The sequence below is a fragment of the Mesocricetus auratus genome, unplaced genomic scaffold, assembly GCF_017639785.1.
Source record: "Mesocricetus auratus isolate SY011 unplaced genomic scaffold, BCM_Maur_2.0 Super-Scaffold_100009, whole genome shotgun sequence".
NCBI classification, from domain to species: domain Eukaryota; kingdom Metazoa; phylum Chordata; class Mammalia; order Rodentia; family Cricetidae; genus Mesocricetus; species Mesocricetus auratus.
In genome coordinates this window covers 49,187,068-49,475,425 of record NW_024429193.1, presented here as the reverse complement: position 1 = coordinate 49,475,425, position 288,358 = coordinate 49,187,068, and the positions used below count along the sequence as shown (strand labels likewise).

Sequence of the window (288,358 nt, the reverse complement as noted above, 5' to 3'; positions counted from 1 at the left end):
TCTCTCTCTCTCTCTCTCTCTCTCTCTCTCTCTCTCTCTCTCTCTCTCTCTCTCTGTGTGTGTGTGTGTGTGTGTGTGTGTGTGTGTGTAATTCAATGCTTAGCAGTAATCAACACAACAAATGTTAGCTATTCCTTTAGTGTAACAGAGTAGTTCTTCTTTTATCTGTATGTGTATATACATAAAAAACAATGTCAGGTAGGTATGGTGGCTCCTGCCTGTAATCCCAGCACTCAGAATACTGAGACAACACACACACACACACACACACACACACTCACACTCACACGAGAAGCTGGAAGGAAGAGGAGGGAGGATGGTGAGAGGAAGAGAAGGTGGGAAGGAAAGGAAGAGAGAAAGTAGTGTAAGAGGGAATTGAGAGGTAGAGAAAGGCCCAGAGAACGTGCCGTATGTCTCTGATGAAGACTTTCCCCAGCTCGTGGAAGGGTTGCACTGTGCTATTGAACACTCAGGCAAGTGCTTGACAAAGGAATTCTCTCTGAGAAACACCACGGTGGAGGATTTTGTTCTGTGCCTGAAGCATGAATACACAAACTGAGATAAGCACAAGCCTGGAAGGATTTATTTATTCCATACCCTCTGGTCCAGAAAATGAAAAGAATTTTCCTTAAAGCGATCTACACTGTTTTCAGATCAGCCCTCTCCACCTTGACAGATGGGATGATAGTCATCTCACCTTTCCTCTGGCAATGGAAATACCAATGAGATATTAGTCTCCTTGCTTCCAACTTTCTCCTGAAGTAGAATGCCAATGGCCCAGAATTCATGTGGCAGTAGATTTACTGTGTGGTGTCTGAAGGCACCTGCTCAAATCCTCTGACTCCTGGGAAGGCAAATGAGAAGGCAGGCCTTGGCCGCTAATGGGACTGACTCACTGGCCCGGGATATGGAAGCTGACTGAGCAGACAGAGTTGCAAAGAGGCCGACTCACTTGGGATCAACATCCTGAACTGTAGATGACCCCAGTCATGAACACTTACATTCTATGCCTTCAATGAGCCAGTTAACCTTCCCATGCCTCAGTTACTTTATCCACAACATGGAGGTGGAGCTCTCTCCCAAGATGATTGTGTGCTTAAAATGAGATAAGAGGTATGAACAGATATGCTTTGCAAAAGTTGGCTTTCATCTCTAAATACAGGAGTGAGCATCAAGTTCACCAAGATCTGAGGGTGGAAACCAGTAGCATCTAAGCATTTTAGTAAGTGTCTGCCTGGGTTGGAGAGATGGCTCAGAGGTTAAGAGCACTGGCTGCTCTTCCAGAGGTCCTGAGTTCAATTCCCAGCAACCACATGGTGGCTCATAACCATCTGTAATGAGATCTGGTGCCCTCTTCTGGCCTGCAGGGATACATGCAGGCAGAACATTATATACATAATAAATAAATAAATCTTTTTAAAAAATTAAAAAAAAAGAAAGTGTCTGCCTTTCTGGGCATGGTGGCACCAGAAGCTTACACTACACCCTCAGCCAGGTCAGAGAAAGACAAACACTGGTGCTCGGCCCCTTTTCCCCTGTTGCTCAGTCTGAGACCTTACCTCATGGAATGGTGCTACCCACATTCAGGGTGGCCCTTTCTGTCTCAGGCTGATGGTGAATATTAACCATCACAGAAAGAAGATAGGACACTTCAGTCCAAAAAGTCTTGGGCCAGGCAGTGGTGGCACACACCTTTAATCCCAGCACTCGGGAGGCAGAGGCAGGCGGATCTCTGTGAATTCGAGACCAGCCTAGTCTACAAAAGCAAGTTCCAGGACAAGCTCCAAAGCTACACAGTGAAACTCTATCTGGGAGGGTGGGGGGAGAGTGGTTCTGAAAAGGTCTTGGCCAAGATCTTTCTTCTCGGGGCTGGAGAGATGACTCAGTGGTTAAGAACACTGACTGTTCTTCCAGAGGACCCAGGTTCAATTCCCAGCACCCGCATGGCAGCTAACAACTGTCTGTAACTCCAATATCAGACAAACATGCAGATGAAACACCAGTGCACATAAAATAAAAATAAACAATTTTAAAAGATCTCTCTTCTCTTTCATTTCCCCTTCCTTTTCTCACATCTCTCTCCCAGAAGCAGTATTGTCACTGAAAGGTGTGGAGACAAAGGCCCGTCCAACAAGCCGCCTTCTTCTTAGAATCTGGGATCAGGAAACAGCAGTAAGGGACACAGGCTTTGGACAGGAGCAGACACAGAGCCTTTTATTTGTATTGTTTCTGCAAGGGTTGTATACCCAACACTCAGCATGGGATTTGTTTTCATTCTCGTGTGTGTGTGTGTGTGTGTGTGTGTGGTGTGTGTGTGTGTGTGTTCATACACATGTATGCAACATGTGTACAGCATGTTTATGTGTATACAGGCACATACGCGTGTGCACATACACAGAGATCAGCTGACGACCTTGATGTTGGCCCTTAGAAGCTGTGCATCTTGTTTTCCAACAAAAGATCCGGAGCTCAACAAGCAGGCTAAGCTGCCTGGGCACTGAGCCCTAGGGGGCTGCTAGTTTCTGCCTCGCCTGCACTGAGTTCACAAGTGTGCACCACCACTCCCAACTTCGTGTAGGTTCTGGGGACTGAACTCAGGTCCTCCTGCTAAGCACTTTAGTAACCAAGCTATCTCCTAGCCCACTTCTAGCATATTTACTAAGTAGAGAACAAGCTCCTTGTGGAAGAGAGACTTGTCTTCTTTTCTGTTACCCAGCATAGTACTTGGCAAACTAGGGGCAAAAGACCCATAAAGTAATTGAATCCGCAGTGAGGCCACAGTGTGAGGCTGGCTCTTGTTGCTGAACACACCATTCAAAATGACTAATCCTGCTGAACTTCCTGTACAACTGGCTTTCCCCAGCAGAGAAGGAAGGAGGTACTCTCTCCCCTTTGCCAGCTATGCAATGCTGCCCAATAAAGTTGCTACCCAAGTAGTGGATGGGCTATGGTGCTGGAGCAGTAAGTGAGAGCTCAACATCCTGATCCTCAGCCAGCAAGCAAAGAGAGACAGAGACACACACACAGAGGCAGAGAGAGAGAGAGAGCAGAGAGACGAGAGAGAGACAGAGACACACACACAGAGGCAGAGAGAGAGAGAGACAGAGAGACAGAGAGAGAGAGACAGAGACAGAGAGACAGAGAGAGAGAGAGACAGAGACAGAGACACACACACAGAGGCAGAGAGAGAGAGACAGAGAGAGACAGAGAGAGAGAGAGAGAGAGAGAAGACAGAGAGAGAGACAGAGACAGAGACAGAGAGAGAGAGACAGAGAGAGAGAGACAGAGAGAGAGAGAGAGAGAGAGAGAGAGAGAGACAGAGAGAGAGAGACAGAGAGAGAGAGAGACAGAGAGAGAGAGAGAGAGAGAGAGAGAGAGAGAGAGAGAGAGAGAGAGAGAGAGAGAGAGAGAGAGAGAGAGAGAGAGAGAGAGAGAGAGAGAGAGAGAGAGAGAGAGAGACAGAGGCACTTGGTGACCAGGACCATGTAAATAGCCTGGTCTATGTCCAGGACCCTTTTAAAACATTTACAGGAAGAAGAACATCTCCTTCACCACCTCCTTTGCAAGCAAAGATCAAGTTTACACAGAACCTCAGCTCAGAGTCTCTGGCTTCATTCTTCATTGCTGGCGTGGGCAGCAGGAGTGGACACGGGGTGGGTCATGTCCTGGCTGCAGAGGTGTTTCCATTGCTGTGGGCAGATGGGAGCACCTCCATGCCTGCAGTGAGGGTATGTTCTTCATGTGGAGTTTGGAGCTTTGTGAGCAGGAGCTCAGGCTGAGCTCTTCCCACATTGCCTAGGCTATGAGCGTCATTTTCATAATCCTATTCTGTAATCTAGGGTCAGCTCTTACTGCTGCCGGCTAGCCTGATTCCATGTACCTTTGCTAGGACTTCTTAAGATCCTAACAACAAAAACAGCTTTCATCTATTCTGAATTTGTAAACTATGTGTCTGTGTGTATTCTCTCTTGGAATTTTAGGGCACCAGTAGGTAACACTATTCATATTCTCACTTAGAGTGGAAACACATCTGAGCTATGAAGGTTCTCTAGGACTTGTCCAAGGTTTCACAAGAGGATAATGATCATAGATAACTCCTTGAAGGAAATGTGGACTGTAGGGCAGTAGACTGTGGCAGCCACGAAGAAAACATACTTTGCTCCATGGTGGAGTGGGCAGAACTCAACAGGTCATCTGCATGTAATGCAGTGGCTCTCAACATCCCTAATGCTGAGACCTTTTTGCTCATGTTGTAGTGAAGCCTAACCATAAAGTTATTCTCATTGCTACTTCATAACTAATTTTGCTACTGTTACAGATTGTAATGTAAATATGTTTGAAGATAGGTTTGTTATTGTTGCAACCCACAGGTTGAGAACCACTGCCTTACAGCGTCTTCCTCTCCAAAGTAAGAATCAGTAAGTCCTTATTGAAGGTGTAGGAGGTGAGACATGGGAATATTTCTCTGCCCATCAAGGATTCTGCTAGGGCAACAGCAAGGCTAGATGACAATGGGATCTGTTGTTAACCCACAGATAGAATCTCTGTAACCCACCTTGGATCCTCAAGAGGCATGTCACTGGGTAGAGTGACACATAGCCAAGGAAAACATAAGCCTGCTTTTGGTTAAAAGCCTCAGTGCACAGGCCTGCTCTGAAAATACATTTAATACAGGTAATTTCTTTTCCATTTATTTTCAAGAACTCATTTCACTTACCCAATTCCAAGACCAATATATCTTAACATTAAGTCTGATTTGATGTGTGATGCAGACAGTCTAATTAAGGCCAGGGTATTTTATCAGCTCCTCTAAACTGTCTTTTCTCTGGTCTGCAATTTTTTATGCTGGTGTTGATCATCTTTTTATTCATAAGGGCTTCATTCCCATTTGTCATGGTTGCATTAACTGGGCATCTAATGAAGGCTTAGATATAGAAGTCTGCATCTCATTTATCCTTGGTAGCAAAATTAATAAAGCAATGGGAAGATAGCTTCCTGTTCTGAGATGTTTTTAGCCTACCTTGACTCATCTAAAATATATTTCACTGCGTCTTCTAGAATCAGGACTCAGCTCAGCTGTAAGATACAGTGCACAACTTTAACCCTCATTGACTGACAACCTGACACCCCACTCCATGGCCATCAGCCTATTTTCCCCAATACACATTTATTGAATACCCTCTGTAGCTGAGGCTCAGATATAAAACAGGTTCAAAGAGTTGGGGCATGGCTTACTGGTAAAGACTTGCAAGCATGAGGACCTGAGTTCAATCCCCATACCCATGTAAAACTGCTGGTCATGGTGGTACATGCTTATAATGAGAGACAGAGACAGGAGAATCCGTGGAACTCACTGGCCAGTCAGTCTAGCCCAACTAGTGAACTCCAAGCGAACAAGAGATGCTGTCTCAAAGGATGTAGATAAGGTTACTCAGGATGACACCACACCACAACACACATACATGTAAACACACATCTCACACCACACACACCTACACACACACACACACACACACAACACAACACACAACTATATACACACAAGCACATGGCACATATGTCTATAACAATTTAAAAAGAAGATTCAAAGTCCAAGTTAAGTAGGTCATGTCACCACTGTCTGATGGAAGAAAACTATCTTAACCAAAGACTAACCCTGGAGTAAGCTGGAAAGCTCTTCTGCTCTCTCCTTTGGCCTCTGGGAGGGTGATCTGTAGTGATATATTACTTACGATTTATTAAAGCTTGCCTGAGGATTTCAGAAAGCAAAGTCAGCCACAAGCCATGGAAAGCCAGGCACATACCTTTAATCCCAGCAGCCAGAAAGTAGGAGGTAGTGGTACACACTTTTATCCTAGGATTCAGGATTAAGAGTTAGACGGATTTCTCTGAGTTCAAGGCCAACCAGGGATACACAAGATTGAATCAGTCTAAAAGAGTAACAGATCACACACCTTTAATCCCAGCACTAGACTGGTATAAAAGATAGGAGCAGGGTCTTCAGTATTGAGTAGGAAGCATTCATTCTCCAGCCACGCAGAGGAGCAGCAGCAATCTGAGGCTTGGTGAGAGCTCATGGAGACAGGATCAGCCCTTTCAGCCTGAGATAAAAGTAAGAAGCTAGTGGCCAGCTGCTTTGCTTTTCTGATCATCAGCTTAAATTTTGAACCCCAGTATCAGCCTGTGGGCCATTAATTATTCATTGGTGTTACAGTGATCTTTTCAAGTAGGCCTCTGGTAACAAAAAGTCACCACACATCTGATAGCTTTGACTTGTGGACTTCCTAGAAAAATGAATGTACCCATTAACCAGTAACACCATAATATGAACCACTAACTGAGTGTCTTACCCACAAGCCTGGAGGGTAGAAGCCCCAAATCAGGGTTTTGGCAGAGTAGCTTCCTTTTGAGGACTGTGAGGAAGAACATTATGTTCCAGGCTTCTCTCCTTGGCTTACAGACTTCTTACAGGCAGAACCTGTCTTCCCCCTGTACATGTCTCTTTATATGATGTCAACTACATAAGCTTAAGAGGTGCCCTAATGTCTTCATTTTATCTTGACTGACATCTATAAAGGCCCTGTCTCCAAACAAGGCCACTTTCTAAGATACTTGGGGGTTAGGAACCTCACAGGTGAATTTGTTAGGTAGAAAAGTTCAACAGTGAATCTCTCTGAAGCAGGGTTAACTATAGTACATAGCATCTGACAGCATGCTAGGGGTGGAATCCTGGAGTTCCAAGTCAAAATGAGGTTTAAGTTGTGAATTAGACATCTCTCTGTATTTAGTATTTCTCGCCTGGAGTAAGAGATGTGGACCGGGTTTCCCCCCTCTGCCCCTGAGTTCTAAGACTGTGTTCTAGGCAGCATGGGCAGTATAGGAGAGGAGAGGGTAACAGTTTGGTGCCAACACATTCAAGCAGGATGACCTGAACGGGCCAGTTTTGTTCCAGTTTTGAGAAGCTTCTCTGTGTAGTCCTGACTGACTTGGAACTCTCTAGAACTCTCTAGCTTCAAAGGTGTGGCCTGTGCCTCCAGAGTTCTGGGACTACAACTGTATGAGACTACACCCTGCACTGTCTTCTGGGCTTTGTGTTTTTAACTGTAGGAGAGAGATAATAGTATTAGCTACTACTAAAAAAAAACAGATGTGGGGATTAAGGACGAGTTTCTCAGCACATACTTGTCAGTTCCTACACATAACCCACTAATGACATTAATACCATGTGCAGGAGTCAGCTTTACATTGAGTCTCAGGTCTCAGTGGTGTCCACTGCAAACCAGCAAGACACCTTGACCCCCCAGCCCCCATCAGGACCCTGTGCTACACTTTAGGCTGAGATGATTGAGCTGGCAAGACTTTGGTGATCCCTGGGCCATGCTTTCCCCACCCCCTCCCCACCTCCTGTCCTGTTCTGCTTCACTCCTTATTAAAGTCATTATTAGCATTAGGACTGAAGCATCAGATGATTTTTTCCACTGTATTTTATGATTTTACATGAAATTTATGGCTTTATATAGAAAATCTAATAATAAAATTGATAGAACTATCTCGATTGGCAAAGCTCTATGATGAAGCTATGTAGATTCAGCTTCTCCCATGGATGCAGACTGATGTCTACAGCTATCATTTGATGCTGTTATTTTTCATGATAATCCACCTGAGGAAACAAACAGATTTTCTTATTCAAACTGACTCTCCTAATGTACCAGCCCCTCCTCCATAAAGTAACCCATGCTATCCTCCCCACATCTTCATGAGGCAGAAGACAGTGCCTCCCATGCCAAAGGCCCCCAGAGACTCAGAGATCCCATGGGCAGCCAGTGCCCTGGCCAGGATTCAAATGTACACCTTTGACTCCAAGGCCACCCACCACATTTGATATTTGACACTCTCCTTATCACTCTGTGCCCACTCAAGAGACTTATACATCCTCCCCGCCCCCCCACCTTCCTACACACACACACACACACACACACACACACACACACACACACACACACACTTCTTAGGCTAGGCTCTTCATTGTGCAGTTTTCTGTGGCCTTGGTGCCCCCTAGTGTCGCATTAAGGCTCACTGCACCGAAGGCCTGTGACTAAGCACTTATGTGATCCAAAGGCCAATGTGGGTGGTCCTGGGATAGCACATCTCTCTGCTCCAGAGGACAGTTACACCCACCATTTAAGACCTTTCTGTCTTTTTTTGACAGGGTCTCTCTTCGTAGCTCAGGCTATCTTCAGGACTACTTCCCAGGTAGTCCAGGTAGGCCTCAAATTCGAAGAAATCCTGCTTTACAGTGGAGCACCAGCATGGCCCAGTACACTGCAGCTAACTAAGTCTGGCCCTCAGGAAGACCCTGCAGGGGTCAGGGCAGGGCAAACAGCACCAAGGTAGTAGGTGAAATCTGGGGTTCTGACCCGGTATGTCCTCCCTACTCTCAGTTGGAATATGTGGGCGTTGGCCACATTCTCTGCTGTACATACTGGGGACTTTCATTTCTCATAGCTTGTTTTGGGGGGGAGGGGAGATATCAAAGAAATAAAAGTTAAAGACACACACATGCGCGCGCACGCGCGCGCACACACACACACACACACACACACATTCCCCAAAGGGTGCCATCTAGAATCTCCTCTAAAAAGGAGATCATGGGGATGAGGGAGTAGGCTTGAGGGGAGGGCGATAGGAAGGGAGGGTGATAGACATGTGATTAAGAGTAGACATTGGAGCATTGAGGGTGGAATGGTACAGAAAGTCAGAGCAGGGAGATGGGGGAGAAATCGGGAAGGAAGTTCAACCAAAACAAAGCGTTGTAACAATGCCTCAAGGAAACCTGCTGCTCTGTGTGCAAACCAAGACTTCAAAATAAAAAAGTCACCGGGAGTGGTAGCCTATACCTTTAATCCCAGCACTCTGGAGGAAGAGGCAGGCTGGTCTCTGTGAGCTCGAGGCCAGCCTGGTCTATCTATAAAGTGAGTTCCAGGACAGCCGGGGCTGTTACACAGAGAAACCCTGGGGCAGGGTGGGGATGGGTGTTTAGGATTTTCCCCATATCTGATCACTGGCCTCACTGGGTTGGGTTTTTTCCATGTACTTACTCTGCAGAAATGGAAAGAATGCCTTCTCCATCCTTGCACACAAGGCTCACAGAGGAACAAACGCTGGCTAATCACTTCCTGGGGAGACACCCTCCCAGCCTCTAGCCTCACTTCTATAGCTTTCCGGTCCGTTCCCCCCCACACCTGTGCAGGGCAAAAGGGATGCAAGACAGAGCAAGGGACAGCAGCCTCTCCCCTGTCACTTCCCACATATCAAATACCCTCCTCTTCCGCTTCATCAAATACCCTCCTCTTCCGCTTCCTCTTCCCCATGAAAGGCCCACATGAGGCCTTAAGAAGTGGCTTGAGCTGTAGCCTTTCTGAAAATCCTTAAGTCACTTATCTGAGACACCCTGGAGAAATACTCACCAGTACTGGAGTCAGTGTTCACCCAAGGCTACTGATGACTTCAAATGTGGTCAGTTAGAACTGCAATGTGGCAAAGTGCAAAATATACTTTGTATTTTAGAGATTTAAGGCAGGAGAAAAATAGTATCTTTTTAGATGCACAAAAGTTGTGTCAAAATTAATTTCTACTGCTTTCTTTACATGGTTCCCAGGCTATTTAAAACTACAGGCGTGACTCACATGTTTGAACAGTGATGGGGAGGTTTAGAAAGGCAGAACTGGGTAGAGCTTGGTGGTGGAGTACTTACCTAGCACGAGCAAGGTCCTGGGTGGGCTCCTCAGCACCACAAAACAAAACAGAAAGGCCAAGTTGAGGAGTCTCAACCGGGTACATTTTTACCACTTGGGATGGCAGGAAGGTAGAACTGATAGTTTCCTCACGCACAGGCTCTCTCAGCAATCTGGTGCAAACTTTGCTTGCAATCACATATACTTATGTTTTTGGTTTTTGCTTGTTTGTTTGGCTTTTCAAGACAGGGTTTCTCTGTGTAACAGTCCTGGCTATCCTGGAACTCACTCTGTAGACTATGCTGACCTGGAATTCACAGTGATCTGTCTGTCTCTGCTTCTGAGTGCTGGGGTTAAAGTTGTGTGCAATTGCCGCCTGTCTATACTTAAATTTTTTAAACACAAAGTCTTAATATGAATCCCAGGCTAGTCTGGAACTTACACCCTTCCTGCTTCAGACTCTCAAGTGCTGGGATATCAGCATACCCTATGATATGCAACTCTAACACTATCTTTTAAGGGAATCTTTAAACTGCTGCTAAAATTTGGATGTCTCACATTGTGTTACTACATAACTCAGGTAATTTCCCCAAAGCGTGCACCCCCAAAGCCCAAACTACAACACAAAAATTGGAATCCTAAGAAATTGCAGAACCAGGAGCTGGGGAGATGACTCGGCCAGCATTCTTATCTTGCAAACATGTCCAGAGCCCATGGATAAATGTCTGGGCATGGTGGCACACACCTGTAATGCCAGCACTTGAGAAGCTGAGGCAGATAGAGACAAGAAGATCCCTAGGGCTAGCTGGCCAGCCAGACTAGCCTAACCATAGTCACAGACTAGTAATAGAACCTGTCTCAAAAAACAAGGTTAATGGCACCTGAGGAACAAGACTTGAGGCTGACTTCTGACCCGAACCTGCACACACCGCATACCTGCAAACTCATTGAGCCCAAACATACACATGCATCAGGACACACATGAGCATAGACACAAACACATAATTCTGGAAGCATAGCAGACATGGTAGCTCATACCTGCATAGTAGCATCATAGCGCTAGGAAGGCAGAGGCAGAAGAATCACATGTTAGAGATAAGTCGGAGCTGTAGAGTTTTTTTTTTTTTCTTTACATAGCATGAATTCTGTAAGTTTCATTTTAACATAGAGTAATGAACAGGCTCTAAATTCAAGGACTAAGCCTTGACCTCTTTTATTATGGGTGCTAGATCAGAAAAGGGACCAAGGAAATGCCAGCGGTCAGATTGCTGGAGGAAACTTAACGCTGCCCAGGAGGAGGTCGCGATGAACGGAGAGTGGGGAGCCATGGACACACCCTCATTTTCATCAAAGCTTCCGAGGGTAAATCTGCACTACTTTTCTGGGAAATAATTCAGAAATATATAGATATGTAAAGTCTTTAAAATTACCATATCGTTTGACCCAATAAGTCTCTTTCTACTAACTAACCATAAAGAAAAAATTTAAATGCACAATATCTGGATATGAGAATACTCAACCATCACTGCAATGTCACTGCTAGGGCTGGGTGGGGGTGGGGACATGACAATGACCCAGGAACAACTTAATTGGTCACTAATAAACAGTAAATTCAGTTTAGGTATAGCTATAACAAGTTCTGGTTTCTTGCAACTACTGCAAACAAGGCAAATGAATATCCCCTGTCATGAAAAGGTACTTATAATAAACTCTGTGAAGAAGGCCAGCTATGGAATTCAGAATTGTATATACAGTATGTATGTCGATTTTGCTTTTAAAAATTAGAAATAATAAACCGGGCGTTGGTGGCGCACACCTTTAATCCCAGCACTCGGGAGGCAGAGGCAGGCGGATCTCTGTGAGTTCGAGGCCAGCCTGGTCTACAAGAGCTAGTTCCAGGACAGCCTCCAAAGCCACAGAGAAACCAACCCTGTCTCGAAAAACCAAAAAAAAAAAAAAAAAATTAGAAATAATAATTTGCAAAGATGGCCATATGGAAAAGACATTCTCCTAAATATCCTTACGGAACTGCCATCTGTGCACGGTTGGGCTGTGGGTGTTTATTCTAAAGTTCTTAAACGAGGCATGCTGGTGTAATCCCAGCACCTGAGAGGTGAACTAGCCTCAGATACACTGCAAATTTGAGGGCAGTGAGGGTTACATGAGATGCTGTCTCCAAAACAACAAAAAGGAAATATAAATTTAAAAATCAAAGTAATTTTCAAGTAATAATACTTGGCCTTCATTATTACCTAAACTGAAACCTACTTTCTTCTCCTAAGTCCTAGCTAGAACTATCAACGCTAAGTGTGGTGGAACGAGACAGTAAATTCCAAGACCAAGAATTCGAGGCCAGTCTAGGTGAAGAAAGTCTCCAAAGCTACAGAGAAACCCTGTCTCGACCCCTCCCCCCGCCAAAAAAAAAGAAGCTACCAATGTCTTTTTTTTTTTTTTTCTTTTTTTTTTGGTTTTTCGAGACAGGGTTTCTTCTGTGGCTTTGGAGGCTGTCCTGGAACTAGCTCTTGTAGACCAGGCTGGCCTCGAACTCACAGAGATCCACCTGCCTCTGCTTCCCAAGTGCTGGGATTAAAGGCGTGCACCACCAACGCCCGGCTGCTACCAATGTCTTAACATGTTAAGATTCCGACACTTTCCCAGCACCCACTTTGGGAATTCAACATGTGCTATCTGTTTCCTGTAGTGCCGCGTGTGCACCCCTTCCCAATGGTCCTGTGTCATCTTGGTGATTGTCTTACTGTTCAGATGAGACCCTGCCAAACCTCCCGGGTTTCTTTAAAATTTAGGGGGGGGGGGATCCAGCTCTGGCTAGGGCTGCGAGTCGTTTGAACCGAAATCCAAAGGTTAAAAATCACTAAGACCAAGTGCTAGGGCAGGAACAGAGGCCCTGGGGCCCGACTGCAGATCTCCCTGAGGTTGGAGAGTAATGTGAAAGTCCTGGACAGCAAGACGAACGCCAGACACCGCGTAGGTCACGTCGCAGAGCTATGTCTTTCCTTAAAGAGCGCGGACGCAGCGCCGCGATGAATTTGGTCCCTCTGGAGACGCCGTCCGGGCACCCGCCTCGCTCAAATCACGTGACAGAAGCTTTTGGAGAAGCAGGAAGCGCTTTGCTGCGGGATCCAGGAGTGGGGCGACTAGCGGGCGGGATGGAAGCGACTTTGGAGCAGCATTTGGAGGACACGTGAGTAGCGCGTGCGGCCGGTCCTGCGCTTCGGACGGAGGAGCTGAGGCTGGACAAGCGGCATGGACTGCGAGTGTCCGCGGAAGCGTTTGGGGCACTCGGGTCGGCGAGCGGGCGACTTCTGCAGACACCCGGGCCGCGCGTGACTCCAAATTAAAGTTTCGCCAGACTCTGTGCTTCCTTATGGAGCAAGAGTCTTGCGGACCCAAGCGAGAGAGGCCAAAATCACCTGTCGCCTTGAAATCGTCCGTAGGGTCGGAGTAGCTCCTCAGAAGTTTGGGAAACCGATTAAATTTGGGGAAGGATGTACCAGGTGTGCTAAATTGAGCCCTGCAGTGCAAATGCACACGCATACCTTCCCGCGTGCGTAAACCACCAATTACTCAGTAAAGGCATCCGTTAAGTTTTTCGGTTGTCTTTGTAAAATTTGAAGTTGGGAAGTGTAAAGTGGCTTACAAGAAGACACCTCCCCCTTTAGCTTCTTAATCCCCTTCAGAAGCAACTCCTGTTACTTAAGATTTTTAACAGTTGTTTTAAATGTGTTGCTATCCTAGAGTATGCTTCTATACCAAGGACAAAACCCTATAGATAACTGCAGTGTTTGTGGCCCTATGAAGCCCAGAGGTGCCTGGCACAGTCGGTTGTGAGATAATGGTATATTTAAACAACTCATGGCTATTCTTTTAGAAGGGGGCTATAGCTTTTAAAAAGGCTGATTTGAAGCGCTTAATACTTGATGCAAAGAAAATTTATTTGTAGTACAATAATTCCAGTATTTCTTCACATCATCTGGCTTATCTTTCTTGTGCTCCTAAAATTAGAATGAAGAATCCATCCATTGTTGGAGTCCTGTGCACAGATTCACAAGGACTTAATCTGGGCTGTAAGTGTCTCAAAACAGTCTCCCATTGAGGTTCACTGGGAGTTTTACTTTGCTACTATTTCCTAGCTTTTATTTCTGTTACCTTTTGAGCATAAAGAATATCTCCAAGTAAAACTAGATAATTGAAGCCTTCCAATTTTTTTAAAAGTCAGAAATGTTCTACCAGTTCTACAGTTGTCCCTACTAAAAAGGTGTTGAGTAATTTTCAAGTGATCTAGAAAAGGACTTTAGATAAGAACAGTCTTTACTGAATACATTCCATATGCAGGGCCTGTCAGGCCAGATTATTTCCTTAATTTCTTCACTAACTCTGAAAATGGATGAGATTAGCTGTTAGTACAGCCACTCTAAACTTAGTGTCAGTAAAATAGGAACTTCACAGTCACATTGCCTTTAACCCCATTCTCCTAGTCTGTCTGCTAGCGACATGAGCCCAGAACAGAAAGAGCCCCTGGGGGCTTCGTTTTCTTCCTTGGGTTATTTGATGATGCTAATGAATGAAGCACTACATGTGTTGGGCTCTTAAGTATCAGACACCATTCTTTTTTCTTACTCTACACTACAGGGCCCTGGCTTTCCTGGAACTCACTATGTAATCTAGGCTGGCCTGGAACTCACAGAGATCCACCTGCCTCTGCCCCAGAGTGCTAGGAATAAAGGTTTGCATCAGCATACTTGGCTAGACCCCATTTTTGGTGTTTTACATTGTTCAAACTTATATACTCCTCAGAAAAGCCCTTTCTTGTAGAGAAATTAAAACATTGAGCTTAAGTACCTTACCCAAGGTCTTACAACTAATGAATGGTTGAGATAGGATTTCCTGGCTGCCTCCAAAGCTTAAAATACACAGTACAGAACCAAAATATGATGTCTGTAGCAATTACAGACGAGAAACTAAGTCCAGAAAGGTAAATAGCACTGGATGGTGGTAGCCCACACCTTAAATCCCAGCATTCAGAAGCAGGAGAATCTCTGAGTTCAAGACCAGCCTGATTTACAAAGCAACTTCCAGACAGCCAAGGCTACATAGAGAAACCCTGTCTCAAAAAAAAAAAAAAAAAGATTGCTAAAGTTAATTAATGTTAGAAACTAGTAAACCTAGGAATTCTTATAACTAATGCAAGACTTTTTAGAGCTCTGAACTTTTGCTGGTTTGGTAACTGACAGAGGTAAAACAGTAATGTCTTATACAAAAACCAGTCATTTGGAACAAAAGTAAAATTTTTGAAGCATTTGCCAGTCACCTTCAAGGTCTGAAGTTACTGTTTGCTGTAGACCTTCAGGTTGCACTTTGACCTGTGCATTTTTTTTTTATGTAATAATAGTGAATCCAGAATTCCTGCCAGGATGGTATATTGTTTACTATCTTAGTTTCCGGAGTAAGCAAGCTTCTGTTGCCTTCATTTCAGGGATCTGTTGTACAAAAGGTGGTTACCTTTTGTACCTAAGACCTCGTTTAGTAATAATACAAGTCAAAGGAATAGTAAAGAATCCTTGAGACATTTGAAAATAGCCCAGCTAGCTTATGCTGGCAGAAATAATTGCTTACAGATCATCACATATGGTGATCTTACAACTGAACTTTCTGAGTAATGACTTGTTCTTTGAGGTTGAACTTAGAAAAAGAAAATCAGATTTCCCATAAGGAATTAATTAGTTTGAACAAGTCCCTATCCACAGAGTCACTCTCACCTTTGAATATCTTGATTTCAGCAAGATTCCTATAAAATAAATTTATTATCATCGGATTGACTTGAAGTATAGCTTCCTTATATGCTTAAGGTGTTTAGAGATAGTATGGTGATAGGAATCACTTTGAAAACAGCTTGCCATTTACGACTTCACTGATTTAAGAACAATTGCCAGACTTCCTCACTCATGTAACCAGCTGAGTACCAGGTGGGGAAGTCATTCCCTGTCAGTACCTAACCAAAGGCCATGAATAATTCAGTAGGAGATACTACACTATAGGTTTATGTTCATTTTAGACACTTAGGTTGCAATTTCATCTCTTCTCTAGGTCGTGGTACCCTGTCAGATGAGCATGCTGGAGTGATATCTGTTCTAGCCCAGCAAGCAGCTAAGCTAACCTCTGACCCCACTGATATTCCTGTGGTCTGTTTAGAGTCGGATAATGGGTAAGTACATATCAACACATCCCTTTGCTTTTGTTCAGAAAAACTTGATTTGGGCTTTCTCCCGTGTCCTTCAGTAGTTCAGTAGTCAGTGTACCAAGGGCCAGTGAGCACCAAGGCCCATGACAGGCCCTCATTAAAATGAGCAATGAGAACTCTCATGAACTGCCAGAGTGCCAAAAAAAAACCATAAAATTAAGAGCTGAATAGAATCTCTAAAGTAATATAATGTTAAAAATATTCCAAGATAAATGTCTTTATGAAAAATGTTAAGAATACAAAACTACGCGGGCTGGAGAAATGACAGTGTTTAGGATGAGTGCTTGATCAACAGTCCTGAGGACTAGAGTTTAGATTTTAGCACACCAGCACCCACATAGAAAGCTGGGTATCCCCACAAATACCTGTAACCTCAGCTCCAAGTCAGGAGAAGCGCAGACACATGAAGATTGCTGGGGCTTGCTAACTTCCAGTCTAGCAGAGAAAAGGAGTCCCAGGTTTAGGGATAAGACCCTGCACCAAAGCAATAGGTGCATGGTGATAGAAGATACCCAACACCTTCTTTTGACCTCCATGCATGTATATAGGTGTGTGTACCTGTACACACTTCTATGTGCACACTTACACAGATACAGATAAAATTAACCTTAAAAAATGCATACTATGTGGGCTAGAGAGATGGCTCAGCAGTTAAGAGCACTGACTGTTCTTCCAGAGGACCTGGGTTCAATTCCCAGCACCTACATGGCAGCTCACAGCTGTAACTCCAGTTCCAGGGGATATAAAATGCATACAAAATAAAGATAAATGGATTATTTTTTTAAATGCATACTATGATCAATTTGGGGAATGGGAAAGAAGAGGATATTAAGATGAACACACACACCCACAGGTTAAAATTAGAACCAGGAGCCAGCAAGACGACTCAGCAAGTGGGGGTACATGTAAACAAGTCTGATGACCTGAGCTCACTCCCTGGAACCCACGTGGTCGAAGGAGAACAAACTCCCTGAAGTTATCCTCTGACCTCCACACGCAAGCAGAGGTACACATACACCAAAAATAAGTAACGTGATAATAAAAATTGGCTGGCGAGGTGGCTCAATGGTTCAGAGCATACACTGCTCTTCTAGAGGACCCTCCTGCAGTTCCCACCACCCACATTCAGCAGCTTACAACCACTTGCAACTACGACTCAGAGGACTCAACACCTCCTTCTGGCCTTCTCAGGCACCCATGCTCAGACAGACACACACATAAATGATAATAATAATAATAATTTTAATCTAAAAATTAAGACCAGGAGGCTAGGCTAGTGATAGCATGCATAAGGCCCTGGATTCTAACCCCAACAATGCCAACAAAAACCTCCAGAAAAAAATCAGAGCCATGTTGAGTAGTGGGGATAAGAATTAATTGCATTTTTATGTTATAGTTAGACACCCATAATTCTCAACTGCTTAATGCACATTTATGCTTTTTTTTTTTTACTTATTTTTCTTACAGGAAGATTTGTTTCATGGTTTGAGTGTAGCCCCCTTATGGATGGGAACAGCATGGCAGAAGTCATGGAAGTAGGGGTTCTCAACAGCAGCTCTTCACATTGCTTTTACATAGATATATATATGCTATTGTTTTGTATCTTAAACTGAACAGCTTTAGTCTTACACTTAAGTCTCATGTACTGAATGTTCTTGTTGCTTTTCAGGAACATTATGATCCAGAAGCACGATGGCATCACAGTGGCAGTGCACAAAATGGCCTCTTGACAGCTCACGTCAGTTCTCCAGCAACCTGTCATAGGGATTCAATCCTATGTGTCAGTTAACTTGTGAAACTATTAAAGTTCCAGGGGTTAGGCCATTCACCTAGTGTCCAATGTGGACTTCCTTATTTATATGACAACCAGTTACCAAGATATTAGTTAAAAAGGATTGCAGTTGTTTTGTTTGGGCTTTGGTCATTTTGCTTTTTGGAGATCATCACTGCAGTCCAGTATTTGCAGCTTATCAATGCCTAGAACTGTGTAGCCCAGGCTCAAACCTGTGGTCTTCCTGCTTCAAAGTCCTGCATCCTGGGAATATAGTCTTTTGTCACCAAGGTCCAGGTCACTTTGTATATAGAACTTTGTTGTGGTCAATAAATCCATTCAGAGGAAAGTTTGCCTCTTTTCTGGTTCTTTAAGCTCTTACTTAATGCTCATTTTTCTTATATTGAATTATGATTTTTTTCCCAAAAAGATCTTTATCTTGTTAAGAGAAGCTTTTTCTTTTGCTAGCCGCTTTGGTTTATCCCCGGCCAGTCACCATTATGTTAAGAGAAGCTTTTTCTTTTGCTAGCCGCTTTGGTTTATCCCCCGCCAGTCGCCTGGGCTCTGCCGCGCCAGCCTGTTTCGAGAGCCGCATGAGTCCCAAATAAACACACAGGAGGCTATATTCATTATGAAGCTGTTGGCCTTGCTTGTCTCTTACTGGCTAGCTCTGCTTTAAGTAATTACCCCATAATTGTTAATCTAAGTATGTCTCTTACCGGAGAATAGTTCTGGGCTCCTACCCCCATGGCGGTTACATGTTGACTCTCCTGTGTTTCTCCTACCCAGAATCCTCCTGGATTCCTAGCCCCACCTATCTAGATTCCTATTGGCCAGACAGTGCTTTATTAGCATAAGACTTCCCCAACATCTCCTCTTTTCTGTTTAAACAAAAAGAAAGGTCTTAACTTTAACACAGTCAAATTGTATATAACAGAACAGTTATCAAATAAGAACATAGTTACAAAATATTAGCAAGATTTAAAGAAAATATCATCCATACCATCCTTGTGAGTTCAAAGTTCTATATGTAACTTATCTTTTATCATAACTAAGGAAAACTATAACTATCTGTCTTCAACTCCATCAAAGACCACAGAAGGATAATATATAAACACTAGGATTGACAGAGATATCTTACTGCCTGGACAGTCACCCGAAGTTCCTCTGTAACGTTGGGGCATCCATCTTCAGCCCATAGGCCACAATGTATCTGGAACACTTCTCAGCAAAGCAGGAAATTTCAAACTGTCCATCTGCATCAGCAGTCTGTCAGTCATTTTTCTGTGTCCTGCAGAAAGTCCCGTAGACTCTTTCATGCAGCAGGAACCCTGTAAGACTTAGTTCAGCAGTCACATCCCTATGGGTCCTGCATGTCCAGATTATACAACAATAGTCAAACAGTCTAGGCAAGAGCAGTTTCTTGCCCAAATGGCTAATCTTGCCATGTTGAAAGCAAACTCCATAACAAGTTTCTTCGATGCCCATCTTCCTCTCAGACATAATTGGTGCTGCCAGGAGCAGACAATTCTCATTGTCAAAAAAACCTTAGACCATTTTAAATGCCATGTTCTGAAGGTCTTTGAGAGGTTTGAAGACTGTCTATCTGTCTCAAATATATTTCTGTATATCTAGAATACCTAACTTATGTAACTAGAAATTCTATTATAAGTAACTATCTATAGTCTGTATTCAATTATGCATTACGTTGTAAAAGATCAGTATAAGCACAATACTTAATCAAGAGGAGAAATATAAGCATCACAAAATTGACTTTGAATTTGTATCAATAAATGAAAAACAATACCCATAACATAATTCCCCTTTTTTACCATTAAAAAGATTGGCTATGATCACTAGCCAATTATAAACAATCCCATTTAGATGAAAACAAAGATTTATAAACAAGATGGGAATTGGGACGTCGCTCATTCCAAACTGCTTCCTGCTGGAAGGGGGCGCTGTTCATACCATGGGGATCATGACAAAACTCAGAAACCTGTATCAGTCCGTATTTTCGGGGCCTGTAAAACTGCATCATCTTAGCTGTTTCAATTGTTGGAACATCTGGTCCACTGCTTCTGGGGGTCTTGGTTCGTCAAACCACAGAAGTCTGGAAGAAATCCTCAGCTTTTTATGTTCTGTGGAAACATAAGCAAAAACTCCTTTTCCGAGTAACATATCCTTATACTTAAATTTTGAAGTCAAGGCATTTTTAAAAGATAGAAGTTGGATTAATTCAGCAGCATTTATAATCAAGTGTACTTTAGCAGCAGTTCCTTCCTGAGCAAGCAAAAAACTGAAAAACACAATAGTGTACAGTATCCAGACTCTCTGTGTATTTTCCATCTTTGTGTGGCTTATTTATTTATTATTACTTTATTTCTTTCACTTTTATTTCTTTTTCTCTGAGACAGGGTTTCTCTTTGGAAACCTGCCTGCCTCTGCCTCTGGAGCAATTCCTACCGGCGTGCGCCACCACAGCCAGCTTTTGTATTTATTTACCACTTTGTCGTTTCATTTTCTCTCTCAATCTCACATATATGTTTAAACACACTGTAAACCGTTAAAGGTTTGTCTTTATCCGAGTCTGACTTTACTGTAAATCTTTATGTTTTTCTGGCCACGTGTCTTATCTGTAAAACTGCGGCTGTTTTAAACTGCCAGTTTTTTTTTTTTCGTCAAGATGGCGGGCGTAAGCATGACTTCAGCTTACCGCCTCAGTCCTTGCTGACATCCAGCAAAAGCTGCCACTTCCAGCTGTACGTACACACCTTTCAAAAGTTAGCAGAGTCTCTTAAAAGGACCTTGTTGGTTTTTTTTTTCTTTTTCTTTTTATGCCGAGTCAGGAAGACTCCAGTAAATGAGCCGCGTGAATCTCGGCTTGTTGTTAGCAAAACAGAGCACACCTGAGAAAAATGCTGCTACCAAAATCTGTGCTTCTCTCTGTTCTTCTGTTTTTAAAATTCCTTTAAATCTTCTGTTATTTTTCATGGAAATTTATGATCCCACTCCTGATCACCATTATGTTAAGAGAAGCTTTTTCTTTTGCTAGCCGCTTTGGTTTATCCCCGGCCAGTCACCATTATGTTAAGAGAAGCTTTTTCTTTTGCTAGCCGCTTTGGTTTATCCCCCGCCAGTCACCTGGGCTCTGCCGCGCCAGCCTGTTTCGAGAGCCGCATGAGTCCCAAATAAACACACAGGAGGCTATATTCATTATGAAGCTGTTGGCCTTGCTTGTCTCTTACTGGCTAGCTCTGCTTTAAGTAATTACCCCATAATTGTTAATCTAAGTATGTCTCTTACCGGAGAATAGTTCTGGGCTCCTACCCCCATGGCGGTTACATGTTGACTCTCTTGTCTTTCTCTTACCCAGAATCCTCCTGGATTCCTAGCCCCACCTATCTAGATTCCTATTGGCCAGACAGTGCTTTATTAGCATAAGACTTCCCCAACATATCTCAAACTACTTGCTTCTCTTTCAAAAGTTCCTTGAAATGTTTGTGTTCTTATATAAGGGTGCATGAACCAAACATTTCCCTTAACCTAAGTAACATGAGATAAGAAACTATTTTGTATAATATAGTAGGTACTCTTAGTTGCCTTCTTTCTTTCCTTTTTTGCTTTTAGTCGTTTTATTGTACATAATAATGGCTTTCCCAATAATGCTGTCCTACATGTAACTTGCCATTCAATGTTTGTGTAACTAAAGCTGAGGGATTAGCATTGTCACCGTCGGAACTGAATAAGGGCCTAAGGGTTTTTTTTGGGGGGGGGAGGGTTCAAGACAAGGTTTCTCTGTAGCCCTGTCTGTTCTGGAACTCACTCTGTAGATCAGGCTGGCCTCGAACTTTGAGATCTTCCTGCCAAGTGCTGGGATTAAAGGCATGTACCACCTGGCTGAGGGCCTACATTCTTTTTTTTTTAATATTTTATTTAAAATTTATTATGTATACAGTCTGCATGCCAGCAGAGGGTACCAGATCTCATTCAAGGTGTTTGTAAGCCCCCATGTGGTTGCTGGGAATTGAACTCAGGACCTCTGGAAGATCAGGACCTCTGGAAGAACAGTCAGTGCTCTTAAACACTGAGCCATCTTTCCAGCCCTGAGGGCCTACATTCTTAACACCGCCTAGACCATCAGAGAAATAGGAATGTTGGTGAGAAAAAAATTACCATTTGAGGGTAAAGGTTAATCCTCAATCTTGAGTGGTTCTTCTGTTTGTGTAGGTATGTATGTTACTTTATGTGTGTGTGAGTTTAGATTTGTGCGTGCATGTTAAAATCAGAGGACAATATTTGGGAGTTTATTCTCCCTTCTGTGGAATCTGGGGATCCAAACTGTCAAGCTTTTATATCAAAACTTACCCACTGAGACAGCTAGCCCTAGTTTGTTTATTTGTTTAAACAGTCCCTACTGCTCTTTGGCAATTTATTATTTCCCAATATAAAAAAATTCTAGAATATAGGTTAGAGAGATGGCTCAGCAGTTAAGAGCACTAGCTGCTTTTTCAGAGGTCCTGAATTCAATTCCCAGCAACCACATGTGACTCACAATCATCTATAATGAGATCTGGTACCCTCTTCTGGCCTGCAGGCATACATGCAGGCTGAATACTGTATACATAGTAAATAAATCTTTAAAAAATCAGAATGTTAGTATAAAGTGCTATTTACAGAATAAGGATTTGGGGTAAGACACTTCCAGCCCTTGAAGTGGTACTTAAATATGTAAAGTGTGTATGTAATATCTTTTAGGCATACAATATATGTTTATCTGTACCACTGCCAAATCTGTTGTGATAGCATGACATTAGCTTACATCCTAAGCACCTACAACAGTTCTTAGTGCAAAATAGACACTAAATGAGCTCTTGCTGAATACTGAGCATAAGGGTTTTGTGGTAATAAACTGGACCTCCAAGAACAGAATGGATGCAATGAGTAAGGGTTTCTAGTAAGAAGAAAGCAGTAAGTGAGCAAACCAGGACTACTACATAGTCTGTTAGACAGGATGTGAAAAAAGCTAGAAGACAGCTACTCAAGGAAATGCCTTCTTAAGAATCCTAGATCTAGCTGGGCGGTGGTGGTGCACGCCTTTAGTCCCAGACTCAGGAGGCAGAGGCAGGTGGATCTCTGTGAGTTCGAGGCCAGTCTGGTCTACAGAGCGAGTTCCAGGACAGCCTCCAAAGCCACAGAGAAACCCTGCTGCGAAAAACCAAACAAACAAAAGAATCCTAGACCTAACTGGGCAGTGGTGGCTCAGGCCTGTAATACCAGCACTCGGCAGGCAGATCTCTTTGAGTTCAAGACCAGCTTGGTCTACAGATCGAGTTCCAGGACAGCCAGGTCTACATAGAGAAACTCTGTCTCAAACAACAACAAACAAAATTTTAAAAAAACAACAAAAAATTCAAAACACAATCCTAGACCTAGTAGACATGGGAGGTTAAGACAGGATTGCTAGGAGTTCAAGGCTAGTCTGGGCTACATGGTTCCAGACCAGCCTATCTCAAAAAAAAAAAAAAGAAGAAAAAGAAAAATCCTGGAGACCAACTTCATTTTTTTTCCATTGAGAAAAACTGTTTTGCTCATTAATCTCCAATTTCTAGTCTAAATGTAATGAGCCGTTAAGGTAGGGGTGTGTGTGTATATGTGTATCTCAAGTTAGCCTTAAACACTATTCAGACAAAGATGATCCTGAATTTCTGATCCTCCTTCCTCACTTCAAAAGCACTGGGATTATAGGTGTGTGCCACTATGACTGGCTTTTACAATTCAGTCTTTAATGAGGTTTTTGTATGCTAGATATATACTAAGCAATCTATATGCATTTAGTTCATCTAATCTTCTGTATTATCCCAGTTCTATAAAATAATCAAATTGGTACTAAATACAAGGGGAAAAAAAGCAACAGAACAAAGAATAGGAACTAGGATTGAATTTTCTACTCCACATCATAGAACAGAAGATGACTGATTTACATGTTAGCCACATTGAATTTGACAAGGTATCCTGTCAATAACAGTTAAGTGCTCACTGCACACCAAGCATCGTGGCAAACTTTCAGGTACCTCCTGTCCATTGCATTTTAAAAAGAACAAAATTCAAAGTTGCTATCATGGCTTGCAAGACCCAGCTCCTGCCCACTACTTATGCCCTGTATCATTCTACACCTAATTATCTCATAACTGCTTTCTTTAGCAGTGTCTGTGAAGCAAGCATGTTCTCATGTACTCATAATAACTATCTAAGATAGGAAAAAGTATATCCAATTTATTAATAAAGCAAAACTTGTGCTGGGAAGACCTGAAGGCTAGATGTCTTATTACTTCTCTATTGCTGTGACAAAAAACCATGGCCAAGGCAGTTTAGAAAAGAAAGCCTTTAATTGAGTTTACAGTTTCAGAGGGTTAGAGTCCATGATGGTAGAGCAAAGGCATGGTGGTAGGAACAGCTGAGAGATCACATCTTGATCCACAAGCAGGAGACTGAGAAAGGCACACTGGGAATGCCAGGAGTCATTTGAACCCTCAAAGGTTGTTCCCTGAGCACATTCCCAGGACCTGGTGCTTCAGGCAAGCCACGCCTTCTAATCCTTTGCAAACAGCTCCACAGACTGGGAGCCAGATATTCAAACTTACAAGCCTGTGAGGTCATTCCCATTCAAACCACCACACGGGAGATAGGTAATTTTCTAGTCTATATGGAACTAAAGCCAGAGTATGGTTGCATGGGTTTCCCAAGCCCATCTCCTGGGAAATGTTGTGTATTAACTTGATTGGACTATGAGATTCAAGATACTTAAGTATGTCTGGACAAGATCATTTGAATCAGTATGTTTGTGGGCCTCCTGTAACCCAGTGAAGTCCTGCACAGACTAAAAACTTTCTATTTTTTGTCTCTATTTGACCTGGGGCACTGGCCCTCCATTCCCAGACTGTGACTGGAACTTAACACCTCGGTTTTGTTATCCTTGTTTGGAATAGAATCCTACCATGCAGTTTGCTGAGAGGAGATGTCAGGCTTCTTAGCCTCTATAATTATGGGAACTAATTACTTATAATAAACCTTACTGTCCCCACTTCTACTACCAACTGGAGAACATCACTTTTTGGGAGATACAATTCCTCAGTGAACAGGATAGTTTTAAGTAAACTTGGCACAAGCTGGGGTCATCTGAAAGGAGGGAGCCTCAAGAAAATGCCTTTATAAGAATGGGTTGTAGACAGGTCTGTAAAGCATTTCTTGATTGGTGATTGAGGGGGAGAGCCCAGCTCATTGTGGGTGGTGTCATCCCTGGGGTGGTCCTGGGTTCTATAAGTAGACTGAGCAAGTCAGTAAGCAGCACCCCTCCATGGCTTCTGCATTAGCTTCTGCCTCCAGGTTCCTTGCTCTGTTTGAGTTCCTGTCCTGATAAACAGTGATATGGAAGTGTAAGTCAAAAGAACCCTTTCCTCCCCAACCTGCTTTTCTGTCATGGTGTTTCATTGCAGTAATGGAAACCCCAACTAAGACACTTAGTTCTGATGATTCCCTTTATTCATGCTTATTGTAGTAAAAGGACAATTAAAGGGAAATGGTGTTTGGAAGACAATAACAAAGAAACAAGGCACACTAAGAATTCTTCAGTCAAGCCAAATAGCATGTACTTACATTTCTCGGTTTACGCTCTCTTTTCTGCTCTCTTTCCACTTTTTTTCTGCTCTTCTCTCTTCTTTCTGCTCCCCTCTTTCCCAATGTTCCCCTGGGGCAGATGGGACTTTTCCTGTCTCCCTCCTCTGTCTCTGTGTCTCTTTACCTCTTTTCTCTTTCCTTCCCCCTTCCCTCCCCTTTCTAATAAAACTTCTCACTAAAAAAGAAAAAAAGAAAAAAGGAATGCACTTCATTTCTCACACACTGAGTTGTGATAACATTTATGAAACATCTTCAACCAGAGAAGTTCACTAGACACTCAGTGAGTGCCCAGAGGGGGCAGATCATATGATCATTTTCTACTGGCAAATGTCACACTTTCAGGTTCCAAGAAGGGAGTGTTCAGCATCAGTATGATTGTTTGCTCCCTGTAGAACAGTGATCCACTCATGGTTTATGAAATGGTTGCCATTCTCCTGAAATCTTAAACTCCCAAATGCCAGCCAGAGGCTAATTATGTAAGCCTATTTGTTTGTTTGTTTGTTTGTTTTGAGGCCTGGTTTCTCTGAATAGCCCTGGCTGTCCTGGAACTCAGAGCTGTGCCTGCCTCTGCCTCCTGAGTGTTGTGAGCAATGGTAGGTACCACTATGTCTGGCTTTGTGAACCAACTTTTTTACAGGTAAGGACTGAACAAGGACAAGGAAAGGTTCAGCTGGATAACTTTCTTAACCTGGTAATGTTGTACCAAACTGAGTCTCAAGGGCTAAATACTACTCATAAGTTATCTGACAGTAAAACAAAAGTAATAAGAAATTATGGTTAATTCTTACCAAGCAGCTTAAGGGCCAAGAGTTAAAAGGTCAGAAGCTGAGAAATTGATCATATGTTTAAAGACTCTGTAAGCCTCATTAAGCCCGTAGGTATGAGTGATGAAATGTTAATATCCCAGATCCTTAACAATTCATTCTTCTGATTAACAGGAGTTTTTTTGGGTTTTTTTTTGGTTGTTTTTTGTTTTTTTTGGTGGTAGGAGAGACAGGGTCTGACTTTAACCCAGATTTCTTCTAATTCACAGCAGTCCTCCTTGCTTCAGCATCTGAGATTTTAAGTGTGAGCTGCCACACTCAGCAGTAACTATTCCTAATTCTTAACAACAATCTTGCAATATAGCATTAGCCACATTTTATAGTTTCAGAAACAAATTCAAAGAGATAGACTTGCTCAGAATTTCAAGACTTAAAATGTAAAGTTGAGATTCTAATGGAACCAGCATTACTCACTACTCCAAGATCCCTCAACGGTTACTATTAAGGTGGCTATACACAAGGCATGACTGAAGGGGCTCATCTCTGAGGACTCCAAAGTCCTCTTAGCCTATAGATGACCCCATTTCAATCTGATCCAGGACTCCAGACAGAGCTATCTCAACTTCATCTCTTGTGACTAATCCATAGCTTTGCTTAATAGAGTAGCTAGCATGCCACCAAAGACATTGAAAACAGTTCCATGGATGATCACTAAAAACATTTTCTGGTACATAATTATCAAAGAGCTCTCTGAAAAGTGTTCCTCTTCCTCTGGGTTTTGCTTTCTGAATGTTTATTTAATCTTTACCACCACCACCACATAATCGCATCATCTTTCCATGGTTGCATTTACCATGGAAGTTACCATCCTCCCAAACTAAGCCGTCTTATTGCAAGCATTTTAATCAAAGTGTTGGAGCTGGGTTTTAAGAGGATGAGAAGGTCCTTGTTAAAAAAAAAAAAAAAAAGTAGACATTTCCAGATCAAACAAACTCATACCTTGACTTACAATACACCCTGGCTTAAAATCTGGAATGTTGGTGTAGTGAGATCAAAGGCAATTTCTTGTTGACTTTTTTGTTTTTTAATGTGGAAGGTGGAACAAAGGAAGGAAATTGGACAGGGATGTTGAATTAGGTAATTTTCTAGGACTCAGCCTTAATCATTTCCAAAATGCAGTAAGAAAAAAATGTTTTATTAAAACTACTACAAATACACTTTTTTTTTTCAGGGGAAATGTTTGAAGTTAAAGTAATTAGGTTCAAAAAAGCAATTAAAATGGGACCTGAAACCCCAAATTAGTAACCATACTGTTTAGTCAGTGAGCACAAAAGAGCACACAGCAGGCTGAGTTTACTGAAGAGTTTTGTGCTTGCTGCTAGGGATGAAACCCAGGTACCCAAGCTAAGAATGCACTCTACCAGAGAACAACATCTCCAACTCCAACATTGCCATTTGTGGCCCAGTAAAACACCCTCCCACTTCTGAAGAATTTTGTTTCTCTTATAAACCAGTCTCGAGACTCCCTGAGGAACTTTGGACAAGTGTTTCAAAAATCTGGAGTCCCTTTCCTCCTCCCACCCCTCCCCCAGGCTTGAGATGTTACTAGGAGGATTTTCTCCCTGGTTTACTCCAACCGCTTTTGACTGGAGGTGGAGAAAAGTCTAATTTGTGGGCTGGCTGGAAGGCTGGCCTGAGATGATCTCAAGTTACAACCTTTCCTCCTCCCTCAGGAAGTAAAGTCCACTGGCAGGAGTGCCAAAACCACTCTACCCTGCTAGAACACAATGCCTGCTTGTTTTCACCAAGCAGTGGAATGAAATGCCTTAGAGAAAACTTAACATTTTATTAAAAGCAACTATTTTTTTCCTTCAAAATTTCCTTAGGATTCATTTGCTGAACACATCCTTAAAGGTAAGGTAAAAACGGAATTGGGCGTTGGGTTGAACTTCTCAGGGGGCTTGGAATAACTAGAATCTCTCTGTTCAGCCTAATCATCTAACATGTGTCACACACGCACACGCATACAACCCTGGTATCTTTCTGTTAAGCCTTATCATCTAACATGTTACACACACACACACACACACACACACACACACACCCCAGCCTGCTTTAACAAATGGAAATGAGGATAACACCCATTCCTCAGAGCATATACATTTTCTTCTCACTCTTTCTCAATATATGGGTATTTATTTACTCAACTCTGTTTGAAGTAACTATGACATTCTAATCTTGAATACCTAGCATCACTTTCCTAAGGTGGAGACTAGTCTCCTGCAGAATCGTGTAAGTCCATGATCACACCCAAAATATTTAACCTCTATACAGTATACTCTATTTCAGTTCACTCATATTTCCCAAGTGGGCTTCCCAATTTCTTTTCCTGATCTAGTATCCAGTTAAGAAAGAGATAATGTACTTTGTTGGGGTATCTACTTTTTAAAAATACCTAAATTACCTAAGTGCCATATAAAGGGTCTGTGAAAACCCAAAGGCCCCCTCCCATTTATTTTTCTTTAAGTCAATGACTGTTCCCAGAACTGGAAGGGTAATATATGGCTTCCTCTAGAATTGGCTGCTAGCTGGTAGACTTTCTAAGCACAAATCGAGTGGCCATTCCTGCCAGGGGAGTGAGGTTGAGCCCTTATCAGGCAGATTTCATATGTAACTAAATGGGAACAAAAAGGTAAAATCACAGAACAACTGCTTTTATACCACGGAGAAAATTAAAATTTAAAACTTTAGCCATACACATCTATAATCTCAGCTTTCAGGAGAAAGGCAGGATTGCCATGAATTCTAGGTTAGCCAAAGCTACATAGAATGTCCAGGTCTTAAAAACAACCAAGCAACCAAACAAACCAACAAAACCCCACACAAGTTTAGATGATTTCCTTGGCTACTGAAGACTATGTTTTGATCTGTCACAGTGATCTTCTGACATAACACGAAGGGAGCATCACGATAAAGATGGAAGAAAAGACCCTTCCTTATGCTAAAACCCTGGATGGAGGATGGGGATGGATGATTGTGTTACATTTTTTCCTGGTAAGTTTCTCTCCCCTTTCCAACTGCTAAACTGTCTGGAGAAATGCTTGAAGCAGCCTAACAAAATCACTTCAGAATAATTGGATTTGATTAAACAGCCAACCAGGGACTTCCCAAAACGGCTAAGATCAGAGGCCAACTCTGGGAAACTCAGGAGCCTAGATGCGCCCTTGAGAGAAAGTAGAAACATTGTACCCAGCCCTCTGCTCTGCCTGTACCCTCTTAACACTCCAGGCTTGATTGGCAGTTCCACCTTGTCAGCATGGCAGTTGGGATTTCAGGACATTGCATTCTTCACTAGGGCATTTCTAGGAAGCACTCAGCCCTGCCAGGTGTGAAACTATGCCTGTAATTCCAGCACTCAAGTAGACCAAGGCAAGATGATTGCTGAGAGTTCAAGGCCAGCCAGTCATACCTGGCAAGACCTTATCTCAAAATTAAGCACCCACTCAGCACAGTATTTCTGACAGGAGTCCCCGTGCTGGTTTTTGTCTACTTGACACAAACTTACATGTGTCTGGAAAGAATAAACTGCAACTAAGGAATTGCTTCCATCAGGCTAGTCTGTTGGCAAGTCTGTGGGGGAATTTTCTTGATTAATGATTGATACAGGAGAGCCCTATTGACTGCCACCCCTGGGCAGGTGGTCCTGTGTTGTTTAGGAATGCAAATTGAGCAAGCCAGGAAAACCAGATAGTAAGCAGTATTCCTCCATAGCTTCTGCTTCAGTTCCTGCCCTGACTTCATGACACTGAAATAAACCCTTCTCCCCAAACATTTTATACCAATAGGAAACTAACTGATAGGGGTTGGGAATATTTCAGCTCTGCCCACACTCCCCCCATAACTTACACTAGAATTAAACATTGCATATCTGACATGTATTGTTAAGCTAAGACTTAACTGTTGAGGTTGCTACGTGAAAAAGTGGTGATGTGCATTATCAGCATGCCCACTCTAAACACTACTGGATCCCATCATAGCTGTGCCTCAACCAGCCCTATGATTCTTAAGCATCCTTAGATTGTTCTATTAACTTCGATACACACTTACAAAAACACCTCTTCCTTGACACTCCTCCCCTGCTTAGATTTACAATAAGCAGCCCACACAAGTACAATATCTGCATGAAATTGGTGAGTAACAGATATCTGTATGAAAATTGGAGGTGGGAAAGCATAATGCATTAGTCCTCCCTAATGACAGAAAAGGAGAAGGCAGCTAAGTTTTGTATATTATAAAACTTAATGAAGCTTCATTACCAAAGAATAGAATTCCTTCTCTCCTTCCATAGAAACATTACTAACAGAGACACTAAAGATGCCTTAAGCCTGAGAGCCCTGCCTGGTTGGGCCTCTTCTCAAATCACAGTATATGGGGTTGGTATTGTTGGATAGTCTGGTTCTCCCACTCTTTTCTACATTTTTCTCAATGGATGGCAAGTTATTTGATTAGTTACTGCTAAGGAGATGTACCTCATAATCAGGTTAATAGTGTCTTGTTTGGGTAATGTGATGCTTATTGAGGCACAAAAAATATAGCAAACTGTTAACAATGAACTCAGGTTGACCCACTGCTCATAGCAATACTATATACTCTTACAGGACAATGCAATTATTTCTGTGTGAATGACGAGAGTGCTTTTCAATGATTTAAACTCCTGAAAACATGAAAAAAATTCTCAGTGTCCTTTGTAATCTCCCCACAAAGGCAGAGGTTATGTTGTAATTTACCATACTTTATATATAACTTTGTGTTTAGTATGTCTTACCATACATACAGCCTGAAACACAGTAGCAACTCACTAAACACCTGCTTTGTGGAGGATGAATAAATTAATAGACATATTTATAAGGAAACAAGGATAGACGAGTCAGAGGTGGAAGAAGCTAGAGAAAACAAGTGTGGTGGTGCACGCCTGTAATCTCAGCACTTGGGAGGCAGTGGCAGGAGGATCATGAATCCAAAGCCAGCCTGGGCAACAGCGAAATAATCTCAGAAAAATAAGATTGACCAAGAATACTGGTTATTCTGAGGTTATGAAGTTTTAATGAGGCTTTAATCAGGAAAGTATTTTAGAATTACATCTGTGGCTCTGGGCCAACAATGGACTAGTGAACACTGTACAGGGTATTCATTGGACAAGCTTCAATACAGGCAAGAAAATAAGTAAGGCCCTAAATTTAAGGAAGATACCAGGAATAAATGAAAATACGAATCTGAGCACATTGAGAGGACAGACTAAGATGTGGAGAGGAACCTAGACCCCAGGGAATATGAAGAGTTCAGGAGTGTTATCAGAAGCACTTTGGTGGCTGATGAATGCTATTCACTAGAATTAGAAGGCATAGCTAGGAACACTCTGAAGGGTTGACGTGGCTTAATCTTGGACAGATTCCAAAGTACTTATAACCATAACCAAGAATGTGCTTTATAAAGCATTCTTGAGGTTGAGCAACCTGTCTCCAATGTACACTGTCTCAACTTTAAGGCAAAGTGGATAAAGAGGAATAGGACAAATCTTGGGGGGAATCAATGTGGGGATGAATGGAATCATTCAGAGGGGGGAAGCAGAGAAGTAGGCAGATGTCTAGAAATTATCAAGGAAAAACTGATGTGTGGACATTGCTGAGGTCACATAATAGAAACGGCAACAATCTCCTGACTTAGCAACAAGCAAGTAGCTGATAACCTTGGTCAGAATCCTTAGATGATGGGCACTAAGCTAGTGAATTTCAGTTTTCAGTGGAATATTGCTATAAGAGAATTAGACACAACAGACTTTGAAGAAACTACTCTCTGAAGGTCAGGACAAGAGCCTGGGATAGAAATAAGCTTTTATTAAATAGAAGTGATCCTAACAACTGGCACTGATTTCAAAATGAGTCACGGCTAATCTAACATGCACGCTAGCTTGCTTGCTCGCTGGCAAGGCCCACTTAGTATTTATTATGGGTCCAGTACGACTAACTGCTTTTGTCAGGTGGTTGTCCTCACCCTTTAATCCCAGCACTCAAGAGGCAGAAGCAAGTGGATCTCTCAGTTTGAGGCCAGTCAGGTCTACAGAGAGAGTTCAAGGACAGCCAGGGCTACACAGAGAAGAAAATGTCTTGAAAAACCCAAACCAAACAAAACAACAAAAAACTACTTTTAAGTTGGAAGTTAGGGGTGGACCATTCCTAGGTTCTTTTGATTTGGAGTTGAGACAATTTCAATGTCTAATGAAGACACTGAAGCAGGAATGAAATCTACCAAGCATGATCCAAGTCATGGAATCAAGACTTAAGAGTATGCTTGGTTAATGAAGGAAAACAACCAGACATTAGGAGAGGCCTTTTGTATCTTTTATGAATCCAAATATAAATGAATTAGGAAGTTAAAAGCTAAAGAGAGCTGGCTTGATAAATGCAAGAGCTCTGCCTTTCGTTATATTCAGTGAATACACAACACAGCCTGTTATGAGGCAGGTCACATTCATTTCATGGCTGTCATACCCAGACACTAGAGTGAGAAAGAATAAGAAACAATCTGAACAAAGAAGAAAAGTTCCTACTGGAAACCAATAGCCAGCCAAATTCAGATGACTAAGTAAGCCAGGAGTGGTGGCACATGTATTTAATTCCAGTACTTGGGAGGCAGAGACAGGAGGATCTTTATGAGTTCAAGGTCAACCTGGAACTACATAGAGACTGTCTAAACCAACCAAACAAAAAAACCGGTTAAGTATTCTGTGGACATCACCACATAACTCACACACACAGCAAAAAAAAGCTTACAGAATGATGCATTAGTGATCCTTGCACCTAAGTACTCTATTTTGAACTGAAACAGGTCTAGTGCATTGATATTTACACAATTTGCTAGTTTGATTTTTTTTGGAGGAAAATTATAATAGATCGCCAGATTATGGGTGCTGGAGACTGAACCTGGGTCCTCTGTAAGTACAACACGTGCTCTTAACTGCTAAGCCATCTTTCCAGCCCCAAGTTTTGTTTTGTTTTGAAATTTCGAACGGGAATGAGAAAACTGCTTAGGATTCTTTCTTTTTTTTTTTTTTTTTTTTTTGGTTTTTACGAGACAGGGTTTCTCTGTATTGTTTTCGAGGCTGTCTGTCCAGCCTGGCCTCGAACTCACAGAGATCCACCTGCCTCTGCCTCCCAAGTGCTGGGATTAAAGGCGTGTACCACCACCGCCCGGCCTGCTTAGGATTCTTTCCTGAACCTTGGAAGTCTCTTATGCATTGCCAATTCTTGGTCTCTTGCCTCCATAAAAGAAATACTACTATGTGGGACTGGAGAGATGGCTCAGAGGTTAAGAGCACTGGCTAGTCTTCCAGAGGCCCTGAGTTCAATTCCCAGCAACCATATGGTGGCTCACAACAATCTATAATGCATGCCTTCTTCTGGCATGCATACCAGAATACTGTATGCATAATAAATAAATCTTTAAAAAATACTATTCTGAAATAAGACTGATTAGAGGATGGGTGAGTGTTGGCCGTGATTCTTTAGGAGTTCAGGAATGGTGGCACCTTAACAAAAATAGCACACCTACCCCCAAAGGCTCCTGGAATGATATGCAACAGGAAAACAAAGTAGTGATGAGTATCGAGTCAGTCAGTCCAGGATATAAACATCAGCGTCTGTACCATCACTGGCAATTTTTTCTCTCTAAACTTCAACTACTCACCTATCAAACAATAGTGACAATACTTTTCAAAGACAGTTTCATGACTATGTCTTACCACTTTAAAGAGGAATGAACTGCTTCTCCCACTCCCTATTTTTTGTTTTTTTTTGTTTTTCCAGACAGGGTTTCTCTGTATTGTTTTGGAGGCTGCTCCCACTCCCTATTACATAACCAGAAAGTACCATTAAGAAAAATGGGCAAGTACTGAAACACTGAGCAATAGACCCTCTGGTAACAGCACTAGCTTACTTTCCACCTAATGAGGACTCTGGTATGCTTTGGTTTAGGTAAATGTGTTTGTGATGGGGATGACCAAGACATTTGCAATTTTCTTTGTGGTCTTTCAAGAAGAGTTTGAAGGCACTTCAGAGCAAATTGGTTGGATTGGATCCATCATGTCATCACTCCGTTTTTCTGCAGGTATAAAACTAGCAATAAGCTTGCTTTCTATGGAAACGGACCACAAAGGTCCTTGACAACAGTCATTCCTTTAAGGCTTGAAGTATTGATACATTCAAGCTCACTTATGAATATAAATTAATATCAAAATGTAATATTGAAAGAGCCATCACAGTGTTTATGCACTACTTAACTTGGTAATTAAGTTGGGAAAATTAAGGTTAAAAAGGAATTAAGACTCCAACTATTTAATTCATGATTGGAATTTTTCACCCTTTGTTTCTAGCTTGGTAAGTCTTTCTGTCCAGCAAGCCCAGACCTCAATCTAAAAGTGAAACTATTTAGTTTTAATTATATGATCATATTCAAAACAAACATTAAACCAATTTTTCCTCTAGGTCTAGTTAGTGCTTAGGTATATGGTAAGATAGCAATTAGTGATTCGACTTTGCACAAAACAAAGGCCATTAGTACTAACAAAATTTTATTTTCTTGAATATACAATATCTTAGTCATCTTCTTTTCCTCTAATCATCCACACATAAGGATTAAGGGATGCCAGAGCATATTAACCTAGCAGTTTCTCTTTCTTCTCTTAAGGTCCCCTGGCTGCTATTATTTGTGACATACTTGGAGAAAAAACTACCTCCATTCTCGGGACCCTCCTTGTTTCTGGTGGCTATCTAGTCAGCAGTTGGGCCACAGGGATTCCCTTTCTTTGTGTGACTATGGGACTGTTACCCGGTGAGTCTACTATAAATGAACTATAAAAGATGAAACAGGAAACCTTTCTGTTGCCCAAGGCTTCTAAACAGATTATCTGGTCTGATAACTAATTACCTAAGAAGTAATTTCCAACTTGTTTTCCTTTTAGGATTGGGGTCTGCTTTTTTGTACCAAGTAGCTGCTGTGGTAATTACCAAATATTTTAAAAAACGATTGGGTCTTTCTACAGCAATTGCCCGTTCTGGAATGGGACTGACATTTCTGTTGGCACCCTTTACACAATTCCTGATAGATCTTTATGATTGGACAGGTGAGTCAGTCTAAGTTTCTAAACTATCAACACCAAAAGGTTTTGGCCTCCCTTTGGAGACGTGAAGCTTCAAGACTAATTCCTCTTCCTAGCTCCAAGGTCACTGTGGGACCCTGGCGAGTCCAGATCTTGCTATGTAGATCAGGCTGGCCTCACACTTTTAACAATGTTTGGATTATAGGCATAAGGCGCCACACCACATAAGTGCAAACAGTTACAGAAGGTATGCACAGGCTCTGGGTTTAAGCTCTAGCACTGAAGATGGGAGGGGAAATAAAGATGATATTGGGGGGGGGTTGTCAAGACAGGGTTTCTCTGTGTAGCCCTGGCTGTCCTGAAACTCCATAGACCAGGCTGGCCTTGAACTCAAGAGATCCACTTGCCTCTGCCTCCCAAGTGCTAGGAATAAAGGTGTACACCACCACCTCCTTGCTAGAATGATACTTCCTTAGAGAAAAAAAATTTTTTTTTTTGGTTTTTCGAGACAGGGTTTCTCTGTGGCTTTGGAGGCTGTGCTGGAACTCGCTTGGTAGTCCAGGCTGGTCTCGAACTCACAGAGATCCGCCTGCCTCTGCCTCCCGAGTGCTGGGATTAAAGGCATGCGCCACCAACACCCGGCTCCTTAGAGAAAATTAAAGAGATCTTCTATGACCTTAGAACTCTCTTTGGAATTCAATGCATGAGATCCAACTCAGACACTGTAGTAATACCTGTAGAAAAACAACGCTTTTCTCCTTTTCCTCCAATCCTTCATTAAAAATTCTAACTAAAATAGATTGAATGAAAAACTTATAAAAAGGTTATGTTCCTGTTGGACAATCTTATACTGTAAACTAGGAATTTTCACAAAACCATTTCATAGTTTTCTTAAGTATTTTAGTTCAAATGTTTACGTCTATTTCTATCCTTACAGTAGTTTTATTGACTTGTTCCTGCTCAGTAGTCTTATTGTGAATGGGAACCTCCAGCTGACAAACCTTTAAGCCTACATAGTTTGTTCTCTCCAGAAACATAAGTCATAACTTTATTCAGGACACATTGAAACCCAGTACTCAGTATCAAAGGCATGTCTTCTTTCAAGGGATTTTTTTAAAAATCATAGGCTGAAAAGCTATGTGTTTTCCCCCATGATTAATGTTAACTAATTCTGTATTTCCTAGACCAAAATCCAGTCACTGCAACATATTTTAAATACCCATTAAAATGTATTGTCCCTGGACAAATGGACTTCGGGTGCCCATGACACAATGAGATGCACTCTCACCCTGAACTCTAGGGGGGGGGGTCTAGGCCCTGCCCTGGATTAAATGACAGACTATGGACACCCCCATAGAGGGCCTCACCCTCCCTGGGGAAATGAGGGGGTATTGGTAGGAGGGTGTGGGAAGAAGGGAGAGAAAGGAAGAGGGACTTGAGATTGACATGTGAAGCAACCTTGTTTCTAATTGAAACTTAAATTTAAAAATAAAAAAAGTATTGTAATGTTGCGTCCCCCTTTAGAAAAAAATAACCATAACCTTTTTATATAACTTCTTGCTCCAACTTCCTAGCTTTTTCCTTTTTTTTTTTTTTTTTTTTCCCTAGTGTTTTGAGGCAGAGCTTCTCTTTATAGCTTTGGAGCCTGACCTGGAACTAGCTCTTGTAGACCAGGCTGGCCTTGAACTCAGAGATCCACCTGCCTCTGGAACTAAAGGCATGCACCAGCGCCCGGCCTACTTCCTGGTTTTCTATCTCCAAAGTATTCCATTTTTGCAGCATGTACATTGTCAATAGATTTAAATGTTTTCAGTTAAATTTGGGAGACAGGGAAGGAGACGACTCAGCAGTTAAAGGCATTTTGCTATTCTTACATATGACTAGAATTCCATTCCCAGCACCAACAACAGGTATCTCAAACTGCCTGGAATTTCAGCTGCTGGAGATCTGATTCTCTTCTGGCTCCAGTGGGTCACACATATGCATACACATGTTCACATACAGAGAGACATAAATAAAATACACTTTTAGTAAACATGGAAGGCAAGGTAGTATTTTCAAGAATTATTGGACTAAGTAGGTTGGCCTCTTCTGAGCCTATAAATACGAAGTACCATGACCTGAAGAATTAGTCTTATCTTCTCAATTTCTCTCTTCTACTTAGGTGCTCTTATATTATTTGGAGCTATTGCATTGAATTTGGTGCCTTCCAGCATGCTCTTAAGACCCATCCACATCCAAACAGAGAACAATTCTGATATTAAAAACAAAGATAGCAGTTTGTCTACAACTGGACCAGAGGTATCACCAGACAGGACAGAAACATCATACTGCAATGAGATGCAAGAGTCTTCCATCCAAGGCACTTCTATGAAGAAATCTGGACAACCTACTAAAAATTTAACTGCCTTAGAAAATCAAAGAGAAGAGTTCAGCAATTGGTCTCACAGGAAAAGACTTACACTTATGAGCAATGACAAAAGTTACCAGAAAAAAATGGGTTCATGGAACTGTAAACAAAATCTTTTAGATATTTCTCTCTTTAGGAATCCTTTCTTCTATATATTTACCTGGTCTTTTCTACTCAGTCAATTAGCATATTTCATTCCTACTTTTCACCTAGTAGCCAGAGCCAAAACACTTGGAATTGATATAATGGATGCCTCCTACCTTGTGTCTGTAGCTGGTAAGAAAATCTATTTCAAGTCTCCTACCTAGATTAAATTTTATTTTAAAACTGAAGCAAGGAAAGAAAGAATGGGAAAAGCAGGAGCAGTTATGAGTGGGCTGGGGAAAGATTGGGAAAGCAAATTTCCTGAGGCTAAGCACATCTTCCATTTCCTCATGCAGACCTGAGTGGACCTAATGAACCTTATTCATTTTCAGGTGTCTAACACAGTAGATATTAACTACTCCCTGGGTAGAAACTTAATTTTAGAAAGCTGATGCTAAGTGTTAAAAAACTACTCTGGGAAGAAGGAAATCTTAGCTAAAAAACATAGCGCAGTAACGGGAAAGATCGATTTTGAAGCTTGTTAACTTCCCAGGTCAGGCACTTGCTCTGAATTTCCTTGGGCAAAGTATTCTCTATGGCAAGATTTCCTTTCCTATCTATAGGATAGAATAACACACTGCTTTCCAGCACAGCTATATTATGAACATAATGTGTAATTTGGTATGGTATCAGGCCCACAGCATGTTCTACTAGTATTTGATGCTAAGTATATTTCTTCTTGAAATAATTGTGAGATAAATATGACCCTTGAATTCATTACTGATCCACAGGTTCATATTTAAAATAAATTAGAATGTAAGTTTTTAAAAATTATTTTTATGTAATTACCAAAAGTTCTAAGATCAAAATGCTTAAACTGTAGACTCTTTCGCCTGACAAAACAAGAAGCCTGAAACAAATGAAAAGGGATAAGATTGAATCTGTTTTGCTCTAACCCAGCAATTCTCAGCAGTTCAACCTAACTTTTCTTCTACAGATTTCTTAGCTACCAAGCCCTTCAGCTTTGCAAGGCATGAGCCACCTCGCCCAGCTTCTTGCTATTCTTGATGAAAACTTCTTTTGGTATTAGCTGCTATGTCCTGTAACAGGATAAACAGTAAGAATGCTGAGCGAAAGAACTGTGGTTTAAATTTTAGTCATTACACCATACCTACGTTCCAAGTGACATTTTCAGACTTTTTACCTATTTTCAAACTAACTATAAGCTTTGGAGGTCTTAAATTCTTAAATTCCAAAGCTTCACAAATGACTGTAAGTCCCAGCATCTATGTTTTTAAGATTTCAATTAATTTTTCTCATGCTTTATAGTTACTCCTCAGGACACCTAAGTTTCATATCCTCCCTTGCAGGACCTTTGAAGAGACTGTAAGACCTCTTCAGCCTTTTCAAAAGGTCTTTCACACACAATTAGAAAACACATATGGCAACTTGATAGTTTCATGTTCTACTGGAGGCAGCATTTTGCTATTTTATTAGATGTGTTTAGAAAAGTAACTTATATATCCTATTTTGGTATGAAATCATTTTTTGTTCATGTATTCTGGCCTCAAGATGAAGTCCTACTACTTGGGAAAAGATGTGCTCATACACTGACATTTTTATAAAAGGGGTTAGGAAACAAATAAATTGCCTGACTTTGTATTTATTGTTCCAGGTATCACTGAGACAGCCAGTCAGCTCATATCTGGATGGATTGCTGATCAAAACTGGATCAAGAAGTACCAATACCACAAGTTTTACCTCATTCTGTGTGGTATAACTAACCTACTTGCTCCTTTAGCCACCACATTTCCACTCCTTATGGCCTATACCATCTTTTTTGCCATTTTTGCTGGTGGCTACCTGGCACTAATACTCCCAGTATTGGTGAGTAGACTCATCCATTAATGCTAAAGCACCCAATTCAAGTATCAATAGCTTTCTCCAAAGAGAACTCAAATTACTTATTTTTATGTTTAAAAAATTACATAAAAAATATGGGAAAAGGAAGAACAGTGACAGATCAGCAACATTCCAACTATCTTCTGTTCACTCCTATCCTTCAGGCTCCAGGGGTTGCTGGCTCTTGCTAGAACATAAGCACATAGAGGTCTTCTACCAAATATGGCTTCTGTGTATTTAAAGGATATTGTTTGGACAAGTTCTCCATTTGTATTGCAAACTGACTTAAATCCTGAATTCAGATGGAACTGTTTTTAAGTTTTATAGAACAGCGTATGAGACTCAGGCAAAATTCCAGGCTGAAATAAGTTCCTTGTGGTATGAAAATTTTTTTTGGTTTTTTTTTTTTTTTTTTTTTTTTTTAGAGACAGGGTTTCTCTGTGGCTTTGGAGGCTGTCCTGGAATTCACTCTGTAGACCAGGCTGGCCTCGAACTCACAGAGATCTGCCTGCCTCTGCCTCCCAAGTGCTGGGATTAAAGGCGTGGGCCACCACCGCCCGGCTATGAAATTTTTTATAAATCCATGGCTGGTAGTCAACCACAGGTGGACTGAATAGTACTTTAAGTGCAGATTACAAAATACTATTTCCTAAAGGAGATGGAAAATCATTAGGGTTTGGGAGGTAAACACACTCCTGAACCACATAAAAGGTTAACCAACCAAAATCAAACACCAATGCCCCCCACTAATAAACTGAAAACACTACCTTGTCTAGCTAAGCCACTGTTCCCTAGTTGACTTCTATTCCCTTTCCTAACACTGGAGGCAAAAAGCCATACAAATCATCCCAGGAGTCAAACCATTCAGATTAAGATTTAAAAAAAAAAGGAGGGGGTTAATTTGTCACCCTTTTGTAAATATGAGATACTGGAGGAGTTCATCCTTAACACTGACTTCTAATTACAGGTTGATCTATGTAAGAATTCTAGAGTACACAAGTTTTTGGGATATGCCAGTTTCTTTGCTGGAATGGCTGTCCTTTCCGGACCACCGATAGCAGGTAACAACTGAGCCACACTTTGAGCAAATTTCAACAAGGAAAATAGGAATCTAGTATCTATGGCAATAGTATCAGGTTTAAATGCTATATTTGAGTATCTAATGTTTTCTCTACCCTGATTACCAAAACAAGAAAATCTGAGTTAATTCTGTAGATGTGCTACTTTACTGGCTCAGCCTAAATGATATATTTTCTACTAGATTTAATTTAAAAAATTGACTACTTACACAGAAAAAATTATTCCTAGGGAACAGGATTGTAAAGGGAAACCTTTTTCTTGAGATAAGCCTTCCCGCCAGCCTGGTTCTAGAGCCGCATCAGTCCCAAATAAACACACAGGAGGCTATATTAATTATGAAGCTGTTGGCCTTGCTGGTTTCTTACTGGCTAGCTCTGACTTAAGTAATTACCCCATAATTGTTAATCTAAGTATTTCTCTTACCGGAGAATAGTTCCGGGCTTCCTACCCCATGGCGTTACATCTTGACTCTCCGTGTTTCTCCTTCCCAGAGTCCTCCTGGACTCCTAGTCCCACCTATCTAGATTCCTACTGGCCCAACAGTGCTTTATTGACATAATCACAGGACTTCCCACATCACAGGATTATATATTAAGATTCCCACAGACCAAAGGTTCAATATGTTTGATCTTATTGTCCACAAAAAGGAACTTATTTTAAAATTCACTTTGTTATTTTTAAATGGTTTGTTTTTAAAACAAGGTCTCATTTGTCCAAGCAGGCTTCAAACTCCCTATGTACCCAAAGAACCTTAAGAATTTTCTGACTCTCCTATTCCCACCTGTGATTACAAGTTCAATTACTTGGGTTATGCAGTAGTGGGGAATGAAATCAACTCAGGGAATCCATTCTAGACATATAATCTGCCACCTGAGTCAACCCTCACTTTTCCTACCTCCAAATCACAACTGAAACAGTGAGTCTGCCCTATTATTAAAAAACAAAAACTTCTTATAGTGATGTTAAGTTTATTTTTTATATTTACTTATTTTTGAGGCAGGGTCCCATGTAGCCCAGGCTGACCTTAAACTCTACCTAGAGGATGTAGGCTTTGCATTCTTGATCCTCCCTCCTGCCCCCATCTCTCAAGTGCAGGAACTACAGGCATGTGCCACCATTCTTGGCTTCTTCTTCTTCTTCTTTTAATGAAAAAGAACAGACTACAACAGAGAAAATTAGAAAATAGAATCGCTTTATTGTGAAACTTTTATTTCATACACAAACCTGACATATTATAAAATGTATTTGTTTTTGATCAGTCAGAAAAAATGTTTCTAGCTCTCTTACCCAAAGTGTAGAATACTTAGAATTATATGTAAGAATGACAGAATTCCTGATAGTACTTGTATGCACTAATCCTAAGAACTGGGCAGTCATAAATGTTCTAACAAGTCAAGGGCAGTAACGAGGCTACTGCTAAAACCTCATGTAGATGTTTTATCTCGGAGTTGCTCATAGTATCCCAAGTAAGATTATGATCAGACACTAAGGACATCTCATTTGATTTTAAAGGGAGAGATTTCAGGGCAACCTTATTTCTCTAAGTCATTCGTCTATGAAATGATAAACAGGACTTCATAAAGATCATTAGATCTCTTTCCAAGTTCTGACTTCAGCAACAAATACCAAAAAACACTACCAATGCTGGTTTGCAGATTAACTCAATTCTTTGTAATGGAGATGTAGTTCAGAGGTATATAACTTGCCTAACATGTGTGAAGCCCTAGGTTCAATTACTAATACTTGAAAAACAAAATAAAAACAGTACTTGATTATTAAGAGGTATAGGAAAATACACAGTTCACCTTTAACTCTAGATGTTTACTGGTAATCTTCAGAGCTGTAAAAGATTCTCATTTTTACTTACCTGCATCTGTTACCAAATGAAAAGCTGAAATTTCTATAAAAGAGTATAGGCATGTTTAAGTAGGAATCTGGCAAACAGTAAATCCCCAGTCAAAATGTTTGTTTAAAACGGTAACTGTGAATACATAAACAATATACTTCTCCTTCCTGTATGGGAATGAAAAAGAAAAAGAAAAATTAGTTCGATACAACACTTTAATAATTCTAGGAAAGAAAAAAGTATAGGAAACCACATAACTATAAAAAAATATACAATTAAAAAATCTATAAATAGAGAACGTGGGAAACAAAATCATTTATATATACCTTTATCATTATGAACGATGAGAAATACAAATCTAAAGCACAAAAAGCCTAACCCTACCCTCCTCCCTACATGTACTCCTCCACAGAACACTACCTTTGCTCACTCCAGCCAGATTCTTTCTATCCTTTCCCAGTAACTAGTAACAAATCCAATTTTATTTAAGAATATAGCCCAAATCACACTCTTCCCTGGCTGACGGTGGTTAGCAAACCAAGTATAGGTTAAATGTCATGACACGTCCAAACCTGCTAGTTTTTGCTGGTAGACAGTCTCCAGAATTCCACCTTAGTATCAAGATGGCAGCTTTGAAATGTTGTGGGGAAATATAAGAATTAATATTTGAAACTTTCTTATATTTCTAGCAGACCTATACTTAAAAACATACAAGATACATGTAAATATTATAGATGACAACTTGGGCAGAGAAGTATAATCACATTCTCTACAATTCAGACATAAACCATATCACATAAAATTTCTAATCAAGGCATTCAACATAAGCTAAAAATAAAAAGGCTATTTCATTTCAAATTAGAAGACCCATATTAGCTATCTACAAAATATTAAAACTGAAACTGGGCAGTGGTGGCACATGCCTTTAATCCCAGAACTCGGGAGGCAGAGAAAGGCAGATCTCTGAGTTCAAGGCCAGCCTGATTTACAGAGCAAGTTCCAGGGCAGGTTCCAAAGCTACAGAGAAATTCTGTCTTGAAAAATCAAAAAACTGAATATAGTTCTCCCTTCTCCCACTACTCCCCATTCCCAATAAGCAAATATCTTAAGCACATACATATAATTACTTAAATCAAGCACAAATATTTTGAAAACTCTCCTAAATGTTTTAAACCAGTCTGACTGTAGTATCTCTATCTTCATACAGTAACCACCAACCAACTTTAGCAACTTGGTACACAAGAATCTTTATTCTTTCAAGGCCCTCTAACAAAACTTAAAATTTTATTTATTTATTTATTTATTTTTATGAGATAGGATCTCGCTCTATAGTGCAGGCTGCCTAGACCTTGTCATGTAGTACAGGGTGACTTTGAATTGAAGATTCTCCTGCCTTTCAAGTGCTGAGATTACAGGCATGTACATCACACTCTGCTTGAAAAAGTTCTAAACTTAAATAGATATTAACTTGGCTGTGTTCCAGAAGATGTAAAAGTTCCTAAAGAAAATCTATGTATATAGCTGAATATCTGAATACTTACATAAAATCCTGTCCCTCTTTTCCTCCCTACCTGTTCCCTCTCAGGTATTTCAACCTTGTAAGTCAGAAATAACGGAAACTGCTTATCTTTTCTAGCTCTGTGTATTATAGGAAAAGACAATGGATAAAATGTAAAGTCATCCATCCAAGGAGGTCTCTGTCCCTCTAACAAATAAGCTACGTCATGAACTGACAGGTCCCTATTTTCAGTCTATCATCAGTTCAAATACAACACTGAACAAAAGTCCATCTGATCCTTGTTCCACCATTTGCCAAATTAACCTTTAAAGTTTTATCAGTTATTCAGGCTTATTAATGGAGAAAATTTCTCTGTGGCCTAAGAATTTATTAGAAGAAAACAAAATAGTTCAATCTTTTGGTCAGTTATACTGTGGAGACTGGGGAAAAGTAGAAGACAAGTGATAAAACAGAGAAGAGCTCTCTGACTGTATAAATAAAAAAGAACACATTAACACTGAAGAAAATAGTAAGTTGTTCATTATCAAGTGGTTAATATCTCTCAAAACCAACCCCCCACCCAGCTTCACTCTGAGCATTCCTAAGATAGATGAATATCTATGAATATAAATTCCAAATAGCTCTATTGTGGTTTAAGAGGAGGAAATTATCATTCTGCCTTTGCAAAGGCTACGACTGAGTGTCCAAATGCTATTTCTCTAATAAATAGAGCACAGAGCCAATGCTTAAGTGCTCCTAGTAAATCTTATGGTAATTTCTATCCTGGGGCCTTTAGTGAATTCTTATCTTAAAAGACCCCAAGATTTTAATTTGCTAACCATATTTCCCAATATTTATTTATATCATGGCACATATAGAGCACACAAATATTTTACAACACAACCAATGTAGGAGATAAAACTGCAGTACCCAACCAGTGACCCTGAGAAGCAAAAACATTAGGGTCTAACCATGAGTTTAATTCCAGTACTTGAAAGGCAGAAGCAGACAGATCTTTGTGAGCTTGAGGCCACACTGGTCTATACAGCCAGTCTAGGTCATCCAAGACTACCTGGTGAGACCCACATCTCAACAAAAATAAAATAAAACTAGTGTGTCCATATACATTGGAAGTTTGTCACTTTGCCTCCTACCCAACAGAGGGTGTTGTCATTAAACAGGCCAGTCTCAGAATTGTCAATCTCATAGTTGAAGGAACTTTGGGATTAAGGACTTCCTGGGTATATTTCAAGTTTTAACATGATGATGAATGGAAATATAACAGCAAGCCTAATAGATTCCTTTTTCTTTCTTTGTAACATGTATTTACTGTGTGAGTATATGTGTGTGGACATGCCACAATGTATGGGTAGAGGACAGAGGACAACCTGTGGGAGACAGTTCTCTTCTTACATCTTGAGTCCCAGGGATGGAATTCAGGTGGCCAGACTTTGCAGCAAGAACCATTTCATTACCTGTTAAGCCATCTCAGCAGCCCCCTAACAGGATTCTTTCTCATTCATTCATTCATTCATTCATTCATTCATTCATTTTCTGAGAAAGGGTTTCTCTGTGTTAACAATACTGGCTGTCCTGGTACTTGCTTTGTAGACCAGGCTGGCTTTCAACTTTTAATAGGATTCTTAGCTCAACATCAAATTCTGAAACACATGGTAATTAATAAATACTTCTTAGGACAGTAAATTCCCTTTTCCATGACTCATAAAACCACATATAAAGTTTGTTGGTTGAGCACCTTTAAACTCAAAATAATAAATCTTTGAGGGTAGTGACATGATTGTCACAATGGTAAATTTCCTACCATAAGTTTGTTTCATGTACAAAAATAGTAAAAGCATTATATAAAATTATCTTCAGGGAGAATGGAGAGATGGCACAGCAGTTAAGGCCAAGGTTCAGTTCCTAGCATCCACATGGTGGTTCACAACCATCCAGACCTCAGTTCCACAGGATCCAATGTATTCTTTTTATCTCTAAGGCACCAAGCACATATATGGTGCACATACATTCTTACATGTAGGTAAAATACGTACACATAAAATGAGTAAATTTAAAAAATCATCTTCATACTATAAAGTATAAAGTATATATGAATATAAATGAATTTTCTGTTTAGACTTGGGTCTCATGCCTAAGATATCTTATTATACATGTTAAAATAGTTCTGATACTAGGTATCCTGAACATGATCAACCCTCATTAGTCATAATAAACAAGCTTAGATTTAAGTGGCTTCTAGGTAAGTTAAAAATTCAAGTTTGATTGGTGTTAAACCATCTACATGGTGTAATAAACTTTTGTCCACCATTAAAAATTAAAGATTATATATCTGGCTCTGGATCTCAATTAGAATTTTAAAGATACAGCCGGGCGTTGGTGGCGCACGCCTTTAATCCCAGCACTTGGGAGGCAGAGGCAGGCGGATCTCTGTGAGTTCGAGGCCAGCCTGGTCTACAAGAGCTAGTTCCAGGACAGCCTCCAAAGCCACAGAGAAACCCTGTCTCGAAAAACCAAAAAAAAAAAAAAAAAAAAAAAAAAATTTAAAGATACTAGTAATCTCAATTTCCAAGTATAAACAGGTAGACCATTCAAAACAAGTAATTTCATCCAACTTGAAATATGCCAAATGATTCCCTTCTCTGATAAAAATACTAAATATATTTTAATCCTTAATGATTCAGACATAAGATTCTCTTTTAAAAAGGTGTGTATGTAAAACAAAAAGTTGATAAACAATTTTCTTTTGAACCCATTTTCACCTGTGCCCTCTTGATATCTACCAGCACTAGCTACACTGCTATCAAGAACCCCTAGTCTTTTTCTATAATGCTAACACTTGATAACCACTCAGAAATTCACATCGCACATACATAAATGCATAAGAGGAGGTATTGCTGCTCCATTTTCTCTCCTATCTAGAAAATTTCATAGCTCAGTCACCTATTTCTTAGAAAGTTATAGGTTAGTCACATCCACAGAATACAAAGACTCATCCTAGATGACCTCACTCCACTCCTTTAACTTACCCCCAAGAAACATTTAACTGTCACTAATCAAATAAGGAATCAATAAACTCTTTAAAGTTAGCAGAATTTAAAAGGCTATAAAACATTCCATTCATGAATACATTGAAAATAGGAAATGTAAAACTATCAAAATAAAAGGGTCTGGGAGTGTAGCTCAGCAGTAGAGCACATGCTTAGCATGTGTGCACATGAAGCCTTGGGTTCAATCTCAGAACCAAATAACAAAACCCTAAACCCTGGAAGTCAGAGCTAAATAAGAGAATGAAGAAAAGGCAATAAACAGTTATACCAAATGAGTTGGGGGAGGGTAGAAAAAGCAAAAGACTCAAGTACAGAGTATTCCTACTTTTCTATCAGTTTATCATCTCCAAAGCCAGAGCCATATAGGCATATAACACTAAGATGCTTCCAGAGTACAGACTTTTCTTTTTGTTTTTTTGAGACAGTGTTTCTCTATAGTCCTGGTTGTCCTGGAACTCACTCTGTAGAGCAGGTTGACCCAAACTTACATAGATCTGCCTGACTCCACCTTCTAAGTGCTGGGATTAAAGGTGTGTGCCACCACCACCATTATGGTATAGACTCTTTTTTTGTTTGTTTGTTTTTGTTTTTTACGAGACAGGGTTTCTCTGTATTGTTTTGGAGGCTATCAGTCCAGCCCAGCCTCGAACTCACAGAGATCCGCCTGCCTCTGCCTCCCGAGTGCTGGGATTAAAGGCATGCGCCACCACCGCCTGGCTATGGTACAGACTCTTACAAGGACATTTAAACACTGACTTGTTATCACACAGTGAAACAAACATTTTTAAGATGTTTTAGTTAAGTTCTAGTATGTACCATTGATTACAAGACTGCAAGGCTTCTTCTATTCTTAAAGAGCATTCAGTTAGGAACGTAGCTCAGTGGCAGAGGGCTTCCCTACCATGCTCCAGGGCCTTCATCCTGTCTGCACATGTGTGTCCACACACCCACTATTTAGATTTCATAAGCATTCCTTTAACACATTTATCAAATAGCTCCTTCTCATATGATCTCATAACCCCCCAAGCATTCCCATCACAGAATTTACTAAATATATAATTTAAATGGCTAATGTCTATTTCCCCAATAAACTATAAACTTTATTAGAACAGGGACCATGTTTATTTGGCTCAGTACTATCTTGATATGTAATATATTTTCAGGAACATGATAAATACTCAAATGTTAGTAAAGGAAAGAAGATTCAGTCTCCTTTTTCTTTCAAAAGAGTTATTATTTCCTTGTAAGAAAACAGTAGTCTTCTTGTAGGAGTATCATAAAATGAAGTGCTAATTTTCTCCAATCTCTACCCTAAGACATGCTTCTGAGTCCACAATGACTTTTAATGATGCAAGTTTCTTCTCAGATGAAAATGATTCAGTTTCAAGGAAGACGGGTGAGAGGCTACATTAGTTCCATTGGCTCACAATACAGACTGAGAAGAGGAGGCCCCTGCCTTCAAAGTCTAAGACTTGCTTGAAAATTACAAGTAGAAAGGGTCACCTCACTAACAGAAATCACTCCTTCCTTCCAGGCTGGATCTATGATTATACACAGACATACACAGGCTCTTTCTACTTCTCAGGAACCTGCTATCTCCTCTCTTCAGTCTCCCTTTTCTTTGTACCGCTGGCTGAAAGATGGAAAAACAAACAGTCTGACTTTCGAAGGACTACAATCAAGTAAGAGCGGAACAAAAGAAAATCTAAACAAGCCACTGGAAACAAAAGCTTAGAAGAAAAAGTTTTGTAAAACTGAGAATGTAAGACACATAATTTTTAAGATTCCTTCTTGCTTTACTAGCACTGCCGGGAACTGGTGGGAAAACAGCAACTTAAATTGCTAATCAAACAGGCTAAAAATTGAATCAGTTGAAGCGGCTACCTTACCTATTAAGTGAAAGTCAGAATGTACTATAATAAATCCAAACTTTCATTTGTGCTATAGTCTGTCACCAAATTGTAACAACTGTAAATCATTTTTTTCTTTATCTAAATATAGATAAAGCTAGACTAGAGTTCTAGAACCTGAATAAAGCCTTACTTAGTGACAAGAATGGTATATACCCTCCAAAATAAGCTTATTGCTGTTTACTGATTATAAGTAGTCTTCAATTATTGTGTCTCTTAAATTTTTAGTGAACTGCTAACAAAAATAAAACTTACATTAAGGATCTAGACTACTCTTCAGAACTTTAAGTTCCATATGGAAGTTGGTGGTTTTAGGAGGAAATTTGTTTCAATCAATTGTGTGCCATTTATGGCTAATTAATAACGGTTCTTGTACTCAGCGTTTGCCTGTGAATAATGAACTCTTGGCTGTTTGGGTGACCGTTAAGAGGATAAAAGTTTTCTAAGCATGTCATGGTGGCATATACCAGAAGTCCCAGCAGTCAGAAAACTAAAGCAAGAAAGTTTGGAGTCCAGTATGGGCTACACAGTATGAACTGTGTCCAAAATAGAAACCATTTCCTGCAACACAGCCTCCCTTAAAATCTTTCATAATGTTCTGACTATTATTATTCTACCCTTCATTCTTCTCTGCTTTCAAACATCTACTGATTCTTTAATAAAGACCCCCCCCCAAAAAAAAGAAAAGAAAGCTTAAATCTGGTTGCAAGATGCACACCTTGATACTTTCCAAATAAGCCTTTGTGAGAACTTTGTCATTTGCTACATAATTCCAGCAGCTTGCCTTCTCTGACCAGGCCCATTCCTTCTTACTGTTTACAATTTGACTCATTCAATACTCAAATGCAACAACTTTCTCAACTTGTGAAATGTCATCTAACTTCATTTACAGTGCTGGAGACTAAACTCTTGGCAGCATAGGCAAGCACACTAAGCTACATCTCCAGCTCCCTGTCTAGCTTTACACTAAGCACAGATACATGTAAAACACCCATACACATAAAATAAAAGTCTAAATAAATGATCCCTTTCACACAAGCAGTAAACAAGTAAAACCTCAACTGTCATGATCTCCTAAGTTGCTCAACATCTGAAACCCAACTTTCTCCTCTGTAAAATGAGGATATCACCATCTACCTTCCTCATAGATTGTACTATGAAGATTAGATGAAAATATACTTTCTGAGCAAAATATCCTTCATAAACAGTAACTACTTTCCTTTCTTCTGTCTTCTATGTCAAAAGGATAAAACCAATAGGAACCACTATAAATTTCCCTTTCCATTTTGTGGAGCAATTATTTTCAAAAGACTTCAACAACCTGGACTCTTTCCTGTCTCGGCAAACATTAAGACCAACTAAAAAATTCCAAGTTACTTTCACTGAGACAGGCTTTATCAATCTTACACAACAAGTTCTTCATCCTACTAAGTGATAGTGAAGCCCTAAAAACCTAGAAAGTACAAACTGAGAAAGGCTGAATCTCACACAAGGAAATTTAGGACCCCCAAAAATGGAGGCAGGGAGCAGGAAGGTCATAAATTAAAGGTCAGGCTGTTTTGAAACCCACTTTCAAAGTACAAAGAAAGTAGCCCCCCCAAAAAAGCACTGCCTAAACACCCAGACTTAGAAAGCTACAGACTTCTACAACTAATATGTAGATTGTACTTTAATACACTTCTACTTCTATTCATTTATTGTATTATCATTTTAACTGGTAATATGTTACATAACTCCTTTCCAGGAATCTATAATATAGGCATATCACCCCAAATACATACGCAGCTTAAGAAAAGCATAATATTCACTGAATATTTCCCCTTTCCTCAAGAAATCCCTATGAGGCATTAAAAAAAAAATAACAGGATGTATGGGTACAGAAGAAAATCAGTACATGTCAACATCTAGTAACATAACTGTCACCACAGTATGCATGTAATTTTTTTTTAATTTTCAGACAGGTTCTTATAAAATTGTCTACTGTGGTACAAAATTCTCTATGTAGCCCTCAATTTTGTCTCAGCCTCCTGAACAGCTGGAATTACAGACATACAACACAGATTTCAGCTAGCTGATAATTTTGTATAAAGTATCTAATTTCATACACATACATTTATACGGTCTTTTGTGACAGGGTCTCTTGTAGCTCAGTAGTCTGAAACACTAGTAGCTGAGGATAACCCTGGACTTCTGAACCTCCTACCTCTACCTCCCTGGGGCTGGGACTACAGGCTTGTGCCGCCTTGCCTAGTCTAATCTTTTTGAGGGAGGTGGGCTGGGATGGGGAAGAGGACAGTGTTTCTCTGTGCAGCCCTGCCTGTCCTGGACCTCTATAAACCAGGCTGACCTTGAACTCAGAGATTCTGCTGAGTGGAATTAAAGGCATGAGACATTGACCACCCATCAGCCTAATCTCCACACAACCTCCAGAAGCTTTATGTGTGGTGCCCGTTTTCCAAATGAGTATTAAAACATCAAAGAAACACAATATTCAGTAAATAGTGAAGTCAGAGCTCAAATAATCTCAAAAATCTCCCCATTCTTCTTTTATATTACCTTTACTTCTTGGCAAGTACCAACAAATTGTAAAAATGAAATTCATTCAACTCAAAGTTGAACTAAAACTATACTAAAAATAAACCCGCTCCTTAAAATTAAAACTACAATCATTACCAGAGATTACCTGCTACAGTTTAACAACAATGCAGTTCCCAGAAGATGACAAATGAATAAATGGATAGCTATAAGTATTTTCTAGTCTCTCGGCGGCAAACGCCCTCGAAGTCTTAGGCTAAATTCGTTTTGCCACAAATATTCACTCAGGGTGAAGCACATTTAGCACTTGTGTTCTTAAAACAGCAATAAAAAATTACCAAGTTATATGGAATCAGCTTTTAGAATGTTTAGTTATTATTTTAATACGGGGAGGTTGGCTAGAATTGCTTGGAATCACTTAAGGCATAGAGGACAAGTCATTTTTTTTTTTTAAAAGATGGACCTCTCGGGGCTGGAAGATTAAGAACACTGGCTGTTCTTCCAGAGGACTGAAGTTCAATTCCTAGCACCCAAATGGAAGTTCATAAACATCTGTAACTCCAGTCCCAGGAGACCTGATGCCATCTTTCTGGCATCCTTAGTTACCAGACACACAAACAAACCCAATCACGCATTCCTGTACTCTGATACAGGAGGATCTTCCTGAGTTTCAGGCTAGCCTGAGTAGACACAATGAGACTCCCATACCTTGAGCCACTCCAGCAGACACTATTGTGTACCTTTCAGTACAAAACAATGAGCAACGAGAACTTTGTAGTAGAGCGTGCTGATACATTGCCTACAACCTCAGCTTTCAGAACAATGAGGCAACGACTTAAGACTAGCCTAGATTTTATAGTAAGATCTTGTCTAGAAAACAAAACAAAGCCCAAAGACTACACTACAAAACCCTAAACTTTAGTGAGAACTTTTTAGAAATGTAGAGAATGAACTAGGATCAGAGTGATTGTCTGGGCTGGTCAGAAAGGGGTTCCCTAGATCTTTAAAGATGTATTTATTTTTATGTCTATCACATATGTATGTTCACCACATGTATGTGGTATCCATGGAAGCCAGAAGAGGGTAATGGATCCCTTAAGACTGGAATTACAAACGGTTATGAGATGCCATGTGGGTGCTGAGAATGGTACATGGATCCTTGAACAGCAAATGCTCTTAACCACTGAACAATCTCTCCAGCCTGATGAGATACTGGATTCTTTATTTTAAAACCAGGACAAACTGACTACTCCTAAGAAATATATGTGTCTGAATGCTTGACAGTAAGCAATACACCAAACTTTCTAGCCATCTTCCTGCTCTTGTTTCCTCTAAAAATCATAAATTCAATTGTTTCTACCTTATACAAGTCCCAGCTAGCATAACAAAAACTAATGAAAGTCATATAAAAATTTTAATAATAACCCACTTTCAAGCATGAACTAAGGACATGTTTACGAAGAGTTTACTTAAGAGTAAACATGACAAACTTCCAACTTCTTTTTTCCAGGCAGGATCTCACTATGTACTCCAAGTTGGCCTCAATTTCACAATCCTCCAACCTTATCCTCCAAGTCCTGTGCCACCATACTTGACCAACTTTTACAGCATACTGTATTTTTTTTTAATTTAGTGCAGTTTTTTGTTTGCTTGTTTGTTTTGTGATTTTGGTTTTTTGGTTTTCTGAGACAGGGTTTCTCTGTGAAACAGTCTTGGCTGTGATGGAACTCACTGTAGACCAGGCTGGCCTCAAACTCACAAAGATTCGCCTTCCTCTCTGCCTCCCAAGTGCTGGGACTAAAGGCATGTACGACCACCACTAGGCACAGCATACTATTTTTACAAGTGACAAATCCAGATGGAAATAAAGCCAAGGTGTACTTCTCTTTGGTAGGAACAACTAATACTTGTGTTCTTTTAGTGTGGAAAAGGTCGCTATCCCTTTAATGGTATGTAATAATATATCCTTTAGTATCATTTTTAAAATCAGAATGTCTTTCTTTCCACCTCAAAGCTAGTCAGATTTAATGTTATTTAAACACACCAACTGTAAATCGTCATATTATCAAGTAAACTTCATGGCTAAATTCTATAGCTGTCTAGTAATGCCCTCTGAAGCCACAGCAATAGGATGACTCACAACTGGCAGGTGTTTTAAAATCTACAAATAGGTCCGAACCTAGATGAGAAGATATGCATATGCCCCGAGACGCACTCATCCTTTAGCTAAAGGAGGAAAGAGGCTAAGAACTGGTCAGTAGAACAGAACTTGTTTTACAATGGAAAAAAGAACCGAACCTCTAGAAGAGACATAATCCATGCAGATTTTTTACAATGCCCTCATATATATTCTATATGCTACTTTTCACTTGCCAGAAAGATGAGAGAGAATAGAATTAAAGAAAAAAAATCAAAACCTAAACTGACAGTGATAATTCTGTTGAGTTCATTCCTTTAGGAAATGTGAAGTCAGAGATACTAGAAAAATAAATCCATATTTAAACCCTCATTATGTTTAATGACTTGATGTCAGTTTCCTTTCAAGTAAAAATTAGTAGTTCCTATTTGAGAATACCTTACCACTTACTCTTATGTGGAAACTGATACCAGGCCATAGCTGGTAAGATATGGGTTTATAATATGGAATTGAAAGAAACTTACCCTTTCCCTCTGTGCAGCTCTGACTTCCAACCCAGTTTCTATAAAAACAGGAGGACAATGCCAGTGTCAGAAGTCTGGCAATTACAACTCATCTTTTAGTTGCTGAGTAATAAAGCCATATCCAAAAGTCAGCTATAGATTTTGTCAGTAGTTCCTAAAAAGAAACCCAGGAGGAAAAAAAGATGTTTAACCAATTACTATACTTAAAAGGCTACCTTTAAAATTGGCAACTAAAAAAGTAAAGAGAGGAATTCAATATTGTTTAGAAGTTTATATACATATGTGCTTCAGTCATCCCTAAAGGGAAGCAAACAAAAAAGGGTGTCTCAAAACATTAACAACCTACAACAAAATCCATGATCTACTTAATTCTCCACTAAAAACCAATCTCTGAGGATAAATCAATCTATATCATAAATATATCTAGGTCAAAAGCAGTTTGTTAAACTTTTGTGTTTGTACATGGTGTCAGGGCTCAAACCCAGTGCCTCCCCCACATGCTAGGCATCTGCCAAATTTTAATGTACCCATGAGCCACCTGCAGATATCTACCCCACCCACCAGGTCTGAGGTGAGACACTACACACAATTCTACATTTTAACTATCTTCCAAGTGATACTAATGTAATGCTATTATGCTGTGACCAGTTTTGGCAGCAGGAATCCTAGAAGTTAAGCAATATACATATTGCACTGAACCACAATTGCACTTTTTGTTTGTTTTTGTTTTGGTTTTTTTCGAGACAGGGTTTCTCTGTAGCTTTGGAGGCTGTCTGGAACTTACTTTGTAGACCAGGCTGGCCTCGAACTCACAGAGATCCGCCTGCCTCTGCCTCTCGAGTGCTGGGATTAAAGGCATGCGCCACCAACGGCGCACTTTTTGTTTGTTTTTGTTTTCCAACATTTCTTAAAAGGTTTGTATTTCTGAGTATGTATCAACTCTGTCTCTAGAGCAAAAGCTCTCAGCAATGCTAGCACAGTACACATACAACAAAGGAGAAACAACCCTCGAGGCTTTGCAGAATCACTCTTATCTACCTCAATTCCAATTCCAATCAATCTGAGGAAGAACCTAAGATTTTGTAATTAAATTCCCAAAGTTCCTCAAGGGGTTCTTATGTATAATCAGGGTTGAGAACTCTACTACAGAATGCAGAAATATCCTGATTAAGGAGTACAGCTTATTGGTGTGTTTCTATAAACAAAGAAATGATAGCACATCCCAGCATGTGGGAGACAGAGACACAAAAGAGAGATGTTGCAAGTCCCCCTGAGATACATGGAGAATTCTAGGCCAGCCTGGGCTACAAGGGACTTTGCCTAAAAACAAACAAAAATTTAACACTATGCTATATAATGCTCATCTTGGAAGACAAGTAAAACTATTAATATTCAATTTCTACATATTAAAATGCAATTACATAGGATAATAGCACAATTTCAATGTGCTAAAATATGTAATAAAAATACAAAGCACCTCACCACTAAATTTTGCTTATGATAGTTCTACTGTTAAAACCGGTACACTAACAGGTTCATCTATTAAAAAAAATAAGTTAAGTCTTTTTCCAGTGTAAAAAGGAAATTTACTAATTACCTGAGAAATCATACAACAGACTTATACAATTTATACAATTAAAAAATCTGTTTTGCAAAAATGACAGCCATTTAATGGAAAGACTCTAAGTTTTTCCTTTTTAAAGATAGTCTCATTACATATTCCTGAATGGCCTGAAACTTACTGTGTAGATCAGGCTGACATCAAACTCACAGATCCACCTGCCTCAATGTAAGGACTAAAGGCCTGAGCTACCATATCCAACTATACGCTTTAAATTTCAGAAAGAAAATTTAGTTTGATACCACTAAAAAATGTCAGTTGTAAATACAGAAAGCATATTTCAGCAACAATGATGTTTTAATAAAACAGAAAGACTATCAAAGCAGCAATGATGTACTAGGAGGACGACCATTCTGAACACACAGGGTGGTCAACAGCTAAAAGTTATAAGAAATAAAACCTGGAAAAAAAAAAGTAAAATCTGTATGACTATAAAGAAAACTAAGTGAAACTTCAATGGTATAGACATACTTAAGCATGCAAGAAGCCTTGGTCTCATTGCCACAAAACACAATGTAAAACATAGTAAAGATTGACTCAGTGGGTAAAGGCATTTGCAATGGAAGTCTGGCAACCAAAGTTCAGCCATAAAATTTCACATGAAGTTAGACAAATAAAAGCAACTCCACAAAATTGTCCTTCACATGTATGCCTACCATATACACACATTTTCATGTGATGAATGTTGTTTTTATGTCTGGGCACCATGTGCATTCCTTGTGCCCAACGTCAGAGGAGAGTATCAGATTCCCAGGAATTGGAGTTACAGATAGCTGTGAGTTGCCATGTGAGTGCTGGAAATGGAAGCTGTGTCCTCTGGAAGAACAACCACTACCCTTAACCATTAGGGTTTCTCTTCAGTTCCAATTTTAAAAACAAAATCAAACACCAACCAAAAAAGAAAAAAAGTAAACAAACCCAAAAAGAATATATTCATAATCTTTATAGGAAATCTGAAATGCTAATTTCCCTGAGCCCATTAATGCATGCGTGTACACTTGCACATATAAACACACACAGAAATTCTTTCAATCTCCAGACTTCAGTTCTATTTTCATGTTAATATCTGATTAACTCAAGATACCTCGGTAAGTTTCTTGTTATGTTTCACTTAGTCAAGACACACAACTTTTCTGGTGTCACTTTAGAATTTCTTCCCGGCAAACTCTGTGTGCCATGTGTGTGCATGTGTTGGCTTTAGTGTCTGAGAATCAAACCTAGGGCCTTATGCACTCTATGCCCAGTGCTCAGCCACTGGGCTATATCCCCAATCCTTGTTGATGAGGGAAAATCAAATACTAAGCAAGAGTGAGTACCTTGAAGAAATAAAAGATTATGAAACTGCTACTTGATGACAATATTTGGCTAGTTCATTTTGCAACAGGATCCTGCCATATAATACTGCAGACTGGCCTTGAACTCTGCTCTGCCTCGTAAGTGCTAAGATTAGAGGCATGTGCCACAGCACCTAGGAAACAACTTTCAATTACAGTATTTAGTTTTGTACTGATTACTCAAACAGTTTTGCGCTCATCTTCTAGAGGTTCCTCTTCTCAGCTCTGAAACACAACATTTTTTGACCTCCTACCTATACTTCTTTTCAAGTACCATCTTTTCTCATTCTTCAAACATATGACCTGGTTTATAACTCAGCACTCTATGCTCTCAGTACAGTATTATCCAAAGCAGAGCCCACTGACCAGCAAATAGCAGAATTATCTGAGGAACCTATGAAGGAATAAACTCCTAGATCATGCTGGTCCCAACAAATCTCAAAGTAGACAGAATGGAGACACAACAAGCCTATTTCACAGATACTGCAAATGTTAGTACAGTATCACTTGTAATTAACTGCCAACACATTTTCTTAAGCTTACAGTTTTAATCCTATCCTTGGCCTGGGGCGGGGGGGAAGTAGTGAGGCAAAATTAATGATCTTGAGAGCCCTAAAGGTATGGTTAGAATCCTAGGCCCACAGCATCAGATTAGAATATAGAAAACTTAATGTGTGTACAGCGCTCTGCAGAATGCTTGCGTTATGTATTTATATTTAGTAAGTGGCTGCCATCAATAGCATGCAACTGATTATCCATCTCCACTCCTACTTCCTCAAATTTGTTTGCTCTTTGGAATTTCCTATTTCTGTTGACCCAATCATCATATTACTTTTCCAGGATTTAGTCTGTTTTATCTCTTCCATTCACCAAATTACTATATTCTTATTCTTGTGTCTGCCTAACTTGTCCATCACAAATTTCCTCTACCATTCCACATTCTCTTTCAACACTTTTGCTAAACCTTTCTTAACCATCCCAACTTCAGAAACCTATTCATATGGTCATATCCACTATCACCCAAAAAATAAAATAAAATCCTTAGCAACACATCTGTTACACCTTTTCTATTATCTTAAACTCTAATAAACTTTTCCCTGGTGGTTGACTATGTATCTCTTTATACCTAGTTCCTTCATTAGTGAATAAACTGTTACAGTGGAAGAAACTACCTGATATTTTTTTCATTTCCTACTCTCAGACTCTTGGTTCCTAATAAACATTCAATATTCAAACTATTAAAAACTTCAGTGGGAAGATGAATATTATATTCACTTGAGTTGAAGCATAGTTGAAGCTCACAACCCTTTTTTTTTTCTGCCAAGACTGAGCTTGTCTGAAGTTTGAAGGCAATTTGCCATTCAATAAATCCCTGTTAAGAATTTAAAAATAGGGGGGCTGTTAAGAGCAATTAAGGCCGGGCGTTGGTGGTGCACGCCTTTAATCCCAGCACTCGGGAGGCAGAGGTAGGAGGATCTTTGTGAGTTCGAGGCCAGCCTGGTCTACAGAGCGAGTTCCAGGACAGCCTCCAAAGCCACAGAGAAACCCTGTCTCGAAAAACCAAAAAAAAAAAAAAAAAAAAAAAGAGCAATTAAGAGCACTGACCTCCTCCAGAGGACCAGGTTCCAATTCCCAGCACCCACATGGCAGTTCACAACAGTCTGTAACTTCAGTTCATCCCCAATACCCTTACACAGACATACATGCAGCCAAAAATAGCAAAACACATAAAAAAAAAGAATTTAAAACATTTAAACTAGATTCAAGTTATTAATAAGATGTTGTGAAGCCAGATGTGGTGTCACATGCCTGTAATCTTAGCACTTAGAGAAGCAGAGGCAGGAGGACCTTGAGTTTGAGACCAGTCTGGGCTTCATAAACAAGAAGACAGTTTGTAACCAACTGATTTAAGCTATGGAAATAGCAAATTATAAAATCTAGGTTGTTTTACTTAAGGCAATACTTTCAATTTAACCATCATTGCTAAGCTTTTAAAAATAAACTCAAATTAATTCAGAATTGTCCTAGGACAATATGCTACAACTAGATTATTCTAAAGACACTGGGAAACCATACAAATAGATTAAAAGAGCAGTTTCCAAATTTTAAAGTCAGACATTCCATCAGTTAATTTTCCTTCAAGGCAGATTAAGAATAATTTCATGAATACCATTATGTGTTATACCGTGTACCTTCCCATTTTGCATATGGTATTATATAATACATTAAAAATGCTGATTTGAAACACTTTGCTCTCCTTGAGATGAAGTCTGAGACGTCAGAAAGTTAAACATGTAGAAGTGCATAAGCAATGCAACATAATCTTCCTAACTACCCATAGTTATTTAAAATAGTTGACTACTGATAAACTACTTAAAAGACTAGCAAGAGAGAAAATGCAATGAAAACTGGCATTTCCAACAGGTATAAACTATTTAGATGTACAAAGAGTTCAATTAGCAAAGCCTAAAGTAAACCATCTCATAAGCAAACTTGGGTTAAAACAACTGAAAAGGCCTGGTTTTCTCATTTTGTCCTTCTCACTGTATCAGTGCTTTAAGCAGTTTTTATCAGATATTTAAGCTGTGCTGCTAAACCATCCATGGAGCCCAAAGAAACCTATGGGGGGAAAGTAAGCCAGTGCAGACTAGCTCCTGCAGTTACCAGATTCTCTAAATCTATGAACAATTAAAAACTTCTGATGCCACTTGAAGCAAAGTGAAGAAGTTGTATGATATACAAAGAAAGCTGTGCTTGCCCACATTTGATTAATGTGCACCGAGGACCCTCAGACTACTAGGATAACTGGACAATGAAAATGGTGAAGACTAAGGTCAGACTTTTCAACACTGCCTATTCATTTCCCTCAAGTTGCAGTTGTCTCAATTTCATAGTCAATCTCTTTGAGAGACAAGACAAAAAAAATACATAAAACCATTTTGGATATAGTATCTGTAATTTCCATAAAAATATCCTCATTGTTTTGATAGCCAGAAGTCCTCTTGCACCATTAATCACAATAAAGGGTGAACACCAAGGTTAATGGCAACTGTAAAACTTTTAACACACCAAGGCTCCCACATTAAAATATTTTTTCAGATGATAAAATATACTCAAAAATAAAATACAAAATTATCAAGTACAAAGTTGCAGAATTTTGCAAACACCTAAGTGAGGGGAAGGCACTTGTTAGCAGCAGTGTCTAGAGACTTCCAAGAGAAACATAACCAAAGCATTAAACAACCCTCACCCTAGGAATTATATTTTTGACCTCTAAAAAAACCCTCTTACCTGTTTACAAGTTTATACAGCTGTTTACCACTGGAACACCACCTTGCAGAGTATAACCGTGGCATCCTTGGTTGATAATCACCTGTTGCCTAGCAATCATCATCCCGCATGGAGACAAGACAGCACTAGGGCTCTTCCATCCGAGGTTAAAATTCAAAACAAGCCCAAACAAGCCTGCATGTCAAGGTGGTCTTCGTCTGCAACTAGTTAAGTTTAAAACTGGCAAACAACCATGGTGTCTGAAGCCAAAGGTGCAGAATTGCTGGCTTCCTCTTGAACTCCAGCGTTGTCACTGTGCACTGAAGTATTCTGCTGCAAACAGGGGAGTTTTTCTCCTGTACTGGGAACAGGCTTCCAAAGCTCAAGAGCCCCTGTACAGGATAATGCAGGAACTAAAGGCAAACACTTTCTCCTCCTTAAGGATGCCTCCATTTTTTTCCTCACAATCTGTACTACCAACCGAAGTGACCGGGCCTGAGTGTGCGTTCGTACCTATGAAACCGTCACGATGCATGCACATCCAAGGCATGTGGAACCACAGGTCAAATAAGGCACAGATACCAAGTAACGGTTCTAATTACAAACGCTAGCTCTCAGGAACTCTTCATCCATTCAGAACTAAACCCATCATCACTGCATAACTCTGGTAAGAAGCCCCTGGAGATGGAGGAGCTCCTCAAATGTGTCAGGAAAGGTTTTATTAACATCATCATTAACACTTAAAAAGCAACCGGAGCATTTCTCCTTCTTTTGGCAATTTGGTGCAAATGTTAAAAGTGCAAGATAATGCAATTTCAAACTTTTCTTCAAATTAAAAAATGAAACTAAAGCCAAACGTGATGGGTGAACAAAATAAATCAAAACTTAAATTTCAGGAACTCCAGCTCTTCAAACCAGCAAAGCCCCAGACTCGAGCACTGTGGTGAGGCTTAGAGTGCTTGCCCCAGCTTCTTGCGCGCCAGCAAACAGCACCCTCATCGTGTTGAGGACCGAGAAGCAAAGGATCCCCTTCACTGCAAACAAAGGGGGTCACTGTAACACTATGATCCTTCAGAATTGACACACCGTGATAGTCAAAATGAAATTGATGGTCTCCCTGCTTCTTGCTCAAGACATACAAGATCTGAGCAGCAGCAAGCACCCCCTCCGCTGCAAACAAAGGGGTCAAGGTTTGTCGTCAATTCACTTCCAAGCAGAAAAACATTTTCCTCAAAAGAAACAATTTATTTAGAATAAAACAAAAGCAGCTCAACTGTGAGCCCATGTTTGAGTGACAGCTACTTTTAAGCTGTGTGAGCCATAAAAAGGGTTTTTCTTTACTTTTCCAGAAATCTTGTGTACACAGCACAAAGCAAAGAGGTCATTTTTTCCACTTAAAACACCGGCATTGGCATCACAATAGCAGATACACAATGTTAAGCTGCCATTTTAGTAAAATGCACAAAATACTAAACAGATTAGCTTTCTTCCATCAGAGAGGCCCATGTAAACTCCACATAAGCCACAACTTCTCTTCAAAAAGGTCCATTAGAGCTTTGAATTCCGTATCTTCATCCGCTGTTCACCAGTTTTGCTTGCGGGAGGGGGAAAAAAAGGTTATTCAGTACAAACGTTTACAGTATTAAAAATATATATATTTCCCCTATGCCATTATAGATGAACATAGTATTAACAAGACCTTCCTGAATAGTCCACTTTAACTTCAAAAAGCACCAATAATATCCACTGGCACAAACCTTGAAATGAATGAATTTACTATATGAATACACAAATAACAAGTAGGAACAGTAGAATTTGATCTATATTTTTGAAAGACTGTCATCAAGAATTATAAGACTGAAAATATCCTTTATCCTCAAATAACTGACTAAACACATGGCCAAATATTCAGGAAAAGCAAATTTATGACCAACTTATAATTAACCAACATCTTCCAAATATAACTAAAAAAGTGTAACAATAGAAAGATGGAGTTTAGACAAACTTTCAACCCCTCTATGCTTATTTTATAATTTATATGGAGACAAAGATTATTACTCCATGACTGCAGAAAGGGGTCAAAGCTACAAAGCCATTTACAAACCACCTTTTTTTATGTCACCAAGACAGTAGGTGTTACTTTCTGTTAAGAAAACACATACAATTTGCTAAATAGTCAGAAAACACTTTAGTACTCATACTTTTCAATTCTGTTCAAATTATACACATAAGAACTCTTCATCAAACTTAACATTTTACTGTAGTTACCTGAAATCATTCCCCACCGTTAAGGATATCACTCTTACTACAAAGTTAACAGGCCTTACTTTGTTTTTTGTTCTCACGCCTTACTCTTATTTCAAAAATCAGACGTTATGACAACACAGAAGAAAAATTCCAGAAATTGTCTCCAATTTTTCCCCACATTAAGTCATTAAGGCCCTTTTTCATAGAGAATCTCATAATTCTGTTACCAAAGAAGTCTTAGTAAATGGTTCTTATATGGATATAAACTACAGTTCAAGCTATGTCTGCAAAATGAGCAATTTTACCAGCAAAAGAAAAAGTAGTCAGTGAACATAGTTTTTAAATAAACCTGGAAATGTCTGGCTCTGAAAAACACCAAAACACCTTTATCTCTTTGTATCAAATAGCTAAGTGAATCAAGTCACAAAGAGAGTAAGTATATCACCCTCAAAATATAAGTAAAGCTTAAAGGAAAACTATCTTCAGTTTGATGGTATATGAGTACACGTTAAAAATTTAGGTTTCTGCATGAAAAATTCTTTACCTAAGGAGTCCCTATTACAACCAGCAAAATACTCCTCAATTAAGCAGAACCATTTGCTAGAAGCTGAGTGATTGTTTAACTTTCCATAAACTTTGAAGCTGTGATCATAAAGTCTTAATTTTATTTTTACCAGTATATTCAATAAATAGCATACTTGAGAAACTTTCTTTCCATTCATTTTAGAAGAAAAAAAAAAGTTAAACTACTAGTTATTAAAGAAAGAAAACCAAAAAAAAAAGAAAAAAGAAAAAAGAAAAAAAATGTGCTGTTAAAATGAATATCCAGAGGCCAGAAGAGGTTGTTGGATCTCCTGGGGGACTAGGTGCTGGAAACCAAACCTGGTCCTCTGGAAGAGCAGCCAGCACGTGATATGCAGACGTGCATGCAGGCAAAACACCCATATGCATAAAATAATGCTTTAAAAATTCTAAGAGAATATCCAATATGGGATTCTGATACAGCTAATGAGATTTAGCAACAGTTTTAAGCTTTCAAGCAAATTCTGAAGGTTTAAGTAGCTAATTGACAGATATTATGAACCTGCACAAACAAGAGTGGGCAACACAAATAGATGATGGCACTTTGAAGGTAAGCACCAAACTAATTTACATAATACATCTATTTGGAAATGGCATACAGCCACTGTTTCAAAAACACTGAAGCATTAATTGATCAGATCTAACAAAACAACATGGAGTAAAAATCAGTACTCTTGAATAAGGTGTTAACCAACAATGTTTTTAAAAAAGGAAAACCATCACAACATATTTAATAGTAAAATTAGATGTCACAGACTTCACTCTGTAACAGCAAAATCATTTGCCCAACTATCTTATCAAAAATATTAAAAGGTTAATGGCTAGTGAAATTATTTAAACTAGAAAAAAAAATCTAACTACCTAACTAAAACTGTACTTAAACTCCATGTACACTGACTATACTTGCATCAGCTTCTGAATAGATGTCTATTTCATGCCAACTACTGTTTTTGGAAACAAAAGACACTCAAAGTCTTTTAGATTTCAAGACCAAAGTCTTGTAGATTTCAGGTAGTTTTCCTATAGGCACACCAAGGGCCTTTGTGCTCATAAGCCTAGTACATTCTTTTTCTCAAAAGCCTCCAAATTATAATAAAAATTATAAATAGTGAAAAACAAAAGTATGATGTAATAGGTGACAAGGCTCTCAGACTGACATGAATTACACACCTGTCACAATGAAAAATTAAAATCATTTAACATTTTTCTGGGTTATTATTGATGCTATTTTCAAATCTACCAGCTTTGATAACAGAAAGAAAATAGTTGGGCTCTGCAAGGCTTTGAGTAAGTCACTTTCACAGAATACAAAAACAACCATGATCCAAAACTCAAGTTCCTAATCATAACCAAATATCAGACCCTACTTGAAATCCTCAGTACTTAAGTTGAGGAAGAAAATCGTATTTAATAATGGCCTTAGACATCACTAGTGGTGGCAGAAGAGCACATAAAACAAACAAACAAACAATACTATTGTAAAGTAGCTGAAGCCCTTATTAATTACCAGATGTCATGTCATCCTCAGCTTTTTACTTTGGGTGGGGGTGGGCAGTTCTGAGCAGGTGTTTAATTTTTTTAAATTACAGGTACCTGAGAAATCAAAATTAAAAAAGGGCTTTCTAACACTGACATTTCAAACCTCTACAGTCAGAAAGCAGTCAAAATATTAGACATTAAATTTCAAAGATGTTCAAAACACTGTCAATAATGTAATGCCACTACTCCAGTTTAAATATGAAGATAAAACATGAAGGAATTTTCTTCAAATATGTCAAGGGCATTTTACAATAACCTTAAAAAAACCTGTAATGCAGATGTTTGATTAAATGTCCACGGAGGTGGGGGGGATTTAACTTATAAGCCTGCAGACAGCTGTTCTTTCTATTACTGGAATCAGAAATTTCTTAAATGAATACAAAAAACTTCATTTTTGGTTTTGAAGTATACACAATTAAAATTGTATTTGCTACACTCCTCAAAGTCAATAAAAACACCACTAACTTACCAAAAAACTTCTCATTTTAAAAGCACTTACTCATTTCTTGCAGACCAGCTTAAGATGTAAATGGTTTATAACACAAGCCTCAATTTTTACCAATTACTGCTACATACACAGGATACAAAACTCAAAAACTAATGACATAAATGTTAAAGCAAACTTTCTGGGAATAAACTATTTAAAGAAAAATACTCAAATACCTGATTAAAATAATTGAACTTTGCAATACCTGATTAATGCTTCTAGTATAGGATCTATCTATGCACCAATCACACTATTTTTTTTTCAGTACAAAAGGCTCTTTTCTCCAAATTATGATTCTAAAAATTGTAGGTTTTATCATTTTGAGGACTTTTTTTTTTTAATCAAGAGACTGAAAAAGAAAAAAAAACAGAAAAAGAAAAGTAATTTCTAATTAAAGCAAATCCATCTTCTTGCTACCTTCAGGGCATCTCTTTCACTTAAAATAGCTAAATTGCCCCAATATCTATTTTAAGGAGGTTTACAAAAATATATATATAAAAAAACCAACTAAACTAATTGAAAGAAATTTATCTGATGCTGTATCCCATTACATATCACAAAACAAGGAACCATGTCAAAATAGTAAATACAAGTTACACATGGACTTTTAGGACGCACCACGAACAATGATCATGACCAGGTAATCTTCTTCAGATTTGGCCAGTGCCTTGGCAGGGGAATCCAGGAACTGCTGAGAGAACTCACAAGGTGGGAAGGCATGAAGAACCCCTGTGTTCTCCTTGTCTTTGTTGCCTCCCACAGGGAGACTGATCACCCCAGCTGCCTGCTTTTGCTTTAAATAGGACACAAGGTTCCTAAGTGGCCTCTGTGTAGAGGTGGCAGTGTCTGATGTGGCCGACGAAGAGGAGGATCGGCTGTCAGAACTTCCAGGTACAGCCAGAAGTATGGCATAACCATTGGGCCCTGCCACTTTGATGCGCCGAGTTACTTCATCCAACTTGGGCTGGTCCAAACGGAGACGCTGAGTGATCTTGAGCTGGGCTACTTTGCCTCCAGTTGAACCTTCCACAAGTAGACTGCTAGCAACTTGGAGGTCACCCTGCAATAGATGCATGTTGGAAGGGAAGTTGCTGTTCTTCAGTAGAAGCATGCCCTGCCAAGCCAAACAGAGTTTGGGAGAGGATGCTGCCACAGGAGCTGTCCCTCCATCCTGTTTCTGGGAAGGCGCTTTCTGCTTTGATGATGAAGCACTGGCACTGGGTGCGTTGCCATCAGAGCGTTCTTCCTTTTTCAGAGGGTTTTTTCCCTCTGTGGGAGCAGCTGTCCGGTGCTTCCTATCCCGTTCAGCTGACGCAGAGTTTTTACGGTCTCGCTTGTCATTCTGGCTCTTCTCCAAACTGCCCCGTCTATCTCTGATTGGAGAGGGCCTTTCCAAAAGAAGAAGACGAGAAGATCGATCGTTGTCACTGTTGTAGCGATCTCTGTTACTGCTCAGTTCTGGACTTCGGTCAGGAGAAGGAGTGCAGTGACGTTTTCGTGGCCGGTCACTCTCAGGTGATCTATCCAGATGCCGTCCCCCACTTTCCTCAGGCAGCCGTCGCTTCCTTGGCTGGTCCCTGCTGCTGGGCAAATCCCGATCACCTCTGTCCCTGTCCAGTGACCATCCATCCCTCCTTCGATCCAAGCTATCCAGTGGCTCATAAGCAGTCACAGCACTAGCTGCAGCACGAGCACTGCGTTCTCGAACTGGTGGTGGGGGTGGCACCCAATCAGAATCAGTATAAAGGTCCCGATCACGATCTCTGTATAGTAAGGGTGGTGTCCTATCCCGAGCACTCCTCAAAGGGTCAGGTGCTCGATGTCCAAAAGTATCTGTCACTAGTTCATAATGTGTCAAGGGTAGAGGCTGAAGATATTGCTGCTGGTAACGATGCTCTGTGTCTGCAAAGTCTACTCTAAGGCGACGATCTGGGCCACCGAGTGGGAATCCACGCATATGGGTCCAGGCAGCATGAGCTGCATCCAAGCTTTCATACTGTATATATGCCCAACTATCACCCTTTCGGTAGTCAATGGTTCGTATGGTGCCAAATCGATCAAATTCTCGTGCCAGGGCAGCAAGAGGCACCCAAGGTCCCAGGCCACCCACCCAAAGTCGGGTAGTGGGTGTGGCTTTACCATAACCAATCTTGATTGGATTCCGGATTATAATTTTGCCAGACATTGCAAGTTTGGCCCTGTGAGACATGTCTAGATTCTCAAATTTGAGAAAACCATAGGTACTGGTCTGGCCACGAGAAGGCCTCTTAATGTCCACTTCTGTGATGACTCCAAACCGATCAAAAGCCCTTCTTAGATCATTTTCTGTCACAGTGATGTCTAAGTTGCCCAAGAAAAGTGTCCGGTTGGCCCGCTGATCATCCTCGGGTGAGATCTCATCCACCTCTCGGAAAGGAGCAGCACCTGCTCCAGCCCCCACCCTTGGTTCAAGACTGTAAGCCGGGCGCACTCTGTCATAGAACGGATAGTCTCGCTCTCTTTCCAGCTCTCGGGGCAATGGTGGTGGGGGCGGAGGCGGCAGGCGGCCAAGAGCCAACTGCTGCAACCGGTAGTCTCTGTATCCCAAAGCAGCACCGCCAGGGGAAAGCGATCTCTGACCTCCACCTCCTCCAGGGGCGTGCCTGTGGCTGCCCACCGAGGTTCCGACCACGCTGGACGACGGAGGGTAAGTATCTTTGTCTAGCGGGGAGCGGCTGCGGCGCCGGCTCACGTACACGGCTTCTATCTTCAGAGGCCGGTCGTAGAGCACCAGGCGGCCTCTGGCATGCTTGGCCGCCCTCGCGTCCTCTGGCCTCCGGAAGTTCACAAAGGCCACCCGCTCATCCCCGCTGCCAGAACCCGAGAGATGACTGATCTTGACACTTACATCACCGAAGCGTTTGAACTCGTGGAACAGTCCGTCCTCCACCGCCTCGTCACTCAGCTGGGACCCCAATTCGCTTATCTTCAGGGTCTTGTACTCCACGCCGTCCCCGCCGCCAGGCGCGGAGGAGGCGGCCCCAGAGGAACGTGACTCCCCGCCTCCGCCCCGGGAGCTGCTGCGCGACTCGCCCCCGCCGGAGGAATTTTTGGTGCTCGGGGAGCTGTAACTATGCAGGCGGCTGCTGGAGCTGCCCCCTCCGGTGTCATACTCGCGGCTGCCACCTCGGCTGCTGGACTTGTCCAGGTGAAGGCTCCGCCGCGACCCGCCGCTGTCCGTCTTCCCGCTGCTGCTCCCATTGCTGCCGCCGGAGCCCCCTAACTTCTTGCTCCGTTCCCCGCGGGAGCTGGAGTCCTCGCCGCCACGGGAGCGCTTGGGCTTCACCGGCGAGCGCTCCTTTCCTTTCATTGTCGAGGGTCGCCGGAGGTCGTCTCTGCGGAGCTGACTAACCCGCCACCCCGCGCTCGTTTCACACAGCGGACTCGCACGCCGCCATCTTGGACTCCGCCGCGGCAAAGGCTCCCGCCCCGCAGACCTCATTGGTCAATTAGTTCACTCTTCAGCCTTCTCATTGGAAAAACTATTTGTCCGTCTTTACATCTCCCCGCGCTCCGGGAAGGCGCCCGCCTCGACGCTGTTATTGGATTCCCAACGCCCTAATCGGAGGAGCTCATTGGTTATATTCGTTGTCTATCTTAACGGTTCCTCGCGCCAGCCGTAGCTCCGCCCCTCGCCCCTCATGATCACCTGACCCAGAGCCTAGAGGCGTTGATTGGACAAAAAGTCTGCCCTGTAACGGTACTTCCAGCGCGGCGAAAGCGGCGAGCCCACCCTCTCTGCCCGTTCATTGGCTTGTGACCACGTCCTTTAACCCACTACTTGGGAAGTGTGGCCATCGGCTCTTGCGTTTTTTTTTTTTTCTGAAAACTTGGCTCTCCCCAGTCTCGCGAGACACAAAGAGCTCGCTCGCTCGCCCTCTCGCTCTCTTTCGACCCCAGCCTTCCAACTTCTCCGGCGGCTGAAAGAATTTTAAATCTGATTGGATGTTGACGAGGAAACTGATAGGGTAAAAGCGCTGTCCATCACTTACTTAAAGGAGTAGGCCCCTAAACCGAGGCGTCTGAAGGTGAAAGACGAGAACACGCGCTTGCTGTGCGACGTCACTTAGCTGTCGCGAGATGGTGACAGTGAGCCAGGCCCGCCTCCCCGCGCTTTCGGCGTTCTCTTAAACATTTGTCAGGTCCCACGGCGTCCTTGGCTGCGCTTCGGTCCTTCGAGTCTGGAACTTGCAGGCTCCGCACGGTCCGATGTGGGCCGGACAATGGGCTGGGCGACCCCTCCGGCTCTGGGCCCTCGATCCCCTTAGGCAGCTGTCCCGGGAAGTCCAGCCGACACCATCTTAGTTAGCAGCCTGAAAAGGCCCCACCCCCGTGCGCGAGAAAACGCCTGCCCGGGTCTGTGCTGCTGGCTGGGGCGGTGAGTTCAGGGTTCACTGAGCCTCGGGTCACGCTGACGCCCTGGGCGGTACCGAGTCACTGCCCGCCCGCGGACATAGGGAACTGCGCCGCGGAAGCCTGGCCGCTCTGGCCGCCCGAGGGCTCGCGGTAACCTGTGCTCACAGCCTCCCGGCTGCTGGTCCGAGCTGCAGGGCTACTGCAGGCCTTCCCTGGCGCCTGTTTTAGGTTGTGAATCCTTGTAGGGTTTGCTTTTATAAAAGCTGAGGAGCATAATATCGCTGTGCTTGGCTTTAATATGTAATGCTTCTCGCTGTGCGGACACATTAGATTTTCTCTGGTTTCTTGTGCCTCAACACCGATTAATTCATACTGGGATCCAGTAATACGGGCACCCTGCTACCTCCCTCGATCACCTCCTTTAAGTCTTTTTTTTTTTTTTTTTTTTTTTTTTGGTTTTTACGAGACAGGGTTTCTCTGTATTGTTTTGGAGGCTGACGGCCCATCCTTTAATCCCAGCACTCGGGAGGCAGAGGCTGTGAGTTCGAGGCTGGGCTTTAATTGCTTTACTTATGCTTTAATTGATAATTACAAAGATTGCCCTCAGGGACAGAGCTGAGGAACTAGAATTAGCAAGAAACTTGATTTTTTTTTGGGGGGGGTTTCGAGACAGGGTTTCTCTGTGGCTTTGGAGGCTGTCTTGGAACTAGCTCTTGTAGACCAGGCTGGCCTCGAACTCACAGAGATCCGCCTGCCTCTGCCTCCCGAGTGCTGGGATTAAAAGCGTGCGCCACCAATGCCCGGCGAAACTTTTGATATTATAAATGAAAATTTTCCTCGTATAATTTTGGTTTAAAAATATACAGTAGTCGAATATATTTTAAAGACCGTCCCATGTGCTGAGCGCACAGTCTCAACAATTGTAAGATCATGTCAGTCGTTTTTTCTTTAAGTCTACAATCCTATTCTGATTCTCCCCCCCCCGTTACATTATTTTGTTCCATGCATACTTGATACATTTTCTGCCTCAGATATAGAATCCATCATTCCTACTTGGAGATAAACTATTCATACACATAATCTATAACAAAACATAAAGTAAAAGCTTTTCGTAGGTGTGTTAATCTATCTCAAGATATATGAATACTACAAAAAGGGAATTGAAGTTTAGCCTTAGCCTGATTACTTATTTGTAATAGCCAAACCAGAAAAACTGAGAAGTGACTATTTTTAGCCTAAATTGATTAGCATAAATAACTCATTGATCCAAAGGAAAGATATGGACCAGTGTAGGAGTTTTAAGGAGCACTAGAACTGAGAAAAAGAACTGAAGGAGATGAAAAGGGACAATATGTGTGACAGTGCTTGAGGCATGCCAGGCTTAGTGAGTTGTCATTTGGTAGAACTTTTCCCATATCTGACAGTGGTAAGAAAGCTTCCTAAGAGAGCCAGTAGCCTTCCTGGAGCCAAAAGGGCTGGTAAGTTTAAAGTTAACAGTAAAAGGCCATCGCCACTAAGAGTCAAAATATAGCCTGTTACATATGTTTGCCCATGACAGAACAGAGTAATGACCGAAGAAACACACACATGCTTCTTTTTTTTTTTTTTTTTTTTTTTTTTTGTTTTTCGAGACAGGGTTTCTCTGTAGCTTTGGAGGCTTTCCTGGAACTCGCTCTTGTAGACCAGGCTGGTCTCGAACTCAATGATCTGCCTGCCTCTGCCTCCCGAGTGCTGGGATTAAAGGCATGGGCCACCAACGCCTGGCCACACACATGCTTCTTAAAAGCATAATCTTACCGGGCGGTGGTGGCCCATGCCTTTAATCCCAGCACTCGGGAGGCAGAGGCAGGCGGATCTCTGTGAGTTCGAGGCCGGGCTGGACCGATAGCCTCCAGAACAATACAGAGAAACCCTGTCTCGTAAAAACCAAAAAAAAAAAAAAAAAAAGAAGCATAATCTTTTTATTCTGCATGTATTTGACTTTAATGTTCACTGAAATAGCAATCATTTGGAAACCATGCTGTGATTCGGTGATTTATATCATTTTCATCTCCTTTGTGTTCTATGTTCTATGTCAGTGAGGTTTTAGCCCCTATTTACACATGTGCTTTGCAGAGGGCTGAGAAAGGACAAAGGTGACACATGGCTTAAAGGGCAAGGACTTGGAATTCCTTGGGTGTTGTCAGTGGAGTTGTTGAGATGCAATCCAAGCTTTATTCCTATCTCCAAGTGATGTCTGGCCAGGTCCGTGAAGGCAACAGCCCTGGATGAGGAGAGTCTTTCAATGTTTATGACCAGAGTTAAGCTAGCAACAGATTCCCCTGGCACCACAGTAGTACATCAGTCAATCTGTTCCTTAGTGCTCTGCCAAAACCCAAGAAATAGTGTTGAGGAAAAACCTCAGAATTGGCCCACTTTTGCCTCAGTATTGGCCCACTGGAGTTATACTACTCAATGCCTTAAGGAAAAGTTGCTACTAGTTTTCTCTATAAAGTGTGTTTTCCACCTCCTTTAAAATCAGTTTTAAACATGAAAGGAAAAAAGCAGAAATTTATGCACAATTTAAACAAATCCTCAATGCACACATAATTATGACTGCAATATGAACTTAGAGGTTGAAGCTGTGTTAATTTCCTGATATTTGCAAACAGAACTAAAGCTTAGGACTGAACATTTTTCCTTTCCATAACAGTAGAATTAAAATTTCTGTCTCATTTCCTGAAGTAAAATGAGTCGTCTCTTGACAGTGAGGTTTGTTTTATTTGACACATGAAGAATACATATTTTACCTATGAGCAATCAATCATGTTGAGACCTGGTTTGCATTATATAATGATGACTTTATTTGTGGTTGTGGGGAGTTTTAAAGACAGATTTCTGTATCAGAGACTGAGACAGAAGGATTACTGTAAGTTTGAGGCCAGCCTAGGTTTATGAGTTCCAAGTCAGACTGGTCTATAAGGAAAGATCTTGTCTCAAAATAGGTAAGTAATTCAAAACATAAAGTTCACTCATTTGAAGTATGCAATTTAGTGAGTCTTAGTATACTTACAGAGCTTTGTATGCCTCTTACTATTGTTATAAAAAAAAACCCACTATGCTAAAAAGTCTTCATGATTAAGCCCTATCATAATTATATCCTTTATTTATATACCTTATAAGGTAGTGACGAAGAGCATAAACCAGCCAGTTTAGATTTATGTCAGCTGTGCTGTGGGCCTTGGAAGGGAGCTACTGTTAACCCCTCTGAACTTTGGTTTTATTATCTATCAAATAGGAATTATCAAGGAATCTAAATAGTAATTATCAAGGAATCTTCTCATTGAGATTAAATGGGTTAGAACAGGGGTTCTCAACTTTCCTAATGCTGTTGCCCTTTAATACAGTTCCTCATGTTGTGGTGACCCCCAACCATAAAATTGTTTTTGTTGCTACTTCATAACTGTAATTTTGCTACTGTTTTGAATTGTAATGTAAATATCTGATATGTAACCCCCTGTGAATGTGTCATCCAACTCTGAAAGGTGTTTCATCCCACAAGTTGAGAACCACTGGCTTAAACCATATGAGGAGTTTAGAAACAGTATTTGCCATGTAGTAAGTGCTATATGAATGTGTTGTGTGATACTGTTACTAGGGAGACATGAAAAAGATAACTACTTACTTCAGATAGGGAACAAATTACAAACCAAAGTACAGATACCACCCACGTTCAATTTGGTGAATCAACAAGTTTTATGGACATTCCTTACAGAAATATGGGTAAAGGGTTAACTGTAGTAGCAGACATGACTCAAAGATAGCTGTGTCACCAAAAGCCCAGCCATTCACAGGTTGAAGAGTATTCTCCAGGTAGCTAGGTTAGTTTGAACCTCTTCTAGACAGTTCAAATGGCCTCTTCTTCCAGGCACCTTGGATGATTGACTTATTCCAGGCAGCTTTGCTCATCTGTGAGTGTCTCTCAGTGATCCTTATATCTTGTATACACTTGGGAAGGGAGGACCTAGTATATTTGGTCATTTTCAGGTACTTTCTGAAGTCTTTGCATTGTTTACTTCCTGTTTTAAGAGGCTTTCCTGTTGGGTAGAATGTTTTACTGAACATCGTATTGTTTCACCTCCTTGATAATATCCTGTATCTTAAGGAGCTTCTCTCCAAGATAGAAAGTTTCAGTAAATGAGGAAACTGCTACACAACAGAATGCTTGGAATAACTAGTATGTTCTCCTTTTAAACCTGATTACTTACAATTAGACTAGCCACAACTATGGTCCAAAGGCCTTTACATTTTTCATTATTTAGCCAATAGTATACTGAATACCCATGAGCCCATCACTCTATCAAGCACTCAAAAAAGAACCCCAGAAAATTATCAATAATTGTATCTACCTTTGTGCTCCTCCTCAGATTGTGTGTGTGTGTGTGTGTGTGTCGTGTACACATGTGTACAATATGTGTATGTGTTTGTATACAATGAATTTAATTGGCAATATTTACTTTTAAGGAATTTTAAATAATTATGCATATATTTGTTTTTGTGTATATGCTTTCAACATTTCCCTTAAAAATAAGTTCTTTTAGTTTTGCTTATAGCTGTTTTTTTTTTTTCTTGAGACAGGACCTCATATAATCCAGGCTGGTCTCAAACTTGCTGTGTAGACCAGGACAACCCTGAAATTCTGATACCCTGCTTCTACCTCCTTAGTGCTGGGATTACAAGCTTTCACCAATAAGCTTAGTTTATGCACTGTTGGGAATTTGTGCATGCCAGGCAAGCACTCTACTACATGAGTTACTCCCAGCCCTTGTCTTTGACTTCAATCAGACTTTTTCTTACATACAAAGTAAAGCAGACTCTTCCTCCTCCTTTTACAGTGTGTGTGTGTATGTGTGTGTGTGCGTGTACATGCATACACATGCAGAGGTCACAGGACACTTATGGCTCTCTTCTTCTATCCAATGGTTTCCTGGTATCAAACTCAGGTCATCAGGCTTAGCCTACTCCCTGGGCCATCTAACTGACCATTCAATGAAACTATGCATCTTACTGTGATTTTTCCATATTACCATACATGGCTATTGATTGTGTCCATTGCTTTAAAATATTACATTATTCTGAGAAAACAATGCCAGTTATATATGTATCCTTCTTTTGTTAGACATAGGGATGATTTCCAGGGTTTTTGTTTTGTTTTCTCTTACAAGCAGTGAAACTATTAAGATAATCTTATTCTCTAGAGTTGATTGGGGAAATGAAAAGTGGGGGGGTGCTCAGTGGAATCCTGGGTTAAAGAGTATAGTGAACTAAGTGTGGTAGCACATGACTAATCCCAGCACTCAGGAAGGAGAGGTGGGTAGACCTATATGAGTTCAAGTCTACCCTGGTCTACATAGTGAGTTCCAGGCTAGTCAGGGCCACATAATAAAATGTTCAGGCCAGGGGAGACAAAGACAAACAGAGAATATTGAATGTTCAGTTTCACGACACAATGTCAAACTGATTTTTAAATAGTCTTAATCTTATTGATCCATGTCACTGGGTCAATAAATAAATCAATCAAATAAAATGTTATTTATTTTTGCTTTATGTGTAATATGTGGTATCTGCATGTATGCCTGTGCAGCACATGCATGCAGTGCCCATAGAGGTCACTAAAGGCATTAGATCCTCTAGAACTGGAATCACAGTTGTGAGCTGCTATGTGGGTGCTAGGAACTGAACCCAGGTCCTCTGGAAGAGCAGTAAATATTTTTAATTATTGAGCCATCCCTTTAGCCTCTATATCTTTTTTTAACCAAACAAATGAGTATAAAATTATTCCTCTTTGTGTTTTTGGTATTTTAGTTCCTTGACTATTACTAGATATGCTGTCTATTGTCACATATCTCTAAAACTTAATAAGGTTTACATATGTATATATTTCTCCATAACAATATATATTTCTCATCTTTTGCTCATGTGTTAAATTATATCTTATATGCATTGAAGTTTTCATATATCCTTGATTCTAATTCTTTGCAGAGTACATATGTAGCGATATGCTTTTTCTTTTGGTTTTGGTTTTTCAAGACAGTGTTTCTCTGTGTAGTCCTGGCTGTCCTGGAACTTGCTCTGTAGACCAGGCTAGCCTCAAACTCACAGAGACACACCTGCTCTGCCTCCTGAGTGCTGGCATTAAAGGCATGTACCACCACAGCCTGGTGCACTATATTTTTCTATTATGTATTATCTTTTCATTTGCTTTCAGCTTATATTTAATAAATTAATCATGATTGAATTTACCAACCTTCTATAATTAGCACTTTTTATATCTTATTTTAAAAATCCTCATCATTTCCCCAAGTCACTGGTAGTTACTTAAGTTCTGTTCTTATAAATTATATAATTCATGAAACCTTTTGAACAGCTGTCTGTAATTGGTTTCATTAAGTTGGTGAATTAATTTAGAAAAATATGACACATTTTTAAAAACTGTCTTCGTTTTAGCAAACAGGATTATATTTTCATTTGATTAGGTTTTATTTCATCTTCTTCATCAAATTCTTTATACTCTTGAGTGTTTTTTTCATTGTTGTTAATATTAAAGTTAAAATTCATTGACATTCTGGAAAAGGAATACAAAACTATAAAAAATCTAGGCTGCAGCTAGGAGGGCCTTGTACATTTAATATTGCTTATATTTTATCACAGGAGTTACTTAAAGAAGAATTACTTGTTTTTGTGTAATTGGACAGCAAATGGGAAAACTATTGAAATGGCTGTGAAATCCATTGGTCCTAACGTCAGAACAAGGAAAGGGAACAACAGCTCTGCAGATACAGGATGCCATGGACTTAGTATTTTTACATATTGATTAATTACTTGGAAGGACTGTGTTTGTGGGAATACTGTTTTATTGTAGTTTTGCAGGAACAAAAACTAAGCTTTGAGGCCGGGTGTTGGTGGCGCATGCCTTTAATCCCAGCACTCGGAAGGCAGAGGCAGGCGGATCTCTGTGAGTTCGAGACCAGCCTGGACTACCAAGTGAGTTCCAGGACAGCCTCCAAAGCCACAGAGAAACCTTGTCTCGAAAAAACAAAAAACAAAAAACAAAAAAAAACAAAAAAACTAAGCTTTGATAGTGGTTACTGTTGTCTGTGACTTGTCACCCTTGATGTCTTCTATTATGGTTTATTGTATCATTAATGATTCTACTTCTTTAAACTAGGCTGTCAGTGACTTTAAATTTAACCACTAGCTAAACTTTCTTATTGTTTGTGTTATTTAGTGAGTAAATTCCTTAGTTTTTTAATGTAGAAAACCATATCATCCATATGTAATATTTCTTCTTTTCTAGGCAAGCATTCTGCCATTGAGCCAGATCCCAGTCCTATCTTTTTAATCTGATCACTGGTTTTTTAAATTATTGTGCCTATTTATAATCTCTGATACAGTGTTCATGGCAAAATGATAATGAGAGCTAGATGTTGATGGTACTCCTATGATCCCTCCAAGCTTTGAAATTCCCAGACCAATAAACAAACTTTCAGTCACATAGGTAAAGGTTGGGCCTAGAGAGCATAGCTAGACAGTCCAGAAGCTCTGTTTGGATCAAAAGGGTCTGGGGCAAATGTTTCTGCACAGTGCTTTGTTTAGATGACCTGAGAGAGTTCAAGAACACAGATTTCTGGTGAAGTAGTTGAGTATCTGTGAATTAGCACAAAGTTACTATTTCTGTGTAGCCTTGGCTGCTTTTTCAACAAGGGACTTTATCTAGATACATGAGTGAGTTCTTTTTAGCATCTCTCTTAATACAGTCCTTTTTTGTTCAATGAACCACTTTTGAGACAGGGTTTCTCTGTAGCTTTGGAGGCTGTCCTGGAACTCGATCTTGTAGACCAGACTGTTCTTGAACTCACAGAAATCTGACTGCCTCTGCCTCCCGAGGGCTGGGACTAAAGGCATGTGCCACCACTGCCTGGCATGTTAATCGGTTCTTGATGTAGCAGTTTGAATGATCTTTCTGAAACACAAATCTAGTGACTTCTGTAGATTTTCAGAGAAAAATCTGAATTTTCAGTATAAGGCCCTTTCCCACAAGCCCCTCCCTGTGCAGTGTGACCCCTGTGACCACTCTAGCCTCATGATGTTCTCTATCTACCCCGCTGACCTGCTTCCTATCCCACATAGTGTTCCCATTTCAGGTCATGTATTCTTCACCCTCACCGTAAGGGGGACTCTTACACATATACTTCAGGTATCAACTCCAGGTTACCTCCCCAGAGAAGCCTTCTGTGACCAGACTAAAGCCTGGTCTACAGGCTCTCATTTGGCTATGTGTCTTTCTTTCACTGCAACTGCCACAATATGTGTGCTGTGATTATTTGCCTTGCCATTTAGTGTGTTTAATTCCTGTCTCTCTCCCACAAGACTTCATGAGACGAGATCTACACATCCAGTTAGTTGTCATTGTACCCACAGCACACTACCAGGCACATCATTGGTACATGAACATTTCTGTTGAGTGAATGGATATATATGGCCGATGACAGTATCTCAGTATCTCCCAATATCCTACAAGATAAACCCAAGAAAAAGTTAAATGAATTTAGAAAGCATTTTAGATCATTTTCATCCAAATCTCTTCCCCATCCTCATGCAGTTTTGCATATAAGACCCAGAAAATCCTGCAGTAAGGAAACTCTGAATTCATTTGGTTGTAGGGTGTAAACCAGGGTTCCCTAGGGTGTGTGCTGGACAACAGATCTATCCCCAGGAGATAACCTGGATGTCTATATTCATATTGTATCTGGAAGCAGCAAGTGGTGGCAAGAGTTCTAAATGACTCCTTAGAGGAAGTTCTCAATTCAGCTGCCCTGGGAATCTAGGCAACTAACTATAGGAGTAAGATTCTTAAAAGCAAGCTTTTTAAATGGATCCTGAAATATTGACTGAAGAATAGGCAGCACACTGTGCTGCTCACTAAATACTTGCTCTGTGAATGAATAGAAGGAGAAGGTAGCAATGATGATAACCCCTTCGCTAATGGTCCCAGTCTTTTCATAAGAAGAAAATCATGCAGTTAAACCTGCTATTAAGGTATGAGTGAGAGATGTTTAAGCCCTTTAAACTTTAGTAGTTGGTGTGTGGGTATTTTAACTAGGTAGTAAAGACTGTGGCATAACACACATACAGGGTTCAAAGGCATTTACCCAGTAACTAGATTTTATTACATTTTAAAAAGTGTGTGTGTGTGTGTGTGTGTGTGTGTGTGTGTGTGTGTGGTGTAGATGGGAATAACTTGCAGGATTCAGTTCTCTTCTACCAAGATTAAACTCAGGTTTTCAGGCCTGGCAGCAAGCACATCTACCAACTAAACCATCTTTCCTTCTTCCCACAGCTCACCCGATAGCTAGATTTGAAGAGTTATGGGACTGGAGAGATCACTCAGTGACTAAGAGAACTTGATGCTCTTGCAGAGGACCCAGATTTGGTTCCTAACACCCACATGTCAGCTTATAACTGTTAGCAACCCCATTTCCATGGGATCCCATATCCTCTTCTGATCTCTGTGGGCACTAAGTAAACATTTATATACATGTAGGCACATAAAACAAAATACACATAAAGTAAATCTAAAGATAAGAACTTTAAGAGTTGCCTTGAACACATCATGAGTAAGTAAATGCTGTTCTTGGTTTTGTGATAAGCATTGTCAAATGCTATTTATTTTAGATTTTAACATTGACTTCTTTTTTAAAAAGATTTATTTTATCAGACAAGGGCGACAGATGCCTTTAACTGGAGTTACAGATAGTCATGAGCACCATATAGATGCTAGGAAACAAATCTCTGCAAGAGCAACAAGTACTCTTAATGGCTAAGCTATCTCTCCAGGCCCCATTAACTTCCTTTCTAGCAAATTCGGTGTTTTCCTTTCCCCCTTTCTTTGATCTTTGGTATCTTTTTGACAGTGCTCAACAACCTCCTCCTTGCTTCTCTCTGTCCTTGTTTTTGACCTGCACTTTCAATTTAATTTTATTTTAACCAATATTTATTGGCCACCTCTGATGTTCCAGACACTAGGCTATCATCATTCGTTTATTAACTCATTCATCAACATTAATTGAGTTCCTACTGGCTTTTGGGCAGGGTGCCAGAGACTGGGATAAAGCGATGAACAAGCTGCGGTCTCTGGCATGAGACACTGCTCCTCCTGGTGAGGGAGATGGCTAACTGTGTCATGGAGTGGAGAGGTGATGAGAGGGTGGAACTCAGCGCCTGGGGCCCTCTGAAAAGGAAGCAATTACTTTCCACAGGGGACACCATTCTAAACGTTATGCCTGCCATGTGCCATATAAATATTTATTACAGAAACAGAAATCCTTCTAGGCAAAGAGAGTAACACAAAGAGGGTCATCGGGAAGACCTTGCTGGGTAAGTAGTAACTTCCAACCCAAGGGGTAGTGTATCAGGAGTGAAGGGGTGGTGATGAAGATACTGTTTATCAGAAAATTGCATTATTCTGTTATTACCATGTCGCGTCTGCTGCGCGGCCTGTGTCCGAGAACGTGCGGAGGGTGTCGGGGATTGACAACACAGAGACTCGTTCAACGATGTAAAGAAAACTTTAAGCAGGCTCCAAAAAGGTTCAAGAAAACTTCCTAAGAAAGGCTCCCACCAGAGAAGCTTCTGCTCTCTCCTCTCCCCTGGCTGGTTCTGCTCTGACCCCAGAAACTGATCTGGGCGTGTCAGAAGAGGTGGTTAGTCTTTGGACAAGGTCGAGGTCAGGGTGGTTTCTGTGGGCAGGCCTTTTCCAGGAACTTAATGCCCCCAGGCATTGTATTGTTTTTAGTAAACATGTTTTTAGTAAACATTGTCTTACAGCTGCCTACTCCCAGGCAGAAGGGGAAGTGGGTCTCTGCTCAAGGTCTGGTGTTCCCACATTACCACTTGTAAGGTCTGTTCAAATACATATTAAAGCTTTATCACAAACATTAATTTATAAATCCAATGTAATGCATTTATAAGTTAATGATAATAACATTATTTTCATAATACAAGATATAGAAACAAACTCAAATAGGATAGCTGATAGATCAATATATACACTGCAAAGTCTTTGGCAAAGCCAATGTCCTCTTAAGGCTGATGGTGAGAGTTTTATCTTTAACAAAACTGAGAATTAAGAATTGCTGGGTTGCCCAGGCATCAGCCTGGGAATCCAGCATGGGACTGATCAATAACCCCTGAATTTGGGTGTCAGTGAGGAGGCCTAGGGAACCTATTGAGCCTTGGGCAGCAGATCAGTACCCATCCCAAGTATACACACGGACTTTGGACTCCCATAGAACAATGTGAGGTGCACTCTCACCCTGAACTCTTGGGGAAGGGTCTAGGCCCTGCCCTATATGAAATGACAGACTATGGACACCCCCATGGAGGGCCTCACCCTCCCTGGGGGAATGAGGGGATAACGGGGGGGGGGGGTTGGGGGGAGGGCACGGGAGGAGGGGAAGGAATGGGAGAGGGACCTGGAACTGACTTGTGAAGCAACCTCGTTTCTTATCTAAATTTAAACTGGAAAAAAAAAGAAAGTTATTTGAATGCATGTTAAACATTAATGTAATTTTTGAAAGGTTAAAAAAAATAATAGTTTATAAAATAATATAAAGCTTTTTAAAGGAAAAAAAAAGAATTGCTGGGTTGTAAAGTAATGGATTTTATAGGCTAAAGTTTGCCACCCTTGATAGAATAAAAATCTCTTGGGACCTTGTTTAAAAAAAAAAATTCCTAAGCCCAGCCCCTGTAGTCTCGAGGCTCAGAGAAATTAGAACCAATAAGAAAACATCATGTATGGTAATGCCTGAAGCAGGTGGGAAAGCTGACCCTGACCCTCAACAACTGTAGCACAGCTGATGTCCCTACACCAGGCCTAGGCAACCCAGAAGAGCAGGACCTGAAGGTATAGGGCGTGGGAGAGCCAACCCTGAGGACATGAGAGCAGGAGAATTGGCCCCGCCCCTTGCTGTACATGGTGAACTAGCCAGGGTAATGCAGGAGAGCTCACCCTGGTGGTAGGACAGGAGAGAGCTGGCGGCTGATCAACTCTGCGACTACCCAGGCCCAGAACCAGGGTTACATGCTGGCCCACCCCAACATCCACTGCATCTGTAATCTGCTGGAGCACATGAAGGAACCAGTACTGCAGACACAAAGCCATAGGATCTCCACAACACAGAACAACAGCAGGATGCCCAAGAGGAGTTCCAGTGAGGTCCCAGTATTGATCGTGTAGCAGAAATCAGAGGCCTCAAATCAGACCAATGACTCTTAGCAATGAACATTTGCAAGTAAAAATATATAGATAAAAAGTTTTACTGTGTGACTCACTGTGTCATGCTACAGCTTCCAAGATGAGATTGATGTTTCCATGTTTTTTTCTTTTTTTTCTCTTAAATTCTATTTTATTTAATTTGGGGGCAGGTTGCAAGGACAGAGGGTAGATCTGAAGGGACAGGGAAATGAATGAGATGGAGATGCATAATATGAATATGAAAGACATAAAGAATAAATAAAAAGAAAGTTCAAAAATAAGAGAATGTCTTAATAGTCATGAGAGGTTCACTACAGGATCCAGAGCAGTCTCAAAAAGCAACAAGATAGCCGGGCGTTGGTGGCGCACGCCTTTAATCCCAGCACTCGGGAGGCAGAGGCAGGCGGATCTCTGTGAGTTCGAGACCAGCCTAGACTACCAAGCGAGTTCCAGGACAGCCTCCAAAGCCACAGAGAAACCCTGTCTCGGAAAACCAAAACAAAAAAAAAAAAAAAAAAAGCAACAAGATATGAGGTAACCAAGAAAAGTGCAGTTGTATCTTGGGAGCTGCCTCCTGATGGTCAGTGTGCCACATTGTAGTTAAGTTAGGCCTCTGATAAATTTTTCTCACTACATCAAAATCTAAGGTACGAGAACATTTTTACACACATATGCACTAAAAAGGGTCTGGATCCTCAAAAACTTCAGCTTCAGTACTTGTTTCGTTCACCTTCCTTTTTGTAGGCCTCTCTACAGGACATGGCAAGGGAGACCTTGTCCTTCATGATTTAGGAGGGGGAAAGAGTCACCTTGCTCTGTGAGTATGCCACCCACCTCATAAATCTTCATAGAAATATTGACACCTACAGCAGAAGCCTACTCTTCTTTTTGGAATATTTGCTTCATATTACTTCAATAAAAAAAACTTCTCAAAAAATACCATGTATATAGTTTATTATGGCATTCATATGACATACACATAATTTATGTGCTATTTATTATACAATACATATGTATTATTTATTATATAGAATTTGTTCAGGAAAATTTGATAAAGCATGTTTCTAACTTCATTTACATAGAGGGGTGAGGCAGGAGGGTCATGAGTTAGAGTTCAGCCTGGGCTACATTGCCAAATTCCATCAAAACCAAAAAAGCCTGGTTGGCATAGTTATGGTAGTTGAGAGGTCCCAAGATCTACAGTAAGCAAGCTTGAGGTACAAGAAGCCAAGGATGTGTTACACTGAAAGCTGTCAGATTTTTTATTTTAATTTTTATTTATCTATTTATTTTTATTTAAATTAGAAACAAGCCTGCTTCACATGTCAATCCCAGCTCCCTCTCCCTTCCCTCCTCCCCTGCCCCCACCAAACCCCCACTCCACCCTCTCTACTCCCCAGGGAGGGTGAGGCACTCCATGGGGATCCCCAAAAGGGATCTGGGGCAGGGCTTAGGCTGAGAGAGCATCCCTCCACATGGAATGGGCTCCCAAAGTCCATTTGTACACCAGGCATAAATACTGATCTACTACCAGAGGCCCCTCATCAGTTGCCAAGGCCTCCTCACTGACATCCACGTTCAGGGGATCTGGATCAGTCCCATGCTGGCCTCCCAGCCATCAGTCTGGAGTCCATGAGCTCCTCCTTGTTCAGGTCAGCTGTTTCTGAGAGTTTCACCAGCCCGGTCTTGACCCCTTTGCTCATCACTCCTCCCTCTCTGCAACTGGTTTCCAGGAGTTCAGCTCAGTGTTTAGCTGTGGGTGTCTGCTTCTACTTCCATCAGCCACTGGATAAAGGCTCTAGGATGGCATATAAGGGTAGTCATAAATCTCATTGTAGGGGAAGGACAATTAAGTAGCCTCTCCACTATTGCTTAGATTGTCAGTTGGTGTCATCCTTGTAGATCTCTGGAAATCTCCCTACTGCCAGATCTCTACTCAAACCTATAGTGACTCCCTCTATTATGGTATCTCTCATGCTACTCACTATTCTTCCCACGACTCGACCTTTCTGCTCCCCCATTTCTTCCTCTCCCCTCCTCTTCTCCCCCTCTCTTTCTCCCAGCTCCCTCTCCCCTCCCCTCCATGCTCCCAATCTGCTCAGGAGATCCTGTCCCCTTCCCCTTCTTCGAGGGACCATGCATGTCTCTCTTAAAGTCCTCACTGTTTCTCAGCCTTTCTGGCGGTGTAAATTGTAGGGTGGAAAGCTGTCAGATTTAAGACCAACAAAGATTAGTCTTGAGTCTGAAGGCAGGGAAGAGCTTATGTGTATCTGAAGCACTTAGGCAGGAACACCCTCTTTTTAGCCTTTCTATTCTACTCAGATCTGTTGTTGATTTGACCCCTCCCTATCCATACATATACTGGGCTGCTTTACTTGGTAATTAGTTCAAATCTTAATGTCACCTTTAAAAAATTGAATTAATACTTGAACTTTTTTCAAGGAAAAGTTCAAATACTAGTGTCATCTTAAAAAAAATAGATCCCAAATAACATTTGACCAATGACTAGATAGCCTGTGGCCCAACAAAGTTGCCACATAAAATTAAGCATCCGCGATATAACACATACTGAAATTTGAGGCCCTCTGCAGACCACTTGGAACCATAGATTTTTCAAGAAGGGAATGATGCAATCACACTAGCTGAGAACTGCTGAAGAACAAACAACCCCTGGCAACTAAGTGGGAAGTAGGAGGTAATAGGATAGGGTAAATGGGGGGGGGGGGCGTTAAAGCAAGGTAGGAAGATAGGAAGTTACCGTACAGGCACAGTGATGAGATCCTACTCTTTTCCTGCTGATGAGTCTCTTCCCCTTGCCAGTGCTACATAACTAGCTACCCTGTCTGAGGATGAGGAGTTTGAGAAGGACAGGTACTTCACACTGAGTTCTTCCATGTCATTGAGGACAGTTGTTGGCTGGGGCTTTCTTTATCTTATTCCTCTGGGCAGAATGTCGAAGATGGTTCTCTCATGGTTGTCAATACCAGCTGTTGTCTCATATACAGAACCTCGTCAGCACAGTCATTTGAGGATACGGAGACTTCTTACTTGGCTTCTGGATTCATTCCAAGGGCACTAGAAGTTGCTCCACTTTTCTGGCCTACACTCAGAAATCACACAATGTCTCTTGTATGCAGTTTCTTGGAGGAAGCAGTCATAGTCCTGTGAGATCCAGCAGGATAGGAATGAAACTCCACTTCTTGATGGGCGACAGTCAACTCACACTATAGAGGAGAATGTGAGATGGTAGCCATTGGTGCAGATTATAACGCATTAGTGATTACCTCTGAGATACCAATAATACTTTGGTGCTACATTAGGGAAAGAAATAAAAGCCCTTCCCTTAGGAATTGTTTAACCAAGAGTGAGTCCATATGTGAATTCTCTACTTCACAGTCTCTGTATCTTCCATCCTCTGTCTGTTGTATGAGTCTGAATCTGTGCCTGCCTGAAGCCTTTCCCTGTCCCTGTGTCTGTCTGTTCCTAAAAAAGGATTTATTGAACATCATAGAAAGCATCATGTGGGATAGGAATGGAGTAAGTACTTCACAGAAATCGTCACTGGCTCCAAAGATCCCAAATAACATGATAACAAACATCATTGTTTATCAACATATACCCATAAATGGTTTCTCTCAATCTTTTTTTTTTTTGTTTTTTTGTTTTTTGTTTTTTTTCGAGACAGGGTTTCTCTGTGGCTTTGGAGGCTGTCCTGGAACTCGCTTGGTAGTGCAGGCTGGTCTCGAACTCACAGAGATCCGCCTGCCTCTGCCTCCAGAGTGCTGGGATTAAAGGCGTGAGCCACCAACGCCCGGCAGTTTCTCTCAATCTTTATGGTAGATTTAAGAGTGTTTTCTACCTTTATGGTAGAATTAGAAAGTTGCTTTCAACTTCCTATTTGTTACTTTCAGCAAATGATACACATACATTATCTGGGTCAGGGGCACAGAAGAGTACATATCTTAAGATCACAGCTATGCATTTGCTCAGGTTGCAAAAGTTGTCTACATGGGGAATCCAAGGCAAGTAAGGTGGATTGTTATATTGTTATCTTAAGGGCAGGTTAAACAGTTTGAGGTTAGCAGTCTTAAATGTTACTGTGACCTCAAGATGTATTATGAAATCTTGCGATGTGGTCCAGCAAAATTTCCAGTCTGTTGGAATGTAAGAGATATTTTCGGAATGTTGCATCACCACGGACGTTTTTGGCCCATCTCTGGGAAACACAATCTAACACAGTTCCCAGGTGACCTCTTCCCATCTGACCTCTTATCTCCTTTTCAGTTTTTTTTTTATATACAACTGCCTACAAGATGTCTCCCCTTGGATGTCTTCTCAATTCAAGTTTAATTCTAAAATACAATTTATCATAACAACACGTATTCCCAGTACTCTTACTATTTGGAAATGTAGTAACTTGACAAACTAGACAAAGAACTTTTATCTTTGACTTTATGTTTCTAAAAGTAATATGTGAACTTTACATTTTTATTCTTATATGGGCTCATAGCATCACTTCATTTGTTGCCATCACCCTGGTACAGCTCTTTCTTGCCTCTTAGCCTCCCCAGTGATCATTTTGCATCTGCTTTTCCTTTGCTCCTAACTCATTTTTCACACTCCTATTTATGCGGTCATCCCCAAATCCTGCATCTCACTTTCCTACCTCTGGACCATTCCTAATGGAAGTCTGTTCCTCTAACATTCCACTATTGGGTCTCCTGGGAAGTGAGCTCTGAAACAGAGTAAACACCATGTTTCTTAAGGAGTAACTTTGAGATGGACACCTGCAGAAGAAAAGGAAAAGAACTAGAATCCAGAATTAAAGATGAAGGTGCAATATAGACCCAGTCACAAACTCAGCCTGTCCCTTGGGGGGCTCTCAGGGTAGAACACCCACCCCTTCAGAGTTGTCCCAAGATGAGAAGACCAAGATAGCTGAGTCTTTGTGTTTGTGCTTTTTTCAACCTTGAGCTTGTCCACTGTGGAAAAGAGCATGAGCTTGTTGGATGCTGTAGCTCTGTGTAGTTGAGGAGGTCGTACATGGAGGATGATGGCTAACTGTCCACTCTCAGAAGTCAGAGCCACAAGTCCTCCCTTCAGCCAATCTTCAGCAAACTCCATTCAGTCTCTCTGCTTTGACCTCCTCTCTGATTTTATCACTATGTTACTACTAGTGGTAGTAGTTGTTGGGTGTGTATGTATGCATCCATGAGTGATGTGTGTGAGCACAAGTCCCATAGCATATGTGTGAATGTGAGAAGACAACTTTCAGGAATCAGTTCTTTCCTTCCACAATTGGTTCCAGAGATCAAATCGAGTGGTCTTGTGTAGCAAACACCTTTACCTGCTTGATCATCTCACCAATCCAGCCCATCCCTACCCTTTGATTCTTTTTTAATGGATATCATCTTGCTTTCTTCCCATTTCAAGCTAGGTTATGAGCTATTTCCTCATGATAGTCATTCCAGGAGTGTCGCGTCTGCTGCGCAGCCTGTGTCCGAGAACGTGCTGCGGAGGGTGTCGGGGATTGACAACACAGAGACTCGTTCAACGATGTAAAGAAAACTTTAAGCAGGCTCCAAAAAGGTTCAAGAAAACTTCCTAAGAAAGGCTCCCTCCAGAAAAGCTTCTGCTCTCTCCTCTACCCTGGCTGGTTCTGCCCTGACACCAGAAACTGATCTGGGCGTGTCAGAAGAGGTGGTTAGTCTTTGGACAAGGTCGAGGTTAGGGCAGTTTCCGTGGGCAGGCATTTTCCAGGAACTTATTGCCCCGGGCATTGTATTGTTTTTAGTAAGCATGTTTTTAGTAAACATTGTCTTACAGCTGCCTACTCCCAGGCCGAAGGGGAAGTGGGTCTCTGCTCAAGGTCTGGTGTCCCCACACAGGAGGATGGACACATATATTTATAATGAGGGTTTAGGATATGTGCAAGACCAAGATAAGGGTGGGGCTTGGAAGTCCATCATATTTGAACTGTTCCTGAGATCTGACTCCATCTTTCCTTTTCCAGCACCTAGCCAGGATCCTTTGTGGTCTAACGGGTTGCTGTGCATGTTTAACTAATTAGTGGCTATAATGTGTTGCCCAAATGCCAAGTATAATTATGGTGAGTATTATTTTTGCCCAGAAGGGAAACATTCCATCCATTATGGAGAGAGGGAATGATAAAAGATAGTGTGTTCTATTGGGCCTGTAGGAGCAGAACCTCTTTCCCTGTCCTCTGAATACAGGTCTTACACATAGGGCACTCCAGGCTGTACCTGCCAAAGGATTATCTTTTTCTTTATAGATACATTATTGTTTGGGAGAGAGGCAAGGGATTCTTGAACTGCTTGAACTGCCACAGATTGACATTCATGGGGAGCTGTCCTCCTTTGGGTCCCAAGGAATATCTCTTGCCACTCCACAGTGTCTGAAATTTAATAATAGCCTCCATCATCATAATAACACATTAGAAATAAAGCACTCTGGAGCTCCCTAAATGGAAAATTTTACGTGGTTTTTATATTTAGAGTTCTGTTTCTCCCTCTGGGCAAATTTTATAAATAACCATTGGGAATGCTGAACAGAATTCAATTTCCATATTGATTCCATTTCTCTTTCCATGTAAGAAACACCAAGAAATTTCATATCTGTGACCTTTCTCCCTGAAGGCTTATAGAATTAGATAATGTAAATAAGCAGGGAATGGATGCACATGTAAATATATAGGAAAGGAAGCAAGCAAGGAAAGAAAGTTGGGGGATCATGTAAACAATGGTTTGCTTAAAAAACTGAATGCACACATATGTATATTTCAATACAAGATTTTGAACCTAGGGCCTCACATATACCAGTCAAGTATTCCACTACTGAGATACACAGCCACCCCTTCCCCCATGTTACTTCTGGAGTTAAATCCACATTCATCTCAATAGCATTACTTATAGTAAAAGCTGTAAGCTGTGCTGTTCAACACCAACTGAATACTTAACGGTGTGTCCAGCATAATCTTAAATTTGTATGTTCTCTCAATTACATCTTACTTTAGCCCTGGAAGCAGCTTTTGTTGTTAAACCATTTTACAGAGTAGACACTGAGACACAGGGATTAAGTAAATTACCCCCAAGTATCAGTCTGGGTCCAGAAAGCAGGCTTCCTAATGGCTATTTGTTATAAGCTAAAGCACACCATAGCATGTAGGGCATCTTACTGCTATAAAGGAAAGCCAGGAAGGATAAGGTCCTCAATGAGGATATCCTTTGTGTCAGTTATCTGGGAGAGCATTTTTACCCTCTTTAGCAGGTACTCAGAAGTTTCTTGGCAAAATTTTTCTGTTTCTTTTTTTTAACTCTAGTATTGAAGATTGAACAGAGAGCCTTGCGCATGCTAGTCACATGCCACCACTGAGTCCCAGCCCCTTGGTGGGGCTTTTCTGTGCCTGCTACCTCTGAGCTTCATCCAGGATTCAGAAGTAAGTCCTAATCCTCTGAGTGAAATGAGTCTATGTTCATTGTTTGTACTAACTCAGAGGTGCTTTGGTGTTCTCTCAGGAAAGGGAGAGGTACTCTTCCAGTGCATTCCTTACTCCCCACTATTCTAGATGTACTCTTCCAGTGCATCCCCACCATGCACTCCTAGAGCATTTTGAAGGTTTCCTTCACAGCACTTGCTTCACATGTGCAGTATCTCTCAGCCTCACCAGGTTGTAGAGTTCCCTGGGGACAACATCTGAGCCTGTGTCTCCCTGTGTAGCATTCCAGGACCTCACACAATATGTCTGTGTCACAATATGTAGCATAGAACAAGCCCCCAGTAGCTGCAGGAGAAGTAAAAAGAATACCATAAATGGCAACCTTTGGTCATGATGGTAAAATATTGTCACAAGGTATAAAATAAATCTGCTTTTCTGAAACTATATATCCAGTTAAATTTTCAGATAAAGATTTTAAATGCACAAATTTAATAATTTTTGAGCTAAGACCAATGTCCAAGATTCCATCACGGATAAGAATACCAGGCGTGGAGTTGGATTGGTTCAACACTTGCTGCCTGGTGGTGAAGTGTTGAAACCTTGATGTGTTCATTTTCCCATGGCCAAAGCAATGGTAAAAAATCAAATGAGTCAACCCGAAACTTCAGAACTAGATCTGGTGTGCAGGAACTCCCCATATGTCTTGGCTATTCTTATCAGAGTGCTATCAGCTTGGAATCAGTCAGATCTGCTACAGATTTATGTTGTCCCTGAGAACAGGATAGGAAACCAAATGAAAGCCAAGTATGATGGCGTCTAGGTCTTAATATCTCTGCTGTACACTTTCCTCAAGAGGCCACAGAGAGCCTTCCCACTTCCCACCCCCAAATGTTATTCATTCAGTGCAATGTGACCTCTTGGGAAGCAGAGAATTCCTGGTCTTTTGATGCCTCTGGTGAAATGCCTGCCTGGTTGCATTATATGCTCCAGAAAAAAATCCTTCTAATTCCAAGAAACTGACTTTACACAAAGGCCAGGTTCCACTGCAAGTCATTGAGACCCTGCAATACTTAGTTCCTCTCTCTCCAACCCCAACTCTTATCCCCATCTTCATCTGAATATTAGGTTTCTCCCGTATGCCTCCATAGGATGGCCACCACCTTACCTAACTCTCCAGAGTTTGTCACTGTTATCTCAAAAGGCCAAAGATAGAATAATATTTACCTCCCTGGGTATAGCAATGTTAACTCAAGTCACAGTAAAAATCCAGACACTGTGGTGCATGCCAGTGATTCTTAGAGTGTGAGGCCAGGTGGGTCAGGAGTTCATGTCCAGATTGGGATAAAAAACAAAACAAAAATAACAAAAACCCCAAAATCTCTGTCTCAATCAACAACGCCACAAAAGAATGAAATGAAGTTGGTACCTTCCTTTTACAGATGAAACTGAGAAGAGAGATTAAAGAGTGTGTCCAGGCTCACTCAGCAGGGCCAGGATTTGAACCAGCCTCTGGACTACCCCTTGATGATTATTCCAGACTGTTTTTGAAGGACATTCTCCCACTCCTATTCCCCAAGGAAACTCTCCTTTAGCTCCCTCACAGTACCAAATGAAAGGCTAATGGAGACATCCACAAAGATGTGTGCACACACTCAGGCAAGCTGACTTGAGTCAGCTCTGCAATTGAGAGGCATAGGGTTTTATGCTCGAATGAGTTTCTCTGTGTGTGCATTCCTGTGCATGTGTGTTAATGTAATATACATATCTATGTGGGTATGGATACTTGTGTGTACATGTGGAAGCCAGAGATCAATATTAGTTGTCCAGCTTATTTTGCCCTAGTTAGTTTTGATTATTAACTAAATACAATCCAGGGTTACCTGAGAAGGAAGACCTTGACTGAGGAATTCTCTAGATCAGCTCAGCTTGTGGGCATGCCTAAGATTGTCTTGACTATGAATTGATGTAGGAGGGCCCAGTCCACTGTGGACGGTACCATTTCCTGAGAAGGTAGTCTTAGGCTGTGTAAGAAATCTACACATGAACCTATGAACTAGCAAACTAGTAAACTTCATCCTCCAATGGTTCCTGCTATACTTCCTTGCCTGTGAGGGAGTTCTCTGGTCAGATGTAATGCTACAAATTATAGTATGCAGTCCTGCTTTTCCTGTTCCTGCCTTGTTTTCCTCAGTGGTGGACTATTGGCTAGGTAGTGTTGTGGGAATTCATTTAGGTGTAAGCCAAACAAACCCTTCTCTCCGTAAGTTTCTTATGGTCAGAGTGACTTCTCATAGCTATAGATGGGAAACAGAAACTGGAGCTCCTTGATTCCCCTAGGCTGGCTGGCTAATGATCTCCAGAGATCCATCCAGTATCTACTCCCTAACACGCACCCCACACTACCCTTACTAGTTACGAATGACTGACTTTTACCTGGGCTTTGAAGCTCTGAACTCAGGCTCTCATGTTTGCACCACAAGCACTTTACTGGCCAGCCCATCTCCCCATCCTTTAAATGGAGTTTTGATTTACTATCTGTGGAAAATTAAATGGGAACAAGAAGAATGGTCCATGCCTTGTGTAGCTGTTTTGAACAGTAAGTTAAAGTACAGCACATACATGCTTGATTCTTTTTCTCTGCTTTGTTTTGGCTTTGTATGTGTTCTTTCACATTCTCAAGATGCAGGATCAGCGGTGCTTTGGGAGTGAACATCCAGAGTTTGGGGAGAGGAAGGTTCAGTGTGAATGCCACTGCATTTCCCCTCCTGCGCAATCACAAAAGAACTATTTTCTTCTCTGTGGCCTCACTTTCCTCGTCCTTAAAATTAGTACAAAAACCTTTTACTCCTTGAGATAGAGCCTATGAAAGAGTTGTGTGCATTCTAAATTGAAAACACAGTATACACAGAAATTAAAAGCCTCTCCAGTTCTGTTACCAAGACAGCTCCCAAGGCTGCCTTGGAAGGCCTTCAGACTTACAGAATCTTTAACATTAGAAGGTCCTTTGTGAGTCTTCTAGACCTTTTGGTTTCAAGATCTCTTTATCAAGACAAATCTCTCAAAAGTAGAGGTCCCAAAGTGGGCGATGCACATGTGTTTGGGAAACGGAAGTTTCAGAGATAGGACAGCCGAAGTCAAGCTTCTGAAAGGCCGTCTGGAAGGCAGACAGTCACACTTCTGAGTGATGACCTACGTGGGCAAGAACCAGGACTTCCAGCAGATGCATCTGGGACAGATTCAGTATCAAATGAAAAGAGAGCCTATTCTTTGAAGACAGTGCCAGAAAATTGAAGCAGCTGCTCTGATAGGAAAAGAGGCAATCGAGGAGGAACTTCAGATCATTTTTAGGGACTGGTCAGAAGAACTGGTAATGCAACTTACTGACCTTGCTGGGGAAAGGCTCATTCTCCCTTACCAGGCACCAGGCCTCGAGGGAGGGAAGAGGAGGAGCTCGAGGGGCGGTACAAATGAGGAAAGCAAAGCATGAGGTGGACTGAGAACTGAGACCTGGTTTGGCTGAATGTAACCAGCTTGTATAGCTACAGTCCCGTCTCTGTCTGCTCCAGGCACCAGCGCTAGAACAGCACACAATCCACTTATTCAGTTAACTCAGCAAACATTTACAGGTCTGAGAGTGAATTCCCCGCAGTGGACCCACGTGGGATTACCAGCCTTGAAGAGTCTCCTGCCTAGCAACCAGCAGAGGGCAGAAGAGACACGTAGATGCCAAACTCTGGCAGCCCACTGCCTAGCTTCCCCGGGGGAGAAACTGGGTCACTTGGTCCTGCCAAGAGCCAACATTACCGGGGTGGACACATTGGGGTTCACTACAGGAACAGCGAGGTCTCCCACACCACCTTGCTAAGGCTACTGGAGCATTCCCGCCTCTGGGCTTGCAAAAGTCACCCCGTTTATAGGAGGATGAGACAGACAACAGGACTTGGTTTGTTTGGTTTATTTTGCTTGAAGCAGTTTGCTGTGGCACTTGTTTGGTGTTTAAGACAAGTTCTCATTATGCACTCCAAGCTGGTCTGGAACTCATGATCCTCCCGCCTCGAAATGCTGGGACTATAGGGGCTACAGGGGCTCGGTTGGGGCAAGAAAGCTATAGAGCACTCTTCCAGCAAACAATCAAGTAGTAGGGCATAGGGCACACCTGAGGTTGGGTTTTAGACACAAGGGAGGGCAGACCCTACAAAGCACTGATGGATAGGGCAAATTGCCTCAATGCAGTTTACAGAAGCATTCAAGGCCCTCTTTAGGCTGGGAGGAAACTTCCATTTGGAGGTTAGGGGAGGGCTAAGTGGATGGATGTGAATAGGTGAGTGCCAGATCATATTTCTTAATGGTTAAGAGGCAGACTTGGAGTCAGATTGGCTTCTTCTCTTAGTCTTGCCAACCAGATGTCATGGAACCTTGAGCCAACCATTTTTGACCTTATTTTTCTCTTCTGAAAGCTGGCAGGGCTGTTAAAAAGATGAAGTGGAAGGAATGCCCAGGGTCTCAAAATGTTGTTGGGTCTCCTCCCCTTCTGCCCTCCCTGGTGGGACACCATGTACTAGAATCACATCTGTGGCAGATACCTCTTGAGCAGGACAGGAAAGAGGGGTGCCCATTAGGCTATTAGTCCTTCAAGTGATCTCATCCTGCAGGAACATTGCTAGGGTAGAATCAGGGGGCTCCTCTCCATCCAAGCGCATAGCACCTTGCTACAAAAAGATGTGGGGTACTGGGGAGAATGTGTCTCTGGCCCCAAAGTCATAAAGTCTTTGGGGGCTGAGAAATTAGTAAGTTGGAATGATCTGAAATGAGCGGAGACTTGGAGAAGGAATGAGACTCCGGGCCTTCTTGTAGACTCTGTGATGGCTAGAAGGGTCATCTGAATACATAGTCAAAGACTGGTTGATATGAGTAAGCCTGGAAGACATTATGTTAAGGGAAACACAGCAGGCATAGAAAGACAAATACTGCATGCTTTAATATGAGGAACATAAAAAGTTGATCTCGTTGGAGATGAGAGTAGAATAGTGGCTACCAGAGGCGGGGGAGGAGAGGGAAAAGGGCAGAGGGAAGACTTAGCTAATGGATAGTATTATTTAAGAGGAAAACATTCTGATGTTCTATAATCACAGTAGGGAAAAGATAATTTACAATAATTTATTGTAAATTAGCTAAAAGAAAGGATTTTGAATATTTCCAACATTAAGAAGTGATGAATGGCCGGGCGGTGGTGGCGCACGCCTTTAATCCCAGCACTCGGGAGGCAGAGGCAGGCGGATCTCTGTGAGTTCGAGGCCGGGCTGGACCGATAGCCTCCGAAACAATACAGAGAAACCCTGTCTCGAAAAACCAAAAAAAAAAAAAAAAAAAAAAAAAGAAGTGATGAATGTTTGAGTTGACAGATATGCTAATTATCTTAATCCAATCAATAAACATTGTATACTCATGTATTACAAGTATCACATTACACCTTGTGGGGACAACAGACCTTGGCCAGAGACCCACTTCACCATCAGCCTGGGAGTAGGCAGCTGTAAGACAATGTTTACTAAAAACATGTTTACTAAAAACAATATAATGCCTGGGGCAATAAATTCCTGAAAAGGGCTGGCCCATGGAAACACCCTGACCTCAACCTTTTCCAAAGACTGACCACCACTTTCTAGCCCTCCCATTGCTTGCCTCTGGTGTCAGGGTATATAATAACCAGCCAGGGTAGGAATAAAGGAGAGCCTTCTTTTTTTTTTTTTTTTTTTTTCGGTTTTTCGAGACAGGGTTTCTCTGTGGTTTTGGAGGCTGTCCTGGAACTCGCTCGGTAGTCCAGGCTGGTCTCGAACTCACAGAGATCCGCCTGCCTCTGCCTCCCGAGTGCTGGGCTTAAAGGTGTGCGCCACCAACGCCCGGTGGAGAGCCTTCTTGAGGAGCCTTCTGGTCTCTGTGTCATCAATCCCGATACTTTCAACACATTCTCGGATACAGGCTGCACAGAGGGCGCGGCAACACCTCATAAATATATATAATTATTTTGAGGGTTTTTTTTAAAGGACCAACTTGTGAGCTTTTTCTCCATTAAGACCCTGTAGCAAGAACTGTGCTGCCCTTTCCATGCCAACAGAGGGAAGTCAGGCATTGATGATTCTACATAAAAGGCTAAGCGCAGTGCTCCATACTTATTACTTGGTAATGAGGCAAGGATCTTGGAGAACTAATTTGAATTCTTAGTTTTACTGATTAAAAAATAAATGAAAACGAGGCTCAGAAAACCAGGCAACTAGGGAAAGGAACATTCCCATCCTTTCCCATTGTTGTTAGGATCTTTCTCTGTGACCATTTGGACATTTGACTGGATCTCTACAATGCCTAGGAGACTCTGCCTTTGGGGAATGCTCTTTACAAAATCCTCCCATTTGACCCTGGTTAGCGCTTGTGATACTTAACCTCAGAAGTAAGACGTTGGAACTCTTCCAGTCAGACAAGCTCTGGATACAGCAAGTATCCTAACGCTGATAGGTCCTGTATTAGGTGTGTAATGTTGGGCACATGATTTGATAAACAACAGTTACCTGACTTAGAATCCCAGCACTACTGTGTAGGTTGTGAGACCTGACACAAGGTATTCAAGCTTCATGTATCAGTGTCATCATCTGTATGGAGACAATAGTAGTATTTATGAGTGTTGTTTTTTCCAGTTCCTCTTAACACAGTGGTTCTAAACCTTCCTAATGCTATGACCCTTTAATACAGTTCCTCCTATTGTGGTGACCCAATAAATTATTTTTGTTACTACATAAGTGTAATTTTGCTACTGTTACAAATCATAATGTAAATATCTGATATGTAGAATATCTGATATGTAAGCCCCGTGACAGGGTTGTTCCACCCCAAGGGGTCTTACCCCACAAGTTGAAAACTACTGTCTTAATCTGAAATTAGAATCAAATACATACTGTTTAACTTTTCTTGTTCCTTGAAAAGTCAAAGAGCAGGATCCAAAAGGTAAGAGGTGGAAGATAGTCCCTGTAATCTTCTAGTGCAAGCACTGGGAACTGATGATTAGAACGAATAATCTGAAAACTGGGAAGCAGGGCCAGGGCCTGGCGGGTCTGTGCTCCACGACTGCTATGTGACCGTATCCCAGCCACTGAGCATCCTCATGCCTTTGAGTCCTTTATGGACAATCAGAGCACACTGACCTTGAAGGTCCTGTAGCCCTAAAGCCCCTGAGACTCAGTTAGTGAGCCAGCCTCTTGTTTCCTGGGATTTGGCCCAGGTCTCACACTACCGCAGCAGCTGAGGAGGGAGCACTATTGAAGTGCTCTGGCTTGCTTCCCAGAGGATGTCACCAGGCCCCAGGGAAGCCCCTGGTTTACTGGTTTGAATGTTGCAAATGGCCAGGCGGCAGGACCTTTGGCCTTTTGGCATGTGTTTCTAGCCAAAGCTTTTCAAGGGAAGATGAGGACAAACAGTAAGACTGGCAAAGTGGTGAAAAATAACCCAGAGCTCACATTCTGTGGCCTTGCTCTGAAATCCCCAACCTCAGCCACCTGGGAAATGATGGTTACCTGAAAAGAAACAATGTTCTGGGAAGTTTCCCATTTGAAATTGCCTGGGTAAGGAATGAATTCCACTAGGGTGTATAGAATACTGCAGGGAAAGCAAGTACCCCATCCCTGTTTCAGTCAGTCAATAAGCAGTGAATCAGTATCAGGTGTGATGGTGTGTGGCTTGGGTGACAGCTGTGGGTGTCATCAGAGAATTCAGGCAAAGCTTGCTAGGATTGCTTATGCTCCATGAAACATGCGGTGGTTTAGAATCTAAATATGAAGTAGGTAAGAGCGGAAAGGACTCAATCTCAGAGGGCGCAAGGGCTCCTAGGAGGCGTCCTAGAGCTGGGTGATGTCAGCCAGGGGATGGGTAGTCTTCCTCGATTAGGCAGGGAGCTCTCCCAAATACCGGATTCTAACTCTGCAAAGTGTACATAAATGTTGACTTATGGAATCTAATGACCGCTCTGCAACCAGCAGAGGCTGGTATGATTATGATCTTCCATGCTTGAAGACAGAAGACCAAGAGTTAATCATCAGGGCACACCCAGAGTTACCTAGCTGCTGAAGCTTGGAGCTGAGGACCACTGCCATCTGTCTTTAAGTCCTGCACCCATTCCAACAGAATGCTAACCCTATGTCTTTCAATAGCCTCCCAGCAAGGATGGACAACACCCCAACTCCACCCATGCAAAATAATCAGATTTTGGAAGAAATGTGAACACATTTAGGGAAAACCAGATGTTTTGGTTACTCATAGGATTGTCAGACAAGTAAGTGGCCAGTGACCCTTAGTGTCATCCACAGACTCCTCCTGAACATTTCAGATTGGCACTTGATCTCTTCATTTCTGCTTGGTCATTACAGGACTTCTTGGTAACTCACAAAGAATTGACACCCTGGTTTTGCATAGGTACCACACTGGAAGCTGGTAAAGCCTTTCATTCTCCCAGTCAGATCACCTTGAGGAAGTTTTCAAACCTTCTGGGTCTGGACATGTGCATTTCTTTTTTTTTTTTTTTCCAGTTTTTCGAGACAGGGTTTCTCTGTGGCTTTGGAGGCTGTCCTGGAACTCGCTCTGTAGACCAGGCTGGCCTCGAACTCACCGAGATCCGCCTGCCTCTGCCTCCCGAGTGCTGGGCTTAAAGGCGTGTGCCACCAACGCCCGGCTGACATGTGCATTTCTTAAAACAATGACAACCACTCACATCAAACAAAGCATACAGCTTTGCTCTGATAATTGAGTGAGTTAACCCTTATAAAGTCACATACCCATGAGAGGATATTCAATATGCTATTTTTATGGCACAGAAATGTACACCTTCATTGCAAAAAAAAAATACGAGAATAATACCTGAGCACCTACAATATGCTGATTGCTTTCAGTTTCTTATTTCTATATATGATCTCAACTAACATCAACTCTTTTTTATTTTATTTTATTTTTAAATTTAAATTAGAAACAAGGTTGCTTCACAAGTCAGTTCCAGGTCCCTCTCCCTTCCCTCCCTCCTCCCGTGCCCTCCCCCAATCCCCCCATTATCCCCTCATTTCCCCAGGGAGGGTGAAGCCCTCCATGGGGGTGTCCATAGTCTTTCATTTCATCCAGGGCATTTCATCAAGAGTCCAGGGTGAGAGTGCATCTCTCATTGTGGCATGGGCACCCAAAGTCCATTTGTATGCCAGGGATGAATACTGATCTACTACCCAAGGCCCCATAGATTGCCTAGGCCTCCTCACTGACACCCACATTCAGGGGGTCTTGATCAGTCCCATGCTGGATTCCCAGTCAGGGTTAGGGTCAGCTGTTTCTGGGGGTTAAACCAGCCCAGTCTTAACTCCTTTGGTCATCAGTCCTCCCTCTCTGTCACTGCTAACCTCAACTCTTATGAGGCAAGTAGTATATATTCCCCATTTTGCAGACAAAGAAACTGAGGTTCTGAAAGGTTATACTGTCATTCAAGGTTAAGGTTCTCAATGTGCCTGATACATGCACAGCTCCAGGGACTTGGACCTAACTGGAGTGTCCAGGGGATGAAGAAAAAACAAACACAGACAGACACACAGGGGTTGAGCAGTCTGGGCTCTCTGCTGGAGAAATTGCTGCACCCCAAAAGCTCAGTGTATTTATTATATAGCATTGAACTTTGAGCCAGGTTTTTTTTTTGCATACAGCTGAACAAGGAGGTAGTATTATTATATGCAGATTAACAATGAGACAGGATTTATGGTATACAGATGGATGAAAGAAACAGGTTTAACTGGTCTTCGTAGAACAAGTCTCCATAAGGGAACAGTCTTCAGGCCATGGCGGAGGCATGCAGAAGGCTATGGTAGACGTTTTGATATGCACACACTATCAATATCCACACATGGACCAGAGGAAGGCTTTATCATTTCCCTCTGAGATTCATTCTTGGGGGAAGGCTTTTCCATTCCTCTGAGGATCTAAGGGTCTGAGTCCTGGACATGGCAATGCCCATGCCAACAGTACACATTTGTTCAGGATACAATGAAGGCTTCCCTTGCCCCCTACACTCACGAGCTGAACACAATTCCTGCTTTCCTGTGATATCTGCAGGAGCTTACCCAGAAATGAACTTCCAGGCCATCTTCAGTATTTTGTTTGTTTTATGAAGCAGGGTATTTCCTAGGCTCACCACTCTTTTGCCTTAGCATCGAGTTCTGGGATAGTAAGCACGACCCAATTCTGTTTATAATAACTCATAATAATAATAATAATAATGATAATAATGGTGATGATGATGATGTCAGGAGGCTATGGGGAGCTTTGTATCCCTTGTGTTACTAGGTAACATATCTCCTAAGAACATCGTAGTTATGTTTTTCACTTTGATTTTACATGTGTTACCTCTGTGTGTCTATTTCCTACTCTATGCAGATCCTCTTTTGGGGGCATGTACAGAATCTTATTCTACTTCTTTTTATTTTCTTTCCATGGAACTGTTACTCCAGGGCTTTGCGTACAGTGGGCCTCTGACCAACACCTGTTGACCTGAGGTGTGTGTTAGGCAGAGTGAGCTGAGTATGAAGCCCAGGTTGAAACTCCTGTTTCCACTGACTCAGGGCTCTAGGCCAGTGACTTAATCCTTGTCCTTCAGCATATTCGCTGTGAAATGGGATGACAACATGTACCACATGAGATTATTCTGAGGAAATACATGAAATGGAAAAATCCAGGCACAGCGTTTGCACAGTACCTGGGCCAGATCATATTTTCAGCCACAGTGGGTTTTCCAGGACCTGTTTATATACTTGATAAGGTAGCTGGCCACAAGGAGGAAAAGAAGAGCTACTCTGGGAGACTTGGAGAATCAGGGACACTACAAAGACCAGAGTTGCTAGTGTCCTAGGGGATAGTGGAACAGAGGTACACAAAATTGAAGGAGGTGTTTTAAAGAAAGTTCAAAGACAGAGCAGAGCCAACAAAGTGAGTGTAAGGCTGCTTGGACATGGGCAAAGAGAATTGAGAAAGGAGAGAAGCCTGGAGCAGCATCCCAGATGCTTATGATGAAAGAGGCCTGTAGAAGAGACTCATCATTCAAAACCAGGGAAATGACTGGGTGTGGGGAGGAAGAGGTCAGAGAGAAATTATAATATAAAGTGGCTGTGGAAGGAACAGAACAGTATCTGCCTGGATCCCAAAGGAGGATCTGAAAGACAAAAACTATGAATAATCCAGGCATCAGACTCAAGGAGAGAGGCAGCTGCTCTTTTACGGCTTGATGAGCACTTGACAAAGCCTTAGCCAGCTTAAGAAAGCACTTTGAATGCAGTTTAGACTGAGATGTCTCTTGATGGGGCATGGGAATTACTGAAAACTAACCAGGAGTCAAGAGCAGTAAAAGGACGTGGGAACCCTGAACACAGACAGGGAAGAATGAGCCCCATTTATCCTGGGGGAGGGCAGCAGAAAGCTACCACAGTACGGAGGAAGCCTCTTTCTGTAGTGTCCTGGGCCTCTTTAGCAAATCAAGAAGGGTCTTTTGTGAGCATCAAGTAGAATCTCTGCACCTTAGATCAAAACCTTACTGGCACAGATATTTCTATCTGCAAACTGTTGGGATGGGGAGGCCGAGATAATGTATAAGTAGCGGTCTGGTCTCTTCTGAAATTCTGACTCCTTTCTCCATAGGCTCCAAGAAAGAGGTTTGAGCAACCCACAAGGACAGAGTCTTTTCTGGCTTTAGGATCTAAATGAGATTATCCAGAGCAATCTGCAGACTAACGTAAAGGGTGATCTATATAGACAAGGAAGTATCTGAAGAAACAAAAGTATTTTTTTCCACCCAGAGGACTGAGGCAGACAAGCTCTACCTGGTGATCTAAGTGGCCATGTTTGGCCATCTCCAATCAACACTGCAATGGGGTCAACTGCTGGGTGTTTTCGTGGGCAGAACTGGAAGTAGAACACATCACTTCATTCCACTGCTCAGAACTTTGTCCCGAGAACACAATCAAACTGGAAAAGAGGCTGGGAAACTAAGTTTATCTGTGTGTCTGGGAAGATCTAAATGAACAATGACTAGTCAACAATCTCTGCCACAGGTCTAGGGCATGTGGAACAGTTGGTGATAGGTGACTGCAAAGAAGCAACGGGGAACTAAGCGGACTGACAAGTCAGGAAAGGCCTCAAATACCATCCTCTCTGGTAGCACCCACTTCCTATGCTGAAGAGAAGACATGGTAGGAGCAAACGGGCGAGACTCACAATGGAAAGCTCCCTGAACTGGAAGACTCTTGTCTGGCGTGCTCTGGAGGCCTAGCGTATGCTCTGAACAGAGGCTGAGGGTCTGGTCACTCAGGGAAAGCTTTAGACTCAGGTGGGAAAGCATCTGAGAAACTTAGAGGCAACTCAGGTCGCTAGGTACGAAAGGAGGCAAGGATCAAGAACTCATAATCCACACTGCAGTGCCCATGGATGGTTCTGGCACTCACCTATGTAGGAGGGGCTATAGGGCGAGGATCTAGGAGGAGGGGCTCAAAGAAAGGAGGAGAGTTTTATGGGAGAAAAGAGAAACAGCCAGGATCAAAATCCATTCCACACATGGTATAAGAGACAGACTGATTTCAGTGTTTGTTTATTCTGGGTTCTACAGACCTATTCAACAGCACTTTCTGCTGTGATAGGAATGCTCTCTGTACTTCCCACTATGGAAACCACTAGCCATATGTGGCTATGGAGCACCTCAGGTGTGGCTAGAGTGACTTGGAAACTGAATTATGTCACATTCCATTTTAATTAAGGTAAGCCTAGATCGCTGCCTGTGGCTAGTGATTGCTGAACAGCGTAGGCGCACAACCCCATGGAAGGAGGGTAGGGCGTGAGTCACAGTTCCTCATTATTTGCCTGTCATTGTTCTTGGCCCTATAGGAAAGCCCTGATAGATGGCAGGCTGGCTTTACCTTTAGGTTTGGGCATGCTTTGGCCTTGGTTTCTGGGATTCCCATGTCTTCCTGAGGAATTCTGAGGCAGAGTAGCATGGAGAAGAGAGACAGGGGTGGAGCAGTGGGTGGCCAGAAGAGCTTACTGAATCTTCATGGAATGAACTCTCAAGTCCTAAAGGGGGCTTGGACCCCATGCCACATTATCTGCCTTTGGCTTCAAAGCACTGGGCTTTGGTCATAGTTTCTTTGCTGGAAGGAAGGTCTGAGTCAATGAGCGTGGCTGATGTGCTAGTGTTCTGAAGGATGTTCAAGGAAGGTGTCACTGCTCCAGGATGGGAAAGGTAATTGCACCTGCCACTCTCCTGTTCTGTGCCTAGACTGTCAAATCCGCTTGCCTGGTCCATGTGCCCAGACTGTCTAAATGCCGAGTGTTTGATGTCTGTTACCCCTGCAGCCCTTTCCCAGCATCTCTGTGGATATAAAACATCTCTTTACCTGTTCAGATGAGCAGGACCATTCCCTTTCTCTTCAGAAGAACATGAGCAATAGACATGAATTTCCATTTTTGTTTTCCTTGGGACCCAAGGCCTCGGACTGCCTTGCCAGAGCTCCAGAGCCAACACCCAAATCCCTGGAGCTTTCTCTTTCCTCCAGACCCCCCTCAGCCACCAGAGGGGCAGAGACATGCTGATTCCTTCTTTTCTATCGCCTCTTACTCTCTGTTATCTTCCACTATGGGAAAGCTGGCTTTCATTTGCTCTCTGGCAGACAGAGTTGGCTGGTGAAAGGGCATTACAGGAGTAAGAATGAGCACTGTGGCATGGAGCCTCCTATGTTCAGGGCTGGGCTTTCCTTAAACTCAGACTTGGCTCCTCATTTAAAGACTGTCCTGCTCTCTCCCTATCTAAACTGAAGCTTTCCTCAAGCTCCACATCCAGGCTTTACTCATGGCCCTGCCTCTTAGTGGGACTCCCAGGTTTCTTAGTGCAAGCACCAGAGAACCTTTCCTGAAGCACATAGGTAATGGTCTCCCATCTGTGTGGCATCTTCCAACGGGTCTTCTGTGACTCCCAAGAGGCCAGATGCCTTTGCACAACTGGGAAGGCCTGTCTCTGTTCCTTCTTCTCCTATAAGTAGTCCAGGGTGACCTCTTTCCCTTTCTCATTCAGGAGATCTGATAGGCATTTGGAAGCCTGGTCCTCCCGACACAGCACCTATGAATGTAGCCCAAGTTCGCCCATGTCTGTTCTGCCTAAGAAGTAAGCCCCTTACTCTGTATCACCTCTCCCATCTGCTCAGGTAACACCATTGCACAACATTCCTTCTCTTCCTAGTGCCAGGCAGGAGAGTTTTTGTTTTTTTCTGTTTTTGTTTGTTTGATTTTTCCAAACAGGGTTTCTCTGTATTACTTTGGAGGTTGTCCCGGAACTGGCTCTGTAGACCAGGCTGGCCTCAAACTCACAGAGATCCGCTTGTCTCTGCCTCCTGAGTGATGGGATTAAAGGCGTGTACCACTAACTCCTGGCTAGGCAGGAGAGTTTTGACGGTTACCTCTCAGTCCTATTGAGCAGCCATGTAAGGTTTCATGGTGTTAGTTTTTTTACCTGTACTGGGCTCATTTAGACTAGCTGCTTAGATGGATGGAAGACTTGGAAGGCTTACTCCCATCTTAGAAAGATGAGAAAATGAACTCAGGACCCACAGTGGGTAGGCTATCAAGTAGTCTTGATGAACCGTCTGCTGCAGAAGGCGGTTGTTTCCTACAGGTACCCTTGATGGAAAAGCAAAGACCCAGGTACAGCCAGAGTGGTCTCTTTCTAGGAGCTGGTGCCGCATACCTAGTGATTGGATGGGGCATTTTCAGTACGCATCTCACAGGATGAAGCTGAGCTCACAGGATGAAGCTGAGCTCCCAGGATGAAGCTGAGCTCACACTTTGGTTTCTTTGCTATTGTTTCAGTCTTTGTTGGTTTTTAGCGTGCAGAGAGTCTCAGGCAATTCGTGGAAACTGCTTTTCCATGCTCACCAAGCGCTTTCTGAAGTCAGAGGCTTCAAAACTGGGGCCAGTGTGCTCTTTCCCATCTTTGGAATGCTCTCTTGAGACCCACCTCCCACGGCCTCCCCCATCCCCATGAGCAGCCCAACAGCCAAAGCATTTTATTCATGGATGCTCCTTCTGTGCTGGGCTTTGACAGTGGCTGCTCCCCCACCGCTTGCTCAGCCGGGGCCTTGCCAAGCCTCCTCCTCCACACCTGATGGTGTACCTGGCTAGGTTCTCAGCCACACTCAGGGCAGCTGTGTTCCCTCTTCTTTGAAAGAACACCCATGGTGCCAGGGCCATCACCAACTCACTAACCAACGTTTTCTTCTCCCTTGACCCCTCCCTAGGGCATCCCCTGGAGCCCTTGTTGGTGCCCTCCATACACTGTCCCTCTGCTCTAAACCACACCCGGCCTCCTTGAACTACAATTATGTGGGTGTGTTTTACCCCACCCCCCTCAGTTGCGGTGCATTCCTTAAGAGCAGGCTTGGGCCAAGTACAGCTCTGTGCCTCCCACATTCTCCCATAAGCCCTTGTCCAAGGTAAGCTTTAATGTCTCCTTATTGATTCCTTGTAAGTGGAGGTTCATTAGGGGTTTATGAAGTTTGGGTTCCATTAGGCAAGAGAACTTGGGTTCTCTTTCATTAGAACGTCTCAAAGTATACTCCATGTAGAATATCAGTGGGTATTGGAGGACAGAGAGACACATGATCAACTAAAACATGTTTCTTAGAGCCCTAATATGTTTGTGTGTGCTGTGATTTTCTAAGAAGGGAGATGTGGGAGCCTAAGACCCCTATGGGGCAGAAACAGTAGATATAAATAGGATCCTAATATTAGTACTCAAATGGTAAAGAAGAGGAGGCAACAAGTTAGGGCAGAGACTAGACTGTGATTAACAAGTGAAGCCAGCCTCACCAAGGTGCACTGGACTGCAGACCTACCCAACTAACCCTGCAGGGCCTCATTTGGAGAAGCGAGTTAACTCTTGCCATGAGTCCTTCCTTCCCAGGATTTTATCTCCTCAGAAGAAGGTGAGGCCAGGTAGGCTGTCTAGCTAGTATCAACCAACGAAGTTCACCAAAACCACCTCATACCCAGCCAAATTGCACACATAGAGTGTCTAACTCAGCTACAGACTTAGAGGACTTTGCTAAACAAGCCAGGACTTAGAAGCCAAATAGAAGGCTGTCCGAGGCATACTTGACTACAACTAAACAGATTTGGCCTCGAAATGGTTTTGCTATTATTGTTATGAGTGTGGGGAGATGTATCATGAGTAAAGTACTTGCTGTGCAAGATTAAGGCCTACTAGACATGGTAGTCTGTATTCGTAATCCCAGTGCTCCAATAGTAAGATGGGAGACAGAGACAGGAGCATCATTGGGATCTCAAGGGCCAGCTTGTCTGGTGTAGACAGCAGCAAGCAACAACGAGACTCTTTCTTAAATAATGTGGAAAGCAAAGATGGACACTGGAGGTTGTCCTCTGGCTACCACACATGGACCTTCACTTTAACACGCTCACATTACATCCACATACATACAACACACACCCATAGAACTTTTTAAAATAGCTAGCTTGGAACTACTATGTAGCTCATATTAGCCTTGAACTCATGATCCTTCTGTCCCAGCCTTCCTAGTGCTGGAAGTCTAGGCATGTGCCACCACATCCAGCTAGTCCTTCTGTTCATGAGGCATCTCTGGGCATCTGTTCTATCTTGACTATCTCCAGCTTCCCTCAAATGTCCCAAAGCACCACTAAGAGAAGGTAGAGAAGGCGCTAGAGAGTAGTGTGACACAGAATCTGGGATTCTGCTCTGCCAATTACTTTGTGTGGGTATTTATCGCTGAAATGGGAATGTCTTCCAAGGACACAGAGAAGCAGAAATGGGATTGTGTGATAGAGTAACTGTGCAAAGGCCATCATATACACTCATATGTACTGAGATCCTTCTGTGTGACTTTCCATACACAAAAGCTACTGTTTGCTGAGAGGCTGGATGGGACCAGAGTCAATGTTTGGCACTTTCTGTATGCTATTTAAGGTAATCCCCATTTAATGTGGGCCTGATGCGATTAGATAGTATAGTTCCCATTTTATAGGCAGGAGACTAGGGTTAGAAGTTTGAAGAGTTTGCCCAACTTTACATACTTAACAGTGTCAGAAAACTCGAATTCACACTAAATCCCAAGCCGGTGATCCGTGCCTTTTAACGTTAGCAGGAAAGACACTCATACAAGACAGACAGAGAGAGAGAGAGAGAGAGAGAGAGAGAGAGAGAGAGAGAGAGAGAGAGAGAGAGAGAGAGAGAGAGAGAGAGAGAGAGAAAGAGAGAGAGAGAGGAGGGAGGGAGAAGCATGGGGGAAGGAAGAGAAAAAGAAAGAAAAGTAAAAGGTACCTTACAACAAACCCACGCAAAGCCAGGTGTGGAGCACAGATCTGTAATGCAAGTATTTGGGAGGCTGAAGCAGGAGGAACTTGGCAGCACAGTTCTAGGCCACCCTGGGCTACAGCAGACCCTATCTGCACCTTCAAAAGCAAACAAAAGAAAGAGATAGACACTCCTTTTAGGCTACCCTGTCCTACCTAATCAGGACCAACAGTACTGTTGTTAATCTTTAACATTAAAATCAGTAACTTGGTGTTACACGAGATATCTAAAGCTTAGCCCCACAAGTTACTAGTGAAGTGAGTCTCCTTCTTGTTTCTTATTTCTCTACTCCAGTACACAGGGGAAATTGCCACCTATTTCCCAAGGCTGCTGCAAGAAGAAAATTGACCTAGAATATGCGAAAAACCGTTACAGCAGTGTCTGGCTCTTGGCAGACACTCAATAAGTGTGGCTGAATGTGTTTCTTTGTAGTTTATAATCTAACAGTGACACATAGGCTCATGCTGCAAATGCACTGCTTTTTAACTACTGAGCGTAATGCCGGTAGGAACAGTAGTGCTCATTTTCCAAAATTTCATCTCCTCGATAAGGTGGTAAGACATGAGAGCAGGGCAGGGGTACATGTGACAACCTGTGGGTTAAGAGCCCAGACTCAAGCCATATGACATGGGTCATCTCCACTTACCAGTGCTGCATCCTTTGCTGGGGACCCTTGGGAAAGTGGCTCAACCTTTCTCTCCCCATCCCCTGGTCTGTATTGTGACAAGATGGTTGTGAAGATCTCGAGAGTTTATGATTGCAGTGATAGGGTCACAGTAAACGTTACATAAGTACACTGGGCCCCACTGACTGCCTCTCCTTTGGAGTACTCATTAATTCCAAAGAGAGGTTTGGATAGCTTGCCATGGCTTTGATATATTTGTATGGACAGAATTTTTCCCCCTATGTGATCAACAAGGGGGCATGATGCCTTGTGATTCAGTCTAGGTGGGGTTCACACCCAACTAAGTGTTCCAACTGTGAAGAAACCAAAGAACTAGTTTGTCCCTGGGATCCAGTTACATGGGACATCCAGGGCTGAGTGCTGCCTTACCATGCAACCCGATAGTGGGAGCCTTCTACCTTATTGTGCCCTGTTGTCCTGGCTTTAGAGGTCCTAAGAACTACTCCTGGTCTACAAAGGCAAAATGAGACTATGGGAGCCCAGGTGTCCAGAACACTTTGAGATCACAGGCTCAGCTGTAGGCTGGCAGAGTTATGGCTCAGATGCACCCAGGCACTGTGATGTGAGGGAAAGCCCCACCCCCCATTACTGTCTGAGAGTCTTCCGTTGCTCTCCAGGTACCCGCAGAGTCATTCCTAGGGAAGAGGAACACACTACACCACCAGCTGCAAGGCTTTCTGTAGCTCAGATAGTCAGAGTGACTAGCGTCTTTGGGTACTATAGTAGGAAGGAGAAAATGAGTCATACTCTTGAGCCTGGGAAGGGACAATATTCACTGTCTTGTTCAGGAGACTGGAAGCCTAGATCTGGCTCACAGTGTCAGAAGGGATGACCCCCCAGAGATATTCAGTATCCAGTCCTCCCAGGAAGATGATCTATGACAGCAGGTCTATTCTGACTCCCCACCCATCTTCCCTGAAATTTAGCATGTGGGCCCACCTTCCAGGAAGCCACCTGGCATGGCAGCCCAAGCCTAGGCTTTGAGAACAATCAGACCTGATTTCAAATATGGACTCTGCCAATTACGTCTGTATGGTGCTGGCTACATTCCCTAACTTCTCTGGATTTCAGCCTCCAATATTACTAATGTCACTGTTTCAATTTGGCTAATTTCAGCATATTGTTCAAATTGATGTGAGGACACAGTAAATATTCAGTAAATTTTTTGCTAGGGAGAACACAATGTCAGGTCTGGTTATGCTTTGCATTTCCTCTTCTCCTATGTGCTCAGCCAAAATCTCAGCAAGACATGAAGCTACACAGGGTTGCTATGGGAGAGCTGGAAGACTGTCCTCTCCATTATATGGATGGCTGGTGGAGGGAGAATCACAGGTCAAGTGTCCCTATGGCTGTGTTGGGCAACAGTGTCAGCCAACAGGTGGCGTCATCTTCATGCCTGGAACCCATCACATCTGGGTGAGCCATCTCTCTCCTTTCTCTCTAGTCTTAGAGGAAGCCTAGCCCTTTGCCTCTTGCACTTCTCAGGTAAAGATTCTGGGCTGGGGTGGAGGGTTGCCTGATTTGGGAAATAGACACAAGAAATACTACAGAACTGATAATACCAACAGCAAGAACAAACTTTTGAGCCATCGTCATGTTGGACACGTTTGTATCTATTATTCCATTCCATTCTCATAATCCCAAGAGAAGTGTCCACCATCTCCTGCTTAGCAAGTAGGGATGTGGAATTCGCACTTATTGTGACCCAAGACCGTATCTACAGTGAGTCTCTCACTTTACTAGGTACTGGTCCTTAAACCATAATAAACCTCACAATCTAATGGGGCGGGCATTCTCTTACTACCATTAAGAAAACAGAATTAGAGAGCATGAGTGACTTCCTGGGGCAGTTGGTAGCTGGAGTTCATGATCTAAAGCCCATTCATTTCTTCCACTCCTTCCTATCCCAAACATGTCAATTCAGCAGAGCTTAAAGGGAGATGCTGAAAGAAGGCAAACCCACTTTGTAAGTACCTGGTGTGTGGTTGACACTTGGCGTCTTCATCAATCCTCATAACTATTCCACTAAGTAGGTATAGTGAGCTGAAAAGTAAGTAAATAAATAAACAGATAAATAAGACCAAGAGCTAGTAAGTAGTAGACCCAGAAATCATACCAGCTAGTGGCTCCTGAGGACTTGCACTTTCTTTTGGCGTTTACTGACTATAGCTCCCTGGGTCAGCTTTGTGATTTTACTTTGCTCCCAGCACAACATTTATCTTTGAGCTCTGTGTTCATTTTCTGCCCAGTTCATGTGGCTGGAGACAGGTCTGTGGATGGCATCCCAGGGTACTCTTGTACTCTGGTTTCCAGCTTGGAGTAGATTAGCAGTAAACTTCCACGAGAGACTAGAGTCCTCAGGGTATTTAGTCCACTCCCTTCTTCTCTGCTTTGATTGTAAGACTACAGATCCCTCCCAGCAGCCTCTTGCTTAGCTCCTTTCTTACGAGGTGCTGAGCACACCATTTATTCCATGGGCCACGGAGCCACAATAGCTTCCTGCTGTCAATAACACCTTTGCTGTCTCAACATTCCTTTTTAAGTCCTTTAACCTTGTCACAGTATGAAAGTGGACCCTGTATTCAGTTGCTTTCCTCGCCCCATCTAAACATCCATCCCCTAGCAGCTGGATCTGACCAACCCTCTACACATTCATCTGAAGCTGCCCTCCTATAGTTACTTGAAAGTAGGTCCCATGGCTTTGTTGCTGGCCAGATAGGTCTAGCTCTTTCCAAACAAACCAGGATAGCGGCCAGAGACCAGAGGCTGTCTCTTGATGCTGTCTCTGCTTCTGTCTACCGGAGACTGAAACATGATAACATCTTAGCCACTACAGATCCAATTTTCCGTCTCCAGTGTCCCATGAAAGGTTCTCTCCGATACAAAGACCTGTAAGCTAGCACCCAGAGAGGGCACGGGGTTTGCAGCCCTTGCACAGCATAACAATGGTGTAAAGACTTGGATCCATATATTTTTTTTACATTTATTTACTTATTTTTTTTTGAGACAGGGTTTCTCTGTATTGTTTTGGAGGCTGTCCTGGAACTCGCTCTGTAGACCAGACTAGCCTGGAACTCACAGAGATCCGCCTGCCTCTGCCTCCCGAGTGGTGGGATTAAAGGCGTGCACCACCAACGCCTGGCATATTTACTTATTTTTATGTGAGTACTTGTGTGTATGTGTGGAGCACCCAAGTCACAGCATACATGTGGAGCCAGAAGACAACTTGGGAGTTGGTTCTCTCCTTCCATTATGTGGTTTCTGGGGATGGAACTTGGGTTGTTAGGTTTGGCAGCAAGTGCCTTTACCCACTGAGACTGAACTCTCTCTCTCTCTCTCTCTCTCTTCTCTAAATTAGAAACAAGCTTGTTTTACATGTCAATCCCAGTTCCCTCTCCCTCCCCTCCTCCCTTGTCCCCCACCGACTCCCTATCCTATCCCCTTTCTGCTCCCCAGGGAGAGTGAGGCCTTCCATGGGGGATCTTCAAAGTCTGTCATATCATTTGGAGCAGGGCCTAAGCCCTCCCTCGTGTGTCTAGGCTGAAAGAGTATCCCTCTATGTAGAGTGGGCTCCCAAAGTCCATTCATGTTCTAGTGATAAATACCAGAGGCCTCATAGATTGCCCAGACCTCCAAACTGATATCCTCGTTCACAGGGTCTGGAACAGTCCTATGCTGGTTTCCCAGTTATCAGTCTGGAGTCCATGAGCTCCCCCTTGTTCAGAGCCTGAACTCCTGTGTCTTAAGGTAGTCATCACTTTTTAGCTTTGCTTTGGGATTTTTTTCTTCCACAGCTCAGTAAGTATTTCATCTGTGGTAACTCAGCATATCCCCACCACTAATGCCATCACAGACAGCTTATAACCTAGAAACCGTCAGCACTCCTTGACACATCTACCACTTTGCCCACCCGAGTTCTCATCCTCTCACCCACCTCTGGCTTTTCTCACCCAAGAGAGCTGGCTGCAAGCTCCTGTTCCTAGCTGTGCTCGGGGAAGCTGGAGGAAGAGGAAAAGCAGGGCTCTAGACAAGGAGAGTGAGAGCGAGAGGAGCTGCCTCTCCCGGCTATGTCAAAACCAAGAGAAGATGAATGTGTCTGCTTGGAGAGAGGCACCTTCGTTGATTAAATATACTCTGTTCTGGAAAACACCATCCTTGGAATAGCTCTTAGCTGATCCTCACGCTGGGGTGTGAAAGTTAAAGAGAGACAGTGAGGGGAGGGAATGTCAGGGGTTCTGTGTGAGGGGAACCTAGCTTCCCCCTGCCTGCCTCTTTCTCCTCAGACTCTCCTGTTTAAATCTTAGAGGATGCTGCCTTGAATGGGGAAAAAAAGAACTGAGAGCCAGTAGCTCAGCCGGGAAGCTCCAGAATGAAGTGAGAAGAAAGGGCCAGTGCACAGCCAGAGGGACCGGGAGAGATCAGGCGAGGGAGGGAGACTGTTTTAGACAGCTGGGAGGCTCAGCAGGGCCTGGGGAGAGCAGTCACTGTGGAGGGAAAGTGGGGTGACAGGAAGAGGGAGCAGGGCCTGAGCCTCAAGTGGAAGAGACACTGTTCCCTCAACTCCCTTTGGGCTTTTGCTATTTAATTGAGTAATTCCTGGCCCTGGGGCAACTGGGGAGAGTTTGTCTGGCTTGAGCTGGAGATGGCACTTAATTGCCTTGGATTCTGATTGGGCTTTTTCCTTCCGAATTTCCTCAAATGGCCCAACTTCACCCCACCGCTGTTTCAGCGTGTTTTGTTTATCTGCTACCTAGTTCCCAAGGGTCCCCAGAGAAGGAAGCTTTTTGGAAAACCACCAGAGCAGGGAGGCGTCTCTCTCTGAAAGCTGAGGCCAGGCCTGGAGATCTCTGTTCTCCTCAGACTGATATGGGAGCACCCTGCTCCCACAGTCTACTCAGCCCCTCCCCAGAATGCAAACTCACAGCTAGGGTCTGAAATGCCACAAGAGGTAGAGAGCTATAGGGCTTCCCCCAAAACACAAGGCTTCTCTTAACCCTTGCATTTAAAGTTAGGCTCCAAGGAGGGGAAATTGCCTGGCAGGTGAATCTGTGTGTCAGTTAACTTTTCTCCTCTAAGGGACACCCAGCTGACTTCCCCTACAATCACCCAGAACTGTCCATCTCTGAAATCTTCATCTTAAACATGCCACTACATGCTTATAAACTTGTCTTTGTCCCTTAGGCTTCCTCTCAACCTGTCATCCCTCCTCAAGACTGTCAGCCTTAAGTCCAGCTCCCTCCCTTGGTCTCCTAGGGCTCCTCTCCAAGTTTGACTTTTTGACCTCCCCTGGCCAGTGTCTTGTGTTCTGGCCCTGGATTAGATTCTTGAGGCTGCCATCATGAATACCAAAGCTGGGAGGCTTAGCATGGGAAATTTATTCTCTCATAGTTCTGGGAGCCAAATCAAGGGTTACACTCTTCTGAAGTCTTGAAGGAAAGCCTGTCTTTGTTTCTTCTAGTTGCTGGTAGCTTCTGCTATTCCTAGGCTGATGACAGCACAGCTCCAGGCTCTGTTGCCATCTCTCCATGGCCTTCTTCCCTCTGTCCATGTCCCTTTCTGTCTTTTACAATTGCATCAATAATTGGATTCTGGGCTTACTCAAATCCACATCTGCAAAGAGGTTACAATAGAAGGTTCTGGGTGGAGGGGCCAAGGAGATGTCTCAGACATTAAGCAACATATCATCTGCACCCACATAAATGTTATGTATAATTCCAGCACTGGGGAAGTAGATACCAGATCCCCAGAGTAAGCTGGATACCTAGACTAAGTGGAGTCAATAATTTCTAGCTTCAGCAAGAGTGATCAAGGAAGACATCGAGTGTCAACATCTGGCCTCCAGACATGTACACATACATGATTAGGTACCTACACACACATGTGCCCATAAACATGTGAATACACATACACATATATACACTAAAAATAAAGTAATTAACACATTACAGACCCCCTCTTTGTCCTTCTGATGTACCTACAAGTGTTACATCTCTGAAGGGAAAGGTATCGTGATTGTTGGGAGCCAGGCTATACCTCTGGTGGGTGGACGGTTTTCCCAAAGGAATGTAGCAATCATTCTCCTCTCCAAGAGAGCCATTACAGCTCAGCTCTATTCTGCTCCGCTAAGGGAGTTTCCCAGCAGAGATGTCCATTGCTTCTCTGCTCTGCTCTACTCTGGTGAAAGAAGGTCTTCACCCAAAACTCATTCAAGAGATTTATTGGGCAAGTGACTGCCTCTGTTGGGGTGGAAAAAAAGCAGCTCCCAACTGAACAGGCACAGGGCTTATCCAGGGCTTCCTAGGGGCAGAGTTTTCTCAGTGTGGGAATTGATTGTATTTCAATCCCTGAGCTTGAACAAGCTCAGAGATTGGCTGGATTTCATGCTCAGGGATTGGTTGGTTTTTGTGCTGAGCTGGTCAGGGGCAGAGTGTGTTTCTTTGGTTCTGGTTTCAGGGTGGAAGTGTGTTTCTTTCACTGTTCCTTTTAAACCTTTTGGCTCTAGTTTTGGGACCAGGGTGTGTTTCTTTGGTTCTGGTTTCGGGGTCAGGATGTGTTTCTTTGACTGACCCTTTTACCCTATAGCACCTGCCTTCCAAATCTCCAAGGCAGGTCCACAACCACAATTGAACAATTGAGCATCTCCCTTTTGACCTTGGAATAACTGAGCTCAGCTCTCTCTCTCTCTCTCTCTCTCTCTCTCTCTCTCTCTCTCTCTCCTCCTCTCTCTCTCTCTCTCTCTCTCTCTCTCTCTCTCTCTCTCTCTCTCTCTCTCTCTCTCTCTGTGTTGCTTCTGCTCTTTGCTGTTCATAATGTCCCTCAACCAAAGAGGACCACCTACATCCCCTGTCCCTCAGAGGTCATCCCACAGAGATGATGGAAGTCAATAGGCAGCAGCAGCTCCCTTAAATTGTGCTCTTAAGGCGCATGCAAATATATCCATATTTTCACCTTCCCCATCCTAAAGTAGAATGAAAAACACTCACATTACCTTGTTCCTTAAAACCCTTTCATTCATATATTTATCAACTATGTACTGAGTGCCTAATATGTGCATGATGCTAGCATCTGGTCTCACCATCCACAACTGACAGCTAGCTAGGCAAGAAGGTAGATATGGGGTAGCTGAGGAAAACTGTAGTTGGATCTTGGTATCTCTGTCAGGAAGCAGCAGCACCCCCAGCTCTATAGGGCACTGCTTCCAAGATACTGAAGAATGCGGAACTACTTGTTGGCCTGCCATGCCAAGCTCAGGACCCAAGGAGAGGCCCTGACTTAGGCTTCTCCCCTGTTTCCCTTGTGACCCTCAGGCCAAAGGTGCTTCCTCAAGGGTGGTCACATCCTTCTGCTCGGGGAGATCTGCCTGATCCTGCTGTTGGCCTTATCACCATGCCTGGCCCCCACCATTCCCTCTAGCCCCATGGATACTCCATCTCCATGGGTTCTCTTTGTCAAAAACCCTCACCACCCACTCATCCCCTGGAATCTTCCTATTCACTAGACTGGTTGCAAAGGGGACCAGAGGCCCCAGTGGCCCCAACCTTTCTGTGCCTAGAGAGAGACAAGCAGGGCATTTTCCTTTTAAGGTTTTATCGAAACACACTGAAAGGACATAGAAAGGGATGGATAACAGTTATGCATTGCGGACGTTTCAAAATTTTAAAAAAACTGTTACGGTATTCTTTCATTTGGGCCCCTGGTTTTCTTTCTGGGATAGCAACTGCAACCCTTTACCTAGAATCCATCTAGCCCACATTTTAAAACAAGAATAAAGAAGTTGCCAGGCAAACCTCTCCTCCAAGCCACCTGATGTGGGAGCATGTGACTCTGGAGCTTCCAGTGTGAGTAACACTCCTCTCTACCTGTGTCTTTGCCACAGGGTCCCCTATGATCCCTAGGACAGGGTTCTGATCTTTTTAGTGTAATGGGCCCCTCAACAATTGGTGAGGCCAGAAAGTAACATCGGTAGGATTATAAAGGACATTTTTTATTTGAGGTGGTTACCAACTTTTTAAATGTGGGATGTGGTAATACACATGTATTTGTATATATGTTTGGTGCTGCTGCTTTGAGACAGGGTTTTGCTATATACCAGGCTGGCCTTGAATTACAATGGTCTCAAACTTGCAATGATCTCCCTGCCTCAGCCTCACAAGTTCTAGGATATAGGATTATTATATTAATAATATAACTGAGTTTTAGCTCTAACAATGTTATAATTTTGAAGTAATGATGTACGATATTTCAAGACATAAGAAACAACTGTAATGCATTATTAAAACATCATTATTTCTACCAGTGACAAAGTCACAAGTATTGCTAGGTCCAAAAATGGAAGGAAATACTGGGCTTGGATTAGTGGCTAGTGATAATGGATCCGAAATACAAGCTCCTGCCTTATATGCATACCTTTCAACGTACATACAAACCACACGAGAATGGTTGAAATGCCACTTGAGTTTACAGGTTTCCATTGTTCTGAGACTTTGCAGCATTTACAAGCTTTGCATGGGGCTTCTGGTTCCTGTATAGTATGCAGGCTGGGAAGCAAGGTACTGGATAAAAGTCTTCAACTAGAATTACAATGGTGTTAGAGAAGAGGAACACCTGCTGTGGGCCTGAGGTTGGAAGAGAGGACTTCACAGCCTTCTTGGTTGTACTATGTTCATGAGGTTACCCCAGTGTGTCTCCTGAAGAGGCAACACTCAGATCTGGAAAGTGTTCTCTCAGCAAAGCTTCAGGGAGGCTACAATTCTTTTACTATGCCAGTTAGGTCCTGAATGTAAGACCTTCCCCTTTGCCTATCTCTGGAATAATAGAAAAGTAAATAAACCCTAATATGAAATAGGATGACAAGACACCCTGTTCTCTTGGTGATAGGCTTTAACACGGGATGCTATGCCCCATCCTTGGCTGTACTTTTAAGAATAGTCTTATGGGAGAGGCAGCAGTCATTACCAAAGAGTAAGAATCTCTGAGACGGACACAGGCTTCTCACATTGCTGTGGTTGGAGGCCTGTTTGTGTTTTTGTTTTTGTTCTAGTGTCACCTACTGAACCTAGGACCCCATCGCTGCTAAGCAAGTATTCTAGCTCTGACTGTTTCGGCAGTCCTGATGTCGGGATCTCATTGGATAGCTGGTATTCTGATGACCATTTCTACTCCTTTCTGATTCCTGCTTGCTTCCAAGGAGAAGATGCTAACTTTGCACCTCCCTCCCTCCCTGGAGGCCACATCTACCCATGGAATCCTTCTTTCTCCTGTGCTCTGCTCCATTTCTTTTGACTCCATTATGGATTTCTTCACCATTATTTACATTAACAAACAGGAGTTCTCTTCAGCTGCCCACTGACCCAAATGTTGCAGCTCTAACCTATAAGACATCATACCCCAGCTGGGCATTGGTGGCGCACGCCTTTAATCCCAACACTCAGGAGGCAGAGGCAGGTGGATCTCTGTGAGTTGGAGGCCAGCCTGGTCTACATGTGAATTCCAGGACAGCCAGGGCTACATAGTGAGACCCTGTCTCAAATAAACAAACAAAAGCAAAACAAAAGTCATCAGACCATTGTGTATTTTTTTTAAAAAATGATGTTTACAATAAGTATTCTGTCTGGTACACAATAAGTCACAACACTATCCTCATCTCCCATGGTGAAGTAGTTACATCAGCACTTAAGAAAGTGGAATTAGCCTGGGGATACGTCTCCATGATAGGATGAATCTCTGTGATACGGTCATGTGTGAGACCCCGCTCAGCATGTGTGCGACCCCAGATTCAATTTGAAGTACTGAAGAAAAAAGGAAAAGCATGCCATAATTTATCTGACAGCCTAACATGGTGGCTAATGCTTATCATCCCAGAATTTGGGAGAGCGACACAGGAGGATGACTGCAAGTTCAATGTTAACCTGGGCTGCATAGTAATTTGTAAGCTACCCTAGACTACAGGTGAGACCTTTCTCAACTCTCATCCCCTCCTTAAAGAAAATCGCATCTACTGGGGTGAGACCCATGTTTGTCATGCATTAGGCACCTCAATAATGAACAAAGCACATTCCCAAAACTGAGTGAAAGCACCCTTGACTAGTCAAATAGTCACCATAAAGAGGTCACTGTCTGTTCTGACACATGATTTGAGATAGCATTTGGCAGCTGGAAGTCCCTTTTGATCTTCAAGTCCTCTAAGGATAAGCAACCCACAGCTCCCAAGGGCACCAAGACTCACTGAAAGAAACAACACAGCAAGCAAGTGACTAAGCTAAGCTTCCAGGGGGAGGCCCAAGTGTCGCCTGTGGAAGAAACCTGTCTGGGATCAGGTGGCCTGACTCACCCCTCATTAGGATACAGTGTACATAGAGAGCTCCAGACATTCCCAGAACTTTCAGCTTAAGTCATTTTCAAAAAAGTAAAGCTGCTATGAATTAATGAATAATGGCTGTACTTAGTCATTTCTTGAAAAGAGCTATTGTAAACAATGCTGTGGGATGCATACTGAAGAGACTGGGAAATACCCAAGTCCAAAGCAAGTGACAGGAAGCTAGTCATTTCAAGATGATCAATAGCTCCCGTGTGGCTGAAGGAAGGTCATAGCAACTGAAAATCTGTAAACAGGGTATTCCAAGAATTCAGTCAGGCCGGGCGTTGGTGGCGCACGCCTTTAATCCCAGCACTCGGGAGGCAGAGGCAGGCGGATCACTGTGAGTTCGAGACCAGCCTGGTCTACCGATCGAGTTCCAGGACAGCCTCCAAAGCCACAGGGAAACCCTGTCTCAAAAAACCAAAAAAAAAAAAAAAAAAAAAAAAAAGAATTCAGTCAGCCTGTCTTCAGCTCTACCTGAGAGACAACACCTAGGATAGTTTATCATCATATTCTAGCCCATGTTTTCAACTCAATAAGCAACTTTATCAGGACTAGCTTTCCCTCCCTCAGAAGGACTGGGTACCTGGTACTTGTTACCTGTTTTACTTTTGCCCCGTGCTCTTCAACTGCAAGCATGTTTGTGAATCTGGTTAATGTCTGGTAGTGCAAAGCCAGGCAAGGGTCATCTCTTGGTCCACAGCAATCCTGCTAAGGAGAGTCTCCCACCTCCACCAATGATAGATGTCAAGAACAAGATCATTCTATCCTTCAGTCTCTGGCCACACTGCTGCCACTGCCCAGCAGAGCTGCAGAGTAGAGTGAGGTCTGCTGGCCATGTCAGTGAGGGCACAGCTTCCTGGTCACAGACCTAAGAACTGAAGGTGGCTCATTGAAAGAGAATGTCATTATAGTAAGCATCCCAGAAGGAAACCAACACTGGAATCTGTTTTCTGCCCATGGCCAAATGTGAGTCTTGATGCTCCCCCTAGCGAGAGAAGGAAGCAGTAAGACAATGGGCTGAGTTAGTGTTCGAGGACATAGGATTTGTAAACACTGGAGGCTGGCTCTCCCCAGGGGAGGAGTCATCCATCTCTGACAGGGCAGGATCCTCCAGATCCACATGGGATGACATTTTCCTTTTATCTTTCTGTCCTCTGGGATCTGGAGAGTGATTGAGATAATTTACCATTTAATGTGGGCAGATGGCTTAATTAGGCTCAGTTGAAAGACTCTGAAAGTGTGAATGACTTGGGGGGCAGGGTAGAACCTTAGGAGATACCTGCCAGATGTGTCTTCATCCTCTGTCCTGACTCTCAGGCTGGCCCAAAGGTACCATGATGGTCATGGGGTCATGTCTGCTTAAAAATCTAGACTTGTTCAGAGCAGCTGAACAGCCCATAGGTCATGCATTGGAAGAGGCCTCTGGTTTTGTGGCTGATCTCTAGGAATAGCAGCACAGCAAAACGCAGAATCGCTGGATCCTCCTTGTGGCTGAGTTCTCGGGGGATTAGTCACATACAAGATGGAAGCCATACCTCTGCCTTTAGGGAGCCCATAGATGAAAATATCAGACACAGAGGTCCCAACCCTTCTCTCTAAGGTTGAAAGTGAGGAAACTAAGGGTAAGACAGGGGATGTGACTGGTTCACCTAGGCCAGGAAGGCAGTCATGGTGACCCTAAGAGGGAGGGAGGGAGGGTGGGAGGGAGGCAGGGATATGGATGTGCATGGTTGCATGTATGTATACATATCTGTGAGTATGCTCTTCCTCTTCTCTCCTCTGGCTTCCTTCTTGTCTTCCTCAATTTATAGGCTCTTGGCCAAAAACGATGCCCCTTTTCCATCTCTCTGTATCTGAAGTAGGGCTTGGGAAACCCCAAATGGCCAGTAGCTTCCCAGTTCTATTCATTCCAAGTCCAGAGTTTCTTCAGACACAGGCTTTGGGAGCAGCCCAGTGTCTGTTCCCAAGGTGAGGATCTGCTTCTACAGATCATTAGCCCATCCTGTTTGCAGCTGGCAAGCCTGGGGGCAGAAACCAGCGGCAAATTGCTCTCCTTTCACTCTCTCCCCCAAAACACCTTAAAATGATTGTTTTGGGCCTGAGCCAGGGAACTGATGTTTTCTAAACCACAAGTAACATTTCTTGGATCATTAACTTCATTACTTTCCTGCTCCAGAAGCCCCCTCACCATTCTCACAGGAGCCTGAATACAATGTCCCCAGAAAGATCTGAGCAACTCCAGGAAGGATACTTAGGGCCCGGACCAGGGTTGCAGCAGTTTGCATCAAGGAGGGCTCAAGAGGGGCGGAGTAGGGTAACATCAAAGGCAGCTCTAGGCAGGAAATGTGACACACAGCAACTCAGGCCCAGTGGGTCCAAGGATTTCTACTAGAAATAACAGGGCATAGAATGGAAGACAATGGGGATGTGGGCCAAAGATCGTAGATCAGTAAATGAGAAAATGATGGCACTAGGGGACACTGAGGAAGTAGAACGTGATTGGTGAGTGTGTTAGCTTCTCTGGAGAGACAGAACTAACAGGCTGCACATCTCTATTGATAGATGAGAGTGGACACGGTAAAGGAATTAATTGTCTTACGTGGTTATGGACACTGAGAAGTTTTCAAGATAAGCCATCTGCAAACTTGAGACCTAAGATGTCAGTAGCACAGCTCAGTCCAAGTCCTCAAGAGGGAGGGGTGAGTAGCAAGCTCTCAGTCTGAGGCTGAAGGCCTGGGAACCCGGGGGAAGCACTGATGCAAGTCCTAAGTCCAAAGGCTAAAGACCTGTTGTCCTGACGAGAGATCGCAGAAGGATGCCGCCCAGCTCCAGGAGGGAAGGAAAAAGAGAGTTCAGCTTTCCTCCACCTTGTCGTTCTTTGTTCTTTCTGTCCTAGCTGATTGTCCTGAGGGTTGAATACACTTGCCCTCTGCGAGAATGGTTCTTCGTCTCCCAGTCCACTGACTCACATGCCAATCTCTTATACACAGATGCACCGAGAAGAAAGGATGTACACTTTACCATCTCTCCAGATATTATTTACTCTAATCAAATTATTAACCCTTAGAAAACGTTATAGCGAGCAAGATTACAAATCAAGATAAAAATATGAACCATTATAGTGTGACAACAATGCAAGGAATGGTAGATAAAATTACTACATAAAACCCCCAACTAAATGTGAATTCCAGATAAACAACTGGTTCAGTAGTCTAAGTGTGTCCCAGGGAATAATTAAGAAAATCTTTCAATTTGAATTTCAAAATTAACTGGCTATCTTGTTTTTATTTTTCAAGTCTGGCAACTCTTAGCATTTGAAGGAGCAACTAGGAGATGGTTAAGCAGTACGCCAAAGGATAGACCAATAGGGTAGAGTATTAGCTGGGTGTGGTGGCGCACACCTTTAGTCCCAGTACTCAGGAGGCACAGGCAGGCAGGTTTTTGTACATTTGAGGCCAACCTGGTCTACAAAGGAAGTTCCAGGCCAACCAGGCTTACCCAGTGAGAACCTGTCTTAACCCACCCAAAATAAGGTAAGGTATTATGGGGAAATGGGCCAGAATCATACTCTACCCTGGACCTCTAAAATGGACCTTGACATGGGTTTTTGCAGGGGCAGATGCGGAGGACCTATCCAGGACAATTTTGTCAGGGCTTCCCCCAGTACCGATTTCACCTTGGGGTTTCCCTCTCAAAACTGACAGAGAGGAGGTGTGCAGCCTACCACTGCCCTGCAATCACCAAGCACAATTGTTCATGCTCTTTCTGTTGGAAGGGCTTCCAAGTACCAATGCACAGGCCTGGGAGTGATTCTGAGATTAGCAACCCACCGGTTATGTGTCTAGGCATCTAATTAACCACTATGCGCCTCGGTTCTGGGACATGGGGGCGAAATAGAAACAACCTATTATGATTGTCTAATGGGTTAATATTTATAAAGCTGTAGGGACAAAGCGCTCAATAAACGTTAGCTGAAAAATCCCCAAAGCTCTTTAATCACTACAGGGACCCAGAAAAGGAACAATAAAAATTAATAAATGGGAAGAAGTGACACATCTATCAGATTTTTGCAAGGCTCTCACTCATAGTCATTACCCTCTTTTAGAAATAATGGAAACCATCAGTCTTAACACTACTTTCTTATACTTGAGTGGCACTCACTAAGTCACTTGTCCTCCTCAAATTCTTCCTTCTCCTGGGTCACTCTCTCATACATCAGTCCAGATGACAAGTAATGAATTAGAGTCCGTTCACCCCTGGGAGCCAAGGAGGTAGTGTGCCTTCCCCTCAGAAAAACACCACTCCCATGATGCTTCATTTAGTCAACAAATTGCTATCAAATCAGCTCTGGGAATATCAGGGAGGGACTGATGCACAAAACAGAATTTGCCTTTCTCCTTACAGCATTTACAGTCTGGCTGATGATCCCATCTCATGGTCTCTCCTAACTCCTGCCATCTTTATTTGAATGGTTCAGAGCCTGGGGCAGTGAATTGGTGAAAATTAGAATAGCAACTCCGATCAACTAGAATTGTTTAAGTGGAGCACAGTGGTTAGCCATGCTCCCGTTCAATGAGCTAATTGCTGTGATTGGTTAATGATGTCTGCCAGGTTCAGGAGAAGACTGTGGTCTTAGCTGTCATGTTGATGAGAACATTGGACCTTTCCTTGATTTTTGAAATCCTGGGATAAAAGCTCACAACTGAAGTCCTCAGGACGATGAATACGAACGTGAAGGGCGGCAGTGATTGTGGTAAAGAGCTGACTCTCCAGCTCTAGGAAGCGTCCATCTGCAGAGCTGACAGACCAAAAGGCCTCAGAGGAGGAAAGAAGTGGACAGGTGACAGTGACAAAAGACTGCAGCTAGGCCTGACAAGCATGGCTGACCGACAAGAACATCACATAACACAAGAAACCTGCAATAAGGAGAGCTACCATGGCTTCTACCTCAGCCCCCATCAAGCTTCTTAATGGGAATGCCTTTCTCAATGACAGATATTCTCTACATCCTGCAGGTGACAGGAAAGATGACACAGATGCCAGGTATACTTTGCTTAGACGATGAGCCCAGGAGGGAAGGATGGATCAGGATGGTCTCTTGGCAGCTGAAACAAGTGCCCTGGATCTTGCCATTAAAACTCAAAGTGGGGCTGATGAGCCTGCTCAGGGTAAAGGTGCCTGCCACTGAGCCTGACAACTTCAGTTCAATCCCAGGACCCATATGGTGAAAGAAGAAAACTGATTCCTTCTCTGACCTTCATACATGCTCCATGGCACTCCACTTGTACACACACACACACACACACACACACACACACACACACGCACATGCACACATATGCACGAATTAAAACGCAATACAAACAACTCAAGGGTCCCAATTACACATGCTCACATAGGTTTTTTAAGCACAAAAGGGCACATAGTCTTACACCTTGAAGACAATTTAGGAATAATTTATTCCAGGGCTCCTCAACCTGGAAACTTTTAGAAAACTGTCTTAGTTAAGTTTTTATTGGTATGAAGAAGTACATGACTATGGCAACTTATAAAGGACAACATTTAGTTGTGGTGCCTCACTTACAGGTCAGAGGTTCAGTCCATTATCATCATGGCAGGGAGTATGGCGGTGTGCAGGCAGACTTGGTGCTAGAGCTGAGAGTCCTTACATCTTCACAGGCAGACCACCGGAAGTCGACTGAGACACTGGGTGGTATCCTGAGCATAGGATACCCATCCCCACAGTAACACACTTGCTCCAACAAGGCCATACCCATTCCAACAAAGCCACACCTCCTAATAGTGCCACTCCTTGAAATTATGGTGACCAATACATTCAAACCACCACAGAAACCATTTTTAATTGTTCTTTGTGTGTGTGTGTGTGTGTGTGTGTGTGTGTGTGTGTGTGCTGTGCGTGAAGTACATGTGGAGTCACAGGACAACTCTCTCCTTCCACCATGTAGGTCCAGGGAATGAATTCAGGTCATTGTTTGGCAGCAAGTACATTTACCCACTGAACCATTTGGTTTGTTTTTGGTGACTCTCCCTGGAGAACTGTATCACAGCCTCCAGTCCCAATATAGGCACTTGTGATTTTGCCCTCAATGTCATCATGTGTGGTTATGAAAGCTTGTAGAGTTAGCCTGTGCTTAATTGGAGCATGGCTCTGGACTTACCCTCTCCACTTAGGGTGCTGGGGCTTGTCAACCTGTTCCTTTCCACACAGCCATTCCTGAAATCAGTTTAGAAAAACATGCAAGGCTTTAAAGGTGACAGTTCTGCCACTCTCAGCTTCTGTGGCAGTGCAATTAACTGGCTTGAATGTAAAAACGTTCAGGTGTTTTTTAAGCATTGTTTACAAAGTGTGTGTGTGTGTGTTTGGGGGGGGTCAGAGAATAACCTAACCTGTGGGAGTCAATCCTCTCTTTCTCCCCAGGTCGGCAGGCTCAGCACAAGCAGCTTTACCCACTGAGCCATCTCAGCAGCCCTGGGCCACGGTTTTGAAGGGAACAAAGGCCTCAGGGTGCTTGGGACAGGCAGAACGTGGGGTAGAATCCCAAGGTTACTAGTAAGAGGTGACCAGGCTAACCCAGTGGTGGATAAGACTCAGGAGGAAATGCTGAAGGCTGTTCATTTCACCAACAAAATTTATTGTCATTTTTTCTCAAAGAAAAAAATCCCACTGTTAATTTGTTAGAGCCTAGAGTTGCCCACAGGCACTAAAAGTGGCAGAGGGAATAACAGCACATTTCTATTATCTTCCTAATGCAGGCATCAAAACCTGCTCCAGCTAGGCTAGGTCACATTTCCAGCTAAAAAGCAAGCAATTTCAAAGGCATTTTTGCTGGCCCTGGACATATTTTGATGCAGTGCATTTCTTTCTTGGCTTCACTTAGAAGATCACCCCTATCAAGGGAGCCCAAGTCCCTGTGATTACTGAAATGCAAAAAGGAGAAAGCTAAATTTAGATCTTGGTCGGGTGTGGGGTAGCAGATAGCACTGAAAGCAGACAGTAGGAAATGGACAGTTTAGAACAATACCTGAGACTCCTGTTAATTAAAACACGGGCTCTACTGCTGAAAATGTACACCCTAGATCTCTGCACCATAGAGGTTTTGAGGGAAATTGTCTATTATCAACTACTTCACCGATCCTGTGCACCCCCTAAGTTTTGTGTTTGTCAATTTTGGGGTTGGTTTTGGCACAGTGACATGATGTGCTGCTCCTGCATGAGAGATTAAGCTTCTGGGGCTGGTAGGACACTTGTTTCTGTGATGTACGAATAAAATGCCCTGCTCTCTCTGCTGCAGCTGACGCCCATGCATTTAGATGTGCCACAGGACTCACTCAGGCTGACAGGCCTCCTGAGAGATTGATGGCACATCAGAACTGTCAAGAAAAATGGATCCCAAACAGGCTGGAATCAGCAGGAAATTGCATGGCACCGAAGCCCAATGCAGATAGTAGGGAGGTGGGGTGGATGGGTGGGTTTTGAGTTTAATGGTGACTATATTGTGTACGGCGGCAGGTACCTACATACCTGCTCTAATGGTTAGTATTGTCAACATAACCTAGGGAGCAGCTTCTGGACACACCTGTGAGGGATTTCCTAGATTAAGGTTGGCTTCTGAGACCGTCTGGAAGGGATTGTTTTGTTTATGCTAATTGGAAAGATGCATCTTTATTGCGGGTAGGCCCATTCCTGGCCAGAATCCTGGAGCATATAAAACGGGCAGACGATGAATGCTAGCATACGTGCTTTAATTCACTGTTCTCCACTCTTACCTGTGGACCCAACCTGACTAATGTCCTCAAGCTCCTGCTTGCCATAATGAACTGAGCCATGAGTCAAATAAACACTTTCCCTTTAAGACTTTTTGTCAGTGTATTGTATACCAGCAATGGGAAAAGAAACTAAGACATTCACTGTAGGTGAGTGGTGTGAGGAAGTCTGGGGGTGTCTCCTCCCTTCTCAGGAAGCTATACAAGCTGATATTCATTGGGTCCTGTTTCCCGGGGAGCCATGAAAACCGCCCCCTTTCCACTAACTCATTCTTCATGGATAAATGTCACAAAGTCAGTTCTTTTCTTGTTGGTTTGGTTTGGTTTTGTTTTTTGAGACAAGGTTTCTCTGTGTAACAGTCGTGGCCATCCTGGAACTCACTTTGTAGAGTGGCCTCCAACTCACAGAGATCCTTCTGCCTCTGCCTCCCAAGTGCTGGGATTAAAAGCATGCTTTTGGTTCTTAATGACATCATAGAAAACACTCTGAATTCCTAAGTTTGTCCTGAAATATCTCGGGTTCTGAGTACAATTGGTACAGTCTGAAATCTGGGTTACTTCCTCAGAAAACCCAAATCTTTAGGGTGACTGGTCTTGTTATTGACATTGTTATTAACAATTCTTTAAAAAAAACAGAAAAGCTGTAAAATATAAGGGTGAGGGGACCTCCTGTAACACACCACTCACTCATATCCAACAAGTGTTTGCTTCCAGTTCTTTCCTCACCATGGATTTGGGCAGGTTCAGCCATCTTTCTCACCCTTTTCTGTCCCACTGCGTCAGCAGAAGCACACATTCCCAAGATGGCCAGAGCCATCAGTGGTCACCATTGGACATGGAGGAATGATGTCCACCTGGACACAGAAATTTTGACACAGAGGCCAACTCTGGCGAATTCTCCAGTCATGTTCTTAGTCTGCTGACCTTGTCTCAGTGAAAGGAAGAGGAGATGAGGACTCCAGGGTCCCGTGCTCTTTGTATCAGCGAGACTGACACAACTAGGAAGCCCACATTGAAAACAGGCCAGAATGAGGGCTGCGTGGCAGCGGCAGCGGAGTTTTAGTGCAAACTGGGGAGAATCCAGCCTTACTTGTCTATTTCCTTTGCACCAAGCCCAGGATCAAGCTCACACAGCCCCAAGCCCAGGATCAGGACCAATTTCTCTTCAGCATAAGTGTTTATGAAAAGTGAAGGATCCAGGCCAGGACTACTTCCTCTCTGGGGACCACACCAAGTTGGTGAAAGATACTTCCTAGCTCTAACTAGATGTCCTCCTTCGACTCCCCAGCTGATTTTCTTCAGGAAGCTTTATCTGTAGTCACAGGGGTGCAGCTTCCTACTCCCTCCCTGAGCTCAGCTTCTTAATGGTCTCTTGTTCTGCCAAAGCCAATTGTCATGGGAACCGCTGAGGCTTAGACAGACATCGACAGCAGCTCCAGAGCCTTCCCTTGGAGATTCAAGAGCAGTCATTCTTATAATACATGAAATCAGATTATATGAAGACAAAGGCATTTGGGGACTGCTTTACTGGAGGTAACAGACAGAAAGCCACTCATGCATACCAAAATGAAGGTGGTGGTTATTGTAAGGATACGAGGCAGCTCTAGGAAAGAAGGGTCAGCGCAGGCTCTTAGAAATGGAATCATGGGAAATCTGAGCTGTTCCAATGAGTTATTTCCTCCCTTCCTGCTGCCTCTTTTCCTTCCCCTCACCTTCTTTCTCTCATCTCCTTGGATGAAAACCGTGGAGAAATGCAGAGGCAGGGTCTTACCATGCACTCCAGACTGACCCCAACCTCCTTCTCCTGCCTCAGCCTGTCTAAGTGCTAGGATTGCCGGCATAGGCCATCATGCCCCTTTGAGAGTTCTCTTCAGATTGCTGTGCTGAAAGTGTCTTGCTCCCTAACCACACAGGCCTTCGTTAGTTTTTCAAGACAGAGTCTCACTACATAGCCCTGGCTGTCCTGGAGTTCACAATGCAGATCAGGCTGTCCTGGAGCTCACTCTGTAGATCAGGCTGGTCTGGAACTCACAGGGACCCACCTGCCTCTGCCACCACAGTGCTGGAATTAAAGGCGTGTACCACCACACCCAGGTCTGCCTTCCTTCCTCCTCCCCTCCCTCCTTCCCTTCCTTCCTTCCCTCCTTTTTTCCACACAAGCCTTTTCTTAAAATGACCTCTTTGATTCTCTTTTTCTGGGGCCTCATGGTAGCCCATCATTTGCATGCACAAGGCACTTTTCTCTGCCTCTTACTCAAGCTGCTTCCTGCCTCCTGGTAACTTCAGGCATCTCTTAGCCTTTTTGTGTGAGCAGAGCCTCCACCACCATCCCTGTCCTGGAGTCATCTGTACAAGGGGGAAGATTCCTAAAGCCAGCATGGGGCCAGTGCTCTCCTCAGCCTCAGGCACCACCCCCCTTCTGCCATATACTGTAGCAGAAAAGGCCCTTCCTGGCAAGCCCAGACTTAGACATTTCTAGGAGCAGCTAGCCCACTCTTTGTTGAAACGATCTTCTAAGGAAGGAGGGAGTGTTCATTGGCAGCACACTTGAACACTGAAACCCCTGTAGCTGGAGACACAAAAGTGTGGGGGTATTTTGGATAGGAATGAACGAATCCAAACAGATCTGGGCTCCGCAAATCTTGTTTCCCATTTTTAGCTTTTTGCTCTTTAAGAGAACTTTTCTAGACTGGCTTTTCCTGACGAGCTGCCAGGACTCTGGATTCCAACTGTTCTCAAGAATCTAGAGTGAGGTTTCACTTTTATCCCTCCTACTAACCAGCCTTGTGTCCGAGGCTAGCCCCTCCCCTACGGTAGGATTCAGTTCATGTTCTCCCCAGTCCCCAGCAGAGATGATGGTCAAAGTTCTTTAGTTAACTGCCCTCCACCCAGCCTTTCCCTAGCCACATACACTGTCAGCTCCCCACAAGCCTCTTGGCCTCTTGTGTTTGGTGGGGGGGAGGGGGATGGAGATACTTAGAACTTATGATTGTTTCACTTCTGAAGATTTGACTTTTATTTTCTCTATGTTTAATTTTTCTAGGGTCTGTGTGGTCAGTCTCTGGACATTGCTAGTTGTTCTAGTTAGCTTGTATGTTGCTTGGATAAAACATTTGGACCAAAAGCAACTGGGGAAGAAAGAGCTTACTTCATTTCACAGGTTATAGTTCATCATGGAGGAGAGCTAGGGCGGGAACTCAAGGCAGGAACCTGGAGACAGGAACTGAAACCAAGACCAGGAAGGAATGCTGCATGCTGGCTTGTTCAGACATCCCTGCCTAGGAATGATACCGTCTGCCTAAGGATGACACCACCAACAGTGGACTGGGCCCTTCTACATCAATTATTGCAGCAGGCTTTCTTAGACCTCCAGCCCCCAAATCATGACACAGAGACTTATTAATAGTTATGAATGCTCAGTCTTATCTTATACTTGTATCTAACTAGCTCTTATAACTTACTTAACATGTTTCTATTCATCTAAGTTTTGCCTTGGGGCTTTTTACCTTTCTTTTCTTCTGTATGTCCTACTCTGTGTCTAGCCAGCTGTCAGCTGGCTGGCTGGCTGGCCCTAGGTGTACATCTTTCTCCTTTATTCTCTTTTCCCTCTCTCCTCTCCTCATCTCCCTGGAGCCTAGATGATTCCTCCTACTTATTCCCCCTGCCCACCAGCCCACCTATTCCTCTACTACCTAGCTATTGGCTGTTCAACTTTTTATTAGACCAATCAGGTACCTTAGGCAGGCAAAGCAACACATCCTTGCATTGTTAAATAAATGCAGTACAAGCAAATGTAATACATCTTTACAAAGTTAAAGTATTAATTTATTCTACAACAAATTAGCAATTAAGAAAATGCCTCATAGACAGACCCATTGGCTATCTATCTTATGGAGACAATTCTGTCTAGTTCCATTCCACATATGAGTTTAATTCTATTGAAAAGCTGAATGCTTTTTATCAATAAACTTCTCTGGATGATGGTGGCACATACCTTTAATCCCAGTACTTGGGAGACAGAGGCAAGTGTATCTCTGAATTTGAGGTCAGCCTCATCTACAAAGTGAGTTCCAGGCCAGCCAGAGCTGTTACACAGAGAAACCCTGTTTCAAAACAAACAAACAAACAAACCAATAAACAAACAAACTCCTTCATATTCCCACAAAATGTATAACTGTTATTAAGGCCACTTGAGAGTAGTCTATAGAGGATGGAGGTGCACCAGGCATCCTGTGGTGGATGTTGACTTTTGAAGCTCTGTGGTTGCGTCACTGATTAGCAATCTCTTTTGGCCTTGTATCCTTGTTTCCCCCATCACACAGGGCTTCTTCTGTCTTGCTGGCTGTAATACCCCACGTAGCTGCTTCTTTCTTGGCATTCACATGCATACCTTCCTTGTAGACGCTTAAATCCACCACTCAGCATCTTACCTCCCTAATGAACACAGTAGCCACACTGTGGATGTTTTAGTGTTACTATTGCTGTGATGAAACACCATGACCAAAAGCAAGTTGGGGAGGAAAGGGTTTATTCAGCTCACTCTTCAGCAGCTCTGTTCATCATCGAAGACGTCAGGACATGAAATTAACCAGGGCAGAAACCTGGAGGCAAGAACGGATGGAAGCCATGGAAGGGTGCTGCTCACTGGCTTGCTTCCATGGCCTTGCTCAGCCTGCTCTCTTGTAGCACCCAGGACCATCAGCCCAGGGGAAGCACCATCCACCATGGGCTGGGCCCTACCACATTCATCACTAATTGAGAAAATGCCTTATGGGTGGAATCTTCTGGAGGCATTTCTAAATTGAGGTTCCCTCCTTTCAGATGACTCTAGCTTGTGTCAAGTTGACATAATACTAGCCGGGACAGTGAGAGACAAACTACAGGACTTTCAGTGAATGTATAGACATAGAGAGATCAAAATCTTGAACGCAATCTGTCAACACATTCTCATTCAGCTCCTTAGCTATGACGTAGCCCAAATAGTGGTATCTGTACTTCAAGCCAGTTCTCCCTTCATCCCACAGTCTTTATACGGCACAGTAGATTGTACACAGCCGTGAGGGATCCATTGACCATATCTGGCACTGAAGGGGAAAGCCCTGTCTATGGTGTGATTAATTTACTCCTAAAGTGATGAGACAGGTGACAGGTAACACTCTAAGAGGAATAGATCAAGGAGAAGAGTCTGGGGTCAGCCTGACTTCCAGAAGGGATAAGGACAAAGGTAGTCGGGATCTGCCCATGACTTGAGGGGTGCTGTTTGGACCATAGTGACTTTCCGAATAAGAAGGGTGGTGCATCAACAGGTCTGTTCTCTAGAAACTGCCAAGCCAAGTACCTGGAAAGTTTCATTCATTCATTCATTCATTCATTCATTCATTCAAGTGATAATGATTTATCAAGATACGACCCTGATGTGTTCTGTGTAGATGGTGTAGAAATAAATGCGTCATAATTTTAGGGTTGTCCTTTGAGGAGGGGCACAGAAATTGATCTTTGAAGTTCCATGGAGTACATCTCTCAGAAGGATGGGATTAGAAAGCTGGCAATGACTAACACTGACAAAGATGCAGAGCCAAACATCACCCATGGTGGCAGTAGAAATGCAAAATTAGCAGAGGCGCATAACATGGCTGCTGCGTACATGAATCCACAGCCACTGTGGTTACCTGAAATAGTTCAAGCCAGTTAAAATTCCAGCAAAGGGGTGGAATGGCTCCTAAGGCCCCACCCCTGACTAAGGAGCTATTGGCAACAGATGGCTGCTGGGGGAGGGAGAGTGACTTTTCTTTGGGGCAAGGTGCCACTGGCAAGTCGCCCATGCCACAGTGGTTGATCCCACAGCCACGCACAAATGGGCAGCGTTAATTGGATTCAGTGAGCTATTTAAAAAAGAAGACTTGAAACTGGAAGGGAGGGAAATATATTGGGGAAAGGAGCCAGGGGGAGTTGAAGGGAGGAAGTGGGAGGTAGATATGATGAAGACCCACTATCTACATCTATGAAATTTTCAAAAAATAAATTAAATAAGAAATACAAGACAATGCAACTACCTTTGAACACAATTAGGCAGTTTCTTAGAAATTAAATATGTACTTACTTACTTACAACTTAGAAACCTCATTCCTAGGTATTCGCCCAGGAAAATGAAAACATATACACATAAAAGCCTCTTCACTCTAGCTGAGAAGTTGGCTTATGGGGTTAGAGAACTTTTGTAAGCATCAGAACCTGAAGGTGAGTGCCCATCACCATCCCTATAACCCCAGCACTGGGGCAGAGACAGGCTTCCCAGGGAGCTCATGGCTCCTCAGCCAGCCTGAGATTCTGGCTTAGTGAGAGAACCTGTCCCCAAGGAGAAAGGTGAAAAGCAATAGAGGAAGGCAGAGGACATAATCCTCTGGTTTCCAAAAGCACAGCTGTGTGCACCTGAACACAGCATGCATACATTACACACATGCACATGGGAGAGACAGACAGACGGAGGGAGACAGAGACAGAGAAACAAAACCTATACAAAAGCTTACTCCTAACTACCCTAATTTTGTGTCCTTCAACTGATAAATGGATAAACACGCTATGGTATTTAGAGTATTACCTAGCATGAAAAGGAAATGATGGGTTACCAGTGTATTTAACCACATGGATGAATCTCCAAAGGATTACACTGGGTGAAAACAGAACAAAACAAAACAAAAAGCAGAATTTAGGTTCCATTATTTGACAATGTGGAAAAAGCCTTAAACCAATCCAGACTGATGCTCATGAGAGTTTGGGCATGGGTGAAGTGAGCAGCCTCAAGGGTTTATGAGGAACCCCTCAGGGTGAGAAGATGTCGGTACCTTGACTCACGTTCTACTCAGTAATCCTGAGTGTTCATCAAAAATCTGAGAACTGTATGCCAAAAGGACTGATTTTATGTTCTGTGTCTATTATGCCACCAAATCCCTGACTGAAAACCAAATTTCATGTGGTTTAGATCCTCTACTACAGGAAGGTTTTGGGGGGACCTTGTCCTCAGCCCACCCATGGCCTTTCTGGGAGTGAGGGATACAGGAGCTGGAAATAAGGAAGATTAAACATGTGGCTGACTTCAGAGGGCTAAACCTGTTTGTTTGTTTGTTTCTTTTTTAAATAAGATAGTAGCTGAGAGTGTGGTTTAGTCCAGGGAAGAAGGCAACAGCCAAATTCTAAATGTCTTTGAGAGTGTTCCTGAAGAAATGGGGAGGGGGAGGTGTGAGGAGACTGCTGGCATCTGGAATGCACAGATTCAGGAAAACTATGGAAGCAGCAGAATAAAGATCATCTCCTACCAGCCGAGTGTTCGTGTGTGTGTGTGTGTGTGTGTGTGTGTGTGTGTGTGTGTGTGTGCGCTCACATGAATATACAGCACAGAGTCAGAAACATGTCTACATGCCTCAAAGCCTCAGGTTTTGTTTGTTTGTTTACTTTTTTAAAGACAGCCCCTAGACAGTGAGCACAGTATAAACAGCAAGCAACACAATACTCTTCTGAATCCGAATGGAAAGAGCAGCCTGAGAGTCTGAAGTGGAATTCAGCATGGCTCCCTGGACTCCAGCGCCCCAATCTCCAACTCCCCAAAGCCAGTAGTCTGTCCAGCAAAGCCTACCCTTGAGTGCTTCAGACAATACTACTGAATAGGCCTTGAGTAGCAGCACTTCCCCGAGGGCTGTACCCCTAGAGGCGCAGGCTGCTCACTAACTGGAAGCCCCCAGACCTCCTGGGCTGCTGTAGCTCTGTTACTGCATGTCCAAGGCAGATGCAGTTTGCTCAGCTTACCCAGCAAAGTGAGAAACAGTGCCCCTGGGAACTACCCAGAAGATGATAAAGGGACATCGGAAGGGACAAACATTCCCCAAAATAATGGAAAGTAAAGGTCTGAGTCTTCAGGAGCCCAGGAAACTCACAGATCTCTTGGGGCATAAATACCAAAGACTTAAATTGGAAGAAGTGAGGCCCATCACCAAATGTTTGTTAAGTCAGCCACAGCTGTGGCAGCTGTATACCCAGGAGTAGAAACTGGAGCCAGACCATGTAGTTCAAGTCCCAAACCTGACATTTATGGATTCTGTACACTTAGGTAAGTTGTTCAAACCTTTCCTTATTTATGAACACAAAAAAAATTTGTATATTTTTTTCTGGGAAAAAACACTTCCTCTGCTTCTTCAGGCTGCTAGAGAAATTAAGCTATCAAATTGTAATGTGTTTAGGCAAGCCTAGTTGATGATAGCGACTCAGAACAGGTTGCCAGGTAGGAAGGATTGTATTTCTAAAGACTAAGAGGTTCCAAGGACCTGCTATCAATTACTGCTTCTTCTCTTAAGCATAGTGATTTCCTGGAGTTGGCCTTGATGGTAGTACAGAGCACATTCTTTACTCTAACTCCACCTTCCCCTCATTCAGCCCTCTTTTTTGAGGCATGGTCTCTCTGCCTAGTTCAAGATAGCTTTGAACACGAAATCTTCCTGTTTCAGCCTCCTCCATATTTTGGGATTACTATGCCTGTCTCTAGTAAATTATTTGTTTTTTGAGACAAAGTCTCAAATCTTAGGCTGGCTTTGAACATTCTGTGTAGCTGACGAAAGCCTTAAACGTCTGATCCTCCTGCCTGTACCTCCCAAGTGGCAGTAGTACAGACAAGCATCGCCACACCCAGTTTGTGCAGTACTGATCAAACTCAGGGATCTGTGAATGGTAAGCAGGGACTCTACCAACTGAGCTCCAACCCCAGCCCGCTGCAAGTTTTGTGACACAACTGGCTTTGTGGTTTTTCTTCCACCTCCTCCCTTCAAGAAATACCGATTTGTGACGCTGCTTTGGTACGCTGATTACTTCTGAGAGTATTTGGGGAATAGCAAATACAGGCAGAGGCATTCTCTGAGCTTCCCTTATCTGGCTAAAGACAGATTCCCCACCCCCAAAGGAACAGAGCTGTCAAGAATCCCTTCTTAGGAATCTCATCAACCAGAGAAGATTAATTGCATCACAGGAGAGAAGCCTGGCAGTGGTCACGGCCCCACAGACTCTGTCACAGGCTGTCACCTGTTCTTCTGAGCCCTGTTCATTTTTCTCCAAACCTACTCTTTCCAAAGTTGTCTATATCCCTCCTGCATCCACCCCCGCCCTCCATCCTCTCTAGGAAGAAGAGCAGAGGCTTCTAGATGACCTCAGGTTTGGGGTAGCCACGTTCCTTTTCTGTGGCATCCCTGTGTATGTAACAAACCTATCAGTCTCTTCTTGTGGTGTTCATCTCTCTACTCTCTGTTTACTCATAAGTTCAGAATGGCGCTCTCGAGGGGCAGAGGGGACATTTCCATACCCTATGCATGTGAAGTTCCTCTCAGGAACTTCTGTGTGCCTCAGTGGTCTTAAGGACCACTGCAAGGAAACTTGTTTTCCTGTCCATTAGACTAGGAGACTTAGAGAGCTTTGTATCCAAAGGGAAGGCCAACCTGGTAAAGAGATGACCTGAAGGGCTTTCTAGGGCCCACTCTCCAAAACTACAAAAAGTTGGATTTTTAAAGAGAGACTGTTGCCTTCAAAGATTAAAGCCAAATGTGCTTCAAAGTGGTCTTCTCCTCACAGCAAGACTTTCTTCTTTCTTCCTCGCTTCCTCCTTCCTTTTTCATTGTGCATGTGATGTATCTGGGCCCACGCGCCACAGAGCCCATGTAGAAGTCAGAGGGAAACGTTGTGGAGTTGGTTCACTTATCCTACCTTCGTGTCTTTATGTCGGTGGGTTCCCAGGATGCAACACAGACTGACAGGGGTGCAGGGCTCTACTCACTGAGCGTCCTAAGGACCCAGGCTATGACTAAGACTGGAGCTTTGGAGCCATCAGTTCTCACTGGAACACTCCCTCTAGAAGCTGCTCTTCCTTACATAAAGTCCACTTTGAAGCCCAGAAATAACTGTGGGTCAGATGATGGCCCCACTTGGAGTCATGTGCATATTTCTGGGCGTCTTTCTGTCTGTGTTGCCCAGACACGATCCTTCTTACCCTTGGTAATCCTTACTGGTTCAAGGGTGCCAAGACAAACCATCAGTCATTCTATCTCCAGCAGCAATCTCAGAGGGCCAAGGAGATGTCAGCATCAGAAAATAAACAGCCCTAATATTAGCCTAGACATGTAGACATGTTTCTCCAGCAGGTGTAGGGGAAAAAAAAAAACCATTACATTCTCATATATTTTTAAGTGCACCTCATGCACCCGTGTCTCCTAGAGCATCACTATGTATGTTTTGGCCTAGAGCAGCTGTTATTATTCAAACTCTTACCTAAGGGATGAAGTAACATCTGGCCTTCATTTCCTGAACTTATGGTAGCTGGAGGTCCCCTGAATAAACTGACCTTCCCCAGGCCCTCTGACCCTACATGTCCCTTCTGTCATCAGGTAGGCAACGATTCTAGGGCTACAGCACATGGCTGTCTCCCCCCCAACATAGAAAAATGTGCAAATGACAGATGCAAACAGGTCGCCAATCAAGTCACCAGCGAATGTTTCTGAATGGGACACCAGGTGGGTGCAGCTCAGGTTGTTATTCACAGGGCTCTCTGTTCCAGGTGGTGGGAACTGCGAAGAGACTCAGAAGTAACAGAACATCCTTATCATAACAAAGCCTTCTTCACAAAGAATTAAATCTTGGCTGAACATTTGCTGCTGCAGGATGAGAGCATCTTCTCCATTTTTCTAAATTGGTCAATATTTTGATTTTATAATTGTCATCGCTGAGGGCACTGATTTGCATAAATACATGATACAACTGTTGGAAAGTCTGTCCTGATCCCAAGCCAAAAACCATTTAATGACTTTTGGTGAAATTCAATTTAACAGCTCAAGTGACATTTTCCTCCTCTTCTTTTTCATGTGTGTGCATGCTATGTATGTATGTATGTATGTATGTATGTATGTATGTATGCATGTTTGTATGTATGGGTGTACATGTATGTGCATGTTTGTGTCTGCTACTGTTGCCAACATTTTCAAGACCCTTCACATTCAGTTATGAAACCCCATATGAGGTCAGTACCCACAGTTTAGATGAGGCTTTAGATCACCTCTAGATCACTCACTGTTCCTAACCCTACGTAAATACTATTTAAATCCTTGTTAAACTGTGTAGTTTAACTTTTTAACCTTTATTTGTTATTTGTTTTGAGTATATGTGTGTAGGCACCCATGTGTCACAATACATATGTGGAGGTCAAAGGACAACTTTCTGAAGTAGGTTCTCTCCACTATGTGACTCCCAGGTTGTTCTTTTTTTTTTTTTTTTCTTTTATTTAAAATAGATTTTTTTTGTCCCCATTCAATACATTCTCACTACAATTTCCCCTCTCCCCTACTCCTCCCAGTTCCTCTCCCCTGTTGGGCTGGCCCAGATCTTTGGCCCAAGATAGTCAACAAGACACCAAGGTGGATGACCTGTGTGGGACCCACCCATCAGGGAAACGGGAAATCAGTGCTCTAATCTTCTCAGAAGTCTGCTGATCTCTTGCCTTAGCAAGATTCATCCCCCTCCCCCCCACACCTCCTCCCCACCCACACAAACAAAACAAAACAAAAATAACCTTGCTCCCTGCAGTCTCCTTTGCCTACAACAGTTTCTTTTTCCTTAACACTCTCTGCCGCACTCCAGCCCAACTAAAAGCTCCCCATACAAACTCAAACCCCTTTTTGGCATTGCTGCATTCCTTTCCCTTGTGGGCAGCTTTCACTTCTGGCCTCAGTCTCATTGTCTAGTTATCTCGTTAGGGGTCACACTCCCAACCTTCCCTCCCCTCCATATCCACACCCTTTCTGTCTCTTTCTGTCTCCAGTCAGAAAACAAACAGGCACCAGGCCGTGGTGGTGGTGGTGGTGGTGGTGGTGGTGGTGGTGGTGGTGGTGGTGGTGGTGGTGGTGGTGGTGGTGGCAGCAGCAGCGGCGTCCATCTTTAATCCCAGCACTTAGGAGGAAGAGGCTGGTGGATCTCAATGAGTTCGAGGCCAGCCTGGTCTACACAGTGAGTTTCAGGCCAGCCAGGGCTGTTACACAGAGAAACCCTTTCTTGAAAAATAAAATAAAAATAAATAAATAAAAGAAAGAAAACAAACAAAAAACAAAAAAAACAGGCACCTCAACATAAAACCTGATACATTGAACCTGAATGAAGAGAAAGTGGGGGATGGCCTTGAACACACTGGCACAGGAGACAACTTCCTGTTCAGAACTCCATTAGTGCATGCACTAAGATCAATAATTAATAAGTGGGACCTCATGAAATTGGAAAGCTTTTGTAAGGCAAAGGACACCTTCAAAAGAACAAAAGCACAGTCTACAGAATGGGAAAAGACTTTTGCCAAATACACACCTAACACAGGGCTAATATCCAAAATATATAAAGGACCCAAGAAATAAGGTATCAAGAAAACAAATAACCCAATTTTAAAAATGGAGACCTAAACAGAGACTTTTCAATAGAGGAATCTCAAATGACTGAGAACCAGTTAAAGCAATGTTCAGCATCCCTAGTTGTCAGGAAAATGTAAATCAAAACTACCTTGAGATTTCATCTTAAATCTGTAAGAATGACTGAGATCAACAAAACAAGTAACAGCCCATGCTTGTGCAGCCACTATGGAAATCTGTGTGGCAATTCCTCAGGAAGATGGGAGTCAATCTACCTCAAGATGCAGCCGTACCACTCTTGGGTGTATATCCAAAGGATGTTCCATCCACCATAGAGACATTTGTTCAACCATGTTCATTGCTGCTCTCTTCATAATAGCTAGAAACTTAAAAAATTCTAGATGCCCCGTAACAAAAGAATAGATAAAGAAATTGGTACATTTACACAGTGGAGGATTACTCAGCTGTTAAGAAAAAGACATCATGAAAATTTCAGACAAACCGATGGAAGCAGAAAACTCATCCCAAGAGAGGTATCCCAGACCCAGAAAGACAAATATGATCAGTGCTTTGTTCAACCATTATCAGAGAAGCTTCCTCTGCAGCAGATGGCAACAAATATAGATACCCAGAGCCAGATATTACTCAGAGAGTGAGAGACCTTGGAACATTCAGCCCTAAATGGTATGTCTCCATAAAATCCCTCCCCTCAGAGCTTGGGAACTCCACAGAAGAGGAGGCAGAAAGAATGTAAGACCCAAGAGGATGGAGAGCACCATCTAAATCAACATAAGTAAAGCTTATATAAACTCATAGAGACTGAAGCAGCCTGCACAGGGCCTGAACAGGACTGCACCAGGTCATCTGTGTATGTATTATTGGCTTCCAATTTAGTGCTTGTATGGGATTACTGAGTGTGTCTCTAATTCTCAAGCCTTCTCCTGGGCTCTTTTCTTCTGTTGGTCTCTCCTGTCCAACTTTGATGTGACAGCTTTGGTTTTATCTTATTATATTTTATTTTGTTACATTTAAAAGAAAGAATGAGTGTAAGCCTAGCCACTAGGGTAAAGGTTAACAACTCAACTGTCATTTATACCTTTTGGGAGAAGGAAAATCAGTTTTTCTCCAAGTGAATGACACTGGGTATATCAACTACTCCACGGCAGATCTCATGTTCAAGAGTAATTGAGCAACATATTTAAATTTAAAAATTGTTTTAAATTATTAAAAAATATTTTAAAGATTTAAAAATGAAAACAAACAGTAATCTAAGGAATATTAATAAAATAAAACAAAAGCAAACAAGTCAGAATAGGACAGAACAATCAAACAAGAAAGAGCCAAAGAAAAGGCACAAGAAAGGCAAATAGATGCAGAGACTCATCACGTTCACGTAGAGAGGAATCCCATAAAAACGCAAAGCTGGAAACCATAATGTATATACAAAGGACCTATAAGGTAAAATCTTTAAGAGAAAATGTCCTGACAACAGTATGAGATAAAGAGCCTCCAAAGATGCTATTAAGTTCATTTTGTGTTGGCCATCTACTGCTGGGCATAGGGCCTGCCTGTTTTCCCAGTGAGACTTGTTGGAGAAAGCTTAGTTTTCATTTGCAAGTGAATAACAATTATAGCTTCTGGGTTAGGGATGTGGGCACGTGTCCCTTTCTCCTTTCAGCTCCTGGACCATCTAGTTCAGAGCAAGCAAGCCCTGTGCAAGCTGCCACAGTCCCTGAGATTGCATATGTGTGCTAGCCCTGCTGTGTTGAAAAGGCCTTGATTCCTTGGTGCCCTCCCTCTCCTCTGGCTCTTACATTCTTCCTGCCACCTCTTCTATGGGTTCCCTGAGCTATGAGAGGAGAGATTTGCTAGAGATATCCCCTTAAGGCTGAGTATTCCAAGGTCTTTTACTCTCTGCACATTATCTGGCCGTGGGTCTCTATATTTGTTCCCATCTTTAGTGGGAGGAAGCTTCTCTGAAGATGGCTAAGCAACCCATGGATCTATGAGTATAGCAGAATGTTTTTAGGGATCAGCTTATTGCTATGGCCCTTCAGCAGGACAATAGTAATGGTTTTCCCCTAGGTCCCTGGGCTATCTAGTTTCAGGTTCCTAGTAGTGTTGGTATGGGTTTCATCTCATGGAGTGGGTCTTTACTCAAATCGGATATTTGCTGGTTACTTCTACATGCTTTGTACCATTATGGCACCAGAGCGAGGTGTCATAATGGCACAGTAGGCAGATATACCATTGTGGATCAAAGGGTTTGTAGTTGGGTTGATGTTTACCTTTCTCTTTGAGTGGTGCACAGTGTAGCTTCCAGTATCGTGAATACTGTTTCTTAAGGGTGACGGCTCTAAGTAGGCACCAGCCTGACTTCCTCATGCTCCATGAATTATGTAGGTGTTGTCTTTGGCAATAGCACCTTACTGTCAGTTTGTAGAGAGCAACCAATAGCTTCGGCAATACCCTAGGTTGTTTGGAGGGTCCCGTGGGATTCCTTTGGCTAAGAACTCAATCGGATGTAACTCATATTGAGTATTAGAGGCTTCCAGTTGGGGACTATATCACCCCCATTGTTTAGCAATTTTATTTAGATCACCTACATGTATATATTTTAGTAAGTTTTACTGGAATGGGTTTCCACATGGCCCCTCAAATGACCCTTAGTTTTATCTGTCCCTCCCTATATTCCCTTCCCTTGTCCCCTCAGTTTGACCCTCCCAATCAGTACTACTTCATTCATCCATAACTTTTCATCCATTCTATTTCCCTTCCTAGGGAGATCCATCCCTTCTTCCTAGTCCCTTACTCTTTACCTAACCTCTGTGGTTATAGGGATTGTAGCTTGCTTATCAATGACTTAACAACTAACCAAGAATGTATACCATATTTGTCTTTCTGGGTCTGAGTTACCTCACTCAGAATGATTTTTTTCTCATTCCATCTATTTACCTTCAAATTCCATTTTTAACAGCTGAGCAATATTCTACCATGTAAATGTACCATATCTTCTTTATTCACTAGTCTGTTTATGGACATCTAGGTTGTTTCCAGTTTCTATCATAAATAGAGCATCAGTGGACACAGCTGAACAAATAAATGTCTCTGTTGTAGGATGGAGCATCCTTTGAGTATATGCCCCAGAATGGTACAGCTGGATCTTAAGGTAGCTTGAAGTTCCTGAGGAACCACCACACACATTTCCATAGTGGCTGTACAAGTTTGCAACCCCACCAGCAATATATGAATGTTACACTTACTCCACATCCTCCCCAACATGAGCTGTCATTTGTCTTATTGATTTCAGTCATTCTTATTGGTGTAAGATGAAATCTGAACGTAGTTTTGGTTTGTATTTCCCTAATGACTAAAGATGCTGAACATACCTTTAAGTGCTTCTCAGACATTTGCATTTCCTCTTTTGAAAATTCTCTGTTTAGATCTGTATTCCATTTTTTAATTGGGTTGTTTTCTCGATGTCCAGTTTTTTCTCTCTATTATGTATGTATGTATATATAATATTAGCACCCTATCATATGTGTAGTTGGTAAAAATCTTTTCCCATTTGTTAGTATCCAGGCATCTATCTGTAATAGCCTGCTCTTAGAGTCCTGGCAGGATATGCCCTCAGCTGCAGCCAGTAAGAGCACTATCTGTGCATATTCACTATGTTCCCTTTTAAAAGGGCCCTGCCCACCTCCCATCTCTGTCTCTCTGTCTCTCTCTCTCTCTCTGTCTCTCTCTCTCTCTCTCTCTCTCTCTCTCTCTTTGCTTCTTTACCTGTCTCTCTGTTCCTCTTTCCCCCTCCCTCTCTCCCTTCCTTTTTCCTCCCTCCCTCCCTCCCTCTCTTCTCTTCTGCCACTCTTGTCCCCAGAGGCCGGTGTCCCCTCTCCCATAATAAAAAGACCCTTCCACCCAAGCTCTGTTGCATGGTGACTTTCTCTCGAGCATCACTTTTTTAAAACAACACCATTCTGCTGCTTTGTATAAATGATGCTGTCCTTTGCTGTACAGAAGCTTTTCAATTTCATGAGGTTCCATTTATTAATTGTTCTGAGTGCTTGTGCTAATGGTGTTCTGTTCAGAAAGTCTTTTCCTGTGCCAATGAGTTCAAGGCTATTCTCCACTTTCTCTTTTATCAGATTCAGTGTATCTGGCCTTACGTTGAGGTTTTTGTTTCATTTGGAGTTGAGTTTTGTGTATGGTGATAAGTATGGATCCATTTGCATTCTTCTGCATGCAATTGCCCAGTTTGACTAGCACCATTTGTTCAAGATGCTGTCTTTTCTCCAGTGTGTATTTCTTTATATAAAAATCAGGTGTCCGTTGGTGTTTGGATTGGGTCTGGGTCTTCCATTTTATTTCATGATCAATGCATCTGTCTTTGTGCTTGTCAGGTGACAAGCTCTTTTATCCGATGAGCCATTTCACCACCCTAAACTGAATTGTTCAGAAAATAGTGATGAAGAAAGTGTCCTTTTAGCTGAGCATTGGGAGCCTTTAATCCCAGCACTCAGGAGGCAGAGGCAAGTGGATCTCTGTGAGTTCGAGGCCAGCCTGGTCTACAGAGTGAGTGCCAGGACAGACTCCAAAGTAATACAGAGAAACCTTGTCTCAAAAAAAAAAAAAAAGAAAAGAAAGTGTCCTTTGTCTATGTATGTTCAGTAGAGATGCAATCATGTTCGCCTTAACTACATTCGGGCTGATTTAATCTGAAGATACAGAACTGGTGGATGGGGAGGGTCGACTGTACTACAAGCAATGCTGAGGAATATTTATGTAGTGAAGGAAACACAAGCATCAAATGTTCTTTCTTTAGAATAATTTTACTTTGAAAAAAAGATTGGATCGAGCATCATTTTTATTTCAAAGGCACAAGTTAAGATTGCTTATTAAAAATTTACCTGACAGCCATTTGTCATCACAGATATGGACAACAAGAAGAAACCATTGTCTTTTGATATTGGCAAAACATGTAATTTATCTTTGATATTGGCCAGAAGGAGTGTCAGTGAGCCTCTATGTAAATTGAAGATCTTCCTGGTCACGCTACACCCCATTACAACATGTGTGAGAGCAATATTACAGCTTAAGGACCTTATTTGTATTAAACAAAGAACACCAATGGCATACATCCATTTTATGCATGCCTGGCTTTAGCATCTTGGCAGGCTAGTGACTGAATGTCAAGTGTGGATCTGTGTTTGTAACCACAGGAGGCTCCTCTTTTCATTCCAGTCAATAATTTTCCCATAAAACACTTTTATTAAGGAACTTCTCCCATACAACCTCTCTTTAATGGATCAAGAACAGTTCTCTCTCACATGGTTTAATAAAATCTAGCAAATCCCATTTACTGAGCTGTTAGAAATCCCCATACTTTTAATCAAGTGCATCATATGCTTTCTATAAGGCATACTGTCTTGATATTCATGTCTTAAAATTTTTCAATAATGTTTTCTGTGCATCTCTCAATAATATCTGCTGACAAAAGATTGCATTTTTTATTGCCATATCGCCTTGTGTATTATTTCAACCATTTTTCATGGTAGAAAAAGCAAATGTTTCCCTGGGGCATGTGGCTTTTCATGTTTTTCGATGACTGAGAAGCACCAGAGGAGTTTTGTGTATGTTTATTATTACATCTAACAAAGAGTGAAACTCTAGATTAAACTGAACAGTGACTTTAAGTGTCACTGAAAAAAAATGAAGAAAGTTTATCCTCATGGTCTAGTTGTTTTTTTAAATGTCTTATTAATTAGGTAGCCCTTCCCCCCAGCGTTAACTAATAACTCAAAAGCAAAAGCTTTTAGGGCAATACCTTTCATTACCAGTAACAACTTACCAACCAAAATTTCAAGTAATTATTTTGAAAATGTTAAATGTTTTGTTACTGTTTTCAAATCTCTCTTGTTATTTCTTTTTCCTTATAACAGGAGTAATAACAAGATGGAGAAACAGCTTAGCAGTTAAGAACACTTGTTCTTGCAGAGGACCCAGGTTTTATTTCCAGCACACACATCGTAGCTCACAATCTTCTGTTACTCAAGTTTCAGGGGGTCTATTCTTGTCTTCTGGCCTCCAAAGATATCAGGTATGCAAATAATGCACAGACATGCAGGCAAACCACTCACACATATATGATAAATGAACTGTGTAAAAATAAAGCAGGTTATAAAGACCATATAAAGAATGCAAAGGGTCACTCTAGACTCTTTCTTTTCTTTCTCTTTCTTTTAGTAAGCAGGATACTTGCTATAAAATTAAGGATGACCCTGAACTTCTAATTCTTCTGTTATACTTCCCAAACGATGGCGTTTCAGGTGTGTGCCACCACACCCAGTTTATGTCTACCTGCTGAGCCACAGTTGCTGTCCTAAATCATATGCTTGCATTATTGTCTCCTATCTATATTTCTTTGTAGACATCATATAAAGACATTTGTTCATTTTGCTGAGATTATATAGGTACACAACAGTCACTCAAAGACATATGGGAATGACTGAGGGTATAGCTCAGTGGTAGAGCACCTGCCTATCATTCACAAAATCTTGGCCTTAATCTCCAGTCCTAAAAAAGAGAAAGAAAACAAATAAAAACCACACCCAAAACAGGTGGATTGATAAGAATCTAATGGATGATACAGTCACCATTTTTTTCTCTATGAAGCTAAGTTCATAGAGATTCCAAAGAGTCAAGATATACAACCCATATCCTGTGAACAGGGAGCGCCCTTATGCTATTCTTGAGGGAGAAGGCTCCTCAGGTTTGAGAGGATCAAGTTCTTTATTCTGCATTGCAGCCAAGAGACATTTTCCTAAGAGCCATATTCTCTGCAAGAAGGAGTGAAAACAATCTCTGGACCTTCATTCTTCCATTCATTCTCTCCAAGGAGTGACAACAATCTCTGGACCTTTGTTCTTCCATTTCCCAGAGCGATGCAGATGAACAAGTGGGGAAGGGCTCGCCCTGCTGGAAGGCACACTCATCTTGCCATGAGCTCTGAGGAGAATTTAGCCAAGACCCCACTGGCTTAGTCAAATGGGATTGGGAGAAGTCAGAAGATGTGGGGGCGGGGTGTTAGAAAGTCATGAAGGGCCTTTGATCTCAAATCCTTTTAGCCTCCCATCCCACTACCCCACACAAATTAGGGGAGTCCCCATGGGTTTATTCCCACACCACTTTCTCCCAGAAGGAGTGAATGAGAGTCATATGTGGTCTCTTCTTGGTCTTTGCCTGTTGTTCAGGAATCATACACTTCCCAGAGACTCCACCAGTGAATATTTTGTGGTCCAGGACTGTGACTATCTGCAAATATGTCTGAGAAGGCAAGGTTTTCAGCTGAGCATATGATCCCCTCTACTCAAATCCATTGTCTATTTTTGGGAGAAAGGATTCTGAGATCGACAGGGTGTCTGGGCTCGTCTCAAGGATTCATTTCAACTGCACGTGCATAGGCCGATCCTAGCTTGGGCATCACCCCCTCACAGAACCTTTTGTCATGACTTGAACAACAAAGCCTCTGAAGAGAGTGTTGGGAAGCACCATTCTGGGATGCTTTGGGTGCCCTGCGTTCTTGAAGTATTTTAATGACAATGGCAGGAAGTGAAAGCATGGAACCAGGTTTTCAATTACTTTAGGGTTTCTCTTATCTATGAGGAGAACACTCCTCCATGTCTTTGACCTATCCTTAACCCAAGGATGCCTCGGATCCAGAAAGAACTGTAGCCTTGTGAATGTTGTGTAGAGGAAGCTGTGCCTCAGCAGAAGTTCTGCAACTTCCACACTGCATTGCTGGCTGCCACAGCCTGAGAATACCAGGTTTCAGCATTCCAGAGCTGCTCAACAGAGAATCTAAACCCTACAGGAGGGCTCTGGGCTAGGGAGCTAACTGTGCTCGAAGCTATCCCTCTAGCTAATCTAGTGGATTAGTTCTTTGGCCCCAGACTCTTCCAGCAGTTAGACGGCCCATTGATTTCCTTCGAACTTAATTGAACTGACATTTCATTTTGTTTCTAGGAAGAACTTAATCATCACCTATATTGATGATTAGAAGGACAGGTGTCCTTAAACCTATATACTCTGCAGGAACTTTAGAAAATAAAATGTATGTGTGTGTGTGTGTGTGTGTGTGTGCGCGCGCGCACACGTGCGTTTGTATCAATGTGTTCATGAATTTGTGTATGAGAATGCCAATGAACATACACCATGGCACTCTGTGGCAGTCAGGATAACCTCAGGGATTGGTTATCCTTTTCCACCTTGACACGGGGCCTTTTGTTTTTGAGGGGTTTTGTTTGTTGTTTGTTTGTTTGTTTTTTCCCCACTGCTTATGCCTGGCTAGCTATCTTCTAAGCTTGTCGTAATTTTCTTATCTCCACCTCCCATCTCCCACTAGAAGAGCTGAGATTTAAGACACATAGCCCACCACACATAGCCCACCACACATAGCCCACCACACATAGCCCACCACACATAGCCCACCACACATAGCCCACCACACATAGCCCACCACACCTGGCTTCATAGAGGCTCTGAGATCAGTCTCAGGTCTTCAAGCTAATATCATAAGTACTATTTCCCCAGCTTCAGAAAACTTTTTTTTTTTTTGGTTTTTATGAGACAGGGTTTCTCTGTGGCTTTGGAGGCTGTCCTGGAACTCACTTGGTAGTCCAGGCTGGTCTCGAACTCACAGAGATCCGCCTGCCTCTGCCTCCTGAGTGCTGGGATTAAAGGCGTGCGCCACCAACGCCCGGCTTTCAGAAAACTTTTAAGATGCAAGAAACAGGAGCTCTTTATAAATTGTAAAGGAGAAATGTGCCTAGCAAGATGCATCTGATAGGGGACTGGAGAGATGGCTCAGAGGTTAAGAGCACTGGTTGTTCTTCCAGAGGTCCTGAGTTCAATTCCCAGCAACCACATGGTGGCTCAAAACCATCTGTAATGAGATCTGGTGCCCTCTTCTGGCCTTACATAATAAATAAATTAGAAAAAAAAAGATGCATCTGATAGACACTGCTGTTCTCCCAGCATCATTCTTTCCACAACCTTAGTTTTATTTAGGGTAGCAATGTGCCCAGGTGAAAGACAATCTTTCTGAGCCTCCTGTACAGCCAGCAGGTGCTAATAGGGGCGTATATTAGAGAAAGATTCCTACATGAAAGGGGGCAGTAACCAGGGCACACACACATGCCCCTGCTGTCCCTTCTCTCCCCACTTTTCCTACATGGAATGTGGGTGTGATGGCCTGATACAGCAGCCATCTTGAGCATTTTAGAATTACAACTACAGGGCCAGGCAGTGATGGCGCACACCTTTAATCCCCGCATTTCGGAGGCAGAGGTAGCAGGATCTCTGTGAATTTGAGGCCAGTCTGATCAACAGAGTGAATTCCAGAACAGCCAGGGCTACACAGAGAGACCCTGTCTCAAACCTCAAAAGAAAAAAAAAAAACTATGTGCTAGAGACGGTGATGAAGAAAAGTAAAAAGAACCTTCATCCCTCATAACAAGGTACCACTTCTACACCAATCCCAGAATAGCTGCCTCTAGACTTCTTTTTGTTGTTATTGTTAGTTTCCTTTCTACTGAGACAGGCTCTCACTATGTTACCCAGTCTGTTCTCAAACTCACTCTGTACCCAGCCCTGTCTTGAATTTTTGCTCCTTCTGCTTCAACCTCAAAAGCATGAAATCTTTTAGGAGAGAGAATAAACTAATGTTTAAGACATGGAACCAATTCTCCATTAACATCAGCTGAATATAATCCCCCAGCTGCTCCATTGCTAAAGGACAATCCAAAAAATGTTTAGAATAGCACATTACCTGGAAAGACATTTAGGGGATGAGAAGAGAAGTTGGCAAATGATGCTGCCCTTGCCCCACTACCAACTCCTTGGGCCAATCACGTGCTATCTCTGGGCTTCAGTTTATTCTCTATGCCATGGAAGAAAAGACTAAATACTCTTCAAGAGTCTTTGGATGGGACAGTATGGGTACCCTCTGGCTTTGTGGCTTACTGGCTTTGCCAGTGTAGGTGGACTACCCAGTGTCTTGGAGCCAGTGTAGGTGGACTACCCAGTGTCTTGGAGCCTTTGCCTTTCATCTCAGCTGCTTAGCAAACCAGGTACACAGAAACACCAGGGATAAAATGGGGCAACCCTTTGCAGTGCCATCCCGAAGAGAGGGTTCTGGAACTCTAACGGCTCCAGGAGAGGGGTGGCCTGGCCTTTCCCAACCTCTACGGCACTTTTGCTCTAGGTTTATGCAGGACTTGCCTGTCCCACCTCCCTGTCTCATCTTCACGGCTTCCAAACTGCCGCTCAGGAAAACCCACATTCTTTGGGGAAAGAAGAGAGGGGATATATGTGGGAGAAAGAGACTTAATCCTTTAATGCAACTCCAGATACAATACCCTCTGTCTTCTGACTGACCTCTGACCCCTTCTGAGGGTACCAGCGAGTTCAGCCACCATTTATCTTCAAGACAGGAAGATGTAACCATCCAGGGAGCTCCTGGCTTCCCATTGGCCCTGAGATCTACCTGTGCTGTGGCTTTCTGACGGGAAGTTCAGTTGTCCTGGCACTCAATCTCCATGGCAACCCTTGCTCCAGAGACACTGAATGGAAACTGCTGGCATGGGGAGGCCAGTAGCAGAATACTGATTTGCCCAGTGTCTGTAACATCAACTGCATTTCAAATACCTTTCCAGATACCCAAAGAGCTAAAAATACATCCAGCTCTGTCTAGGGCTCCCCAGTCAGCCAAAGCAACTTAAAGTATCTCTATGCTGACTCTGACCTGCTAATATTAGTATCTTTGCCAGTTCGGACTTGGGGGACTCAGGATGGGACTTGAATGCCAGGCTGTAGACAGGTCTATAGGGAAGCAATGTGAGAAGAGGAGAGCCCCACCCCTGCCCAAGGAACGGGAAGGGTATGAAACGTTGAATCCTAATTCCTTGCAGAGTTTTGGGGGTATTGCTGGTTTGACTCAGATCATTGGTTCATTTGCTCACTCAATAAATGTATATTCCGCATCTATTCTGTTCCAGGCTTTGTGCCAGACACCAAGGTTGCAGGTGTGACTAAGAGAGCATGTATGTTCCCTGATCTCAGCAGACCTTACAGGGCACTTGGAGCCAAGATTCGCTGTGAAAGTCTAGATACACTATGTATTTATCTGGCTGACATATCTGCAGGCAATGAGCTGCTCTGACTGGAAGGTCCTTTTACGTATAACCCTGGCACCGTATCCACCACCTAGTAAGCAGTAAACCGATATGGGATTAGATGTAATGGGATAGAATAGGAAGGCTCTGTGGTTCCAGCTGTAGCCTGTTCCACCCTAGTGTTGTAGCTTCTCTATGGGCCTTCACGAGGCTTGGCTGTCTCTGCAAAGTGCATGCTCAGGCTATGAGGTACTGTATTCAGGACAAATGAGGTGACTGGTCCACTGACACCTGCTAAGGGAACTCACTATAAAGTGACAGGTTGAATTAATTCCTAGGTCTCTGGCAAGATCTACAGACAGCTCTCACCCCCCCCCATCTCCTTCTTCCCGTAATCACTGCACATGTCATTCAATTAATTCTGCATTTCCCAGAGCAGGAGGCTGTACAGAGCTTAAAGCATGCAGCCCATGCCAGGACTGCTCTAAAAAAAAAAAAAAGCAGGTGCCGCACACTTGGCTCCAGCTTCCTCCTCAGGCAGATAAGCCACAGATGGGAAAATGGAACATGACCACAGCTCTCAGGGACTGTTCTTGGATACCCAGTATGGGCAGGTGACTTAGGTGCAAATGATGCCCCAGATCACCCTACAGTGTTGTGATGAGTCTTGGGGATCAGGCCCTGCAGAGACAGAGAAGGGGCTGGGTTCCTAAGCACTCCTTAGTTGGGCGGAGAATGAGAACGAATATGAGCTACCTAATCCTCAGTCCTGGCAAGGCAGCTCCAGGGATGCCTGTGGGGATGGGCAGGGCACAGCAGAGCTACTTCAGGCTCCCTCTGCAACCCTGCAGCTAAGACAGCAGCTCCTTCCTTCCTTCCTTCTGCTCTATTTGTTCTGTCAGGTGAAAGAGAAGCCAGCCTTTAATGCTCTCCCTTCCCTTCCTGCAGGAGGAAGGATAATGGGGCTACTTGGAACTTGGCCTGTAAAACATCACCTGCCTCCACTGGAGGCTGGTCAGGGTGTAGGACACAGACCCTGTAAACCTTTAAACTAGTATTGGTCCCTTTGAAGACGCTGAGAGGGGCCTCTATGGACAAACTTCAGCATGCTGGGGGCTGAACTTCCGGTTTCTCCTGATGTGCTCTTCATCCTTGCCCCTCCCCCATGAGCTTCCTTCAGCCAGTCTGATGACCTCCTTCACAAGGTCCTAGCAGGATTCATGCCACATGAGAAACAGCAGAGAAAAACCAGTGGACAGAGGTGGTAGACCCATTGTATGTCTGCAGAGGAGGGGCTTTGGATTTGTTATTGTACTGTTCCTACACACAGCTAGTCAGTTTAGGTACGTGCAGCACTAGTCCCTTAGAACCTGTCCCATGTCAAAGGTTTTCAGAAGGATCCACGGGGACAATGTACATTCAAATGCTTTGAACAATAACAGAAAGCCATGGGGCGCATGCTCAATCCTTCTGTATGGCTCCTGTGCTGGGGGTTGCAACAGCAGGAAATGGGTGGCCTCCACCCTGAAGAAGTTGTGTTCTGGAGTGGACCTCTCAGGGCTGTGAGCAATGTGACTTTTAGTGCAATTAGTTGTTGCTCTTTAGGGGACGCAGGAGGAAGGCACACACGCATGAAACAAGAGGACACATCAGGAGATGGTGACAAAGAGCCTTCAGGGTCAGTAAATACAACGAGAGCTAAAAGCAGGTGAAGAGGGGATGCCCAGAGTGTCAGGAGAGCCTTCAGGAAGAAAGCTGTCAATTGGAGTATGAGGGTATACAGTCATGTTCTCCTTGTAATGTTTCTATGACTGAAGAGCCAGATACCTGTCGGTGCTCCCACGAGATTCTAACACCGATAGCATCACAGACATCTTAGTTTAAACACACTTAGGTACATGCATTCATGGATTCACCCAAGGAGACATTCCCTTGTTAAGCAAACCATGACTGCCTTTCCGGGCCTTAGCTGAGGTGGAGAGCAGAGAGGACTCAGTCTGCAGAAGGGTGGAGCCTTTAGCCTGGCATAGTTTGGTTTCCTTCTGAGCTAGCAGGAGGTGCAGTCCTAAACACGGGTTGATCTTTGGCCTCCAGTGTCATGTCTTTTGTTTATGTCTTATTTTGTAGTCCTTTACCTTGGGTAAACGAGATTAACCTTCCAAAGTCTTGATTTATTTTCTTTTATGTTTTATTTTGTTTTGAACAAGGTCCTAAATAGCCTTAAATTTTACTATATAAGCTGATTTGGCCTTAAAAATCACGGTCCTCTTCCTGGCTCAGCCTCCAAATGTATGGCCATGTCCAGCTCCAAGGCTCAATTTTCCTTACCAGTGAAAAGCTTGTGACAGCATCACTAAGTGTCCAACCCAGTAAGTTCCCTTCCCTGAGCACCGTGTTCCCATCTTTAGAGTGGTAACATCACCTCTTCCACATATGAAGTTATGTCACATAGGGTGATGGTGTTGCTTCCAAGAAACATACAGTATCTAACACCCCCTCCTTAGTGTTAGGCATGGGAACTCTCCCCTTCAGTTGCTGGTAGTAGGAATGCAAGAGTCTTCCAAGATAATATGGGGTGTTACCATTGCCCTTAGTTGCCTTCCAGACCTTGAAGGTAAGACCCTATTACTGAAGACACCACACACTTCGGGCACAGGACTTGGAGAAACTGAACTAAGTGACCTGAAATCTTCTTCCCGAAGAGCTGCTCTCATAGTACCAGAAGGTGCTATACAAGTTGGCAAGGGAAAGGAGCAACCAGTAGTCCTACCCAACTATGAATCCTACAGACCACAACAATGACTGAACTGGTATAACATCCACAATGGTGTAATAGTGGCACTTTTATCTTGATCAACAGCTAGCTAATTAGACTAAAGGTTCATTCAATGGGAGGGAATTCATACATGGTAGAGTAAGCCTAGCCAATTCCTCATGGCTAGAGAAGTCATAGACCCAAGAGGAGAACCTATTACTGCCATTTTTCTAAACCAATATAATTTTTAACTGTAACCTAAATCCTTATCCTTATTCCCACAGATATTATTCCCTCTAGTCAAAGGAGCTTCTTTTTGCAACAGAGATGACAGAGATCCACAACTAGTCAAAATAGGTGGCTGTGAGGTGCCCAACCCCAATTGACAAATCTGCAGCATAGCCCCTACACCTAAGGCTCAAGAAATTTACAAAACAAGGAGGTAGAAAGATGGTAAGATTCAGAGGCCCAGGACACTTGCTGCTAAATAGCACTCTCTCTAGATATGACAGGGAAAATGTGCCCATCTCAACAATATGGCCATTTGAACAAGGCTAGCATAATGACAGTTGAATCTGGATAGGGCAAATTCTACATGGTCTCGTCCCTAGATGAAGTGTGGTCATTACAGATGGTCAATGGCTGTTGAGACAGGGAGAATCAATTTCCCCTAGGGAGGAACTCCCTTATAGGTTTTCCAATCCCAAGAGTTATACCATGTACACATGCACGTGGAAACAAGGCCATAAGGATTCAGTAGGTTACATATGTGTGTATACATGTATATGCATATACACACATGTGTATGCACGTAACATTGATAGCAAAAAGAGGTCATGAATGTTGGAGGGACAAGGGAGGACACAGCAAAAGCAATTCAGTGCTTTTGTACAGCATTCTTAAAAACTTAAATTAAAAAAAGAAAGACAGGCTACCACATGTGGCACCTCGTTTGGATGTGTTTGGTATCTTGGAAGTTTAACGCCCACAATCTCCTACAAATGAACCTTGAGAGCTTGTCTTAGAGGTTCTAGAAGGGACAAGTAGCTACTCATAGTCCCTTAGAGATTGAAGAACTATCCTTCTCACTCAGGGAAGGTCATCTTCATACACTGAGCACACAACTTGGAGAGGGACATACATGGAGCAGTGAGGTAGAAAAGGGACCCCCGCCTAGGCCAACAGATCTGCTGAGTTAACCCTGGCAATCAACGAAGTGACAGATGCCACACTAAGATTGTCCTCACATCCCTGCCTGGCCCATCTAGCCTCTCCTGGGACCAAAGAGAACATTTCAGAGTACTCCAACAAATAGGAAATAGCTGTATCCAGCAGGGAGAACCCAGTGAGTGGCAGAATCCTCTGCCCCCACTCCTCCCAGACTGGAGCTCACAAGAGAAACAGGCCCCACGCCCACCTTGCCAGACAGCCTTTCATCTCCAAAAACCCCAGTGACAAATTCCAGATCTGTAACCAGGGTCATTTAGGCATTTGGAAATGCCTCTCCTCTAGTGGCCAGGGATGCATTGTGAACCTCATTTCTTTGATGGAAGGAAAAAGAAATCATTTTAGTGGATTTATTTTCCTGCAGGCATACTGAGTCACAGAACCTGGACATCCTTCCCCAGCCATGAAGACTCTGAGCTTTCTAAGCCACCCCTGCCAAGGCCTCATCAGATAAATGCATCCAAGTGCATGGCCAGTGGGCTTCACGTACGTTGGTAGAGTGGAGGTGGCCTGCCAAGGTGACTCGGAATCTGTCCCCATTCCTGCTCCTTCCCTTGGTCAGTCCTCAAAAGAGCTACCTGGAGCGGCTGGACAGCTCACCAGTGTGGGTTTCTTCTCAGAGTCCAACAAATGTGGGCCTCATTGGATTCATGCTTATAGGACAGGCAGCCTACAGGATCGAGGACTTGAAATAAGGACAGAAACACTGAGGTTGAGCTCCATTTGCTTTAAGGATGGATGAGTAGCCCAAAGGGCCTTCACCTCTGGGTGTCTTGCTTTCTTTGCTTGCACAATATGATCACTGTCTATGCCTGCCCTGCTCATCTCAGAGGGCTGCTGGAATGACCATCTGAGTCAGTTGAGCTGGCAGCTCAACACCTTACAGCTAATCACAGCTGACTCACTTAAGTGCCTCCTTCTCTCGGGGACAAATATTGCCCAATCCCTGACTTCTGAGCAAATTCCACTTCTGTGTGCTTTTGCTGCACACACACTCCATGCTCTTGGCCCGTGGAGTTGAAGTGCTCTAAACTGAGTCCCAGAGGCAAGCTGCTCTAACACTCCAGGGGTAGAGGATGAGCGTGGGCCTCTCCTGTGTAGGCCCCAGGCAGCGATCCCATACCCCACAGGCATTCCCCCTTCTAAGCTCTGGGTAGAAGCAGCTGCTGTGCAGGATACCCGGCTTTCTTTCTATGCCTACTAACCCCTCCTCCTCTCTGTCTGCCATGACCCTCTTCTCACCCCCCAGTGCTGACTTCAAAGCATGAGCTGAGCCTGCAGAGGTGGGGTCGGGGCTTCCTGGCCATCCAGAGGCTTGCAGTCACAGCCTCCCTGTTTCTCTTAAGGAGCCTCCTAAGTGTTGGAGCTTCTCTTACACTGCTGGACCTTCCCTAGAAGGATGCTGTGTCCCGTCTTACAGTCATCCTGCAGAATGTCTCACTTTTTCCTCTTTTCATTTCATTGTTTCCCTCAGTGAAGACCCATGGGATGACTGAATGGATGGAAGCAGGAAGGAATGACTGTGGAGGTCTCAAAAGCAAACCATCCCTTCAGGACTTGGCTTCCCTCCTGACAGGAATTTTAGCCCCCATCAGGATGGAAGCAGGAAGGAATGACTGTGGAGGTCTCAAAAGCAAACCATCCCTTCAGGACTTGGCTTCCCTCCTGACAGTAATTTCAGCCCCCATCAGGAGCCTCTCTGTCACACCCTTAGACAAACTGTGTGGACATATTTGTCCGACAGGATAATTTCATCCCATTTCTTGAGACTCTCCCAACACAAATTGCTCCGGCTTCTGATAGCAAACATGGCACAGAAATTGTACCAGAGCTCAGCAACCAGATCTCTGGCAAATTCTGGGTAAACCTGGCTTTCCCCTTGGTTTCCTTCTTCCCTGGTGCCACTAACTGAGTGATTCGAGGGTCTTCAGAGCATCATGCTATCCACCCAAACAAAGCTCTCTCCTTAGGGGGAACTGAATGCTTATTTACTCTTGATTCAAATATGAGTGACGATAACCTGGAAGCATGGCCACAGGTTTCCCCAGTGCCATGAGTCATGGAAGCCATTCCATGGAGTTTTTATAGTTACGAAACAAAAGAAAGTCACATCTCAAGGCATCTTCAGCTCCACTAGTGGAGACATTATGTGAATGGGTTACAGCAAGGCAAGCGCATCTCGGTTGTAGGCGCCAGATGCTGACAGCCTTCCTAGCTTTGGGGTTGGTGGAAGCTAGCAGTCTGTTAAGTTAACATATTCTAGAAGATTTACCTAATAGTCACAAGGATATTGGATCAGATACAGAGGTGAACAATGAATGGTTGTTAAGAGGGCTAAAGATAGCCCAAGATAATTTGATTCTGGATAGGCAACATCCCAACTCCCCTCCTTCCTGATTCTAGTCAGCCCATCCGCCTTGCTAATTCTTTAGTAGGTACGACCTTTTCTTTTCAGTTCACAAGATGCATTGGTAGATGTGAACTAGACAGAGGACTTAATATGAACTATGTCCCAGGGAGCTAGTATATAAAGCAACAAGGGCAAAGGTTCTTCAGTGGAAAGCCAGAGTACAGGAAAGCGTGGAAGAGTCCCCTGCAGGGGATGGGGGGGGAGGCACAGATGATTTTCTAGGGAAGATACTGTTTGTGCTAAGAGGCAGGTAAGGGGGGTGGTTTGTGCTAAGAGGCAGGTAAGGTGGGTGGCCTGGATGCTAAGGGGAAGGGTTGGGTGCGACAGTTTGGGCTGGATCTAGAAACCAGGTGAAAGACTGTTCCATTTGATACAAGAAAAGAGGGAGCTGTGACATGCTCTTGTCAGCAACTGATTGCCCTGCTAAGGTGTTCTGTTGAAAAAGGGAAGGATTATTTTATAATGGCTTCAAGGTGGGGCCCCTTCTTAGAGCTCCCCCTTTTTTCTTTCCTTAGTTTTTCTTCCAGCACGGCCTCGCTGGCCTCAAACACTGGATTCCCATGACTCAGTGTCCCAGTGCATGGATGGCGGTGCCTTTGGAATCAAGCAGAATTAGGTTCAAAACTTACTGTCAGTTACTGAAGCAAGTCAGTTTTGTTTTTTAAATCTCAATTTCTATAAGGTGGTGACAATTATCTCCATCCTTAGGGATTCTGTGCTGCTTAAAGAAGATACTGTGACTACACCCTAGAGCCAGCATAACGTAGCTCAAGACATGCTGCTGTTACCTAGAAAAACTAAGCATAACATTGCCATGGATGCCAGAATTCTACTTGGTGTGGATATTCCTCAAAGAATGAAAACTGGGACTTAAGCAGATACTTACTGGTCCACCCATGTTCCTGGCAATGCTATCCGCAGTAAGCAAAGGGGATGGGGTAGCTAAGTGCCTGCCAGCGGATGCAGACAAATACAATATTACCTAAACATATGACAGTAATTTCAGTTCTGAAAAGGAAGAGTAGCCAGGCCTGGTGCAGACAGGCCTATAGTCCTGGCTCCTCAGGAAGCTCAAGCAGGAGGATGAAAAGTTCAAGGCCTGTTTGGGTTTCAGACAGAGTTCAAGGCTAGCCTGGGCAACTTAGTGAGACCTTATCTCAAAATAAGAGAGCTTTATAAAGGGCTGGTTGTACAGCTCAGTGGTAGAGACTCTACCTACTTAGCATATTTCAGGTCCTGGGTTTAATCCCAGTAACACACACACACACCACACACACCACACACACACACACACACACACACACACACACACACACACACACACACACTAATTCAGACAAATGCTACCTGGATGAGCCTTTGAGACATTGTGCTAATTTAAATGCTGCTCTCTTAAAGGGCACATATTATACGACTCAGTTTAGATGAGATACTTTAGTAGTCAACCTCAGAGAAATCGAGTAAAAGGATGGCTTCCAGGCATGGGGTTAGGGGGCTGAGGAATTAGTGCTTAATTCGTTTAGAGATGATGAAGAGTTCTGGAGATGGATAATGGGATAGCTGTGCAACAGTGTGAATGTACTTAACGTCATGGTGCAATAAAAATGGTTAAAACAGGAAATCTATGTTGTTGTTTTAACAATTTAAAAAAATGTTGCTTTTATTCTACTGAAGCAGCAAAGGTTTTACCAATTTTTTTTCTCTTGAAGAATGTGGACAGGGGAAGGAGACTCACTGTGACACTTCTGAAAGGTCACCAGCCCTGAGCTTGACACCTAATTATCAGCTGACCCTGCCCAGACTCCCAAAGGGGGCATTGATTAATGGTACTCTGCTCAGGCCAAGAAGTCTGTAGAGCAGGCTCATTGGAAGCTGGCTCTGCGCTGGAGCAGGGCAGAGAGAGAAGAAGGAAGATTGTGTATACTGCATCCAGGCATGTGCTAACCAGGTGCCACGCATGCAGATGAAAAACTGTCCTCAAGGAATTTGTAATCACCTTTGGTTCTCAGTTGCCACCAGCCAGGCTTCACTGTGAGGATGCCTAGGAGGGGAAAGGGAAAGAGACATGTTTTTCCAATTATTGGCCAAGACTCAAGACCTAGAGACATTTCTCTGGGACTCCCATGTGACCTGGCTCTTAAGGTGGGCATTGCTATTTGGCCTCACTACTGACCTCTAACAATAAAAATGTCTGGACCTGGATAGAGGAGCATCGGGCTTGGCTGACAAGATCTTCACAGCGCTAGAATTGGCAAGCACTCAGGCCTCAGGGCAGGATGGGTAAGAGGTCAAGTTCAATGAGCAACTTGCTTTGGCCAGCCTCCTTTTGAGGCACAGGCCCCAGGAACTGGAGAACAACCTAGAGTCTGGGGGGGTGGGTCTGAAAAGAGAATCCTACACTTTTTTTTGCCTCTCTACCTCCTAGACCTGCAACTCACAGGAATCCTACTGGGTAATGTGGTTGGTGGTACAAACTTAGGGCGCCAGTCCCAAACAAGTGCTTTTTATTCACACAGCATTTATGGAGTCTTGGTGTGATGTTGGGCATATTGACAGTCTAGTTTTGCTTTAAAGTTGGGCAGAGACAAAGATCTATGAATGTACAATTTTTTGTTGCTGATTGTTTTTTCAAAGTATAATTTCAAAAAAATTCTAAAAAGGAAAACATATGAGTCTCATGGAAAGATCTGGTTGATTGGTAAGTAGAATTTCAGCAGGGGGTTGGTGAGAGAGAGCAATAGGGGGTTGGAAATGGCCAACACTCATTATATACCTGTATGAAATTGTTCAAGAATTAAAAAAAGAAACTAAGTCCTCCCAAATATTATTTAAAGAGAACAACAATAGCAAAAGGTTTTGTTGAATTCATTAATAATATAATGATAATGTTGGAATAGCATTAAAAAAACAAATGGAAGAACCCATTTTTTGTTGTTTTGTTTTTAACATTTAAGACAAATTTGGTTAATGACAGGACAATAAAACTGAGTTTCATGAAAGGAGTCATTGGAACTCTACCCAAGAAAACATGGTTCAAGTTAACATGCAACTTCATGATCTAGATCTGCAGTTAATAATATAAGACAGCACACATTCTAGAGCTACTTTCCAATAGATGTGCACCCTGAGTATGATTTAACAGTTTCTAGTAGCCACATTAAGAAATAAAACCATAGGGCTGGACAGATGACTGGCTCACTTGCTGCTCTTTCAGAGGACCCAGGTTCAATTCCCATACCCACATGGTGGCTCACAACCATCTCTAATTCCAATTTCAGGGAAGTCAGTGCTGGCTTTGTAAAACAACAGGCACACTGGTGGTGCCCAGATGTACATACTGGAAAAACACTCACATAAATAAAACAATAAAGTTAATTTTTAAAAAAGAAAGATGGGTGCACACCTTCAACCTCAGCACTTGGGAGGCAGAGGAGTTGGATCTCTGAGTTAGAGGACAACCTGGTTTACAGAGCGAGTTTCAGTTCAGTGAGAGCTACACAGAGTAACTCTGTCTAGAAAAACCAAAAAAGAAAAAAGAAAGAAAGAAAATAGGAAAAGGGAGAAAGAGAAGGAATAAAAATCACAAATTGGGTGTGGTGGTGTATGACTTTAATCCCAGCTCATAGGAGGTAGAGACAGTTGGATCTCTTTGAGTTCTAGGCCAACCTGGCCTACATAGTGAGTTTTAGAACAGCCAGAGCTATATAGTGAAATCTGTCTAAGAAAAAGAAAGAAAGAAAACCACAAACGAGGTGTGGCCCACACACCTGCAATCCCAGCATTTGGAAGTTTGGGATTTTGAGTTTGACATCATTGAGAACCATATACTGAGACCCTGTCTCTAAAGAAACAAAAACCCCAAACAAAAACCCACACACAAAGGAAGCGAAAACAAGCACAAAAGTAATCTGAATAATATGTTTTTAACCCGACAAGTCCAAAATATTGTCATTTTGGCATATGGCATTAGCCACATTTCAAGAACTCAGCAGCCATCTGTGAATTCAGTTCTAGAGAATTCAATAATCTTGGTGTTAAACAAAGCATCCATATGACATTAAAGGACTGTAGTCCTCCACTTGGTCTCATCTGTACTTTAGATCATTCTTTTTTAACAAAGGCTCCTAGGTTACTACGACCCAACACACAAAGGCTCCAGGAAAGGTAAATCTAAACTATGGATCCTAACAGGGCTTGTGCAAAGCAGTGGGTATGCAGGGTTACAAGACACAACATCCTTTGGGCAGGACATAGTGGATCCCGACAGATTCCAGTTTGCAAGGCAGAGGATGTAGCGGAGGGACCCTCCACTCTAAGGAGAAGGTCAAGTGAGCCCAATGCAGGAAAAGGCACAAGTTCAGAGAACAGTGATGTGGGGCTGTGGCCAGGGAACAGGGTGTATGGAGGACAGGCAGAGACTGACTGAGGTCTGGTAGACAGGCTGAGACCCTGAGGTCAAGGGTCTGGAGAAGCCATGGTGGCATGTGTCATCTATATCCAGAAAGGCAAGGATGCATTTTAGAGTAAGCTCATTCAAGGAGCTCTGAGACTGGTGGCTGATCAAAGCTTCCCCAGCTTTTTCCCTCTTGTTACCACCACTGTGAATGGGGATAAAATGTGTATCATCCTTGGTAGCTGAAAACATTTTCTGGCCATCAGGTGACAGAGATGATATCCTAACCCAGGATGAAGACAACACTGGTAAGAGAGGCCAAAGTGACTTTGAAGGTCTCCAGTGAACAGACTCCTAGGACTGAGGGAGGATAGAAGATGATTTATGGATTGATGGCTTCATGGTTGATACTCGGTAGCTTTTGGGTCAGGTTCACAGGGTATATGAATATCCAAGCCTGGCATTAACTCACTTACTCGCCAAGTGAGCAAGAAAGGGCATGGCTGGACAGTTTTCATCCCCATCATCTGGGAGAGATAAAGAGGTGACTTGGATTTCTCTTGTCCTTTCCATGTGAGAAGCTTAGGGTCCTTTACAAGTGTTCTCTAAGTCAATGGTCTCAGCTTCTAGAAGGCACAGGCTGAAAGAGAGTAGTAAAGCTGAGATAGATCACAGAGTAAGGAGAACCAAGCAGGCCTCAATTCTTGGAAATAACCTCCAGGACCCCCCCCAGACCCCCTATCAACATCAAGAAACTGGCTCGCTTCACTGCTAGTTCTGCAGGAGAAACAGTAGTACATGGGCACAGAACAAGGATCCATGGCAGAGAGCCTGTAGCTGCCAGGAAGGGAAGAGGCAGTGTGGGGGAGATTTCACGATGCTCTGTGGTCAGCTGACTCGCCTGCACACTCATGCACGCGTGGGGGCAGGGCCCGGTCTTAAGCCAGCTTCTTGGAGAACTGGTGTGTTTGGTAGGCAGCAGACTCTAGCAAGGGTCCTCATTCCACTTGGGGCTATCCTATTACCATATGCAAGACTAACTAACCATCCAATAGGACCAGGGAAATGCTGATCTCATCTCCTTGGAGATAAGACTCCCTCTGCTTCAGTTTCCACGCTTTTTGCTACGGCTGAGTTTCACAGGAATGCCTTCTGATGATAGTGAGAGGAGAGAAAACTGAAGCCCCCGGCAGCAGAGGCTACTGAATTGGAACTTGGGAATGGAGCCAGGCCTGCCAGCTCCCAGCTCCATGTTTAGAAATGAGCTCCATAAAATGTCAAATAGTTGGTGAAAGCCAAAACGCAGTGTGATCTCCAGCTGTGTTCCAAATATCACATGCATGTTCTGTTGTCTCTCTACCAGCCACCTCAGCTGCCAGCACTTCTGCTGGCACCTTAGGTCTCATTATCCCCACCTTCAGCCAGATCAAAGCATCCAGCCCCAGGCCCTCAGGGGAGGCTGTGGCTGAGTGTGCTCAGTCACGCTGCCCCAGGTTAAGAAGGGAAAGATGTGAGGAGGACAGAAAGTTTCATGAGCATCCATTTCTGAGCTCAGTAGTAGATATGGGATTGCATTCAAGCCTCAGGAACCTATGAAGGTTGACAGTGCTATCCCCGAATGAAGATAAGTGGGAGCTGCAGCCCAGACAAGTTAAACCAATTGCCAAAGATCACACAGCCTGAGCGGAAGCCAGGCTGGACTTCAAGGCCCCCAGGTCCTGTTCACAGTCAGTTCCAGGAGCATTGATCTGAACTGTAGGGGGAAAAAAAACCAGTGAAGAAACAAAATCTTCTTGGAACAGATGGAAAAACATCAAAGATAACTATCTTTAAAGTCTATACAGTGGATAACGTTTATAAGCGTTTAATAGTGTGTGTGTGTGTGTGTGTGTGTGTGTGTGTGTGTGTGTGTGTGTGTGTGTATCTAATGTGGCATGCACAGGGGGGTCAGAGGACTACGTGCTGGAGATCATTCTCTTTTGTCCTCCACGTGAGTCCCAGGCGTCAGACTCAGGTCATTAGACTTGGTGGCAAGTGCCTTTACCTGCTGAGCATCTCCTTGGCCATATAGTGTATAACTTCAAGCCTGAGTTTCCTCAGTGGGGAAGTAGCAAACTCCAATGAGACTCTAATGGAACTCTAGATTTTTTTTTCTGAAAAGTGTACTTTAACCTATAGATACCTCTAACCTTTGCTACAATTGATGGAGGTTCATGGGCTCTGGGAGTCAGTCAACTTCCTTTGAAGGCCAGGAGTCTGCAGGATGGATGTTTTGGTAGAAAATGAGTACTGTAGGTAGCATGGACATGGGGGCAGTGTCTTGGCAGGGGAGGAGAAGGAGCAGAGGGATGCCACTGGGACCAAAATGGGAGTCAGCTGTTCAGTGATTGAGAACCTAGGTACTTTCCAAGGTGAAGCTTGTTGGTGTCCTGGTGTTGTGTAGCAGTTTCTTCTAAGATTAAAACCTTCCACTTTGGAGAGAAACTGGCTAAGACACAGGATGCTTATAGGGAGATAAAAATAACAGGGACATTCCAGTGGGAAGAGCACACTTCATCCTGTAGGGAAGCTCTTTAAGACCTAAAACAATCAAAATAGCCCAAGAAGTCCCTGAAACTGATCAGACTCACGAGGTCCCTCCCTCCCAAGAATATATATATAAATAATAAGGACTTCTGAGAGAGATTATCAGGCCAGCTGAGTACCTGCAAGAGGCAGAGACCAGCTAAGCTGCCTAGAATCAAAGAGACCAGTTGAACTGCCTAGGAAAGGTTCAGACCAACTGGTCTACCTGTAAAGGACACTCTAACCTGTTGAGCTGCCTGCAGGTTGAGCACTTGCTACTCTTGTGGAGGATCTGGGTTTGATTCCTAGCACCTACATGGCAGCACACAGCTGTACATAACTCTAGTTCTAGGAGATTCAACGCTGTCTTCTGATACTCCACTCTGGCCTCCATAGGCACTGGGCATGAACATGGCATACACACACACACACACACACACACACACATATGTAAGCAAAACACTGAAACACATAAAACAAAAATATATTTTTAAAAATCTTTCTCCCTCTGCCAGCAGCATCCATACATAGAATAAAAGCCCAGAATAGTCTTGGTCTCAAAGTAACTTTATACTTACCAAAGATAGGTGGTATCAGGCTAACTCAGTTCTAAGCCAGTCTGTTAAAAGTAATGATTACATGAGGAAAACATCCCCAGAAAAAGAACCTTAACTAATTCACACCAGACTGGAATGTCTGTCTCCTGGACTGACCTACAGCTGAGGTGAAATGCTTCCCATCTTCCCTGAATTATTGTGCCTGCTACATCCACTGGGGCATTTGCTCAGCAGATGAATGTGTGGGGCTTGCTCAGTGATGCTATTTCTAGCCTGTTTGGTTCATTTTAGGTTTCATAGCCTCGGCCTTCAATGGCCAGGCCCTCCCCCACCCCTCCCTCTCTCCCTCCTTCCCTTTCTCTATCTTCTGTTCACCCATCCTCTCTTCTCCTCCATCTCCTCCTCCACTTCTAGATTCCTGATTTTTTGGTCTGCATCCTGTAACTGCAACAAATACCTGAGCTAATCAGCTTTGACGGAGGAACACTTATGTGTCTCATAGTTTCAGAGGCACAAGCCATGGTCACTCAGCACTGTCGTTTGGGGCCCATGGACAAGCAGTACATCTTGGCAGGAACACATGACAGGGCAACACAAGGCAGTGTGAATTGATAGCAATGTCAGTGCTGAATGTGGGGCTGGCGTCCAACCATAGTTAGGTCCGGTCACTTCATAGTCCCAGAAGCAAAGAGAAAGGAAAGGACTAGAACTCCAATATCTTTCTTAATGCCACTCCCTCAGTAACCTAACTTCTTCCCACTAGGCCTTATATCCTATTGGTTCTGTTGCCTTGCAATAGTGCCTTGAACAAGGACCACGTCTTAGATGATACTGAAGATCCAAACTGTAGCATCTGTTTCCAATGTGTTCTGTGCTTCCCCCATACCACTGTCTTCTTGACTCCACTTCCAGGGGCTCGTGTGTGTGTGTGTGTGTGTGTGTGTGTGTGTGTGTGTGTGTGTGTGTGTGTGTAGATATGCATCTAATATGGCACTCGCGTAAGCCCTGGGGCCTTTAAAACTTGCTAAAATAAGAGCTGAGTTACCCTAACCACTGGCATAGCCTAGGAAGCAGGCGTCAAACAAACACATGTTGTCCTGCCTCTGGGTCACTAAGAGGGAAATGAAGTACCAGTGAAGAGTCTCATGCATATTAATGTCCTAGGGCCTGGCCTCAAGCTGGAGACACACCATCCCATCATCCCACAGTGAATGGTCTTAGCAAGAGACTTGCGGGATATGATTTCTGATATGGTGGAAATCAAACCTGAAACTTTATCCCCTGCCTAGTTTCCCCAAGGACATAAAATGATCACTGTTCAGCTGATGGGCTGTCCAGTGTTTCCCACATCCCATCTCTACTCCTCCTCAATGGAGTCTGAGCTGTAGAGTTTCTTGGAGGAGAAACCAATTTCAGAAAGGTTAAGTCATTTGCCCAAGGCAATAGAGTTCCCAAGCAGCAAAAACAGCTGCAGCTAGAATCAGCTGGACATAGACAGTGTGAATTGATGGTAGTGGTGGTGTTGAGTGAGGCCTCTAGCTAGGCCTGGTCATAGTCTCAGTGGGGAGTGCACAAGGCCAGAACCAGCCTGAATGGGTTTGTGTCCATGAAATCTACCTCCAGTCTCTGTCAAAATATTCCCTCTGCTTTGTTCTTCTTGTCTGCAATGGGATTGTTCAGATGAGTGACTGCAGAGCACAGAACTAACTCGCTTTGCCCTGTTGCAAGTACCAAATCAAAGGGAGCTGTGTTCTCTAACTTCCGGAGGTAACTGCCTCTGCCTGCAGAACACCCACACTTCCCAAAGGCCAGGGATTGATAGCCCTTCACCCCAGCTCCTGCTTTACAAGGTCCCAGAGGACCTGCTCAGAGTCTGCTTTTCTTAAACACCTTTTGGTGATGTGATGTTTGTGTGGGTTCATAAATGTTGAGGCTGCCGCTCAGCAGCATCATGGACCTGGCTTGGACCCCATAGAACACCGCTCTGCTCTCCACGCCTCTCTTTCTGTGGCTCCCTTCTACAGCAGGGATTTTGTCCAGGAGCCCAAACTACACTCTTCATGAAGTCTGAGAAGGATGAAGACAGAAGACAGAGAGCCCAGGACACAAGCCTGGCTGTCCCCAGTAGACTGTAGGTCCACAGTCACCAACCCCAAGATAAAGCATTAACTGTTGAGAGCCTGGGAGCTGGAGGTCTGAGGTGGAAGCTATGAATGGGGGAGGGCATGGAGACTCAGTGTTGGGATTGTAGGGCATAGCATCCCAGGGAATTGTTCTGAACAAATTCTGAGACTCAGATGTAGGCTGGAATGACTGATGGGAAAGACAGAAGTTGACAAGAGTCAACAGTGGGTGGCCACATCATTCGCTATCAGTCTATCCATTCCCCTTTGAGCTCATGGGCACTGAGCAGGGGCTTACCTGAGTGAACCAGCAAGACCAAGACGTCATCACAGTAATAAATATGCAAAGTGCTTATTGTGCACTTTACATAATAAAGGACAGAAAGCTCAGGAAAGATTCTCAGAGGTGATACTTGAGTGGGCCTTGACAGATGTTTACCAGGAAAAAGACTCAATACTAGACTGTGGGAGGGGCAAAAAGGAGAAGAATCTTTTAGACTCAGGCAAATGCCAATGCAATGCATAGCATTTCTGATATTTTTCTTCAGAGCTGAGGACTGAACTCAGGGCTTTTGAATGCTGTAAGCTCTCTATCACTGAACTATACAGTCCAAGCACTTCCATTGGTTCTTTGGTGCTACAGTCTCCTGTAATAGAGAACAAGGCTTTTGCTTTGAAAGGTGAGAGGTCTTACAGTTTTATCTTTGGGGCAATAAAACATGACTAGACCCTAATTTATGTTGGAACGTGAACGATTAGCGTTATCCTGTTCCTAGAGAAGATGATGAAATGAGAGTGAAAAGAATAGAAAAGCCTTGAGAGGGGGCAGAGGAGGAAAGCAGTGAGAGTCCCCTGGCTGGGAGATGGGAAGTGGCTGGGAAGAAATGGAGAATTCTAGAAACCAACATTTCAGTCCTGTGTAAGGAAATCCAGTTTGTCACAATCCAGCACTAAGGTCCAGAGGGACAGAATGGTTACCCTGGGGCCTTTGTGCACCCCCATCCTGCCCTGGGAGCTGCCTGCTACCTCTAGTGGGATCCTAAGAGAGAAATGACATCTCCAGTGGGTTGTCAGGAGTATAAACAGTGCTGTCCCCTAAGGGGATGGAAGGGCCTGCTGCCACACCAGTGTCACAAGATGTCAGAGTGAGGCTGGTCTATCATCTGTTCCCCAACCATGGAAGACTAGTCACTGGCTGACTGGCTTATGGCTCAGGAAGGAGCTGCCTCTCCACAGAGGCAGCCATGATGGTAGTGGAGCACCGGTACATTTCTGTTCTCCATGGCAACTGGGGAGCTGCCACCCTAGGGAAGCCATTATGGCAACAGCTATTGCAGAACAGCTTGGTGCCTCTGGGCCTCCAGGCCTTCTGGGCTTGTCCCCTTGGTCTTCCTGAGGGTTGTCCTGCTCATCTGGGCCTCAAAGAAGTAGAAGCAGCTACTCCTCTAAGCCTGGCGTTTGGGTCTGAAAGCCAGCAAAGAAGTCTGTTGGTGGTCGGTGTGCTCTGAACATTTCACCATTGACTGATAAGGACTTTGAATGTCACTGGGCCAGAGGACCGGATACAAAGGACAGAAAGATGACATACTAAGGGGGTCATGGAAACCAGGAGTGAAGTTGAGCCTTGGTTAAGGAATCTTGGTCCCTTGTCCCTACAAATGATTTCCTCGTGGGCAGTCACACCCTGCAACCCCAGGGTGTGTGTGACCCGTAGCAGAGGAAACCCCTCTTGTTGGTGGACCTGAGCGCCCAATCATCCCACCTGAGGCCTGGGCAGGACCATGAGGCTTGAGGTTTCGTGAAGAATAGGATTCTTGGAAGTACTGGCTAGAGGTGGCTGCTGAGCCGGGCAGCTGGGTCCTTCCTGCCGCTAGCCAGACTCACTTCCGCCTCCTCTTTCTTCTCTTCACCAGGTCTTCACATCTTCTTCCTCTTCCCTTCTCTATCCCCCCCCCCCCACGCTTGCTTCTTTCTTCCTTGTTATTTATTCATTCCCTTAAACATTTTCACTGAGCATCTACTCGGGAGAAGCCAGGAGTCAGCACTCTTGAGAAGCCTGCAGCAGGGCAGGGGTACTCCAGCAGTGCCAAGAAAAATCAGAAAATGGAGAGTGCTGAAGAACAGAGAGATGAAGAGCTGTTGTGCTTATGCTCTCTCTCTCTCTCTCTCTCTCTCTCTCTCTCTCTCTCTCTCTCTCTCTCTCTCTCTCTCTCTCTCTCTCAGGCACTAAATGCATAATGGAAAGAGAAGAGCTTTCTCGTGTTCCCCAAGGGATCCTGGGAATACCCTAGAAGTGAGGCACACAAGCCAGCTGAAGGCACGGGCGAGCTAAGAAGCTGTGAGCCAGGTTGGTCTCCCAATCTGATTCATTCATTCATAAAGTAGGGACTGAGCCCCTAGGACTGTCTAAGGCACTAGAAATTCACAGAGGCAAATATGTAGCAATGGAGAGGGACAAGCAGCTTGAAGAAAACCAGCTGGCTATGTAGAAAAGAACAGAGGACGGGGCTGGGACCCTAAGCTGGTGAAGTGTCTGCTGCACAAGTATGAGGACCTGAGTTCAGATCCCCAGCACACACTCAACGTAAACTCCAGGTAGGGAGGCATCCACCTCTAACCCTAGCACTGGGAAGGTGGGGGCAGCAGAGATTAGGTAGATCCCCTGGAGCTCATTGGCTAGTCAGTCTAGATCAATTGATGAGACCCAGATTGAGTGTTTCAACAAATAGAGGGTTTAGAAGATGGTTTAACCACACTAGTACAAGTCTGAGCTTAATTCCCAGAACCCATATAGAAAGCCTGATGCAGCTGGCCTGTGGTGGTGCACACCTTTACTCCCAGCACTTGGGAGGCGGAGACAGGTGGATCTCTGTGAGTTCAAGACCAGCCTGATCTACTGAGTGAATTCCAGAACATTCTCCAAAGCTACAGAGAAACCCTGTCTCAAAAAAAAAAAAAGCCAGATGCAATGTAATCCCAGCATTCCTACAAGGTGGAAAGAGAAAGAGAACATAAGAGAATCTGCCAGAAGCTCATGCATGCGTCAACCAACCTGGAGCATGCAGTGCAGTGACAGAAACCGGTGGAAGATGAGACCTGACTTTATTAAGTTGTTCTCTGACCTCCAGATGACATGGCATGATGTATGTGTGTAACAGGAATGTCTACATATACCATACTCACGCAAATAAGTAAAGATAACCGCTACAGCACCAACGATCATAGAAAAGAAAATGACAAAAGTAAAACAGAGGGGAGGGCTAGGTGAGGAGGGCACCCTGGAGTTGAGAGTGTGGGTTATTTTGTCAGAGCAAATGGTAAGAGGGACTCAGCCTAGTGAAGGCTGGAGTGGGTGGCGAAGGGAGATGTTCGTGTGAGGGGAAAAACATGTATGAAGACATTTTCAGGAGAGAAAGAGAGAGAGAGAGAGAGAGAGAGAGAGAGAGAGAGAGAGAGAGAGAGAGAGAGAGAGAGAGAGAGAGAGAGCAGAGGGAGGGAGGGGGGAGAGCTAAAGGTAAACCAACCTGGGGGCTCCTGGAAACGGAATACGGAGTCTCCAGAGGTGGAGGTGGGCTGGGGTAGGGACAGGGGCTGAGAACAATCATGCACAAGGTCCCCTTGAAGGCTTTGTATTTTATCTGAGATGCAGTGGGAAAGACGCCACCAAAGGTTTTAAGGGTAACAGGATCTTGATTCCATTTTAAGCTGCTCTCTGGTTGCTGGGTGGAGACTGGTGATGATGATGACGATGGTGAAGGAAGAGCTGAGGGTCACAGGGAGGCCTGGGAGGTGCCTCCTTGCAAAAAGACCAGGCTGGGACTGTACCAATTGGGGAAGGGAGCAGGAAGAGAATGCTTGAAAGACATCTCTAAGGCAGAAAAGTAGAATGTCTGCTCTGTTTCCCCATTTAGCACACAGCTCCATGGGGACAGGGGTCCTGTTTACTAATCTTTCCCCAGGACACAGTGCAGGCATGTAACAATTTTGTGTTTGAAAACTCTACCACCCAGTTTCTGGTCGGCTTCAAGGTGGAGGGTAGAGAAGGCAAGCAGAGGGTGAAATCAAAGGCCTTCGGAGTAGCAGGAAGCTGCTGTGACAGGGGCTGTGACAGAGCCACACAGGAGTGTTGAAAGCAGCATGGGCATGAAGGAGGTCCACTGTGTGCTTGACTGAATGGGTGTGACAGGGGATTTCTGAAATGAGGATGTTATCATTATCTATAAATGTTAAAGCATGGGAGTGGGTAACATCACCTAGGAGACAGTATGGAGGAGAAAGGGGCCCCTCCCAACAACCAGAGGTTGCTGCATTAGGTAACAAGGACCCAAATTCAACCAAAAGCAGGACTCTGCATTTTCAGTAATCTAGTTGCAAATGACCCTAGTACATACTTTAACCATGCCCTTCCCAAGGGTCCCTGGAAAGGCAAAGCAGACACTTGGAAGGAGGTACAACTGGGGTACTCAAGAGACAGCCAGGTCTCAAGAGTCCTTGACAGGCCCCTGGAGCAAAGCCTATTGCTTGAGCCTGAGAGTGATGACTACAGTCCCCAGGACCTGGGCTAGCTCACATGCCAGCTAGTGTGCGAACACTGTCACGCTCCAAGCAAAACCCAAGTGCTCACTGTGACAATGCCACAGGGATCCCTGGTGGTTGATGCCGGGTCACATGGCCCATGTCTACTGAGTTGTTGATGTCTAGAAGTGTCTCGTGCTCTTTGCCACGGCAGGGAATCTGGAAAAGCCCCATCAGGAAAGGAGCTCCTCTGAGTCCTCCCTGAATCTCTAAGTCTGGGCCCGCCTCAGCTGAGTCAGCCTTCCTTTCAGTCAGAGGTCTAACCACCTTGCACACCAAGCAGAAATTCTTCCCACAACCAGCACTTGGCTACTGGTGTCCCCTCACACTTCTAGGAATGGCGTTCCTCTCATCATACAGGGGGTCTGCTCCTAATCTTCTTTGGTCATTTTGTTAGAAAGCTTGATTGGAAAGGCCTGGGAGACCTTGACCAGATGTTCACAGTGCCACCTCTTGGGGGACGGTGAGATGCAGGGAAGGAGATCCAGGCTTCTCTGTTCGGCTGGTATGGAATATTTTCTAGTATTTTCCACTAAACTTGGCCATTGTTCCTCACGTGCCGCCCCCTTGTGTTTTAGACAGGGCCTCTTGCTAGACTGGGAGCTGACAGGTGAACGGGACTAGCTAGCCAGGGGGACCTCGAGAATCTTCCTGTCCTGCCTCCTAGTGCTAGAATTATAAGCACACTGCCATGCTTTTTAAAAAATGTAGGTTCTGGAGACCAAATGCAAGTCCTCATGCTTGAAAAGCAAGTATTTTATTGACTAAGCCAGCTCCCCGGCCCCAAAATAATATTCTTTGTTGTTGAGCCCGAGTGGCCTCCTTAGCATTGCTATCAATAATTGGAACCCAGTAAAGCACAGTGTTCTCCAAATACCTGAAACCGGGAGCTGGCTTCCCACCAGATCTTCTCCAAGACAAGCTGCTCCTCTTAACCTGGCTTCCATGCCAGTCCCAACCAGGCTTCCCTTCTGTGTCACTGGCTTTGCACTGGGAAGGGACTTGTCACTCCCTGAGCTAGGTGTTGTGATCTGATCATTAATTAATGAAGCCAAGATGTCGTTTCCCCAGGGCCCATCCCAACGCTGTTATCCTCTCCTTTAAGGCGGCTCCCAAGGTGGGACTCAACTCTGGCCCCAGCAGAAGCTTATAGTGTGTCTTCCTTCGTGGTGCAGCTCCTGGGACACAAGGGCCACTCACTCTGCATCTGGCCATTCCAGAGTTTTGAAGGTGTCACTGTGTATCCCAACTACATCCCTGTAGGTCCCCTTAGGGAGTTCCTGGCACCCAATACTCATGTGCTTTTTGCTAGGTTCTTAGCCCATAAATACGGTTTCACATTTATGTTAAAAAACCAAACAGAAAACCCAGCTAAACTAAAAAACAGCCATTCTGGCTGCAGGCCCTGATGCGTAATGTCATTAGGGAGTCAGCAGTGTAACCCATCCCATTATCGCCTGGCCAAGCTTCTCCGAGCAGCCTGGCTGCAAATGGCTTTCTCTTGGGGGGCGGGGGGGTGCAGCCCTATCTGCCCTCCAGTTGGAGGAGAGATTTTATCTTTAATTGACAACTGGCCGCCTGCCACTGTGCCCTGCGTCTGCTGCTGGCCCAGGCTGGTGACTGGTTTTCCATGCCACTTCAGGAATAGGCTTCCCCTTGTTTCTTCCTTCCACCCAGGGCCCTGTGGTCCTCACCCTGCCATTCTGTGTTGCCCTAGACAGCTCCTGGGTGTGCTCTTGTCTTTTCTGAGTGTGTTTGGACATGAAGAAATCTGTAGGAAAAAAGCCTGAGCTGAAGCCAAGGGTGAGGAGGGAGCTAACGTTTATGGCAGATCCTCTGTCTCCTGCATGCTCTGTGCAGACACCTGCCCCTGAACCAGGCTGTTACGCTGTCTTTGGGGCAGGCACCATTACTTTATGGGCACGAGAACAGATTTGAGGAGTTGCCCCCCAGTTACCCTGCCAAGGAGTGGCGGATCACAACTAAATGGAGGCTCCGATGGCTCACTTGCTTACAGTGAGGAGTGAGGAGACGCGAACATGGACCTGGCTGTGTAATCCGTAGAGCCCAGTGCAAATGAAACCACAGATCTTGTTGAGGATTAGTCACTCTACTGTGGTGACAGTATGGGGCCCCTTCCTGGTGACTGCAGGGCTGTGCATCCATCAAACCAGCCTCATGCATGCCCCTATGGGGGAGTGAAGGGAATAAGGACCAGTGCATGAGAACTTGCCACTTCCCTAGCCCCTGCACCCCAAGTATGTTCATTCTCCATCCCCAAGAGTCCACTGTTGGCTTCAGTCCTCAGCCACCATGCAGTCCTTGCAATGCTGGCCTCCCCAGGGCCTTGGCCCACTTAAACTGATGCAGTCGCAGGGAAAGGGAAGTCTCTGTTCAAACAAGCAGGCACGCAGTGGACTCCCCTAAACAAGGAAGACTTGTTCCATGCTTTGGGTGGGGGGTGGCAGAGTCAGATAGCAGCAGCAATGTCAGGACACTGCCCAGGAGTCAGGAGCTCATGGTTGTGCCCTTCGCTGCCTTGAGAGGATCATAGAAAAACGCAGGAGCTGGGCCACAGGGAGGCTCCCCGGAAGGGGCTCAGGTGTGCTTGCATTTCTTAGACACAGATGGCAGGTTGATTGGAACGCAGGGAGCTCCCCCACAGACCCACAGCCGGAAAAGAGAGGCGAGGCAGGTGCTCATGGAGGAGCAGCAGGACACTTGGATGTCTTTATTGGTGCTCAGCACAGCGTGACAGTGAGGGCATGCAGACAGGGCGCAATGGGCCCGGCCTAGGCGTGCCTCAGACACACACAAGGGGACAGCTTTAGAAAAGGATTGACCAATACCAAGGGTGGGCAGGAAGGGCTGAGGGAGGGGCAGAGGCCAAGGCTGAAGGGGTCACCTGGCCTCTGCTATTGCACGCGTCCTCTGGCCACCGGCCAGGAAGTACAGTATTGCAACTGGTCTCCTCTCGCCCAAGGTGTCCCCTTCTCAGACCCCTGAGCCAGATGGGCAAACAGATCCCCTTCCATCTGCCCAGCAGCATCTTTGAAAACAAGTGGACAAAGGAGACTCACACGAAAGAAATGAAATTCCCCTTGTCAGAGACACAGATGGGGTGCTGGAAGGAGTAACAGAGGCTGCAGAAGAGCCCCTGGAAGTGCCCCCACATACTGGGGTGGGGGGGGAGGTAGAACCCCAATCTGGGGTAGGGCTGGGCTAGTGAAGCAGTGACCCTGGAGGGCAATCTTGCCTTAACAGACTTCAACAGGCCACCTGCTGGCAGGGGACACACACCCCCATGTGAGAGCAGTCTGGGCCCACCCAGCCGAGGGGCAGGTCCCAGGTGCACTTTTCCTGGGACTTTCCATACAACATGGTCAGAAGAAACAATCAATAAAGGAAGAGGGGAGGGGAGACAGGGTGGGAAGAGGACTTGGGAGACATAGCCTAACATTGAAGACAGACCACCAGAAGCACGTGCACTACACACAAGAGAATATAGTATGTATGAATATAGATACTATATGTGCATATATGTCTCTTCAATGTACAGTAGGAACAGAGTTTCAGACCCAGATGGCTCTGGGCCCTGAGAGTCGCATGGGAGGTTTTTCCACCAGTCCTGTGCAAACAAGGATATCTGAGTCTTTCCCAGCAAGATGCGTGCCTGGGTTCCAGAGTTTCCCTAAGCCTCTGGCTTTCTGTCTGTCTGCCTGTCTTTCTCACGTTGGTGCCGCCTTAAGAGAGGGTGAGGACTTCAGCGTGGGCATAGTTGGACGAGAGGGCGTCTTGGCAGGTCTCTGTGTTTAAAGAGCACAGGTGTGAGACACTGGGACGCACGCTTTCGGTTCAACATTGCCTTCTGAGGGGGGGCGCAAAGATTTCAGCAAAAGAAAGGGAGAAACAAAGAATAAGGTGTTAGAAGGAAGCCAGCCAGCTGCTGACACACAGGCTGTGGGCTAGGGAACAGCCAGGAGCAGAGCTGGAAGGCATAGGGAACCCAGGGCTAAGAGGCAAGGAGGAGCTGGGGTGGTACAGGGAGTGGGTGAGACCTTCGTTTCTCCTCAGCCAACCTGCCTCCAGGCCGAGGAGACACAGGTGATGGTGAGGGCCGGCAACCATTCCCAAGGACTACTAGCCTTTGAGGTCTTCAGAGCTCTACTGCAGCAGGGAGAGGAACCACAGCAAACCCCATACAGCCTAGCAGGGAGGCAGTGGGGGAAATTCCTGATGCGGACTATGGTTCATGACCCATCACTGCAGCTGAACTCTGTTTCTGCTCTCCCCCAAAGAACTCCATCTGCCTTCACCACCATGGACAATTCCACTAGCTCTCGAGTGTGGAGCCATGTCACACCCAGCCCCTGACCTCAAAGCATATGGAGGGCACAAAACCTTGAGAGAGCAGGCTGGGCACAGCATCTTACTAAAATCCACACCCTCAGCTTCAGATATCTGAGGCCTGGGTCTTTCCCCTACTTCCCAGTGGTAGTACTGGCTAGACAGCTAGGGCGACTGGGATAATAGTGTGGTGGAAGTTTCAACCCCCAGACTGACTCGTAGAGTTATTAGGTTTGCAGTTAGAGGTGGGTATGTCATTAGGCACCCAGACCTCACAGCTTCTACTCTGGGGTTCCCTGACATGTTAAAAGCTTTTTCCTTTGATACAAACATCTCATCTCAGTGTGACCCGTTTCTATCTCCTTAAGACTGTAACCCCAACAACCTCCTTAAACACAGTTTGTTGACCTTCTAGAGTTCTGGGCCTCAAGATTTCCCTGAGGAAATCACAGGAGTGTGCCTAAGACTCTTCAGAGCTCCATTTCTGAGGACAAGGCAGCTACACTTTGCCCTGCATTTCTAACATTGCTCTGTCTGTGTACATTCAGAAGTACCCAGTCTTTGGTCCCTACTCACCAGGAAAGGGGGAGTGGCTTTGGGCACCTATAGGCCACTAGACCCTAAGACACACTCGGTGGCTTTTGTCAGTGGTTTCTACGTTCTACATCCTTGGGGTCCTCTGAAAGATGGGGAGATTCTTTCTGGGAGTCTTATGCTGGAATCTAACCTACATGACTCGCTAGAATTGTGGCAGGAGCTTCCGAGACTGAATAGGGCAGGGAGGTCCTGCTCTCTTGATACTTCTTGAAGGGTGGGAGCCTTGACCAGTGCTCAGCATCCCTTCTAACTCCTTGTTGACCTAGCTGCAGGCTGAACAGGCCCCTTCCCGCTGGTGACACCTCATCGCCACTTGTCTTACAAGACTAGGCTGCATAGTTAGCTGCTCCTGGGGTTGCCAGTAGTCCTGCACAGTCTGGAAGGAGTTTGATCCTGGGTTGCCTGCTCTTTAAGCAGGGGCTCAATCCCCAGCTATAGGGCCAGGTTTCTAAAAGCCAAAGCAACAGGTCCAATTCGAAGTCCAATCCAAGGAAAAGCTAACTATGTCCTTGGAGTCTCAGTGGGAATGAACTTTCTCCTAGTGAAGGATATTCAGCACCTGGATAGGCCTGAGGCTTGTATAGGCAACTGCCTCTCAGGGAAGCATGGAGACTCTGTAAATGATGGATTTATTCTTTCCCAGGACCCTGGGCAAACACACAAGTCCTAAAAAGTAGCTGAGGGCAAGACCACTCACTTGGTTCTTCTACCCATTGGACCCTGTCTCTTCCCTATGGAGCTTGGAGATTGGGGATGGGTATAAGAGCCCGTTTCTCTAACAAATCACTAGGGGCTTCAGCCTGGCAGATGTACTGTGTCTCCCAGGGACATCTGTGCCCCCCACAGGGGTGCTGTGAGCATGCCCATCCCTGTAGGAGGGAAGAGGGGAGGAGGCGGTGGGTGCCGTGGAAACTTGGGCTCCTGACAACTTGAGGGCTGCCACAGAAATAGCTGCCTCAGCTCCCCAAACCAGAACGGCAAGTTAGAGAAAATAGCTGTGGTACCCATGCTAAACTGGACACCTGGCTCATCATGTCTCTGTCAGACCACAGTCTCCTGGTGGCAGGAGCCCTGCTGGGTGGGGCTGAGTCTACCACAAGGAGGCTAGAGTCAGACTCAGCGCCGTCCCCTGCTTCACAGGCTCTCCTGTCCTCTCCACCTCACCTCTCAGGAGACACCTCTGAGAGCAGCGGCGGCAGGCCCTGTGGAGAGCACAGCTGAACAGGAGTATCCCAGGGCCGGATCTACCAGAGCTTCCAGAAGGTCATCTAGTGTTTGCTTAGTGCTGACAGTGCTTGCCGCATGCTTTGCCCTCCAAGCCCAGGAAAGGATCTTATATTTTTGCCTGAACCACCTTTCGAGTTGAGCCCCTGGTTTCCCAGTTCCCTGCTAGGTTCCTAAAGCTACCTCACCAGGTCCCTTTAGTATCCTGTAGGGAACAAATATGGACCTTCCTTAGTCACTCCCTTTTCAAAGTTGCATAATCCGACTCTAAAATTGCCATGCACGTGACTCTGCTGTCAGGTCAGTTCCCGGCAGGTGAAACAGGGAACGTCTTGGCTGAGGCTTTTTCCTTTAGCTCTGGGCCGGGAGAGGGGCTTACTGGGAGCAGGTGGGGCCAGTGGCAGGTGTGGGTAGGAGTGCTTATGTCTCCTTACTTCCCCTCAGCTGTCCCTGTGCAAGGTGTACCCCTGCTCACCCAATGACTCACAAACCTGTTGTGCTCCGGGGCTCGTTAGGTAAATGAATACGCTTAATTATAGAAATTAGATGAGTCTCCGGTTCTGGCAGGAATACAGAGCAGAGGCTGGGTGGGAGTGGCAGGTGACTCAGAGGCAGGGCTGGGAATCTGAGGGAGCGGGAGAGGGAGCAAACTGTTGCAGAAGCAGAGGAAGCAGAATGGAGAGAGATGCTGCGGAGCAGGGCACAGATGGGATGCTGGGTGTCACCCACCGAATCCGGGCACAGGCTTCAGGGAGGAGAGCCTCCCTGCACTTAGACACCCTGCCCAGTGCGTGCACCAAGCCTGGGCTTGGATTTCAGGAACTCCCATCTGTGCCCTACGTCACAGCTGGAAAACACCCGGTCCTGCTCCCAGGGCCACTCTGCCCACAGGTGTTGCTATTCCAAGGAGTCAAATGTCCTTTACACCAGCAGAGATGCCCCATGAGACAGCCTCATTACCTACTGATATTGGTGTGGGGTGGATAGACAGACAGACAGACAAGCTGTTTGGTCACTGGTTAATGGCCATAAGGAAAGCAAATGAAATTTCTGTGATTAAAATACAAATGTAGGTTTGACTTGCAGGCAAGGTTGAATAGTTCCAGATACTCCATGTACCACGCATGCCCTGACCTATAGGATCCTGAGCTGGAGGCAAAACCCAGAGACACAGGTCCTGAGTGTGCCAGCACCTATGGTTCCGGGAGGAGCTCTGAGAATATCTCCCCGTTGCACTTGGCTGAACATTTGGGGGAGCCAGGTGCTGCGTAGGGCAGGCTCAGGGATTCGAATTCTCCATCCTGACTGAAGTTCCCTTCTGTTGTCTTCTCAGACCTCAGGAGGAATAAGGGCTGGGATGGCATGAAAACATGCCTGCTTGGATATGTGTCCCAGTGTCAGAGCTGAGGGAGGTATAGCTAAGGACCTGAGTGACCAGGTGGGGGGCTGGTGAGCGGGTGGAAAGGGTGCGAGAACAGGAGCTTTCTCGGAGGGTAGGGCGAGCTGTACCGCGATGCCAGTGGAGACAGCCCCAGACTGCTTCCAGCCGCTCCCGCTATGTTGTTTAGACTCCGGGACTTTTCACAGCCTTGGTGAAGAAAAGGCACATGGGTCAAAGGGCAGCATCTCCTCACCAAGGGAGCTCCATGGAGTCCATGCTACTTCAAGAGACTCTATAGGATGGGTGGCCCCGGACTGGGCTGAGGGGATCTCTCTCTGCTGGGAGCGACTTTCTGAATCTCCCTGCCGAGGGCAGACCACAGGACCTATACCCAGCTGACCTGTGGCCTGTCCTGTCCTGTCCTCAGGTCTATATCCCCTCTAGCTCCTTGATGGTCCAGCTGTGCAGATTCCATAGCTTCCAGCACCTACCATCCCCAGAGAGCACCTGGGTCACATACACTCCTGGCTTGTCAGAAACTTCTGGTTAGTTTGACGGTTGGAACAGGCCTGTACTCAGCTCTCCTTGTCCTAGGCCTAGATGGCTGCAGAGAGGTGTGGCGTGGGGAAACTTGTTAAATGCACACTGGGAGTTTGGTGATATTAATTGCCACACTTGCTTAGCAGGGCCTGTTTCCCAGCAACCCACCTGTTCCCTCTCGAAGGTCACTCTAATTGGCTGAGCTACATGCTTGTTGCCAAGAAGCAGTGTGGAGGCATCTTGAAAATAGAGCAGATGGGCCCCAAAGGCACCCCCGGGGAGGCAAAGTAGATGGATGCAGGCTCTTCTGCGTGGTGCCTATACATGTAGGAGCACCTGTCCTTAGGGCTCTCTTAACTCGTCCTCTCATGGAATCTTCCACAGCTCAATTCCACCAAGCACTTCACAGCACAAGAAGGGAAGCCATCCTTCAGCTCTGTGTTCTCAAGGCCTCCACAACAGTGAGGCATACATTTTTACACCATTGCTTAGCAGGCTGTAGCCTCATCAAGGCTCTCTAGGTGTGAAAGAGGATGCAGGGGTACCACTGCATTCTTGGGGTGCAAGAGACAAAGACATGTCCAGGGCCTGAAGACTGGAGCACAGGTGTCACAGGAGAGGGTATACAAGCTCTGAGCACTCTCACCTACAGCTATTTGTCTGGGGCCTCTGGGCCATCTCCTTCCAGGTGCCAGACTGAGGCTCCTGTTGCTATCACCCAGCAAGGTATGTCCAGCAAAGCTGGGTGCCCACTTTTCAGAGCTTATCAGACCAGGGTGACTAGGAACCACATGGGAAGGTGCCCAAAGATTGCCTGGACCAGGTAGCTAGGGGCCATCTTTTGGGACCAGAGGCATGGCAGGCTATTCCTGAAGCACCCACTACCTTGTCTGACTCAAACCAGTCTGAGTCTGGGATTTGGAACCATGGGAATTTGAAAGTGGGAAACCCCGCTAGTTAAGAAGTGGCCAGAGAGGGAATTTGGGGATGATATTCCAACTTCTCCTGGAAATAGGCAGGATGTCAGGGGAGGTTAGGACACAGGACGGATAAGATGAAGTGGGATCAGGAAACAGGGAGGACAAGGGTCTGGTCTTGAGCCTCCTCGTTCTCAGCCATCACAGGCCCTTGTCACCCCAGTGGTTTCTGTTTCCCTGTCTTGTTTAAGGCTAAGAATCCCTAGTTGCACAGTCCATCTTCAGTTCTGTCTCTGCCATGTGCTGGAAGCCTGGTGATAGATTTCCAGCCTTCCTTGACAGACAGGTAAGGGACTGCTCCACTAACTTTGAGGACCCTTCAGATAACTCCTCAGAGAGAGCCGCTCCCCCCGCCACCTAACCCTACCCACACCTGGATCTCCCCCATGACCACTGCACACCAGCAGCTTGCAGACATGGGTCAGTGAAGAAATGGAGATACAGGGCCTGTGTGGCCTCTCTGAACACCTAGGACCTGGAATCCCTGAGTCTGGGAAGCTTTGGCAGTGTTTAGGACCAGGGCCATGGCTGGGCACAACCCTGGCTGGGCCTGCAAGACCAGAGCAGAGAATGTGGTAAGAGTATCTCCTGAAATGTCCAGCACTGCTCTTCCTGGCGGGTATCTTTGAGGGAGGGGCTCCATAGACTCATAGGGGATACTAAAGGCCTTTCTAACCCAGACACTGGTAACTTAGGATACCATTCTAAAAGCGAGGGCGCATCCAAGGCAGAGGAGATGGTGGCCATGGGCTCAGGGGAGGGGGAGACCTCAAGCTCTGTGGGGAGAGCTGGGGAGACTCAGCTCTGGGGGGGCTTCCCACCTGCCCAGCCCAGGGAGCCATACCTTTCCGGACACTGCCATCAGCACAGGCATAGTCCCCAGCACTGAGCAGGAAGCAGGCAGCTGCCTTCTTGTTTCTGTCTCGTGTGCCTGAGCGTCGCAGGGCTCGGCGCTCCTCAGGGGTGGGAGACGAGGCCAGGGGCTGGGTGAGGCCAGCTCCCTCCTCATCGGACAGCACCGCATTGGCATCACCATTCTGCTTAGAGTCTGGAGGGGACAGAGAGAGGAGGCTGAGATGGTTGCTGGGGCCTTCTTAAGGACCTGGGGCCTCTCAGATCCCAGCTCCAGGAAGCAAAAGCAAAAATGGCGGGCAGTGCTTGGTATGAAGGCTCTTCTCTCAGCTCTGGCTTAGAGCTCCCTTGGAGGCTGGGAACACAACATAGACACCCTACAGCGGCAGTATTTCCCAAATGGGCTTGTGAGGATGTCCCAGGAGAGCAACTCCTGCAGGCGCAGATTCTTACTTCCCCTCAGGTATGGCTCAGGTAGGCTCTCGATGAATCTGCAATCCTCAGGGGATAACTGGCTAGCAGGGATAATGGGTGGGGGTGCGAGCACCAGACATACTCAGGAGTCTCTGGGTTTTCCCTGCACCACTCCGGCAGTTATTCTGTTCCTTGGGCCCCGGGTCAGTGCTGAAGGGCTTGGGGCAAAGCTCTCATATTTGGGAAGATGTAGGTAAGAGGCCCCAATTCAACTCTTCTCTGTGGGGACACCTTGTCTTTGTCAAAGAGTGGCACAGCTACTACGGCCCCTGCTGTATATGGTGGGGTTAACCTGGTCTGAAGACTCTGGCATTGGCCATGCAAGACCTCAGTGTGGTCAGTCAAGCAGGATAGGGGCCTCGGTGTTGTGTGCATCCTCTCTGAGCTCGGACTGGACCTCAGAGCACATCTTAGATTCCCAGCAGGATCAGGGATGTGATTGTGGTAGGGAACAGAAGGAAGCTTTTCTATTAAAGTGTTTACCAAGGAAGATTCAGACCCCAATTAATCCCAGAGAGCAACTAGCCCCAACACATGTGATGGGCTCATGCCAAGAGGTCACAGGTAAGTGTTTCAACTCAGGTACCCCTCTGGAGAACTAGTCCCACTTCTAGAGTCTAACCAGGATCTCCTGCCTCAGTCTCCCAGTTCTACCCAGCCCAGCCTCCATAGCCTGACAGCCAGTTACCTCCCAGACCTGGGCTTTACCCTTCCTGGGGGCCCTGACCATTGAATCTGATAGTGTTTTTCCTGTCGTCTGACCTCCTCCCATATTCTTGGGGACCAAGCTGATTTTTCTTCTGGTGTCCCGACCCAGAGCAGGTGAGCTTTCCTGAGTGGTCTTTCCATGGAATGGCAGAATTTGATGTTCAGTCTTACTCCTTTCAGGACACAAACACCAGCTCCTTCCCTCTCCCCCTTTTCCAAGACCCTGGACTACTTCTTCCTTGGATCCCTTCTATCCATGTCAAACCCTGAGCCCAGGACTCACTCCAGCTCCAGCTGAACAGAAGGTGCCTCCCACTGCTGTTACGTTATCAAGTCTCTTAGGCCAAGAGGCAGCAGACGTGAATGTTGGGAAAGAGGTGACTCATGTGTTGATGCACCTTGGAGGAGCAGCTGCCCTGATCTCTGGCTAATCATATCAGCACCAGCATTCGGTCTGACTTCTCAAAGTGAGGCAGGCACATTCACCACTCAGGTGGGTTTCATCAGAGTCCTGGGGGTAGGATACTGATAAGTATTCTTGTTGATATGTTGTGCCTAGAGGGGAAAGGACTAGCCTCTGGGAACAAAAACAAGGGGGCCAAGAAGGGACTAGAAACCAGTCCTTCTAACATACAGTCCCGTGTACTGCCATCACATCCTACACTGGAAGGATAACTCACTCCACAGACCCTGGTTTTCAACAAGATCATTAAACCACAGGACAAAAAAAAAATGATCTTAATACTTTGCCCTCCTAGAGGCATACCTTATACACAGTGAAGCTTGCACAATATAGCATAGACCCAAATTCCAAGGGCTAAGAGAACTCTCTTTACTACTCACCTGCCCGTTTCCTCTCAACCATACCCTCTTCCCGGGCAGGGGGGCTGGTGTCACTGTAGGTGCTGTCCCGGGGCGAAGTCTCCTCAGACTTGCAGTAAATGGGTGACTCAAGCTGGGCTGGCCGTGGTACATGCTTCTTTCGCTTCTTGGGCAGCTTCTGCTTGGCCATAGCCAGGGAGTAGTACATACCAAAATTGTTGACGATGACAGGCACGGGCATGGCAATGGTTAGCACACCAGCCAGCGCACACAGTGCCCCAACCAACATTCCTGACCATGTCTTAGGGTACATGTCCCCATAGCCAAGTGTTGTCATGGTGACCACTGCCCACCAGAAGCCTATGGGGATGTTCTTGAAGTCGGTGTGGTCATTGCCCCGTGGGTCAGATGGCCTGGCCCCAATTCGCTCAGCATAATAGATCATGGTGGCGAAGATGAGCACACCCAGGGCCAGGAAGATAATGAGCAACAGGAACTCATTGGTGCTGGCCCGGAGTGTGTGGCCCAGCACACGCAGACCCACAAAGTGGCGTGTGAGCTTGAAGATCCGCAGGATGCGTACAAAGCGTACCACACGCAAGAAACCCAGCACATCTCGAGCTGCCTTGGACGACAGACCACTCAACCCCACCTCCAGGTAGAAGGGCAAGATGGCCACAAAGTCGATGATGTTGAGTAGGTTTTTGACAAAGTCCAGTGTGTCCGGGCAGCACACAATTCGAACCAGGAACTCTAGAGTGAACCACATCACACATACACCCTCGATGTAGGTAAGAATGGGCTCTGTTTCTACCTCCCGCCGGAAGCGCACGCTGGTGATATTCCCTACCCGGTGGATCTCCGTCACATTGCGGTCAATGTTGAAGGCCTCATGGGTCTCCAGGCAGAAGGTGGTAATGGAGACCAGGATGAAGAAGAGAGAGGCAAAGGCCACCACCTGTAGGTCAGGAGAATAGGGAGTGGCCATCAAGTCAGCAGCAATAGTTGGTCTCATAGTGAAGAGTGACCTCTGCTCATGGAACATGAACATACAGGTTAGTAGCCCATTGCTAGTCAAAGGGTGGGATTAAGGTAGAGAAATGAGAGGATCTGTATCCATGGATGTTCTATGGCAAGGCTTCCCCTAATCTTTGCCAGGGTGCTCAGAAGACAGAGGCTGCTTTTGGCTGGAAACCACAAGTCAGGGTACCATAGCTGTCTGTCCCTGCCTACTACAGCTCTGCCCAATTTATGCTGTAAGTCTTCTCAAATTGTGGTATGTGGACAAACCAGTTGAAAAAACTCTATTCCAGTGTGGCTAACGGGGGGGGGGGATGTTAGAGAAGGTCTATACTCTCACCTTTCTCACAAGCTTGTAGGTGAAGTATAGCTCACACACCACACCTGGAATAATCAGGCTCCCAAAGTGGGGGCCTAAACCAGAAGCATCAAGTGTATGGAAACAGGCTAGAAATGCAAATTTCAGTAACACAAACCTACTGAAATAGAAACTTGGAGGAAACAGAGCCTAAGAAGTGCATTAGTAAACCATCTAGGTGACCCTGATACATACTTAAGATAAAGGTCCATTGCTTTAGGGGCTGTCCAAAGACAAGGGCTGTAAGGAATAACCACTTTCTGCCAGTTGACCCCATTAACATGACCTACCTCCATGACCCCACCTACCACCTACAACCACCTTGTCTAGGTAGTAAATTCAGGAAGGAAGACAAACACGGGCTGTGGTGGTTTGAAAGAAAATGACCCCAAAGGGAACTGTGCTGTTAGGAAGTGTGGCCTTGTTGGAGGAAGTGTGTCATTGTGGAAATGGACTTTGAGGTCTCATATGCTCAAGATACCTCCCAGTATCCCAGACCACTTCCTGTTGCCTGCAAGTCAATAATTGAGCACTGAGCTACTTCTCCAGCATCATGTCTACCTCCATGCCACCATGTCACACCATGATAATGGATTAAACCACTGAAAATGTAAGCCACTACACTAAATGTTTTCCTTTATAAGGGTCATCATGGTCATGGAGTCTCTTCACAGCAAGAGAAACCCTGACTAAGACATGGCCTATGACAGGAGATGGGGGTGGAGGATGTCTCAGAACAACCAATGTCTCCTTTTCTGCAAACTGATGCTAGCTAGGACACTGAGCTCCAAAGTCAAATGAACTGTACTTATCAGGATGGGAATGGTGGCTGCTGATCTGACAGCCATGGACATCTCAGCTAGAATGATGACAGCAGCATTCGGCAGAGAAATGGCTGAACTAAGTGTCCAGTCATTATGAATGGAGATGAGATTCGTGTGTAATAACACCAATTACAGAGCCTTCATCTGTTATTCATGCCATGCCATTCGGCACTGTCAAAGACGTTCACTGTCAAGGTCCACTCTCCTGCTACTGCTCCTGTTTGGTGGATGGGGCTTGGCCTTCCCCCTGGGTGGAGGACTGAACCTACACAGGTAGCTGAAGGAGGTCCATGGCCACACAACACTTGACAAGCCGATGCCTGCCCTGCTCCTATTTCTACCTGGCCTTGTTATTATTCCCACCCAGTGAGCACTCAGATCTGCCTGTCAGGGGTTTTCCTCATAGCGCCTACACTGAAAGGGAGTAAGCACTGCAAGACACCAACAAAAAACAAGGGGGTCTGGGAAGCCAGGCAAGAACCCACATCCCCAGGGCCTTCTGGGATAGAAGTAGGTCAAGGAAGGAACTTTGACCACGACATTCACCATCTATTCTCTCCCTGGAACTAGTAGGCACTCTGTGTCTCTGCCTTCAATCTCCTTAGTGACCCAGCAGGCAGATGTCATCTTTCGGTGCCACACAGCTTGCATGCCTATTCTGGGGCCATACTGCCCAGAGCAGGTATGAACCAGGGATGGCCCAAAATCATGTGGTCTGTACATTCCTTTATATCATATCATCTTTACTATCCCCTGAGCAGAGTTGCTTCCCAGGCCCAGGAATACAGACCCTGATTACTGAGCCTACCCCATCAGTTCCCTGATGCCTGCTATGTCAGTATGAGGATGTGTACCTTCATAGGACAGATCTCCCATCGTACATGACACTTAAGTTTAGGTGGGTTGAACATAGACAGTAAGGAAAGGAGCAGGTTGGGGAAGACGCTTTCCTTACTGAGTACCTCCTGCCTGCTTCTCCTCCGGAAAGTAAAATTCAAGTGCTTTCTCTGGCCTTCCTTTTTCTCCCCTGAGATATGGGCTGCCAAGACAACACAGGCTGCTGCAGGCTCTCCACGGCCGTCAACTATGAGCTGGTGCCAGTGCCTGCCTGTGGCTGTGGCAGTGTTGGGAAGCCAGGATGCTGGCTCCACCCTGCGCTCCAAGAAGCAGAAGGAACCAGAGTTGGGCCAGCACAGCACAGCACTTCCTAGTTTTGCCAGGGGGCATGGAAGCCCAAGCAAGCTCTCTCTCTCTCTCTCTCTCTCTCTGAGGGACCCTTAGTGGAGTCAGCTCACCTGGGAGCCTGAGTATGCGGTTAATTAGTGATGTGGAAAAACAAGGTCAGGCAGGGCTGCCAAGGAGTTGAGCACAGGGAGCAGAGGCAGGAAGGAGGTGACCAGCCTTGCCTCAGTCTGCATTCCTCAGCTGCCTCTGTCACTCAGGTGCTGACAGCAGGCCCAGACCACCTTCACACAGGGCAGAAACAAACCCAACTCTGTGGTCTCCTTGGCCCTTTTTTCTTTTAAGCACAGAGCCATGCCATGCTTGCTATAGGGTTGTACGGGTCCTTTAGGACGTATAGTGACCTACAGTATTCCTCTCCTCTACGTTACTCAGGCAATTGTTTCCTAAGTGGTTGGCTGGTGTAATTAGTGCTTTTTGCCAGGCTTCATCCTTGAGGGAGGGATACTGTTTCATTTCCCACAAGGCCCTTGAGTCAGGCTGCCCAGGACAAAAGGGATCCCAAGAGATAGCAGCTATAGCAATAGCCCCCTGTGAGGGGTCACAGCCTGTGTTTAAACTTTATCCCCATGAGCAGTACTGTAGGTCTGTCAGTTGTGCCTGGGCATCCTTCTCCTCAGGCCCTGCACTGCCAGTCTGAGGGTAGAGCAGAGCTGAAGAGCACTGGGCTGGCAGCCTCACTTCAGGCGTCTGCTATCTCTTATGATCAGGCAGGTAAGCGTGTGCCATTCTCTCCTTGTGTGCTGGGACTATCACTGTAGGACGAGTGAGCTTCAACATGGCACGTGCCCAATATCCACGCAGTGCTCCCTAAAATGGTGACCAAGCTGAGGTGGAGGTAGTCTCTGGGGGAACCCCCTCCCAGGTCTAAAACCTCAGAAGTTTGTACAAGTGGACTCCCTTTCTGGTTTTGGAGACAGAGAAATCTGCAGGCTAGAAGTGACTTGTCCTGGACGCCACAGCTGAAACTGCTCTCTCCTAGGCCTGAGGACACAAACCATGGATTCTAATGGAAGTCAAGACTGCCCAGGCAGAAAACTGTTGGTATGACCTGGCTGTGCCAGCTAGAGGAGGCAGGTGGGTCTCAGCGCCCGGGACAGGAAACCCTGGCTGCCAAGACAGCACCTCTATCAGCCCCCTGTTCTCCTGAGACCCTCCTCACACACATGCTGGCCACTATGGCCTTCAAGGGACCTGCCTGTCTCTAAAGGCCCAAATGTTGCAACTCTCAGCCCCATTACCAGCTTTGCCTACTACCCCCCTGTCTTTGAACAAACAAAAGGTCACATTCATGGGCTCAAATTGGGTTATGTTACCAACTGCCTATGAGACCTCTGTGAATTTCTTAACCCCAACTAGCCTTATAATCTTCATTTATAAAGTGGAAACTTGAACACCTACTATGTGCCACCATGCTGGGAATAGCAGGAAAGATCTAGAAAAACACTTCTGACTTTGGGATCTTGCATCCTAGTGGGGAGAAACTGCTGACAGACAGACAGCTTGCATAGCATATCCAATGGTGTGAGTATTGTGGAGAAAAACAGAAAAAGGAGGCATGGAGCAAGAGAGCTAATACAAACTGGATGGCCAGGCCAGATCACAAATGACAAGGTGAAATCTGAATGGAGACCTAAAGGAAAGAGTTCCTGGGGCAGCAGGGGCAGCAGTGCAAAGATCCCAAGTCTCAGAGGAGATGAGAGCAGAAATCTACCTAATAGGGTTGTTCTGAGAACTAAAAGAAATGACACTTGTGAAACATAGCACAAAGTCTGAGTGTCTGGGATCTGGCATAGGCTGGGTGAGCGGAGAGGTGACAGACACTAGTCAATGGGAACAGAATACAATCATTGGGGGCTGGGGAGGGGAGTCCAAGGAAGGAGGGCCATGGAGACAGATGGACAGATAAACATAAGGAGACTCATACCCAAAACCTATATTAAGGAAGGCGTGTAGGAGAAAGCAGAATTGAGAACACAGCCAACGACGCTTGCCGAGGAAGATCTGCGGAGTCGGGTGAGGGGCTGAGCCTCCTGGGGAAGCCAGATCCTAGTACCCAGGCAGTGCTAGAAATGGAGTGGGATGCCCTGGGGTTAAAAGGAAGGAAGCAACTGGGCCCACTAAGAAAGGCAGCTCCAAACAGCTCCAAGCAGCTCCAAGCAGCTCCTGGCTCCTAAGTGAGACATGCATCAGGCTCCATCTTAGCTGAGGGCCACTCCACTTTCTCTTTCTATCACACCTGGCTGTGAGCCAGCAACTGGTGCCGACCTTCACCTGTGTTCACCCGTGCTGGATGGGCTTCACTGGCCTGCTCAGAAACTGTGAGTCCTTAACCAAATGGGATCTGACCCACCCCAAGCCACTGGCCAAGAGCATCTTCTTGGTCAAGTTCCATTCTGCCATGTCCCATGCAGACCCGCCTTCGCTGGCCAGACAATCCTATCCCTGACTCTGCATAGTTGGGCACTGTGGATTTTTATAGCCATGCATCCTTTTAGTTATTATTCAAGGAGGCAAGTCATTATTCTACAAGGCCTAGTCAGCTCAACTTTCTACTTCCTCCCAGAAGCCCCACCCCATTCAGAGGTGAGAACTGTCACTCCTCTTTGCCTATTGGACTTTATCTTCTACAACTGCTCAGCACCCTTCACAATACACCTAATATTACAGTTGCCACTCCTTGTCACTAACGTCTTTCTCCTGCTACCTACTCTACCTGCCCTAGCTCTCCCAAGACCACTAGACTCTTCTTTACATTTTTAGACCCCAGCATGTAGCTAGCCATGTAGTAAGTGCTCAGTCAGTGTCTTCTAGATGAGTAGGGCTGAGGTGTCTGCAGCATCTTCTCAAGAGTCTGGCAAGCTGTGAGGAGAAGGGATCATTAGCTACGTGACTAGAGCTAGAGGTGACAAAGGTATGCCCAGGAATACCTCCAGATACCAGGGACCTCGCACCTTGACAGTTCTCTAGAGTGGGCCACACCTACTTGTGGCAACTCTCCTTGCTGAGTGAGTCCTGGGTGACCACTTGATGGCCAGAAGGAAAATCAGCAGGGAGCTGGGCCATGTTGGCATGTTGGTAGTCCCCGGGTGTTGTGAGTGGCCGCTATTTAGCATTTAGACTGACAATGTCCACTGTGGAGGTGAAGGACCAAGGAACCAACTCTTCCCAAGGTTCCGATACCCAACTCGGCTCCTGCCTGCTCTTGCCTCAGATCTCCAAAATAGCCCGTTTAATTTCACTCCCCTCCACCACTCCACATTCCTACAAAAATGGTGACAAACAGAAACAACTCATCATTCACAGACGAGATGCTCTGAGGCAAATGTTGGTCTGTTCAGAATGAGAGAGAGAAACAACACTCGGTGGAAGCCGAGAGGCAGCCTGAGGCAGGATCAGCAGGGAGGCTGCAGCCTTTGGCTGTCCAGGGTGGGCTGGCACTACCCTTCTGAACTCATATTTCATGTTCACCCTACACCCTAGCTCAGAGAGCACAGCATGAGCCAGGGCTGGCTCTCACTCCGAAGCCTGTTATGACTGCTGTGACTACCAACGTCAGACCTGTAACGGGGTATGAGTTTTGTCCCTTTGCCCCACAACCTAGCATTTATGGGTAACCAAGTCTGGACTCTGTTTTTCCTACCAAAGTCGCCCGGTGGAAAAGTGAGAGTGAGGAGCCAGACCCAGGCAAGTCTAGAAATGACAAGAAATAAGGAAGGCGACAGGAGTGGAGTGGAGGAGGGGGCTCTCCAGTGAGGCCCACCCCCAAGGCCCCTGGAAGACAGAGACTCTTTCTGGGCTAGAGCTGCAGAGGCAGGAGCAGCAGCAGATGTGGACTGCTGAGACTCAGGAGTTTGGATCCTAGTGCTACTGGCTGTGCTGTCTGGACAGGTGTCACTGTGACTCCATGTTCTTCTCTGTTCGTTGAGATGAACGATTCCTGCCTCTCCTGAGCCAGAGGAGGTAGCTGAAGAAAGCCTGGTCAAGCTCCCTGAGAAACAGGGACGTTCATGTCTAGCTGCCCTTCAGAGGCAACGGGGATCCTTGATTAGCCCCTTCTGTTCTGAAGGGAACCATGATAAGGAAAAAAGATTCATCCAAGAACCTTAGGCAAAAGAGAAGGGCAATGGCCCTTTATACAGCTGATAGCTGAATTAAATTCAGCTCAGCTTGGGACCTCTAAAGAACAGAGCAAGGAAGCAAGGTAGCCCAGGGTCCCCTCAGGTAGGTCTCTAGTCTACTCTCAGAAGGAACAAGGCAAGATTCTACAGATCCGAGTGCTGCCCAGGCCCCTCCTAGCCTCTCCTGGGTTATACAACCATCTGAGGGAGCCTTTGCTCTGCCCCAGGGCAGTGTCCATGAGAGGCCAGAACCAGCCTGCCCTTAGCTCGAGCCACAGAAACACAGCTGCAGGAGTGGCCTGGCTACCATGAAGGCAGCAGAGGTGATCATTCTACCTAGGAGCCTTCCTGAATGGACCAGCTGATAACCAGGCCAGTAGCTAGGCAACAGGCTCTCCTAATTAGCTCAGTTCACTTTCTGTTTGTGTCTGTTTTGCTCCTGTCATAACGTACTATTCAAATGGCTGGACTATTGTATGTGAAGAGATGCCTCAAGGCCGAGGGCACATCTCCTCTGCCCTCATGTGCCCTCCTAGGTGACATTGTGAGTCTACAAACCCCTAGTGTTGCAAACTCCTTCCAGGGAAACTGCAGCTGATTGGGATGGTATGCAAACACATCCAGCACTAGAGAGCTCCTGTGGGGACAGCTCCACAAACTTGGGGGGTGGTCAGTGGAGCAAACAAATGCAGCTGGAGTCCTCTCTATGGCACTGGGCCCTCAGTCTTAAGGAGTAACGGGGTAAGTGTCCCTTCGGATGTCCCCTTGGACTTCTGAGTTCCATTGGTTCCTGGGTTTCTGAGGTTTATTCACAGAAGAGCAGAACCTCAGGACTCCAAGCAGACTGGAGCAAAGAACTAGCCAGCAAGCAGCCTCATTCAGTGGGGGACAGCTTACAGTATCTACAGAGTAAGGGCTTAGGCATAAAGGGCCCCAGCTTTGATTCAAAGTCCTGCTACGAGTGCTGTAATCCCAGGCCAGGGGTTTACCTGCTCCCAGCCTCTATCTGTTAAGTGGACGTTGTTTTAAGCTCCTTAGGAAGAGCAGAAATTAGTGTAATGTCTTCACAGCAAAGTACTGGTACAGGATGCTCAATGAAGAGTTGCTATTAATTTTTTAATAAATTGTGTATTCCCACTTGTGTGACCAGAGCAGTTCAGAGCTGGTCTCTGCCTGTGTTCCTCAGCTGTGGGCAAGTCTTTTGGCACACGTGCCAGCCAGAGCTCCACAGCCTGATTCACATTAGCGCTAATGATCTGAAGACTGGGCACTAAGGGTAGCTTTGGCAAGACAGTTAATGTGTCTGAATCCTGGTTCTTTCCCTACTTAAATGGGAGGGTTATCCCGCTACTTGATGGTAGAGCCTCTCACAATTCCAGAGGAGAAAAGGAAGCAGGGGCCCCAGACTGCTCAGAAGAAATAGGGCCGAGTTCCCCTAGTCACCTCTTTCCATAGCAGCTCCCCTGGTGTGGTCCCTTTCCGCCTCCTCCCTACCCCTACCCAACAACTTTTTCAAAGTCTCAATGACTTGTGACTATCTCTCTCCTATTAAAGACAAGTCGAGGGCCACCAGGGTTAGTAAACTCACAGTAGGGGTGCACTATCTAGGGGCATTACTGTGCTCCCCAATTCTTGCTGGTTTTCAGGATCACAAAGCTATAAACCAAGGCAATTAGAATCGACAGGGCCTGGAAAAGATTCTAGATTTCCAGTGGCTACTTCAAGTCCCAGCTCTGCATAAAAGCTCTTGCTAAGACCTCCACCTCTTTTCTCTTCCAGGCGGGAGATGCACTGCCCTGGCTTGGTATTTCTATCACCCTAACCCATCCCTTCAACTGCATTCTTTTACCCTTTGCTCTCCCCTGGGTAGTAAGTGGAACTTGTTCTCCCATGACTACGGTAAGGACCAGCCCATGGGGTGTTGAAGAGAAATGGAGACCAAGGCTCTGAGACTCATTAACATGACAACTTGGGATGCCAAAGGAACCAATCAGTCCAGCTTCAGCTCAGAGAAGCTTCCCTTAAACACAGCAAGTCACACTGCTTTTCTTTTTCTTTTTCCTATCTCCTAGACAGAGCTCAGCCAGGTTTTAGGCTAAGGCCATAAGAGCAGATACCAGCCTGCAGGCTTTTCTATTTTTAAATTTCTAAAGCCTTCTTGAGGGTTTTAGCTGCCCAAACATAAGTGGAGTAATTGAATACATATCTTTCTAGCACCCCTCCTACGTTCAGGGCAGGAACTAGGTCTTGTCTAAATCAACCTGTTTCCCCTTCTCCCCAAACATCCATTTCCAGTGTAACCTGAACCAGGGCTTTCTGGGAAGCCACTTTGTGACAGAGCAGAAAGAAAAGAACAGTGACAAATCTGTATCATCACCAGGAAGCTTGTGGCTGGTCACTGTCCTGGGATGCTGAAGAGCCTAAAACAGTAGGTTTTTCCTGTCTAGTTCTACACTCCACCTCAGAAAGCCAGGCTATGACAGAGGTACAGAAGCCGTGGGACATGACCTGCTCCCTGGAAGAAAGGCCCTCCATCAGGGATGGAGGCCTGGGCTCTGGGGAGCTCTGCCTCTTACAAGATAGGCATTCTGGAAACTATGCCCCCTTCTCTGAAATGCATAGCTGCCTGCACACAGAGCTTCTGAGAAGATGGAAACAGGTAAGTATCCAACACAATCCACAATTTCCTTCTCTTGATCCTGCCTTACCCCTGCAAAAGACCAAATTCAAGCTCTCCAGGATTGTGGTCCTGTTCAGAGCATCTGTGCTGACCAGAGAGAAGCAAGAAAAGCCAAGCTGAAGGCATGCCACTCACTGACTGGCATGTGTCAAGACAGACAGCTGGGATTAGGTTCAAGTAGAAAGTCCAGTGTGTGCAGTCTCCTGATGGAGCATCACGGGGGGGGGGGGGATTTCCAAGGGCCCAGGAGGGAGTTGGCATGCAGGCAGGTACAGTCTGCCAGGTATGTCTCCTTCCACCCGCCCCCATCCGACCCACCAACACCAGCACCAAGAAACTCCTTGGATACCGAGATGGGAAGACCCTGGCCACTCACCCTGGCTGCCCGGGATGAGTAGGGATCCTCGAAGAGCGCCCACATTCGGGGCTGCCAGCCACGGCAGCCCCCGGACCCAGCACCAGGGCCCGCTCCTCCCTCATGGGGGCCCAGACGCTGCAAGGCCAACTCCCGCTCATCATCGCCAGCCTCATCGTTGGGCCCTGCGCCACCCCCGCCCCCGTCCGGGCTCTCGAAGATGTCCAGTGCCTCTTCAGCATCGCGGTGCTGCCTATAGGTCATCCAGCAGCAGGGTTCCACATCAGTTTCATCGATACCCCAGAAGGTGAGCTCTTCCTCGAAGAGAGGCCCACAGACGTCGGCGGGGCAGTGCAGCTTGCCGGTACGGTAGTAGTTGAGCACGTAGGCAAAAACACCCGGGTGCCTATCAAAGAAGAACTCACAGCCTCCACCGCCGCCGCTGCTGCCGCTGCTGCCTGCACCACCGCCATCCGACTCCGGCCGACCCCCGCCGTCGGGATCTGCCAGCCAGGCAAGGCGGGTGCCCGGTAGGGTGCGCAGGGTGCTGCGGTAGGTCTCATGTCGCGTGCCGCCCACGTTGATGATGATCTTCTCCGACGCCTCGCCCTTGGCCATCTCCTCCTTCAGACATGTTTTGGACGGAGGCTTGTTCCCCGACTTGCGCCCGCGGTAGGAGGAGACACACACCGAGCTGATCATAAGAAGCGCTGCGGGGCTCCGGCTTGGGGCGGCCGCTGCCCTCCAAACACCCTTCCCAAGGAGGCAGCGTCAGACCGGGGAGGGGGAGGAGACGAGGAGGAGGAGGTGGAGGAGGAGGTGGAGGAGGAGGAGGAGGCAGGAGGCAGTGGCGGCCCCTTCTGCGGCGTGGCTCTGCCCCTGCCTCCCCCCTTCCCCCCAGGGCGCGGAGCAGGAGGAGTTGGGTTTCTCTGGTGTACAGGTGGTTGGGATTTGGGCAGGCAGAGCCCAGGGGAGGCAGGAAGTGGAGACCAGGGTCGAGGACTCAAACCAGGGGTCCCGGGAGGTAGGGACAAGTACCAGGATGCTCGGGGCCGGGGACACGCCCCCCAACCCCAGAAAGACGGAGAAGCGCACAGTCCCAGAGCACTGCGAGGGTCCGCGGCGCGCGCGCTCACACTCACGCGGGCCACCCTTTGGCTCCCAGACCGAGCCGAACCTGAAGGCGGCAGGTTTTCTCCGGGTGGCGGCGGCGGTGGCGACAGCAGCGGAACAGCAACAAGTCCTCGGAGCGGCTACCGGGGCCAGGCAGAGGCTCTTAGGGTAGTCGGAGCTCTGCGGGGCCGGGCAGTGTGCGGTCAACTCGAGGCGGCGGTGGCTGCATGTGGCCTCTTCCCCCCATTCATAAATCCAGCGCGGGGCACCGATGACGGGCGGGGCTGAACAGAGCGAGAGGGGCCGGCGGGCGGGGGCTGTGCAGGACCAGGCGGCAGCAGGAAAACAAGCGCGCCCGCAGCAGAGAGCCCGGGTCCTGTGTCCGCGGCCGGGAGCTGCGCCGGGCTGGGTGCCGCGCTGCGGGGGCCGCGGCGGGACGAGGGGGGGCTCAGACGGGGCGTCCTGCGCGGCGCAGAGCCTGGAGGGCGGGGCTGCTCTGAAGAGCCAGGCACCCGGTGCTGGCGAAGAAGTATCCCGGGCGGCGGCCGAATGGCCAAGGACACCTGCAGGCTTCCGGGGCCGCGCCAAGAGGGAGCCTCAGCGCAGAGCCCCGGCGCCTGGTTCCTGCGATCTGGCGGCGCCGGGAGCCGCGCCATCTACGCGTCTGCCCATCTCCGGGCGGGGCGCCGGCCTTGGCTCGCTGTTAGGGGCGGGCGCGAGGTGGTCTAGGGGAGGGAGCGCCCGGGCACCAGAAGAATGGGGCTCCGAGGGCTCTGCGTCTCCCTCCCACGATGGCAGCGGATGCGGCGCTCCAAGTGGCGCCTTTTCCTCGCGGCCCCGCCTGACCCCGGCGCGCCCTCCGCGGGGCGGGGTGGGCGCGGCGCGGCGCCCGGCCGATTAGGTGTGTTGCGGAGCTCGGGCGGGCGACAGAGCTCAGCGTTCATCCGCCCGTTCCAAACCAGCCGAGGCGCGTAACCCGCTCGCAGCTAGTGCCCAGCGCCGCGCGCCGCCCCTGCGCGCCTCCGCCGCCATCCCCTCTCGGCCCCACTCCCCGCCTCTCCCTAGCCCTCAGCTCCACCCACTGCAGCCCTTGGTGACACCCAGGCGCTTTTCGACTCCTGACCTCTAACCTCTCTTTCTCTCTGTAATCCTCTTCATGCAGAACCTAACCTGTGTCTCCCTTGCAGCTAAGCCGATCGTTTTGATGTGGTTTCAATGCCAGGATGGAATACAGTGTTACCACTGTACATCGAAGAAGAGGCTGTCCTCTTCTCCAGAAACAGTGTTAGGGCCTTCTGACCACACCACCACCGCCCTGTATCATAGGTGCTCACAATCTCTGCCATAGTCATCACAGCCTCCACCTTGGAGCCAGGACAGCATGGCCTTGGGCAGAGAAGTGCTTCTGGTCTCCGTGGAGGAAGTTCTAAACCTGCGACTCTCAGCTCTCTGTGGACAAATGCGCTAGGAGTGTGGCCCTGTGGCCCCGAAGCTCATCGGGTTGAAGGCCCGGTTCCCTGTTGCTACAAAGAGAACATAGGAGGTGCCGCAGTCTGCTTTTATGTCATCTCACGGTTCTAGTACAATACACTCCATGCAGGTTGTCTTTTCCGGTGGTTCTGTCGAGACGACAGACTCTGGGTTCCTCTAGGCTGCACTGTGTTTTTTCATCTTGATAACACCCGTGGTGCTCGCCTCTGAGGACCCATTTGCTAAGTAATTGAGAAGCTGCCATATCCCAAGCATGAAGCATTGCTTCTTGCTGGCCGTGTCCCAAAAGCAATTTCCAGATTCATTAGTTTTTAGTTGTTTTAAAAAAAAAGGCCCAGAACCACAGCTATATCTTTAGCATCCTCCTTCTCCTTTCCCTGTCTCTGCTGTAGCATCTGAGTGACATAAAGAGGATCTGTAAACAGAAACGCAAGGTGGTTGACACATCGTACCTGATACTACTTGTGTACCGTCTGATTTCTTGATGAGGCAGGACCTACCTATACCGGGCAAATAAAAACAACAAACTATCCACAAGCCTGGAGCTTTCTGTTCTTCAGAGAGAGGTTAAAAGTCCAACATAAATGCAAGGGATCTTTGTTAGCAAGGCTCTTTTCGTGAATGAAGTCAAAATAGTAACCAGATGATGATCTTTGATGGTCTGTGTTAACACGCAGGGGAGGATCATGCCACCATCTTGGCTGTAGTTAGAAGCATTCATTTGTGGGTGCCATCTTTGTGTACCCCCTTCTCCTTAGACAGGCTGTCTGTATGGCAGAATTTCGCTGCAGTAAAGAGAAATATTGCACATGACTGAGAAGACCCAGGGCTGGAGTGAGAATTACCAAGAGAATATTAAAGAACTAACTGTAATGATGACTTTGAAGTCCTCTCAGGACTGTGTCCTGGCAAACCCCTTGGAAGCTCTCATCACTTCCGCCTGAGAAAACAGGCGAGCAGATAGATAGGGCTGGTGTGAAAGAGAAAGAAAACATCACAGTGCCCCATACCTGATGCATTGTCACTGAACACGAACTACCTTCCAGAGGCTATTCCACAACACTGAGCACATGCCCGCCAATGGAGCAGCCCCCTTCTACAGCCCCAGGAACCCTCTGTCTGATTTCTGCAATCCTGCTGGGGTGGGGATGACAGTGTCTGAGGAAGAGTGCAGGAGGAACCAGGAAGAAAGGAGAGAAGGAAGAGAAGAAGCCACGAAAGGAGGGAGGGAGATGAGAAAGCTGGGGGTCCCAAGAAGAGCTCAAAAAAATTGATAAAGGTATTCTGGGGGGAGGGCAGCTCCTACTGACAGTTTATTCTAAAGCTCTGGATTAACCTACTTCATGGGCCTTTCTTCTCTGGGAAAGTAAGCATGTTAAGGTTGGCACTCTGAGATTTATCGCCCCCAGCTCTGTGTGTGAGGTAATGCTATTCAAAATCCTACACTCCTGGAAAATGTTGAGCCCTCTGCCCTACTGTGAGTGGGTGGGTGCTGCCCCCTGGTGGTGCTTAACTGGGTCCTGTGCTCCAGGCTTTTAGGTGTGTAGAAAATGGACTGCTTGCTATTGGCTCTAGCTGGCCCATGGGTTCCTGTTGATTCCAAGACCTCAGGCCTTATTCCCAACCTAACATTACCAGGATACTGCCCACTTTCTCCATCCTTCTTTCCCCAAGACCCTGACAGCTTACAAAAGGAGGCAAGCCTACCCCTCCCCTGCTGCTCTCCCGTTCCCCCTGCCGCTCCCATCTCTCTATCTTTTTCACTGGGATGGGTTGGGGGGGGAGGTGTAGGCAAGAGCATTTGGAGCTAGTTCACAGTGTGGGTCAGATGTCAGATGCAGTAAATTTCCTAGCTAGAATTAAGGGGGTAGTCAAAGAATAAGAACAGCATGGCAAAGCTTAAATCTAAGTGGTGTTGGTGTAGGCTCTTGGGCTCCTGTCTTCTTTGTAGGGCTCTAGAAGATGCTTCTTCTCCTCTACTGAGGGCAAAGGGAAACTGAGAGGCTAAAATTCAAGTCTTTCTCCACTAAGGACGTATGTGGTCTCCATATATGTGGTCTCTCTTCTTGGGGTGACAGGAGCTATCTGATCACTTCTCCATGCTCCTTTGGGATCCCATTTGCTGAGAGGCTCCAGGCCAAGGATCTGGCCTGTGACTATCAGGGCAAAGTTATTACCTTTGATACTCACATCTCTTTCTTAACCTTCCCAATCCTATCAGGGACCAACCCTTCCTTCTTCAGATCCAGGCCAAGGAGCCAGCATCCTTTCCCAGCATGCCCTGTTCTCTCTTAGCCCAGCAAATTGAATTGTTTTATCAGACCTCATCACCAGACACTTGTGGTAGGCCTGGTATTCTGTGTAGGGTGAGGACGGTGGGCAAGAGAAGACTGGGAACCTGTTTGCTCAACAGCTATTTTATCCTTCCATTCTCACCCCAGCCTCCCGGGCTCCAAATCAAATGTGAGAGCTGTCCCAGGATGGTTCTAGAAAGAATGTACTAAGACAGTGGCCCAGAGCACTATAGGCAATGTGGAGGTCGGCTGCACTGGCTGACAAGAGCTGCCGGCAGGGTTGTATTGCTCTAAAACCTCAGGGATTCCAGATGCCCTTTGATGCCTTTCCAGCTCTTAAGAGGAAGAGACCCCAAAAGGTGCAGATCACAAGCTCGGCTTGGTCAGAACTCAAGACTGGGGAAACAGAGGCTTAGAGTCTCAGGGCTGGGGGAGATCTGGTGCTATCTCATGGGCATGTTCCTGATGAGGGATTTCAGGCCCATGCAGCAGCAGTGGACCTTGGAGATGGCGCTACGGCTGGGTTTGGGCCAAGAACAGAGAAAACATGCAGGCTCATGTTTAGGACAGTGTTCATGAAAACCACAGAGGCAGAGCCAGTCAAGGGACCCCTACAGGTGGTTTTTCCTTCAAGGCTGTTGATGTTGGGTTCTAGGAGGCAGTTGGGGTTGAGGAGAGTATACACAGTATACACACACATACACACACACACACACACACACACACAGAGAGAGAGAGAGAGAGAGAGAGAGAGAGAGAGAGAGAGAGAGAGAGAGAGGGAGGGAGGGAGAGGGAGAAGGAGAGAGGGAGAGAGAGGAAGGGCCCAGCTGGCATGACTCCTTGGCACTCACCATTTCTCCATCTAGAAAAGTACAGATTCGTCCTACCTGGGATAAGTTCCAAAAAAACAGGCTCATTCCAGTAGAGTAATTAATTAGTACTGATGGGTCTGATCCCCTCCAGCAGTCCTGGAGAAAGGGGAGCAGCTGTCTGGAGAGGCATCTCAAACCCAGGCTCTTGTGAGTTTGTCAAGTAGCTCAAGCATCTGGCTCTTCTTATGTTAGCTCTGGACGTGAGGGAAGACATTATCCTGCCAACCAGGATCCTGGGACTCCAAGAGCAAACCCCTATCAGGCCTTTCTGCTTTGCAGCTCGCACGTGGCCTACATGGAATAATCTTATTGATGACTTTTTTGTTGACTAATTTGTCTTCTCCGCATCTCCCAGGTTCTTTCCCACCTAAGCTGGTGAGCATGGCGCCACCAGGAGGTGAATACACCAAGTCTCATTGTAATCGCTTGTACAGGACCAGGAACTCTGCCTGACCTGAGCCTTTATGTAGACTCCCGGTGTTTAGTACAATCCTAGGTACTCTGAATACCTGCATCATACTCGAGGCAAGGGATTAATGAGGAAGGTGAGAATAGAGATGGTTGGGGTCCTTTCCATAGGGACCCTGCAGTACGGTAGACAATACCCTGGATTGGAAGTCAGAAAACCAGGTTTTGGCCATAGTCTCCCCTCTGCTTGGTTGTAGGAATTCTTACCCCTGGCCTGTTTCCTCAACTGTTATACGGAGGTGATTAGGTCAAATCAGCCCTCAGATTCACTTCCTGGTTATTTTTCACTGTGAAATGAATTGACACTAAAATGTAAGTTTAACAGTCATTTTCTTCCGATCATTATTTTATGGGTCAGGAAGTTAGGAAGGGCTCAGTTGAGCAGTACTTGGAACTCATCAGTTGCAACCACCCATCCATTGGTACTGCAAACATATGAGGCCCCTGGGCTGCATGTTTAATATGGCACATTCACACGGCTGGTAGTTTGATACAGGCCATCAGCTAAGAGCTCAGCTGAAGCAGTCCACAGAAGCCCAAATGTGGAGCTTCTGTCTCAGGTACCTGGGCTACCTCACAAAGCAGTTAACTCCCCCAGGAACCATAGAGGAAGTGGCACTGCCCTTGTTGATGTAGCCACCCCTACAAGTCACATAGCATTACTTCCTCCATTTTCTGCTGGTCAGAGGAGGGATTTGCTTGCCCAGGTTCAAGGGAGAAAAGCAGAGAATCTTCTTACTGGGAGAGGCTTAAAGAATGGGGGTGCCTTTGAAAATTCACCAACAACAAAACACCACATTCCTGGAATTTATAGAATTCTTCAGCCCATGCCTGTGGCTAAGGCTGGATGAGGTTCTCTGTCTGGTTGTGGCTACAAAGGAAACAGGACAGGGATGGGATTAGTGAGCACCTGCTTTTCTGGTAAGGGACCCTTCTCTTTCCTTCCTTGGCTTCTTCCAGGGTTAGTCTGAGACAGTCTTCTAACAATTGTCCCAGGATGCTGGTTCATTGCATGGGCGAAACAGGATGGATGTGCTCACCCAGGGGTGGAAGAGAGATAGGAGTAATAATTATCATATATTAGATTTCCCCTATGGAAAAACTTCCATACTAGGTTTCACCGGGTACCTCGGGAGTTCATTTATTCCTTCCAGCACTTCAAGGAAGAGATTTTATTGTCATACAGGTTCAGAAGGTTAAGTAGGTGACAGACTCATGATTGAAACAACCTCACACTGCCTGCCCCTGGGGTGAAATGGGGGCAGAGGCTGTCTCTTGAGTCCTTTAGCATGTCCTTATTATCCTCTCCCCTACCTATTGCCTCCATTCAGGCCCGAATTTAGCTGCTCATCTCCTCATTAGAAGAGATTCCTGGGTGTCTTGGCTCTGGGCTTCAAAGCTGACATCTTCTCAAGAAAAGCTTCCACGATGGAGACCTCCAATGCCCCAGAATGGGTTTATTATATGGGCACCTTTCCCTTTCCAACCTACAGTGAGGTCTGGGTTATGCTATGACCCGTAGACTATGGTAGAAGTGATATATTCCCAAGCCCAGGCCTTAAGAAATGGACAGCTGCCCACTTACTTTCCAGTTTTCTACTCTTGAAATAGTTTCCCTAGGCACTTTGAGTCATCAGGTAAGAACTTTGTCACTAGAAATGAACTGTTAGAAAGGTCAGTAGCAGCTGGGTGTGGTGGTGCATGTCTTTAATCCCAGCACTCAGGAGGCAGAGGCAGGTGGATCTCTGAGTTCGAGGCCAGCCTAGTCTACATAGTGAGTGATAGGACAGCCAGGACTGTTTCGCAGAGAAACCCTGTCTCAAAAAAAAAAAAACAACAAAAAACAAAAAACAAAAAAACAAAAAGGTCAGTTGCAGAAAGTCACTCTGACCAGTAGGCCCAGCTGAACCCCACTCCTACTCATTTTCACCCAAGAATTAGATATTTGAATGAACCTGAGAAAGGCTCCATTGGGACTTCCAGACCAGCTCTTCTACCAACTGAATACCACCCTGGTTTCCACCGATCTACTGCCCTAGTCTGTGGTGGAATTCCTGATTCACATGAGGTATGATATAATGGTTGTTTTAAAATTTGGACTGATTTGAAACACTGCAAGAGATAATTGATTCGGGGTGTGCTATCTCTTTCAAACTATTCTCCCCCTCTCCCTTTCTCCCTTTCCTTTCCCCCTTCCCTGCTCCGAACTAGAAAATGTAGGGGCAAAGAAATTAAGTAACTAGCCTAAAGCTAAAGCCTCCCAGGAAACACAAAACCCACCTGACACTTGAATCTAAACTTGACTTTGAGGAGTTGCCTTCAGAGCTCCATTGCCATGAGGCCCTTATTATTTTGTGTTTTGGTGTCTATGTACCCCTCCTGGAGGGATGGCTGCCATTTCAACCAAATTTACCAAAAGATTGAGAAGCTGTATAAGGAATGATTTGTCCAGCACTGGGACATTCCCTTGTTTGAGAGAGAAGTAGGAGGACTTGATGGGACAAAGAGGTGCCTCCTTGGCCAAACTCAGGGCCCTGGGCGCTGATTTGCCTGTTTGGGGGCTGTCTGTGGCTAACATTGTCTGCCCATCGTGTGTTCTTACTGCCTGTTCAGTGAATACCCCACACAGTGACAGCTGAAGAGGACGGTTCCCAGGCTAACACGTGGACGGAAAGGGGTTCCTGCCACCTGGTGGCTGCTCTTGGAACAATGGGTGGCAGGGAAAGGAAATGGAAGGTTCCTTTGGAGGACCCAGCTGAATGAGACTGAGAAGGGGAAGCGTAGATCCAGAATCCAGATCAGGACGAGAGTGAGGTTCTTCTGGAGACTGCCTCCTACTGGAGGCAGGAAGAGGGGCTTCGTGCCAACAGCTCGCTCTGTTCTTCACGGTCCTGCATTAGGTGGGGTAACAAAACTTGGGGTTTCACACCTTATATTTCACCTTTAGCCTCCACGGAAGATTCCAAAGGATGACATCCGCAGTGGATGTAACTCTCTCAGGACTCAGAACACGCTTGCTGTGAACTAGCTCACTTCCCTAAGGACCAGGTCTAGCCTCTGCCTTTCCTGTGTTCTCCCTCAGACCTCTGGTACCCCATCCTGAAGCCGGGCAGGATAGGAATGGCCCCTGAAAAGTCCTGTCCTCGTGTTAGATGGAGCCTCACTTTCCTTACCTGGAAAAATGTAGGTACCAAGCATCTCCCTCAGGTCAAAGTTTGCAGAGTTGCTGGGACACAGTAAGACCAAGCACAGTGTGCACATTGTTTATACCTAGGGAAGTTCCTAGGAGACTGACTGTATACACATCCCCAAATCTCTCAGCCAGCCAACATCCACAAGAATACTGCCCTCACCTCATCCTAAAACATACGTTTGTCCCGAAGTCTCCCTCAGCTCCCCTCGCTCCTGTACATGTAAGAAAGGCAAGAGAAGGTGGTAAGAACACTTTATTGAACACCAGGGTAGGGGAGAGGAAGGGGGGCCCTGGGGTGACAATGCCTCATCCCCTCTCATGGACTGAGTATCCTGACTCGGGGATCTGACCAGTCCAGGACACAGGGACTCTAACTGTTGTGAGCCTGTGCCAGGACCTGAAGTGACTGCCCAGTGTGTGTTTAGGACTTCTCGTGAGAAATGAGCCCTGGTTCTCCTCCCCCAGCTCCCCGCATTTCAGACCTAGGGGGGGAACCCAGCAGTGCCCATAGCACAAGCTTCTCACTTCTCTTTTTAAGGGGGGGGGGGATACTCTGGTTGGGGGAGGAGTATGGTAAGGAAGAGAAGGGCAGCCTGTAGTACTGCAGGCCCTCACCGGGCCTGGCTCACAGCCTCAGGGCTCACCCAGGCTGCCTCTGGGGGCATTTCCTAGCACTTAGAAAGCAGCAGCCCCTGAAAATTTATTGCTTGATGGCAGAAGCCAACCTCACCTGCATTTCCTTCTGTGTCTCCTATCTCCCTCCAGCCCTTCCCCCCATCCCCAAACTGGGCCTCAGGCTTCATCATGCTGTCTCTGTGAAGGGGGCTGAGGGTTCCCTGAGCAAGAGACTGGGACACAGGCAGAACAGGAGACCCTTCGGTGTACCTGCCCCGCCCCTGCTCAGTTGACTCAGCTCCTGAAACCTCTTGTCTCCTGGTGGGCACTGTATGGGCAGCACCGGCCTGTGGCAGTGGGGACCCTTTACAAAGGCTTGCAGACCGGGCCCTCACGGACAGCTCCTCCCAGAAAGTTGGGGCCAGATTTTCTGTGTCAGGTGATTCCACCTCATCTCTCCCGAGGAGCCAGCAAAGGTCTAAGAAGCAGCTGTTGCTTTCTGGGTACTCTGGACTGTTTCAAGGACAAATGCAGGACAGAAGGGGAGACGTCTGCCTCGGCAGCCTAAGAAAGCTGTCTGCCGAAGACCATGTGACTCCAGTGTCAACAGCAGAAAGTTTACTGGAAAATAAATGGGGTTTTCCCCCCACCCAAGGCCCTCCTTCCCACCAAAGGTGTAAACGACAATGGTCACCTGCAGGAAACACATGCCTTTCCCATAGCTAGTGCTCTGAGAAGTGCCTGTCCTGATGCCTCCCCATACAGCAGAGAGGAAGACTGGGGCCTCCAGGAAGTGGTGAACACGGGGGGGGGGGTCACAGATCAGCACCTTATGCACCCACACCTACCAATGTAACACACACACACACACACACACGTGCACACATACACACACAGAGAGAGAGCACACACTATGGGTCCTATGTCCAACTCACGGCAAAGATGCAGCCAGGACAGGTTCTGACCTACAGCAAAAGGCTACAACAAACGCGACAGCACCCACAATGCATAAGCAAACAGCCCCAGCTCAGCTCCCCGCCCCGCCCCACCCCCCACTCACTGCAGGCTTGCAGGCTGGGGCCTGGCCCAGCCACGCTACAAAATTAAAAATATATCAAATATACAATGAAAATAGATCTGTACAGCACTGAGGATGAAAATAGTCCACCAGCCACAGTATAATATTGGGTTTGTCATTTCACAGCATTTACACCCACATGTACAGATTGAATGTACAATAGAAATAGCTTATAGAGAGGAGTACAGATAGTGGAGTGTGCTGGGGCCTGGTTTTCCTGTTTCCTAATTCTGCTTGGGACTAGGCATGGGGCCAAGTAGGGGGTGTTGTCAGGTGAGGGGCCGATGATGGGATGCTGTGCCCTAAAAAACTCATCTCTTTAGGAGGATACGGACTCCCTCTCGCCTTAAACACCGGGGCAGGCGGGACCAAGAAGGCTGGAAGTGAGAGAAGGTGCGAGGAACTGAGCAACAAGAGAGACGGCGAGCTCGAGGGATGGACCTCTCAGGCTAGGATGGTGAGCTCGAGGGATGACCTCTCAGGCTAGGATGGTGAGCTCGAGGGATGACCTCTCAGGCTAGGATGGTGAGCTCGAGGGATGACCTCTCAGGCTAGGATGGTGAGCTCGAGGGATGACCTCTCAGGCTAGGATGGTGAGCTCGAGGGATGACCTCTCAGGCTAGGATGGTGAGCTCGAGGGATGGACCTCTCAGGCTAGGATGGTGAGCTCGAGGGATGACCTCTCAGGCTAGGATGGTGAGCTCGAGGGATGACCTCTCAGGCTAGGATGGTGAGCTCGAGGGATGGACCTCTCAGGCTAGGATGGTGAGCTCGAGGGATGACCTCTCAGGCTAGGATGGTGAGCTCGAGGGATGACCTCTCAGGCTAGGATGGTGAGCTCGAGGGATGACCTCTCAGGCTAGGATGGTGAGCTCGAGGGATGGACCTCTCAGGCTAGGATGGTGAGCTCGAGGGATGACCTCTCAGGCTAGGATGGTGAGCTTGAGGGATGACCTCTCAGGCTAGGATGGTGAGCTCGAGGGATGACCTCTCAGGCTAGGATGCTGAGCTCGAGGGATGGACCTCTCAGGCTAGGATGGTGAGCTCGAGGGATGACCTCTCAGGCTAGGATGGTGAGCTCGAGGGATGACCTCTCAGGCTAGGAAGGGAGGCAACCAGTAAGCATAGCAGCAGAAGGTGGGCCACTGGCCTAGCCGGCCCCTCTCAGTACTGAGGGAAGTCAGGGCCACAAAAACGACCCAGGAACCTCTGGAAGGTGCCCAGGTCTGTTCCTGCCCATCAGAACTCTCAAAGACTGGGACGGCTTCATATATATCCATCCATCCATCCATCCATCCATCCATCCATCCACCCATCCACTCATCCATTCTAGCCTGTGGGCCATATATATCCCTACACCATCTCTCTGAGGTCATACTACAGAGAGACACCCTGAGTCTCAGGTCAGCTCCTGTGTCCTTACAGGGGAGCTTTGAAAGAAAGTCAGGGACATAGCCAGAGGCTGCATCTTCCTTCAGTGCCTAAGACCAGAGGCTTTCTTCTTAGCCCCCAACAGCCTCCATCCTGCCCAGAATTACCTGTTCACTTCTCGGAACAGGCTAGGGAAGTCTGGGAAAGGTTTCCAAGGTATCTTCACTTAATGTGCACACTGTTGGCTGTGCTTGTGCAACAGGGAGAGTAAGTGGCCGCCCAAAGGGGCAGTGAAATTACCTGTCTTTCCCTAGAAACAGGGTTCCTGGTGACACGGCCCTGCACTCCAGGAAGCCCCACTCCAGGGGAGAAGCTGCCACTGAGGAGGAACTGGAGCTCCAGAAGAGAGTGGAAGGGAGTTCCACTTGTGCTCCGACCTAGATTGTGCTGTGACCTTCAAACTGTGCTCTGGAAACCTCACCTGTGCTGCCCTCTTTCCCTCCAGGACAGAGGCAAAGACCACCACACCTGACTCCAGGTTCCACAGTGGGGATTGACAAATGGCTAAGCCCCAGTTAAGGTGACCCCTTCACCATGCTCCCAGGCAGAATGAGGAACACATCCCATCTGCCCCTGGCAGGGGAAACAGGGACATTTCAAAGGTTCCACGAGCTGTCTGCAGAGTCATTCCTTTCAATGCCCAGATTCATGCTCAGGCCTGAGAGTACCACCTATCTCATAAGACAGGACTGAGGAGTTTCCATACACCTCCTGGCAAACCAAAGCCCCAGTCCTGACACGCATGTCCCTATCTCCCATCTTAGCTCAGGAGCAGCCATGCTGGGTTGAACAGGATGATGTGTTCTGTTCTTAAGGTAGACCGGGCTAAAGTCTACTTCCTGTGCCCTCGGCCCCAAAGCCTCTGCCCACCACCACCATGAAAGCAGCACAAAACGACCCTCCCTAAGACCTGAGAACTAAAAGTGGTAGGTTTTACAGGGAGAGGGGGGAGTGACTCCTAAAGTGCCCACTTGGAGTTCCCCCATACTGGGATTGTTGTGGTTACATGGCTGCAACTTGGCAAGAGTTTTCAAAAAGTTATATGGGTTGGAGGCCTGGAACAGGGGATGGAATTGTCCCCAGCCCCCTGCTCATAGGTAGGGAGTCTGCTGGGACTTGGGTGGGAAACAAGGCAGGGCAGATCCTCTCCTTGGGCTGGCTTAGGTCTGGTGGCTACCATGGAGGAAGAGGCCAGGCCCAGCCAAGTGGGCAGGTTGGGTATTGAGGGGAGGCGGGCAGGATGGAGCAGTGGTCACAGCTCTGACTCAGGGGTGCTGGCCAGGAGGTAGCCGCTTCCATAGCGTCCATTGGGATTGCCACTGGTCTCCAGGGGTGATGTGCTGCCAGGTCCCAGATAGGAGCGGTGCGTGGGCATGGGGGAGGGAGCCTCACTGGGCACCTTGCTAAGGATGAAGCGGGTCTCATCATTCTCCTCCAGATTGGAGATGTCCTTCATCATGCGGCCCTTCTTGTAGGACACAGAGAGGGTGTTGGAACCATCGGAGAGCAGGTGGAAATGCCGCAGGATGAATACCACAGGGATGGGCAGGGTTGCCACGGCAATGAGGATGATCAGCAGCGCCATGGCCCAATTGGGGAAGTACAGGTAGCGCTCAGCAGCCTATGGGTTGACAGCAGGAAGGATACTGCAGGCTCTAGACAATGTCCCTCCCAAGCCTACAGGCTGATCTCTTCCCACCCTTGCCATGGTCCCCCCACTCCCCTCTGACCAAGTAGCAGTAGAAATGGTGTCCCCAGGGAGTGTTACCTGGGTCACCTTGGTTAAAGGGGGCCTCATTATCTACATGTATAGAAAGGGTGGGTAATTCCACCCCACAGGCACAAAAAGGGACTGCCTTAGAGCATCCAAGAAGTACGCTGATTCTGCCGAACTTCAGTTTCTCCACTATGCTAGAGAATAACGCCACTTTGTAGGGTTGCCATAAAGACTGTACGTTGGGAATACAAGGTACCCGGCAAGACCCGTCACAGAGTAGCTGTCCTAGAAAAGTTTGTCCCAGTTATCAGCTGTGTTAAAGGCCTGAGAAGATGCAAGTGACTCTGGGGTTTGGAGAGTCCTCACTTACCTCCTCTTTAATCCAGGCACTGTAGCCTGGTGGCGACACCCCCAGCTGGATGATGCTGGCTGTGGTGAGAACAGCCATGAACAACGGAGACACAAACTTCCACATGTAGAAATAGAAGCGGTAGGGTCGGAAGCCCAGCATCTCTGTTAGCTCCTGCATGAACCTGCCAAGCAGAGCAGAAAACAGCAGCCATTGGCACCTTCGCCACTGAGCCTTCCCTTGCTTCTGACCAACCCCTTCTGGGCTCTGCTAGCCTTTGCCTTCCAGTGGTTCCCAGGAGGCTCTACTCTGCCTACTTCACATCAGAAATTTGATACATTAGATAGGCTCAGGACCAGTGAGTGGATGATAGAAAGCTCTGAATTCTCAGCACAGCCGCCTCCCACCTGCTGTGCTTATGGCTCCCCCTGCTGGAGAACAGGCAGTAATGCACCTATCTTGCATTGGCAGGAAGAAGCTTCAAAAGGCCAAGGATCTCTAGACTGTGCTAGAATTCCAGGAGGCAGGCAGGCTATGGTTTTGAGTGGCATACAGCACTCATCTGTACCTTAATTACACTAGCTGAACCTGGTCATTCCTTCTTTTCTAAGTGCAAACAACCTTAGGAGTGTTAACAGTACTTGTGACTTTGTCACAAACAGATTGAATCAGACATTTTCTTAACAGATGCTGCTATTCAAGATCCCTAGGAACACTTGTATCCATCACTGCTTTTAAATTACAGTTGTTATTAGACCCACGACTTATTATGGTAAAAATAGAGTACACATTAAACCGCACTAAACAATACTCCATCAGTTTTCAGTACAATTAGTTTTCTGTATAAATTAGGTATGGATCGTTTATCATATGCATTTAAAAGTAATACTATGAGAACAAGCACAAGGGCTTCCACGAACTGCACAGGAGTCCACAGCATCCATAGTCAGAGCCTTCCAGCAGAGCCTTCCAGCCCAGGCTCATGGGGGGGACATGGAGCCCCCTTCCCTTCTTTTCTTCATCTCTCCTTCCCATATTCGCTTCCTGCCTTCCCTTTTGCAGTTGTTTTTCCAGACAGGAGCTTACTATATAGCCCAGGCTGGCTTTGAACTCATGGCAATCCTGTCTCAATCTCACATGTGATGGAATAATAGGCATTTGTCATCACGCCTGTCTTGAGTGCTTCTTTTCTTAGGCTTTCTGGCCCTCCTCCTGTGCCCTCCCAGGAAGCAAATGTCCTCTGTTAGAGATACTGGATTCCAAACCCATCTGGACATCAAGGAGGGTCAGGCTGAGCTAGGTAGTGGAAGGCCTAGGTTCCTCTGAGGACAAGAACAGTGGACACACTAAATAGTAAGAAAGTAGAAAGGTGGCAGTCCAGGAAGTCCTGGGGACGCAGATGGCAGTCCAGGAAGTCCTGGGGACGCAGATGGCAGGCCAGGAAGTCCTGGGGACGCAGATTTGACCATAAATAGCTAATAGTAAGTGGAGATCTGCCTCCGGGTCAGGCCGCAAAACCAGATCTGACCTTACTGCTAAATCCTCTTTCCCCATAAAATCTAAACTTGAGGCCAAAAACCACACCTTAAAATTATGAATCAGGTGCCTGAGGTCTACCAACTCCTTGAGGGTGGGGCCCTGGAATCCCAACCAAATGCTAAACAAGTCTGGTGGACATCAAAGGACTGACATTCAGCAAACGGGGCTGCTGTAGACAATCCTTTAGGCTGACATCAGGCCCTGAACCCAGGATTCCCAAGATCCCCAGGACGGCTCTGTCTCTTAGTAGCCAAGTAGCCTCAAATATTCATGTCCTCTTTATAGACCTCAGCTTCCTGGTGCCAACAGGCCCTTTAGCTCTGATGGTCTATAATCTCTTGCCACTTTCCCAAACAGCCATGAGAACACAGGACTCCCCCGAAAATCCTTACAGGAAAGAAACACCCCCACCTGACCCCACCACTCCTCTGTGACCTCCTTACTTCTTGGTTCCATAAATCCAGGCCACAGCGATGTTCTCAAGGATGACGATGACGGTGAGTGGCAGGGTGGCCGAGTAGTCATCAAACATGGTGACAAAATAGTTCCCGGAGCGCTGGACGAACAACAGCCCCACGAGGAATGCAAAGACACAGCAGCCCACTACAGAGAGCCGAGAGGCCGGTGTGGGGGCAAAGGTGCAGGGTGGGCGGGACCTGGGGGCCTTGGGGGACCCAGCTGCCTCCCATCGCACTGCTCCTAAGCAGGCCTGAAGTCTGCCCACTCTACAATCCATAGGCACAGCCCTGGAGGAGAGTGCTGGAAACTGAGGTTCTGAACTCCCCCTGTATCAGGCAGGAGACTTTTGAGGAAGACATAAACTGTATTTTCTCCCCACTCCTGGCACAGCACCAGGCTCAAGACAGCTGCTCCACTTAAATACTGAATTGAATTGAGATAATTCAACTGATTGGTCCTATGATTCTTTCCCAGGAAACCTTAGTTTTCCCAATTGAAAGTAGGAAGATACACTACCCTACTCCTACACCCCAGGGGTGCAGGGTAGAGGTAGCCGGGCATCCTGACAGTGTGGGTAGCTGAATGGTACATCTAGGTCCAACTGTCTACAGTCAGAGAGAAGAGCCTTCTGCAGATGGGGTGCTGAATTGCCTAATCAATTCAGAACCTTATTGGCATGCACATGCTGGACTGGTGTCTGGTAGGGTGACAGGGAGTTAGTTACCTGTAAAGATCTCCTTGGGCACCTTGAAGGTGTCGATGATAGGCGTGGTGATTCCTGCCATGGTCCCGATCATGCTGCCCAAGCCCAGGTTGATGAGCATCAGGAAGAACATGACAGACCAGAAGGGGGAGGCCGGGAAATGTGTCATGGCCTCAGTGAAGGCGATGAAGGCCAGGCCTGTGCCCTGCACAGACTAAGGGTGGGGCAGAGAGTGGGAGCCACTCTTACTCCTGAAGTCCCCTGCTTCCTTCCCTCCTAAGGAATGGAAATCACTGCCCCCTCTTTCATGGGGATCCCCATTGCCACTTGAACTCTTTCATCTCAAACCTTAGTGAGCACCAGTCTCCCCGGAGAAGTTAGCCGTAGTGACTCCCACCTGTAATTCCAGCACTCAGGAGGCTGAAGCAGGAGGACTGTCATGAGCTCAAGGTCTCCCTGGAGTTCACACTGAGTTTCAGGCTAACCTGGACTACAGATTCAGACTGTCTCAAAGCAATCAAACCAAACCAAAATATTAGATAAATAAAAAAGTTCCAGTGAGTTTCCCTGGGGGACCTAGAATCTACAGGTTGCTTCAGGACCTCAGTGATCCAACTGAAGATGTTTCCATCTAGAAACACACAATGTAAGACTCTAATCTTCAAAGACATCATCTTTGTTGCAACCACAATGACCACTCCCACTGCTGAACTCCAGACCTTAATACAATACACCCAGACTCTTGCCCAATGCAAGCAAATAGAGCCTTGAAGTACTCACCCGAGTCAGGCTCTCCTGCAGAGACCATGACTTCATTGGCCTACGGTTAAGCTGGTATGAGATTTTTATAACGCTATTAGGGGGTCTCATGGACAGCCCAAGAAGGGAGCCATTGCTTTAATACAGAGCCCCTCCTCACAGGCCCACATCACTTATGACTGTCCCGTGACATTGACGAGACACATGGCCCCACCTGACTTTTCAGTTGTTATTTAGATACTCTTGAGGTTGCCTTGAGTGAAGACCCAGCTGCATTCCTAGATTTTTCATGCCTGTTAGAAGGGTTTCATGGGACACGGTAGGAGAGTGTGCTGCCAGGGATCTGCCAGTTAGGGTCCTTTGTTCTGGCCATGGGAGGGAAGCCAGAGATGGTAGGATGCAGCTCCCACCAACCAGTGAAGCTGTCTTTATGCTTTTCTTCTGTTAATCCTTTTTTTTAAGTGCATAGACTCAAACCCAGGGCTACACGGATGCCTGACAAGCACTCTACCAACAAAACTACGTCTCCACGCAATGGGGCAGCCTTTGACATGGTGCTCAGACTTTTCTATGGGAAGCTTCTGGAGAAGCTCAGGTGATAACGGGGTTTGCTAACCCCAACATGAGCCTTGGCTCTAGACAGAGTCCCAGGGTCTGTGGATTGCTTCCTGTTAGCACTGTAGCAGAGCAATCATTTTGAAAGTGCCCAGAGGTCCAGATGCAAACATGAGAAAGTTGTCCCCACCTCAACTTGAGCATTAAGGAGGAGGCAGACACTTGCTCTAGCCCAGGAGCTAAGTGTCATTGTGACCGTGGACGTGGAGGCCGCTGGGGAGGGCAGGGGTTTCAAGGGATGAAGAACAAGGACGCTGGAACAAGAATGCTGGGTTTTTTGTTGTTGGTGGTGGTTTTTTGTTGTTTTTTTTATTTGCTTGCTCACTAAGTAGCTGTGAGATGCTGATCAAGCCCCTTAAACTTACAGGCTGCTTATTGATAAAACTGGGAACAATATTCATACTCACTCATAGAGTGAGTCAAAGGAAATGGGAGTTAAAGGGCACCAGCATTTACCTGTTGGACAGGTGCCATTCTAAGTGCACTGTATACACAGAGCCCTGTGTGTAGGAAGCCTGCTCAACAAATGGGAAACCTGACTCAGACTGCCAAGGGCTCCCGTGGTTCCAGTGTCTCCTCTGGCCCTTCACCTAATCATAAGCTTCCCTCTGGGCGGCTCTGGCTGACGCTTTCAGACTTTCTCCATCTGGACACATAGTGAATCTTCATTTGTCAGCAAATGAATGCCTCTATGGCAGTGGTTCTCAACCTGTGGGTCGAATGACCTTCGGAGGTCGAATGACCTTTTCAAAGGGGTCACATAAGATATCCTGCAAGTCAGATACTTAAATTATAATTCACAACAGTAACAAAACTACAATTACAAAGTAGCAATGAAATAATTTTATGGTTGGGGGTCACCACAACATGAGGGACTGTATTAAAGGGTCACAGCATTAGGAAGGTTGAGAACCACTGTTCTATGGGCTTTCAAGGCCTGTTCCCAAGCTCCAACCACCAAGCCTGTCTTCGGGTTCCTGTCTGTCCTGAGAAGGGCAGTCTGTCCAGGTACCTTGTCCAGCTCATCCTCCAGGAGGCAGGGATCCAGGCCCAAGGCTGGGAACTGTTTTTCCTTAACAGTCATGATGACGTTGTACATCTCTGAGTAGTCCTTGGTGGTCAGGTGTGAGAAGTTGACATGGGGTGGAATGAGGTCCCGGCTCAAGACATTGGAGTTGAGGTACCCTAGAATTTTCTCAGCATTCCTGCATTGCAAAGAAGACAGGGCCAGGTAAGAAAGTAGAGGTGGGACCCGAAGCGCCTCCCCGGAACCCAAATAGGGCACCCATGGGCCACCGACAGAGACTTCCAGGAGCCGGTTCTTGTGGGTCAGGGCTGAGGAAGATGATGATCTCATTCTTTATGGGATGGAGGGGACCTCTTGTCCTGCCCGGCCCAGCTGCTACCCCTGGGAGAGGCAGGCAAGGAAAGGAGGGATCAGAGGGGCCATGCCACCTACTCGACCACACACTTCTCATTCATGATGTTGGCTTTGAAGCCCAGCACAGCAAACACCACGAGGGTGGCCAACACGGAGGTGAAGAAGTTGATGAAGGACACCAGGGCAGCATCGAAGTGGCAGTTATTGTCCTGTTTGTTGTAGCTGGAAAAAGCGATGACACCTCCAAAGCCCAGTCCCAGGGCGAAGAAGACCTGTGTGGCTGCCTCCCGCCACACCTGGGGGTCCAGCATCTTGTCCAGCTATGGGGATGACCACAAGAGCAAAGAAAGGGACAAAGAGGTGATGGTTTTACTCATGTTTCCACCATTCCCAACCGTTCCTCAGCATCTAATGACCTGGAATTAAGGAGCTGTGGCTGGGAGATTCTGGGCAATTCACCTACCTCGCTTCCTCAAGTACAAAGGACTGATGAGGGCATCAACCTCAAAATTTAAACATGTTCAGTGCTTACACAGGACGCTTAACTGTTGGGGCCTAGCCCCCACAGGGTCTCTGAGTTGTTTGTCAGCTGATAGCCACAGGTGCATCCTGTTTTCTAGTCCTGGCTTACTGCCCCTGCATTGCCCCACTGACATCAACATCTAGCACGAGGAAAATACGCTCTCTTCCACCTAGGGTTTTTCCACTGTGCTGTAAGCCTGTATATATGACTGTTTCCTCCTACAAGAGAGAGACCTCTTAGCACTTGCAATAAAGACTCTCTCTCTCTCTCTCTCTCTCTCTCTCTCTCTCTCTCTCTCTCTCTCTCTCTCTCTCTCTCTCTCCTGGCAATAAAGGCAACACATGCATTCTCTTAGTACAAGCAGTTGAACATCTTGTCTTTCTTCTCTTGATACTTTGGACTTGCTTGTGGCAAAGTTGTTGCGATACAGATAAGGGTATCAACCTCAAAATTTAAACATGTTGAGTGCTTACACAGGAGGCTTAACTAGAAGAGCATTTGGGTGGCATGGAGTTATTTCCAAAGCCCTTTTCAAATAAAAATTCCTTTCGCTCTTTATTCCTTAAGGTGGGAGCCAAGGGGAATGAAAAAGGCAGGGTTCCAGCATCCTTGCAATTTATGGTCTAGTTGGAGAGATGGACTTTGGTAAACTGATCCCACCAACAGATAATAAATTACAAATATGGCAAAGGCTGAGACAGTCAGGCATTCAGAGCTCAGAACATCTGTGACAAGAGGATCAGGAGATGAGGGATGCTGCCTAGGGGAGGAGATCCTCAAGCTGACCATCTGACCAGTGACAGCAGAGGTGAGAAGACTATTGTGGAAAAGGATCAGTGTGAGCATAGGGTGACATATAGGGACATGGAAGTGCCTAAGGTGGTTACACAATGTAGGCTATCGGGATGGGTCGGGACAGGATGGAACAGGAGTGGGTCAGGTATTCTGGCACTCGGGAGTCACAGAATACTGAGTGTTACACAGCTCAGGTGGAAAGGTATCCTGGAGCTCGGGAGCCAAGGACCACCACAGGTTGCAGTAAGCTTAGCAGCTTACAGCCTTGCCTCAGAGAAAGGCTTCCCTGGTGTATCGGCTCCACTCAGGCAGGACAGGGTCTTCCAGCTGGGGTTGTTCACCTAGTGTAGGAGGTTTCTTGGGCGAAGTTGCTAGAGTTCAGCTCTGCTCCTGGAGAGCGGAGAGCGGAGAGCGGGGAGTGGAGTGTAACAACTCCGCTCTGCCAAGGGAAGGCTTCCCGGGCAAGTGTTACAGCCCTGCTCGCTCTGCTCTGCTCTGCCCAGGGTCGCCTATGCTCCATCGTTCCATCGCCACTGCAAAAGATCTTTACCCAAAGCTCACCCAAAGGGGTTTATTGGAAGGCAGCTGGACCAGCCAAGCTGAACATACACAGGGTTTATATAGGGATTCTTGGGGGCAGGGAAGTTTTTCCAGGGTAGGGATTGGTCCAATTTCAGTGCTGAACTTAGATTGGCTAGATCTGCTTGAGGATTGGTTACTTTTCTACATAGGATTAAGATCAGATTTGGCTCTGGTTTCAGGGCCTAAGTGTGTTTCTTTCTCTGGTCCTTTTTAGCCTTTTGGCTCCAATTTTAGGGCCAAGGTGCATTTCTTTCACTGACTCTGATTCCAGGGACAAAGTGTGTTCTTTGGCACTGGTTTTAGGGTCAGGGTACATTTCTTTGGTTCTAGTTGCAGGGCCAAAGTGTTTCTTTGGCTCTGATCAGGGTATGTTACTTTGACTGGTCCCTTTTCCCTACACACAATCTGGTGAAGTATAACTGTGTTGGCACAGGTAGGGGTGCAGGTGAAGCAAGCAAGGGGGTGGTACAGATGGATGCTGTGTGCAGGAGAGATGTACAGAGGGATGATGTACACAGGAGAGGTGTACACAGGGATGATGTACACAGGAGAGGTGTACAGAGGGATGATGTACACAGGAGAGGCGTACACAGGGATGATGTGTGCAGGAGAGGTGTAGAGATGGATGATGTACACAGGAGAGGTGTACACAGGGATGATGTGTGCAGGAGAGGTGTACACAGGGATGATGTGTGCAGGACAGGTGTACACAGGGATGATGTGTGCAGGAGAGGTGTACAGAGGGATGATGTGTGCAGGAGAGGTGTACACAGGGATGATGTACACAGGAGAGGTGTACACAGGGATGATGTACACAGGAGAGGTGTACACAGGGATGATGTGTGCAGGAGAGGTGTACAGAGGGATGATGTACACAGGAGAGGTGTACAGAGGGATGATGTACACAGGAGAGGTGTACAGAGGGATGATGTACACAGGAGAGGTGTACACAGGGATGATGTGTGCAGGACAGGTGTACACAGGGATGATGTGTGCAGAACAGGTGTACACAGGGATGATGTGTGCAGGAGAGGTGTACACAGGGATGATGTACACAGGAGAGGTGTACACAGGGATGATGTACACAGGAGAGGTGTACACAGGGATGATGTGTGCAGGAGAGGTGTACAGAGGGATGATGTACACAGGAGAGATGTACAGAGGGATGATGTGTGCAGGACAGGTGTACACAGGGATGATGTGTGCAGGAGAGGTGTACAGAGGGATGATGTACACAGGAGAGGTGTACAGAGGGATGATGTACACAGGAGAGGTGTACAGAGGGATGATGTACACAGGAGAGGTGTACACAGGGATGATGTGTGCAGGGCAGGTGTACACAGGGATGATGTGTGCAGGACAGGTGTACACAGGGATGATGTGTGCAGGACAGGTGTACACAGGGATGATGTGTGCAGGACAGGTGTACACAGGGATGATGTGTGCAGGACAGGTGTACACAGGGATGATGTGTGCAGGACAGGTGTACACAGGGATGATGTGTGCAGGACAGGTGTACACAGGGATGATGTGTGCAGGAGAGGTGTACAGAGGGATGATGTGTGCAGGAGAGGTGTACACAGGGATGATGTACACAGGAGAGGTGTACACAGGGATGATGTGTGCAGGAGAGGTGTACACAGGGATGATGTACACAGGAGAGGTGTACACAGGGATGATGTGTGCAGGACAGGTGTACACAGGGATGATGTACACAGGAGAGGTGTACACAGGGATGATGTGTGCAGGACAGGTGTACACAGGGATGATGTGTGCAGGACAGGTGTTGTGGGGGCAGGGTTGTAGTAATGGGGGAGTGGAGCCGTCTTCCACTTCCACAAGAGCCCTTTGAACTACTCATTAGAAATGAGAGAGGGGGGAGGGAGGGAGAGGGAGAACAGGTGCAAGCAGATCTGTACATCCAGCTTTTTCTTGTCATTTAAGGGGTTCTTGACTTGATAGCCCTGCTTTCCCTGAAGGGTTGATGCTGTATCAGTGGTCATGGAGGAGCCTGGGAGACAAATGGTCTTGGAAATAGGGAAAGGATTTCCTGCACAGCTGAGGGTCACTGCCTGTGTGCATGGTCATGCCCAACACATTTGTGTGTGTGTGTGTGTGTGTGTGTGTGTGTGTGTGTGTGTAAATGCACAGTATGATGTGTGGAACTCTGCATCCTGCATGCTAGGATCCTGCTCTACCTGTGTGATCTGTCTGTAACATGTCTGGCTTTTGAAGTAGGATGAAATGTTTTGGGTTTTGTTTTGATTTGATTTTTTGTTTTGTTTTGCTTTTACAGAAATAATCCAGGCCCAGGGCTCTCATGTAAAACCTTGAGGCCAAACTGGTTTGGACCTGAGGCTTTTGCTTCTAATTTTAATTTAATATAGTGCTATGAGACACAACAGCATTAATATCCCCCAGCAAGGTTCAGGGCAGCACCCTGTAATCAAACACTTCAGGGTTTCAGCAACACAATATGAATCTTCACACCAAGAGGATCAATAAAGACTATAAATAGGCTCTCATCTGTGCAGGTCGTTTTCCCTTCAAACGAGTTCTACAGGAACCAGAGCAAAGCAAAGCAATTCTTTTTAAGGCAATAAGAAACAGGGGCTTGTACTGGGCCTGATTGAGAAGTAGAGATTAGAGAAACAGAGAGGAAAACAGCCATTCATTTCTGAGAAAGGACTCTTCTAAAATGCCCCTCCCCTGTATCCTCGGATGACAAATTTTGAGTGACTCTCCAAAAGGCTCCAGAAATAAGTTGAGGGATTACATATACTCTGGGGCCATTCTGGCTATCACTGGTGTTTCTGATGTCCTCTGTGATGGTTTTGCCTATCTTTGAGACCCTAACATTGTACCTCATTAGGGTTCTTATCCCCTAAAGCTAAAGCAAGAATGTGGTTCTATGTCAAGCCCCAGCACTATTTAGGGCTAAATTTCTTAAATGAAAGCAGCTATTCCAGGGGAGACAGCCCAGTCCCAAACTTACTATTGAGTCTGATTTGGTAGCTTGAGGATTATCTCAAAGGACGAGGCAGGGTTGAGGTATATGTAATCATTTTGGTTAGAAACAATTGTTTCTTAAGATCTTAGCTATCATTATTCTTTTTATATATGGCCCATATATTATAAAATGAACAAAAATAGAGAGGGTAGTGTAGCAAGCCCCTACCATAGCCATTACCCAGTTTCAGAAACCATCAACAGGAAGGGAATCTCATTCTTCTAAGTCTCCACCCCACCCCAGCCCCAGATGATTTTGAAGTAGACTGATAGCTGCAAACAGAGCCTTGAGGCCCCATAAAAATTACCTACCACTGAAGCTTATCCTTGGGGGGAGGGGAGATCGCCCTATGTGGGTGTTCTCCCACATCCTTGCTTCTAGTCCATAGCTTAAATGGGGTCACTTTGCAGAAGGAGATGAATGGATACACAAAGCTAATCTGGAGGTGAGCTGCCAGGAGGCTTCAGTATGGAACACCTGAAGCTATTTGATTTTAAAGGAGGCTCTTGTCAGGCTTCATGGGAGGGTAGTATGTGGTTTCAGGAAGTGTCAAAGGAGGTCAATCGAGACAGGATGTTCCATGTCCCTTCCAAACATTGGGAAATGACTACAAGAGGACAGGTGGGAAGGGATTTTCTACTCTTGGAGAGAAGCTCATTCCCTCCCTGGCGGCGCCTAGCATTGGCTTCCTGCTGTTTCTTTTGCACAGTGTCTAAGTCACTTCCTGCCAAGGGAACAAGGTATTTTGCAGCACAGAGGATGCTCTCTGAATGTACTAACAGCTGCTGAGCACCGGCCCGAGTGACGTGACAGCAGCACACATGTGATGTGAGGCACACACCCTTGCTTCTCAGTACTTCCCTAGCACCTGCCATGGCAAGCCAGACAGCGCCACAGACACCAGATGGCACTGGAGTGCCTAAGAACAGTGTCACCTTCGCAAGGGACAGGGACAATAATAACTTGTGCTTGCCATATGTTTCCCACTTGCCAGGACCAGCCTATGGTCTCTGCTGACAGCTCTGTGAAGGGGTATCATGGTGTACCCCCTCTTGCAGCTATGAAAATGGGCCCCAAGAGTCAAGAAACCTCCCCAGTGGGAGCTAGGTGATGAGCTGGTCACAGGTCACAAGGCTGGACATCTTCTTCAAGAAATCTTTGCTCAAATGGGAGTCAAGAAGTTCCACAACTAGACTGTTTTCTTGGGATCTTGGAACTCCCAGGGACCTCTCTGCTTTTCTCTGAGAGTTAAATTACACTCTTGGTCCTTAGGGCTCATTTTCTTTACCCCTCAATCCCAGAAGTCCAGTTTCCTTCCCCAGAAATAAGTAACTGGGATTTTGGCTTCCCGAGTATTCTTCCAGTGAGGTTCAGTCCGACACCAGCACGTGAGGTAGACATCTCACGCTACATGTATACAGACACATGTGTGGTGTATGTCCCCCACGCTCCATGGAGCTCTCCCATTCTTGGGGCACCCCATCTTCCTCAGTGTGCTGAAATGGCATCCCAAAGAGTCCAGGATGCCTAGCAAGCTGCTCTGCTCTGTCCGCCCACAGTCTCTCTCCACAGTCAATTCGACTCTTTGGAAAACAGCAATAATCAGAACACTTACCCTGAGGGGCATCAGAAGTTTAAACAAGCTAATATATGTAAGGATGTAACACAACTGCTTAAGCACCTCACTGACATGAGATACAATATGCTCTCAGAATGTTCATCTGAGGTCATGTGCTACAGAGCCACATCTACCAGATGGTTTTTAGGGCCATGCCTGTCCACTGTTCCAAGTGACAGTGACTTCACATTCATACCTCCTTAGCCCTCCAGTGTCCCTCCTTCTTTTTCACTCTTAGATGACCATTTGATTTCCTACCTCACTGAGAAAGATGCCACTATCAGAAGAGGATGTCCACCATTTGAACCCCTCCCCACAGCTTCTTCCTGCCAGCACGATGCTAGGGGCCACCCTCCCTCTTGTTGGTGTGTGTGGATCCAGTTAACACCAACTCTTTCCCCATGGACACTGAGTCAGTCTCTCCCTGATGCCATCTGGATCTTTTAAAAGTGTACAGTTCAATAGCTTTTAGCACACCAGTGTTGTCCATCAGTGCCAGTACCAATTTAGAGCCTCCTCTTGCCCTTAAAAGAGGCATGTTTCTGCTGGCAGTTATTCCTCATGTCTCCCCTCGAGTGCAGCCCTGAGTGACTACTAGTGTCACATCTCTGTGAATTTGTCTATTCTGGACATTTCATATGCTTGGAATGCACACTATGTGGCCTCTTGTGTCTGGCTTCTTTCAATTTGTTTAATGTTTTCCAGGGTCTTCCATATTGTAGCATGTATCAGTGCTTTATTCTTGTGTGATTTGTATACATATTCATAGGGGGAGGGTTGTTGATTTCTGTGTGTACACTAACGCAGGTCACAGGTTAATCTTGAGTCTCTTCCTCGGCTGTTCTCCACCACTTATTTATTTTTGGGGTGGGTATCTCACTGGATTACTAATTCATTGAACACTGAGGGCTAGAACAGAATCTAAACAGGCTGGACACCACGTCCCGGGGAACTTCCCACGTCCGCATTCACAGAGCTGGGATTACAGGTCCATGCCACCATGCCTGGATCTTTTATGTAGGTTTTAGGGATCAAACTCAGGTCCTCATGATGGCATGGCACACACTTTAGTGACTCTGCCATTATCACAGCTCTGGGCATCACTCCTTTCTATGGCTAGCCACCATTCCATTTTACACACCTACCATATTTTTTTTGTTCATTCCTCAGCCAGTTGACATTTTTGGTTGTTTTTACTTTGGGACTATTAGGAACCATGCTTCTGTGAACATTCATGTTCAAACTTAGTGTGAATACACATTTTAGGTTTTCTTGAGTACAGGTCTAAGAGTAGAACTGTTGCATCATACAGAGACGCCAGACCCTTCCAAAGCTCTTGCACCATTTCCAATTCTAGCCTGTCAGTGTTTGGTGGATTATTTTCATCGTTATATAAATTCTGAAATATCCTTGACCCCAGAGCCCTCTCCACTTACTATTGCATTTCTCGTTTTTTTTCCTTTATAGTGAAGCTACTAAATATAAATGCCCTTTCCTATTTGTCTCTAATTCATCACCTCACATTTTCCTTCAGTTCATTACTATTAGTTTGTCCCCAGTATTGTACCAAAACATCTTTTACAAAGGTCATCACTGACATTTCTGCTGCCAGGTGATTGGTCATTGCTGACTTCATTACCCACCCATCTAACCTTAGTTCAAGCATTTCCCTGACTCTGCCTGAGGGCGTGGATATGTGTGCTTCATTCTTCTCTTCGGCCTCCTTACCTGCTGTCCTTCCCTCAACCAATAACACTGAGGCTCCGGGCTGAGTTCTCCTTCTTGACAGTGCTCCCTCTCCAGGCATTATAAACCAAGCCATAGCTTTCAACCCACTACCCAGAACTCCCAGATTTGTTTCCTGTTACTTCCAGATTTATAGACCAAATTTCCACACAGCGCCTCCACCTGTCTATCTATCTGACCTTTTAAAACTGCCTTTTAAAACAGTATTCTGGGTGTCCCTCTTAAATTCTGTAAATGTCGTCTTCGTCCTTCTGGCTGCTCAGGCAAAACTCCTTGGAGTCGCTCTTGACTCCTCCCATACCTCATTTCCAAACCACAGCAAATTCCCTTGAATCTGCTTTCCTAAGTGTTTCTTCCATTCAACCAACCCTCAGCCCTTCTTTGCTGCTTGACTCCCAGTTGCCTCTCACCAGTGACCTTCACAGCAAATCTCCATGCTCTCCTCTTGGACTCCCTATGGCAGTCTTTGAGAGGCTCAGGGTGACCACATGGCCTCATTCCTCTGCCCATAATTCCCACTGGCCAGAGTTTACACGGGGGAAATGTTCAAGTGTCTCCATGGCTCCCAGACCCTCAAAGCCCTAGTAAGACCACAATCCTGCCTCTCTCCCCTCCTTTCTTTCTAGCACACTTCCTAGAATTGCAAGCTGCTCCAGTCAAGCTCCTTTCACTCACTCTCTCTGTCTAGAATGGAAGGTGTGCTCTCCACATCTCCATGTAACCTGAACCCTCACCTCCTCAGAGTGGCTGTTCAGATGTTCTTCCTCGATGAGGCATTCCTTGACTCTGTATAAAAATTCGACTCTTCTCCCTAGATACCCCAATCCTTTGTTCTCCCCCCAGTCACCCTGGTCAGTAACAATTCTGCATCTTATCTTGGATCATTCATTCTGAGGGCTGGCAAATTTGTCTGTTGTAATCATGGACTGAATCTCACTCAGTCTTCCACAGTGCCTGGCATCCAGTGAGTCTTCGTTTGAAGAATGCAAACATGAATGATAGGTATTTGGGCACCTGGAGCATGCCAATCTTTTTTGCTACTAAAACAGATCCTGTAGCAACCAATACCGAGTACTAGCCATTTTGCTTATATGTGACTACATTTGTAGGGAAAATACCTAAAAGTGAAATTCCTGGGCCAAATAGCATGAATGTTCATAATTCTGACTGCTTAAGAGTTTGTATGCTTAAAAAAGAACTCTCCGTAATTCACCATTGTGTGTTGGGCAATGTCCGTGAGAACTGCATGGTACCCCATGATAACCTAGCTTTGTAATTAGATGAAAGCAATGATGAAGAAGAGCTGTCTGGGAATTTCAAGTAGTTCATTAGCCATTAACACCAGTTACTAGTCTATCAGGAGCACTAGTGGGTCATCAACACATCCTGGTCACACAGTCCATCAGATCCACCAGCTCTCTGCTTGCAGACATGGACAGACAGGATAGGTCCTACAGCCTGGATGTTGGAAGAAGTCTGAGAAGAAGGGAGGACCTACCACATCACCTAGCATAGTCTGAAAAAAAGAGTCTGAGATACCCTGGTCAAATTTCCTTGGACTCTGCTCAGGATGTTGAATGGCATGACCCATTGAGATGTTCTTAATATTTTAGCCATATAAATGAAATAGTGGCCATCATTTGATGCTCTGGACAACCACCTGGTACTCTATGGCACCAAGAACTTTAAATGGCCCCAGAGAAGTCATATCTCCAGGTCCTGAGCTGAAAACAATCACCTCTCCAATGGCCTCAGCCTACACGGACTGTAAGATGCCTGTTGTTGAGAGTGGATTCATTTTCTCTGCACATTATGTGGGAATATCTGTAAATAGAAACCACACTCCAAACAGTGGCACAGCCTGCCTGGGTATCTTTGACATGGGAGTGCTCAAGTCTTCTTAGTCATTCCCCTTGTTCAATGCAGTCCTCTAGAATCAGGAGCAGGAGCTTCACCATGAAATTGCTTAGTGGACACAATGTCAAGATGGGTCACAAAGTCTTGACCAGAGACCAATGAGTCAGATGGGCAATGAGCTGCACCATGCTGGCTCCTGGGGACTTGACTCCTCTAGGGGCTTCTAGGTTTAACTTTTCAGGTCAAAAGATTCTGGCCTCTACAAATGGCAAGGTAGATCTACACAGCTTCTGGAGATGGTTTGAGATGCTGTTCAATGAGTACATAAGCTATATGCATCTATTTGATGGGCAAAAATGAAGCCTATCAATGTGGACTGACTGGGTTATATTTCTGATGTAAGTCTTCATGAATACAACCACTTGGAAAGTATTTTGACTGAAGATATGCATAGCCTTTGAGACAGCAATTTCTATTTTTACCTTGTATACTCTAGAGGAACTTGTGTAATAATGTTTATTATAACCTGTGCTAGTTAATTTTCATTGTCACCTTGACATCCCTAGGAAGAGGGAATCTTAACTGAGAAGTCACTCTCATCAGATTGGCCTGTGGGCTTGCCTGTAAGAGATTGTCTTGATTAGCGATTGATGAGGGAGAGCCCAGCCCACTGCAGGCAGCACCACTCCGAGGCAGACAGATCTGAGCTGTCTATGAAAGCAGACTGAGCATGGCTCTGAGAGTGAGCCAGTAGGCAGCATTCCCCCACAGCTTCTGCCTGAGTTCCTCCTCGGACTTTCCTCAATGATGGATTGTGACTTGGAAGTGTGCGATGAAGTCACCTCTTCTTCTTAAGTTTTGTTTGGGCATGCTGTTTATCACAGCAACAAGAAAACTAACCAGAACATAGCCTTATCAGTATTAGTAAAAACTGGTAACAACTTAAATGTCTACAAGTAGAGAATAGTTTAGTTTAGTTTATGTGGTAAAATACTATATAGCCCACATATCAGTGTAAGTAAAAAAAATCATGTCATGCAAAATCAAAAGCAAATCATAGAAGGATGCCTGTGAAGATACATGTAAACTTTAAGGGTATATAGAATTGTTGTAGACTGGCTGTGGAAATATGTCTATGTAGAGCATCTCAAAGAATGCATTAGCAGGATAAATCCCCAATTCAGGATAACAGTTTCTGTAACCCCCAACTTGCATATTGGAAACTAATATTCAGGAGTGACTCCCTGGAAGTGATTAAATCATGAGGAATCCATCCTTGTGAACGGAGTTGGTGCCTTTATAATAGAGGCTCAAGATGGTTCCTTTGCCCTTTCCCTGTGGAATCTTCTGGTGCCTTCATCTTGGCCTTCCCAGTTGTAGAGCTGTGAGCAATAAATTTCTTTTGCTTATAAATTACTTAGTCTAAGGTACTTTGTTATAGCACCAAGAGAAGGCAGCCAGTGGCTGCCTTTGAGAAAGGAATAGGATGTGACATCAGAGAGCACTTTATTCTGTAATATTACTGGATATGTAATTATAAGCTTGAGATATTTCCAAATTAAAGAGACATTGTAATTGGTGTCTGAATCCAATGAGGCAGATTGAAGCTGTGTGTGAGTACTTCACACAGTGAGTCTGTGCCACTAGCTTTTGGATCTTCATACCAATGACTCCTAAGGCCATCAGCAGCCTATCTGGAGATGTTTGTAAAGCTCCATGTTCATGTGCTTCGTCAGAGCATAGAATACGCTCGTATAGCCCAGTGAAGAATAACTCAAAGTTGATTGTGCAATTAGGGCGACTGTTGAAGTAATTCAGAGGCTGAGGGACTTCTTCTCACCATCAATTACCCCACCAGAAGCAACCTAGCTCTCTACTGGATATCACATGTTTACAGTCCTATGGTTTGCTTTAGGAGACATGCTTCATGCTTTAGAGGTGAGTCTTTGTGAGCATGTCTGTAGAAATCTTACTTGTTCAGTCCAAGGATGCCTAAGGCTAGTTTGTACAGTTTGGGTAGTGTAGGTCTGAACTGTGCCCATCCTCCACACACCAGGAGCCTGCTCACAACAGAAGAGTCAAAGGGACATGGGGACTTCAAATTCCATAGACTCTGGGCTTTTCTTTATCACCCTGTGTGAACTACCTGTGTAAGGGAATGTGTATGTGCATTCGTATACAAGTGTATGGTGGCACTATTGAGCCCTGAGGTTTCAAGCTGGTCTGGCCCAGTCTCAGCAGCCCCTTTAGGCTGCTACTTATCAGGGGAATTTGGAGGTGAAATTCTCATCCCTACCAGCTGGAGGCACTGATGTACATTGTCTAGGGCAACTTGAAACCATTATTCCCCAGTGGCCTGACTCATCTAGCTATGCCCAGTGGTTTAAATGGTCACGGCCATGAGGTGGGGACAGTTCACCTCCAAGAGGCTAGGTGTACATATTCAGGACCCAGTTTTTCAGCTGCATCTATGAACAAAGACCCCTTGCAGCCCCATTCACAGGCTAGTGATAGGATAAGGAGGGTGCCTGAGAAGGTTCCTTGTTCCCCTGGTTTGGTTACAACTGGAATTCCTGAAGGGAGTTCATCTTCTTGGCTCCTGTTACCACAGATCCCCCAAATGCATGGCTGAAACCCCTTCCTCACGTTTAAACGAAACGTGCCTCTGCCGTTGCTGCAGGCATGCACGGTGCTTTCCATGCCTTTGCCCACACCGCGTCCCTTGATTAATAAATCATGCTGCTTTGCAAGGCTCGTTTCAGACGGCGTCTCTCCTTGACACATGAGGGCAGAGCCTATACCCCTTTCCCAGGCCTCCCTACAGGGGCTGGCAAAAACACCTGACACACAGTTGGGTTTGGGTGTAAAACTGCATGAAGCTGATCAGGCCCAGCGGATCTGCCAGGGCTCCCTCACATGTGGAAACCACAGAGCCTTACCTTCGGAGTGAACATGTGCAGGATGCCGTCAACCGCCCCTCGCAGCAGCAGCCCCCGAACCAGGAAGCAGGCCAACACCACATAGGGGAAGAGGGAGCTGAAATACATTACCTGCAGAGAAGACAGAGGCCCCTGTCAGGCAGAGCCCCTCCTACAGCTGGCACACCCCCTTCCCTGCTCACAGCTGGGGCCCATGATCGTCCTCTGATAGCAGGCAGCTGAACTTAGAGCCTGGAGCCCCTAGGCACTGAGCCAAACCCACCATCCATCTGGCCCAGGCAAGGGCAGAACAGGCTGGAGACAGCATGGCTGTGCCTGGAGTTGGTCTGCTTTCAAGGGCTGGCAGGACTGAATTAGCAGGCCACACTCATAAAGGCTGTTATGGGGTGAAGAAGCACTATGTTTTCCATTCTCACTGTCCCAGCCTCACGTCCCCAGTGGACTCCGCTGTCCTTAGGGGTCCTATAGCAGAAGGCATCCAGGAGATCTTGGCACTGTTCCCCAGGAAAGCCCATCAGAAGAGGGCCTAGCCCCTAAGGATCCCGAACCTGACCCACGTGATACTTGTTAGCTGGCATATATCATGCACATTTCTACGGCCCTGTATGCCTGGTACAGCACCATACACAAAGCATTTGATCATGGGACTTCAGCTGCAGTGAAGCAAACCCTGGGGTACTAAGGACAGGGCAGCCGAAGGGCTATGCGGACACATCCTGAGCTATCTGCATGAGTGCTGATCCTGCAGCTGCCATCAACCAATCCTGGGGCCTCAGGCTAGCTACTCAGTATGCGTCCATCTCTAAAGGACTGCAATATTCTTAACTCATAGCGCTGGTGAGAGCCAAGGATGTGCAGATGTGGCAGTTCTGATAAATGCCATGAAGTGTCAGCTACTATTTTGGCCTCCAGAGAGGGAGGAGGTTGGTGGCTGAGATGATGCCACCTTTCTACAACTCAGCATCCTTACTCATCAAGTCTGACAAACTGAGCTCCAGTCCCATCCCAGACAGACGAGCCATACCACATTAGATGAGGTACTTTCCCCAGTATAGACCTCAGTTTCCTCATCAATCAAATGAGCTGGGGGGCTATCGGATGTCTGTCATCCCTTCCATCCCTGGGAGCCTGTGAATTCTATGAGGTCAAAAATAATAAAGATTGGAACTGCTGGGAAAGGAGGACGGGGTTCAGCTATTGTGACCGTCATTGGCTGGACTGTTTGGGGGTCTCAAAGGTCTCAGCTGCTCTAATAGCTCTGTATCTGCAGACAGCACAGGGCAGAGTTTCACCAAAAACTGCTTAGACTACCCGATACAAGGGCTTTTCCCTGAGGAGGCACCACCTAGACAAGGGGCACCCAAGGTACAGAGCAGGCCTGAGCTATGAGTACCAAGGCAGATAGGGGTCCCAGTAACGACTCTCCAGCAAGCTCATCCTTAGGCTGTCTGTGCTGGTAATGCTCCTACCATCCCATGAGGCCAAGGCTGCCACTCAGGTATCCTTCCTTGGTGGCCTGGGTTCCAGGCTCTGCTCTCTGGGTCCCTCCTGCCTTGTCCCGCTCACCTTTCCAGAGGACTGGATGCCCTTGACTACGGCCATGCCCACGATGCTCCAGGCCACAAGGAGGCAGAGTGTCATCTTCCAGTTGAGGCCCCCGCTCTCTGAGATGGAGTTGGAGATGTCCAAGGCCTCCCGATACCAGAAGTAGGTAGTGGCTGAGCTCTTCTCACACTCGGACTCCACCACTGAAATCACAGCAAAGGCCCCGAGGCCTCAGATTCCAGCCCTACGGGCCATCTCCTGTGTGGGACCTGCCCAGGCAGCAGTGGGTGAGTGGGTGGCTGAGGGCAAGCTGGGCCATGACCTGGCAGGTTCTGAGGAATCCTGGACCTCTGTTGGGGTCTAAGAGGTTTGGGGCCACAATCACATGGCTGGATTCCCATCGAGACCATCTTCTGCTCAATAATTTACAACGAAAGTGCCAAGTTTGTCTAAAGGTTCTTGGGTGAGGCCCTGAGACAGAGACTGGAATCCAGATATGAGATCGCTGGTTAAATGGAAATTATGAACATGGGAAAGTGGTCTCAGGATCTGTTTTCCCATCTATAGAGTGGGACAGTCTGCTGCACACAAGTTAAAATTGCTCTTATACATATGCTATTGGAATAACACAGTAGTTCATGATAACTAAACAAAATCCAGTGCCTGAGACCTCTGTGTGCTAGGCCAGCAGGAGATCAGTAGGTCATTCCCTCAGGAGAAAGAGGAAAAAATGAGGACCAAGGTGTGAAGTGCTTTCTCCAAGGTGATTGAGTGAACCAATGAAACCCCAAACCTGAGCACTAAACAGTTTAGACTCCTTCCTGGGATGAGGCTGGCTGGAGACCACAGCTGAGGCTCCTCGGGGGTCCCACACTTGCCTGCCACTGTCCCATTCCTGATGACAGGACATTCACTCCAGGGCAGCGGGTACTGGAAAGACTTGAAGAAGTAGAAGACACTCCACCCAATGATCACATTGTAGTACAGCCCAACGAAGAGGCAGACCTGAGGACAAGGGCCAGGGTAAGGTCATGGAGGCTGCAGGTAAAGCCACCCCTCCCTGCACTCCATCCAAGGCCCAGCATCTCAAAACCAGCCATAATGGAGGATGGGGGGGGATGAGATGGATGGGGGCGGGTGTTCCCTGTCCTCCTCCCTTCATCTGGTACTCAGGCAGTCCACAAAGGAATTCCTGGGATATTAAAATTTTCTCCTTTAAGCAATAAACTCTTAAAATGTTAATCCTTTCCAGTTTGAAATTCCTGTAAGACAACTGCAGCCCTTCCCCCATCATTTCCTGATGACTCGGCATTCTAATTAGAGATGCCCTCCAGGACTGTGGAGACACACCACAGCGTTGGTCCTTACAGGCCCAGACGGTGGGGCTTTTTGAGATTGCGTGGATCGATGGTTTTCCCTTTCCTTGGGTGCTACTCTTTCTTTGGAACTGCAAGCAGCCACCCCTAGAGACACAGCAACTAAGCTTGGCAGAGTTTTATTAAAATAGGAGGGGCTAGCAATGTTTAATAGGCAGGGTTTGGCTGCATCTGCTCCCGATGCTCAAAGGTCCCTTCCAGAGGCCTGGCTACCCCAGATAATTGAGATTGCTCATTGGTGTGACTGCAGAGGGCCCCTGATTTCTTCCCTTTCACATGAGCAACTGTGCGGAGGAGCACGCGTTCACTCACATACACAAAGAGAAAATGAGCGAGGGGGCTGTGCTGGGACACACACACACAGAAACACCCATTTCCTTAACTGCGGTGTTTTCAGTCCAAGTAGAGGGCTCCCCTGCTCCTGCATGTGCACACACAGCCAGCCTGGCGTTTACACTGTAGCTGCCCAGAGTAAGACGGGCAATGGTGATGGTTTGACAATAGGATAATCCTCCTACCGTGTTTGACAGACTCCTCAGTCCCCTGAGAAGTGAATTCCAGTGTTTTTCTGAAGTGTAAGGGTGGACACTTCACTGCAGGCTTCACCTTTAAGGGATGCTCAATTTCCTCTGCTGTATACAGCTCTCAGCAAGATTTCATCTCCAGCCACACAGAGGAGTCCAGAAGTCCCTATCCAAGGCACAGCAGACCTCCCAAAACCTCGTGCCTCCTGGGTTGACCACAGGACTCCTGTCTGAATATTGCAACTGTTCTTTTGAAGGGCACTCTAGCAAGGGGTCCTAAGCCATGCACGTTTGAAATTCACTTCTCAGGGAAAGGGAAAGGAATTCATGAGGCGCTGAAGGCTGGTAAGGAGTGGTGGGGGCCTGGGATAGTCCTTCTGTCCCTGGATAGTAAGTACTGAGATATCCCTGTGAGCATGCCCCATTTTTCCTCTTTTGATCTTTTGTGAATGTCACATATGGTTTCTGGCAGTGCCATCAACTTTCAGTTTAGGAAGTATGGTGACTATGGCCCAGAGACACCAGCTGTAAGTAATTCCAGTGATGATCCCTCTTGCAATGGCCCAGGACTCTGGCCTGTAAACCTGGTGACCTCCTCTACACTATCCAAAAGCGGTCCCTCTGCCTCCCACACACTGCCAGCCCCCCGCTCTGGACTCACAATACAGCTGGAGAAGCCGATGCCCCCCAGGCGGGGGCACACGTAGTGCCACACACCGATGCTGCCACGGCGGATCCGCTGGCCCATAGCCAGCTCCAGAAAGAAGAGGGGGATGCCAATGATGATCAGCAGCACCAGGTAGGGCACCAGGTAGGCACCTGCGAGGACGAGAGTGACAGCGTGAGGGGAGGGGTGGCAGCCAGGCCCTGCAGTTTCAGCCACAGTGTGTGGGCAGTGACAACAACGGAAGGGAAGGGGTGGCAGCCACGCCCAACAGACTCAGCCACGTCGGGCCATCTGGAGCTTCTCTGCGAATGGTGTGGCTCACGGCTGTGATCTCTCCAACACCCATCCAGACCTTTCCTCTCCTTGATCCTCTGACTTGAGATGTGAAACGGGGAGCAGATGGATGCTACTGCCTTCCACTTGCAAGGCTGGGTTCAGAAGCTGGTTCCTCACTGCCTCTCAGGGAGCCACATGTCAAGTCACAGGCACCGGTCTCTCACCTGTCCACAACCGTCCCAGGGGTCACAGGTCCCGCTCACACATTCCCAGGGGCTCACTCCCACACACCCTCCCACGCTGTGGCCCAGCCTCCTGGCCTTTGAGACAGATGCTGACACAGCAGACTGAGCAAGTCTAGAGGAGCCGAGCTTGGAAACTCTCCAGGGAGAGGGTCTGATCAGCATCACCATTAATCCACAGCTAATTGGGAGGAATGGAAGAGAAATTAGTTGTTCAGGAAAGCGTGATAAGGGAATCATAAAGGATGGAATGATCTTGCTAAAGATTACAGATAACAAATTAATCTTGCTGTCTTAAACTTAGCTACAGACACGATCTCAATTCCAAGTGACAGGGCATTTAGCAAGAGAATTAAAGCCACAGCTGGACATGGATGATTGCACCCCACCAAGAGTCGTGCCAAGAACACAGCCCTGTTAGCAACACTATCAGCCGGGACCTGCCTGTCAAATTGTCTTGCTGGTTCCTGTCTCCTGGGCTACCGAGCACCTTCAGGGAAACCCTCTCAAGAGAGGAGTCTCCAAAAGCCCAGTACTGCCCCCACCCCCGTCCCCTGTAACTCACCCTTCTCAGGTGCATGCCCAATCTGTCAATGAACGCTGGAGGTCAGGCAACTACTAGACACAAAATCTGCCAGTCAGCAACAGAAGCTGTCCACCATGAGTCTCCTGTATACCAGACTCCAGCTTTGGGGGTGCAGGAGTAACAGAAGGCCCAGATGCCATCCTGGGAGACCTTGTGGGAGGCATCGCTCAGATTCATTTGGGCAATGTCAGCAGGCATGTGTATACACACATCCTGGATTGGTCACACCACACGAGGCCACCTGAACACACATCTGCTGAGGGAACTCCTGGGGAGAGCCTTCCAAGAGAAGCTTCCCTCTGATCCTCACAGAGCAGCAGCATCTTAAAACACACACACACATGCACACACAGGCACACATGTGTACACACATGCACATGCACACTCATGCACACCCACTCATGTACTTACTCATTGATCCTGTCACTCACAAGCAGTCCTATCAAGTTCTCCGGAAAGGAAGGGCCTAAGGAACCATGGGCGAGCACCCTAGCCTGTGTTGGTCTTTGGAGAGAGGCAGCAGCAATGGAAGCAACGTAGTGCAGGAAGACAACAGGAAGGAGCCTCACTGGCTTTTTATTTTGCCTCAGTGTTCTCAGGAGGGGCAAGTTGAACAGGGAGATGAGTGTCAGATGAGATACACTTGTGTCTCCTACACATGGTTCTCTCCTCTTCCCACAACCTGGGGAGCCCCTCTAAAAGTGATCTGCAGAAAAAAAACCTGTGGATTGGCCTCCTGTGGCCCAGGCTCCTTCTGTCCTAGTCATGACTGCAGGTCATGGCCTCATGGAGTTTAGTCTGGCCAGAGGGCTCAAGGCCAGGGCACTTAGGTGAGCTGAATTGATGGTTAGTAAAAGGCACTTTTGTGTGTCAGTCATCACTGAAATCATGCAGCACCCTCTTCCACTTTGGAAAACATGACTTGGGGACAACTGGATTTCTTCTGATGCCCCCGTGTCTCTCAGGAATGAACAGCTGGGAGCATCATCAAGGACGCTGGGGCATTTAGCAGAAAACAACCACAAGTGAATGGAGCCTGGCTCTCCATTCTCCAGATTCCTGTCTATACACCACGCCTTGCTTTTGGCATAGCCCATTTATTTCTGGGGCTTAAGAGCCCCCTTTTTGCCCCAGTTATTTGAGATATGAATTGAAAAGGAGCTGAGACCCGACTCTGGGGTCAGATCATCAAGATGGGAATCCTGGTTCTGCCACCTACTTTGCAAATTTGGGCAAATTATTTGAACTCTCTTTACTGTTATTTTGCCATCTATATAGATAGAATGAAAACATTAGACAAAACCATATGAAATAGCTGATATGTGTCCATGTTTTTTTTTATTTACAAAAATGTCAGTTCATACTCCACTCTCTAAAGGGCATTGTGAAGAAGGAATGAGTTATTTGAACAGGAAGACTAAGCAAGAATGCTGCTGTCCAACCCTCAGGAGGTCTGGCTGGCAGAGGTGGGTCCGTGGTGGGCCTTTGGGAGGTACAGCCTGTCCCTGACTCTGACTTACTGTTTCCTGCCTCTCTGCTTTGTGATGAACTTCTTAACACACCTCCTCTGACACGAGACACGTTCACATTACCACCTCAACAGAGCTCCCCCGAAACCCTGAACCAAATTAAGTTCTTCCTCTCTCAAGTTTCTTCTATTAGCTACATTGTTCCAATAATGATGTATGTGTCCTTCTCTAAATGGAGCAGACATTTTGGGAGTGGCTACCATGTTATGAATCGCTTGGAGAAGGCTTTAAGAAACTGAGTCAAAATGCCTACAAAGCTGTAGCCATACAACATGATGGATTGTGGGGTTCCTAGAGCAGGGGATTCAGGGTCTATGAAGTTCCTGGGTGGATAGATTTCTCAGGAACACAAATGTGAACTTTCCTTGTTAACTTTGACTGACAGCCACGTGAAAAGGGAATCTCTGTTGAGAAATCTCCCGGATTGGACTGTTCTCTGGGCATGTGTTGTGGGGAGTTCCTTGATTAGTAATTGATCTAGGAGAGCCCTGCCCACTATAGGCAGCAATGTTCCCTGGTAAAGTGGCTGGGGCTACACAGGAAAGTTAACTAAGCATTATACTGTGAGCAAGCCAGCAAGCAGTGTTTTCATTTCTTGAGATGTTCTTGCTTGATTTCCTGCCCTGATTCCCCTCAATAATGGACTGTCACCTGGAAGTTAAGCCAAATAAATCCTTTTCTTACTGAAGCTGCTTTTAGTCAGAGTATTTTATCATAAGAGGAAAGAAACTAAAACACGAGCCTACTAAAGTTTTCTTTATTTTCTGTAATTTTCCCGTCATTTCAAATTAGTCTGTGTCTGGGAAATTCTGGTAAACTTCCACACTCTGGAAAGACAGTGCCTAGGGATATCTATCTGCTCTGGGTGCTTTGTCAGCACTGATGACAAATTCATAGCATGCCACACGCTCCAGAGGAATTTGCATTCAGGTGCAGTGTGAGGACCCACTACAGGCAGCCAGCCCAGGTGGTGTACAGTGCACAGGCCACACCCATCAGGTGGAATCACATCGCTAGCAATGAACCTCCATGTCACGTGACCTGGGAAAATTACCCAACCTACCCGTACCTCAGTTTTATAGTTTCTAAAGACAATGCCCTTCTCCTTACACAAGGTTGCTAGGAGGAACTGATGGATGAATGATGTGAAACTGGTACTTTGGTTGTCCCAGGATGCTCACATAGGAGGCGTTTCAAGCAGTTGAGCCCAACATCCATTAAGTGCTTAAACCAGCACTTCGTATCTCATAAGTGTTTGATAATAACAGCCAACAGTTTTTCTTACCAAGGTAGTATATAAAACTCACTTGATACTTACAACTATCAAGAGTAGGCAGCAAGTACTCTTACTTTCAATTTACAGAGTAAACACTGACAGTCACAGGGGTCTAGCAGGTTGGACTAGGTCTCTGGCTTGATTGGCTACAGCTAGGATGGGACCTGAACCATTGCAGCCTGGAGCCAGAATCCCCATTCGTATCATGGTCTCCAGGCATTTTATACCTATGAGCCACTCTCTGACTCTACGAGTCTTTTTGTTGTTGTTGTTTTTCAATACAGGATTTCTCTGTGGCTTTGGAGGCTGTCCTGGAACTTTCTCTTATAGACCAGGCTGGTCTTGAACTCACAGAGATCCACCTGCCTCTGCCTCCCGAGCACTAGGATTAAAGGCGTGTGCCACCACCGCCCAGCTGACTCTATGAGTCCTGTTCTGGAATTCTGCACTCCTATCTCCAAGGACTTCAGTTCTGCCTCAGAAAATGCATGGTCCTTTCTACCCTAGCCCAACCCATTTTCCAGGTACCCTCTTACCTCCTCCATTTTTCTGGCACAGGTAGGGAAACCTCCAGATGTTGCCAAGTCCCACCGAAAAGCCAATCTGGGCCAGGATGTACTGCAGCTTGCTATTCCAGGCTGGTCGGTCCTCTGCATCGAGCTCCTCCTCCGCTGCCTTCTGCTTGCCACCTGTCTCGCCGGCCACATTCAGTACACTCTGCTTATAGTCTACAGGCTCCTCGAGGGCCAGCAAATCAGCCACGGACTCCGTGACATGCTCATTGCTGTGTTCGCGCTGGGTCACCTTGCTGTTTTTCGGCATGGGTGCCACTGGGGCTGTGTAGCCCTGTCCCCCAGCACACAGAGAAAGTGGGGCTCAGCTCCTGTCAGCTCTTTCTCATCCAAAGGCCTGTGAAAGCAGATAAGCAGCAGAAGATTGGCTGACAAGGCCAGGAATAAGGAGCCCAAAGTAGACAGACAGAACCCAAATCAAGTCCCTGGTACATATCCCATACTGGCCCCAGGTTCCCAAGTGTTGAGCTCACCTTTGTCCCCACCAGGATGCTCAATGGGGAGCTGAAAGTAAACACACATTGTTTCCCCATAGGTGTTACCTGGGTATCACTAGAAAGTGCTGGAAGCCTACTGAGGCAGAACCAGCAAAATCCAAATACATGACATCAATCTTTTATAATGCTCAGCCTAGAGTGTTCAAGACCTCTGGAGATACCCACACCCTTCCGTTTCCAAGGTAGCATGGCAGCGGCTCGCACCTAACCCCTATTGTGTTTACTTTACCAAAGCCTCTTGGTGGGACCATAGTATGTCAGTTAATTTCAACTGTCAGCTTGTTGAATTAAGGAACAACATCATGAAGTACACTTTTGAGTGTTTTAAGAGGGCATTTCTAGAGAGGACAGAGTGTGTGTGGGGGGTAATATCCACCCCGAATATGTGCCATACCATTCCATGGGCTGAAGTCCCAGATGGAGTAAAGAGGGTAAAAGGGAGGAAAATAAGTCAGCTCTCTGGGCTTCCTAGACTGCTCCTTGCTGCCGATGCCCCTAGCTGCCCCCATCACCATGCTTTCCCCTTGAATGACTGTGTTTCCTTAATCTATAAGTCTATGGTAGTTTGAATGCAATTGGCCCCCATAAGTTCATAGGGAGGGGCACTATTAGGAGGTGTGGCTTTGCTGGCATAGGTATGACCTTGTTGGAGGAAGTGTGTCGCTGGGAAGACAGGCTTTGAGATCTCATAAATGCTCAAGACACACCCAGTGAGACAGACCACTTCCTGTTGCCTGCAGGTCAAGGTGTAGGACTCTCAGCTCCTTCTCCAGCACCATGCCTGCCTTCATGCCACCATGATGATAATGGACTAAACCTCTGAAAATGTAAGCCACCCCAATTAAGTGTTTTCCTTTATAAGAGCTGCTGTGGTCATGGTGTCTCTTCACAGTGACAGAGATCCTAACTAAGACAAAGTCCTTCTTCTCTTAAGTTGCGTCTTGTCAGGTCTTTGGCTATAGCCATGAGAAAGTAATACACACAGGAAGCCGGTGTCCGACTTCTCGAAATTCTTCCTGTTAAGCATAATCCATGGCCCAAAGCATCACCAGGAGTTCAGTAGAAATGAGAGCCTACCTATGACTCAGAAAGCTCCCTCATCTCACTATGGGGCTCCTGGATGGTAGCTACTGAGTCCCTTTCATTTCCCTGGGCAGGAAAGCTGCCCAGGCTCAGCGATGGATTCTGGCACCAGAGCCCTAGAAACATTTCCTTGGTGCCAACAAATCCTGGGTCATTGCTCAGCGTTGACATTATCTGAGGGCCACTGCAGCCAAGACCTGGTTCTCCATCCCTCAGTGACAGCTTTATGGCAGATAATGTCTGTTCAACATGGGTGGGGGTGGCAAAACCTCCCCTGCTGCTGCCATCCCTCATTTGTCTTTTACACTTTCCCTTAAAGAGAGAGAGCACCAGGAACGAGTGCTTTGAAATCGTATTTCAAGGCACCTCCTCGTTAAGGAGAGGCTGGAGGATTTAAAATTAAACACACACACCCCAGCCTTCCGTTGCCCTGCATCTTTCTAGGGATGTAAATTAGCCAGCTCTGTAATTACTTTATTAAGGGAACAAGCCGTCTCTGGAAGCCAGGCTTGCTATTCTTCTCATGTGTCTATGCCCCCTGAAAAGCACAGGCAAGGTCACTTGTGTGAAATAAGGGCACCAGGCATTCTTTCTTCTGGAGTTGATACAACTCTGCTGGCTAACCAAGCTAGGACCTGTCCAGGCCATCCCTGCTACACATATGATAAAGCCTTGGGGCCCATACTATGTGGGGAAACCATCCATGCTAGTTTGCGAGACTGGCTAGCTCTACCCAGGTCAGGCTGTGGACCACATCAGCAGGTGACACTAACCTGCTCTTTTTGTGCAAGAACAGCAGTGGATCTTTACAACTGTCCTTTCCACCCCAGGAACAAGACATGAAGGTCTTGGGCTTTGAAGGAACTGGGACAGAGTCAGCCTGCCTAAAAGAACTCAGAATTCCCAATAAGAAATTCTGTTGAGACTCCATAGAGGGCTAGCTGAATATTCCATTGCATACTGGAGGATGCCCCAAGTTCACATGGTAGCTTAGTTGTACTTCCCATTGTGTCCTAGAGGGTGCCCAAGGTGGCGCTCGTGTGCCTGTGGGCTCTTTAGCCCTTGGGGCTCTCTTCCCAGCTGCTGTCTAGCCCATGCTACACAGTGAAGGATACCCTAGGCGTTATGCATAGGAAGGCCTGCGTCTGGGCCTGAGATGCCAAGGTGAGTGCCCCCAGGGACATGCAGAAGGTCTCTGACCCCATGTCACTCAAATGGAGGAAGCCTAGGGCATTTAAAAGAACTCCTTGTCTGGGAACCTGCTCCTACCCTGCAGCTAACCTTGAAAGCTTTTACTGAGGGTTAAAGCCAGGGATACTGGTTGGTGGGCTGTGGGTGTGGGTCCAGAGATTTCAATCTGGAATGCTTTGCCTTAGAATTTCCTCCAGCTACCTTCCCCACATAGGACTTCACAGAGCATTCTGCAATGCATTAGGTCTGTTCTACTGATCATTAGGCCCAAAGTGGAGAAAGCCAGGGGAGATTCCCACCAGCTGCAGAATCCATCTCAATGCTAACCAACTAGAGCACATGTTTCCCCATAAATACCTGGCGAGTAGCAGCTCTAGTCACTAATGTGAAAAAGAAAAAAAAAGTACCACCGTTTTGAGCTAGGAGCATTCAAGGACAAAAGCGACAGACACAGTTGGAAAGCCAGAGGGCAGCCACAGCTGCATGGCCAGCAGCCTCAGGGTTGCAGGAAGGAGGCAGGCACACCAGGATCTGTTCTGGGGAAAGCGATACCGCAGTGAGTAAAACAGACCCTCTTGTGTAGTTGACATTTCTTTCAGAGGGCCAGATACTAAAGAAATAAGAATCAAGTGTAATACCCAGGCGTGATATGTGCAGAATGGAACCACCTGCCCTCATGCTGGGGGGGAATCAGGAAGGGCATTATGGTGGCTCTGGAGCAGAGCCCCAAATGACAGGGGAGAGCACTAGCAGAGATAAGTCATACACCCACAAATACACACACCACATGTGAACTCGTGTGCATACACATGCATTCATACGTGCACATATGCACTCCTCCCCTCCCTCCCCAGTTTGTGAAAAGAAGTAGTATGAGTAATTCAAGAACAGCGACGTGGTCCAAATGGCCAGGGTGAGCAGAAAAAGCATGACTGGGGCAGGGGTGGGGGTGGGGGCAAAGACTTGGACGGGCAGGCATTCTTTTCTTTTCTTTTTTTTTTTTTTTTTTTTTTTTGGTTTTTCAAGACAGGGTTTCTCTGTGTAGCTTTGTAGAGCAGGCTGGCCTTGAACTCACAGAGATCCCCCTGCCTCTGCCTCCGCAGTGCTGGGATTAAAGGCTTGCACCACCACTGCCTGGCTTGGATGGGCACTCATGATGAGGTGCTGACCCACTGGAGGATTTGGGTACATGCTACCTGTGTGCTCCTGGAAAAGACCCATTAGTAACCCAAGGACTGACCTTGTGATGAAAATGGCTCTATGTAGCGACAGGCTCCCTGTCCTGGAAAGCTACTGGCAGATGTAGCAAACGGCTGGCTGGCAGGAAGTGCTCAGCACACGGGCACAAAGCAAGGACCCAGCGCCAGCATCCGCAGCCTGAAGCAAACACCAGGACACTAGAACCCTGAGAGGTCAACCTCTCTCCGTTCCGTCTCGTGGGACCAGCCGAGAGTCAGACACGTCGCCAGGACCCTAACTCCACAGGACCTCAGTTTCCCTGAGTGCAAATGAGGAATCTGCACAACCTCCCAGCACACCTCCAGAGAGCGTCCCTCCTGCATGTGGGTATAAACAAAGCACGGCCGCCCAGGCACGGGTGTAGCAGGCTCTGCAGTCTGTCTGCCCTACCACTCTCCATCAGCTGAGATCCTGCTGGAGTGCAGTGAGGAGGTGGCGACAACCAGCCTAACCACACTCTAGTTATCCCCCTGTAGTAGCCGGGGTAGGTTGTAAAGTCTTTCACAAGCAGCATCTCAGACGATGAAGTCGCAAGGTACTTGATGCACACACACGGAGGGGCTCGAGCGCAGAGCAAGCCTTCAGTGCCAGCTTGTCACTTAGCAACCCGTGTGGCTCGGAGCTCAGAATAGCTCATGTGAGAAAAGCAGGACTGAGCAGTGAACTGTGAATCTTCTTTAAAGGAGAGAAAAAAATACAGCGAGACTGGGAAGCAGACAGGTAAAAATATCTCCTGCCAGGACTCTAATGGCACCACAACAAAGGTTCAAGCACCACACCTTGGTAATCAGCCATGGATGGGCAGGGTGTAGCTGTTCTCACCCTGTGAGCTGGGCCACGCCCAGAGCCCCTTACCCCAAAGTCACTAATACAGAGGAAAGGCTCTTCTGAAATGCTTATTAGCTCCTCTGGATCTGGGGTTCTCTTGTTTGGGAAGGTTGTATCGGGTCATTTAAGGCATGAGCTCGCCGGGCGTTGGTGGCACACGCCTTTAATCCCAGCACTCGGGAGGCAGAGTCAGGCGGATCTCTGTAAATTCGAGACTAGCCTGGACTACCAAGCGAGTTCCAGGACAGCCTCCAAAGCCACAGAGAAACCCTGTCTCGAAAAACAAAAAACAAAAACAACAACAAAAAAAAGGCACAAGCTCCCCAGAGAAGGTGGGTGAACAAGATGCCATCTTTGGGAAAGCATGCAGTCAGTGCACACACTCCCCAGTCTGGGATGTGCCTAAATCTGCTCCCTAAAGTTTTTGGCCCTGGAAAGCATCCTGTGACTCAGTCCTTCTGAAGAAAACCCTTTACACTGAGGCAGACACTAAGCAGGAAGTGAGAACTCTAGCATAGCCGAGATCCAGGTCAAGAATACCTGGTGGTGAAAACAGAGTGTGTTTAGATCGCTCTCCCTCAGAGAATGCGTAGGGCTTTCTGATTTCCGTGTCACAAGTGGTTGTGACCCCAGCTGTCTTCCTAATCGCCTCAGTGCCTCTGGGCTTCCACACAGCTCGAAACAGATTGGGCTGCTATTAGAGACACAAACTGTCCTCCAAATTATTTGTAATTATTTTCTCCAAATTTCTGACAGTCACGGAAGGTAAGCTGACATGCCACACATGATTTTGAGGCAGCTTCCCTTGGACTTCCTCTCCCAGGACGCATGCAGGGACCTCAGCTCCATTTTGAACTCCTCCCTCTTTCACTCCACCTAACTGTCATGAAGTCTTGCAGGCGTGTCCATCTGTCCTGACCCCACCACCCTGCTCTGCTTCAGGCCCTTCGTTTGCTTAGGAACCTTTGGTAGGCTCCCTATCCACGTCTCTTGACCACCCTATTTTTGGCCTTTACATTTTTTGTGTGTTGTGTGTGTGCGTGCATGCGTGTGTGTGTGTGTGTGTGTGTTATTAGTGTGAATGCGTATGTGTGTGTGCATGGGTGAGTGCATGTGCAGGTCTGAGGACAACTTGTGGGAGTTGGTGCTCTCTGTCCACCATGTGGCTCTCCAGGACCAAACTTAGATCACCAGTCTCGGAAACAAATAACCTCACTTGCTGAGTCATCTTGCTGTCCCTTACGTGTGGCTTTCAGAAACAACTGATAAAAATACCATGTTGCCCAAATTCACTGCTTTTGTTTTTTTGTTTGTTTGTTTTGTTTTTGCTTTTTGTTTCTCAAGACAGGGTTTCTCTGTGTAACAGCCCTGGCCTCTCTTTATAGACCAAGCTGGCCTCAAACTCACAGATATCTGTTTGCCTCTGCCTCCCAAGTGCTGGGATTAAAGGCGTGCATAGCCTTATAGCCCTTCTCAATGCATTTGATCCCCTCCATGTCCACATAGATTTGGCCTTCATTCCTCCCTCTACAGAAACCCTTCCATGTCCTCAGCCTCCAGAAGCCTCCTAGGTCGACCTCTTGACCTTACCTCAGTAACACCTTCTGTAATTCTTGGAGAAGCACTAATGACGTTTTCCTCTTCCCTGCTCACCATACTCTGTAAGACTACCTTGGCTCCTGAGATAACCGCTGTTTGCATGCCCTGATTGCTTTTCCAAACAGGACATTCCTCAAAGGCAGGAACAAAGGTGTCAGCTTTCCATCTACCTTCACTGTTCCTTATGTAGCCACTGCCTGTAACTCACACGTTACCCTACACATTTCCGTGGGTCAAATATGGACTTTATGGAGTCCTTGTTTTCCCACCCCTCCAAAACAACCTTCTTTCCATGTTGAAACTCCAGCTGCTGCCTTTAAAACCAAGGCAGGGTGAAGGATGAGCAGAGCTGACCAGGGAGACACTGAGCCTGACCAGGAGTCTACAGGAGCTGCCAGGGTACTAATCAAATTCAACTCTCTGTGCATGTGTGGAGGACTCAGCACTTAGAAGCCAGCCTTCTGTTCCTTATTCATCTGTAAAACAGAGAACATCACTTACCTATACTGCATCTGGCTACCACATGGGTAGAAGGAAAAGAGCAGAAACTCCTTGAGGAGTCAGACACAAAGAATGGGGATATTCTGATCATTCCATTTTACATGTTTGTTGGGTTTGTATTTTGGTCTCCTATTTGGTGAGACCAAATTATGATGTCTTTCTATTAAGGCATGCTCAAAATAAATATAATGTGAAAAAAGTGAGCTGGCATTTTGAATGCCCCTGAATTTTTTTCCATCTGAGTTTATTTTGCTAGCTTAAATATTTTTCAATTTTCTGGTGCAATGCCCCAAGGATGTCCTCAGGCGGTGGCTTAAGAACCAAGGTGCACCAAGAAGCCTGATTGTGAGCCACTGGCTCTTTCCTCTTTCAAAGGAGCCGGTATTTGTGTCTCACAAATGGGGTTCATCCTCATCTCAGAAGTACGTGTGGATGGGCAGCACGGGGCACAGAGTATGCCAGGGAGCTCAGCGGGGATGGTTCTCAACAACAAACGAGGCCAAGGAGTCAACTGTAACTTCTGCAGTGCCCCCGCCTTCCGGTCATACTTGCTGAATGTGCCCTGTGTGGCTAATATTTTGTTTTCCTAGTCAAGAGAGAAAAGAAGCAGGAAAAGAGGCAGATGGTCCAGAGGGGGAAGAACTGGCACTGGAGTATGTGGGCGTGGTCAAGATCCTTTGATTCCTTTTTACCATCTCCTATGATGGGAAATGCATGCTCGGGATGTAAGAGGGAAGGCACGGTGCCTCCGTGCGAGCTCACCCCCACCGCGTCAGGTGCTGAGTTGTTCTCTGGGGGACTTCTGAAGACACAGCAGGACAGCTGCAGCACTAAGGTCACAGTGCTTCAGTTCCACCTCTGTGGAAGTCTCGGTGCTAATACCACTCATCCATTGTCTCCTGTAATCCCTCCATAGTTATAACAGGGAAGTGCCACTGGTGTTCATATTTTACAAACGAAGAAGCGCAAGCTATGAGGGATTGCCTGTGTTTCACTGAGCTCAAGACCCTGCGATCTTGGTCCAATGGAAGTAGGTCACCCCTGCCACAGGCCAGTTGCCATTTTGAAATAGACACTGATTGCATGTTATGGCCTGCTTTTAAGGTGCACCGGTGAGCATAAACATGCATTTTGGAAGTGAAGGAATAAAGTAACTAGAGCAAAAAGCCGAACCCACTGGATCTGCACTGCTCTAGGATGATTCCAGAGCCTGACTCCCAAGCTGGCAGCAATCGTAAGAAGACATGGGGTTTAGAGGCAGGTAAACCTTAGGTGTCCTGTTCTGCCATCTACCAGCACTGAACCTCTGGGAAAGTATGTGGCCTCTTTTGTTTCCAGATTCTGGTCCTGAAAATTCCTAATTCATGATACCCATAACATAAGGGCTGTGGTCAATAGAGTCCCCCACCCTCCAAAAGCCAACACTGGCTGCCTCCTTTAGTTCAGAAAATGTAGGAATTTGGCTCCACCCCTGCAGTCCTATGATGCCCTGAAATAAATGTGGCACAGGCACCCAGGGGCCCACTGACATGGTGAGCTGGTAAGACATGCAAGTGCTCGTTGCTAAAGTGACTTCCCACTGTCCTCTTGGGCTGGAAGAATGGAGCCCAGATTCCTGTAAATTAGAGGCACTACTGAAAATAGATCCTTAATTTTTTCCCTTCATTTCCTTTATTTCTTTCAATAAATATACGCTATACACTATGTGCCAGGCCCTGTTCTGGGACAGAAGAGAACAGAGGAAATTATGTTCCTGCCCTGTGAGACTTATATTCTCCTGCTGGGAGGCAAATAAATACATAATATATAATACAAACTATGAGGAGACGGAGCTGGGGCAGGGATGCTATGAGATAAAGAGGTGTTAAAACAGCACACTCAGATAAGATAATACAGAGGCCTAAACAGAGATAGAGTGAGCCATTCAGATATCCTGGGAACACACTCAAGAGAGAGGAACCAGACGGCACAAAGGCTCTGAGACAGGACCAGGCTGCTTGGCGACTATAAGCAACAGAAAAGTTTATGACCAAAGCACCCTGAGTAAGGGAAGCTAGGAGGGGCTGAGGCAGGAAGATGGGGAATGTCCGGAGCAGGCAGGACCCACAGTCAGAGGAAACAGTCAGGGTTTTCTCTGAATCTGGCATAAAAGTCTTGGAGATTTGTGAGCTGAGATAAAATCTGACACAATTGTTTTCACAAGGATCAATAGCTGCCTGTAATTCAACAACTGGAAAAACTGGGCGGGGCGGGGGGGCAGATAAAAGGTAGAAGTGACCTGGATCAGGCTGCTGCAAAAGGTATAAGGCCCCAGACAGAAGTTCCATGTGCACACCAATTTTAAGAAAGAAAAAGGTTAAAATTAGATATGAAAACAAGTGACTGATTGAAGGCCTTACTCTCTTCTTTTCCTACCCACGGGGACTCAGGATGGTGGCAGACGGGTCTTCTGACCTGGATTTTCTTAAACTGATTATTTTCTCTTGTTTTAAAGACACACAGAAAGATCCAAGTGTCCAATTACCTGAGTTAGCCAGCAGAGTTCTGAAGAGCACTTGAAGGAATAGTAATCAGAAACCCTTAATTACAGTCCCCACATGGCGTCTCCTTCCTGGGAATAAGAAGAGTTGGATCTCTTTTCCAGTTCTCTGCCCCGCTTAGTGAACAGCTGGGCAAGAAAGTATTCCTTACTGGGGACAAGCCACAACAAAGACCTACTATGCTCACAATGACTCAAGGAAAGTGCAATCATTGTTTGACAGAAGGTTCCGAGGCAAAGAAACTCAAGATTACCCAGCCGTTAAGTGCAAGAGCTGAGTTTTAAATCATGATCACCAAAGTCTGTAGTGAAGAGTCTTTCTCGTGTGCTGGTATCTTGCAACTGTTTACAAATCATGGCACACAAATATATTAATACTGGTATGGAATGTTATGGTAAATGAAGGGGGCTTCACAACCCTGGGACACCCCCAAGCTATTCCAAGAGATATGGGCATTGTGCTTTCTGGATCACATGAACCCTCTGGCAACGATTGGAAAAGTCGGTAGTGTGTCCTGCTACCTTGCAGAATGGTGCACCCAAATCTACCTCCACAGGCCAAGTAGAACAGCTTCATGGGCCATAGCCTCTCCCTGAGGTCAAGAGCTTCCTTACTCCCTTGGGTTCTTCTCCAAAACTGATAGCATACTACTCTTGGGACCCTGGTCAAGCTGGATCGTCCTAGCTGTTATAAGGAATTCCCAAATTAACTAGCAGGTAGTTGGCGTCTAGGTATGGCAGGACCGTGGACAGCGCCCACCAGCCATTCTGGGAACCAGCCCAGTGGCTTAGCAGAAAGACAGGCGCTGTCCTTCCTTAGACTCCTCAAGAAGAGAGAGTCTAAATCCTCACTGACTTCTCACCTGGTAGCACCTGCTGGGACCACCCTACTGGGTGACATTCACATCTTTTGTGAGCAGCTCTTCTATTCTGCTTACTGTTCCTACAGGTCTTTAAACCACAGGGGTCTGGGAGTCTTATACAGAGAAAAATATAATTGACAAGAGTTTGGGGAGTATGGACCAGTGAATTCTATTTGTGAACAAAAGAATGGGTGGCAAATTCGTAGATCATTAGAAATTCTAGTTAAACCAGTAAATACAAATGATAGAGTGCTATCTTCAGATGAACTTCTAGGTAAGTTCTAAAGCGTAGAGCCAGCCAGGGTTTAGATCTGGGATTCCTCTGGCCCTCAATACGCGCCTCACTCCCATCCTACAAGAACTTCAGAAGAAGCAGCAGGTCTTTACACCTCAACTCCAAGCTGTAGACTGGGGCAGCCTAAGATTCACTGGACCCAGAACCACTCTCTAACAAAACATATCTGGTTCTGAGATAAGAATACTTGAATGGCTCAGTGATAATTCATACCGCCTCTGAGCCTACGTTCTCACATATGAATTTTCTGTGCACAGTGATATAGAACTATGTGTTTTTAAATAACTGAAATTGCACATCAATGAATGCCTTAGTATTTAAAAAAACTACTCGTGAAAAGAAGGAGAGAAAGCATGATTATCAGCAGATTACCTCTCCACAAAACGGCTGCTCCTGAAGCAGAGTTTTCTGGGTAGCTTCTGTCTGCTGGGGCAGGGGACCATCAATGTTTATATTTCAGTTTTCTGTCCTTACTTACAGGAGCTTCCCCTTCAAGGCTTCTGGAAGTTTATGGATGGAAGGCAGACTAGGACAATATGGGCCTCTTTCTCTGGGAATGGCCATTTCTCAGAAACAGAAGAGGCAGACAGACTAGAGGAACCAGATGTCAACTTTCCCAGAACAGCCGAGGACACAAGCGATAGAGGTCTGAGGAGAGTCTCCATGGGACGTGACGAGGAAGCAAGCAGCACCCCAGCCCCAGCCCCAGCCAGCAGCTGCAGTAAATAACCTTGCTTTGCCAGCAGTTAGGCTCTGGGGTCTGGGCCTCATCAGAGACTGCAGATCCCTGGCACACACTGTCTAGCAGGGAAACCTGACACACCAGAGCTCCCATCAGCTCCTGACTGACCTTGATTCTGCGGATGCAGAGATTCTCCGGACAGCATCTGACCTGCTCTGCCTCATCTCTCCCAGCTCCAGGTACCAGCCCTGAGTGAACAAACTTTAAAGGAGTCAAATCTGGAGCTGTCAAGTCAGGACAAGAAAGACGGGAACAGAACAGATAGCACCAAGATAGAACCCAGGGTCTTTTTCTGGACTCTGACTCACTTGCAACCAAATGTCATATTCCTTAAACCTTGGCAGTGTGGGTCTGGTCATTTTCTACCAGGTTCCTACTAGAAGGGATCTGGTTCTTCCTTTTCAGTGTACTTGTTTGAAGAGCAGAGCCCACAGAGGTTAATAAACCTTCGTTTTGATAAATGCCTACACTGTCAGTCACATTTATTAAGAACTTGTTATTGGAAACACATCACAAAGTGGTTAAGAACACGGAATTTAAGTCTGGCAGAAGCAAGTGTCATGTCTCAGGCTGCCCACTCACCAATCTGACTGGCCTTGAACAAATTGGTTAACCTTTCTGAACCTCAAAATCCACGTCTATAAACTACAGATAGCAATACCCATTCCCTGGGACCAGGGGATGATGGGAGAAGTTGGCCGGCCTGTAAAGAGAGTACATAGCACAGCACAGAGGCCTCAATAAAAAATTTTTTTTAAACTAGATATTATCTATGTGTGTCACCAGAGCATGAAGTACTGGAGTCCAGAACTGCATTTTCCCTAAAAGCATGTGTGTGCTACTGCACACTAGTAGTCCTGGCACCTGGAAGGCTGAAGGGTCAGGAGTTCAAGGTCATTCTCAGCTACAGGGTGAGTAGGAGGCTAGCCCGGACTACCTGAGACATGTTGGGGGGAGGGGGAGGGAGGGAAGGGGAGGTGCTGGAAGGGACTGGAATGCAGGAGGCATTTTTTCTCAGAGCACTGCCCCACTTGTATCTGGAATATGCCCCAGCAATTCAGGACTGTGCATCTGACCTCTAGCCGGAGGATGCTGCTCAGGGGAGGCTGGCACCAGGTCTGAGATTCAAGGGTTTTGTTTTGTTTCTCACTCTGATTCTCAGATGTTTGGCTGTCAGAATTTCTTGCAGCATAGCCTGGAAGCCGGTGATAAGTTAGATTTTGCCTGGGGGGGGTGGGGGTGTCCAATCCACCTTCTTTTTATAACTCTTCTGCTGCTTATCGTTGCGGTTTTAGAGGGATTAATGATGAATCGTCCTACTGCAGCAGAACTGGACAGGAGAGCCTGAGAGGAGCGAGAGCACCAGGCAGGAGGCTGCAGCTCTGGAATCCTCTCATCTCTGTTTCCATTGGTCATGGAATATTTCCAGACAAAATAGGGAAGGCGTTGACTTCAGAGTGAACAGTGTGAACACACTCTCTCTGTGTCTCTTTCTCACTGTCTCCCTCTCTCTTTCCCTCTCCCTCTCCCTCTGCCTCTGCCTCTCCCTCTTCCTCTCCCTCTCCCTCTCCCTCTGCCTCTCCCTCTCCCTCTTCCTCTCCCTCTGCCTCTTCCTCTCCCTCTGCCTCTCCCTCTCCCTCTGCCTCTCCCTCTCCCTCTCCTTCTCCCTCTCCCTCTGCCTCTCCCTCTCCCTCTTCCTCTCCCTCTCCTCCCTCTTCCTCTCCCTCTCCCTCTACATCTCCCTCTCCCTCTTCTAGTAGCCAGCTTGGACTCTTGCTTGCTACCTTGAGGGAATCTTATGTTCTTGATTCTTGATTCTTGAAATGAATGCACCTTAGATCAGTCCTAGATCTAGACACTTTACAAAGGGGAAGAACAAGAACTCCAGAATCCCTAAAAAAAGATTGGAGACCCATTCTTCTCCCTAGGAAAAGCTAACATAAGCTCTGCAGAGCATTTCTTTTGAAGCTTCCAACACCATTATAGATAGGACAGCAGAATAGGGAGATAGCAAGACCCATTCAAGGAGAAAGAACACCTGAAAATTACTCATTAGGTGTGCCAGCTTGGGGACAGGACACAATCATAAACAATACCAGTGAGTCAAGGTTTCTCTGTTGGAGTGATCCAGGAGCTATTGTAAGTGGGCACACTACTTACCTCACACTAGCCTAGTTCTTGTTCTAGCTTCCCCATTCAGGGAAGCCTTGAAAGTTGGGATTAGGTCCACTTGGAGCTGAGTTATGGCTTTAATCACATAGAATCTGACCTCCTTCCAATGCCTACCACACACACACACACACACACACACACACACACACACACACACACCATGTTCAGGAACACAGCAGGGAGAGGGGAAAATCATCTCTGGTTGAGATCCACATCAGAAAAGGTGGGAATCCAATGTCTGGCAGCACCTGCTATGTCTAGCACTGGTCACAAAGTAAGACTGTGTAGAATGGTACCAACAGCATCCTCCTTAACAACTTCAGAAACAGATGTTCCATGATGCAGTGACTTGCCCAAGATCACCATGCTGGCACATGATGGAACAGTAGGCCAAACTGGCAACAAACACAGTGCCTCCTCATCAGCCTGCCCTGCTGGTCATCCCCATGGGGACAGAGTTCAACAGGCCCTTGTTCACAGCAGGCAAACTGAGGTCTACTCTGAAGATTTGCCCACCCCTAAGCCACTTGGAGCTCGGGCAATTCCAGCTCACGAGTCCTGCTAAAGAACTGCACTGAACTCACAAACAGCTGACACACGACTGTGTGACTCAGGCTAAGCAAACTCCAATCAGAGCTGGTGGGCACGATTCACCTCCTGCACTGAGTCACTGTAGGCTAAGATGCAGAAATCCTCTATTCGACTCAACCACCTACTTAGACACAGCTGCTCCATTGGAGAAAAAGTCATCACAGGAGCTACAACCTCTGATGGCCTTGTGCATAGCCAAGGGCGACCAGGCGTGACCTAAAAGTCCTCCTCTCCCAGGAGACGGATCTACCTTACTGGACATGATACAATGTGAGAACCTCGAAAGGAGTGTGCCTACACTCCACAAGTCTGAAAACCACCAAAGCTTGACAGATACTAGAGAGCCATTCCAGTGTTTTCTCAGTCCCTGGAAGTTCTTGCTAACAAGGGCAATGGCACTCTTCTTCGTCCCCACTCCTCCAAACCAACCCAACCTTCCTCTTGTTCACAGATAACTGTCTTCCAAGGTAGCTCTACTTAGAAATTCCCTAATTCATACGGCCTAGTAAATGGTTTCTAAAGAAAGGGAGAGGAAGGATGGGAAAAAAGGAGACAGGGAGGGGGAAAGAAGGGAGGGAGGGAGGATAAGGAGAGGGGGGAGAGAAAATTTCAAGGAATAAAGCCCACTTGACAGCAACTGGGTCCAAGCAGCCTCAGAACTTCTGAACTTGAACCCCTGACAGAACTGTTTCAGCTTTAAGAGAACTGAAGCATCGGGCTTCCTTCCAAGGCGGCCGCGCCCCTGGGGGAGTATCCTTGGTATACCGTCTGCACAGGTATAAATGTGGCGGCGGCTTCTCTCCAGACAACCGGCCGCTCTAGTGCATGCCTCCTATCTTTGCCTTTCGGTCCCCAGACGCGCTTCCCTCGGGGGAGGAAGGAGCTCTTCCACTCTAACTCCAAATTCACTGAGGAGCAGCTCCAGTACTGGGGATTAAATATTCATCTCGGGAGCGAACGTTCTGCCTTTCTAGCCAATGTTACCGTCAAGGTCACGGGCCCGAGGCCGACTGGCTGGGACTGGGGTCCCCAGCTGTGCCGGAGGCTCTCGGCGGAGCTGTGCCCTGGGCGCGCTCCAGGTACAGGGACCCACCGAGCTGGCCTCCCTGGTCCTCTGCTGGTGCTCGCCTCTGCCGCTGTCCGGTTACCTCTGGAGTTCTGGGGCATCCTGAGCTCCAGAAGCTGAAGCCCAAGTCTAACCTCTGCAGGAGCTGCCGAGCACCCTTGACGCGCCAGATCGTCGCCGCCCCGGGGCTCTGTCGCCAGGCAACCGCGGCTAGAGCGCGGCAGGAGCCCCCGCGCCAGCGCAGGGTCGGGCAGACCGGGAGGAGCGCTGCCACGCACCAGGGGCCTCAGGCCTTCTAAGCTGGGGCGGAGCCGCAGTAGCCAAAGTTGCGGTGACTGGCTCGGGTACGCCAGACGGGGAGCAGACGGCGACTCACCTGTCCCGCGTGAGCCGTCGCGTGGACTCGGCCCCTGGACTATCGCCGAGTGGCCGTGGTCCCCGACGGGTCGCGGGTGTACCGTCCTTCCCGAGGGCAACTGGAGTCACAGGCCCGGGTCCGGGCTGGGGGACCCGGAGGTGCGCGCGCCGGCGCACGCGGCTCAGCTGGCTCCTCGTTCCCTCCCTCGCCGTCAGTCCCAACCCTGCTCCCGCCCTTCGCCCGCCCGCTCCGGGCTCTGGGGAGCCACCCCGGGGCCCAGGTTCCACGGCGGAGGGAGCGCGTGGCTGTGAAGGCCCCGATCGACTGCCACCCTCCCCGCGCCCTGTCCGCACTGGCTCTGCGGAGCGGAACGGAGCTGGGCGGAGCGCGGCGTGCACTGTTCCCTCGCTTTCCGAAAGGCCACCCTGGCGGCGGGGCGCCGTGACGCAGGCTTGACTCACGCGCGGGCCCGCGTCAAGGCGAGGCTCCAGGGCTGCGAGCAAGGCTTTGATGGCCGATACAGGCAGAGGGGTAGGCAGGGAGCAGGAGAACGGTTGCCAGGAGCCTCCTGATGCCTGAATGCTCTCCTTGGGGCATTTGCCCTCGGGAAAATGGGCTCCCATGGCCAAAGGCCTCCTGAACCGGGACCTCACCTGTCTTCACAGCCCTTTGACCCTCTTTCAGGATTCCAATCCTACTCTGTGGTTATTCTTTCCACCCCTAGGTGAATGTTGCCTCTATTCCTACCTTTGGGCTGCCCTTTCCCTCCAAGGCTCTTCTATGCTACCCTAGGAGGCCAGCCCTTGCACAACACAGTTTCTCAGAACCCTGACAAACGTGTGAAGTGGGGGCAGTGAGAGAGAGGGAAATTGTGATTGGGTACCAAAAAGTTGTTGAAGAATGCTAGCTTTAAATAATGTATGGACAAAAGGAGGAAGGGCAGCCATTGTGGAGGGGACAGTGTGCCCAAGGCAAATGAAAGAGTGAAGAATGCGTGCCAACAAGTGGTTGCCTGAGCTGGAACAGAGCAGGAGGGTGACAGGGTGAAGTCGGACATGGTGACAGGCCTTGGCTGGCTGGAAGCGCTGACTGGGGAGTCTGGCATGATTGACTGTGCTCTAGGGGACCTTTGGTAAATCACAGGGCAGTTTGGGAGGGATGGAGGAGGTGAGATTGTCTTGATTATCCCAGTGACAGCTGATAAAGACCAGAATCGAGAACTCGAGAAGAGACTGAGATTCTGTACTTACAGTCTAACCAGTTATCCTGCCACCGTTTTATGGATGCTGACAGAAGACAAAACTCCAGGGCCAGGAACAATGGGCTTGTAGTGTTCGTGACACAGCAGTAGTACATGCTTCATATTCAGATCGGGTTCTCTTAATCAAGTTCTGAGGGAGGAGCCTCAAGTTTAGGGAAGCCTAGTGTTTTATGATGAACTACAAGAAAACCTGCTGGTAATATGCACTGACTGAATTTTTATCATAATGGGCAGCAAACAAACTACCCTCCGGCTTCTGAGGCAGTCAACTATGCAAAGATCTGCTGAACCAGAGTTGAACACGAAACCATCAGCGCCTCTGCCCATGAGACATCTGTAGATGCAAGGTGCCCATTGAGATGATTCTGCTGGGCACTATTGCAGTCCTGTGGATGTAGCAGACAAGGCTCAGCATGATCCCTGCCCTTACGGAATTTACATCCGGGTGCATTGCACCAGGAGGTCAGCAGACTGGAGATGCATGAAGAAGCAGGTGATGTAGTTGCTGTGACAGTGACAGATACAGTGTGACCGCTGGCGTGCTGTGAGGGGTGAGGGGAAGGAGGCCTCAGATACAGACAGTTTCAAGGAAAGAGGCTTTAGAGTTGGTGTAGTGACAGGAAAAGAACTTTTGAGTCTTGTGAAGCTAAGTTTTTCATCTAGATTGTTATTACTTTCATACCTTGAGTAAGATCTATAACCTAATGGGCCTCAGTTTCCAGGTCTGTAAAAAGGTACACACTGCGAAAAAATACATATTCTATATAGTTGTGATGATCACATGAGATGATTGCTTTTAATTATCTGATATCACATGCGCTTGATAAATGACTGTTATTATGTGATTGTATTGTCACTAAGACAACCTAGGAAGAGGAGATTTGGGAACAAAGGTAAGATATCCTGGATTTGAGGCATACTGAGAACAGCAGGTCTATCAGGCACGAAGGCCGTTGTACCATATCCACATCCACTTGCTGACAGCCCATCTTTAGTGAACTCAGTGCTTGGTTCTTCCATGCAACGTTCTCTGGGAACAAGTCACAATACGAGCCTATCTCCCTCTGCCTTCATGGTCACCAGCCTTGAATGGGCTCCTCTTTCCCAGTGCCTCCGTGTGGCTTAAGATCCATCTATTCCTCCCTCCAGTCAAGGCCACCCCAATGTTCTATTCTCTCAACCAGCCTTCATGTCAATGCATCATCTCCTTGTTCTCCCAGAAACCGCCTCGGTCCTCAGAAGCTCCTTGAATTTCACCCAGAGCTGTTGTGCCAGCCCCACCTGCACCCACCTGAGCCTTGGCACGCTTCCTCCCTCGGGTCTCTGAGAGAGCAGAGGAACTTTCCCCGCTATCAGAACCCAGGCCCCACTTAGTCCCTGGGTCCCTTGGCCCAGACCTTCTTGGCAGGCTCAGACATCAGTCACTCTAGACTCTCCTGGTTTGTCAGCCTCTCCCTTGATACTGGGTCTTTTTCGGTGACTTTGAAGCATGTTCAGATATTTTCTTTAAAAGTCACCTCAGCTTTCTCCTTCTAAATTCTCTGTCTCCATTTCCTCCTCTCCCCCGTACTCCTTAGTCAACCCTGCTCTCTCATGATGTCAAGATGGATCTCCGCAATGACCTCCAAGGCCCTAAATCTGCGGGACATTTTTCTAGTCCTTCCGTTATTGACTTTTCTATAGTACTTTCTTGGACTCCTCTCCTTCTGTAAGCACCCACTCCTTATCTCCCTCTGCCCTCTGGTCATCCCTGTAGCTCTCCTGCTGTCCTTCATATACTGGACTTCCCAGATCCCGTCCTTTGGCCATTATGGATTGTTCTAAGCCACCATCTCTCCTGCTGCTGTCTTCATTCTAGAGTCTCCTGAGCTCTGCACACTCAGTTACTTACTCCACCTGCCCAGACAGGTCTCTCAGAATCACCTCCTTAGCCAGAGACCCATCCATCCTGCAAGACAGTCAACATTTTGCTTTCTGTTCCACCTTCAAGTCTCCCCCAGAAAGCCAATCGTCACCTTGCAACCCCCTCCTTCTTATCCCTTCATGATATGCATCATTAAACCCTGGAGGTCTTAGCTCCTACCTGCCTGTAGAGTCTAGCTACTTCTCTTTAATTCTACTGCAGCAATCTTAGTTCAAACTAGAACCATCACTCTCCTGGATGCTCATAATCTCCAGGTTTGTCCCCTTTGCCCCACACAAGAGGAATTTTTAAATGGTTTTCAAAGACAGGGTTTCTCTGTAGCCCTGGCTGTCCTGGAACTTGCTCTGTAGACCAGGCTGGCCTCAAACTCAGAGATCTGACTGCCTCTGCTTCTTGAGTGCTGGGACTAAAGGTGTGTGGCACCACATCTGGCTACAAGAGAAATCTTTTAGAAGTGAAAATGTAATGGTACCCTGCTCATGCCCTCAGGGCCTCGAGGCCCTTCTTGTCTCCAGCTTCATCTGCCACTCCCTGACTTTCCTGCAGCCCACTTGCTCCATCAGCCTTCTCTCTGCTCTCCCCACTCTTCCCACGCTTTCCTGGCTCGAGCTTCGGCCCATCTGGCCCCTCTGCCAGGAATCAGTTAAGGCCCTCCTCCTCTCTCTTTGCTTCCTGTCCACTCACCCAACAGAATTCTCCATAGCCTTCTGACTGTGTAGAAAAAGAATGCCAGCCCCTCAGGTGGCCATCTTCCCCTTTGTAGCCTTTGTCACAACTGTGGTGAGGTGTTTAAGGATGTGGCTGGCTCCAAGGGGAGGGTGGTCCCCTTGGTACATGTGGGAGCTCCACAAAGGCAGAGATCATGCCTATCCTCAACACACGATGGGGCCTCCACAAACACTAAGAATAGAAAGGGGTAGTTAGGAATACGAGTGGGAGAGCCAGGAAAGCAGGCTGGAGACAAAGTCAGAAGTCCCAACCACAGAAGACATGGCCGAGACCATCCAGAGGAAAAGGGGAGATGATCTGGAGAGTCTCAGTGGGAAGACTGACTTCTAAGGCAAGAGCAAGGAGGTCAGAAAAGAAGACAGGGAGGCAAGAGCTGGGAGGACAGTGTGTGTCACAGACGTTTCTAGAAGGAAAGCCAATCCACAGTGTCAAAAACTGCAGTGAGTCGGAGATGAAGCCTGAAGGTGTCACGGTGGGCAGGCTCGTGACATGACAGGAAGCCACAGTGCACGTGCAGAGGTGGAAATGGGCGGTAGACTTGTACCCTGTAGTCTTCTCAAGCACTTCAGCTTCCAAAGACATCTCTCCTCTGATCACCCTGAATAAAAAATTCTTCCTTTACATATTATAGTATTAAAATTATAGGATGTGAACTGTGAAGGTGGTGTGACTGGTACCTTCATATTACTAATGGAGAAGCTAAGAGTTAGTGTGGTTAGTCGACCCACCTAAGTCACACAGAGAGTTCATCCCGTGTTTAAAGCCTTTGCTCGAGCTGGGCATTGGTGGCGCACGCCTTTAATCCCAGCACTCGGGAGGCAGAGGCAGGCGGATCTCTGTGAGTTCGAGGCCAGCCTGGTCTACAGAGCGAGTTCCAGGACAGCCTCCAAAGCCACAGAGAAACCCTGTCTCGAAAAACCAAAAAAAAAAAAAAAAGCCTTTGCTCCCATTGTTGACATTTAGGGACTTGTAATGTGTGCCCCCTTTCATTTATGTAACTTCTGAGTATGTTGAACACAGACGAACTAAGATAATGGCATCTCCCTTGTTCTGAGTGACACAATTACTGCTATTTCCCATTCTGGAAATAAGCATCTCATCGTCTCCACGGTGTCTTTTGTGGTTAGGACTTCTGACTTTTGACGCAAGTTTTTCAGCCTGGGAAGAAAATGAAGTCACCAGGCCCTTGCTGCCGGTGTGAGGCGGACAGAGGGGTGGACAGCTCACAGTACACACCGGGAACTCGGCCCCTTAGTAAGGGGCTCTGGAGCAGACGGTAGTCCCAGCAACTCAGGAGGCTGAGGCAGGGAAAGTGCTTAAACCCAGAAGACTGAGAGCAGCATGGGGACACAGAAAGACCTTGAGACCACACTTCAAGGAGAAATAAACAGAAAACCAACAACTTGGCTACAGGAGTTAGAGGGCAAGTACCTGAGATTCCTTGCTCGTGAAACGGTGATGACAATTCTGCATTCACACACACAAGGGGCGGGCATCTTAGTTAGGATGTCTATTACTATGAAGAGACCACAGCAACTCTCATAAAGGAAACATTTAATTGAGGTGGCTGCTCACAGTTCAGAGGTTCAGCCCGTTATCATGGTGGGGAGCATGGCAGGGTGCCAGCAGACATGGTGCTGGCTACATCTTGATCAGAAGGTAACAGGAAGTAGACTGAGGCACCGGGTGTGGTTTGGGTGTATATGAAAATTCAAAGCCCACCCCTTAGTGACATACTTCCTCCAAGAAGTGACATACCTACTCCAACAAAGCCACCCTCCTAATAGTACCGCTCCTATGAGCTTATAGAGGCCAGTTAGATTCAAACTACCACAGGGAATTTTTTTATATAGTATCAAAAGATAATAATGAGCTATTAGGAGTTTTAGAACTTGGAAACGGCGTCATGGTGGTGTCTTATCTAGGCTTTGTTGGGAGATAGTGACCCCAGAGGCCTTCTTGCTTTTTAGAAGAGGTCTCAGTTTCTAGTCCTAGAGCCCACTCATGGCAGCCCCTAGGAAGTTCTTCAGTGTTGGCTTTGTAGGTTTCACGACAGCCGTGCTTTGGGGCCTGAGAAAGATTCCTAAAGCCAATGGACTCCAGTGACACACAGGTTTGGGGCAAATGGCAGAGAAGCAGGATGGAACTGAAAACAAAGACAGCAGAGGATGACACACATAAAGAACTAATGGAGGCCTCCATTTCCTGCCCGTCACTTCACACCCCTCCGCCCATGACTCAGAGGAGCCTCTGGATGGCTTTGTTCCTTATCTCCCATGGCAACGCAAGGCCAGCGTGCTGGTGATGGAGACAATGAATGCACAACCCTTCGCAGGAGCAGTGTGTACCCGGCAGGCTGTGTGGCCTGATTCCTTTGTGTCTTGGAACTCAATGGCAGAAAACATGGCTCCCAGAGAAGCTGGTTCCAGAGAGTTCCTTCTAGGCAGGGTGGGCATCCCAGTTCAACATGCCACTGTCAAAGTCCAGAACCAAGTCCAGAGTAGACCTTTGGAAACGATTATTCTAGGGCAGGATTCTAGGCAAGCATTTCATTGCAGGAAAGGATCTGGTCTCCTCTCTCTTCCCCTAGACTACGATGAAGAGTTAGGTAAAATGAGGTTCTGAGCACCATCTGGACACTACCTGAACAATCTCTGACAGACTGTTCAATTTCTATGGCCTTCAGACTATCTGAAAAAAGAAAATGGAAATGGGATGGGGAGATTGCTTGGTGGGTAAAAGCACATGCTATGAAAGCATGAGAGCCTGAGTTCCAGGGCACCCACACAAAAGCTCGGCATGTGTGTACCTGTAACCAGTGCCAGGGGTTAGAGGAAAAAAAGATTGGAGGACACATGGTCAGCCAGCCTAGGTAAAAAAAAAAAAAAGAAAGAAAGAAAAGAATGGTGATCTCCAAGTTCTCAAGGGAATAAGGTGGAAAGTGACAGGACAGGAAACCCAGTGTTCTTGGGCACTTGGGCACTTGCATACACCACACACACACACACACACACACACACACACACACACACTCATGTGCACGGGCACACACAAAAATGAGGGAAAATGAAAATAGTATTCTTTTTCCTTTCTTTCTTTTGAGACAGGGTTTCTCTGTGTGGCTTTGAAGCCTGTCCTGGTACTCACTCTGTAAACCAGACTGACCTTCAACTCACAAAAATCTGCCTGTCTACCTCCTAAGTGTTGGAATTAAAGGCATGGTGGAAACAGTATTCTGCTTTCTGAGCTCACTTGGATGCTGTAAGGATTAGGGAAGATACAAGTACCTGAACTTGCTGGGCAGTGGTGGTATGCTTTTAATCCCAACACTCATGAGATAGAGGCAGGCAGGTCTTTGAGTTCAAAGTCAGTCTGGTCTACAGAGTGAGTTTCAGAATAGCCAAGGCTATACAAAAAAACCCTGTCTTGAAAAACTGGGGGGAAAAGAAAAAGAAAAGTGCCTGAACTCAGAGCAATTTGCCACAGCTGCTGTTAGTAGGAAGACATAAGATCCACCAAGAACTGCTCTGGGCAACTTAACATTTAATGCTATCAACTCATTAAATCATTAAATAGCCATTTGCTCTGGGAATTTTAAAGTACATGGTACATGCTCCTCTTACAGGCTAAAAGCTTGATTTGAAAAATAACGTAACTAAAAAAATCTATCAGGAACAATTCAGTAATATTTGGTTATAAAAATTAGCAAACTAAAAGCATGTAACCTTCAGATACACAGCCACCAGGCAGAGAGTTTAAGAAATGATTTTGTTACCATAGCAACAGCAATTAAAAAGAAAAACAGGGATATAAGTTACAAGATACACAGAAAATCAATATGAATTAAGAGTCCAAATAAAACTGGGAGGTTCACAAGATGGTTTGAATGTAAGGAAGGAAATGACTGGACAGCTGAACTGTCCACACCTGTGATCTCAGCACCTGGGGAGGCCAGCCTCGGCTACATATTGAAAATGTCTCAAAAACAGAAACAACGAAAGACCTTGGTCTTTGGAAGAAATGTTTCTGGAAGACAAAACATAGTAAGCATGTTTATTTTCTCTGAAGTAATTGAATTAAAACTGCAGGGTCCTCCCTGCAGGTAGAGCGAGGGGGCGGGAGGGCTGGGCCAGCCAGTCTCTTCCAGGGGGCTGAGTAGGGATGGTGAGTGTCACCAACTCAGACCCTCCCCCCTACTAGTTACCAGGGAAAAATACACACTGAGTCGGGAGTCTGTCGAGGCAGGATCTCGATTTATTCCAACAGGGAGGAACTTATATAGGGCTGAGGTAGGGGATGGGAATCTTAGGATAGATTAAGGTGATGTGAGGAGTAAGGGCCAATAGTATTCCACCAAGCAGGCAGGTAGCTAGGCAGGGGGCAATCTTACATCACATCTGGCTGAGTCACCCCCACGTGGAGGTCACAGGTCTGAGACAGGTCACCAAACTCTAGCCAGGCTTAGGAGGTTACACTGGGCCTTGCATCCGAGCCTTTCTTAGGCCCAACATAAAACAGCTACAAGTTTTTTTTTCTTGACAAGCTGATTCTAAGGTTCAGAGAGAAATAGAAAAAAACAAAATTAGCCAGGTAAATTATGAAAATGAAGATTTGTAAAGAACTAGCCCACAAGCAAGAGCATATTCTAAAACTACTGAAATGAATGCATCCTAATCAAGAGAAATACACGAGGCAGTGGAAAAGCTCAGAAAATCTCAGGTAAAAACGTTTTAGGTTTATAGTAAAGATTGTGCTGTATTTAAAATGGGTAGAAACAGATTTTAATCAATCATATTAGCTTGACCATCGGATGCAAAAATAAATCTGAATCCTTACCTTGCTCCTTATATCAACATAAATTATTGATGGATCAATATTGATGAATGTGAAAACTTAAGCCACAGGAGCACATCATGAGCAGGACCTTGGCGGGGTAGTATAGCCTCAAATAGATCTATTAGTAAGGGAGAAAGGCTGAAAATCAATGAACTGCGCAACCATTTCAAACCTTAGGAAAAGAACTACAACGCAGACCCAAACAGACAGAAGGAAGGAGACGCTGGAGCCAGCAGAGAAGGTGAAGACGTGGACAGCAGAAAGGCCCGCCAGCAGCTGACCCCTTGAAACCAGGCATGATGCCCCATACCATGAACTCCGCACTCAGGAGGTGGAGGCAGGATTGTGAGTTCCAGGCCACCGAGAAAATGAGAGCAAGCGAGGGGGTGAGTCAGAAACAGACAGACAGCCAGGAGAGACAAAGGGAGAGAGATTGACAGACGATTGATTGATTTACTATATAGTCTCTAAATAGCAGGAAAATATTAAATGTGTGGTTATGTAGAGAAGAGTATGATTGGGGAAATCTTTAAAGTGAAAATAAAACTGTCTGTTACACTTTTTGCAAATGTAAACAGATGTTCAGTTCCATGTATGATAGGAGAAATGCAATCTGAAAAACAATGGGATGCCACGCTCCCTGTTATGATGGCCAATAAATAAGCATGGGAAATAGGGTTGAGAACACACATGTTGCCAGCAGAAGAGTTAAATGGTAAGTCTCCGTGGAAGAAAATTAGGCTATAGTTATCAAAATTCCAATGCCACAAATCCCTTGACCATTAAGCCATGTCTATAAAAATTAGGACGACATACACTCATTTGGCATGTGTTTGGTTAAAGACACTCATCTGAAGATACTCCTTGAGCAGTATCTGTAATAGGAAATTAGGAAACAATCTTGATATCTATCAGCAAGGAGCTGTTTATATCATCTATGGCACCTCCATACAGTGACATTCTTAGTAGACATTAAAATGATCAGGGCTGCTCTTTATGTTCCAACCTCAAAATGTCTCCAAGATGGGCTGTTAAGTGCAGAGAAGATAAAGAGGGCATGGCTGTCTATGCCTGTAGATCCAGAGATATTTCTGAATCGACACATGACAGACTGATGATCATGTCTCCTCTATGGTAAGGTGCTGTGTAAACAGGGGCAGGGGAGGGATAAAGATTCACTTCTTAGTATCCTGTTCACCCTGTCTCCACCACCATGTCCATAGATGACTGTACACATCTGTACGCTAAACCAACTATAATGTCCTTCTAGGTCCTACTTGTTAGTTGGGCTGAGAAGGAAGAGCATGGGCTTGGGACAGACCAGCTGGGTGCTGATTCTGAGCTTCCCATCTTTGTCAGCCCAGTGGGCCTGACAGAGAGGGCCCAGGAGCTGGTGAGAAGGCAATGAGAAAAATACATACAGCTCTCGCTCAGTAAACAATTACTGCTTACAGCTTTTCAGGACACAGTTACAATGCCGGGAAGGACAGAAGGAATTGAGCTTTGTACTCAAATAAACACACTCCCTCCCCTTCAAAGTTGCCTCTGAACTGCTCAGGAAGAGAAACAGCAGGCAACATTTTCTAATATGAGCAGCAAGGACATCGCTCCTCAGGAGGAGAAAAAGGTGTTCCAACTGCCTCGACTTCAACCTGGTGAATGCATTGTCATTCAATGTAAATAATGCTCAATGGGACTACAGCACCGGCCAGAGGGGGCTGGGAAGATGTGCCAGGTGATCCTGGGAATGGGAGGGTGATGTTTACCCCACCAGACACCAGGCACCAGGCACCAGGCACCAGGCACCAGGCACCAGGCACCAGGCACCAGGCACCAGGCACCAGGCACCAGGCACCAGGCACCAGGTACAAACCTGCCTCCCCTCAGCTCAGTGAAGAAAGGCATGGAGGTTCCAGGACCAGCTTCAAATATAGATCCGTTTCCATAAAAGCATCAGCAGCTGCTTCTATAAATACCTCGGCCAGTTTTCCGGGGTTCTCATGTGACTTTGATGCCAACCTCAGCTGCGGGGATCCGTCACCATGGTGACTATCCCCGTGACCAGCCTCTCTTCATTCATAGCAGGTTGCTGCGTCCTGGATTGAGGGTGGAGTGATTAAGGGAGGTGGAAGGAGGATCAGGGAGAGGGGAAAGGGACAGTGATGAACAATGAGTAAGGATGAAGTTTCCAGTCCTGGGGGAGACTGCAGTGCTCCAGCCTGACGGCTAGGATGCTCTGACAGAGTTATTGATCTCTCCAGGCTGCTATCACAGGAGGAACATTTGTATTCAGGTCGAAGTAAATAGCTTTGCCTTTGAGTGGAGAATCAAAGGCTCAGAGCTGGAAACTATCCTCCATTACCGTTGTTGGTACTGACGAAGAACAAGACCCAGAAAGGTGAGGCAGCTTCTACAAGGTCACACAGCAAGTCTTTTGCAAAACTGGGGCAACACCCACCATGTTGCATGTCATTCCTGATTCCTCTCCACCTAAGTAGGGCTCCCCTCTGGGCAAGGTCTGCTGTGGCCCATAGAGATCTAAGTATGACCTCTGATGATTGGGACATGGGGTTCCTTTGCTCCTGTGTTACTGAACCTGGATGGAACCATGAGTGAGCACAGACATCATTTAGTCTGTGCCAGGTCAGCCCTGATCCTGACTGATAAATGTGGGAGAGAATGACTAATAACCCATGAGAGGTCCCCCTGCAATTGCTAAATTCAGGGTTAGTTAGCTATGGAGATGTCTGTTTGATCAAAATGTCTCAGACCTGCCATTCAGTGGACTCTCAAATACCACCCTGTTCTGGACCCTCCTGTGCTTCATTCAGGGGTCCAATGAACAGACATGGATTGAACATCTTCAACACGCAGTGCACACAGCCACTGTGTTTAGGTGTTAGGGGTTAAGCAAATCAAAAGCTTTCTTTTTGAGCCAGGATCTCACTATATAGCACAGGCTGGCCTCAAATTCTTTTTGTCCTGCTCCAGCCAATGGAAAGGAACTTTATTTGGTCCTGGGGTCATGGGCCAAGTATGGTTCCAGTTTTATTTGACCTTCTTCTTGGGGCACAGGTTGGTGGTATGGTCATACTTCTTGCACGGAGCTGCAGGTGTGCATAGCACTTGTGGCAGATTATCTTGTCAGTTGTACTTCTGAACAAGGTGATGAAGGGATGGCTCAAAGATGCCACCACACAGGCAAGGCACCAGGTGCAAGGTGAACTCTTTCTGGATGCTGTAGTCTGACAGAGTGCAGCTGCTTGTTGGCAAATATCAGCCTCTGCTGGTCAGGTAGGGTGCCTTGGATCTTGGCCTTGACAGCCTTTTTTTGTTTTGTTTGTTTGTTGGTTGGTTGTTTTGTTGTTGTTGTTGTCGTTTTTGCTTTTTTGAGATAAGGTTTCTCTGTATTGCTTTGGAGGTTGTCCTGGAACTTGCTTTGTAGACCAGGCTGGCCTTGAACTCACAGATATCTGCCTGCCTCTGCCCCCTGAGTGCTGGGATTAAAGGCATGAGCCACCGACGCCCCGTTGGTCTTAACATTCTTAATGGTGTCAGTGGGCTCCACCTTGAGAGTGACGGGTTTGCCCATCAGGGTCTTTACGAAGAGCAACATATTGGCATCCATTTGGCCACCTTGTTGAAGAAAAAAGAGTGGCCTCTTGATTCTCAATCAAATTCTTGATCTTCCTATTTTAGCCTCCAAAATTCAAGGATTACAGGTATGTACCACCATATCCAGTTTGAAGAGACTCTGTGTGCTATTGCCTAGCGGCTTCCAGAGAAACCCAGGCAGAAGTTCAGAAACTCTGCCTCTCTTCACTCCGGTCATGCTCCTACAGCTCGGAACTGGAATCAGTAGCACATCCCTCCTGTCCCTACCCAGCTGTTACCCAGCCAGTGGAGAGACTCCAACCTGAAGCGAAGGAGCATTCATTCCACCTGAGACAGGCGGAGCTTCATCTGCACTAGTCACTGCTACTTGTGTTTACCCAATCAGGACTGCAGCTCCTGGAGTCTGGAGACTCTGCTGCACCTGTGTCTAAAATGCTTCTCTACCTTACAACAGGGGACACGGGACAACCATGCAGAAAGGTTTGGGGCATGTTGGCATTTTGCTCAGCTTTGGAGGCAGTCTGAATCTGAGTCCTGGCTGTCACTTACTCAAGTGGCCTTTAGAGCTTATTTAGCCTCTGAGCCTCAGTTGCTTCCCTTGTGAGAAGGGACACGTCACCTACCTTGAAGAGAAACCGTGGTGAGATATGGTGGTCACAGTGACACATGGGAAAAGAACTGATAAGGCAACCGCTTCTTTTCTACCATAGGGCGTGGAGGAAGGAGGACTGTGCATATACACTTGTAAACACACACACATGCATACTTACAACATACATGCACACCCTTTGTGGTGGTCTGAAAGGGAGTGGCACTACTAGGAGATGTGGCTTTGTTGGAGTAGATGTGATCTTGCTGGAGGAATTATGTCACTGTGGAGGCGGGCTTGGGGTCTCATATATGCTCAAGCCACACCCAGTGTCTCAGTTTGCTCTCTGTTACCCACCTAGCAAGATGTAAACCTCTCAGCCTGCACACCACCATATCCCACCATGATGATAAAGGACTAAACCTCTAAAACTGTAAGACACCCACTTAAATGTTTTCCTTTATAAGAGTTGTCATGGTCATGGTGTATATTCACTGCAGTAGACATCATAACCAAAGACACGCCCTCCCACCATCATCCTTCTCTGTCTTGCCTGATTACCTCCAGCCCACCCTGATGTCCCTCAGTCAGCTATGCCTGCACTTACCAGTGACCAACACAGCTTACCTTTAATAGCAATGGCAATGAGAATTATCCTTTGAACACCATTTACTGTACTGAGCATCTATCATAGACGAGATCACCAGAGTAAATCACTTGTCCATAGTCATACAGCTCAAAGGTAATACAGGTGGTATATGAGCCCACATTTACTGTATTAGTTATTTTTGTAGAACATCTGTCAGAAATGACTAAGGGAGATATCTGTTTGGGCTCATGGTTCAGAGGTCGTAGTCCATCATGGCAAAAAAAGATATAACAATTGTAGTCTATTGGTGTTTGGTGGTGGGAACTTCTAACATCTGCTCACATGGTGATAAGAGACACAAAAGGAGAGCCAAGATGGGAAGTGGGATGGGCATATCACCCTCAAGGCCTATCCTCAGTGGCCTACTTCAGTCAGCTAAGACTTACACCCCAGTGTTCCTACCTACTAAGGACCAAAGTCCAAACACCTGAGCCTTGTGGAGGACATTTCCCATTCAAACCCAAGGAGCTGACCCTACAGCTTGCTGCACACTGTCCCTCATTGCTGCCTGTGCTGTTTCTACCTATAGTGGACATGACCAAAAAAAGAAAAGAAAAAGAAATCATAGACCTTGGAGTCAGCTAGAAACGGGTGTAAAGCTTACATCCACCTCAAGAGAACTGACCCTATTTAGTCCTTACCTCTCCAAATCTTTCTTTCCTCATTTAAAGTTGTTGATGTTTTAAAAGATAAGATATTCTAGGTGTGGGAGCCCATGCCTGTAATCTCATCACTCAGGAGGCTGAAGCAGGAGGATTGAGTTCAAGGCTCGGCATGGGTTGCATAGTGAGTTGCAGACCAGCCTGAGCTACCAGGTAAGACCTTAAATGATGCTTGTTAGTTACTTTTGTAGTTACTGTGATAAAATAGCCTGTCAAAGCAACTTAAGGGAGAAAGGCTCATAGTTTGTGGATACAATGCAGGAAGCACTGGCAGAGGGGAATCTTTATTTATTTATTTAAGTTAGAAACAAGCTTGTTTTACATCTCAATCCTAGTTCCCTCTCCCTCCTCTCCTCCCCTGCCTCCCACCGACCCCCTATCTCATCCCATATCTGCTCCCCAGGGAGGGTGAGGCCTTCCATGGGGGATCTTCAAAGTCTGTCATATCATTTGGAGTAGGACCTAGCCTCTCCCCAATGTGTCTAGGCTGAGAGAGCATTCCTCTATGTGGAGTGGGCTCCCAAAGTCCATTTGTGTACTAGGGACAAATACTGTTCCACTCCCAGAGGCCCCATAGATTGCCCAGACCTCCAAACTGACGTCCACGTTCAAGGGGTCTGGAACAGTCCTATCCTGATTTCCCAGCTATCAGTCTGGGGTCCATGAGCACCCCCTTGTTCAGGTCAGCTATTTATGTGGATTTCTCCAGCCTGGTCTTGACCCCTTTGCTCATCACTCCTCCCTCTCTGCAACTGGATTCCAGGAGTTCAGTTCAGTGTTTAGCTGTGTGTGTGGCAGGGGGATCTTAAGGCATCTGGTCACATGTATCCTCAGTCAGGAGGCAGGGAATGATGAATACTTGTACCCAACTAGATTTCTCCTTTTTATGAAATCTAGGACCCACACCCAGGACTGGTACCATATACTTTTAGTGTGGATCTTCCCACCCCCAGTTACCCTAATCAAAACAATTCCTCAGTCATAGCCAGAGGTTAACACAATCTAGATGGCCTCTCACAGGCATGCCCAGGGACATCTTTTCTAAATGATTCTACATAGTGTCCAGTTGATGTCAATATTAACCATACAGATCTAGTGATATGGCTTAGTTGATACAGTGCTTGCCGTGCATGCCGGAGGTCCTGCACCCAATCCCAGCTCTGCATAAACCCAGCCTGGTGGCATGTGCCTGTAATCCGAGCATTCTGCAGGTAGAGGCAGAAGGATAAGCATTTCAGGAGATCCTCAGCTACACAGCAAATTCAAGACCTACCTGGGATGTATGAAACACTATCTCTAAGTAAACAAACAAAGATATGTAACAGTGATGGGCCTGTTTTGCAATAAGCATTACCTGTCTTCTCTGCTTTTTGTTCCCCTGCAGTTGTGTGTAATGAGAACTGTAGGTCATAGGGGGCGCTCTCCAGCAACATCCTAAAGGCTCCCATGTATCCTGCCCTTTTGTCTCTTACAACCATCATGAAGTCCATCCATACTGTTGGCATCTCTACTCTACAAAGGCAAAGTTCAAGGAGATTAGGAAACTTGCTTTAACCAAGTACAAATAAGAAACAGGCATTAGATTTGACCCCAGATCTATCTGATCACAAAACTCAGTTTCTAAACCAGGATTCCTGGGACTTGTCACCTGGGGCTTACAGGTGACTCCTTATGCATTTCTTCTATGAGAAAGTTCAGTAGGATCCCCAGATTCTATCTCACATGGAAAAGCCAGAGAGTCTGTTCATTTGTTTTCTGTAACTATAGCAACATACTATGATAATCACCATGTACAAAGAAAAGGATTTTGTTGACTTATGGTTATGGAACCTATGCTCACATGAAGGAATTTTTACACACACACACACAGAGAGAGAGAAAATTTCGGCGTGGAAACTGTGGTGTAGCCAGTGATTCATACAGTACACCCCTTAGTCCATACATCTTTACTTGTAAGTGCTCTTTGCAGTAGATTGTTGGTCTGGCTCAAGCCCTTTGGCTTCTGCTACTCTATTAATACTGGCCCCTGACTAGGACTCCTCCTGCAGCTTTGGATTTGTAGGTTTGTCCCCTTCACATGCTCCAGCAGTTTATTGATGAGGTAGATGTTGGAGTGGGCTTCCTCATAGCCCTGGTTCTGGGCCTGAGTGGTAACTGGATTGGTCAGCCTGCCAACTTCCATCAATTTGAGCTCTCTAACAGTGGCCCAGCTAGCTCACACAGCGCAGCGGGCAGCAAGGAACGGAGCCAGTTCTCCTGCTCTCTGCTCTCATGCCCTTGGGTCTGGCTCTGCCACACTCACACCACCAGGTCCAGCTCAAAGAGGGGCTAGAAAGATGGCTCAGTAGATACAAGCGCTGTCCAGCAAGTCTGGCAGCCTGATTTGACCGCAAGAACCCACAAAATAGAAGGAGAGAACCAACTCCCATAAGTTGACCCCCATATCTACACCATGGTATACACACACCTGTGCTCACACATGTGCACATGGACGTGCACACACTCACACACACAAATAAATAAGTAGGTAAATAAATAAATGTAATACAAAACTATCTTAAAAACAAAAGTGAGAAAGGGGAAACCCAGGACTCCATAATTCCCTGCTAAGGGCACGTCCCCAATGACCTGAAGGCCTCCAACTAAAACCACTTCTTATAGATTCCACTACTCCCAACAGTGCCTAACTGGAGGCCAGAATTTGCCAACTGTGCCTTTGAGGGGACATTTGCGGCCCAGCCTCTAACACAGGATATCAAGAGACTTACCCAAGGCCAGCTGGTAGCCATCAGTCCTACAGCTCAGGGCTCCTGAATCCAGAGATTCAGTTTCTCCCTTGCCTGTGACTGAGATCCTTGGGATGGAGATGCTAGGACTGTGGGAGCTCGGCCAGAAAGCCTCCAACCATGGAGGAATTTGCTTTGAAGACAAAGGATGACTCCTGGCAAAGGCAGTCATTCCTATTTCTGCTACAGACAAATGGGTGGTTGCCACGGATTCCATGATAAATCTTTCTGCTAAAGATGATGCATCACTTGGGGCTGGTTACAGGCACAGAATCTTTGGACATTATACAAGTCAATTACCGAGACCAAGGCTTCAGCACTGAGCAGAGATATTTTCATCGAGTGTGGCTGTAACAGAGCCAGACAGTCCCTGGGATCCAGCTAGGAAACAGTGTCTGCTTTGTGCTTTATACTGGGGTGATGAGGAGAGGTGAGACTTGCCTCCACTCCCATCAAGATGGCCTCTACTTCATGTTTTCTTCCGAGGTCACCGGAAGGCAATGAATCAATCAAGAATATTTAGCACGTTCTAGAATCCTCAATCTTGGATGGAAAGATGGCTCAGCACTTGCCATCAAGCCTGCCAACTTGAGTTCCATTTCCAGGACCTGCATGTTAGAAGGAGAGAAATGATTCTCACAAGTTTTTCTCTTAATGGCACACATGCATGCACACCTCCACTGCCCAGGCACTCAAAATAAAAGAAGTAAAAATAAAATTTTTAGAATCCCCAGCTTATCCTTCCTTGCTCTCAGCTACCTGCAATTAAGAAAAGAAGTTTCCACTCCATACTAAACCCCAAGTGCAATCTGAAAACACAGCCTTGTCCCTTCAGCCCCAGGAAAGGCAGTCTTCTGTGCCCTTGCTGTACATGAGCCCCAAAATCTCCCAGATTATCTCTCCTGCCCCTCAAAAACCTCCTGGAGAGTATAATCTTCCAAGTGATGCCATTCCCTGGGAATGGTTCTAAACCAGCAGCTCCCCAACCCTTAACTGAGAAGCACCTAGCCAGGCCTTCTGGGGCCATGGGTTTTGACCCTAAGTGTTTGCAGATCCTCTGGCCCAAGCATGACTTTCTTCTCTCAAAATCAAAACTTGCCACCTTAGCTGATCCCTGAAGGCTTCTCCTACTTGTCATAGTTTTGGACAGATCCTTAATCCCTCTGTACCCCCAACTTTCTCATCTGAAATTGTGGCAATGGTCTGCATAGTACCAAAATGCAGGGTTCCAAAGAGACAATTAGAGGTGGCCAGAGCATAAAATGAGGGGGCTGGAGCTGGTCAGAAATAAGGAGATGAAAGATTAAACCTTGAGCTTGAATCAAATGTTATTCTAAATGCTTAGATTTTATTTTAAAGGTGGTGAAGAAAGCATAGTAATAGAACTGCCAGATTTAGCAAGGAGAATGCCAGACGTCCAGTTAAATTAGAACTGGAATCGCACATCCTGAATTTTATGTGGCAAGCCTGTATGGAAGTGACAGAGAAAGTCCTCTGGATTCCAAGTAGAGGATATGTTTCAGAACTTGGGGCAAGGTGACTGCATAGGGGTTGTCATTATATACCAGACAATCATTAAAGCTAGTATTTGCTGAACACTGCTTTGCCAAGCACTATTTCTTAGAACTTTACATACAGGATTCATTTACTCTCATAACAAGCCAATGAAATATGTGCCTAATATCACCTCTACTTTACAGGTGAGGAGACTGAGCACAGAGAGGTTAAGTAACTTACCCCAGGCCACACAGTTAGCTAGTGACAGAGCAGAGGTTGCAGGCAAAACCCCAAGTAAACACCCTGCATTGCCATGCAAACCCAAGTCATATGGTGAAAACCAAATGAGAGAAACCACATTAAAGCTCTCACCCACTGGAAAGTGTGAGACAGGGACTCTGGGAAACCCACCGTGTGGCAGATGTTCACAGTTCATATCATTTGATGTGCTACAAAGGAGGAGAGTGGAACCAGAACCAGAAAAAAAAAACCCAGCTCCTCTTCAGAGCCTTGCATCTGATGCTCCCCTCCATCCCGCCACTGCTGCCCGGTATGCGTAACTGGGAGACTTCCAGACAGAGAATGAGCTGTGGGGGTGCAGAGCATCCACACAGAGGCCAGGAAGGTGCTTGCAGCCCTGGCCAAGGGACACACAGGAGGTCCCCTAAGATTTGGGAAGTACCATCACCAACAATGATGGCTGACCAGGCTGAGGCCTGGAATAAGAGAACTGGAAGGCCACATTAACCAGACAGGAATGATGACCAGAAGGGACTGGGCCCTCGTGGGGACCAGAGGAAAGCCATGTTTAGCTTATCAAACACTAAACTGATGGAACCAAAACAATGAATCAATTGAAGCCCAGAGATAATAATGACCCTGGAGTCACAGGGAAAGGGGGTCAAGGCAGAAACGGGGCCTGGGGTCTTCTGACTGTATCTGCTGAGTCGGGCATTGATGGAGTCCTGCTCTAGACTCCAAGAGAGTACTAAAGCAAGGCATGATGACGGTACATGCCTGTAACCCCAGGTCTCAGGAGGTTAAGGCAGGGGGACCACAAGTTTGAGCCAGTCTGCATTGCATGGGCAGGACAAGGCCAGCCTGGGCTACATAGTGAGACCCTATCTCAAAAAGTACCAAATGGGGGCTGGAGAGATGGCTCAGGGGTTAAGAGCACTGATCTGCTCTTCCAGAGGACCCGGGTTCAATTCCCAGCACCCATATGGCAGCTCACAACTGTCTGTAACCCTGGTTTCAGGGGATCTGACACCCTCCATACCAATGCAAATAAAATAAAATTAATAGTTTTTTAAAAAGTACCAAATGGAGGGGAATGAGGATGGAGATGCCCCAAAGTGCAGGCCATGGTCAAGGTTTCAGGTGTCTGCTTTAGGCACTCAGCCTTTGGCCCCTCAAGTGTGACACAGAAGCTGGGGCAGAGCTGGGCTGAACTCAGACACTGAGAACCAAGAGACCGCTGCCCCCCCCCCTCTGTCTCACACACACAGAGTTTTGCTTTGAAAAGGTTCAGTAACTGGCTTAAGAGGGTAAATGGGAAACGCCCCGTGAATCTAGCCTGTTATTCCTTCCTGTGTCCTAGGCTCTACCTGCTGGCTTTCACGTGCTTCTGTACTTCCCTCCGGTCCACCAGCTCCACCAGCTTCCTTCTAAGACCTTGAGACAGAGCCCGTCCCCAGCAGCATCTGCAGAGAATCAGGCGGGAGACAAACGTGCCACCTCACATGTCAGCCAGCCTGGCTGCCTGCCGACCTCTTGCCTTCCACCCGCAATACGCAGCCCGCATTACCCCTCCCACTGTCTGGTTCACAAAATATCCCTGCTCATCCGGACTTCACCCCTCTGGTCCACCACCCAGGGAGCTGGTGAGCCAGCAGTGGGGGCAGCATGAAAGGCTCAAGGGGATAGGAGGAGGCTCCAGCCCTGCCAGCCTGGAAATGTACAAAGCCCATCCCTCGGGACCAAGCCCGAGCCTGACGTCAAACCGAGGCTGAAAATACAGTCTGGAAAGTCACGAGGTGCCCATGAAAAACGAGCTGCCCTCCCCAGACAGGGACGTAAATCCCAGCTTCTCAGAGTCCCTGAGCAGTAGGAAGAGCCTCAGAGCCGCCAGAATTTCTGCTGAGAAATTCCTACCTCCCTAGTCCCACGTCAGGGACTGCCCTGGACAGGACACCTGCACTCCCTCCCTCCCCAACTCCTCACGCGTGCACACACTGCTAATAGCAACCTGCACCTGACAGAAAGGGGAGTGGACGAGGGGGAGGGGCAACAGTGGGTCTAGCGCCCCCTAGGGCCTATCTAGAACTTCTCTAGCTAAGCCATAGTGGAGCGAGGACCAGACCTTACTCAGAAGTCCCAGAGAACCCACATGTGAAGCCCACATGCGAAGGTGAAGGTCCCTGGCCACACCAAGCCCTGACATCGTTTGCTATTTCCTCCAACTAGTTACCTTTACAAGCTCTCCACAGTCATTCCTTTATCCTAGGGAACACAAAGGCCCAAGGTCTCCGAATGGCCTAATACACACTTCTCTCAGTGGTAGACCTGGAAATGGAAATTCAAATTAACCCTTTCCTCTCCGAGTTGTTTTTGGTCAATAGAAACCCTAAGGTAGGCATCTTATATTAGATGAAGAGAAAATGATTGAGGGAAGGATTTAAAAAGTGTTGACTGATGGAAATTATAAACATATACATTGAAATACAGGTGTTTCTACAACGGACCAGAGAGCCATAGTGTGAAGGTGTTTCAAACACCTTCTTCCAAGACATGTATGTGTTCCTGTTGCCCTCAGCAAGCTACTCAGCTGGTTCTGAGAACCCCGCCTGACATGGGGTCAAGTGCCCGACATATGGTGGCACCTCAAGCAATTCTATTGAACTGGTGTGGAAGAAGCTGGTTTGAAAACAGCTTAGGACGTGGGGAGGGGACAGAAACTGAACTGGTTTGTATAAACAGCCAGAATAAATTGACTCCTTGAAAGTTTTACACCCAAATAACTTTAAGCTGCCAGCTAGGTTGCAGGATGTGGCTTTGACGGTTTTTCATTTCCCAGGGACTGTGGCACACAGAGAGCTGTCACTGGTGGCATGGAGCATCCATCCATGCTCCATCCATCCATCCATCCATCCATCCATCCATCCATCCATCCATCCATCCACATTCATCCCTCCACACCTGTGGACCACCCGCGCAGGGCTGACTGAAGTGTGGGAGGCTCCGGCTTGGTAGGCAGCATGCCGGTAGAAGTTGCTCCCCTAGGCCTGAACACCTCCCCCCTTTCCGCCTCCCTCTAGAGAGCATTTGCTGGTACTGCCACCTGTGTCTCTAACAAGGCCCAGGAGACCCTGGGGAACTGACACCAGGCCCTAGTGGTGCTCTGAGAGTTCCTGCTCTTCCTGAAGAAGGAAACACCTTCCTGGTTGCTCAGGGCAACCAGATCCCCCTGGGAACACTGTGTGCAAACTGCAGCTTATCTGTAGCATCGACTCTGCCCCAGCCTCATGGACAGGGAAGGAATCTGTCAGTTCCTACTTAATTCCTAGCCCAAACTCAGGAACTGGTCCAGGAGAGACACTTGACATACAGATTCTGAACAACATGAACACCGCTGACAAGGTAGAGAGCACAACTGGAAGCTGTGGGGGCGCCTGCGGTCAGTGGGTATCAGTTCTGCCACACATTACCTAGTTATCTGAGAGGTCCTACACTAGTGTCTTGGCTTAGAAAGTTCCAATTCTTTATCTGAAAAGTAGGGCTAACCATACAGCTCACCTACTCTTTAAAATGGCCCTGTGTTTACAACACTATTCCCCAGATAGAGGGGGCTGTACAGATACCACATGTATGCAGACAGAGGTAGGATGCATGGTGCCCTGCAGCCCCTCGACACCTGAAGAAGATATGGGGCTCATCCACCACGCACAGCTAATTGCATGTCGTCAGTATCTCCCAGCACTACGTCCAGGAGAAGCAGCACCTGCAGAGGTCCCTGGAGTTAGACCTAGGATGAACAGAGTAGGACCTGGCTGTGCTTTCCCTCTTGAGGGAGACTGAGCCTTCCCTTAAGGAACTTCAACTGATTGGGCCAGGCCCACCCAAGATAACTTCCCTAATTTAAAATCAACCAATAAGGAGCCATGATTATATGTGCAAAGTCACTTCCATTTGACCGAATACTTGATTGAAGGGCATTGTGTCTCCTGAGTATTTATCAAAAGCACGCCAGTCAATATATTTCAGAGATTTTTGTATATCAATGTTTACTAAAGCATTTTTCACAACAGCTAAACTATGGAACCCAGCTGGGTGTCCAACAACAGAGAAATAGACAAAGAATATGTGGTATATATACACAGTGGAGCATTTCTATCCTTAAAGGTGGATGAAGCCGTGTTGGTTGCAGGAAAACAGACCCAATTAGAGAAAAATTGTAATAGGTGATCTAAGTCAATCCAAGGAAACAAATATTGTGTGTTCTTGCTTATCTGTTGTTCCTATATCTTTCACAGATACACAGAACCATGTGTGTATAGGACATAAAGTAGAAATAAAACTGTCTGGAGAGCCACAGAAAACTAACTGGGGGAGGGATATGAAGAAGGAGGGTAGGAGGACAGGAGAGAGCAGGAAGATTGAGCCAGAGGAAGAATAGAGGAGAGCAAGAAAAGAGATACCATATTAGAGAGAGTCATTATAGGTTTAAAGAGAAATCTGGCACTAAGAAAATATCCAGAGATCTACAAGGTTGACCCCAACTAACAATCTAAGCAATAGTGGAGAGGCTACCTTAAACGCCCTTCCCAATAATGAGATTGATGACTACCTTATATGCCATCCTAGAGTCTTCATTCAGTAGCTGATGGGAGCAAAAGCAGACACCCACAGCTAAACACTGAGCTGAACTCTGGAATCCAGTTGCAGAGAGGGTGAAGTGATGGGCAAAGGGGTCAAGACCAGGCTGGAGAAACCCACAGAAACAGCTGACCTAACAAGGGGTTGCTCATAGCTGGGCCGTGGTGGCTCACGCCTTTAATCCCAGCACTCAGGAGGCAGAGGCAGGCGGATCTCTGTGAGCTCCAGGCCAGCCTGGTCTACAGAGCGAGTTCCAGGGCAGCCTCCAAAACAATACAGAGAAGCCCTGTCTCGAAAAGCAAAAAACAAAACAAACAAACAAAAAAACCAAGGGGTTGCTCGTAGACCCCAGACTGATAGCTGGGAAACCAGCATAGGACTGTTCCAGACCACATGAACGTGGATGTCAGTTTGGAGGTCTGGTTAATCTATGGGGCTTCTGGTAGTGGATCAGTATTTATCCCTAGTAAACGAATGGACTTTGGGATCCCACTCCACATAGAGGGATACTCTCTCAGCCTAGACACTCAGGGGAGGAACTAGGCCCTGCTCCAAATGATATGACAGACTTTGAAGATCCCTCATAGAAGGCCTCACCCTTCCTGGGGAGCAGAAAGGGGAAAGTGTGTGTGTGTGTGTGTGTGTGTGTGTGTGTGTGTGTGTGTGTGTGTGTGTGTGTGTACCATGTGTGAGGTGGGGTGGAGTCTAAGGTCAGAAGAAGGTGTTAAATTTACTGGATCTAGAGGTACAAGTAGTTGTGAGCTGCCTGGTTATAGGTTCCAGAACCTAAACTAGGGTCCTCTGGAAGAGCAGCAGACTCTCTTAATCTCTGACCTATCTATCTATCTATCTATCTATCTATCTATCTATCTATCTATCTATCTATCTATCATCCATCCATCCATCCATCCATCCATCCATCCATCCATCCATCTATCTATCCATCCATCATCTATCTATCCCTCTCATTCACTTTTTTGGTGACTTACCCAAGCTCCCAGGCTCCTGAGACTTGAACTGGTATTTGTCCGACTCCTTCATATCTTCACTTGGAGCAGAGTTTGCTAAGAGGAAGGAGGACAGAAGACTTTTACCTTTTGCTGCACATCAGAAAAGGCCAGAGGAAGAGGCCTGTGTTTCCGAGGCTGTTAAACACAGGACCTTACACATGCTAGGCAAGCACTCTGCTGCTAAGCTGACTCCTCGGCCCTTTTGTAGTTTTAAGACAGTGTCTCACTGAGTCACCCAGACTAGCTTTGAACCTGTAATCCTTCTGTCTCAGCTTGATGAGTAGTTGTGCTGGCAGACCTAGCTGTTACCATTTTTTTCTCCAAATGAAATGTAGCCCATGCCAAGCCTCCATCCTACCAGTCCAGAGGGAAGCTTCCTCGCCCACCCCAGCAAAGAGTCTGAGGTCTCCCACATCACTGAACATTCAGGAAGCGTATGCTGGTCTCTGAGACAGAGAAACTCTTTGAAGAAAGGAAAGGAGGGAGGGAGGGAGACAGAGAAACTGATCTGGGCATGGCACACCTTTAATCCAGCACTCAAGAGGCAGAGGCAGGCAGATCACTGAGGCCAGTCTTGTTACAGAGCAAATTCCAGTACAGCCAGGGCTATACAGAGAAAGTGTCTCAAAGAAAAAAAGAGAGAGGAGAGACTAGAAAGCACACAAGACTAACGGTTTTGCAGCTAGGATGCACATGTGACCCAGCTTCACCCAGGAAGTTCCTACATGACCCTTAGAGGTGGGGTAAGGGACAAAAGTGGCAGCAAATGGAAAAAGACAGCACTGGCCGAGGGGATGAGGGTTATTGGGTCAGCTATAGAGGGTTTTAGTGTCCCCAGGGCGATGGTTTCCCCAGATCCCTCTGGGGATTTCTCCAGGGTATTTGTCTCCAAACAGGGTATGCATCTCCTGGCCCTTCAGAAGGTTCTAGAAACAACTTAACATCATCTAATAAATTCCTGTCTGTGTACATTAGCCAGAATGGCATCTGTCGCCCCCAACTTAGAAGAGTAATTCAGATCAGAAGAGATTCCAAGTGAGAAGCCCCCAAGGAAAGGAGGGTCTGGAAATCATTCTCAGTATTTTGAGGCCATGGTGAAATGGCCAGCAATAGAGGAGGAGGGTGGCTCATCTTGACGAAAGTTCCTGAGGCACCTGAGGCCACCATATAATTGTCACTGGAGGAAGGTGTTTGCACACTGAGAGCAGCTGTTGAAGTCAACCTTTTTTAAGGAAATAATTATGAAGTATTTCAAACAAACACAAACTTGAGTGGTGAGCAGCCCCCAGGGCCCGGTTTCCAGGAACTGCATCGCCACTCAGCATGGCCTGTAGCCAACCCATCCTCCTCCCACTCCACGGGTTATTCCAAAGGAAAAAGAATGCATCGCTGTACCCCATGCGCCATCACCTCACTGTGCATTGCTAAAGGGTGGCTTCTTGTGTGTGTGCGTGGGGGTGGTGCGCGCGCATGTGCATACATGTGGGGGCCAGAGGTTGGTACATGTGTTCCCCTATCACACTATACCAAAAGGAAAGGAAGAGAGAGAGACGAGAGAGAAAGGGAGAAAGAAAAGAAATTAGTGTGTATGTACATGTCTGTCTGTCTACCTGTGCGTGTGCCACAGTAAACATGTGGAGGTCAGGGAACAACTGATAATCTGTTCTCGCCTTCAACCATGTGGGTCCTGGAGACCAATCTCAAGTCATGAGACTTGACAACAAGCATCTAAGCCATCTTGCTAGTCCTCCCCTGCTTTTTTTTTTTTTTTTTTTTTTTTTTTGGTTTTACGAGACAGGGTTTCTCTGTATTGTTTTGGAGGCTGTCGGTCCAGCCTAGCCTTCAACTCACAGAGATCCACCTGTCTCTGCTTCCCGAGTGCTGGGATTAAAGGCGTGTGCCACCACCGCCCGGCCCTGCTTATTATTTGAGACCAGGTCTCTCACTGAACAAGGAGCTAACCATTTGGCTAGACTGTTTGGCCATTGAGACTTTAGGACCCTTCTGTCTCTGTCTTCCAGAGCAGGTATCACAGGCACAAGATGTCACGGCTGATTTTTACATGGGTCTGGGGCTCTGAACTCAGGTCCTCATGCTTGCACAGCAGCTACTTTACCCACTGAGTTTGACTTTTTAAAGCATAACCACAACAGTAACATCTCCTGTTTTAAAAATCAGTATTGATTCTCTGATATCACCAACTATCCAGTCGTCTTGCTTTTTGTAAGAACTGTTGGAATATATTTCTTCAAGACTCCTTTTCAGCTAAGATTACACTACAAACTGGCATCTCCAAAGCAAACAAACTCACGTGACTTATAGGTTGCAATTAGCCAAATGATACATGTCTCTATAGAGTAATGTTAGGCACTTTGGGATTCCTGCGTGATGGGGGCCCGGGAGGACTCCTTCCTGGAACTTAAGAGGCCAAGCAGCCAGCAGGGTAACAGTGAAGTGTCTCAGTATTTCTCTTATCCACAGTGGTCCAGGTACATGTCCAAGCCTGGATCCTTGACTCCTACCCTACAGTCCACCACTTCCTGCAATAGATTCTTTTGTGCCTAACCTGGACAGGGTGGATCTATTAAGTGTAACAGAGACCCATGTGGGTAGGAGGATGAAAACAAGAATTCTTAATTCTGCCTTGTACTTTAGAATTTCCAAAACGTTGACACACCTCATCTTGATGGGCTCCATCTATTACCCCACAGGAGTGGTGTTGTCTTTATCAGATTTTGAGTCCATGTGAGCAGGTGAACAAATTTCCACAAACAGGGCATCTCAAAACAGAACCATAAGCCTTCAGGTCTTTGACTCCACATGAACTCAGAGAATTCTAAAGACCAGATTTGTTCTCTGACCCCACTGGCCTTCCTTGCCCCATGAGCTTCCATCTCTCATGCATAAAGAGAAGGCATGGGACCAAGATGGCTCCAGGAACTCAGGCACTATAGAGAGAAGCCGAGTCTGGAGAGATCTCCCATTCAGATTAAGGTGAGCATACCATCTCGAAGTCCCATGACCACTGAGGCCAGCCACAGGCCTGCTGAGACCAAGTCCAAGGGCCTGATGAGACAGACTGACTACAGCTGCCCATCTAGAACCCTGGCCCCGCAACCCCACCACGCAAGCATCATAGAGTCTCTGTTCTTGTATGCATGTGTGCAAGTCGATGCACCTAGAGTTGAAAAAAGGAATAAAGTGGAAGGGACTTGGAGGAACCCTGGAGGGCTGAGGCAGCACCAGTGGCCTGGGGTGGTCTGGATGAGAGGAAAGGTCCATAGGGGAGCTCCAAGAGCCAGCACCTTGACCTCTCGGAGGGGCGGAAGCTTTGATCCCCAGGTTTGAGATTCTCATAAATAATACTCCAGGCCCAGGTACCCCAGGGACCCATCCAAAGGCTGCTGGCTGAGAAGGTAGACCTGCCTAGCCCCAAAGACACGCCTCTGCTGCAGTGGGCTGTGACAGGTTTACAGCCAGACGGCCTACAGTAGTTACCTCAGATTTATCACCCTTCTTCAAGGGCAGTGGGAGCCGCCAAAGGCAGCCTGGGAGCCCTTAAATCACCTTGATGGGAAATGCTGTCTGCGGGAATGGAGGGGCAGGTAGGAGCCATCCAGGGGTTGGGGCTTCCTGCCTGCTCCTCAGGTTACAGCCTTTCTAGACTGGGATTTACAACCCTGAAGCCTATTGGAGCCAAGCAGCCCCGTAGGAAGGAGCCAGGAATTGAGTCTAGAGAATGCGGGTACCCAAGGCCAGGAGGGCAGAGCTGGGGAGAGAATAGGGACCTGCGTGGGAACCACTGGCTGCTGTGATGCACAGGGACCCGTGTGGGAACCGCTGGCTGCTATGATGGTGAGCACAGGGACCCGCGTGGGAACCTCTGGCTGCTGTGATGGAGGGCTGTTTGTTGTGGCCCCCTCCAGGCAGGTGCACTGATGGTGTCTGGGACGCTCACCTCTCTGCCTGCTTGCTCATCTTGCCATAAGGCTGTTTGTGAAGAATCTTGTATATGTAGGTGTCAGTGCCGTGTGTGTGTGTGTGTGTGTGTGTGTGTGTGTGTGTGTGTGTGTGTGTGTGAGACGTCTGGAGATTGGGTGTGTTAACAGATGCATGGATGAAAAGAAACCATTTCTCACTGCACCCTAGTACCAGGCTGGGACTATATACCTATGAATTAGAACTGCAGACATGGGTGGAAGTAGAGGGGTAGGGACATATTCAAAGTAATAGGTTCCAAATCCCTGTCCTTGCCAGCCCACTAAAGTCTAGGGCAAATGTTGGGCAGTAGTGGCACATGCCTTTAATTCCAGCACTTAGGAGACAGAGGCGAGTGGATCTCTGTGAGTTTGAGGCCAGCCTGGTCTGCAGAATTAGTTCCAGGACAGCCAAGACAGAGAAACCCTATCTTGAAATGACCAATAAATAAGCAAATAAGTAAAGTCTAGGACAGTAACTGAGAGCTCACATAGAGCTGCAGTTGGTAGTGTTTCTCTTTGTTTTGTTTGTTTTCTTGTTGCTATTGTTTTGAGACAAGGTCTTGTCAGAAGCCATGACTGGCTTAGTACTCATTGTGCAGCTCAATCTAGCCTCACTACCAGTAATCCTCCTGCTTCAGCCTCCCAAGTGCTGGGATTACAGGCATGCACTGCTGTGTCTGGCTGCCAGCACTTAACAGAAAGACAACTACTGCAGATTCACATGGATGGGAAGCAAGACAAGGAAAGCAGGGATGAGTTGGAAGAGATGTGAGAAACAGAAAGAGCTAGAGAAAGCTCCCAGACGTCCATCCAGCAGTCCAATGGGCCCCAAATGGGTCAGAGGGAACAGCAGCATGTGTATGGAGTAGAGAAGAGGTCCAACAAGGAAAGCAGAAAGGACAGGAGGAGGGAAGGTGACCCAAGAAAGGAAGGGAGCCGGAGTGGGAGGCAACCAGCAGGGAGAACCATCTGCTCCAGAGGGCACCAGGACCTGGGCTTGGCAACCCTTTCCACCTTAGCCACCTCAGTGAGTGACAGCGGGCTTGGCAGCAGGATCCAGGGCAGCCTGCCTTCTGGCCACTCCCCTGTCATAGACTGGCAGCCACCCAATCCCAGCCCAGAGCATAAGAGTAATGAGTCAAGCCAGGCCAGGCATCCAGGAGCAAACTTGTCGCCTCTGAGTGTGCACAGAGCAGGGGCTCCATGTGCAGACATGTGTGAGCTGATGTATGTGAGTCGGCACCTGGAAAAGTCCAGCTGTGACCACTGTAGAAGTGTAACACTCATCACAGGCCTGGGGGTCCCCAGTAACACTTCTGCCTTGACTGTACCCTGCACCACTTGTGGAGAGAAAAGCTGGTCTGGCTCTCTTCTTCTATAGCCCTAGCAGGTTCTCTACTTGGTTCTGCAAAGCTTTCCATTTGTGTCCTTGACTGTGTAGCATAGGATCTTCTGATAGGACTGGCTGGATTGGGCTGGGCTGTGTCAACTCAGTTCCAGCAGCCTGAATGAACCAGAAAAGCCAATGAGAGTGACCTCCAGCTTACTTCTTCAAACCAGACTACACTGTATACCCCACTGTATGGTCTGAGGTGCTGTATGAGATATGGAAATCTGTGTTTGCAAGTGTGCATCTTGAATGTGTCTGTGTCTCTAAGTGTCATGGATGTCATGAAGCATCCAGCAAAGTTAGATGTGGGAGATGCTCAGCCAATGTCATGTGGACCCCAGGTGTCAGGAAAAGCCCCCTGTAACTACAGTCCTACAATTCCCATACTTTAGTAGCTCAAATGGATCGTCCATGAAGCTTCCTTGAGACATAGCTAGTAATGAATGTGCTTCTTGTGCTCTGCTAGGATGAACAGAATATTGCAACTGGTTTATTGTTGATGATTTTTATGTCTGCAGAAATGCAGGGACATAATCACACCATCTGCAGGGAGGTGTAGGGTCCTCCCATGATCTTCACCTCCTGCTGTTCATGGCTTTGCATAATGGTTCCCTTTTTGAATGTAGGCAATGCTTCTAACTTGCTTCTCATAGAATCTTGAAATGGAGAGAAGATGCCTCATTACATTAGGTTGAGTAGAGTTTCGTCTATTTCCCTCTAGAAATTCTCCTTGCAGACCTGAAAAAGGAAGCAGCCATATTGGCAAATCTAAGTGATGAGGACAGAAGGCAGTTTTGAGGAAGTGTGGATGGCCTCCACCAACATCCCATTAAACCAAAGTCCCTGGGTTCTATGACAAGAAAGAATTCTGCCCACAATCCATCTGAGTGTGGAAGTGGCTGCTTCCTCCATCAGGCTCCCAGATGAGAAAGCAACCCAGGCTCCAGATAGCCTTTGAGACCCTAAGTAGCATGTAAGTCGTGCCACTCAACAATGAGATCACATGTAATACCCATATACCCACAACGTAACATAAGTAGCTTAAATTTTTTATTATGTGTATGTGTGTGCACATATGTGTACCACGGTGCTTGTGTGGAGGTCAGAGGGCAACTTGTGGGAGCTTGTATTATCTTTCTGCTATTTGTATCCTGGGAATTAAAGTGGGGTTGTCAAGCTTGGTGGCAAGTGACTTCTTATCTACTGAGCCATTTCTTATAAAACCATCATTTTATAAGAGAACTGAAATCCCTATTAACCTTTCCTTGGTTGAATTTCCCTTCTTACCATAATATCCTCCTAGGCATATGTCCATAAACATGTTTTATGTGATTTTAAGTGCCATTTCTTATTTTAGTGTATCTATAATTTCCATTCTACCTGGTAACAACCTATCCAGAGCATCCCTGACCTCCATGCCTCATAGTAATCCATGCAAGCATCAGCTTCCAGAAGCCTACAGAAATCAGTAACTCATATCTATGACTTCGTGTTAACATAGGACTTGGTCAAGAAGGCACCCTGGAGTTCGAGTGCAGCCCCTTCTCCTTCTGTCAAACTCACTTCTGAGTCTCTGGCTCAGAATATGAAGTGACTTGCTCAAAGCTCAACGCAAACAGTAAAGTAGGCATGGGCCCGCCAGGGGCTTCCCATATCAGCTTATGGCTGTCAGGTTGTGCCTATCTGGAGGTTACTCTGAACATTGTGTTTCACACTGAGATTTTGTTAATTAGGAGCAAGTTACATTTAAGGGAAAGGGATTTAATAAGAGGTTAGATACCAATAGGTAGAGAATACGGGTGCCTCCACATAGCCTCTCTGCTGTAGTAAGGGTTTTAGAACTACATTCAGACCGGCTTACATTTATTGTGGCCTTTCCCATAATGATAGCTTTCATTTAGCAAAAGCAAACTTGTGTTCAAGCTAGGTCCCAGATGTGGAAATAGAAGCTGGTCTTCTACTCTTAGCCTCACCCCCTAATGGAGCCTCTTCCAGCACAGATGCAGATGCCCCCCGCCAGCCCATGCCATCTGGTGCACATCTCAATGTGGTGTTGCCATGCCTTCCCTCAGGCATCTCAACTGGATTGGGGTGCTTTTCTGGGGATGCTCGGCCATGCCCTCCCCTTCCTCCCATCTGTGCCCCTCTTCCTCAGTTTCAAACAGCTGGAAGCTTTAAGCAACCACCCAGGTCTCACTTAACCCTGAGCAAATAGGCTTGGTGGGGATGGGGAGCATGAGGGGCAGAAGCAGAAAGCTCTGGGGCTTACTTCTAAAATCAGGTATCCGGGCATCTTTGGAGCTCTGGAATAGTGTAAACTTCTTCCACATATGCAAGACTTTTCACCATGACAGACCATTGTCTGCCTGGTCATTCAGAAGTAGGTGAAAATGTCCAGTCCTAGTCATAGGCCCATAGTCCCAGCATCCGGGAGGCTGAGGAGGGAGGATCGAGAGTCCAAAGAATCTGGTATACAAAGTGAGATCCTGCCTCAAAAAAAAAAAAAAGAACCAGGAGAAAAGCAATATGGCTTACCTGCCACATCTCAATCATTAGTCAAAGCAGGACATTGGGGACGTCCCCTAAGCCAGCAGTCACTGCCCCTTTGAGAATTGAGCAACCCTGTCACAGGGATTGCATATCAGATATCTATATTATGATCCATAGATAGCAAAATTATAATTATTACATAGCAATGACATAATTTTATGGTTTGGGGTCTCCACAGCATGAGGAACTGTATTAAAGGGTCACAGCATTAGGAAGGTTGAGAACCACTTAAGCAACAAGAGACAAGCAGGGGGCACACTACTCTTGTCCAGGAGACTTGGACTCCTCTACTGCCAGCTCAGGCTGCTGACACAAAGCTTAAAGGGAGTTGATAAAGAACAGATAACTTTCTCTTCAATGCAATAGTATTAAGAGTCCTGCGTGAGGACCTGTAGAAGGAACCACCAAGGAGGAGCCAGCTCCCCGACAGTGACTGACACCTTGACCTTGAATTTGCAGTGTTCCAGAATTGTGGGCAACACTTTTCTGTGGCCAATTACTTTTTTCATTGTGGTGACAAAATATCTGACAAACACAATGTAGGAAGAAAGACACAGTCCAGGTAAGTGACCCACAGTGTCAGGAGCTTGAGACAACTAATCACACTAAGCAGGAAGTAGGACCAGACTGTAAATGTAAGGTCTGCCTTCAATGACCTGCTTCACCCAGCGAGGCTCTACTTTCTGAAGATGCCACAAGCTTCCACAGTAGCATCAACAACTGCAGGCTAAGTATTCAAACATACGGGCTTATGGGAGGCATTTAATATTCAAAAGACAATTACCCAAGCCTAATGTAGCTTAATATAGTTGATACAAGACTATGACAGAGAAACCAAAATGTTTGTTGATGAAATAAATGAATGGTACAATAGTGCACAGGCCAAGATGCCATTCCTATTTCCATTAGAAATAGTTTTTCCAGAGACCAGAGGGGTTTGAGACTGCAGGTAGGTGATCCAGGAAGGACCAACAATGGGGAGTCCAATTTCTCTGTGGACAGGAATACAAAGCTGCCACAAGGTGCACCCACTTGAGGAATGCTGTTAACCTCTGGTAACATGTGTCTTGGCGGAAGAGAGAGAGATAGCGTGCAAGTTAAGAGTTATCTTCACAAAACAAGTTCAGAAAGACCTTGTTCCCTGTTCCTAATGTCCCTCCAAGTGATGTAGAGTAGAACAGAAAGCCTTTCTGCTGGCTGCTAGTGCAGTGGAAAGCCCTTGTGGCAGGTGACCCAAGAGCTGGGGCTATCCACATACGCAGGATTCACATGGAAGATTCAGTGTCTGACGAGGACCTGGTCCACATTAATGATGCATTCTATGTGTCTTCAATATAGCTGCACCTGCTTTTAATGATGACTATAATTTTATCCTCTCTCAGGGAACAAAGCCAGTAAGTATACAACAAGAGGCACTGCACTGAGTGACACTATCCCTGCGGAAGTTAACAAACTAAGCTTTTGTCAAGTTTCACATGTTGGTACATGCTCTCTGGTGTTCAGCTTCTGAGGGGGGATAGAGCAGGAGGGCCCTTGGGAAGGATGGCATCAGAAGTAGGAGACACACGATGCAGATAGAATGATCCAACTTTTGTCCTTCTCAGTTTGGGACTGGACACATCCGCCCTGAACCATTTGCCAAGGAAGCAAGAGACTGGCTGCCTGTCTTACCTTGCTCTCTGTCACTAGCACTAGCCAGAGAAAACAAAGGCTTTGCCTGTCCTTCATGCCAGCTTCTCTCAGCAAAGAGAATAAAACGGCCCACTTACTTTTATCGCTCAGAGGTTTCCTGGGAAATGGACTATTAGTTCCCCTTATGTAAAGATAATAGGCTTGTCCCCTTTGGCAAATGGCACAGGCCCAGCACAAATGAATTCACATAACCATCATGAGACCTCCCAAAAGATGGCAAATGGCCCAGGAATGAGAGTAGGACCATCATAGGAACTTTGGAACAGCCTGAACCCCAACCCACCTGTGGGCAATGAGTCTGGAAAGAGCCCCTTCAGACTCTTGGAATCGTAACTTTCTTCTCCCCTTATCAGACAGGGTAGAGCATCAGCAAACAAGTTGTTTCTAGCCAAGACATGACAGAACCATGCTACCAAACAGGCTTTCCCAGTAGGATTCCTCAAGCCCTTGGAGCTCCCTGACAGAAAACACTGCACCCAAAAATACCATCGTTGCCTCTTGCCTGTGTTAATGTCTTTGAGGTGAGTGGATATGATGATACAGGTGGAAAACCTCAGCACCCTACAGGGGAAGGATGCTAGCCACGACGTTGGTTGGCCTATACTGAAATCAAGGGCCCTATAGGCCAAGGGTAGAGTGCTTCCCAGAAAACCAGGACTTACACTTGTTCCTTCCCAAGTCTCTCTCTCCATTTTCCTGTGCCCTCTCTATAGTCTCCATCTCCAGCCTCCAGTACTGAAACTTCTGTAGGAACAGTTCTATGGGGACTTCAACAGCAATAGGGGGACCATGGTTCTCAATAAGCAATCTTGAACTTATCCCACCCACACACAGTACTGGGCTTCTCAGCTCTGGTCTAGAGCTGTGCTCTTAGGCCCAGGTAGACAAAAGACCTGCTCTGACATATTCTGCAAGGCAGAAGCACCAGGGCATCAAGACTGTGTAGGCTGTCCTCTGTTGTCACAACACATTGCTTTTCCTGTATACGTCTCTCATCTAGGCTATGTGCTCCCATGAAGACACAGGGCCCGGTTGGTATTGTTTTGTTTTGTTTCTTTGCTTTGCTTTGTTTTTCTCCAAAGGAGCACTGAGTAATGCCAGTCAGGTGTCAGGAGGTCAGTACTATCTTGATTAGTCACAATGTGGCAATAGGCATAACTCTACTCAAGCTGGTCCCACGAGTGTGCCCCTTCTGGTCATTTTTCCTGTCTGTGGCTCTGTTAGATTCCTGCTATTCTGGGACTTAATCTGAATCTCTGGGAGCTCCAGGACTGGCCCACGCAATCGGTTTCCCTGCCTTCTCTCTTGTTCCATCTCTGAAGCTCTGGAGGCACAAAGAGGAGAGCAGGGACAGCCTTGCCAAGAGTTCGTGGGACGCTGACAGACTTCCTCTATTCTACGGAGGGTCTGTATTCTATGAGGAGAAGGGACAACAGACTCAAATGTCTTTCTGCTCTGAAGGAAGAGAGGCTCTGTCTAGAGCCACGGATACTTTCTCTGAGCCATGCTTGGGCAAAACTACTCCCCCCAGAGCTGGGGTGAACTTTGACCCGTCCAGAACTCTTGTAGTAGAGAATGATGGCGCTAGAATCACTCTGCACTTCAAAAGGGGACCTACAGGCTAGAGGGCATAGAAGGACCCAGACACCTTCCAACTACTTAGAGGTTCCACAAGAGGGATGAATGCATCTCCACTGAGGGGAAGTAACGAGAAAAATCGCTTGAGAACATGGAAGGTTCAGTCCAGGAGAAGTTTAGTGAGCAAAAGAGTAGGACGGGCCAGTTTGCTGGTCAGCCTCCTCCTCATTCTCCTCTTCTTCCGACTTCTCTCCTCCTCCTCCTCCTCCTCCTCCTCCTCCTCCTCCTCCTCCTCCTCCTCCTCCTCCTTCATCGTTTTGTTGGAGCTCTGAGGTGACAGCCAGTTCCTCCTTTTCCTCTGCCAGCTCTTCAAGCTGCTGCTCTGCCAGGAGTTGGCCCACCAGCTGCTCCAGGGCGTCCAAGTTCAGCCTCTGCAGGCGCTCCTCATGCTCTTGCCTCAACAGCCCCAGCACTGCCTTGGCATCCTTGGGCCCAAAATGTTTGCCTAGGACCTGGTCCAGCTGGAGCCACAGGGGCTGGAGTTGGTAGGTCTTGTCTAGTGCTGCCTCCTCTGGAGGCCGCATGATGACATTGATGGAGGCATTGGGTCCAATGCTGTAGTCCGAGAGGTGTTTGTCATCAGCCAGGAGCTGGCCACGGAACAGCAGGTGCTGCTGCTCCTCCGGCACCTGCAGGTGTTGAGAAACCAGCTTCTTCAGCGTGGCCACACTTTCTTTCCCAGACACCTTCAGGCTGCATCTTCGGCCCAAGAGCAGCTTGACTGTGAGGAACATTGGGCCAGAGAGAAATCAGGAGGGACCCATGCTCTGAGAGCTGCCCTGAAGGTGAAGGGCTCTATAGATGACCCTGTCACGAAAGGGCCACTGCTCCCAGCAGGGCAAGGGCCCAGCCCACATGGGCAGCCACTAGCTGGTGCACAGTGATGTCACAATGCTGTGGGAGGGTTCATTTCCACAGCAGAACTTTAGGGACAGCAGAGGGACAGACTGTAGACCTAAAGCATCTTTCCTTTATGAGAAAAGACGGGAGGGGGTGAGATGACCAGGAAGGAAAAGGTAGAAAGCTGAAACAGAGAAAAGAACTGGAAAAGGAACCATGACAACAGCATGTCTGCCAATTCTCTCAGCACATGCCTGGGATACCTTCTTGGTGTCAGCAGGAGAGACCACAGAGCCCCAGGAATTCCAGCACCAAAAAATAGGGGAGGACCACAAATCGTGTCTGTCTTAGATCCGTAGCCTCAAATTAATCCACACATCCTATAGATGCTTTGGCAATTCCTACCTGTGGGAGGGGAAAGTGCAGGCTCATGTAATCCTACAGCAGGAGGCACACAGCTGTGTCTTCATGGTGGCCTTGCCTTGCCTCCTAAAGCAACATCTACTCGGTATCTTCCATGTGCCAGGCCTTGAACAGACTCGGGTGCAGAGACACACAAGGAACAGGATGCTTGCTGGGCTTTTGAATGTTGCATTTGACAAGTTTCACTGCAACACATTGTCGATCTTGTGCCAAACCCTTCGCAGGTGTTGTCACGTGTTAGCCTGCAAGGACAGTACTGTCTTGGCTGAGAAGTGAGTGAGCCTGGAGAAGGGCTGATGTCCCTAACTGGTGTGCTGACTGCATCAGGGACTCCCGCAGGTCTTCCCAGCACACAAGCCCTCCCTTTCCCTCACCTTTCCCTCCACTGACTCTGAAGAGGATGACAGTGTTGACAACACAGCCTTCCTGAGTCTGTCCTTCCACAGACACCAACCCGTCCCAAGGTTGCTCAACCTTCACCCTGTACTCTGACCTTGACATCTACCAGCAGCTGAAAGAAGTACCCAGAGGTACCAGGACTGTGGCCTCCCCTCATCCTCCTCCTGCTCCTAGATTCTCACTCTTAGCAGATGACCCAGATTCTGGTCTTCGATGGCCCAGCACTCACAAGGCAGGAATCCTAGCCAATGAAGCTCTTGTTGTCCCTACTCTTCCTGAAAACCCTCCGAAGTTCACATCCTCTCTGGTCCCGCTGCCCCCAGTGACTGGGGCTCTTGCCTCCCTACAGCCACTGCTCTGAACTCACTATTTCTTCATCCCAGCTACACATTGGGCATACTCATTCCACAGCCAAAATGATGGTCCTAAAATTACTGTGAGTCCTCTAGGTTTAATTTTTTTGCTTTTGGAATAATAATAATAATAATAAAACCAAGCTTTCCTGGCCTGGTACCTGAGGTCTTCATGGCCTGGCCTTTTGCTCAGCCCCCAGCCTCACCACCTTCCCACTTTTCACACTTTACCCCAGCCACATCAACCTGCCTTTGTCCTTGCTTGTTTCCCCTGTTCAAACTCTGCAAGCTTATCCTGAAAGCGCCGTCTGCCTTAAAATTCACCTCCTCCATTAAGCCTTCTCTGCTTTCCCCCAGGATCAGGCAAGAGTAACCCTACATTCCTTTGTGAAGTCATTACTCCACTGGTTAGTATACCCAGCATGTACATTCCCATCTCTCCCTCTGACTGCAGTAGCAGGGGCTGAGTCTCTTTCATCACAATGTCTCCAGTACGCCGAGTTTTATATACAGATGGTCTTGTACACATATTTGTTAGCAAAAAAGATCCAGTTTAGACACACTGAGCCATTCAGGGTCATACAGGACCCAAGTACATAGGCTGTGGAAAGACATAAATTTGCTTACAGCCTCTCTTTCACCCTTTCCTCCCCTAGAAAGAGGGAAATCCAAAATTATATAGAAACTAAAATAGAAAGTGATACCAGACTTTACCAAAGGCTCTTCTATAATACTTATGTAAATAGCCAGGTCCCCAGGAGAGTGAGAAGTGAGTCTGAATTTGCAAGTGTACACACAGTGTGGG

The 288,358-nt window shown here is 45.8% G+C and overlaps 6 protein-coding genes and 2 long non-coding RNA genes across 17 annotated transcripts; 3 read left to right on the top strand and 5 right to left on the bottom strand.

Moving 5' to 3' along the window:
- Positions 1-12,724: 12,724 nt before the first annotated feature.
- Lamtor5 (late endosomal/lysosomal adaptor, MAPK and MTOR activator 5) lies at positions 12,725-18,113 on the top strand. The gene is made up of 4 exons (XM_005076598.4): positions 12,725-12,936; positions 13,758-13,819; positions 15,840-15,957; positions 17,663-18,113. The coding sequence occupies exons 1-4, from the start codon at positions 12,740-12,742 to the stop codon at positions 17,721-17,723; spliced, it is 438 nt and encodes a 145-aa protein (XP_005076655.1). The 5' UTR covers positions 12,725-12,739; the 3' UTR covers positions 17,724-18,113.
- A 9,824-nt stretch (positions 18,114-27,937) lies between these two features.
- On the top strand, positions 27,938-49,420 carry Slc16a4 (solute carrier family 16 member 4). 3 transcript variants are annotated; one of them, XM_040752077.1, is made up of 9 exons: positions 27,938-28,119; positions 29,142-29,259; positions 34,236-34,368; positions 34,948-35,091; positions 35,222-35,383; positions 37,524-38,045; positions 39,529-39,740; positions 40,723-40,816; positions 48,833-49,420. In XM_040752077.1, the coding sequence occupies exons 2-9, from the start codon at positions 29,182-29,184 to the stop codon at positions 48,931-48,933; spliced, it is 1,446 nt and encodes a 481-aa protein (XP_040608011.1). In that variant the 5' UTR covers positions 27,938-28,119; positions 29,142-29,181; the 3' UTR covers positions 48,934-49,420. The 3 variants fall into 3 exon arrangements, with proteins under 3 accessions (XP_040608011.1, XP_040608010.1, XP_040608012.1); XM_040752076.1 differs by having other exon boundaries at positions 27,939-28,119; positions 48,782-49,420; XM_040752078.1 differs by lacking the exon at positions 35,222-35,383 and having other exon boundaries at positions 27,939-28,119; positions 48,782-49,420.
- A 12,382-nt stretch (positions 49,421-61,802) lies between these two features.
- Positions 61,803-69,852, bottom strand: Rbm15 (RNA binding motif protein 15). The gene is made up of 2 exons (XM_005076601.4): positions 66,052-69,852; positions 61,803-62,172 (listed from the first exon to the last, which is right to left on the bottom strand). The coding sequence occupies exons 1-2, from the start codon at positions 68,912-68,914 to the stop codon at positions 62,150-62,152; spliced, it is 2,886 nt and encodes a 961-aa protein (XP_005076658.1). The 5' UTR covers positions 68,915-69,852; the 3' UTR covers positions 61,803-62,149.
- A 14,355-nt stretch (positions 69,853-84,207) lies between these two features.
- Positions 84,208-194,033, bottom strand: Kcnc4 (potassium voltage-gated channel subfamily C member 4). 5 transcript variants are annotated; one of them, XM_040752075.1, is made up of 4 exons: positions 192,573-194,032; positions 181,973-182,909; positions 179,940-180,143; positions 84,208-85,347 (listed from the first exon to the last, which is right to left on the bottom strand). In XM_040752075.1, exons 1-4 carry the CDS (start codon positions 193,251-193,253, stop codon positions 85,343-85,345), a joined length of 1,827 nt encoding a protein of 608 aa, XP_040608009.1. In that variant the 5' UTR covers positions 193,254-194,032; the 3' UTR covers positions 84,208-85,342. The 5 variants fall into 5 exon arrangements, with proteins under 5 accessions (XP_040608009.1, XP_040608008.1, XP_005076659.1 ...); XM_040752074.1 differs by lacking the exon at positions 84,208-85,347 and adding an exon at positions 157,529-157,857; XM_005076602.4 differs by lacking the exon at positions 84,208-85,347 and adding an exon at positions 172,729-173,897.
- Positions 87,975-93,604, top strand: LOC121142361. Its single transcript, XR_005879363.1, has 3 exons — positions 87,975-88,232; positions 89,463-89,579; positions 92,260-93,604. It is a non-coding gene; the product is annotated as an uncharacterized LOC121142361 (long non-coding RNA).
- Positions 194,034-202,217: 8,184 nt separating the features above from the next.
- Positions 202,218-250,256, bottom strand: Slc6a17 (solute carrier family 6 member 17). Of its 4 annotated transcripts, XR_005879362.1 has the most exons (13): positions 249,874-250,256; positions 234,256-234,628; positions 229,805-229,962; positions 228,122-228,248; positions 227,265-227,446; positions 225,699-225,809; positions 212,707-212,948; positions 212,260-212,452; positions 209,895-210,087; positions 209,155-209,314; positions 207,194-207,356; positions 204,322-206,727; positions 202,218-204,116 (listed from the first exon to the last, which is right to left on the bottom strand). XR_005879362.1 is itself a non-coding variant. In XM_005076604.4 (12 exons), the coding sequence occupies exons 2-12, from the start codon at positions 234,539-234,541 to the stop codon at positions 206,359-206,361; spliced, it is 2,184 nt and encodes a 727-aa protein (XP_005076661.1). In that variant the 5' UTR covers positions 234,542-234,628; positions 249,874-250,256; the 3' UTR covers positions 202,218-206,358. The 4 variants fall into 4 exon arrangements, 3 of the variants coding, with proteins under 3 accessions (XP_005076661.1, XP_012973558.1, XP_040608006.1); XM_005076604.4 differs by having other exon boundaries at positions 202,218-206,727; XM_013118104.3 differs by lacking the exon at positions 249,874-250,256 and adding an exon at positions 249,525-249,615 and having other exon boundaries at positions 202,218-206,727.
- An 8,023-nt stretch (positions 250,257-258,279) lies between these two features.
- Positions 258,280-270,280, bottom strand: LOC121142360. The gene is made up of 4 exons (XR_005879361.1): positions 270,011-270,280; positions 266,889-267,514; positions 265,475-265,632; positions 258,280-258,723 (listed from the first exon to the last, which is right to left on the bottom strand). It is a non-coding gene; the product is annotated as an uncharacterized LOC121142360 (long non-coding RNA).
- Positions 270,281-285,637: 15,357 nt separating this feature from the next.
- On the bottom strand, positions 285,638-286,418 carry Ubl4b (ubiquitin like 4B). The gene has a single exon (XM_013118082.2). It carries the CDS (start codon positions 286,270-286,272, stop codon positions 285,655-285,657), a length of 618 nt encoding a protein of 205 aa, XP_012973536.2. The 5' UTR covers positions 286,273-286,418; the 3' UTR covers positions 285,638-285,654.
- Between the last annotated feature and the right edge of the window lie 1,940 nt (positions 286,419-288,358).

Coding starts and splice junctions, on each gene's coding strand:
- Lamtor5 (XM_005076598.4), top strand. CDS start 12,740: ATGTCTTTCCTTAAAGAGCGCGGACGCAGCGCCGCGATGAATTTGGTC. Junction 13,820..15,839: donor ACAAGGACTTAATCTGGGCT/GTAAGTGTCTCA, acceptor TCTCTTCTCTAG/GTCGTGGTACCCTGTCAGAT. Junction 15,958..17,662: donor TGTTTAGAGTCGGATAATGG/GTAAGTACATAT, acceptor GTTGCTTTTCAG/GAACATTATGATCCAGAAGC.
- Slc16a4 (XM_040752076.1), top strand. CDS start 29,182: ATGGAAGAAAAGACCCTTCCTTATGCTAAAACCCTGGATGGAGGATGG. Junction 35,092..35,221: donor GACTATGGGACTGTTACCCG/GTGAGTCTACTA, acceptor TTTTCCTTTTAG/GATTGGGGTCTGCTTTTTTG. Junction 39,741..40,722: donor CACTAATACTCCCAGTATTG/GTGAGTAGACTC, acceptor TTCTAATTACAG/GTTGATCTATGTAAGAATTC.
- Rbm15 (XM_005076601.4), bottom strand. CDS start 68,914: ATGAGGTCTGCGGGGCGGGAGCCTTTGCCGCGGCGGAGTCCAAGATGG. Junction 62,173..66,051: donor GGTCATGATCATTGTTCGTG/GTGCGTCCTAAA, acceptor CCCTCCCGCAAG/CAAAACTGGTGAACAGCGGA.
- Kcnc4 (XM_040752073.1), bottom strand. CDS start 193,253: ATGATCAGCTCGGTGTGTGTCTCCTCCTACCGCGGGCGCAAGTCGGGG. Junction 182,910..192,572: donor ACTCATCCCGGGCAGCCAGG/GTGAGTGGCCAG, acceptor CCTGACCTACAG/GTGGTGGCCTTTGCCTCTCT. Junction 177,786..179,939: donor TGATGGCAGTGTCCGGAAAG/GTATGGCTCCCT, acceptor TTCTTCACCAAG/GCTGTGAAAAGTCCCGGAGT.
- Slc6a17 (XM_005076604.4), bottom strand. CDS start 234,541: ATGCCGAAAAACAGCAAGGTGACCCAGCGCGAACACAGCAATGAGCAT. Junction 212,949..225,698: donor TGCACATGTTCACTCCGAAG/GTAAGGCTCTGT, acceptor TCATCCCCATAG/CTGGACAAGATGCTGGACCC. Junction 210,088..212,259: donor TGGAGGATGAGCTGGACAAG/GTACCTGGACAG, acceptor CCCCACCCTTAG/TCTGTGCAGGGCACAGGCCT.
- Ubl4b (XM_013118082.2), bottom strand. CDS start 286,272: ATGTTCCTCACAGTCAAGCTGCTCTTGGGCCGAAGATGCAGCCTGAAG.